This window comes from Archocentrus centrarchus, unplaced genomic scaffold (assembly GCF_007364275.1).
Source record: "Archocentrus centrarchus isolate MPI-CPG fArcCen1 unplaced genomic scaffold, fArcCen1 scaffold_50_ctg1, whole genome shotgun sequence".
Taxonomy (NCBI): Eukaryota; Metazoa; Chordata; class Actinopteri; order Cichliformes; family Cichlidae; genus Archocentrus; species Archocentrus centrarchus.
Genome location: NW_022060273.1, coordinates 1,173,328 through 1,461,685, shown reverse-complemented (window position 1 = coordinate 1,461,685; position 288,358 = coordinate 1,173,328). Strand labels below are relative to the sequence as shown.

Sequence of the window (288,358 nt, the reverse complement as noted above, 5' to 3'; positions counted from 1 at the left end):
ACCCCTCCTGAGTTGCCTGACAGTTTGCCAGAATTGCGTCGACGGAGTCTGAAGGTCTTCTTCCATGGCCTCGCCAAACTCCTCCCCCACCCAAGTTTTTGCTTCAGCCACAGACCGCGCAACATTCAGCTTGGCCTGATGATGATGATGATACTTTATTGATCCCACAATGCGGAAATTACAGTTAACAGAACACCCATCCAAGAAGACAAACAGAACAAACATGGGGAGATAGGTGAACTGCGGCCATGCTGCCCCCCTTCTGGAGGCGCTGCCATTAAAAAGACAGAAACAGTAGTGAAAACATATAAGGATGAGTGAGGAAAAAAAATCATCTCATACTTTGTATACATTCACACATACACAGTATAACGTTACAAAAACCTCTGCGACAGAGCAGAAACATAGCATAGCATGGGAGCACTAGGGTGGGGAGGGATGGACAGGGGAGCCAGCGGAGGCGGGGGGTGGTCGGGCTACTGTGGGGCTGACTCAAACTCCCTCCTCAGCTAACAGTTCTGATAAGATGTAGAGTTCATCAGCAGCTAGGTCAGGGAGATCAGTCCAACACAGGTCAGAAGAAGACAGGACAGCGGGGGCGTAGAGCATCTGTTTACAAACAAGACAATTTGATAGGCGGCAGTCCAAGGCCGCCAGGGAGCCAAATTCCTGATTCTATGACTTGTTTTGGTACAGACTGTACTGATTAATTTGTTTGAAAGCCTTCAGTCTTACTGGCACCTCTCTGTGGCGAAAAATCCAATTCATCCGAATCTTCTTGGTTCGTTCCTTCGCCGTGCAGAAACAGATACATACATCTCCAAGATCTTACCCCTCCGAATCAGCTCCAGATTTACAGAGTCTGAGTTTGAGTCTGTACCCTTCCCGTGTTCCCGTCATAAGCAGCCTTACCAAGGCCAGACAGCTGCCTAGACTTCCTGAATTGCAACGACAAGCCAGGTATCTCCAGGTCCAATTCGGAGAAACCCCAGTGTCAATAAGCCAGATGTGTGTGTATTCCATTGACAATACGGCCAGGCACGTCATCTTCCACACCACACAGGAATCCATAATGTAGCCAGCTGGAATGTCAATTGATAAGAGGGAATAGGGTTCTCCTTCAACCAATCTCCTCATGGTGAAAATTTGATCAAAACAATGGCGTTGAGAGACCAGCTGACCAGATCCATAATCATAAATTCCAGTTCGGAAGTTGTGTGAACAGAGGCTCTAAAGCAGCAAACACCAAAGCAGGGGAAAAAGGAAGGGCTGGGGAGAGAAGAAAAGTGTGACCGTCTCCGCTGAGAGCTGAAGAGAAAAAAGGAAAAAAAAAAGTTGCCTCCAAAGTCCCACTGGCTACCCAAACCCAGTAGAACTCTTCTTTCAGTTTGGTCACTCCCTTCACCTGCCAAGCCTTCCCAGTGCATCCTGACTATACATTTAGGTTATCTATGCCTTTATTTCATCTCAACTTGACTACTGTAATAATCTTTATTCAGGTGTCAGTCTGTCACTACTTCACCAACTGCAGCTAGTCCAAAAGGCTGCAGCATAGTTACTAACTGGCACTCGTAAGCAAGACCATGTATCCCCCATTTTAGCTTCTCTACAGTGGCTGCCAGTCAATTTTCAAATTGAGTTCAAAGTTGTATTATTTGCTTTTAAGCCATTGCATGGGTTAGCACCTTGTTACCTCTCTGATCCTTTAAGTTTGCATAGTCCCACTAGTTCACTGAGGTCTGCTGAACAAGTGCTCCTAGCTGCCCCAAGATCCAGCTTAAAGCACAGAGAAGATTGGGTCTTTGCAGTTATTGCTCTGAAACTGTGGAACAAACTGCCCCTTCGCTTTTTTTAAACTCAGGTTTTCTTATTTTACGCTTCCTTTCTTAACTCTGTTATTTTATCTTATGTTGGCTGCCACCCAACACATGTTGCACCCAACCCCTACAACACCCCCTTGAGATGGTGGGTCTACAGGAAGGTGTGCCTTTGTCTCAGCTTTGCCCCCCCCCCATGTCCCTTGCATGTCTCTGTACTTTTCAGCACCATAGCCAGGCTGACAAAGAGTCAGAGCTATGGTGAGCCAAGCATTCCTTTTAACCTCAGATAGTAATGATTTCATGAATTTCTTCACAAATAAAATTTTAACCATTAGAGAAAAAAAATTACCCATAACCATTCCACATTCCTTATAATTTTGTGCAGCTACTTTCAAAACTTATTATTAAAATTATTATTATTATGTCTGCAAAGGAAGTTGTGTTTTTGGTAGCTTTGTGTGCGTGCATGTCATTCTGTTTGTAAACACGATAGATCAAAAAGTTTTGAATGAATTCTGACAAAACTTTGTAGAGGTGCGGTCACATTATGGTAAATGGACTAGTTATTTTATAGCGCTTTTCTACTTTATCTGAGCACTTAAAGTGCTTATACAAAACGTTTTGCATTTACACATTCGTATAAGCACCGTTTCCTATTTCATAGTGCTTTCTATCTAACATTCACACGTTCATACTCTGATGGTTGCATCGGAGAGCAACTTGGGGTTCAGTATCTTGCCCAAGGATACTTTGGCACGCAGACTGGAGCAGCCAGAAAATCAACCACCAACCTTCTGATTAGTAGGTGACCTGCGCTACCTCCTGAGGTAGCGCAGGTCTTCAAGGTCAACTTAATGATTTATTGGTTAAAAATTAACAAAAGCCTTATAACTTAGAAACTATGATTCTTATAAGTGTGGGGTATATCATCAACATGTAGCAAATACCATATAAAGATTTAAAATTGTTCACATGTGACCTCTGGCTTTTCCTTCAGGGTCAACAGATTGATCAGATGGTCAAAGTGCTACATAGACCTTTTAAAAACTGTCCCGCTGTTCATGGACTTCCAGCAACAATTACCATAATAACCCTATATTATGTGTGAAGCGCAATTTCTCAGCTTTCAGAAACCATTAGAATTTTTCCGACAGGATAAACGGTCATGTAATTACAGTAATTCAAAGTGCGTTTGATCAGACATCTCAGTGGTGAGATGCTTGGTATTAACCAGCTGTTCATGGCAGGTAAGGGCAGGTCACAGGTGTGTCCGCGGCCGGTGCTAAAGGGTTACTGGAATGTGGTTGGTTGATAACCAGACTTTCTGACCTGGGATATAGTTCAGAGCAGGTGGTTGGCCAACTTCTTGTTCTGTTCCAATGTCAGGAGGAGAGCTGCTTTGGTGGTCTGTCATAGGTGATGACAGTGACACAGGTGGAGCTGGATGGAGGGGACTGTCAGTTCCCTCTCCTGGGCTGGGAAAAGGGGCAGCCAATACCCCAAGGAGGCTTCAAAAGGGGATGGGCCGGTAGCAGAGGGTGTCACTGAATTATCGGCATACTTGGCCCATGCAGATGGGTGCGCCAAGTCGACTGGTTTGACTGCACCATGCAACAAATAGCAGCCTGCAATTCCTGATTTGCTCCTTGATTCTGACTGTTAGTCTGTGGATGATAGTAAGAACAGAGACTGACCTTAGCTCCGATGGCCAAGCAGAACTCCCTCCAGGCCTACGAGGTTCTGACCCAGTGTCTGCTGGTATTCCATGGAGCTGGAACACATGGTCGGTGAGGAGCTAGGTAGTCTCGTGTGCTTTTGGGAGACCACAAAGTGCACAGGAAATGAACCCAGGACCTATTGCACCAGTGTAGGGTCTGACAATTTGTTCTTCCTTTCACAAAGGAGCAGATACCGGTACTCCTGGTTAAGAACCTTTTATGGCCCTGTCCAGCTCTCCTAGAGTAACTGCTTGTCTCTTGAAATCTCCTCCATGCTCGTCTGTGCTGGGAGAGACGGCAAATTGATGTGCCATTTCCTGGCACATCAATGCCTAGAGGTACTGGACTATCTGTGCACCATCTGTAGTGACCACGTATCACTTCATGCTACCAGTAGTGACACTGACCCTAATTAAATGCAAAACTAGTGAAAAAACAGTGTTTTGGGAGTTGTTTCATATTTGCCCCTCTAGTGGACCTGTTAATTTCTACCTGGGGAATCCCAGGAAATATTAATAAACTAATAAACCTCAGTTATATTTCCAATTTATGTCATGGGTTGGGGCAGACTATGTGGTTGGTAGGAGTGTTTTTGTCTTCCAGGTGATCCATTGGGGCAGGCAGCTCTTTCCTGTTGCTCATCAAGGTTGGGAGTATTTAGGAGGGGCTGAGACGCTGACTCGCCACCAGATTGTTCTACCCCACCTGTGGTAAACCTAGCAGCTTGCGTCAAGGCATTACAGTCTTGTGGTTGTTATTCACTGTGTCATCATCTCCATTCAATTGCATCACCTTCCCTCAGAGCAGCGATTCCAGCCTCCACCACTCCTGAACCCATCTGCTCAGCCACCTGCTGCCCTGCTTCATCTGCTTCCACCTGCCTACCACCTCGGCCCCGACTCACTCCACCAGCCACATCCCCAACCAGACTGTAAAGCCTGAGTTCTGAGTAAGCCACCTTCCCCCCTGACCGTCACCTTTTTTTAGTTAGTTAATCCCTGCCTGACCCTGTTCGCTTTCTCTTTTCTGATTCTCCCTGCTCACCAGAAAATTTCCACGCTCACCTGTTTTCCCTGTTTACATTTCTTTTTGGAATAAAGACTTTGTTTTCTGTGAACTGTTGCCTCTGCGTCTGGGTCAGTTTTCCACCGGCCACCATGACAAATTTATAGTAAGAGTACAAACTCATTACTAGCAAGGTAGAGGCATGACAGGTCAATTTCAAGATATATCAATTAAAAGAATAGGACTACAACAAAGAAGCTGCAACAAAGAAGAAACCAAAACAAAACAAAAACATCAGAAACTCAGTTAAATGAATTTGGTATAGTAATTTAAAAAGGCAAAAATGGATCTATGATGAATGGGTTTATGATCTATGACACATGCAATGCAAAAATTGTTGAAAACACTGACCCAACTATACTAACAAATTAATAAATTGATATCATGCAGGATCATTTTATATATATATATATATATATATATATATATATATATATATATATATATATATATATATATATATATATATATATATATATATATGCATATATTAAGATTTAAGATTTAAGATAGTGTTTATTTGTCACATGCACAGTTATACACAGTACAATGCACAGTGAAATGTATTTTGTACCTGCAACCATATATACACACACACATATAAATAAGAAGAAGAATAAAAATAAAAAAAAGTAATTCACACTATACACTATACTCTATATACTATACACTATACACACTTTTATAAATTATAATATTTACATTGTGCAATAATGGTCCAGTTAGGGCTCAGAGTTGAGCAGACGGATGGCTTGTGGGTAAAAACTCTTCTTTACCTTTCAGTCTTAGCCCTCAGGCAGTGGTAACGCCGGCCTGATGGGAGCAGGGAGAAGAGAGAGTGTCCGGGGTGGCTGGGCTGTTTTAGGATCTTCATGGCCCTCAGCCTGCACTGCTTGGTGTAAATGTCCTGCAGGTTGGGGAGGGTGGTTCTGATGGTCCGTTCAGCTGAACGAACCACCCTTTTTAGGGCCATGAAGTCCTGCTTGGTGCAGTTTCCCATCCAGGTGGTGATGCTCCCACGCATGATGCTCTCGATGGTGCAGGTGTAAAAGTTCCTGAGCACCTTGAGTGGGAGCTTGAAGTCTCTCAGCCGCCTGAGGAGGTAGAGACGCTGTCTGGCCTTCTTCACAGTGATGTTTATGTGATGAGTCCAGGACAGGTCCTGTGAGATGGTCACTCCCAGGTATTTGAAAGTGTCCACTCTTTCCACCTCAGCACCACTGATGACAAGTGGATGGTAGTCCCTCTGCTGCTTCCTGCTGAAGTCCACGATCAGTTCCTTTGTTTTGCTGACGTTGAGCAGGAGGTGGTTCTCCTGGCACCAGTTCTCCAGGCGGGAGACCTCTCTCCTGTAGGCTGTCTCCTCATTGTGAGAGATTAGTCCCACAACAGCAGTGTCGTCAGCAAACTTGATGATGACGTTGGACTCTGACGTGGCCTCGCAGTCATGGGTGTACAGTGAGTACAGCAGAGGGCTGAGCACACAGCCTTGGGGGGATCCAGTGTTGAGGGTGAGGGAGGATGAGGTGAGGTGACCCACTCGTACCACCTGTGGTCTGCTGGTCAGGAAGCTGTGAACCCACCTGCACAGGGATGGGCCCAGGCCCAGGTCCAGCAGCTTAGAGACCAGCCTGGAGGGAACTATGGTGTTGAATGCTGAGCTGTAATCTACAAACAGCACTCTCACATAGTTCCCCTTATATATATAGATATATATATTCTCCTGGGTGAATGCATGATGTATGTGCACACAGATTCCTGTAATTTGAAGAGTATTACTGTCGTGGTGCACGGAAACAGGCAGTGTGGCGGAAGAGAGGACCCAAATGCAGGATGCAGGAGTAGGCAGTTGTAAGCGAACCAAAAGGTGAGCCTTTATTTTGACAGCAAAAAAGAGTGCAAAAATCAGCCAAGGGAACAATGAAACTAAAGGAAACCCATACTGGGGAAAGTAAACTAAACAATCTGGAGAGCACGGAGACAACACAGCAACAAGACAACAAGACTCTGACATCTGACAAGGCAAATACTGAGACAATAAACACACAGAGGGAACGAGGGGAGAGTGGAAACAGCTGGGGCAGAACAGGTGAGACACTGAGACTCAGGGAAGTAAATCAAAACACAAAAAACAAGAGACAGGGGATGTCAAAATAAAACAGGAAGTGAGAAGACTGAAACAAATGCAAACTCGACACCACATAGAGAGGACACAAACAAGACACAACACAGGGAGACAGACACTGTAAAAAATAGACAAAGGAAACTCCACACAGAATGGAAACACTACGGGACAGAACACAGGGAAAACTAAGGTATAAAGCAATGGGAACTAACTAGGAATACTTAAGGTGAACACATGACACAATATAACAACACAAAACAGTAACAATAAAGGCAACTACAAAAGACCATAAACTGAGAAACAAGGCGTCGCAGACCCAGGACCATGACTATTACCCAGCAGTCACCTTCAGGGAACGTTCTGGGAATATTCCTAGAACGTTCTCCAAATGCATGTCCTGACACATGCATTTGGAGAGCTGTATAGTGTTTTGATCCGATCAGGGATGAACTAAATCCAAATTTGTGTAGAACTGCAAATAAAAATTTCCAGTTTACCCAGTCAAATGCTTTTTCTTCACCTAAAGAGATAACTGTGGCTTCTAATTTGTTATTGGAATAATAATCTATTACATTTATTAGTCTACATATATTATTGGCTGAGTGTCTACCTGTGATAAAACCTGTTCGGTTAGGATGTATTATGAATGGAGTGATTTTTTTTTTTCTTATTTTCTGGCAAAGACTTTGCAAATTATTTTAAGGTCCACATTTATGCGTGAAATTGTGATAGCTAGACAGGGTCTGCCTAGTTTAAGAAGCAAGCTAATGTAGTTCCTGTTTGGAGATAGTGTGTGATCTTTCTGAATTTGAATCACCATTCTAATAAAAGTGGGTGCTAGCACAGGCCAAAATTCTGAGTAAAACTCTGCTAGAAAACCAAATGGACCCTGGGTTTTATGTGTTGTTGTTGGTGAGGCTGCACAGGCAGCTTCTAACGATTGAAGTTTTTATTCTGATTCTAATACAAGTATTTGTTTCTGTATTTTTCTTATGTGAACAGTAAGATATTCTGCATTACCATGTTTCCTGCTTGCCAAAGAACATGCAGCGATATTCCTGGCAGGTCAATATTTTCTAAATATGCTGTCCACACTTTTTTTTAAATAAATAATGAAATCTTGTTCTTTAACTAATGTTGTGTTAAATCTGCAGTTCCTAATTGGTGGTGTGACTCTTTTCTGTCTCGGAGGGATAGACACCAGTGTGTGATCACTGATAGTGATAGGATGAATCTGTGATATCATACTGGAGCTGCTAACTGAAAGTAATCTAAGTGAGAGAGTGAGTGGTGTATTGGTGAAAAGAAGGTATAATCCCTGAGAGTGAGGTGGTGTGAACACCAAGTGTCACAAAGACCAAAATAATTCATGTGTTGTCTGCAGACAGCCAGTTCCTTTGACTCACTGCTGTACTGGGCCTGTCAATTTCTGGATTAAATACCAGGTTGAAGTCTCCTATTACTATAAGGGTGGTGTCAGAGTGATCAGAAAGTGAAGGAGGTATGAAAAAAGGAGGGTTCAATCCATATATACTAGCAACACACTATGCTGATTAAAAGGTAATAATTATTCTATGTAGATGTATTTGACTAATGAAAAGGATATAAAAAAGAAAGGATAAGAAAAATGTGTTAGTGTGGATACAGGCCTGCTCTTTGTTTTGACACTTTTTAAATAACTCCTTTATCTGGATGCTGTTAAGGCTTGAAGTAAAGAGTGTGGCTGCTTTGACTTACAGGTGTGCTCACAATCTAAGCTTCACCTCCAAGTTACAGTATTTTATTAGACTGTTACCTAGCACTAAATAACTTCTGTCTTTTTGTGACACAGCAATGCAGCCTATGGATACGGCTTTGCTAACCAAGCTTGCAAGAGCTAACTTAGCACTCTCTTGTCCAAATATAGCAAACCAACGTGACCAAAGTGCTACAGTTGAGGCCAGAAACCAGGTGGTGAAGTTTGTGTCATCTTTTGTATAAAACAAACATTTTAAAACAAAATTGAATTTTTTTTAGAACAATTTACTGTCATGAAAGCTAAAAGATGAAAACCCCAAATAAGATGTTTTTGCTGCTTAAAACACAGTGACTCAGAAGTATTTAGGTAGTTGAGCAACAACCAAGAGATTGAAACTGCTGCAGTAGATGGTAAAATATTTAAAACATTTTAGATGTTTATTAACAAAAGAGAGCACTTACGGTGTGTGTTGTATCTAAATGATAAAGTGATAGATGTTCAGAAACTTGTGGCAAACAAGTACTTTGAAACCTGAAATGGGCTTGCTGAAAATTACCATAATATTAATAGTTTTTTTTTAACCGTTCTTTGTAGCTGCAGCACCTTTTCACAGTGTCTATAGGAAAAACAAACAAAACAAAAACAACAAAAAAGAAACAAATAAAAAATCTTTTCGGGTCATTTACACCAGAATGTTTGAGCTGACTGTTTGTCACTGAAGTCATCCTCCTCCCTCCATTTCTCTTGATTTTGCTGTTGGTCTTAGTGTCTCGGCCTCTGCAGCTTATTTTTCTTGTCGTTGTGAACTTTAGGATAGAAGACAGCTTTTGTTTAATGGCAAACAAAAGAAAAAAAAGGGGAAAAAAAGGATCATGTAAGAGACCTTAGAGGCTGGGAAGGGATGCTACTGTGGGCTTGAGCTCAGGAAGTCACACCAGGTTTCTGCCAGAGGGCAGAAGACATTATTGCTAGTCCAAAAGAGGCATGAAGAGCTTAAGCTTGACTACGTAACTCTTACTGGTAGTAGCAAGGAGTAAGAACAAGGCTGGAGCACTTTGGTTGGGAGATTAGGTACCTGAGGTCCAGGGTGGACAGCGGAGAGGTAGGTCGAGAGCTGGTGACAGAACCATCCTGCAGAGATGGCAGAGCTTGAGAGGAACAGTACACAGGGGTGAGGGGTTCCAGAGCCGGACCAGATTCCAGACAAAGAGCTGCAAAATATATGCAAAAACTGATTCAAGCAGATGTTGGCCTAAGCCTCATCACATTGACAGGGACAGTCTGGCAGGGAGCTATGGCGCCACATGGCCTTGAAATACTTGCAGCTTGATTGACTCACTGCAGACAGGTGCTGGGAGGATGGCTCATCCTGGAAAACAGCCCAACAATTCCAGTGTAATTAAGAGAGAAGAGAAACTGAAGGGGGGGACACCCCCAGCTCTGCCAAACCATAGCACACCTATGGATCTACCAGTTAACCTAACAAGTGTCTGTGGACTGTGAGAAAACCAGAGCTCCTGCAGGAATCCCATGCTGGCACAGACCAAGAATCTTCTTGCTAACCCCTGAAATGAGGCACTTGGCATCATGTAATTGTATGATATATCATCAAAAAAATCTGAATTTGATACAAGCCACTCCCATGAAGTGACCCACAACTTCTTGGAATGACATACAGGAGCATTTCCTCTTGAAAAGAACATCGAAGTCCACTTCCTGAAGCAGAGTGGTACAGATGAACAGGCATGCAAGGACTGAGTCTTCTGTATAACCATTGAGATCTGGTTTCAGTTGAGTCAGTCTTACCAAAACATAGTTCTCAGTCACTCCATCTAAAATTAGGACTTTTGCCTGTTTTCAAGTAATTGTCTCTTAACAACATGCACCAGTGAGGGTATTTCCAAGGTTTGGTAATGTTGCCTGTCCTTTTTTTTCAGCCTCAAAGCATATCTGGCATGATTCCTAAAAATCACTCCAAAAACACACATATATTCATTGAACATAAGTAGAAATTTTTACTGGAATACTTCAACATCTGAACTATTAAGAGTTTATACATTAAAATAATTTATCACTGATGTGAACAGGTGACATGAGCACACTCAAGTCCCCACACTCAATACAAAAAAATATAATTATATCAAACAGAATTGTTGCTCTGACAAAACAGGACAGAACATTAAATCATCCCCATACATGTACTAATTAAACAGGAATGAGAAAAATGAAACATCATTTATGAAAGCGAATACAAAACTCCAGAAAGCCTCACTGCATTGTATTTTTGAATTTTTAACTGGTTTTGTGAGAATTTCTTTGCTCCTTTGAAAACATGTCCAGCATGCATTCTTATAGAAAGTGTAGAAATTTGTGCTAAATTTTTTTTAAGAGAATATGGGAAATTGCTTGGGGGAGGACCCCAGACCGCTTTCCTCCACTACACTTCAAATGTCTGACTGACTGCACCACTAAAATGAGATCAGTAGAACATGGTGTCACTTTTTTGCTAACCATCTGGAGTACCTAACACTATTTGAAGATGAATTTTATTTCTTTCCACATTATGATCAGCATCTTACTCCATCTAGTGGTCGCTCAGTAGCAGGCCTTCCCCACTTGTGTGTGTCAGTATTTTGTGCACACTGCCTTGTGTCTGTGGTGGATAGATGAGAGAAACTTTGGTTCATTTGATGTTCACTTGAAAACAGAGAGGGCAGAGGTTGTTTCTTGGCTTTCCTCGTCACCAAGGACAGTTCCAGTGAAAATATTACTTTTTCTTTTCTTGTCTCTTATCCAGAGCGATGCAGGCACTTTTAAAACTGTAATTTTTCTGATGCTTTGAGTAGTAAATTGCGGTCATGGCAAAAAACAAAACAAACAAACAAACAAAAAAAAAACTCAGACAGATAGCTCAAAAAACAAAACAAACAAACCTTGCACATAACACCAAAACTGTCTGCTGGATTGACTCCATGGTTGGTAAGTGAGTTTAACTTCTTTTGCTTACATGCATGATTTGCGTGAAGAGAGACCCAGTTCATTAGAATTTTTTCAATTACATTTTAAATGTTAATGACATTGTTAAAACATATTAAAATATTAAAAAGGTAAATATAGGCACTATCTTATGGCAGTTATTGAGCTGCAGCAGTTTTTCTGATTCTTGTGTGTTTTTATTTAGATTTGTTTTGTAAAGTAATTTGGCCTGTTTATTTTCACTTCTACTGCTCTTGATTCATAAATTTCTATTATCTGAATGTTTCTGTGAGAGAGAAAAAAACAACATCCCAAAATGTGTAGCAGAATTTAAAAAATCCATAAGTCACATTTTCTCAGAGTTTTGTTTGTCTTTACTTACACGACACCATACTCCACGTGTACTGTATGATCCCGCTGATAAAGCACCTTTAGGTTACCAGTGACAATGATCACGATTCATACCTGGTTACTGTAAAGGAGCCCTGAACTTATTTTCATACCACAAGATTGGTAAACTAGTGATGGACGATCCTATTTATGCCACGAAAACTATTAGTACATTTTTTAGCCTCTAGAGGAGCTTTGCTTAGTTTAGAGAAAATAGTCCTCATCATGACAGTGTGATGTTGTGATGAGTTGCAATAACTGAAAATTCAGGATTAAGTGTTTTAGAAAAGTTACAAAATTCAATCGTTTTTTCACTTTCCAAGACCAACTACAAAACTAAAGTTCTGGTGTGTTTCAAATCTTTCAATTTATATGCATATATCTACGTCGTCAGTATAATTTATGATAAATGAAGAGCACCCAATGCTACCATGCAAAAAACAAATTTTTACTTAAACAAATAGAAAAACACATTAAAAATACACAAAAAGTGAGTACAGATGGCATTTGAAAAAGAAAAAAATGAACATGTACATTACAGATATCTTTATTTATCTATACCTCCATTTAGCATAAATGTAGTTGTTTTAATCACTGATCGTTTTCTCTCTCTTTGATCCAACATGGTTCAAAAGGACCCTGCATCTTACAAACCTTCAGTGGTTCTTTTCTTAAAGTTGGCTAGATGGCATGATTTTACATACTGGATTTTATTAGCAATCTGCATTTGAAAATACACTTATGAGCAATATAATTATACAAATAAATAATAACTATTAAATATCTGTGTGTCTAAAGAGAGGGAAATTCTCTTCTTATAAGAAGCTTTATGACTTAAGGCCTCAGTAAAGAGATCCAAGTCTGATTATCATAGATTATCTATAAATAGTTTTTTTTTGTTTTTTTTTTTTTAAATACCCTTAAAATACCTGCCTTAATATTTGCCTCATCATGAATTTACAAAATAGCATAAATAACAAACACACACACACACACACACACACACACACACACACACACACACACACACACACACACACACACACACACACACATTTGGCTCCATTCGGCTTTGTGTACATACACCTGTGATCATGTGTGTGTTACATTTTGGTAAATTTTATTAGAAGAGCTAAAACCTTCTCTCACACAGTTCTTGTACTCTGGTGCATTTACAGTTTAAGGGGTGATGGTAATGAAGGTGAAGTGTCTGAGTGCACCACTAGGGGGCGGTATGTGCAGAAAGTAGAGGCACCACGCTGGCCTGAAGGAAGTATTCCACTATAGAAATAATCCACTGTGGTTTGGGGAAAAAAGATCTCCAGGCTTTTTTTCTAATTTGAATACTCTTTTACCCAGCAGAATATTGAAATTAGTAATCAAACAGAAACAGTGAAATGATATATTTTTCTCCCTACTACTTTTTGTTGTTTAGTTGCTCTTAAGTATTCAGTCCTGAAGTTATTTAGCTTTTAAAACCCTTGAAATTTATGCGCCATTGTGATGGAGCATAAATTTATGGAGCATAAATTTATCCATGTACTTATCCAAGTACATGGATAATATAATATAATATAATATAATATAATATAATATAATATAATATAATATAATATAATATAATATAATATAATATAATATAATATAATATATGTCTATTAGTATATATTTGTGGGTGAACGTTTATTAGAACTAAAATAGACGCATGTGCACTATATTATATACTAATATAGTGAAAACTGTCTGCAAAGAAAATCGGTAACATTTTATATGTTTTTATATATTAGTCCTCTTTTGTTTCATTTCAACCAGAAACAAAAACACTATAAGAATATTCCCAAATAGGATCATAATAAACTGTATGGAATTTTCTCTAAAGCACACAGACTATGAATTCAACTGCGTTTATTAAAAAAAAAATACAGCAACTGCTTTCCATAGGACTGCACCGGCAGCTGACTTCTCTGAAACATGATGTATTCTGTGCAGACCAAACGTCTGAGACGTCTGACCGTGCGGATTAAAACGTCGTCCTAAGCATGCTAGGAAAAGGTTCACCCAGAGGTCGGCCTCTTCTCTTCGGCTTAGACAAAGAGCTGAGCACGGCTCAAAACTACCAGCATGCGTGACAGCGTGCAGCCTGCATGTGCAGCTACCTGTGACGGGATAAGACCACTGCGCGCTCTGCCTTCCTCTGGAGGCACATGTGTAAACAAGGAAAGGCTGATCAGCGTAGAACTAGGTCTACTTCTCGTTTTAGCGCTGATAAAATTCTGCGTGAATCAACTTTATCATCTGAACCTCGCTCGGCAGCTTCTGTCCACAGAGAGAAGACATCCTCGATGAGGGGGATTATGCTGCAGCTTCAGCGCGTGCGGAGCAAAGAAAACTGCGTTCATATGCAGAAAGCGCAAAAACACACCAACTAGCTCAAAAAGTTACACATTAATGCATTTTCCATAAATTAATGTGATTCAGCTGTTTGTTTTTTCATGATTATCTGCATTACTGTCTGTGGGCCTGATCCAAGGTTTTGTTTTTCTTTTTTAATTTGTGTTTAATAAGATTCTTGAAATATCTCAATGAACTCTTCAATAATTTGATAAGCTGCAGCCTCGTGATATTTGGTGGAACTATTATATTCATGGAAAATTTTCTGCCTAATTACATGTAGTAGTTACAGAATGAGGGGTCTGCTGTATTCAGGATTTATTTATCGAAAAAACGTTAAAGACCACTCAAAGACACAATGTTCGAACTATTTTAAAATCAAAAGAAAACTCAAGCATGAAATGTTTGAGTTTCTTTATGAGCTGAGACTGGACTGAATCTCTGAACCTATGACAAGTTTATCATTTGGGTGTGTTGCTGAGGATGATGAGCAAAAAAATGTGATCACAGACGCTGTTTGTCTTAGATGGATTTTGTAAATAACTACTTCTCTGTTGTTGGTTATTTCAGAGGTTCTTCGGTCATCAGGACAATTCTGTATCTCCAGAAACCATAAACCTGACCACCCACACTCTTTCGTATACTCTCTTCTAACATCTCGTCAGCCCTCTGTATCATCACCACAAGCGATTCGTCTCTAGATATCAGCCTGGAACCAGACTTTTAAAGCCCACCAATGCTCCCATTCAAGCCACACCTGGTGAAGTTTGAAAACATGACTAGGGGATTTTAATTAGACGCAATTAGAGAACGCGACCATGCAGAGAGCTGGATGCGCCCCCTGCTTTTTTAGACTGGAGGGAGAAAAAAAAGATACGCTAATTAGGCCGGAGGGTACTTTTATTCATGTGACCTGTGGAGACCCTGCGTAAGCTGTTTAAAGTCAGCACTCTGATAATTAAAACGGGAATTCATTTGAATGATCCGTGTTTGTTGACATAAACAGACACCATTGCACTCACGGTGATGGGATGAGTCGTCTACGAGACTCTGAAAGGCTTGTGTGAAACGACAGGTAGTAACAGGTGATCAATAGATGAGGACAGAAGACTTTTCCAACATTTGAAAAGATGAACCAAGGAGCAAACTCTTTTTTCTACTGCGTATTTCTCTACACAAGATATCCCCGAGCATTTTATTTTACGTTGTTTTAAAACACGCCGACGTTTGGCTCAAACTGCGCCTTTCAAAGAAACTTTTGGGTCGTACTTCCTCTGCCCAAACCTCCTGGGAAAATATTCCTCATTCTGCCAGGAGACCCAACAAAGCCTCTGTGAGGATCCCCCCCCCCCCAATAACTCCTAGCGGACAATTACAATGGGCACCAGCACTTAAGAAAGACATTCAGAGTTCTAAGTGACAAATTAGTTCTAGACACTTTTCACGCAGAACAATTTCATATGCCATTTGTGTCACTTAGCCCAAACTAGTCATCACACGTGAATCATTTTCTTGGCAGCTGCTGTTTTTTTTTTTTTAATAAAAAGAAAAAAGCCTGCAGGCACCCTGCTGTTGTAGCCTACCATCTTGTGGGGGAAAAGAACAAAAAGAAACGAATGATGGGCCCATTTTAGCCTCAGATGTGAGAGAAGAGTGTCCAGAAGGAGGCTGGGGCCTGGCTTCATTGGCTGAAAGCTGAACCTTTTCAGGATTTAGCGTGTTCCATTTCGAATGGGGTTGAGTTTGTTTTAAGGCTTCGGCCCAAACCGTCGCTCCAGGTCTGGTAGGTAAGGTGTTTGACATGTAGGATTCGTGGGGATATGTAGACAAATTAGTGTAGTTTCTGTGTGGAAAAGACTTTATGACTTTCAGTAAGTTCACTTTTGCTGGATGCGGTCACAGAAGGGACACAGGGGCAGTTCTACTCCTCTGCATCCAGGCGGTGGCGCAATAACTTTCAGAATTTGACCTGACCTATCCTACAGTAATGGTAACATATAGATTTCAATATCAGATTAAAAAAAATATGTAAGCTTATTCAATTATTTTATGAAGCAAAAAAGGCTTGCTATGATGAATATTTTTAAATGTGAAATTATTCTACTCTAATTAAATCAGTAACTTTGTAATGGAATTGAAGAACAGGCCTTATCAAAAATTTATATATGTATATGTTAAGCTGCTGTTCAATCAGTTAATTACTCTGAGAATCCCGAATCTCCAGATCAGGTTTGCAGTGTCCCACCCACAGAAATCTATGAAAATGTTTTCATGAGCAGAGGTTAAAGGTTTCAGGTTGGTAATGACTTACCCACATAGACATCTTTTGATTCCAAGTGGCTTTATGATAAGAGATTGAACATGGCATTGAACCTATACACAATACCAGGGACCACAAAGATAAACATTTTTGCTCTATAATTGCTCCACGTGGCACATGTACTGTTCTTTGTACCATAGACACTGAGGGTGGATGTACTCAGGGCCTGAACCATGGCGGTCCTCTGCTTGACCCACAGGAGCTGCTGCAAAGGCCTCCTGAGCAACCGGGAGGAGATCCAATCTATACGGCCTCGTTTTAAGCACAGAAAAGAAAAGAAAAGAAAAGAAAACTTTATCAGAGATGAAAATTTGTTTCCAGCATTGTAATCATATTACGATGAGCAGTAAGTATTATTTATCCCTTCCTCTCTCTTTATATAATAATATGATGATAATTTTATATATATATATATATATATATATATATATATATATATATATATATATATATATATATATATATATATATATATATATATATATATACACACACACACACACACACACACACAATGTATACCACTATGCCAATTTTTAAATTTTTTTGTATTTCATTTATGGTGATTAAAATGATTTGGTATATTAGAAGTATACAGGCTACATGTAATATAAGTAAGATGTGTTTTTTAAAAAAAACACATTTGATGGATAAAATCAGAAGGTTTAGAAATCAGAATGTGTCTGGACATTGTTATGAAATGATACTGTAAGAGGCAGGAACAAGTGTGTTTTTATATATACAGCAGTTCAACCGTAAACCTCATTCCGTGTCCATGAAGCAGCTCTTAACTCACTGATCTTTCCTTATTTATGTGGAAGTGATCTGCGCTACGCTACCTTCATCTTGCCGGAAATGTCACCCTTGGCTGTTGCTGCAGGCTCGTTGCCTCACAAAGCCCAGGAGCTGTGGCAACACAACACATGCCAATGGAACATGTCAGATCCTATGTCAGTGCTTATGTCCTGTGTTTATTCCAATGCACGTATCCGCACAGACAAAAAGCAGCGCGCACACACACACGCGCGCACGCACGCCCTTTTTTCTATTTATTATAAACCAAATATGACGTTTCAAAATAAAAGTTTTAAATGATTAAGTTTTGTTAGTAGCATAAATTGACTACAACTGAATTTCGTTCGACGATCTTGTGTTGCATAAATAAAATGAATGTGAAATCTTGAATATAGAGCGATTAAACTGTCTGAGCGAACCTCATTTATTCTAAAAACATACGCGAATCAGCAGAAGCCCCGGAGTCGGCTGTATCGCTCCAACGGCATTTAAAATCAAATGTTTATTGTGGAAGTGTGGGATTAATAAGGTCACAAACAGGCCAAGGGTTCAACTTGTATTATTATTATTATTATTATTATTGCATCCTGCCCATCCAAAATAAAGTTTGAGCCATAGCAAGGGAAGAGAACAGCAGAGATTTCCAGAATATAACGTGGCCATTGTGAACATGTTCTTTCATTTGCTCCTGTATTTTTGTTGACAAATGCTTCTGATGTTAGGAATTCTGCCGGCCCTATGTGGCCTTGTGGGTATCAGTAGTGAAATTGAATGCTTGCGAGTCCAATTCACAGCCCGGTAATAACTTGACACTGGGCGTAATGAAACGAGCTGAGGTTAAGGCCTTATTCCAAATAATGCTGCCGCATTTATATTTTCCTGAAGTTTTAGGAGAATGGGCAGCTCTTTATCAACTCAGAACAGCTGTCCATTATACTGAACGAGCTCTATGAAACGACAGACCAGTCGTACACATTTAGTGTCAGTGAACATGTACACGAAGCAGTGGCTCGTTGAAAAAAGAAGCGCGTGATTAAAGCAGATTTTTGAAATATAATTAACCTAAAGATATAGTATGAAAACAAACCCTGTGTTTTAACTGCAACACGTGCTGTGGAGGAAAACTTTAAATATCGTCCTGATAATTCCCCAGCCTGCAAGAAGTTCATGAAATATCACCTTTCAGCAATCTCGGTTTGAGACAGTCAACTTAAAAAAATAACACGAGTTAAAATGTATTTTATTTCAGTTAGCTTTTTGGTTTGCTTTTTCGTTTCGTTTATGTTCTTGTTTTGTTATGCTTTTGTTTAACATAGCTAGTTCACAACAGTAGTGGTCTCACCTATTCTTGAGGAAGGTGGGAAGGAAAAACTCCCTTTTGTCAGGCAGAACCGGCTCGGGGGGCATCCATGACTAAAAGTGTACAGTATAATACTTAAAAAAAAAAATTAGTGGGAATTTCAGCATGCAAAAAAAAAAAAAGAAAAAAAGAAAGAAAGAAAAGCCAAATTGAAAACAAATCTCCTAATAGCGTCATCATTGTTAATTTTTTCCATGCTGTTTGGCTTATACATGTTTACTCAGAAAGAGTACATGACTGAAGCAGATTTTGATAAACATACATTAATATATCCTAGATACACAAACATAAATACATGTCATATGTTAGAGGCCAATTTTTTAAGGGAAGTCCTGGCTCTTTTTGTTCTCAAGTAACTCTACCTGATAAGTAATATTCTTTGATTGTTGTTTTTCACTTTGCACAGAAGAGCTTTACCTGAGCGATACCTCCGCATGCCAAGAGCCATTCTTTCATTGTGAAAGTGTGTACAGGTTTCCTGTCGCAGATTGCTATCCTCTTGGCTCCAGCGACCGAGGGGAAGGTATCTGCAGCTAATGTGCAGCTCCAGCGTGTGTGACACAGTCTCACTAGCAGACTAAAGAAGCAGCATAAAGGACAACACGTCCCCAACTCATCAGAGACGTTCCGACAGCAGTGAGTGCAGAAAAAGTGGCCCTAAATTATTTTGGTAAAGCTTCTGCAGAAGTACATAGCCTGTCAATAAATTCTGATTTCTGCTATCTTGTGGTTTTTGGTTAATAGTCTTGAAATCACCGTAAAATATTTTTCTGCATGTGTCTTTCTATATTTTCAGTTTTGCCTATACATGTTGGTGCTCTGGCTTCAACTTGAAATCCCATTTGTAGAGAGTTAATATTTGCTTGAGTGAGATGTGACAGTGAACATCTCACTGTCCTCAGACTGACATTATTGTGTCATGCAGTATAAAATCTATTTTTAATTTATTACAACCAAGCAAGCATAATGTAATTGATAAAAATGAAAGCCTACACTGTGTGATGATGTTAATTTTTACTATTAAACCCGTAAGAGTCCACACCCATTACTCCTTGAAGGAAATTTTATTCTGAATAAAAAATAAAAATGAAAACGTATTCAAGAAATTTGAAAATTGGGGGTGTAATATTTTCACAGTGTTTCATCTTCTACTGTTGCAACCCTTTGTATAAATTAATCAAAACTTACTTAGTTTGAACCAGTGTTGATGTTGACAGCAGACAGAGACATGGTTAGCATGCACCAAACTGACTGTGATAATGTTTTGTCATCCCCAAGATAAGGAACCCTCTCAGAACAGACCACACAATAGAACATTTTTTGTTTGAAGTAGACTGACATTATCTATTGTTTTTCTTACACTTGCCAGAACAAGCAAATACATTTTAATAACACGAGAGGCTAATCACTGATAAAATCTCCCAATCCACTTGTTTGTAGTTTTTATTTTAAAATAAGCAATTTTTGCTGCATCTGTTGTGTTATGGACAAAAATGTTCTCATAAACTTTCCCATAAAGGAGAATATCCAATTGAATTTGTTGAAACACAAAGTTACACTTCACAGTCGCTGAAAAATCAGCTGCAGCTTTCTGCAACAACTACATACAAAGTTTATAGTTACTGAACTACATACATTTGATTTGTTGCAAATTGTTCCAGTTTCCTCGTCTCACACTGAAATATAGAGACTGAACTGCATTTGTAAACTGCATGCGCTGCCTGCAGGAAGGCCTGTGTGCAACACATGTGCAACATCAACTGTTATTTGATAGGTTTTACTAAATAAATAAAGTACAAAAATAATATTACAATAGTATTGTAAACCATGCATATTTTTATAGTAGTAGACCCAAGATAAAAAAGAAAAAATGAATTAGTGATTAACATTTTACAACCATCTCTAATCTGTGTTGCAAGTGTCTGCATAGTTGTGTTGAGCTGCAACATGTGGCATCATTCACACAAATAAGGACTGAATGATATGTCATAAATAATCATCTTTAAATGACAAGGGTAATTAGCTGGTGTATCTGAATTTAATACATGAAAATTGGTTGTTCTGAACAGTCTCCGAGGACCTGAAAGAAATGCAAAAGCGCTATAATTTCCTGGCCCGCCGCTGTCATTTGAACACATCGTTTCCATGGTAACAAAAACACAAACCGTGCAGGGACAGAGAAGACACTTGAACAATGTCTTACCAAGCGTTTAATAGCCGTCTTTCCAAAGAGGAACGAGACTTTTACGAAATGAAAAATGCAGCTGCGGAGTTTTACCGCGTTAACAGAGTCCCCCAGGACATAGAGAGAGCCCTAAACGAGCTCTTCCTCCACCAGCCCGGAGACGTTCACGGTTACCTGGTATGAGTCCGTTGCTTGTAGTCCATTAGCTCCAGTCTGTGCCTCTCTTAGAAGATGGAAGTGATGTGTTAAAAAACAAACAAAAACATATAAGGTTTGAAACATTTACTGTGCTTCTGACTGTAATTCCTGAAACCTCTGAAAAAAGTACTTTAACTATTGTTTTGTTTAACCTCATATGAGGTCCTGTTGCCACGGGAATTTGCTTCACGTCGGCATTATTGTATTGCTGTCAGAATCAGCAAAAACAAACAAACAAAAAAGGAGTATATATATATATAAAAGATGGCCCTAGCCACCTGACATCACCCGTTGGTTTGGGACTGCATTTTAACACGGTCACTGGCAGAGTATTGCTTTAAGACCTCCCAGAATATTTTTGTTCTGTGAATTAGTGTTGTAGTCAAGACCACCTAACCCGAGACCGAGACAAGACCAAGACCAGAGTGTATCGAGACAGAGACAAGACCAAGACTTTTAGGGTCCAAGACCAGTCGAGACCAAGACCGAGGGAGGGCGAGACCGAGACAAGACCAAGACCAGTGCCTGACACTACATGACCCAATAAAATGTGAAACATGATCAAAATCACTTTTCAAATTGATCTGAAAGATCCACATTCCCATAAAATCATCCTGATATTAAACACTCACAGCTCAAATAGATATAACCATCTTTATTTAATACTCCTGGGTGACTTCCATCATTTATCACAGAATGTTAAACAGTTATTGATAGTTCATCACAATAGTCTTAACTTTTCTCTGCCTTTCATAAACAATGCATAAAGTTGTGTTGTTTTTAAACCAACAATCTTTGTTAAAATGGGTGCTTTTTCAAAACCACATAGCTATAAATGTGTAAAACTGAAAAAATGGCAAACACTCATCGACAGTAAGAACTAAAGCCTTTAATCTTATACAGATTTAAGCTGCAGGATGTAACTTTTATAAAAAATCTGTTTTTTACATATTTGTTAAAACTGTCACCATGTCACGACAGTATGAGACCGATAATCTGCGAAAAAAAAATGGAGCTCCTCCACCTCCTCCCTGAACTGCTCCCAGTCAAAAACAACCAATCAGAGCCAGGAGGAGGGTCTTAGCACTGTCAATCACTCCTCCTGTATGCTGCTCAATGTAGTAAACACAGGGCCATTATCACCGATACTGACACCGATACTTTTTAATAATTATGAAGAATTTCCATGAAGTTTAACTGGTTTGAGATTTTTTTCCTTTGGATCATTAATTAGTTAAAACCCAGGATAGAATTGGACAAAGTTTATATGTAAGTAGAAAATACTTTATCAAAATAAAAGTTATTGTTCTGAAACAATAGAACATTAACAATTTTTATTTTCATAAATGAAGTGTACAAAATCATCACTCAAGAACAAATGCAAACTTTTTTTCCAGGTAGATTGTTCAGAAAGTATAATAAAAAAATTTAATAAAAAATGTCCCTTCATTCACTAATTTTCTACAAATTTAAATTTAAATTTGCTTTAAATGTTTCATAGCAAAATCCTTTTTTTTTCCCCCAAATAAAATATGTTATGTGTCACATGACAGTATAACAAAACACTGTGGGGAGGGGAGGAGCAAAGTGCTCTGTGCTGTGACAGGAGCGACACTTAGACAGTCAGCTCACATCTTTGATGAAACCGCAGCACTGCATACAGGAGAGAAACTGAAGCCAAAGTATCGATCTCATTACATTGCTATTGATCAGTACCAATACCAACGTTGGCATCCATATTATCGATATTAGGATCGATCTGCCCACCACTAATTGCGGAGAAACAACTTACTTACTTCTCTGCCGTTACCATTGGTGGTGGCCATGGTAACTTCAGGGTTCTAGCAAGAAATATTTTCTCACCCCAGCGTTAACGCTAATGCTAACCGCTAAATGCTGCTCCCACTTGTTAATTGAGTGATGGGGCCTAAGATGTAACTGGGAAGCAGTAATCAGTTTTTTTGGACGTGTAGTTACATTTCTCGAGGTGCATGTCAGGTTTGGTTCAGAGACGATTTTCAGTTATACACAAAGGATCAATGCAGGACTCTAAATCAGGCCTTATTAGATTGATAGAATGATCATTTTTGCATATAATCCAGAAAGTTACATTTATATATCAAGCATTGAATGTGTCCCAGAGTGCCGTTTCCTTCCACTGTGTTTGCAGAAATCACATAAAAAACATACACAACAAAAACATAATACAGATTTTTTAAGAATCAGCTGCTAAAAGCATTTCCTACATTTGAATATCAGCCACCATGTTGTGAGCATAAACTATCACGTTTTTAATGCAACAATAGGAAGTGACGTCATCTTGCTGGGAACTGTAGTTATTTTATTCTTGAAGGCCTCTCATAGCTCTACTGGTGCTGAAACCTAATATTTGACTATGGCTTTCTGAATACAAGTAGGGCTGCAACTATCAGTTATTTTAGTAATCAAGTATTCAATTGATTACTCCGTCAATTAATCAAGTAATTGGATAAGAAATAATTTTTCATTTTAACAATTCATCAGCATATTTTAACTTTCGTACTGCTGATGTTTCTCTGAACGATTGCTAGTGCTAATGGCAGCCCCCCTTTCCTCAGTACACTGTGGTTATAGGTCTGTTCTGGTGGCTACAGCTGACGTAAAGAAAAAGTAACACCTGACATCCTCTGCACAACACATGCGGGCACATTCAAACATGCGCACTCACAGCACAGAGAAGTGGGGGCGTGGAAAAACATCTCAGCGATCCACTCGTGTTAAAGGGTCGTTTTTGTTTTTTTTTGTTTTTTTTCCAAATGACGGAAATCCGTTACAGCCATGGAGAACTAATGTGGAGGAAATGCTTCGCTTACACAGAAACACCTGAGCTGCAGAGCTGAAACGAAACATCAAAGCAACAAATTTGTTTCAAGGATTTTTAATAATCGAATTGCGTTACTCCAAGAATCGTTGCAGCCCTAAAACTTGCATTAAAATTTTAGTTTGTGTATCAAAATACATGAAGGTTGGTATTTACCTTTCATGCTGGGATTTTTTTGTTGAATCAGAAGCCTGAGATTTTCCTTTGATCTTCATTTTCCCTCTTGCTTCTCTTCGTGTTCATGCTGGTTGTTATTTCGATTTATGCAGCACACGCATGACCATAGTGAGATCAAACATGCACATTGTGAATGAAACTGTCCGTGCTCTGTGGTAGATTGCAAACTGCGGTGAAATGATACAGGCGTAAGCAACGATAATAGCAGCGACCTAGCCGGGGCGGAGTCTGCGAGGTGTGCTCTTTTGAGAGGCAGAGGAGCGCAATCTTTGTTGGAGAGTGGCTGGGAGAGTGGCTCCAGCAGATTCCTGAAATAATTCAATTCCATCCATCCATCCATCCATCCATCCATCCATCCATCCATCCACCCATCCATCCATCCATCCATCCATCCATCCATCCATTCTCCTCCGCTTATCCGAGGCGGGGTCGCGGGGGCAGGAGCCTAAGCAGAGAAGCCCAGGCTTCCCTCTCCCCAGCCACCTCCTCCAGCTCATCCGGGGGGGACCCCAAGGTGTTCCCAGGCCAGCCGAGAGATATGATCTCTCCAGCGTGTCCTGGGTCTACCACGGGGCCTCCTCCCGGTGGGACATGCCTGGGACACCTCACCCAAGAGGCGGCCAGGAGGCATCCTAATCAGATGCCCGAGCCACCTCAACTGGCTCCTTTCGATGTGGAGGAGCAGCGGCTCTACTCTGAGCCCCTCCCGGATGGCCGCACTCCTCACCCTAACTCTAAGGCAGAGGCCAGCCACCCTTCGAAGGAAACTCATTTCTGCCGCTTGTATTCGCGATCTTATTCTTTCGGTCACTACCCAAAGCTTGTGACCATAGGTGAGGGTAGGAACGTTGATCGACCGGTAAATCGAGAAGTTCGCTTTTACACTAAGCTCCCTCTTCACCACGACAGACCGGTGCAGCGTCTGCATCACTGCAGAAGCAGCCCAGATCAGTCTGTCGATCTCCCGCTCCCTTCTCCTATCACTCGTGACCAAGACCCCAAGATACTTGAACTCCTCCACTTGGTGCAAGAACTCGTTCCTGAGCCGGAGAGGGCACTCCACCCTTTTCCGGCTGAGGACCATGGCCACAGACTTAGAGGTGCTGATTCTCATGCCGGCCGCTTCACACTTGGCTGCGAACCGTTCCACTGTGAGCTGGAGGCCACCCCCTGATGAAGCCAGCAGGACCGCATCATCTGCAGAGAGCAGACATGAGACTCTGAGGCCACCAAGGAAGAAGCCTTCTGCCACCTGGCTACGCCTAGAAATTCTGTCCATAAAAATTATGAACAGAATCGGTGACAAAGGGCAGCCCTGACGGAGTCCAACACCCACAGGAAACGAATCCGACTTATTACCGGCTATACGGACCAAGATCTCACTGCGGTTGTAAAAGATTGAATGGCCCGCAACAACAGACACCCCATACTCCCGCAGGACCTCCCAAAGGATACCCCGAGGGACACGGTCAAATGCCTTCTCCAAGTCCACAAAGCACATGTAGACTGGTTGGGCAAACTCCCACGCACACTCGAATGTCCTTGAGAGGATAAAGAGCTGGTCCAGTGTTCCGCGACCAGGACGAAAACCACATTGTTCCTCCTGAATCCGAGGTTCGACTAACAGACGGACCCTCCTTTCCAGCACCCTGGCATAGACCTTACCGGGGAGGCTGAGGAGTGTGATCCCCCGAAAGTTGGAGCACACCCTCCGGTCTCCCTTCTTAAAGATGGGGACCACCATCCTGGTCTGCCACTCCAATGGTACTGCCCCAGATCTCCACGCGATGTTGCAGAGGCATATCAACCAAGACAGCCCTACAACATCCAGAGCCTTCAGGTACTCAGGGTGAATCTCATCCACCCCAGGGGCCCTGCCACCAAGGAGTTGTTTAACTACCTCAGTGACCTCACCCCCAGTGATGGTCAAATCATCCCCCTCATCCCCAGACTCTGCTTCCACTACAGAAGGCGTGTCAGTGGGATTCAGGAGGTCCTCGTAGTAATTCAATTCAATTTTATTTATATAGCACCAAATCACAACAGGCAGTCTCCCCAAGGTGCTTTATATCATAAGGTAAAGACCCTACAATAATAACATACAAGAGCTCTGTCCAGAAGAGCACAGTCCTAGGAACAGCTAAGATACTGCACAGGACCCTCATATTCCCAGGCCTCTGGTAGAAGACCCAAGCTTGAAGGAAAAACAAAATAAGGCAAGTGGGGAATTTATGGTAAATGGACTGGTTCTCATAGAGTGTTTTTCTAGTCCACATGAGCATTCAAAGTGCTTTATACAGCATGTTTGATTCACCCATTTACAAACACATTCATACAAGCACCTTCTATGTCTATGTTGTTTCTAACATTTGCAAACACAGTCACACTCTAAGGAATGCATCGACAGGAACTCAGGGTTCAGTTTCTTGCACGGGGATACTTTGGCATACAGACTGGAGCAGCCAGAAAATACCAACCTTCTGATTAATAAACTTCTGCTCTACCTTCTCAGACACTATATACTGCATGTATCATTGGTCAGTTGTGGCTCAAAAAAGAAAAGAAAAAGACAACAACAACACAGCAACAGCTCAAAAGCTAAGATTAGGCTCAGGCTAAATATTCCTAGGACTGTGCTGTTCTGGACAGATATCTTTGGAGCCACTCTCCCAGATTGGGAGTCACTGCCCCAAGTGCTCCCATTACTACGGGGACCCCGTTACCTTCACCTTCCACATCTTTGGCAGCTCTTCTCTCAGCCCTTTGGTATTTCTCAAGCTTCTTGTGTTCCTTCTTGATGTTACTGTCACTTGGTATTGCTAGATCTATCACCTTCTTCCTCTGCTTGTCCAGTACTACTATGTCTGACTGGTTAGCCATCACCAGTCAGCTTGTCTGTCTGTATCTGGAAGTCCCCTTGGGGGCTTACCTCACTTTGAACTCAGGACTTCCAGGCCATACTTGGCACAGATGTTTCTGTATACTATGCCAGCCACTTGGTTATTGCATTCCATGTATGCCCTTCCTAGCATCTTGCACACTGCTGTTACATGTTATATCATCTCAGGCACATCTCTGCACAGCCTGCACCTGTGGTCTTGCCTGGTGTGGTAGGCCCCAGCCTCTATCAATCTTGTGCTTAGAACTTGTTCTTGTGCTGTCGTGATTAGTACTGTGCTGTCTGCCAGCCCAGATTTGTCCAGTCATTGGTAGGATTTTTTGATTTTTGATTCTATCTGCTGGTGCTTTGCAGGGGCCTGCCCTTCCATGATGGTTCCTATTCCTGTTTCTCTTCTTTCTCGGGCTTCTGTTGTCCGAGGTATTCACTATGCATGTGGTCAGTTGTGGCCATCTTGTTGATGTACTCATGGATCTTTGTTGTTTCATCCAGGATTTCCAGTATATTTTTAGAAGTTCTAATTTATATTTTATATTTTAGAAAGTTTGACTTTCTATTGCATGGCACTGAACAGGAGTGACCCTCCAGTCTCATTGTGCATCCTATATAATGACAATAAAGGCATTCTATTCTATTCTATTCTATTCTATTCTATTCTATTCTATTCTATTCTATTCTATTCTAGGATAGTGGTTCTGACAGTCCTAGTCCATGGCCTCCTTCCTTCCACATAGTGTACTGTCTCCATGCATGGCAAGGAGCCTTACTGCCTTGATGTCAGTGGCTTCTGTCTCCCACTTTGGCCAGCTTATTATCCCAGCAGCAGGGTATCTGATGACCGACAGGGTGTAGCTATTGATTGCCAAGATCTTGTTCTTCCCATTCAGCTGACTTCTCAGAACTTGCCTTAGTTTCTACAGGTACTTACCGGTTGCAGCTTTCCTAGTTGCTACTTGGTTCCCATTTGCCTGTGGGATTTCAAGGTCCTTGCAGCTGTCCTCAATGTCTACAATGTTGCCTTCTGGTACTGCAATCCCCCTCAGTTCTAACTACCATCCCTCTCTTTGTTGTCGTACAACTACACTTCTAGGGAACTGGTGAAATTCTCTGGTGGCTAGAACCCTGACAATACTCCTCAGTATGCTTGCAAAAAGTACTGATAATACTACAGCGCGTTGTGCACTCTGCTGAGAAGGTGATTGGCTGTAACCTCCCATCTCTCCAGGACCTGTACACCTCCAGGACACTGGGGCGTGCAGGTCGGATCACAGCCGACCACTCTCACCCTGGGCACAGACTTTTTGACCCTCTCCCCTCAGGCAGGAGGCTACGGTCCATACGGACCAGAACCTCCCGCCATAAGAACAGTTTCTTCCCCTCTGCTGTTGGACTCATGAACAATTACCCTAAGACTGTTACCACCACCCTCCACAAACGCTGATGACCCTATGTCTATGCACCTGTCTGATTGCACTGATGTACATATTAGTGGAATATAGTTTACATTCTTTTATCTTTTAATTAGTCTCTGCACTGTATATTTTGTAAGCTCTAATATCTCTGTATATTTGCAATTTGTATACTTGTATATTGTCTTATAGTTTTTATACTTATTTGTTTTTTTTTTTCTGTAAGCACGAAGTACCGCAGCAATTTCCTAATGCTGTGAACCTGTTCACCCATATGGCAATAAAACCTTCTGATTCTGATTCTGATTCTGATAATACTACATAAGTGAGTCAATGTCAAAAACCAGTACAAATTAGGTTAAATACAGTCATTTAGTGACATTGTTTGGATTACAGTGTTCAATAGTTAGTTCAATAAGGAAAGATCATTAGGAGAAATTGAAGATTTGTTGATACATACAAATAGCTGTCTGGCAATTAGAGTCCGATGGCCCATTGAAGCTGAAGGAAATCCCAGGCGAGATAGCAATTAGGCAGGAGCCCCTCGGAGTCTAGATGCTGGTGGTGGAGACTAAGATGGAGGCTTGGAAGGACCTCTTGGGTGGTGAAGGGAGGAGGTGGGTTGTATGAGTGAATCTGGAAGGGAGAATGACAGGTAAGCAGTGATATTTAAAGCATGCTGAGCAGAGGTTGATTGGCTCGTTGAAGGTGGAGGTGATGTCAAATAGAGGAGTGGCAAAATACCTGGAAAAGAATGCAGATGAGTGATTTCAGATGTTCCTTATTGAACATAGGCCTCTGCTTCATTTTATTCCCTCAGCTGTTTTTGTGCTGTCAGATATCAAAGGCCTATAAGAGCAAGTCCTGTCACAAATGTTAGTCCTATAGCCCTGACAGAATTATCATGCCATAAGGTTTTGGCAAACACTCAAAGGCTTATTCAATGCTCTTCTTAAATGATATTTATGTTGAGGAGCAGTACAGTATTTATAAATTCTGCCTAATACTGTATGTCATGTTTCTCAGCACTGTGTGTATTCAGCTTTATAGAATGCTATGTGGGCATCAGACCCCCACCCCCAACACTTTCTAAGATAGTCTTTTAACCTTATAACATTAAAGTTATGTGGATGTATATGCATTCTTACACAGGTAGGTACACTGTGGATATGTGGTTCTGTAAAAAAAATTACAACCACAAATTCCAGTTCTGCTACAAGATTCATTTTGTATGCATGCATTTATTTAAAAGAATCTGGCTGTCTCACTCTGCATTCAAAATGTCAATCTGTTGATTTTTCGGGTGTATTCAAAATGTAATTTACATTTCTTTTTACAAGTTTTCAATGCATGTTGTATAACAGTGTACTTTGTCATTGACTGCAACTAGGAAAAATAATGCTTCAAGACCAGCCTTTAATAATGCCACTCTGGCTCAAATAAGAGAATCATAGTGACACATGTTTTTTCAGGCAGATTACTTTACAAACCTCTCGGCACCACCAAGAATCAGCAGATTGAAGGGAAGGAAGGTTTATGATGCAAGAGGACAACTTTCTGTTGAGACAGAGGTCTACTGTATTGTCTGCAACAAGGAAAAGGTAAAAGCCATTTGTTTCATTCTGTCTTTTAACTGGTGAATTTATAGCTTTCTTAACTGCTTTGACTATAGATTGGGATATACTTTTCAGTACAAGTATTCAATGTTGAGATTGAGCATAAAGGTTTGACAAAGGATGTGTGATTCATTAGTGCTGGAATAAAGGTTTGAAATGAAAGGTCTTTTAGATGGAAAGAATAAGTTGGGGGTCAGGATGTGAGACCAAAGAAAGTAGCAATCAGAATGCAGACTATGATCTATGACCTTTTCCATTTCAATGTTAATAGGAATGTATTAGGACTTTTACTTAACACCATTAGTTCTTAAAACTAAGGACTAAGGTTACAAACAACATCTGTGCTGAGAATTTGTCTTTAAAATCATTGCTTTGGCAGTATGGCAGTCTTGTAGTCTACTGAATGAGCTGTCCCATTGGCTACTTCTTGCTGTTACTGATAGACCTCTTCCTGAAAGTGGCAGGTGTGGCAGCTACAGAATTTGAATTCAGAACATTAGAAATATAGCCTGATAGTGCTAGAAAGATAGAACAAGTAGGTCTGAGAGTCTAAGAGAAAATGGTGTTTTTTAATACAAAAGGATATCAGTAATATGGTTTTGGCCGTGGGCAGGAGGAAAGAAAGTGACCCACTTCACTACAGTAAAGGCACTCACCAGCTGCCAGCCTGTGACTACATTCTTCCGGGGTGAGGTGTGCGCAGCCAAGTTGCATGGCTTCGACTTCATTCTCAAGAGATGGCCCTGCGGCCATCAGTTCATCAGAAGGGATAGGCTGAGCGTGAGGATTTTTGGGTCTGGGGCGCGATTGTTTGCGCCGCTCATGGACGCGGTCATCTAATTTGGTGCATATTGCTGCCAACTGATCTAGAGAAGACGGAAGTTCCTTAGTTGCCAGTTCATCATGATGTAGTCCGCGAGGCCATTGAGGAAGGCCCCCCGTAAGGCTTTTACCCCCCAACCTGTCTCCTCAGCTAGAATCCAGAAGTCCAGAATGGCATAATCCTGGGGTGGCTGTAGCTCAGTAGGTAGAGCAGGTCACCTACTGATTGGAAGGTCAGTGGTTCAATTCCTGGCTACTGCAGGCTGCGTGCCAATGTATCCTTGGGCAAGATACTTAACCCCAAGTTGCTCTCCGACCTTTCCCTCGGAGTATGAATGTGAGTGAATGTTAGACGATTAAAGCACTTAGGTTAATTAATTAATCGTGGAAGTGCTTGTATGAATGCGTGTGCATGGGGTGAATGTGTTGTATAAGCGCTTTGAGTGCTCATATCTGAGTAGAAAAGCTCTATATAAGAACTAGTCCATTTACCATAATCCGACACACGCCGTTTGCCCTGTCGTAGGTTAAACATGCGCTGGGCTGCTTGGTCACAGCTATCCCCTTTTACAAACATGCACTTGAACTTGTTCAAAAACTCTGCATAAGAAAGATCATCATTAGCACTAATAACCGCCTGTGCCCAATGTAATGCCCTTGATGATTTTTCACTGCCTGACTATAGCCTCAGTTGAAGTCAGCAGCACTCCACCCGCATTAAAGACCGTGTGAGTAGAGCACCGCTTTCCCCTCCTGAATCACCTGACATTTTGCCAGAATTGCCTTGAGGCAATCCGGCAGTTCAGTGAGGCCTCACCGAACTCCTCCCACACCCCAGTTTTTGCTTCAGCCACCGCCCAAGCCGCGTTCCGCTTGCCCTGCCGGTACCCGTCAGCTGCCTCTGGAGTCCCGCGGGCTAACCAAACCCGATAGGACTCCTTTTTCAGCTTGATGGCTCCCTTCACCTCTGATGACCAACATCTGGTTTGGGGATTACCACCACGACAGGCATCAACCACCTTGCAGCCACATCTCTGATCGGCAGCCTCTACAATGGAGGTGCGGAACATGGTCCATTCGGACTCAATGCCCTCAGCCTCCCTTGGAATGCTGTTCTGCCAGAGGCGGGAGTTAAAGATGTCGCGAGCTGGGGCTTCTGCCAGGCATTCCCAGCACACCCTCACGATATGTTTAGGCACGCCGGGTCCATCCAGCATCCTCCCCGCCACCTGATCCAACTAACCACCAGGTGGTGATCAGATTGACACCTCAGCTTCTCTCTTCACTAAATAAAACTGAATTGAATTGAAATTGTCAAAGATTATCAAAAATCTACAAATGGCGTGTAGAAGGGGGTCCCATCATCTTATTCTAAGATTTTTTTTTTTTATGTCTTGTTTTTTCCAAGAACAAATCAGCTTATTTTTATCATGTAAACTGCATATAAACAGCTGTGTACACAGCTCAGACAGAGTACTGCCCAATCTCGCATACTGTATCCTGTCTGTCAAGAAGGGGCATGTTGTCAGTTGTCAGCAACAGTAATGGATAATGGCAGAAGAAGGTAGTGTGAGAAAGAGGGGGTGGAGAGCTGTTGTGAGTGAAATAAGATGGTTGAAGCAGGTATTAAACTCCCTCAAAACCATACTGCTAGCAGCTAGTCAGGCAGAAGTGAGTGTTTCAGAAGAGCAGTTCCAGCATAGGTATTTTGACTTATCACAGTCTGCACTCAAAGTTTATGCTCGGAGAGTATTAATTAAATGCAAGGTTCTATAAAACAAGTACAAATAAGAATAAATAATTTATATATTCCATATTTGGGAAATTCTTTCTTTTTTTTTTTTGCAGTAGTTGAAAAACAAGTAAAATAAAATAAAAAAAGAAAAGAACAAAGCAAAACAGAATTTTAAAGTAACTCCTGTACTGTGTGTGACCAAATCACAGAGGACGCTGCCCAATCTCACATGGTATCTCACATCTGTCAGGTAGCTCTGATACACAGATTTACTTGGGGGAGCAGTGCAAAATCACCGAAAGTAGTCAGGGTGTGTGGAACCCAGGGTGTGTGGTAGAGGAGGCAGTAGTGGGCTGTGAACCAAACTTGTTGAAAAAATTGTTCTGCTCATTTGCTCTTGCCATGCTGTCCACTTAAACCCAGTGATTTTCTTCATTCTACTCCACACATCCCTCGTGTTTCTCTGCTGAAGTTGGGCCTCCAGCTTCCACCTATAAGAGTTGTTGCATTTTTCACCTTCACTTAGATCGTGCTGCACCATCAGTTCCCTGTACCCAGACCTGAGGGCTTCTTCTTTTTATCACGTTTTCTTAATACTTCTGCACAAACATACCCTAACTCATAAGTAGGGCTGCATAAAACGATTATTTTAGTAATCGAGTATTCTATCGATTATTCCAGCGATTAATCGAGTAATCGGATAAGAAATACTTTTTTTATTAACAGTTTATCTGCATATTTTAACTTCCATAATGCAGTTTCTCGCCATGTGAACAAACAGCGGTGAATGGAGCAGCTACAAAGTTCTCTTTTCTTCACCTTAACACTTGCTGATCAGGTGCTTGATGAAGGACCTCCAGCTGTTTCACAGATTTAATGGTGGTTACTAAAAGAAAAAGCTGCTGTTTTGGACGCTGGAAAAACGTTTCCTTTTTCACTACTTGAGCTCGCCGTCACAGCTTCGCCTCTTTGCGCTTGCGCAGTTAAAACCGCTGCCTGCTATGAGTGTTTTGAAAAACTAGTGGCTGCGGGAGCCATGGCGCATGTGTGAGTAATGGTGTAATGCTTTGTATTCACAAGCATTCTCGAAAATACGTTTCTACTGCAGGTCTATATTTAGTCACTAATAAGGGATTAAAGTATAAAAAATATTTTGAAGGAGCCCCTCGGTCCTGGGGGGCCTTCCGGTACCGAACCATCGCTAGTGCTAATGGCCCGCGCTCGCTAGCAAACCAGTTCTGGTAGCTACAGCTGAAGTAAAGACAAAAATAGCAGCTGAAATTCTCAGCGAGCACAACACACACAGACACACAGAGAGCAGTGGAGGCGTGGAAATGCATGTCAGCGACAGTTGCCACCCGTCCCGTAAAGTACGGAACCCCGCATGTTACGGAGCCGTATTCCCCGGAGTCCCGTAACATACGGGGTTCTGTATTTTACGAGACAGGTGGCAACTCTAGTGATGATCCACTCTGTGTTAAATGAAATCCATCGCAGCGACGGAGAGCTTTTTAGAATGTGTGCTTGTGTATACGTGAGTGATTCACACTCCAGTCCAGTAGGTGGCGGTAATGCAGTTCTATGTTGGTTTGCCAGCCCCCAATAAACCCACAAAAAAACGTCAGCACTAATGCTGCTAATGCTAGTGCGGAGCGCCGCTTACACCGAGACAGCTGAGCGCTGCAGAGTTTAAACGAAGCATCGACACAGTAAATTTGTGTCGATAAATTTTTAGAATCGATTTAATCGAGTTAATCGATGAATCGTTGCAGCCCTAGTCATAAGGATTTGTTTTTTTAGTGCAGGATGTTGAGAGCACCAGGGTGTTTTGCTAATCAGTCATATCATTCAGTTCAATTTTATATGGCACCAAATAACAGGAAAAAGCAGTTTATGTCATTTTTTTAGCACTTTATATTGAGACGTAATTACCCCGCAACATAGCAACTTTAACCTTTTTCACCCTTCTAAAGTAATCCTTCGTTCTTTTGGTGTTAGAGCATGTCCTCAGCTGCTGTCTCCAGCCACTTGGTCCCTAAGGAGTCTTCACTGAACTGGAACTCTGAGAGTCAAGAGAGGACTGAACATGTGATGACTGCTGTACAGTGGATCAATGAACCTCTGAACAGCATGCTGAAGGACCAAAATCCGTGTGACCAGTCAGAAATTGACCATATACTCAGGTAGTGCCTGTGTATTTTTTTAGTTAAGTTAGTTACCCCACAAACTGAGAGTTTGGGATTGTTTAACAATCATTTTTATTGTACATTATTTATTCCCCACACCTTGTTGTAAAGTCATTTGTAGCTGTGTCATGTAACGTAGTACAAAAAGAAATGTGGCACAAACAGCAACGAAAAGATTTGTTTAATGAAACTTAGAACTAAAGACACTGAACAATGGAGACAGAAAAAATCTAAAAGGTAAATAATCCCTAAAAGTGAGGGAAAGAGGAGCAATAGAAACTTAAAACTCAGCAAATTAACACAGGTAGGCAAACAGGCAATCTGACAATGGCAATGACAGGCATGTATGCATAGATACAGATGGACACATTTAGGGCAAGGCAGACAATTACAAGACAGGAAAACGCAAAGACAAAAAAAGCAAAAACCCCAGACACAAAATTCAACAGGAAATGAAGATAACAAAAACTCTAATTGCAAAACTTATTAACAAATAAGAGTAAATACCCAAAATATTTCCTAATGTCATATTTGGTGGACCTGTTTCTTCTACTCCCTAATCAAGCACTGCGGAACAGTGTATCATGGGAGGGCCTATAATTGTACATGAAAAATGCTATAAATCAAATTTTCAGTCATCAAGCTACTCTAGCTAATAAGAGTTGACATTAATCTAAAATGGAACCTGCCACATTATAAATAACAAAATAACAAAAATATAAATGTAGTGATTGTACATTAAAATCTGTTTGGGTTAAATATAGTCATTGTAGGCTGAACTACTACATCATACTTCTTCCTGCTCTGTGTTCTGTATGGTTACATTATATCCTCATGAAGCACGGAGCTCCTCTTACACATTGCTTTTACATTATGTCTCATGAAACAGTAAAAAAGCTTGATGCATCATCATTCAGTAACATAATGAATGCCAAAAGCACAAACAAGCATGGCCAGCTTTGTCAATGAATCAATTGTCAGTCATTTATTGGCAAGTAATTACATCAGTGACATATTTGAACTGCTTGCCTTGTAATGGATTTAAAATTAGGCTACATCCATGCTAACATTTCATATTGCTACATTCATTTTTTCATTTCAGAAATAAGTCACATTGAAATCATGTGACTGATCATATACACTAAGGCCAACAATGCATGTATCATGTTATTTACATTGTATTAACCACTTGTAGTTTAGGCTGATGACTTTGCTTTATTCTGGAAAGAGTAATGTGACATAGAGTCATCATGGTGTCAGAAATATTAGGATTCAAAACAAGCTATATGAATCTGCATATATGCCTGTGTGAACTAATACTGTTTAAAGGTACAGTTGCTTGTCTGTTTTTTTGGGGGGGGGGGGGGGGGGGGGGGGGCTTTTTTAAAAGTATGGCAGGAGACCAACCACATACATAGATTGGCAAAGGCAGAGGAGGACTCCCTCTACTTCTCCATCTTCCACTTCCTCTACCTCTAACCACTGCTGATATCTGGCTGTGCTCAAGGAGGAAGAAAAAAAGATGTACCCTATGCTGAACTAATAAAATCAGGCATATATACTGCTCAAAAAAATTAAGAAAAGCTTTTTAATCAGAGTATAGTATCAAGTACATTAAATTTTGGGATATTGATCTGGTCAGTTAAGTAGCAGAGGGGGTTGTTAACTCGTGCACTAGAGGGGCAACAATGAGACAACCCCCAAAACAGGAGTGGTTTTACATGTGGAGGCCAGTGACATTTTTTCCCTCCTCATCTTTTCTGGCTACTGGTAGCATGAGGTGATATCTGGACCCCTGCAGCGGATGCACAGGTAGTCCAACTTCTCCAGCATGCCACATCAATACATGACATTGCCAGAAGGTTTGCTGTGTCTCCCAACACAGTCTGAAGATATTCCAGGAGACAGGCAGTTACTTTAGGAGAGCTGGACAGGGCCATAGAAGGTTCTTAAAACATAAGCAGGACTCGTATCTGCTCCTGTGCAAGGAAGAACAGAATGAGCACTGCCAGAGCCCTACAAATGACCTCCAACAGGACACTGGTGTGAATGTCTCTTACCAAACAATCAGAAACAGACTTCATCAGGGTGGCCTGAAGGCCCGATGTCCTGTAGTGGGTCCTGTGCTCACTCCCTGGCACCATGGCGCCCAGTTGGTTGCCATTTTGCTTTCTGTAGCCCCACAAAATCAAGTGTGAACAGGACTTTGCAAAATCATGTGTGCACATTGTGAATGAAACTGGCCATGCCCAGATGTAGATTGCAAATTAGGGTGAAATAATACTATAGTACAGCGATCTAGTCAGAGAAAAAAATACTGGCGACAGGATGGAGTGCTCGGAGTGTGCAGGTGTGCTAATGGCAGTGATAGCAAAGAATTCCAATAGTGAACCCCATGAAATTGGTGCAGCACCGGGTGATCAACTGCTTGCTAGAAGCCTGCATGTGACAGACATGCAAGGGTCTGGAGAAGCCATGGAGAATGTTATGCTGCCTGCAACATCATTCAGCATGACCGGTTTGGTGGCGGCCAGTGATGGTCTGGGGAGGCATATTCACCAAGGTTCACACAGACCTTTATAGGCTAGGCAATTGCATCCTTACTAGGTATCCGGATGGAATCCTTGGACCCATTGTCAGACCCTATGATGGTGGAGTTGGGTCTGGCGCATGACAATGCCTGGCCTCATGTGGCAGGAGTATGTAGACGGTTCCTGTAGTATGAAGCAATCGATACACTGACTGGCCCCCATGCTCATCTGAATTAAATCCAATAGAATGCCTCTGAGATTTTATGTTTCAGTCCTTCCGATGCACCAGGTTGCACCTTAGACTGTCCAGATGCTCAGTGATGCCCTTTTCCAGATCTGGGAGGAGATCCCCAAAGACACAAGACAAAAAAAAAAAAAAGACACATCTGTCATTTCATTAGGAGCATGCTCCAACATTGCCAGGCATGCATACAAGGATGTGAGGGCAATACAAACTACTAGTACCATTTGGAGTTGCTGTGATGGAATCTAGGCAAAATGGACTAGCCTGAGGCATCATTGTTTCACTTTAATGTTCAGGGTGTCTTTGAATTTAGCCCTCTGTAGGTTGATAATTTTCATTTCTATCAAACACAGCATCCTTCAGTTCCTAACACATTACCCAGTCCATATCAGTATAGATATCCAGAATGTTTTTTTTTTTTTCCCATTGAGATCTGATGGGTTTTCAATGTGTCCCTTTAACTTTTTTTTGAGCAGTCCATTTTTACAATGTTAGAAAAATATTTTGCCAATATTACCTTCCATTTTTTGCAACCATGTCAGGTGATGTTAGCGATAAAATGCACACACATAAGAATACCTCTCCTTATTTTACATAAAGGTTGTGCCAGAGAGTTTACCTGAATCTTACCTAAATCACTGAATACAATTTATGAATATTTTCAACGCTAACACGACTCTTGAAGAAATAGACTATACTGGACTGGATGTTTTTTCTTCCTTTTTTTTTAAACGGGTTTGTCCTACAGCGGCCACCGTAGCTATGATTATCATTTGAATTGGTAAGAAAACAGAGTTTAGTTGACTGTAATCGACAGATATCTAGCTTTGAGATTATCCACACTATACCTTTAAGTAGGTTGTAGATAATATTACACTAACCATAGAATTTTATAAGTGAGGTTTACCTGAGACAGTGTCAGTAGAGATCAGCTGTACCACAAATATGTTTGACACACTTACACATACACATTTACTGTTACATGTCATTTCACTCTTTTGAGAGTTTACATTAGGAATCAGTCGAGTTTAGGTCTTGCTGCTTCTATTATACCAAAATTTTATTTTGTTTATTGAATGGTGTAGCACTTTCTTCATGGCTCGCTTCTTGGAGGAAAAAGACATCTGGAACAGGGAGAAACAGGAACTTCGCAGTGAACCTGAGATGGCTCATTCTCCATCACCTCCACAGACTAAAGACAAGAAGATCATTAATAAAGGTAGGTGAGTGGCAAGTCCTGTACAGTACTGCCTAATGTTTGGGATATACACACACTAATATTTGGTTAAATGTCCCTTAGCAAGTTCCACCTCAATCAGATGCTTTAGGTAAACATCAACATTCTTCTGACATAATTCTGGCTGGATACTTAAAAGCTTAAAAATTGAGTCCGTACCAGAAAAGCCATCAATTTAAATGAACTCTACCAATTCTGCCAAGTAGAGTAGTCAAATATCCAGCCAGAATGATGCTAGAAGCTTGTTGATGGCTAACAAAAGCATCTGGTCATGGTACAACTTGCTAAATGACATTTAACCAAATATTAGTGAGGGTGTATGTATATTTTTGACCCTCTGTGTATTCTTTTGATCCTGTGTGGATTAGAGAAAATCCAAAATAAATTCAAACTTGTGCATCCAATTCTTGTTTTTTTTTAAAGACTTTAAAGATGCATGCTGCACAATCATTCCACCCTGGAAAAAGAACACCTCAAAGAAATCAATAAAAGCTCAAAGTTACTGTGACATTGATGTCTATGATGAGTGTATGTAAACTTTTGACCATAACTGCACATATTAAGAGGGACACATAATTTGCATAATATGCATGACCGCCACAAAGAGCATTTAATATTTTGTCCATTGTTGTTATTAGAGAGCTTTCCTTTCATTATTAGATATACTGGTGCTCATTAGGCAATACTCATAGTGAGTGAAAAAGCCTGTTAATTAGTTTAATTTCTGTCTGTGTCTCTCTCTCTTGCTCTTCTTTGCTGATTCACTTTGAGATAAAAATAATGATTACACTGTAAACCCGGATAAGTTGAATCTACTTAAAAAACCAAAGTAACTCGTTGCCTTAAATTTTTTAAGTAATGAAACAGTTCATTTAACTCAGCCTGTTAAGTAAGCACTACTCCATATCCAATTGAACTAAATTGTATGTTCTAATTGACCAAACTTAAATTTTATAGTTCATGAAAAAATAAAATGTCTTTTGATCAGTCAATCCCCCTATCCTTTTCATGGTTGTGTGGGGGTGGTGGGGGCTGGAGCCCATCCCAGCTGACAAGGCAGTAAGATGCAGGGTACACCCCGTACAGGTCACCAACCTTGCAGGTCTGACACAGACAACCATTCACACCTGTGGGCAATTTACAGAGACCAATTAACCTAACCCCAGTAACTGCATGTCTTCAGATCGTGGGAGGAAACCCACACAGACACAGGGAGAACATACATGAGTCCCAGGCTAAGGTGGAATTGAACCCAGACTATCAGATAGCTATTCTAGCTGTGAGGCAGCAGTGCTAACCCCCACACCACCATGCTGCCCAGTAACACAGATATTTTTTACAGTGTTGAACTGTGTCTGTTTAAATTTGGTAAATAAACATGACAAAACTCAGCCCTGCTGAACACTGGTACATTAACATTTACCAATAACATTTGTCCATGGAACAATAAAAAACTATACGAGAGAGCGTTGTGAACAAAAACACTACTACTATTCCAAACAGCGAGAGGCCGGGGCCAAGCCGGAATTGAACCCAGACCTTCTAGAAGGCATTTTACCTGTGAGGTAGCACTGCTAACCATCATGCCACCATGTAGGTTAGCATTAAGCCAGTCTGTTAAAACTGGTATTTTTAGCAGGTGCAAAACCTGATGATATTAAGTTGTTTGAACTCAAACACATGATTACAATAAGATAGACTATCAAAAAGTACAGTCTACTCAGCATTAACAAATAATGTTCACATTCTAGGCAATTTTAAGTAATATGAACTCAATATTTTTAAGTGGAATCAAAATCTGGGTTTACAGTGTATTTTACATGTCACACCCAGTTTTTCTTCTTTTGGCTCCTCCATTTAGGGGTCGCAGCAGTGGATCCTCCATCCATCCCATCCTAACTCCTTCCTGTCAACCAACAGTCTGCATGTCCTTTAAACGCAGTCTGTGTGCTCATACTTTCTTTTGCTTTAAACAGGAGCTCCTCTGTGTGGGATGAATGAAATCAAAGTTCTTTGCAAGTCTTGTAACTGCCCATCCATCTTAAATCAACTCTGGGTACTTACTTGGGCACTTTTTAAAAAATATTACCTTAATGAACTTTAATTTTTGTGGTCACTGCATCATAAATTCTGTATGTATATCATCACCAGTCAACTCTGATAAAAATAAAAAAAACTTAAAAAAAAGTTTGCTGACTGCCCCCCCCCCCCCCCCCCCCCCCCCCACCACCACCACCACCACCACTGAAGTTATTATGTCTCCTACTATTTTTTTTCTCTTGGGGAATTCTGCCATAAATTAAGTTTCTTTGAGAGCTATGTCCCTGCACAAGCTGCCTGCCTAAAATGTGCCTCCAAACTCCTTTTGTGTTCCAGTTTGTAACTCTCTCTTGTGATTTTTCTTGTATTACAGGAAAAAAGAGTAATATTGTGGAGAAGCAGGTTCCTCCAGCAGAGCCACCAGAACCAGTTGTGCGTGGAAGCTTGGCCATTGGCTCAGTGTCGTTGGCTGTGGCCAAAAGTGGGGCACAGATACAGGGCATCTGTCTGTACAAATACATAGCAGCTCTAAAGAACCAAGAGGTCTGATAATGAAAACACATAATAGATATTATACACTAACAACAGCAACACCGCACTGGAAGCAACTTATAATGATGTTATAATCATTTTGTTCAGGCTCCAACACAGTTTCACATCCCTGTGTCCTTGGTGACATTGCTCACCTGTGGAAAGACCTCTCTGGGAAAACTGAATTTACTGGAGGAAGTGATCCTGATCCCCAAAGTGGGACAACAAGTCAAACAAGTACAAAACAGAAATCTTTGACTCACTTCTTACTATTGTCATCTGCCATAGACTAGCTCACAGTTTTAAGTTAGTGTTAGTGTGTACATTACTTTGCTTCCTTTGTTGCTGTTTTGATGCAGTATATTATTGATAGGTCACCTTGGTTTCTTTATACTCACACTATAGTTTATAAAACACACTGAAATTTGAACTTCTTCTACAGATCATCACAATGACTCTCGATTTACAGAAGGAGATGATGAGAATAATGAACACTTTGACAAATGCCGGGGTGAGGGACACTGCTATTTATTAATTTTGAGAGTAGGAGCTGAATTCAAGCAGATTGTATGAGTGCAGAGAATGCAGAAAGTGGAGGCAGGATTCAGAGCTTTTTCTGTTACTGAGCTTTCCTAAAAGATATAAAGGAGAGTTCCATTCAATGTTCATTGTTGAAATTAATGTATCTTTGCATAGCTAAAGATATATAAAAATGCTTATTAAATCATTCAATACTTCCCCTACTTACCTTTTAATGGTTTATGCTGCATTTCATTTTATACACAGAAATGTGTCCAACACTGTTGAATGACCCCTGGAACTTACATTCATAAAGTGAACAGTGTAGAGTGGAAGTTCAACACATTTAACTTTTAATAACCATGCAATCAGCACAGTCTAATTCAGATGTACAGGATTATTGTATACTTGTCACATGTAGCTTCAACTAAAGTACTCATCAGCAAAAATATCCAAATATATCCAAAGACCACAGGTGAAATAAAAAAAAATACTTTTACCACACATCACTGGTACATCTGCCCTCAGAATGGTTTCAGTTATTTGTGCCAGAGATTCAGCAAGGTACTGGAAGTATTCAGAGGTATTAATCTATATTAACATGATAGTATCACATTGATGTTGCTGAATCAAGATGCCATTCTTCAATTCCAAAATGCTTTGTTGGATTGATGTCTGGTGATATGGAGTCCATTTCTCAACAGTAAAGTATCACAAGTAAGACAACAGACCGATACAATATGAGCTTTGTGATGTGACTGTCTGCTGAAAATAGTTATCAAAAGATAAGTACACTGGCCAAAAATGGGATGGACAGACCAGCCAGCATTTTTATGTCTTTTGCTCACTGTAGCCTCACTTTCCACTCCATCCTTTGAGGTTTGCTGCAGTGGTGGTGCATCTGCTTCAAAGTTGGACTTGTTTTGCATTCAGACATGCTGCGTTGATGATCTGCTTACACTTTTTAAACAAGTTGGTCATTTTAGTTACTGCTGCCTTATTGTCAGCATGAACCTGGCTGTTCTTCTCAGACCAATCTACAAGGCATTTTTTATTAAAAGAATGGCTGCTTACTGCATCTGTTTTTCCTTGAACAATTCTCTGAAAAACCTAAAGGTTGCTGTGCAGTAAAAATCAACTACCAAAAATCATGCCAGGGTGAAATTCACTAACATCACCTTTTATTCTCAATTCTGATGCTCAGTTTGAACCTTAGACAATCCTATTTGCCATGTTTACATGCCTAAATACAGGGAGTTTGTACTAAACATTTGACTAATTAGCTTTACTAAGCAGGTGTACCTAATAAAGTCACCCGTGAGTGTATGTTAGTGTGTAGTATTTATAACAGTATTTATAACAGTTGTGAACCATGTGCTTGCTCCAAGGCTAACGACGCATTTGTGTGTGAGAGTGGAGCGCTGGCTGTGAGGTACGAGCGGCCAGAGCAGCCTCTGGATCTGATCACTGAAGCCTGCATCAACCTTGAACTTCCACTGGGGACAGAGATCCATTTAGCCGTGAACTGTGCTGCTACTGAACTAATGGACTATGTAAGTTGACCAAAGTTAGTCAAATTTTTCATAAAAAATAATGACCTCGTGAACTGTTCAAAAGCATATATGGTATAAGCACAGGTGTTAAAAAAAAAAAGAGATTTATTATCTTGCAATCTCAGTCTAAAGGGAAGTATGAAGTTGCAACTGGAGTTCTGAAGTCTCCAGATGAGTTAGTGGACCTGTACCAAACCCTCATCAGCAAATACCCTGCAGTGGTGGCTTTGATAGATCCACTTAGGAGAGAGGTAAGTTTAAAAGATGGCCATTTTTCAGCCTGTACTAACGTGCAGATATGCAACAGGTTAGTTTTACTGCATCCATTCTCCCCTTTATGGATTTACTTGTCTTGAATACAAATACATGTTAAATGATAAATAGACTGCTACTTCTTATATAGTGCTTTTCTCTTCTATTTGAGCACTCAAAGTGCCATTCACACGCATACAAGCGCTTCTTTTGATGTCTAAGCACTTTTAACCTAACATTCAGACACGCACACTCCGATGGATGCATCAGAGGCAACTCAGGGTTCAATATCTTGCCTAAGGATGCTTTGACATGCAGACTAAAAGAGCCACCGGCCTTTCAATTGGTATGCGACCTCCTCTACCTGCTGAGCCACAGCCACTCCCAATGTTTTGAATACAAGAAAAAAAAATTGTTTTCAACATCACACTCGATTGTACAATGCAAGTAGTCTCATATCTTACTCTGCATAAGCAGCTGTTAACTTTGATACATGCTGAATTATTTACTATCAAGGCTCTGTGTAGAATCTTTGTCTACTCTAAATACAGTTTCTCATGATGTCTTTGTATTCTTGTTCCTGTGTCTGTGAATCATAAGGACAGAGACCAGTGGGAGAAGTTGAGCAGTGTGCTTGGAAACTCATGTTCACTGCTCTGTGACATCTCCTACAAGTCACAGGCCCCGCCCCTTCCAGGAGTCGGAGGTCATATCTTAAAACACATCAATGAGACAACAGTCAGTGACCTGATCCACATGGCATCAGAGCAACAAGGTAACAGTTGGAGAACAGAATGATAGTAGTCACAATTACTGCCTCAGCCCTGTTTGCTTAGTAAGACTTTATTTGATTCAGATTTACATCAGGTGGACGTACCAGTCATCAGTCTAAGGCTTAACTGATGTTTACTTCATAGAGAGTACAGTTTATGACAAATCAATGCCTGATAAAATATGCTGTATACAGACGTGGACAAAATTGTTGGTACCCTTCTGTTAAAGAAAGAAAAACCCACAATGGTCACTGACAAAATTCACTTAAAACTGACAAAATTCACTTAAAACTGACAAAATTAATAAAAAATGAATAAAAATTTACTGAAAACGAACTAATGGAAATCAGACATTGCTTTTGAATTATGGTTCAACAGAATTATTTAAAAAAAACAAACAAAAAAAACAATGAAACTGGCCTAGATAAAAATGATGACACCACTGGAAAAGATTAAAAATAAGTTGACCACAGGGACGTGTTAAACTAAGGTGTGTCCTGTAATTAGCATCACATGTGTTGTCAGTCAGTCTGCCTATTTAAAGGATGAAAAGTCAACAGTGCTGTTTGGTATCATGGTGTGTACCACACTGAACACACAAAAAGGTAAAGAGAGAGCTGTCTCAGGAGATGAGAAGACAATTATTGAGAAGCATGTTAAAGGTAAAGGCTACAAGACCATCTCCAAGCAGCCTGATGTTCCTCTGACTACAGCTGTACACATTAGTTAGAGGTTTAAGGTCCACGGGACTGTAGCCAACGCGGCTGCAAGAGGAAAATTGCTGACAAATTGAAAAGACAGATAATATGAATGGTAACCAAATAACCCAAAACAGCTTCCACAGATTAGAGGTGAAGTCCAAGATCAAGGTACATCAGTGTCAGATCGGACCATCTGTCCCTCTTTGAGTCAAGCTGGACTTAATGGAAGATTGTCATGTGATCGCTGTGGTCAGACTGGACAAAAGACATGCTGTGAAAGAGAGACAGAGATTAATAATAACTAATTATTAAATGCAGAGTAAACAGAGGTGAATGAAAAGAAACACTCAGGCCTCTTTCCCACCAACAGAGTTCCGGTGCCTTAATTTGAACCGTTTGGCGGGTTTTCCACCGCGAAAGCACTCGGCGCTCGGCCGAAAAATAGGTCCAATTCCGGCCCCACAAACTAGCTGGTCTCGAACCAAGAACACGTGACGAAAGCGGCAGAAGGGCGTGACTCTGCCGTCTCAACATCAAGTTTTCTACCATATTACATGTGTATTACATGAGAAAAGCGAAGCGATTTTCACGGCTGTGAATTAGGTTGGGCTCTAAGGCTGAACTTGCTGCTTTGTATCAGTTCATATCACAGATAAAAGGACACAAAGTGTGTACTTGTCGTCTTGCTCTAATCGCTGTGTTTACCTCTGTAATGCACACAGATGCTGCAGTAGTTTGGTTTGGACTGTAAAACGTATTTACAGCACAAGAAAGGGGAGCGTGTTCTTCCACGTTTGTGTGCTTCGGCTTGCGTGTCCAGACGAGGACCCGCCCACACTCATACGTAAAGGAGCGGTTCACAGAAACGCGGTGGGAACGCAGGTTCGTTCTTAAGCGTTTTGCCGGTTCAATGGGAACAGCACGGGCACTGGCACACGAACCGGCTCTTCGGTGGTGGGAAAGTAGCATCAGTGCATCATAAGAACCCCCCCAGCAGCCTAGGCCTATAGCAGCATAACTAAGGGGTGGTTCAGGGTCTCCTGATCCAGCCCTAACTATAAGCTTGATCAAAAAGGAAGGTTTTAAGCTTAATCTTAAAAATAGAGAGGGTGTCTGTCTCCTGAATCCAAGCTGGGAGCTGGTTCCACAGAAGAGGGGCCTGAAAGCTGAAGGCTCTGCCTCCCATTCTACTCTTAAGTATCCTAGGAACCACAAGTAAGCCAGCAGTCTGAGAGCGAAGTGCTCTATTGGGGTGATATGGTACTATGAGGTCTTTGAGATAAGATGGTGCCTGATTATTCAAGACCTTGTAGGTGAGGAGAAGGATTTTAAATTCTATTCTAGATTTAACAGGGAGCCAATGAAGAGAAGCCAATATGGGAGAAATCTGCTCTCTCTTTCTAGTCCCTGTCAGTACTCTAGCTGCAGCATTTTGGATCAGCTGAAGGCTTTTCAGGGAGCTTTTGGGACAGCCTGAAAATAATTAATTACAATTGTCCAGCCTAGAAGTAATAAATGCATGAATTAGCTTTTCAGCATCACTCTGAGAAAGGATGTTTCTAATTTTAGAAATATTGCACAAATGCATAAAAGCAATCCTACATATTTGTTTAATATGTGCATTGAAGGACAAATGACTCCAAGATTTCTCACAGTGTTACTGGAGGCCAAAGGTAATACCATCCAGAGTAAGTATCTGGTTTGACACCATGTTTCTAAGATTTGTGGGGCCGAGTACAAGAACTTCAGTTTTATCTGAATTTAGAAGCACATAACCATAACATAGCAAAAAACAGAAAATGTAACAACAAATGAAACTCTTAAAGGAAAACCAAACTCAAATCTACAACTGGAGCTTTTCGGCAAGTCACATCAGCTTTGTGTTCATAGATGCAAAATAGAAGTATACAAAGAAAAGAACATGGAGGAGGCTCGGTTATGTTCTGGAGTTGTTTGCTGCATCTGGAACAGGGTGTCTTGAATCTATGTGGGGTACATACAATCTCAAGACTATCAAACCATTCTGGAGCAAAATGTACTGCTCAGTGTCAGAAAGCTGTTTTCTCAGTCACAGGTCATGGGTCCTCCAGCAGGATAATGACCCAAAATACACAGCTAAAAACAACCAAGAATGGCTGAGGACAAAACATTGGACTATTCTGAAGTGGCCTTCTATGAGCCCCTCAAACTGAGACAGCTGGAGCGGTTGGCTTACAAGGGACATGCCAAAACATTGTCAACAGGTGCCGAAGAGAGGTACAGAAATGCAGCAGTGACTGCCGCAAAAAAATTGTTCAACAAAATATTAAGGCCAACCATCATTTTTGTCCATTCCAGTTTCATAGTTTCTTTTTAAAATATTGAAGATTATTATTTAAAATATTACAGATTATTAAAATATCTGTTGAACCACAATTCAAAAGCAATGTCTGGTTTTCAGTGACTTTTATTTATTATTACTTTTGTCAGTTTCAGGTTATTTCAGTGACCATTGTGGGTTTTTCTTTCTTTAACAGAAGGGTGCCAAGTTTAAGGGAGTGTTCTGAGAAATTGCAACTAGGATTCTGTTGGGAGAACTAACCTTACCTCCAGTTTTAACCTAGCAAAAAAGAAAGCACATGCAGGATGCGGTAGGGATGAGTGCTGGTGCTGTGCTAACCAATAGAATCAAAATACTTTATTGATCCCAGAGGGACATTTCAGTTGTTACAGCTGCAACCATTTATCATATAGAAATAGACACCTGAGCTAGTCTAATAGTTAAAAAACAGCTGATGTTGAAATATGAGTCAAGCAGCTGCCTATACCAGTGTCATTTCAGCTGATTATGCGTCAGTCTAAAATACTGTTTTTGGTGCATTAATATAGCTACTTACTGTCTATTTGTGTCTCGTTGACCTACAGGTTCTGTAGTTCTGGGAACTACATGCAGTGAGCCGTGCAGTGACAGTTCTTTGGCAGATATAGTAAGTCTTCTTCCCTCTTCATTCTGGGTTGTTACCATGGTGGCAAACATTGTCACCTACTTTGACTAATATTTTGCTAGTTTGCTTTGGGAACAGGGACTATATCTCCAGTCAATTGTTGTCAGTTGCCATCTTTACACTGACTTTAATGCATCAAAGCAGCCGTAAAACAGCAATAAGACTGAGTCAGCATGCTATCGTTTTGCAACTTAATAGGTTTAAGTTGGCAATTACATCCAATCTGTTTGTGATAACTGTGATAAATCAATGAAAACTGCAAATCTGTTGCCCAATCTGTTGCTTACTGCTTACTTATGCAGAATTTCACATCAAACAGAAATTTACATTAGCTACTTACATTCAGAGTACAGCCAGAACCTCATAGATTTGAAATAGAAATTGCTCTAGAAATAGTGACGTAGTTGGTGCAGGATGGGAATTTAGCTGCAAAATGACATAGCTGCTCGGCAACCTTGCTTTTACATAGGAGTATAACCACAATGCAAAAAGTTGGCAACTAGCTGAGTCGAGTCCCTTAATGCACATAGATGAGTTTCAGACACATTGTGTTCACTGGCACAGACTTGTTTGCAGCATAATGGAAATCTGTCTGGATTTCCAAATTACATGGCAATTATTTGCAAACTTTGGAAGACTGTCTGAGAGTGATTGCAGTCAGTCCGAGTCAGACAGTGAGTTGCCTCCCACCAGGCTGCCTGTGCAATTTGCTCTATGATCAAAACCAAAGTGAGATGAGAGGTTGAAGGTGTTATACTCTGAACCTTTGGGGGTGACCAGTTGGTCGCCTCAACTAGTTGCAGTTGATTGCAGAATGTGATCAAATTACATAATCACCAGGCAATTTTTCTTGGTTTCAAGGAGGTTGGTGTAATAGGTTTACTCTAGTGTAACTGAGCTATAATAGTTAAAAAATAAAAGTTTTAGTGTTGGAGCCCAAACACTATTCTCCCTCAACAGATCATCTGTATGAGCTGTAGCAGATTGGTGAGGAAGAATACTCATATTCCTCCATGCAGGTCTGATCTGCTGCTACAGGAATCACTGTTTTTTTTCTGAGGTTACCAATTTATTAAACCACTTAAGTTCACTTTCCTTTAAGTGTCTGTGTTCAGTAAAGAAAACTATATTCTACTGTGTGTTTTCAACCCTGGCTCAGTGTGTATTTCCTCATTTGGGACTTAGATGATGGCAGAAAAAGAAGGCATAAGGTGTTAACTTACTTTTAATACTTTTGTGTACGCTACAGTAAACTGATCCTCCAAAAAATGCAGTATTTATTGAGAAAAGCTTCAAAGTTTTGACACCTGAACAGAGCTGACGTCATCACATTTATAGTAATTTGCTTTTGCCATTCCACAATGAGCAATGAACCATAGGAACTGCAATATGAAGGCTGTTTATTCATTCTATAGATCTGTCTGCTGCTTCAGTCAAGTTTCCATAAACCTTTAGTAGCTCTGACCTTTGCAGTCCTCCTTTACCTCAAACAGGACAGAGTTTTGCTGATTGCCTGTCTACACAAAGCTTTTAACTTTTTTTTGTACATAGATGTTTCCTTTCACATTTACAAAGCCATCCCTCTAGTCTGCCCCCCCAGATTGCGAGAACATTTAGACACTGCACTGCATCTTTGAAGCATCCAAACCTTGAAGGGGAAAAGAAGTATGTTTTTCCCATTCAGTCTTACCTACTTGCCTAAGTAGCACTGGTTATCTCCCGTTGAGTCGATGACTTCTGTGTTTGGGTTTGAATCTGTTCTGAGGCCATCTACTTGTTTTCTCCCTGGTCTTTTCCCTAACGTTCCAATCTTTTTTCTATTGTCTTCCTTTGGTTAAGCTCAGAGTTATATCATGACAAAATGGATAAGGGTTGGGAACTTAATCTTTTTTGGGTTTTTTTATTTAAGCTTTATTAATGAGACTCAGTGTCTCATATGCAAGAGAGACCTGTTTCAAACCAGCATAACAAATTTACAACAATAAAATAGTGACTAAAATGTCAAATGTTTACACAGTCATATTAAAAGAAGAACAAGTTACCAGTGATGATTTCACAAAATCGTTCATATGCCTTTTAAAGTTTGAGTGAAATCATTGGGAGAGCTGCATGTCCTTCTGTAATGTATTCCAAGAAGACGGGCAGAAAAGGATAAAATGCTTCCTTCCAGGCGCTGTACAAATTAATGGAGCAATGAATGGAATAAATCCAGAGAGAGCGGATTATGACTAAACTGCTTATGTAACATGTTGTCTAATAAATAAGAAAGGAGTACCGTATTTTCCGGAGTATAAGTCGCACTTTTTTTCATAGTTTGGCTGGGGGTGCGACCTATACTCTGGAGCGACGTATATGTGACATTTATAACACATGAACCAAAATACTCCAGCCACTTGACATCTCCGTGAACTGCAGCTTTAAGGCAGTCTTGCGTAACCTGTGGGCGCAGTGGATGATGGATGGAGAGCACAGCTTAACGGCAACTGGGAGAATGCGCCACCCAAATTTCCTGGAAGTCATTGGATGGATCAAGAAAACATGGGCTTCAGTGACAAACCATCCTGTTGGGATTCAGAAAGGCTGGAATAATTGGAACTGCAGCTGACGACGAGTCTGACTAACGCGACACAGAAGAGGAAGCGGCGCTTCGTCTACGGAGTGTACGGAATTGTTTAGAAGTGACACGAGGATGAAGAATTCAATGGATTGATGGTTTTGGTTAACTTGTTAGTATGTTCTTTATGCTATGGCTATCTGAATAACTTAATGTTACGTTAACATACTGTAGCGATTCTCTTAGTTAGAGAGCGTGTTGATGTTGTGGGATTTCGGACTGTTCGGGAGGTTCGTGAAGGCAGCATGGAGAGAGAGAAAAAGACCGAGAGCTTGCCTGTGTGTGTGTTGCTGTTCCGCTGTTGTAGTTGTGGTTGGCGTGGCTGTGGCCTACAGCAGCCGTTTTTCTGTTAATAAAGACGACCTTTGTTGTGAATATCGCCGACTTTGGAAGTGTGTTTACAACGTAACAATACCGAACACGTGTTCGTTGTGCGTCATGTAGCTGAATGTGCTACGTTAGCATAACGTAGGTGTAACTGTGTTCGTCCTGTTCTTTAATCCATTATTATTTTAAATTGCCGTTCAAGATGGAATTTGTGCTCTGAGTCTCGGATTCTATCGGATTTCTTTAACAAGTGGTCAATGTGTGACTTAAAGGAAAGATTTTCATCGATCACAATACCTAAGTATTTATATGAGGCCACAGTTTCAATAGTAATGCCTTGAAATGATACGAGAGGGAAGTACTGCTAGCACCCTCTTTCTATTTGAAACCACATGACCTTGTTTTTTTCTGCATTTAAAACCAACCTGAGCTGAAACAGCTGTGACTGGATTCTGTCAAAAGCTAATTGTGAGTGTTCGAAAACCATGTCGATGGTACGAGCACAACAATAAATAATTGTGTGATCTGCATAAAAATGGGCAGATGCATTTAGACTTTGTCCCACAGGTTCACATAAATAGTGAATGATAGGTAGGTCCCAACACAGAACCCTGCAAAGTGTGAAAAGTGGTACATTCTTTACTTGTTGGACCTGTGGACTGTACAAAAAATATCCAAGGACTGACACTGGACTACACACTGCACTTGAAGTCTGAGAGCAGCCCTGAATGTATTCATGCTGCTCTCAGACTTGTGGAACAAAGTAGTATCTCAGGTAACACATCAGGCTAGACCCTGTCATGACCCTGGGTCGTGTGCCCAGTATTTTGTGTTTAGTTCTTTTGGTTTCTGTTTTCATTGAGCTCCTGTTATGTTTTCCAGTTTGTATTGGGTTTTGTTCATTCATGTAAGTTCCTGTCTTATTTTGGTACTGTCTGATTTCTAGTGTAGTGTGTTTAATTTTCCTTCCTGTGTCTCCCTCCCAGGTGTTCCTAATCCCCTCGTTACCTAGTGTGTTTATATTGTCTGTGTTCCAGTCAGTCTTTGTCGCGTCATTGTCATCGGTGCTCGTCCTGCGGTCTTCAGTCAGTTTTTCAGTCTGTCAGTCAGTTAAAGTTTGCTCCCTTTGTGTTTCTGCAACCCTGTCTCCAGCATTAAAGCTGTGTTTTGAGTTTACCCCCGTGTCTCTGGTGTCTGATTAGAGGTCCTCACTCTGCCAGCTGCAACAGTTCATGACAAGACCCTATACCAGATGGTATAGTGCAATTGGCAGGGTACACCCTGGACAGGTCTCCAGTCAGTCACAGGGCAAACAAGAGAGACAGACAACCATTCACATGCAATTTAGAATCTCCAGTTAACCTAGCTAACAGCCTGAGTGTGAGTACCCGGAGAGGACATGCAAATTCCACACAGAAAGGCCCCCGGGGTCAGATGGTAGATTCAAATCCAGGACCTTCTTGCTGTGAGGCAACCACCATGACACCTAAATCAATAATAAATGTATAATAAGCCATCTTTTATTATTTGTAAGTCAGAGTTATGTTCTGTGATATTATATTGAATATATTAAATTGTTTAGATTACAAAATAGTGTAAATACATTAAATATTGCTGTGGGTGATTTCCTGACCTATATGTCAACCTTATTAAGAAAATAAATTAATAGTTATTGTGATCATTACTTGCATTTTGGCATACTTATAAAGCCAGTGTTTGATAAAACTTGTAATGCATCCTATAACTTTTAGCTGCCTTCACTTCCACTTGTCTTTCCCCCTCAGGTCAGCCTTCTCAACTGTGATTGACTTCACTTTCACAAAGGGATTAAACATTGCAACAAGCTCATGGGTACAGTGTCCCTGGCTGGTGACATCACACTTCTCTCCTCAGCACCAGTTTGTATCTCACAGTGTGCTCCTGCTATTCTTCTTCTCCCTCAGGCTGTGGGTCTGGGCTTGGACTATGTCAAACTGGGAGGTCTGAGTGGTGCTGAGAGGATGACAAAATACAACCGGCTGATTTCTATAGAAGAAGAACTGGCCCAACAGGGAATCCTGGGTAGGTGTTTTTTAATTCTTTCCGTGTCTTTTTTTGGGCTGGACAGAGAAAAGGAGGCCAGACAAAGCCAGAGAGAGAAAGAGAGGTAGTAGTGTCTGGGTTTGAGAACACACATCTCTCTCTGCTGGACGTGAAAGGAAACAGTGTGTGAGGAATCATACAAGTGTGTGTGTGTGTGTGTGTGTGTGTGTGTGTGTGTGTGTGTGTGTGTGTGTGTGTGTGAGAGAGAGTGAGTGGAAGAATGAAAACTTGCTACCTTGGATCTGTTAATTGGCCACCTAATTACAGACAAGGACAAATACTTTCCCATCCATCATTTCTAAGAAAGCATCCAGGGGCAGTAGAGGGTTAATGAGACATGAGTACATGTCTGTGTGTAATCAGCTACTATCAGCCAGCATTATTCAGCATGTTTATCTGTGTTTAATGTTTCTGTTGATTCTGCACGCTAAAGCACAGTGAAACGCTTAACATGCCTTGGTGGCAGCAGTACAAATGTTATTTCCATCCAGTTATTGTAGGTATCTGTGCTTTAGCCTTTGTACATTCACTTTATTTTATTTTGTCTCATCCAGTCTTTAAGGAGAAGCACCCCCCTCCACTGTTTCCTGCCAGCCCACACAAGCATTCAGCTACTGCAGAGGAAGCAAAGTCTGCCATGGAGTGAAGGAGCACAGCTCACAGGCTGATTCAAATGGGTCTTCAAATGTGTCTCAATGATATTATCATACATTTGACTCTCAGAATTCAGTTCTGCTATTATCACTTATGCCCACCTATACAATATGCTTAAATGATTATAAACAGTGTGCATCTATCTAGGTTTGCAATTCTTTTATATTTAAAACTCTGTTACAAATTTAGCAAAAAAATGAAATCTGTTTCTAATAGTTTAAAATATAAATTCTTGTCAAGTTAGAAAAACACCAAATAAATTTATGTTCATTTTGGACTGTGTGAAAATATGGTTTCATTCAAAATGTTATCACCATATTAATTGCATTTTGTCATGTAAAATAGAGGCATTTTAATTTGAAACAAAACACAGAAATATAATAAGGGATGGAAATGGCAACAAAGCAATCAATGGCAGCCTGAGAATTCCCAGTGACCTTTGAAAGGAAATCTATATGAGAATTCCATAACAGTGAAGATGGTCTACCTTTACTTACAGTATATTTCATGTGCTTTACACCACTGCATCTGAGGCTTTGCAGGCTTGGATGCAGCTAGTGGGCCAAGAAACCCATTCCACGAAGCTCTCTACACATTGTTCTTGAGCTACTCTGAAGGCCACATGAAGCTTGGAGGTCTGTAGTGATTGGCTCTGCAGAAAGTTGATGACCTCTGTGCACTATGTGGAAGCTTTAACAGAGCTGGATGAAAAAGTCTGTGGGAGGCTAAACAGACACACATAAACACAGAGAGCTGTGACAGTATTGTCAAACAAAGCCTGCCCCTAGACTACATGGGATGTGAGGAAACGGCCTCTTCATAACTGTCCAGCACCTTTGCTGACCCCTCTCATGGCCCCCCAGGCTGTAGAGGAAGCGATTCTGTAAGTGTGTAATTACAGAAGAGGAGAGACCCAGAGGAGCATCCGCCCGGCCTGCAGCACCCACAAAAAGGCTGCTTGTGCACAGTGGGGAAATGGAGGAGCTTCACAAGTGCTTTGTGTTCCAGACACATACAGCTGCATCAATGGGCCTGTCAAGTAAGTTATCCCTTATTCACAACACTTTACTGTTAAACAGATGACGGAGCTGCTCTCAGGCCAACATTCACACTTTAAGGCTGCAGATGAAAGTTTAGAATCACATATTGGATTCACACCAATCTGACCACAGATGGACTGTCATGTGGGCAGCTGACCTTTAAACCTTTAAAGGTTTGGAGACCTTTAAGACCTAAATGAATTGTGCAGCATATAAAATGTAAAGAAACAGTCAAAAGACAGTACATTTAATATGATTGATGTGTCTGTTTTTCTCCTGATCTGCATTCAAAAAATGACTGCTGCCAATACACCAGATATTTATGGCAGCTTTGCTTAAAGATAGCACATTAAAATTTAATTAATTTAATGTATTTTTTTTTCATGCAAGTATATTTCTTTCATTCGCTTACTGGAGGCATGCTGGTTGGATTCTGGGTGTCTGAGGACATAATTAAACTGCTGTGAACAGTGAGGATAGAAAAAAATGAACATCAATTAAAGAAGGACTAGCTTTACTAACTGCTTATTTTATTTTGTGCAGCATTTGAGGTTACAGTTAAGGTAAGTTAAAGAGCTACGCTCTGAAAATGTCACTATGACTGGCTGAAGGCAATATTTACATGATGTGTTAAGATTCACTTACAAGAACACTGTTTGATATTTGAACAACTAAACTCAGCACAAAAAGGAAATTTATGTGTGGTTGATAATTTCTTTGTTGTAACAATGCTTCTTGGCAACAAATCTTATACCACTGGAAAGCCTGTTTATTTCCCCTTAGTCGGTGCCACATTTTAAGGAAAACACATTTGTAAGTTGCATCCATGAAAAAATTGCCAAATCCTCTCTGTCAATGCCAAACTGTTTATTCTGTTGTTTTAAACTTCTGGTACCCCGAGCACTGACAGTCAGTCTCATCACGGGAGGCAATCTCAATGCAGAGAGCTATTGAGATGAGATTCTCCAACCAGTGGTTGTCTCCGGATTCTGGTCCTGAACTCTATCCTCCAAGATGCCAAATCTCACCCCCTGAGCCAGGTTTATCACAGACTACCACTAGATTTTGGGAGCGGGGAGGAAGGAATGGCCTGCCTGCAATCCTGCCCTTAGCCCCACTAAACACTTGTGGGATCACTTGGGTGTGCCATTTGTGCCAAGGTGACCAACACAATCACACTGTCTGATTTGTGTCCCACAGCAGTGTGTGACCAATCTGGTGACCAGCATGAGGAGGAGGTGCCAGGCTGTTGTGGCTATGTAGGTGTCTTCCACATGCTACTGAGGCCCCTGTTTGTTAAATAAATAAAATGTTAAATTGGCAGTGACTTGTTTCTTTAAATTTCAAACATCCAATCCAATAAACAACACCAAACAAGAGCCAATAGCAGAAGCTGTTTGGCACTGGCAGAGAAGATTTGGCAAATTTTTCAGGGGCATTTTCCTTACAAATGTGGTGCCCTTTAAGGGGAAATAAGTATAAGATTTATTGCCAAGAAGCATTGTTACAACAAAGAAATAATCAACCAAACATAAAGTTTCCTGCTTTTTATGCTAAGTTTATATAAATGAAGAGGGGGGGTCACTATTCATAAGTCTCAAACATGTTTATGGCCACATAAACACTTGGAAACCATATCACACATCCACAAGAATCCAAGGATAAATACACATAACTGAAATAAAGATCACAACACATCTAAAGGAATCAAAGGTAAACACTTAACACTAATATGCTCGATAGTGCAGAAATGTTCTGGACTTAAAAAAATCAAGTACAAATTATTAACAAAAAACAAGCATGCATAACTAACGACGCTCCTTTGTATGTGGGCAAATGTAAAGAGAACTCGGTATAAAAAAATGTATTTCAACAACTCGCATAAATTATATGCAATGCACTCATTTAAATTAAGTAAGAATTTTGCATTTTTAGTGTCGTGTTTAGATGACATACAATTTTTAAAGCAAACTTTATGTGCAATTTAGGTAAAGCTGAATAAATGAAAGAAAATGTTCTCCTCTCCATAATTCTTCCAGTTATGTTTTGTTTGATTTCTTGGCAGCTAACACTCAGTGTTGCTGTAAATGTCAGCTAGTAAAGACAACCTCTAATCAATGAAACACGCAGACACAAACCAAGGCCGGACACACAGTACCGGCTCATCTGAAGCTCCCCAGCAGGCAATTATTGTGTTTGGAAAATAAATGAAATGACTAACAAAATAGGTCAAATTAAGTGTTTCCCACACACACACTAAAAGGACCTCCCTAATTGCTGGTCCCTGAAGGAAACAAAATATAGAAACAACAAAACATTAGATTGTATTGCCTCTGATGCTGAGGGAATACAGCAGTGAGAAGAGGCCAGAGGAAGAAAAGGACACAGCATGGCTTGTGTAATTGCATGTTTTGCGTCTGGTTGCAGTGTTGGTACCATCCGTCAATCAACATCAGCGAGTCCAGCAGCTTGAGCAGATGGCAGAGGAAGAAATAGAACCACTAATTGACTTTGTTTCTGTTGAGGAAAAGAAGAGGGAGGCAGTGCATCCAAAGGACACCAGTGTCACTCCTCCTCTGAATCAAAGACTATATTGTACCTATGCTGGCATACTATTCAGCTGCGCCCACACGGCCTCGACTAGAAGAACCTCATTAGACATAGAGGATATGAGGAGGCAGAGACATAAACCAACACAAAGACCTCACTTTTTTTTTTCATTTTACTCCCACTCAAGCAGGTCAACTGCTCACTCACACTCTAACCTCCAACAAGATAATCCACACATCCTCATGCTGCTTTGTCAGGAGGAAACAGAGGAGGCAAACACAATCGTTCTCTCTACACCAGTGATTAGTTTATAGAATCTCCTTGTGAGACTGTTTCCTGTTCCTAACAGGGTGCCTGCAGAGACTAAATGTGCTGGTAAATAAACTTAAGCCTGACTTCCTGTGCAACATGTGCTTTAGCAGAGTGATGAATAAATGATGGGTAGCCTACTCTTTGAAGCAATGCTGCTGATGAACTTGGTTAGAACAGAGACTTTGATCCACAGTGACATTTCCTGCACACTGTCTCGGGGGCTGGAAATTGCACCTCAGTGTTAAATGAAGCCTAAAGCTTTAATGAACAGCAGCACACAATAGGTGACAGACACCAGCCTTAGTTCACAGCTCTCATGTTTCACTCCCTCACTCAAGAAAGTGTGTGGGAAATCTGGGCAGGTGTTGGGGGAAAACAAAACAACACAGGAGCAGCCCGGCCTTGTGGTCAAATCAGCAGCACAGTTACTGTGATTTTCAAAGGTCACAGGCTGACCCTCTGCTCTTTGCCTGCCCCTGTCTGAGGTACAAATCAGTGGTAGAAAGCAGCCCGTGTGGAAGATTTCAGCATTTCTGGACTCACTGGAATAGTTGATGGTTTTCAGTGTTAACTTTATTGTCGTGGCTTCAGTCTTCATATCAATATGATTTTAAAAATATAAATATAAATAAAACATAAATATTACAGCCAGCTACTGTAGAGCAGAATGAGATTGACCTCATTAAAGCTGAATGCAGAGCAGCTATTAAAAATGTGTTGATTACATCTTGAGCAAACCAATCTCCAGTACAGCAGAATATATTAGACACACATGAAAGCAATAATTGCAGAGTAGAGTTCCTATTCTGTTTACAGAGGGGGTCACAGAAATGAACATGCTGATTTGAACCTTGTGACCCAGAAATTCTATTTAGATTTAAAACCATTTAATGAAATGTGTTGTGAAGAGAAAATAACTTCTGACATAACATAATGTTTTCTAGAAAAGGGAGTTCAGGGCTGAGAACAGAGACTGATGGTATGACTCCTGCTTCGAAAAGAAAACAAACAAAAAAACAGATTTGGTAGAATTTTATTAAATAAGACCAAAACATCCTGTCTTGTATTTTCAGAGCTGTATTTTACCAATGAGATTTGTTGGAAAACAAATGAAAAACACTGTGAGAGAGCTTTTATCTATTCACCATCAACACTTTGCAGCTTGACAGATACATCCAGTCAAAATGATCCCTCATCATGTTCATTAAATTGTAATCGCTCTCTTAAAATCTATTGGCTCTTGAAAATGACCAGATCAGTACAGTTGCTAGATGACATAGTTGCTGATTCCTGCATTCAAAGAAAAGTCCCCAGAAATGTAGACTGTAGGTAAAAGATGGACGTATCCACCAATATCACCAACTGGTTAATGTTGTCCTGTTGTGAAGCCTCAAGATGAAACCATGACAAGTGAGTACTGGATCCCAGTTAAGAAACACTGCAGACTCATTTGCTAGCAGCTTATTACTCACACAGTAAAATATAACCTGCTGTATCTGCCCTTTTGACTGTAGTAGGACCATCATTTACAAAATGGGCATCAAATTGTATTCAAGTCTCCAAACACTGAATCACACACTCACAATACATGCCAAACATGTCTCAAATTTCAATATTGCTGTCTCTCTTTCGCCCTGTCTCTCACAGCTTTCACCTGATCCTCAGCAACCAAATCCCACAACTTGCCATATATTTTGATTGGTTAATGTGGAGCATTTTTCCACCAATAGGAAAGAGGATGCTGTGATATTTTTATTTGTTTGTTTGCTCAAAGCACTTCCTGCTAGTGAAGATCCTGTTTTTACCATTTCTTCCTGCACCAACCGGGCTTCACGTGTGAGGACAATGAGCAGGAAAAAGCATGGTGTAAATTAATAGTCATAACGCTGGTTTTACATGATCTATCAACACAATTGGTTTCAATTATAAAATACTTTTTTGTTTTGTTTTGTTTTTTGAGCCTTGCCATTAAGTCTAGGTTTCAAGCTGTTCATATAATGATTAAAACCACATTAAAATGTGTTAAACTTTGTTTTTTGGTGTGAAAATTTCCTGGTATGGTTGTGGTATTTTCCAGGAATCAATAAAAGAGTCAAAAATAAATTAACCCACAACATATCTTTATCCTTAAGAATACTTTTTATTAAATGAAAAAGTTCATAATATCAGCCCTGAAGATTCTTGTAAGGGAGCAATGCCAAGAAGACATGCATCACTGTTTCATTATGGTTTCTACAGAATGTACACAAAACATCCATTTCCAGTTTATATTCATCATTTTAAAACATCTTCATAGGGTAACAATTTTGAAAGTAACCTCTTACTTTGGTGGTCAGTGGGAACTTTAACCATTCCCAGTTTCTGGTCTCAAAAGTGTTATTCCAGAAGGAAACACTGGATGGAGAGGTGAAAGTTTCTGAGAATGAGGTTCGATCATTTTCCTAGTTGCTTTGTTGCTGACCAGATTAATAACCTCTCTTTGTGAAAAAGATTCTTTTCAGAGGGATTTTGGAAATGCTCAAGTTACATGTTAATAAAATCCTCCTACTAAGTTAACAAGAGAGAGAGATAGCATTCCAAACATAATCTAGATTTTTAAGAGTTTCTGAATAAATAATTTTAATATTTATATTTAATTTAATTTTTAAAGTGAAAAATCTAAGGCATTGATTCCAACTTTATTGGGTTTATTCATTAAGATGCTTTCCTTAATGAGATGACTTTTGTTTTTCCAAATCAAATTGAAGATTAATTAATCAATATTCAATAAACAGGTTTTGGGAATGTCAAGTGCTTCTGCTTTTGTAATTAAGGATCTGCCTAAAATAGGCAGGTCCCTCTGGAGCCACATATTGAACTTTTGTTCAACTAATTTGATTAAGGAGTTGAAGTTTTCAGATGATCTCACATTGTGGTCTCTGTATAGAATATCAAAGCTATTTAACAGCATTTTGTTGATATATCATATAAAATGCAGTCCATATGGGAATTTATATGAAACAATTCACATTTTTTAATGTTACATGTCAAACTGGAGGCTTTAGAAAATGTATTAATGACACAAAGTGTGGTATCATCTGCCAGCTGACTGATAATATTTTTATTAGCTACATATATTCCAGAGATTCCACTTGTAATTTGGGTTGATAAAATTTGCATTGCAAATATAAATAACTACAGAGATGCAGGGCAAGCTTGCCTAAAACTTTGCCTAAAACATCTAAGAATAAAATTAAGCCACCATCCTCTATTAATTATGGGTAATCTATGATATCTAAGACAAGTTGGTTATATGTTGAACGGTAATAAATCCAGACTGAGGTTCATCAATCACGAGTTTATGTTTCTTTGCAATGCAACTTGCAATAATTTTATAATTGTTTTGCTATGGAGTAATTAGTCACCAATGATCAAGAAACAGCTTCTTTTTGTTGTTAAGGTAATGAGTCTTTGAGTGATTGTAGGGGGAAATGAACCATATTCTAGGCTTTCTAGGTATACTTCACATAGAAAAGGAGATATCTCCTTTGAGCGTGTTCTGTGCCTCTTTTCCATTAGTACCTACGTGGCTCAACTTGACTGTACTAGGTTGTGTTTATTTTCCATTACAATTGAGTACTTCCTCAATAAGGTAGTCCAGTGATGTCATTTGTGTGACACAAACACAGCTCTGTCTAGCTCCCTCCGGATTCTGTCGTCAGCAATGAAGCACAAAACCGTCTGTGTTGGTTAGCGTGTAGCCATTTTGATTTTTGTGAGTTTGATTCTTGTGAAGGAGTCGCTCTCATGACTCATCTAATGACATCACTGCCTGGCCAATCAGTGGCATCCATTCTGTTGACTTCACATTTTCAGATCGACTTGGTGCACTTGGAACCTCAGCTGAGTAGGTACTAAAAATGTATCTGGTAACAGGTAGTAACACCTAATGGAAAACCCTAAAAACCAAGTTGAGTTGAGCTTAGTAGGTACTCGTGGAAAAGTGGCATTATGAAGCTCTGCAGTTAATCCATCTGATTTGTTGAGTTTTAACCTGTTTATAGATTCTTTGATAATTTCTTCAGTAGTAATCCAGGAGTTATGTAGTTCCTTCTTCACGTATGAAATGAAGAGACTCTTCAGTAATATTAACTTTGGATTATATTTTTGGTGATGTTTTTCAAGTTAAAAAAAAAAGTACTGTGAGTTTTGTCCCCCTCTTCTAGACATTTCTTTCTGCAACAAATAACTTATTTAGCCTTTGAAATATAAATTTCATCAAGCTTGGTTTGTAGTTGTTTTAGTTTTACTTGCCCTTTTGATGACAGGTTTTCTGGTAAAATGTTGCTTAAGCATATGATATCATGAACTATTTCTGATTCTTCTTTTTGTGTATTTCGGCTAGTTCAGAACCAGATTTCATTAAGTTTTCTGTGTTCATATTTTAATACTTCCCAATTATTCTTGTTTGACTGATGGCAATATTCCAGGAATTATTGATTTTGTTTAGAACAGCTTTTTGTAGTAGTTATTCATTTAAAAGTGAATTATTAAGCTTCCATTATTTTGTATTTCTTCTTGTTTGGTGCTGAGCTGAGCTGTTAATCTCCAGAGAAATAAGCCTGAGAGAGGTGCTGGGAGAATTTCAGATTTAATTTCACCAGTGATGTGATCTGATATTAACCAGAAATCAATCTTTGATTTGGAGAAGCCCATCTTATTTTGCCATGTGAAATTGATCTTATCAGTGTTTTTTAACCTCTATAAACTGTGCACAGGGTTATTAAGAGCTGCATTAGGAGTGGTTAGAGCCTTAGGTGGTTGAGAGTGACATTGAAGTAAGAATATAACTCTTAAGTTTTTACATTTTTGCTTTAAACACCAAAATGCTATTTTGGTGTTTAAAGCTCATAAAGCTCATTCAGTACAAGATGAGTTTCTTGAATTAGGCAAAAATTGGTTTTCAATTGTTTTGCATACAGAAATATAACCTTTCTTTTTGTAGGCTCTCTTAACCCTCGAGCATTAAAGGAAATTACTTGCAAGGTTGGAACGCTATTGTAAATGGTAGCTTAGTGCCCTGAGAACTAGTGAGCAGTAACAGCAAAAGTTGGAAAGATCTCTCAACATAAAAACTAAAAGTGCAACATTAATTAGCTGAATACAGTAACCTGGAGACCCTCTAAGTGGGAATTATATAACTTATACATCACCTTGAGGTTACATATTATTCGGGATATTAAAGCTCTTTTCTTTTCCCTCCACCTTCAGCAAGATATGCCTCAGATCTGATTTTTGAACTAGTGGTCACAGTGCAGTTCTTTGACGGTCATCTGAGGAAAGGTCTTCTTTGAAGTGCAGATTCTCAATTTTCAGGAAGGAAGAATGCTTTGCTGCCTTTCATACTGCTTCCCGTCAGTGCCTGATGATGAACTGAAGATATTTCATGGGAATTCTGGTACCACCAGCTGATGGACACGCTGTTCCGGTAGTCCTAGTAGACATAGGTCTACTAGGACTCTGCTTTCCATCAAAAGTATTTTATTAACCGCTTTATTAACTCTCTTGATAGTTCGATCCACCCATCTGTCTTCTCCTGATTATCTGTTTCAGGGTTGTGGGGGGGCTGGAGCCTATCCCAGCTGTCATAGGGCGAGAGGCAGGGGATATCCTGTACAGGTCATCAGCCTATCATAGGGTGTACATCATTTTTTTCTTCACTTCTTTTATTTCAGAGTGGACAAATTTTGACTCTTTCATTAATAATCATGCTTATTGAAGCAAAACCATCTTCATCCAGTACTTTGCAGTTTTTGTTGGGGGTTTTAGGAATATAGACATGAATTTATATTTGTTTGCCTATCACATGTGCTCAGAGTGAACCTGCTCTCATCTGCAAAATGTACAGCATGCCATCGTAGACCTGCCAATTCTGGTGTTCTAGCAAATACCAATTTGGCTCCACAGTGCCGTGAGCACAGGGCCACTAGAGAATGTCATGAGGGTGTCAGTCACCCTGATGAATTCTTTTTGTGATGTTTAGTCTGAGATGTTCACACCAGTGGCCTGCTGGAGGTCATTTGGTAGCTCTGGCAGTGCACATCTAGTTGCTCCTTGTACAAAGGAGTAGATACCTGTCCTACTGATGGATTACGGACCTTCTAAGGCACTATCCAGCTCTCCTAGAATCCTCCTGTCTCCTGTAATTTTCTCCATGCCTCCATGACATTGACTCTGGCCAAATGCAAAACTATTGAAAAAATTTTAATTAACACTAAAGCAGTTGAAACTAATTAACAACCCCCTGACAGATCAATATCCCAGATATTTAACCCTGTGGAATCAACGGATGCGCCAGCGTGTCCAAATGATATTGTCGATTCAAGATGACGCAGCAGCAGATGATGCAGATGATGATGCACGTTTGGTGTAGGAAGAAATGGTAAAAATGGAATCTTCGCTAGCAGGAAGTGTGAGGAAAAAAACAAACACACGACCAACCAAATAATAATAATAATAATAATAATAATAATAATCATGACATCCCCTTTCTGATAGGTGGAAAAACACAACACATCAACCAATCAGAAAAATTATATGTTAATGTATGGCATTTGGTTGCTGAGCAACAGGTGAAAGTTTTGGGACAGTTTTGGGACAGACAGTGATATTAAATAGTAAGTTTTGAAATTTGAGTGATTTGTGGCATGTAGGATGTTTGGAATTGGTGTGTGTAGTGTAGTGTGTTTAGTGTGCTGTGTAGTCATGGACAAGGCAGATGCTGCCAAAAAGCCACCAAAGGCAGACTCAAATGTAAACACTGTCTCCAGGGGTTCAACAGGAGAAGTGTCACACCTGGAAGTATCAGGCCTGTGATGTGCACCGCTGTCTTGTGGTGGACAGTGACTGTTTACTGGAGTGGCACAAATAATTTTTGTGGCATCTTATTGTGACACCTGATTATTCTGTAAATAGTTGTATAAAAAAACACCTGAGGGATTGCCTGCATTTTAATCTAAATAGTTGTATATAACTTTGTTCTGATGTTTTCCTGCATACTTTTTTTGAAATTTACAACTTATATTTGTATTTTAAGTTATTAAAATAGTAGTTAAATATTTTTGTGGTTTTCACAGTAAAAAAAAAAAAAATCAAATCTACTCAGATTTTATGTTTTCTCTGTGACTTTAGGTCCAATGTGTCACAATGAAAAATAACTGTACAGTCACACCAATACGGTGGTACTGAAATTTGTTTTTTCAAACAAAGAAATTTAAACAGTTAAGATATGAAGGTAAAATCAAATCACTAATGGCTAAATATACTTCCTTTTAATGTTTTGAGCAGTGTCTATCTATCTATCTATCTATCTATCTATCTATCTATCTATCTATCTATCTATCTATCTATCTATCTATCTATCTATCTATCTATCTATCTATCTATCGATCGAGACAGAGGGAGAGAGGGGGTGAGAGGTGTGCCCAAACTTTGTCTGACCCTTGAAACCATATCCATGGCTACTTTGCAAAGCATGCTGTGTTGGCCATTTAAATAAATGACAAATGACTCCCTGGTACATGTATTCACTGGGCTAGGAGTTCTGTTTATCATCTTTTAAAGAAGTCAAGAGACCACAAGCATGTCAGTTTCTTAAGTGACAGCAGGTAGAGCGAACTGCAGGGTGGATACAGAAAAACAGGATGCAGCACCCAACATAAAATGGCTTTGAGTGAGTGAGGGGAACAATTGGAAACAAAATCTATCACAGAGGCCTGTAATTGCTTGCTGGGAGGCTACAAGTTTAAAACACGTCTAGACAGAACAATTTGGAGACATACTTTGCTTTGGCAAAAGTTCAAGGCTATGACACCAGCTCCACCACTTGTCATAATGCAAAACAATGATTTGGGCTTTTATTAAAGGGGCTGAATGAAATCTGGAAAGGTGGTATGAGGTACACGTTTTTCATTTTACTGGAATCAAACTGCCTAGTGTAAATAACTAACTCACTTGAGCACTTGTGCAACCTCTGGCTTGATTCATATCCACAGGAACTCCTCTGATTTCCATTGTGACAGAGAAATCCACCAAGAATCCATTTGACTGTATTCTGAGTCAGTAACACAGTCCCATGTTATTTTAAATGTATACTCATACAATAGAATAAAAGGTTGGATAATGATGCTGAATAGTAATCTTCTGTCACCCAGATCCATTCTGTACATGTGAATCCTCAAGCGAGGCCGGAGCTCAGTTGGGGATACCTCTCACACTGCACAGAAGAAGATGCTGACCTGCACAAAGAGACACACAGTCGTTAAACCAATCTGCAGCATCACCTTTCACACAGGCTACAGCAGGTAAGAATGACTATGCTGAGAATCTGTCAAAGAGGACACCATGACAAGTTGAACTCACAGTGTGTTCCTTTGCATGTGAAACAAAGTAACAGCAAGCCATAAACAAAGACACTCTGCTCTAAAAGATCAATTTCTCTTTCATCCTTTTTTAAAAAAAAATAATGGTGAATGGGCCACTACTTACAGTGTTTAACAAATTTATTACGCCACACCTGCCCTAAATTCACAGGTCTTTACCAAAATCAATTTTTATATTTCTGTAATCCCTAATCAATGAATATGTGCAAGCTCTTTGATCAAAATGATAAAGGCAAATTGGTCCTGGGTGAGAGGCCAGACAAATATCAATTCCAATGACCCTCATGGCAGATACAACAAAGGAAAAGTTTACCTTGCCCAGGATAGGATTACTGGGGCCCCACTCTGGAGTCTGACCTGGGGAGGGAGCTCACAGGACAGCGCTTGCCTGGCCCAACCTGGCCTAGGGCGGGCTCAGAGGAGACATGAGCCCGCCCTCCTGTAGGCCCATCACCTGCAGGAGACACCATAGGGGTTGGATGCAGTGTGTCAGGTGAAGGCCAAGGGCGGCGGCCCTGGTGGACCAATCCCTGGCTATCAAGACTCGATTTTGGGACGTGGAACATCACCTCTCTCAGAAGCCTAAGCTAGGGCATGAGGTTGAGAGATACTGGCTATATATAGTTGGGCTCACCTCAACATGCAGCCTGGGTTCTGGACGCTGTTTCAGTTGTTGAAGGCTGTCTTGGTTGACACGCCTGTGCTACATTGTGTGGAGATCTGAGGCGGTGCCACTGAATTGGCAGACTGGGGTGGTGGTTCCTATCTTTAAGAAGGGGGGTTGAAGGGTGTGCTCCAACTACTGGGGGGATCACACTCCTCAGCCTCCCTGGGAAGGTATACAGGTGCTGGTCATAAAATTAGAATATCATGAAAAAGTTGATTTATTTCAGTAATTCCATTCAAAAAAGTGAAACTTGTATATTATATTCATTCATTACACACAGACTGATATATTCCAAATGAATGGAATTACTGAAATGAATCAACTTTTTCATGATATTCTAATTTTATGACCAGCACCTGTATGCCAGGGTGCTGGAAATGATGGTTCATCCGTTAGTCAAACCTTGGATTAAAGAAGAACAATGCAGTTTTTGTCCTGGTTGCAGAACACTGGACCAGCTCTTTATTCTCTTAAGGATATTTGAGTGTGTGTGGGATTTTCCCCATCCAGTCTGCATGTGCTTTGTGGACCTAGAGAAGGCATTCTACCGCATCCTGTGTGGGGTGCTGTGGGAGTATGGGGTGTTTGGCGTGTTGTTACAGGCCATTCAGTCCCTGTACAGCTGCAGCTAGAGCTTGGTCCACATTGCCAGTAATAAGTCAGACTTGCTTCTGGTAGGTGTCGGACTCTGCCAGGCCTGCCCTTTTTCACCGATTCTGTTCATAATTTTTTATGGACAGAATTTCAAGGCATAGCCAAGTGGTGGAAGGTTTCCACCTTGGTGGCCTCAGAATCTCATCGCCCCTTTACTAATCTCATCTCTGCTTTTTGCAGATGAGGTCATTATCCTCAACTGGAAAAAGGTGGAGTGCACACTCCGGGTCAGGGATGGGTTGCTGTTTCAAGTGAAGGAGTTTAAGGCCCTGTTTACATGAGAACGTTTTCAGATGAAAACAAAAAAGTTTTGATGTGTTTCAGCCTCCAGTTTAGATGAGAACGGCATGAAAACGATACTTTTTGAAAATGGGTTCCAGAGTGGAGCGTTTTCAAACTGCTACGGTTTCCATTTCAATGTAAACGGGCGAAAATGCTACTTTTTGAAAACAGGGGTACTGGCACATGTGAACAATGGTTGCAACTCCTACATCCACACTGCCAACTTGTGGCCCAGCAATGGGAACTACAGTGTTTTTAATGTCTTGTGTTTTCGTGTAAATGGAGATCATTTTTGAAACATTTCCATCTGAACGTGTTACTTTTCAAAAACAGAAACGACAGTTTCCACTGAAAACATACTTGTGTAAATGGAGCCTCACTATCCCAGGGTCTTGTTCACGAGGGAGGGGGGAAGGGAGGGGGAGATTGGCAGATGATGCTGCGGCTGCAGTGATGTGGACACTGCAACAGTCCATTGTGGTCAAACGTGAAGTGGTAAATTTACTGGTCAGTCTATGTTCCTACCCTCACCCATGGTCACAAGCTTTGGGTAGTGACTGAAAGAATGAGATTGTGGATACAAGCAACAGAAATCAGCTTCCCCCGAAGAGTGGCTGGCCTCTCCCTTAGATATAGGGTGAGGAGTGCAGGAATCCGGGAGGGGCTCAGAGAACAGCTGCTGCTCCTCCACATCGAAAGGAGCCTGTTGAGGTGGTTCGGGCGTCTGACTAGGATGCCTCCTGATTGCCTCTTGGGTGATGTGCTCTGGGCATGTCTTGCTGGGGGGAGGCCCTGGGTGTGTCCTGGGGCAGACTCAGGACACACTGAAGGGATTGTATCACTTGGCTGGCCTGGGAACACTTTGGTGTTCCCCCAGATAAGCTGGAGGACGTGGCTGGGAAGAGAGAAGGCTAGGAGTTCTTAGGCTCCAGCCCCCATGACCCAGCCCTGGATAAGCTCAAGAAAATGGATGGATGGATGGATGGATATTTTCAATACTGGAATATAATTATTGTTATTGATGAATTTTCAAATTTACTGTTTTACAAAACAGCTGAAAAAAAATACTAAAGCACATTATTTTTTTGATTAAGATTACAAATGACAGTTATTTACTTGCATTCTTGCACAGAAATAAATTTGTTTTAGTGGTTAAATATTATGCTTGATTAATTTCTGACTTCTCAGAGCAGTCCAGTTTACCGGTTCAAATTTGGGTATGAAATCATGAATTCAGTTTGAAATTCCTCACTCCTATTCAAAACAGTAAAATGTCAAGAACTCACTGAAATGGCAAGAGTCCACATTAAAGCAGTTTGTGATGATGGTTGGTCTATAAGACAAATAGGGCAAGACGAAGTGTTGTCACAGTGTGGTCAGGTATGCTCTGCACTGTCGAGACTGGTGCTTACAAAATGCACCAAAGAAGAAGCAGAAAACAAAATTGACTGAAGCAAATGTCAGGCACCTCGGACAACTGCTTACTAATGCTAATGGCCATGCTCACTTGTTGATTGTGGTGATAATGAACTGTTCTGATAGCAAACCAAAATTCTCAACAATCAGCCACTAGCTGGAACACCGATAAGTTCAGTTTTATCTGAATTTAGAAGCAGGAAATTAGAGGTCATCCAGGCCTTAATGTCTTTAAGATATTCCTGCAGTTTAACTAATTGATGTGTGTCATCTGGCTTCATGGAAAGATAAAGCTGGGTATCATCTGCACACCAATGGAAATGTACACTATGCCTTCTAATAATACTGCCTAAAGGAAGCATGTATGATGTAAATAGAACTGGTCCTAGAACAGAAAACTTTGGAACTCCATAATTAACCTTAGTGTGTGAGACTCCCTGTTTACATGTAGAGTGGTATGCAAAAGTTTGGGTGCCCCTTAAAATTTTTAATGATTTTCCTTTATAAATCATTGGTTGTTCAGATCAGCAGTTTCAGTTAAATCTATCATATACTGTAGCAGATGAATATTTGAGAAGTGAAATGAAGTTTATAGGATTTACAGAAAGTGTGCAATAATTATTTAACAAAATTATGCAGGTGCATAAGAGATTGACTTATAATTAGCTACAACAGCTGGTTCAAGTGATCGCTTTTGAAGCAATGGATTAAAATTACTGCCACCTTAAAGGCCTGTGGTACGTAGCCCATTAAGAGAGATAGATTGATCATATCTAAGATCGAAGCATTAATTATTGGTAGAATTTCTGTGAGCAGTCGTGTTGGAAAAGGGTATAACAGATATGCTGATGGTTTGAAGGAAGTAATAACTGAAGTTAACTCAGAAAGATCACTCGCAGAGAAAGAGTCTAAATAAATATCAGTAGTATTGAAAGTGTGAATAGGGACTACTTAATTGTTTCAGCTTGTTATTTGCCTAACAAATGACAACATAATTTTTAGTTTTAAACAAGCTTTTGACAGATTTCTAAAATATTTTTATTTTCTTGTATTTATGATAGAGTCCATTAATTTGTTAAGCACTGTATATAGCACCTTTCTATTGAGTCGAGTACTCACGTCTCATTCACCTGATGATCCCAATCTACGTCTAAGTGCTTTCTAACATTCACATTCACACACACTCAAACTGCAATGGATGCATTAGAGGCAACTTGGGGTTCAGCATCTTACCCAAGGATACGGAGTATCCTGAATGAGCCAGTAATTCGGTTTGGACTGAATTTAGTGATTCTGTTTTATTATTAAGCACAGGGCTGTCTCCAAACAGTTGACTAAACATTGGTAGATACAAACACTGTTTGTACAAACATGTCTTACCATTTGAACCATGTAATTAGCCTGTTCTCCATGCTAAATAGCTAACATAGTGAGGTTCATGCCTCGCTGAAGTCATGAACCTCACTACACATTTTTTAAATCAAATACTAAAGAAGGATCCATGTTGAATTTTACTTGAGCATAGTAGTTCCAGCAAACTCATCTGTTTATTTTTCCTAAAAAAAAAAATTGTATTCATTAACTTTAGTTTCAGTTTATATTTTTAATTTGGTTGTCTATGCTAAGCAGTTTGAGGACCCTCATGACAGACTGTCAATATCTTTGTTGGTTGTGGCGACACATTCACCATTGCTGTTTCACTGCTGTCTCAACAGGCTGCATGCTGTGTGCACCTGTGAAATTTACATTTATGGGTTTTTTTAATCATGATTTGGATTTTGTTTACAATGTAGCACAGACTGTTTCTCAGCCTTTATGATGCAAAAAATATGCTGAGTGTTGAAATGGTTAACTCTTGTAACTGTGTGACAACTATTCGATTACCTGGCTTGACTTGACTGTAATCTCTGGTCTTGGAGGATCATACTTCAGTGAAAAAAAATCTGTACATTCTTATGTTTCTTTTTGAGCTAATGAGGCTGCTTGGTGATGTGTTAGATTAAAATAAACTACCGATTGAGTGACGAGACAAGTGATCAGGATGAATGACTGATCAGTAATGATCATGTCAAGTGTCTCACCACTGTGTTAGGACTCCAGCACATCCCGTCGTCTCAGCAGGACCCTCTGCAGCTCGTCGTCATGGGTTGTTGTTGGAGATACTACCTTTGGTTGGTGGAAGGTTCTATTAAAATTCCCCTGGCAGTTCAACAAAAACACAGACAAATACAGATCAGGGAAAAGAACTATAAAGGAGCAAATGCATCTTAAAACATGGAGGTATATGAGGAAATTGTTTTATCTGCCTCTTCTTTACATCTGACTTCAACAGCAGAGGATATGTAATTAAGTATACTAGAACAGATTATGCTAGTCTTCATCTTGTATATTTAACATGTAGGTATCCTAATTAACTTCTTTAACTTTGCACCAGTACTTTAATCTCTTGACTTGTTAGTATATTTTGACGTTAAATTGTATTGCAAGCATATCTTTATATGCTATCAAAAACAAAGTCTCTCCTGATGTGGAAACACAGTGAAAGTTCAACTAGTAAAATATGGCTTGTGAGGATGTTTGATTTTTTTAAAGTCCCATTACCATGATTCCTTTAAGTTCCTGAATGGCAGAATTAGAGGGCAGCCTCTCCATCTGATAAAAGGAAAATAGGAGGGAAAAAATGGGTTTGGTAAATAAACAGCAGTCTGACACATTATACTTATTTTTCCTCATTCAGCACTTAGAGGCTAAACTGCACCTCTTACCACAAAGATGAGACACTGTAACCAAGCATGAGGAAGTATGCTTTCTACAAGAAGCAAATATGTCAACACACAATCATTTTGAGTCACGCCAATTTTCCCATCCTCATTATTTATAATTACCTTGTAGAGCAGGTCCTAATGCTATCTAATTTGGCTGAGTTGTTGAGGCGGAGGAACAAGCAGACTAAAAGATGTCTTTGCCATATGTCATGTTTTATCAAAACAACAAGCTCTTAGATAATTCCCTACACTGATGGATTTAAGAGCCCTGAACAATATATGCTCAATGTACAAAAAAACTCACTCAGGTCTCAGAACAGTGGACGTCTGTAGCTGGTGGTTTAGTTCAGCAATTTTAGCAAAGATGAGAAGTCATTTTCTGCTACATTCGCACACATCCATTATCCTTCCAGCCATGTATCCATGGTGCTCACCTTTCATGTTTTTATGTCTTATGTCTGTCTTTTTGTGAAATGTCTACATAGTCTAAGCTTTTCTTCTTACTCTCTGTAGGTGACACTCTTTTCTTTGTTTGTCTAACAAATTCTTTTGCTGCTGAGTCCAAATAAAAAGTACATGTAAAACACACACACACTGTGATCCATGAGACACGGAGGGTTCACATTTGCAAACATAAAGCTTTGCACCTTCAGAGTGTGTTCATCAACTGTTCATATTATGAACTTCATCACAGTTTAAGAAGTTTATTGCTCAAATTGAAATCCACCCCTCTAACAAACCAATATTAACCTCAAGATGGCTTCATCACTGAAACTGTATCTCAATCACAGCGACTTAGGACCTGTGATACATTTTGTATTGACTTAATATAATATTGATTGAGCTTAATATACCTCACATTTTTTTGTAACCCACTTCTACAATCTCTCTCTGTCTTCTAACTTGTGATCTCATTCACATTTAGCTTAATTGAGTTATTTTGAACACTGAATTGAACTTTTGCACAGTAAGTTTATAATGCCTTTCTCATATATCAGCCAGACTATCTTGGAGAGTAAGGATTCTCCAGTCTCAGCACACAATGAGATAGCTCACACAACGGAAAGATCCAACAGTTTCTGTTAGATGCTTAGTGCTTCATTTTGGAAAAACAAAGACAAAGTCATATTAAACTCTGGCTAATCATGTTCACAGATACTCTGCAATAAGAGAATCACATTTATTTTTAAAAACAAACTCAGTAATAAGAAAAGATTTGGCACCCCTTATTCTCTTCCTTAAAAAACGTAGCAAACTCAAACTCCATCCCTACAGTAACTTAGACTGCAGGAAGTCTTGATTTAAAGAGTAGTTCCTCAGGTGATGATCGGTAAGTAAACTGTCATGTTGGGTTCTTTGAAGTTTGTTTAAAAACATGAAAAATAATTCTGTTTGCTGACTCTTTAAAAGACTTCAGTCTTAATCACCAAAGATTTCATGTGAACATATTTTACAATATAGAGACAGGAGCGTGGTACAGCCTCTGCACTGGTTTAAGAATACACCTGCAGTACAAATTAATCTGAACTTGATTTTTTTTTGGTGTTCAAGTACAACAAGAATGGCACACTGCCTGCCAGACAATGTTTCTGTATTACCAACTGTTACTGACAGTTAACACCATGAAAATGGAGGTTAAAAGCTTCCATGAACTGACTTTAAAATGATCGCTGAACTTACCTGTCTCCTGGCCCTGTTAGATGACTGGCTGACAGGTCGAAGTTGAACCCCTTTCTTAATCCTTTGCATCATTTCCTCCACTGCCTGCTGCCTGACATCCACTTCTGTTAGCAAGTGAGCGATACACACACACACACACACACACACACACACACACACACACACACACACACACACACACACACACACACAGAGTCTGGTAAAAGGCAGAAATCTCTTGCTGTGGAAATCTTTTTATAGTATTTCCGTTAGCTGTGGAAGATTACAAAACACCTTGAACCTGGAGCAGGACCAGAGTGAGACCTGAGGACAGAGGCAGAGAATTTGGCCAAAGCAAACAAGAGAAACTGATTTCACCACCAGGCTTGAAGCTTTAGTTTTTTTTCACAGAGATCATATTTAATGACTCCACCAGCACTAGATTAGGAACACTGCCAAAAATTGTAGTGAGTTTAAATGATTTTGAGAGGTATGAAGCATGGTGTAATTCAAAGGCATCATTAGCTCTGCAACTGAAAGAGAGTTAATTCAGATTAAAAACCTAAAAATGCAAAAGGCCCCGGGACTGATTGATGAATTTTTTTTGTTGGTTTTTTTTTTTGTTTGTTTCTTTGGTTTTTTTGGTAGCGTGTGGGGGGGCTTTTTCCTCTTAATTCTGCATTAAACATCAGTCTGTTCTGCATTACTGGGATTTCTGGAGGTTGATTTGGCTAACAATTAATTGTTACTAATCTTGCTAATTTCCAAATATTCAAAGTACATCTGTAGAGTCCAGGGCCTTTGTGGTGGGTAAGGTTACCAGATTTATTCTAGAATCCATTTTGACTCTCTGTGTAAAAACACACACTATTCAACAATTTTTCATCCTTAAATTTTCAAAGGACAAAAAATGTAATTCTACAATAATGCTGCCCATTCGCAAAGCAATGTGAATATTTAATTTTCTAACATCGAACATTCAGTGGCACACACAAAGGAACAATTGCCACTTAAGATGTCTTTAAAATGTCACACAAAGACTATTTTGTGTTAAAGTAATCGTAAAATATTTTTCTCCAGTACTCAAAAGGAGACTATTATTCAGGTGTCAGAGTAGAAGATCCTTGGGTTGCACCTATTCAGCCTTGTGTGTAATTCCAACAAATTCCCCGTGCGTAGTGCTCAATTCAGGCATCACATATTCAAAAACTATTTTAAAAAATGAGGGCACAGTATAACCTATTCAGTCAACACAGATGTCCTACCTGCTCTAACAAGTCAAGGCTTCCAATTTCTCTGCACAAATTGAAGAATTTAACATCCTGACCTAACAGGCCAATGATGAAGATTTAAAGTTTGAATTTCTCATGCACCATTTGGCACATTTGTTCATTCTTCTACACGCGTGTAGAAGAACGAAATTTGAAAAGCAAAATTAGAATTCAAAACCGGAACTCCTACACTGAAACACAATGAAAGAAAATAGCAGAAGAGAATGAAATACAAAATTAACATGCATCACATATGTGCTTGTTAAAAATTGTTCTCCCGTGTCTTGTCAATCAGGAAGTAAGTAAAATAATCCTTCTGACATGCATCAAAATATTTAAAAAAAAAATAATGAATTTAAAAAAGTGTTCTTACAGAAAAGTTAGAGAATAAGTATCCTAGCTAGTCTGAAGGATTTTACACATTGAATACTCATACCAAAAGAGTTGGCCTATGAATAAGGGAGGAGTAGGGATTAAAGGTACAGCATTTCTTGAAATTTTTGAAAATTAATTTAAACAAAAAAATTACAAATAAAAATAAAAAACTGAAAAGCCATCTCCCCTATTTTGCCTTACCGAGTATTTGTGCCAAGTTTCAGAAGATTTCAAACATAAATAACCAAAGAGTAGCTAATTTAGCAAAAAGTTGATCAGTCTGTCGTCAGCAGTAAAGCTAAAAATGAACCTTTGATTAAGGCAAAACAAGAAGTCCAAAAGTCCAGAAATCAAAACATAAGCAAACAGAAACGCAGTATGACAACACACCGATTAAGACAATAACAAAGGAAATAAAATGGCAATGACTAACAAAATGAAACAGGAATTAACTAAATTTGGAATCACATAAAAGAGACAAAGACTTGACAACAAGATGCAAGAAGCCACTATGGAGGCTAGAATAACCTAAAGCAGGGCTCGTCAACTCCAGGCCTCGAGAGCCCCTGTCCTGCAGGTTTTAGACGTGTCCCTGATCCAACACACCTGAATCAAATGGCTGAATTACCTCCTCAGTACGCAGTCAAGTCCTGCTAATGACTTCTATATTTGACTCAGGTGTGTTGAAGCAGAGACACATCTAAAACCGGCAGGACACCGGCTCTCGAGGCCTGGAGTTGACGAGCACTGACCTAAAGCATAAACTGCAGCAGAACTGCACTACCCTAAAAAAAAAAAATAATAATAATAATAATAATAATTGTATATATATATATATATATAATTATAATATATTATTATAATTATATTATATAATAAATGATATTTTTGTCTTTCAAACACTTTGTGTTGAAGAAAATCAACTAGCTCAAACAACTTAATACGTAAATTTCTGCTGCTACTGAAAGCCTTTACTGTATGAAACTGTGTATGCATCAAAACCATAAATTACTTTAGAAAAAAAAAATACTCCATGTTCTAAATAATGGACAGTAACCAACCTATTTACCCTAGCATTCATCATTTACCATAGTAAAAATATAGTTAATTAATTAACAGGTTAGTACAGCATTATGTTTGATGTGTACCTGGTGTCTTGGCAGAGTCCTGTTCCACCAGTGGGATGTCAGTTCTGATATCTCTTCTCTTTCGAATCAGTGACAACAGTGAGCTATATGGGAAAACACCATCCAATACATTGATCAGTTAGTTGTTGTTTAGTAGTAGTATTTAGTTAATTTATTCTGCTAGTTTCAAAGTATCCTTGTGAAGTACAGTCACCCGTTCATATAAAAGAATGGTACTGTAGATACAGGTTACCTTAGGGACAGTTGTGTGTAAACAGCAGGGATATTAGACACAGTCATAGTCATTGCAAATTTAGGCAAACAAGGCATTCCCAACCCAGCTGAGAAACTTAATCTCTCCATTAATTCCTGGGTCTACCCTTGAGTGTCAACCTAATTGGACACGCATGAAAAATCTCACCTAGAAGGTGTCAATAAGTCACTGGAAGTGGCTCCTTTCAATGCAAAGGAGTGGCTCCTTAAGATTGAGCCAACATGCCATTTGGAGGAAGCTTATTTAAGCCATTTGTATCTGTGATTTTTTCCGTCACTACTTTCAGCTCTTAAGCATAGGTGATTGTTTTTTATCAGTGCCAGGTTGAGAACAAGCAAGCTATTCCTCTCAGTCAAAGCCCTCCAGGCTTTACTGTCATTGACTACATGAGTGTGGAGGTCTCCTAGTAGAACAACTGAGTCCCACGATTTAAACACGTTTTCTTTTCCTTTCATTTCATTGTCTAATTATTCCATCACACATTGATGATGTACAGAACAAACTGTGTGTGCTCAAACCTGAGTGGGTTTGTGGCTGGAGCCAGGGCTGGAGGAGGCAGAGGTGGTGGTGGTGGGGGTGCTGGAGCTGGGGGCGGGTTGGTAGCTGCCTGAAGCTTTTTCTGAAGCTCTTCAACTGGCCCATCAGACACATCCAGTTACAGTACCAACATATCACCAAGGACAGAAAATTTTAACTATTATAGTAAGCAATAGTCTCTGAGGCTGGCAAAAGCCATGAAGAGAATCTCAAGGTCGTACTTTAAATCAGTTGGGTCCTTTTGGATTGTTGAAACCTATGCGCACAGTGTTCCCTCTACAGTGTTAATACTTCGCTGGCCTCCATACTGCACAATGCCCCTCACAGTTCCAATATTGTGTGACCTCACCTGTAAACCGCAGGTCCTTGGCCTCCAGTTCAGCCTTGGAGCATTTGTTTCGGTACTCCTTCTTCTCCTCCTCCAAGAGCTCCAGTGTGTGCCTCAATGCCATAAGTTCCCTCTGAGTTTCACAGCTCGCTACCATGTCCTCCATCTTTTTTATCTGAACATGGGCCAAGCACACACTTATTTTTCCAGAAAATCTTTGTTACCTGCTACAAAAGATCTGCACACCAGTTAAAATTCATCAGCTTAACATGTCTCTAACATGCCATATTTGGTTGAATTCTAGACAGAATTCTACATGTAGACGCAGAATTGAACTAGTTTGTTAGGCTTTAAAATGACGTGTTGGGATTTGTAATGCAGAGAGTTCATCTTTTTCATGATTTGCTACATTGCAGAACAATGCTGAGGACAAACTGAAAAAAGTATATGTGATAAAGATTTGATAAAGGTTTGGTCGCAGATCAAGATGGTGCCTCGTATGGCCGCCTCGGTACCGTGCTCTCTAGTATTATCCTGGTTTTTGCTTATTATTTGTAATTACGGATACTCAAACTCTATAACCTACTCAAGAGACGAACTGCTTAACATCAGGCAGTCAATCCCGGACAGTTTTTCTCCAGTTTTCACAAACCCAGAAAGTTTTTTGGAGACCTTAGTTGGAGGTGCAGCGGCCGTCTATGGGACATGGAAAAGACGCAGAAGAGGTAAACGCGCCGGAGCGCTTGTAAAGCTGCGACAGCGGGGATTCCGAACTGCGCTTCCATCCATTCACCTGGCGAATCTCCGCTCCTTACCCAACAAAATGGAGGAACTACATCTACTCAACAGGACAAATAAGGACTTTGCACATTCTGCTGCTCTCTGTTTTACTGAAACTTGGCTCAGCGAATCCATCCCGGACAGCGGACTACATCTGACGGGTTTCAATCTACTCCGCGCGGATCGCACGGCGGAGCTTTCGGGAAAAACCAAAGGCAGCAGAATCTGCTTCTATATTAACGAAGGTTGGTGTTTAGATGTCACAATTCTGAACAAATACTGCAGCCCAAACCTGGAATCATTATTCATAAACTGTAAACCCTTTTATTCACCGTGGGAGTTTTCCTCTTTTATCCTGGTCGGTGTTTACATCCCACCTCAGGCAAACACGAGTCATTCACTACAGACTCTAGCTGAACAAATAACTGTACTGGAACTGAAACACCCAGACTCACTTTTTATAATACTTGGGGATTTTAACAAAGCAAAATTAAACCGTGAACTGCCAAAATATAAACAGCATATTAATATTCCCACCAGGGAAAATAATACATTGGATCACTGCTATACAGTACTTAAAAACTCATATCGCTCTGTTCCCCGGGCAGCTTTGGGACATTCTGATCACTGCCTGGTTCATCTCATTCCAACATACAGGCAAAAGCTAAAATCTGCAAAGCCTGTTGTCAAAACTGTGAAGAAATGGACCAGGGAGGCAAAACAAGAACTGCAGGACTGTTTTGACTCTACCGATTGGAGTGTCTTTGAAGCTGCTACTGAAAATCTGGACGAACTGACTGACACTGTGACATCCTACATCAGTTTTTGTGAAGATATGTGTGTGCCAACCAAGACCTTTCGCACATACAGTAAGAATAAACCATGGTTCAGCGCCAAGTTAAAACAGCTTCATCAGAATAAGGATGACGCCTATAGAAGTGGGGACAGAGACCTGTACAAGCAGGCCAGGAACACACTGACTAAAGAGATCAGACGGGCGAAAAGAACATACACAGAGAAACTAAAAAACAGGTTCTCAGCCAACGACCCGGCATCAGTGTGGAAAGGCCTTAAAGTCATCACAAACTACAAGAGTCCACCACCCCCTACTGAAGCAAACAAAGACCTGGCTGATGATCTCAACAGCTACTACTGTAGGTTTGAGAGAGACAAGTCTACATCTCCCACTCACTCCAGCCAGACAACAACTGCCCTCTTCACACCCTTACCCTCTCTCCCTGATCAAACTATTATCAGTCAATCTACTGGAATGACAATACATGAAAAGGAGGTGAGCCAGCTTTTCAGGAGACAAAAGATCAGGAAGGCACCAGGTCCAGACGGTGTCTCCCCCTCCTGCCTCAAAACCTGACCAGTTGGCTCCGGTCTTCACGCAGATCTTCAACAAATCCTTAGAACTGTGTGAAGTCCCCTCCTGTTTCAAAAAATCCACCATCATTCCAGTACCAAAGAAACCCTCCATCACTGGATTAAATGACTAAAGGCCTGTCGCACTGACGTCTGTAGTAATGAAGTCCTTTGAACGTCTGGTGTTGGCTCACCTGAAGAATGTCACAGGACTCCTGCTGGACCCCCTGCAGTTTGCCTACCGAGCAAACAGGTCAGTGGATGATGCTGTTAACATGGGACTGCACTACATCCTACAACACCTTGACAGCCCAGGGACATATGCTAGGATCCTGTTCGTTGACTTCAGCTCTGCGTTTAACACCATAAAACCCGATATCCTCTCCTCCAAACTCTCTCAGCTCACCGTACCTCCTGCCATCTGTCAGTGGATCACCAGCTTCCTGACAGACAGAACACAGCAAGTGAGGCTGAGGGAAATCACTTCAGATACACTGTCAACCAGCACTGGAGCTCCACAAGGATGTGTCCTGTCCCCACTGCTCTTCTCCCTCTACACCAACGACTGCACATCGACAGACCCGACAGTTAAACTCGTTAAGTTTGCGGATGACACAACAGTCATCGGACTCATACACGATGGTGACGAGTCTGCATATCGGCGGGAGGTTGAACGGCTGGTGCTCTGGTGCAGTCAGAACAACCTGGAGTTAAACACGCTTAAGACTGTGGAGATGACAGTGGACTTCAGAAGACACCCCTCATCAATGATTCCCCTCACTATAACCAACAGCCCTGTGACGAATGTGGAAACCTTCAAGTTTCTGGGAACCACCATCTCTCAGGACCTGAAATGGGAGCTCAACATCAGCTCCATCCTCAAAAAGGCCCAACAGAGGATGTACTTTCTGCGCCAACTGAGGAATTACGGTCTGCCGCAGGAGCTGTTGAGGCAGTTCTACTCCGCGGTTATTGAACCTGTCCTGTGCTCTTCTATTACAATCTGGTTTGGAGCAGCAACAAAACAAGACAGAAACAGACTGCAGAGAACTATTAGAACTGCTGAGAAAATCATTGGTGCTCCTCTGCCAAACCTTCAGGACTTGTTCACTTCTAGAACCAGGAAACGGGCAAAGAAAATCATCTCAGACTCCTCGCACCCTGGACACACTTTATTTCAGCTCCTTCCCTCAGGCAGGAGATACAGATCACTGTACACAAAAACCACCAGACACTCAAACAGTTTCTTTCCTCATGCCATCACACTCATTAACAGCTGATCAGTAACATTGATCTCTACACAACTGCCTAATGTTACAAACTTTGTTGTCACACTACAACGCACACCACACTTTATTTTATTTTATTATTTATTAGATTTTGGATATTGTAATTCTTAAATTACACTGCACCTTCCCTTCCCAGACCTGTATTGTATATTGTGTATTGTATATTGTGTATTGTATATTGTATAGCATTTAAGTTAAATTATAGGACACTGTATAATACTAGAGAGACACCATCAACCGGAACCAAATTCCTTGTGTGTGTAAACATACTTGGCCAAAATAAACCTGATTCTGATTCTGATTCTGATACTTCAAAGTAGCCACCTCTCCTCTGATAACACGCTTTACTTGCAACTAGCTTCATGAGGTCATCACCTGCAATGCTTTGCTGTTTGTGCTCCATCTTCACCAGTGTCTACATTCTGGGACATTCTGCTCTTTCTCCTGCTTTCATTTAGGCCTACATTTGACAAAGATGCTTGACATTGAGCAAAATGTCTAATAGCTGAAGTTGTTTCTCTCCTCAATGAAGATATAGACACTTGTGAATTATTTCTAACCTATGAAATTAATATCCATAAAAGGAAAAAAAGTGGAAAATTCCTTAAAAAACTAAGTGTTTCAGTTCTACTTTTCTGCTGAAAAAGTGCCAGTGTGCAGCATAGTGTTGGCTGTGATGGCTACAGCTCCTGTGGTGATAATTTCTCATAATTCTCATTGGGCAGCTGCCAGTTGACATCCAGTCATCCACTCCCCAACCCCAGTTCCTTAACCAGTGTTTTAATTGTTCCTCAAATTAAGGGTATGGTTCACCTCCACCCCAGAACCAGAAGAGATCAGTGATCCCTCTCAGCTCTAATTGTTTTCCATCAGTGCCAGAGGAGATGGGAGGGAGGTGGAGGCTATTCAGCTGCTTTTAATTATTAATCTGGCAGGTCATGGCCCCTTGGTTGTACTGCCATGGCCCATGATAATTCACCAGGCATTTCCACTCTATGTAATTAACTAGCTAAATAAGTCTTGTTTTGATGCATATGAATTAAAAACATTACACAAGTAAATTACAGAGATGGTTTGCATCCAGTATGTAATACTTTTCTTCTGTTTCATGTGTTAATGAATTACTGTCCAAGTGATTTCTGACTTTCTTCATAATCTGTTCTTATGTATCAAGAAACAAGATAGATCCTGGGTTGCCCAGTTATAAAATAACTAGGCAAAGCCAGTTATTTTATATTTAACACTGACTTTGTGTTTTATGTATATTTAACACTGTATTCCAAATTGTATTTTTTATGTATATGTAACTTCTATTATTCTTTATACTGTTAATAATTTTAACTTTGCCTTGTTTTGCAAATGTGATCAAAATATGATTATTCATTACATAGTTGCCTTGGAGGTTATGTTTTTGGTCGCATTTGCATGTGTGTATGTCATTCTGTCTTTAAACACAACAGCTCAAAACATTTTGAATGAATTCTGATAAAACTTTGTGGGAGTGTAGAGTGGAGTCATGTAAACAATTTATTACTATTAGCCTTTGTAACCCTGATCACAATTAATTAATAAGAGTAAAGCAAAAATCACTAGGCCAATATCAGAGACACTAGGAACAACAGGAATCCAGGGTGTAAGCATCAATAATGAAAAGCAACACCACAGAAAATCTGTCTCTTATTCAAGTGTGTAAATGAATGTCTGCTAGCAGATTGATCGTTGGGGCCCAATCTGTGCTCGTTTAGTTGTCTGTCCTACCACACCCTGAAGTGAAAATAAAGTCTGGGATCACGCAGGTATCCGTCCCACCATGGAATGGAAACGAAGCTCAGTCTTCAAAGAACTCTGGACAATCTCATCAAACTCGTAGGTTTCCTCGCCATCTAGTTAACCTTTTACAGGGCAAGCGACTACTTTTGGTAATTCAAATCAAATCAAATTAAAGCTTATCTGTCACATGCATGGTCATACAGGGTACAACTAGCAGTGAAATGCTTTGAAGACTATTCTTACACTATAGTCCATGATGGAGATACAAACAGAATGATTTTAAGGAATACAATCAAGAATATAATCAAAAAGTACACTGGGGTAAAATGGAGGTGGAATGATTAATAAAATATAGTCAATAAATATGTAAAAGTAACAAAATATAGATAAAATGTAGCAAGATACTAGAATATATATACCATACACTAGAAAGTGTATAGTGTAAATTTCCACACACTTTATATATGATGCCGATTTTGTGCCTCAGTGAGGTTGAGAAACATGTGGTCCTGAAGCAGTGGCCTAAGTTTGTCATAATGTGTACATTATAATGTTCTTAAAATGATCTTTTAATGAATCTGTTATAATGTTCTAAAATACATGTTTTTTCATTATATGTGGGTTTTTGTACAATTCTTGAAAATTTTTTACCACTTATGGACAAAGAACCAAATATAGAAACTTCATTGTCCTTGATTTTCTACATGAAAATGAAGCATTTTGAAAAATGTCACAAAAGTAATTAATTCTTGTTATGTCCTCCAATAACTCTAAGGCTGAAATTTTGAATTTCCAAGTATTTCAGTGAGTGCGCTATAAAAGGTTAACTGGAACTATGGAATCTCTTCTCGTCAATGGAGGTCCATCAATCCATTGTTTCCCCAGATAGAAAAAAAAACCCTGGCCTATAAACAGGTCACACAATGCAGTCACACAGCTGTGAAACAGTTACACTCACTGTAACATTTAGTATGAGCCGTGAGTATCAGTGGAACCCTTATTTCAGTTCACATCTCTCAGTTAGTTTCATTATGCAACAACCTACACTTCATAAAGAACTCAAAGAAAAATAAATACAGCAAATTGCTTACTACTGAAATATGTCTAATTTATTTACTTAAATCACAAAATTACTTTTTTCTAGCCAGCACTTCACCTTACATCCACAAAGGTCTTCAAGGTCAACTCAATGATTTATTGGTTGAAACTATGGTTCTTACAGGTGTGGTGTGTGTGGTCAACATATAGAAAGCACTGAAGATTTAAAATATGTCACATTTGACCTCTGACCTCTCCTTCAAGGTCAATAGATTGATTTGAAGTTCAAAGTGATAATAATGCTACACAGAGCTATTTAAAACTGTTTCTCACTGCCATCGTTTGTACTGACAACGTACTGAACTCTGGTAGGGTTGTGTAGCTGTACTGCTCTCAGCTCCCATATGCTTGAAGACTGTAAACATCCAAAACTTTTTCAGTACTCTCAATACTATATTGGAGTTGGGTACACAGACCTGGTTTTGGTGCTCCAGCCTTTGTGTCTCCAATTCTTCTGTCAGTCTGGTCACCTCGCTGAGGGCATCCTGGAGAGTCTGACTGGGTGATGAGTTCTGCATCAGGATCTGACTCTGTCTCTTCAGATTGTTTTCCTTGACCACCATCTGGGAAAAGACCACAAGGAAAACAACATAGGCCAACATATAAGAGTCAAATCAGAGTCAATGCACACTGCACCTGCAGAATAAAATTAAGGCTGCTGTAATTCAAAAACAAAAAAACAAACTTACGGCTCTGGCAAAATTTTCTGCCTCTGTCCTTAGGTCTCGCTCCAGGTTCAAGGAGTCCTGTAACGTTTCATATTCCCCTACAGCTAACTGAGACACTAGAAAAAGATTTACGCAGGGAGAGGTTTATACTTTTATCAGACAAATGCTGTTATTCTTTTATACAACCCCAGTTCCAAAAAAAAGTCGGGATGCAGTGTAAAATGTAAATAAAAACAGTGTAATGATTTCCTAATCTTATGAACCCATATTTTTTCACAACAGAATATAGAAAACATAACTTGATTGAACTGAGAAAATTAACTATTTTAAGAAGAATATTGAATTTAGCAGTAACACGTCTCAAAAACATTAGAATGGTGCAGCAAAAGGCCAGAAAAGTAAGAGGTACTAAAGAAAGAGCTGAAAGAACATTTTGCAACTAATTAGGTTGATTTTCAACAGGTCAGTAACTTGTTTGGGCATAAAAAGAGCATCTCAGAGAGGCAGAGTTTCTGAGAAGTAAGGCTTGCCAAAGGTTAACCAGTCTGCAAAAAATAAATAAATAAATAAAATACCCTGTTGCTACATATTTCAGAATAAAGTTCTTCAACTTACAGTTGTGAAGCCTGTGAATATCTCATCATTTACAGTACATAATATCATCCAAGGAGCTCAGACAGTGCTGCATTAAGAAATGCCATGATTCTGTCCTGGAAATCACTGCATGAGCTCAGGAACACTTCCAGAAATCACTGTCTGTGAATACTGCACCATCCACAAAATCAGGTTCAAGTTCTATCATGCAAAAAAAGAAGCCATCTGTGAACATGATCCAGAAACACTGCTGTCTTCCCTGAGCTCGTTTAAAGGGGACTAAGGCAAAGTGGAAAGTGTTCCGTGGTCAGACAAATTGAAATTTGAGATTATTTCTGGAAAACATGGACATCACATCCTCTGGCCTAAAGAGGTAGAGGACCGTTTTATCTGTTATTAGCACTCACTTTGAAGGCCTGATGGTATGGGCGTACATCACTACATATGGAATCGGCAGATCTGGAAAGACACCGTTAGTGCTGAAAGGTATATACGGGGTTTAGAGCAACATATGCTCCCATCCAGACGTCTTTTTCAGGGAAGGTCTTTCAGCGAGACAATGCTGAATGCATACTGCACCTATTCCAACAGCAGGGCTTATAGTAGCAGGTACTGAACTGGCCTGCCTGCAGTTCAGCAAGTGAAAACAAAAAAACTAACAAACATAAAAGACCAAGGACCAATGAACACACTGTAAACCCGGATAAGTTGAATCTACTTAAAAAAAAAACAAGGTAACTCGTTGCCTTAAATTTTTTAAGTAATGAGCATCAGTTGAATAAGTGCAGTGGACTATGTTCAATGTATTTGAGGCCCTTTTAGAATGGGATGAAAGATTTAAGTTGAATGTACTAATGTCAAAGTTTCAGTAACTGAAGATACTTAGTTTAAGCAATCATTCACCACCCATTTATTTAACTCAGCTTGTTAAGTAAGCACTACTCCATTACCAATTGAACTAAATTGTATGTTCTAATTGACCAAACTTATCTTTTATAGTTCAGACAAATTAAAATATGCCCTTTAATCAATCATCACATATATTTTTCCATCCAACCTCATCCCCTATCCTTTTGGGGGGCTTATCCCATCTCAGCTGACATAAGGTGAGACACAGGGTACACCACATACAGGTTGCTAACCTGTTGCAGGGCTAACACAGACAGCCAACCATTCACACCTGTGGGCAATTCAGAGTGACCAATTAACCTAACCCCATTGACTACATGTCTTCAGAGCCACACAGACACGGAGAGAACATGCAAACTCTGCCCGGGAGAAGGTGGAATCGAACCCAGGTTATTAGATAGCTAGCCTAGTCGTGAGACAGCAGTGCTAACCACCACACCACCATGCTGCCTGGAGCAATCATATTTTTTACGATGTTGAACTGTCTGTTTAAATTTATAAAAAAAACAAACATGATAAAACTCAGCCCTGCTGAACACTGGTACATTAACATTTACAAATAACATTTGTCCATGGAACAATAAAAAACTGCACAAAACCAGTAGAGAACCAGAGGGTGAACAAAAAAAAAGAAGTGGCAGTGGCACAGTGGGTAGGCGCTTGCCTTGCAGCCAGAAGGTTGCAGGTTCCCTGCGTTGCGTTCTTGGGCAAGACACTAAAACCACATTGCCTAACGGTAGCGCCAGTCTCTGGCTGCATAACTGCAGATGCTCGTCTCTGGATGAGTGAGACGGGACGATCATTTCGTTGTGTGCACAATGAGTTGAATCTAACATCTAATCTAACAAACAAAAAGACCAAATATCTACTCCTTCAAACTCCACACAGCAAGAGGCTGGGGCCAAGGTGGAATTGAACCCAGTGTCATTTTAGGTGTGAGGTAGCAGTGCTAACCACGACGCCACCATGCAGCTGCTCATTAAGCTTGTCTGTTAAAACTGGTATCAACTAGATTTTTAGCAGGTGCAAAACCTGATGATATTAAGTTGTTTGAACTCAAACACATAATTACAATAAGATAGACCATCAAAAAGTACAGTCTACTCAGCATTAACATGTAATGTGGCAAAATGACAGATATTTAAGTAATATAAACTCAGTTTATTTCAGTAGGAGCTGTTGATTGGACTTAAAAACACTATTACAATAAAAAAGGACATGAAACAGTTCAGCTTACTCAACATTAATGTTCACATACTGGGCAATTTTAAGTAAAATGAACTCAATATTTTTAAGTCGAATCAAAATCTGGGTTTACAGTGCAGACAGGAATGGGGCAACATTGCTTTCACAAAAGTCAAGCAACTGGTCTCCTCAGTTCCCAGATGATTACAGCCTGTGACAAACATTGTCCAGTCCCAACTTTTCTGAGATGTGCTTTTTACCATCAAATCCAAAAGCAGATAATATTTTTCTTAAAATTGTACATTTTCTCAATTTAAACTTTTGATATGTTTTCTATGTTTTATTGAAAGTAAAACATGGATTTATAAGTTTTCAAATTTGTATGTAAATGTGCTTTATAAATACATTTTACTTACAATGTATCAGCAATCAATTAATCATGGCACTTTTTGTATTTAATCAAATTATACTCATGTCACACACATCTTGTTTTTACACAGTAGATTATTGACTAGCATTTTATTAATAAACTAGTTGCTATTACTATGCACCTCTCTAACCTCTGTGATATTTCCCCAGCAGCTTCTTTTGCCGCAGTGTCTCCGCAATCAGAACAGTGTTATCATGTTTCTCCTTCAGCAGCTGCAAATGTAGCAAGGGACAGGGTAAAAGACACACCACAAAGTAAAAATATGACATGTTTCATCATTTCTGTTTTAAAGTAACTGCTGTGGAGATGGTACAGTAAGTAAATGGTAAATTGACTGGTACTTACATAGTGCCTTTCTACTCAATTTGAGCACTCAAAGCACTTTCTACTACAAGTCTCATTCACTCAGTTAAACACACACATTCATACAGTGCTTTTTATCTATACCTAAGCACTTTTATCTCTCTCTCTCTCTCTCTCTCTCTCACACCCACACACACACACACACACACACTCTCCAATGGATGTATTGGGGGCAACTCTGGATTCAGCATCTTGCCCAATATTGCTTCAACACACGGAGGAAGCGGGTATCGAGCTACCAACCTTCTGATTAGTAGATGACCTGCTCTACCTCCTGAGGCGCAGCTGCCCCCAAATTTATAGTTTACATACGCGACTGAAATATAACTCAAATGTAGCTCATAACTGGATCAGTCATACTTTTACATTAACCTGAAGTTTTATTGATTCATCGCATCAAAAATAAATGCAGCCATTATGTTAACTGGGATGGTAAATGGTAAATGGTAAATGGACTAGTTCTTATATAGCGCTTTTCTACTCAGATATGAGCACTCAAAGCGCTTATACAACAATGAGAGAGGCCTACAACACAGAAGTTATATTTAATAAGGGAGAGAAAAACACATTTAAACCTGTGAGACATACCATGGACATGATCAGCACTTCTGCAAATTGATGGTTTAAAGCAAAGCAGGGACGATGACGTCTTAACAAGTAAACATGGAGTAAACAATGCAGATGTCAAAATGATTTTTGTGAATATAACCTTTGTTTACATGAAAACTCTCCATTAACTAACTGGTGGTCTGTTCTGATTAGCAGTTTCGATGCATAACATGGCTAATCCCAACAGTTGTGTTACAGTGCATAACTGAGTTGAGCCTTTTAACTGTATCAAAGCAAAAAAATATGATTGCACATGACATCAAAAAACTGTTGCCCTTCCAAAGCATACCTGTGCCGTGTAAAGTGCAGCTACATAGACAGTGTAGATCCCTTTCTGTCCTCCATGCTAATGTATCACTGCTATCACACTGTTATTATATTGTTGAGTCACAGCAGAGCTAAATTCTGCACAGGTAATAGAAATGTTACATTTACCAGCAATAACTGGGAACCTGAATTTACATCCTTGCTGGCTTGAGTAGCAATAAGGCTAAACAAATATTAAAAAAAACTCAACAAATTTAAACTTACTTCCTCCTTAGTTTCCCTCAGTTGTTCTCTTACTGCCTCAAGGTCAGAGATTGCTTGATTTTTATCCTTAAGTGTCATTTCCAACTTACTTTGCAGCTCTAAAAAAAAAGCAGCACAGTTAAAAAATATTATGACACACATTACTGTACACCCTTAGAAAAACAAATGTGAAATTCTACAGGCTAACTTGCTGAGAAAGAGGATTTTACTTTCAGGTACTATGTAAATATTTTTAACATCTGAGTTTGGGGAACTGTATTAACCTAACCAGATTCACCAAACTAAAAGGCAGTTTGTACCACCAACTTCAGCGTCACTACCGTTAATTGTCAAACAGCAGAGTTGTTGTTACAAATTCCTCTCATTCCTAGAAAGATCTCTTCTCCTCAGTGTTAACCTGGCTCTGTATTAGTAGTCAGCCTGTGTTTAGTGCTTAAAATGAGAACATGCAATATGTAGTACACCACATCTGTGAAACACTGATTGCCTGAAAGAAAACATTAGAACTTCAAGCGTTGTGCAATCAGCTTTCAAATTTTGAAATATCAGTGTCAAAGAATTCTAACACTTGTTTCTATTTTTTCATATAACAGAATGATTAAACAAGTAATTCATTCCTTCTGGCTTTGTTTTCTCTTTTTTTTTTAAATTTTTGTTTATTGACAGTGTTTAACAAATGTATTCGATCACCTGTCATGAAAGCAAGAAAACACAAATATTTTTGAAATCTGTCAAAAATGTTTGTAAAACTGAAACTTATATTATTATTTATTAGACAAATACAAAAGGTTTTTACACTGGCACTCTGGACTTCTCTGACAAGTCAGAAATTAATCAAGCATCACATTCAATCAAATGCAAGTAAATAACTGTCACATGCTTTTTCCAGCTTTTTGTAAAACTGTCAATTTTAAATTTCATGTATCACAATGATTATATTTTAGCATTAAAATATCATTTTGATTAAAGAGCTTGCACATACTGGATAACCATCAGAAAAGCATAAAAAATTATTTTGGTAATGACCAATTAATTTGGGGCAGCTGTGGCATAAACCTGTGGTGCAGCTGTGGTGGTCTAATAAATCTGTTAAATACTGTATGTGCAAAAATATGACAAAACTGAAATATTCTTGAACTACTCTAAAGATCTGTTAATACAAACAGCTCACAGCAGGAGCAGTCTGAGACATTTAAACAGGGTACTTAAGCAGAAGAAGGTCGCTGACACCTAAAGCTGTTTCGAGGATGGATGGATTGCCCTTTGGTAAGTAGAATAAGTATTTTGTGTCACAGAATTCTCGAGTGAAATACTAAAAATTGTTTGAACAAATGAACAGTTACCAGGATGAACACATCAGCAGGGCCTCACCTGTGTGATGTACATAGCTCAGAATCTACAAGAAAACTTCTATATTTTCCTGAAATCAACATATGTTAAAAAATGAAGCCTGTACTCAAAGTATCCCAAGTGTTTCATCATAGGAACTGCTTTGACTAGCTGTCCATTAACATGCAATTATGAATTTTCAAGATAATAAGCCCACAATCTTCAAGAAAGTCAACTTATTTTGGTATCTCCTGTATCACAGTGTATCATTTGCAAATGACATGATTATCTCTCCCTTTTAATGCCAACAGCCTTGTACAACATGATGGGAAAAGAATCATCGAGTATGAATCCATTATCACCCAAGGTATAATTACTGGATGACTAAAGGAACTGACCATGACATTACCCAGAGGCAGCTGGGGGAGAAGGAAAAGTAAATCAGCAGCACTGTACTTCAGACAGTTTAAAACTCACTCAGCATCTGGAGCTACCAATTAATTCATGCATATGCAGTGTACAGATTATCAGACAAAATGCTTTTTTCTCTTTATAAGTGTAAATATTATTTTAATTTCATTTGTAAATGTAGCAAGTATAATATTTGATTAAAAATATTAAGCTAGATATAACACTGTGATGGACTGGCATCCCGCCTCTCACCCTATTACAGTTGAGGTAGGCTCCAGCCCCGCCAGAAATTTTACTTGGATTGATTAAGAAAATCCATGGATAATCCTGACTTCAATAATTCAGAGTATGGGATTTTCATCTATTAAAATGTGTGAGACACTAAAAGTATTTGCCATGTGCAAAGACTGAGTGAAATCCTTCTAAAAATATGAATTTCGTGTAGAACATAAATCTCAAGATCCAAACTAAACTTTCCCTCTTCTTCCTCTCTCTTCATTTATCGATGTTCTAACCCAAAGTCTGTGTTAAAAATGTGTTTTTTCCGAGACAAATAGGAATGCAGTAACATATCACTGCCAGCAGTTAATTAATGAGTAAACATTAAAATATGTTACTGTTTTCAATGGCTGAATAGCTTTCCTTGTGACCAGTAAATGTATTCTTGTGTGTAAATAAAGGTTTTGCCACTGCAGTCTGTTTGGTGAATGAATGAATGCTGTTTCTGTAAGACTAAGTCTGTTAATACAATTTGTATAAAGTGTATGGACGCTTGTGACATACATTATATGACTGGAGGAGGCTCGTACCTGAGATGGTGGTGTGGCACTGGGGAGAGAGGCAAATGTTGCTTGATGCATCTAGGTCTTCACTCTCTTCTGCTTCATCATTAAGGTTGATCTCTTCAATGGTCTCTGGGCTGATGTGGGACAGCAGCATCATACTCTTCCTCTTCAGAGAGAAGTTCTGCTGGTTCAACTGCAGTATGCAGGTACACAGAGTTGCTTTTTCAATAAATGCTATTATCTACTATCAACATCACCTACAAAATAAAGCATTTTATTTTATGTGTCATAAAGTAGCATTCAAGCACAGAAGATTTTCACAAGACTCTAAAATGTTTTTCTGGGATAATTATTTTTTGGCAATTCTTTAATTTATTTTCATGGTTTATTAGACAAAATTAATAAACACTGACACCAACACTTTCTATCCAAAGTGTGCAAACATCTTATTAATGCGTCACCTGGGCTTTCTCACTGTCGTCTCAAGGTACTATATATTGTAAAATAAAGACCATAACATAATACAGGGAAAACCTCAACAATCAGACTATGAGCAAGCACTTGGTGACAGTGGGAAGGAAAAATTCCCTCTCAACAGGGAGGAACCTCCAGCACATCCAAGCTTAGGGAAGGATAGCCATCCACCACAACCGGTTGGTGGTAAGGACAAAGAGAAGAGAGCAGAGAGAGACGGGGCAAAAAACACAGGGTGGAAGACAGCCAGATAACTAGTCAAGTCAAGTTTATTTCTATAGCACCTTTAAAACAACAGCAGTTGATCAAAGGGCTGTACATTTAAAATAAATAAAATAACATAAAACATAAGATAAAATGACAGTTAAGACAGGTGACATAAAATAATGTGAACACCAATAATGTACCCAGGACTCAGCCTGATTTAAAAGCCAGAGAATAAAAATGGGTTTTCAAAAGAGTTTTAAAAGTGTCAGCTGTTGGAGAGGTCCTGATATGAAAGGGCAGTTTGTTCCACAGTTTCGGAGCAACAGCTGCAAAGGCCCCATCCCGATGTGCTTTAATCTTTACCTCGGGACAGTTAGGAGCATTTGCTAAGCAGACCTCAGGGATCTAGTGGGAATGTGCAAACATAAAAGATCAGAGACGTAAGAAGGGGCTAACCCATGCAATCCCTTAAAAACAAATAGTAAAACCTTAAAGTCATCTGGATCATTCAGATATCCTCATTGAACTTCTGGAGTGAGTTTGCTGCACTGAAAGTAAAGGGGCCGAAAAATATTGCACGCCCCACTTTTCAGTTTTTTATTTGTTAAAAAAGTTTGACACATCCAATAAATTTCATTCCACTTCACAATTGTGTCCCACTTGTTGTTGATGATTCTTCACAAAAAATTAAAATTTTATATCTTTATGTTTGAAGCCTGAAATGTGGCAAAAGGTTGAAAAGTTCAAGGGGGCCGAATACTTTCGCAAGGCACTTTATGCACTGAAAGCCATATCCTGGTCAAAAATGACTCCAAGATTTCTTACAGTGTTACTGAAGACTGAGAAAAATGCCATCCAGATTACATATCTGGTTAGATGCCATTTTTCTAAGATTTAACCTCAATAACCTCAGTTTTATCTGAATTTAGAAGCAGGAAATTAGAGGTCATCCAGGCCTTTATGTCTTTAAGACATTTCTGCAGTTTAGGTAATTGGTGTGTGTCATCTGGCTTCATGAATAGATGAAGCTGGGTATAATCTGCATAGCACTGAAAAAGTAAGCTACGCCTTCTAATAATACTCCCTAAGGGAAGCATGTATAATGTAAATAGAAGTGGTCCTAGCACAGAACCCTGTGGAATTCCACAATTAACCATAGTGTGTGAAGAACGAGGTACTGAAGAACAAATTGAAATCTATTTGATAGATAGGATTCAAACCACTGCTCTACAGTACCTCTAATACTTATGGTGTGTTCTAATCTCTGTTATAAAATGATTGTGATAAGCAAATCATTGAATGCTGCACTGAGGTCTAGCAGGACAAGCACAGATTAGTCCACTGTCAGAGGCCACAAGATGCTTTGTAACTTTACTAGTGCTGTCTCTGTACTGTGATGAATTCTGAAACCTGACTGAAACTCTTCAAATAAAGCATTCCTCTGCAGATGATCAGTTAGATGTTTTACAACTACACTGTCAAGAATTTTAGAAATCAAAGGTAGGTTAGAAATTGGCCTATTATTACCTCAGTGCAGACTAAGTGCAGACTTTCAGCTGTATGGGCCATACATGCCCATTTATGCATGGGCATGCAGGGATGCTAGTGGAACCCAGTTCGCTAGTATTGATATGACTGCTGATACAAATAGCAGGATGAATTCTGATTGATTGGGCAGTGCAGCACAAATAGATAATGATTCAAAGAATACTGCAAAAGCATTCCAAGGGTTTATCAAGACAAAGAAATTTGATATCCTTCAATGGCCAGATCAGTCACCTGATCTCAACCCAATAGAGCATGCTTAAGTTACTTAAGGCAAAAGGCAAAGACCCACAAACCAGTAGCAAATAAAAGTGGCTGAAGTAAAGGTCTGGCAGAATATCTCAAGGGAGGAAACACTACATTTTGTGACTTCAGACTGAAAAAATGTTCATTCATTTATTAAAAACAATCTTAATATTTCAAAGTATGTTAATTTGTCCAGTTATTTTTGAGCTTCTGAAAAACGGGGACTACGTATAACAATGGCTGCAACTGTTAAACTAGTTAATGCAAAATTGTAAAGCCCATTGATTTAAAGCTGAAAGTAAGCACTTTGTTTCATATTCTTTCATGAAATCTTTGGCCAATTAATTTTCTGACAGATGCAATCTAATTTTGTTTGTTTTCACCAAAATTGTTTGCTTTTATTCCAGGACAGTACTGACATTTCTTAGTAAAACATTACCTTTTAATGTACTGTATACACTAGCTGAAGTAAAGTGTTCAATACTGATGTGGTCATTACTATAGTATTACAATAACTAGCCTGTTAACAAATGATAAAAACATTAGTGGATCTTTATACAAGCTAGAGAGCAGAATGTGCTTCTCTTCAAGTTTTTCATACATTTCAAAGCTATAAAACAGAAAGCACAGTGCCTGGCATTGACAGTATACCCACATCTGATGAACACAAGCTTTTGCTGGGCTACATCAACACAACCTGGACAAGCAATTCACATTGTAGTACTAATACTACTGTAGTAGGAGGAATAACAGTTAATTTTAGCTAAGAATATTTTTAACCTTGACAATGATTATTTCATACAAGGAGTGTGTGGTTGCCTGTTGTAGTACAACAGCATGTTTGTTTATATCTCTTTATTGATGGGAGCCATTTTGAGTATATTTGAATAATGATTATGACCCTAATGCATACATACTCTGCACAACATTAACATTATGCTTACTATAACTGCACAATACATAAATAAATGTGTACACGAATAAAATAAAATAACATTTAAAAGAAAGAAAGAAAGAAAGAAAGAAAGAAAGAAAGAAAGAAAGAAAGAAAGAAAGAAAGAAAGAAATCTAAAGGTTTGTGAAAAACTCAAGAATTATCTGTCCTGTTTGTTTCACTGAGGTTTACTTTTTAGAATGCATTCCCATAAAAGCATATAAACCACTGGACATAATTAGAATGAATTTTCTTATGTCTTGAAATGCTGATTCTTAAAAATACCTATAAGCAATAACAAATAATTGCATGGATGGAATTACTTGCACCATTAGGTCAGACTTTCTATTACAACTCGGAAATAGAGAAAAAATAAAACATAAAACTTAAAAAAAAAAAAAAATAGACTCTGAAATGAAATCCTTTACAGGTTTTTTGCTTAACAATAGCTAAAGCTATTCAGACTTGAAGGCTGAATCTTTTCACCATAACACACTAGAAAATGATATAGTGCTGCAACAGAATACAGAACTTATACGATTTTCAGGGCAGGTTCCATTAAAGAATCCAACACAAACTGAAAGAACCCGCATCTTACAGCACCATCATTTTCCAAATTTGCATAGAGGCACATGTATGCTTTCTAGTAAGCTAGTGGAAAACAAGCAAAGAAATAAGGTAGCTGAGCGAAAAATAGGGCAGATAAGATGTTGTTCTGATTTCCTCTTTTCTTCGGACCTGCAATCAGGCATAATGGCAGGATGTATGCACGGTGTAAAAAACAGATGTCATTAGAGTTGCACAAACAGACAAAGAAAAAGGCAGCGAATATCTCCTTTTAGATGTAATCACATTGTTTTGATGAGAGCTGTATTTGCATTTCTGTGATAATGTTTTCGCTGTGATTATCGCTTCTAGCACGTATTCTTATTTGGTGTTTTTCATTCAAATGATCTGGTCCACACGAGGCATATATACTAATCTGTCACAATGCCTATTTCATTTTTAGACGTTCAATCATCAGAATGGCCACATGTATCAATTAAGGAGACCATCAGTAAGTAAAACATGAATGAAGCCTACAGGAAGGGGATGGATGCTAATTATGCATGCTTCTTGATGTCATCTAAAGGAAGAAAAGTCCCTAAAGAGGAGAAAAAAGGAAGGGAAATAGAAAACGCGAGCCATGAAGGAAGCATTTATTAATGGCATCCTGGTGAGTGCAGATTGCAGCAATTCCATCTTTTGATGACACCCTTCAGACTGCATCTTTTTTTCTGAAATGCAATCAACAATACATAACATGGAATCACATTCTTCTGATAATAATCTACAATTGGTGAAAGATGTGCATCTAAAATTACATACTTAGATGAATCAAGGCTGACATAGCATTGGGCTAGCACTCTCTCGGGAGGTCACCATTACAAAGTCACAGTCTTTCATCTTCCCTTGATCATGCATCAACACAAAAATATTTAGCATCAAAACCACATCTGACTGGTTGTAAATTGCTAACCCCCTCCAGTTGCTTTTTAAATCAAACTGTTGACGAGTTAAGGAATTGCTCTGGACTTTAGCTTCTTTCAGAGTGGCCTTGGGGATATTTGTTGTGCAAAATTACCATCATTTGGTACACAGAAATTAATAGAGTTTAACTTGGCTGTCCTCTTCTTGAAACACCTCCTCGTGTATTCTTGGTTTGATTTAAATGTAAATGTAACTGATGTTAACACCTTCACAGTGGAGGAATTGTGACTTTACAGTATTGCTACTGAAAGGTCAGCATTCTTCTAAAAGCTAATTTTTCCTACTCAAACTGTATTCCAGTCATTCTACTTATGGATTTATGGTGATTAAATGTGTTGCTTTTAACTTAAGGAATTTAATAATTGATGAATGGATATATTCTTGGATATGGCTAATCAAGGACCATTGCTCTGCCTATCCACCACAGTGCGTAGTCGCACACCCAGCTATATTAGACAGGCACATGGAGTGTCTGGCTATAGACATTGCTTTATATCAAGAAAGAAAGGAAAGAAAGAAGCAGTGAGCAGAGAAGACCAAAGACATCAAATAAAGCTTGAAAGAGAGTAGTTACTTAGACTGCCACCAAGCAAGCTTTTAGCCAGTATATTCTTAGGAAAACATAAATTCATTCCAATTGTCAGGCCTGAAATGGGGTAGTTTATTGCTACCTCTTAGCAGCCCTCTTCACTGGACATAGCCTGATACAATATGTCTTTTTTGTACTTGGTCAGCAAGCAAAGAAATGATTCAAAATAATCTCCATCTCACATTTCAAGGCAATTATAGTTTGTCACTTCTGATTCTCCGTCATCAGTTGCTAAGAATTCACACTGAAGAAACCCTGAAATTTCCAAATTCATAAATTTTCTGTAGGTGTCCAGCTTTATTTGAAGTTATGATTTGGCTTCATTTTCATTTTTGAAATGTTTATTTTGGGGGAAAAAAAAGAAAAAATGAAATGCAGTGTGTGTATATCACTAGGCAGATTTACATGTGCTACATGTGCATGCCCATCCCCACTCTAGAGTAGGGCAGAAGGATAAGAGGAGCATGTAAATGCCACTTCCTGCATGGGTTACATTTGTTTGCACCAGATTTTTTGAATTAATACATTTTGAGCCACAAGTTATTGACAAGAGAATATTCAAAAGCTAGTGATATGATTCCACCTGACTAAAGGCTGGATTTCTCACTGACTGAGTTGTAATTCCAACTAAATGTACATAATTTGGATGGAGCTAGACTTTGTCTAATCAAGGTACAACATGGTGCTAAGCTCAATTGTAAATTTTCTTAGAAAGGAGAGACATTTTTATTCTGCATTACAATAATAATTTACACATACACACGGTGTCAGGCCCTGGCGGACCAATCCATAGCTATCATTACTGGCTACTGGAACATGGAACATCACCTCTCTGGTTCGGAAGAAGCCTGAGTTAGTGCGTGAGTTTGTGAGATACTGGCTAGATATAGTTGGGCTCACCTCAACACATGCTATTACTGTTTTATTCTGTAATTCTTGATCCCTACGGCATGCTGCCTACACATTGAAGTTTTTTTACCAGTGGACGAGAGGGTCATTTCCCTGCATAACAAACACCATGTTTGAACATATGGATGTCCATAAATGCATGTGGCACCGGGACACCCTAGGTCGCAGGTTGATGATCAATTTTGTAATTGTATCATCACCTCTATGGTTGTATGTTCTGGACACTCGGATAAAGACAGGAGCTGAGCTGTCAACTGATCACCACCTGGTGGTGAATTGTATCAGGTGATGGGGGTGCTGAATGGACCTGGTGCACCTAAGCGTATAGTGAGGGTGCACTGGGAATGCCTGGCAGAGACCCCAGTACGTGAGATCTTCAACTCCCACCGCTGACAGAACTTCAACAGCATTCCAAGGGAGGCTGAGGACATTGAATCTGAATGGACATGGTTTTTCACCTCCATTGTTGAGGATGCTGCACGGAGCTGCAGCTACAAAGTGGTTGGTGCCTGTCATGGTGGTAATCCCTGAGCCAGATGGTGGGTTACAGAAGTGAAGCGAGCCATCAAGCTGAAGGAGTCCTATCAGGCTTGGTTAGCCTGTGGGACTACAGATTTGGAGGCAGCTGATGGGTGCCAGCCATGGGTCAAGTGGAATGCGGCTTAGGTGGTGGGTGAAAGAAAAACTTGGGTGTGGGAGGAATTTGGTGAGGCCATGGGAAAAAAACTTTCAGGTGACTCAGGTAGTGCTCTACTCAGACTGTGTATAGTGTGGGTGGGGTGCTGCTGACTTCAACTAAAGATATAGTCAGGTGGTATAAGGAATACTTTGAGGACCTCCTGAATCCCACTGACCTTCTGTAGAGGAAGCAGAGTATGGGGATGAGGTCACTGAGGTAGTTAAACAACTCTTTGGAAGCAGGGCACCTGGGGTAGATGAGATTCGCCCTGGGTTCCTGAAGGCTCTGGATGTTTCAGGGCTGCCTTGGTAAGACATGCCTCTGCAACATCGCATGGAGATCTGGAAAGGTGCCTCTGGATTGGCGGACTAGGGTGGTGGACCCCATCTTTAAGAAAGGTGTGTTCCAACTATCAGGGGATCACACTCCCTGGGAATGTCTGTGCCAGGGTGTTGGAAAGGGGAATAAGTCCGTTAGTCAAAGCTCAGATTCAAGAGGAACAATGTGGTTTTTGTCCTCGTTGTGGAACGCTGGACCAGCTCTTTATCCTCTTGAGTATATATAAGTATGTGTGGGAGTTTGCACATCCAGTCTACAAGTGCGTTGTGAACATGGAGAAGGCATTAAAACACATCCCTCAGGGAATCCTGTGGGGGATGCTGCAGGAGTATGAGGTCTCTGGTCATTAGTTCCCTGTACTGCTGCAGCGAGAGCTTGGTCAACATTGTTGGTACTAAGGCGGACTCATTTCTGGTGGGTGTTAGACTCTGCCGGGGCTGCCCTTTGCCACTAATTCTGTTTATAATTTTTATGGACAAATTTTATTGGCATAGCCAAGAGGTGGAAGGCTTCCATCTTGGTGGCTTTAGAATCTCATCTTTGCTTTTTGTCGATGACTTTGTACTGTTGGCTTTATCGGGCGGTGGCCTCCAGCTCGCACTGGAGTGGTTCCCAGCCAAGTGAGAAGAGGCAGGTATGAGAATTAACACCTCTAAGCCTCAGGCCATGGTCCTTAGCTGGAAAAGAGTGGAGTGCCCACTCCAGGTCACGAAGAAGTTGATCCCCAAGTCTTGTTTATGATTGAGGGGAAGGGAGTGGGAAATTGACAGACAAATTGGGGCTGCAGCCTGGGAACAATATCGTGTTGCACATCTTTGAAGAGTAAAGAACGCATTAAAGTTCCGTGAGGCGACTGTTTGTTGTGATTTGGCGCTATATATAAAACTGAATTGAATTGAATTGAATATGCCAAATTTCATGGATCAACTCCTTGTGCTTTTGGAGTCTAAAGGCCAGAATAGTAAAACCTCATGGGCAGACACCCGTACAGATAGACGGACAGATGGACAGACATATGAATATCATGTTGCACATCTTTGAAAAGTAAATTTAATTTAATGGTTCCTTGTGGTCTATAGACCAAAAAGTTAAAACCTAATGGACAGACACCTGGATGGATGAACACAGACAGACAGACAAATGAATATCACATTGCACAAATTTGAACCGTAAACAATGCATATGCTGAATATCATGGTACAACTCCTTGTGGTTTTGAAGTCTACAGAACAGAAAGGTAAAAACCTCAAGAACAGACGACCAGAGGAACAGATGGACAGACAGTATGACAACAATATGCTCCTGTTTGACGCAGTCACTGTAGTAGTGGAGGCGTGCTATTATGGTTCTCGGTCGCTGTCCTGTCTTTGGCACTGGTTGTAGGGATCTGTGGGACCTGTCAATCAGCGGAGCATCAGCTAGATCAAGAGCTTCCTGCAGTAGGTTAGAAATGGATGAGGGGGAGCAGCTTTCGGGGCCCTCTGGAACACCAACGATCCTGATATTATTTCTTCTGGATCTGGACTCAAGATCTTCACATTTGTTCTGTAGTGAGTCAGTCAGGGCTCCCAGCTGCTTAACCTCTCATTTAAGTGACTCGATGTCATTGGAGCAGGCTGTTAGGCTCCATTCAGTGTCACCGAGGGTGCTACGAAGCGATGTTAGATCCGTGTTCGTCGCTGTTTTAAAGTCCTCAAAGCCTGCTCGCATCGCCCGCACCTCTGTTTGAATCACTGCCATTTCACTTTCCAAAACTGCTCTGACCTCTGTTTTCATCATGGAGACGAAATCCGGCCGAAGAGACAGCAACAGATCCCTTTTTAAGACTTCAACGTCAAGAGGCCTGGTGGGAACGTCGACATCACTATCACGCTTTCCACCAGATCAAGATTCTGCGCCTCGCCAGAGAAAAGCAGAGGCTTAAGTTGAACGACATGATCATCTCCAACTTCGCTGATTATACAACCCGGGTAGCCAAAGCCCGAGCTGCATTCAGTGCCATCAAACAGCAGCTCAGGGGCCTGGATGGGGTCCGCTTCGGCATCTCTCTTCCGGCTAGGCTCCGCATAACTTACAACGGCAAGGAGAACTTGTTCTCTTCCCCAGAAGAAGCCCAGAGCTACGTCTCGCAGTTCATCACTCCGCATGCAGCTCAGTCGGGCGGACGGGTAACTTCGTAATTACTGACGGTGCTTGTTAATAAGATGATTACATTGAGACCAGAGACTTCTGTTTAAAAGTATGGTTCCGTGGCTTTCTCTGTTTTCAATTATTATCATCTACTTTGTGACTTTTTCACTCATTCTTATTATTTCATTCAAGAGTGCCTTTATGTTAATCTGAATATTGTTCTGCAGGCCAAGTTTAGGCTATGCACTTTCCAGGTGCCTTTTCTTCCCTGGGTTGGAGGTTAGTGCGATCTTCCAGAGGGTGGGAGATCAGCATAGGGGTAGTGGTCTGGGGCTCCTCCCTGTTTTTCCACCTTTTTCTTTGTGTGTGTTTTTTTTTCTCTCTCTCTGTTTGTTCTACAACAAGAAGATGCAGGGGCTTCAACTCTTTCATTAAATCAAAACCCATACCATATCAGTACTATCTACCAAATGTTAATATATCACGATGACATCTGGCACTAGTCCACCAGGCTCTATCCAGTTTACCAGTTGGAATATTAAAGGGATCAGTCATCCTATCAAATGCAGTAGAGTTTTTACACGCCTTAAATCTCTGAGATCAGATATTATTTTTTTACAAGAAACTCACCTGGGGAGTTGCGAACACTCTAAATTGAGCAGAAATTGGATTGGGCAGATCTTCTCTTCCAAATATAAGCATAGATCTAGAGGCACAGCCATACTGATCAGAAAAGGAATTTCTTTTGTTGCAACTTCTGTTATTGCTGATGATAATGGTAGATTTATAATTGTTGCTGGCAAACTTCTTGGCTTACAAATTGTCTTAGCTAACATTTATGGTCCAAACTGGGACAATCCACAGTTCTTCTCCCGCTTTATAGCTAAACAGCCCGACCTCCACTCTCATCATCTGATCTTGGGAGGTGACTTCAATTGTGTGTTACACCCAGGATTAGATAAATCCAGACCTAGACCAGACAGCCCAATTTCTAAATCTGGTAAGGTTCTTCTGTCATTTATTGATCAATATAAGCTCTCAGACCCGTGGAGGAAACACAATCCTACAACTAAACAACTACAACTATTCATTTTTCTCATCAGCCCATCAGTCATATTCACATATCGATTTCTTTTTGCTTGACAGCGGATCTCTTCATCTTGTGAAGGACTGCCAATATCATAACATTGTTATTTCTGACCACAGTCCAGTCCAGCTAGAAATGTGTTTCCCTAACTGCACTGCTCCACAACGTACTTGGCATCCAGTGTTGCTGTCCAGTAATGAATTCATAAAATTTTTGAACACTCAAACTGATGTTTTTCTGGACACTAATTAGACCCCAGGAATGTCGTATGCTACGGTATGGGAATCTCTGAAAGCTTTCCTTCAAGGCCAGATAATTTTCTATTCAGTCTACGAGAAAAGGAAACGGTCGAGGCGTCTTTCAGAGTTATCTATGCAAATAGCTGATATTGATAAAAAATTATCTATTAACCATAAGCCGGAACTATATAAAGAGCGACTCTTGCTGCAAACAGAATTTGACAATTTGTTAATCGAGCATACAGAACGGCTTCTATTCAAATCCAAACAAATATTCTATGAACATGGTGATAAAGTAAATAAACTTCTCTCCCATCAGCTTAAACAAACAACAGCTAATAATGCTATCCCAGAGACCCGCGTGGCACCCAATATGACCTCTACCAACCCCAAAACTATTAATGAGTGCTTCAGGCAGTTTATTTAAATTTATATTCTTCAGAGACCAATGTAGGCATATCCGGGATTAATTATTTTTTAAACCAGATAGAGATTCCAAAGATTGACCTTGAAGCCCTTAAAACTACTGAAGCTGCAATAACATCTCAAGAAATTGTTAATGCTATTAACTCAATGAAAAGTGGCAAAGCATCTGGCCCTGATGGGTTCCCCAATGAGTTCTTTAAAACTTTTGCATCTAGGCTCACTCCTCTATTATGTTCCGTCTATCAGGAAGCATTGTTTTCTCAGAAACTGCCTGAAACAATGATGCAAGCTGTAATCTCTGTCCTTCATAAAAAAGATAAGGATCTTTTAGAATGCAGTGCCTATCAGCCGATAAACATTCTTTGCTCTGACTACAAGATTCTCACAAAAATACTTGCACAGCGTATTGTGACAGTGATTCCAAAAATTATCGCTCCGGATCAAACAGGTTTTACACCAGGTCGACAGTCTTTCTATAACACGCGCAGACTATTCAATGTGATCTTTGCCTCTCACTCCAAAGTTTATGCAGAAATTGTGCTCTCTATGGACGCAGAGAAAGCTTTTGATCGTATCGAATGGAATTACTTTGGAAATGCCCAGATTGAAGGGTGGTCTAGGATTGCCTTATTTTTTATATTATTATTGGGCAGCCAATATTGCAAAATTGCCTTATTGGATTGCAGCATTTAAAGGGGAAATTGTTCCAATATGGGCTCACATGGAGACCCCTCCTGCAGCCTGTCAGATATCCACTTTATGCTGCTCCCTTAACCCCTTAACTGGCAGCAAAAAAAACACCTGACAAAAACTACATAACGCCTTCTGGTTATTATTGGCTCTGAAAAACCCATTTCATAGCCTATTAATCGGCTGCGTCTGGTCCGCGGGCCGAATGAAGTGCATTTATATGGCAGGCTAGACCCGCCCATTTTGACTGACACCTCATTCGGCCAATAATGTTAAGAAATGGGTTTCCCAGAGCCAATAATACTCAGAGGGCGTCACGTAGCTTTGTCAGGTGATTTGGTGCAGCCAGTTACATGATTGGCCGAATGACGTGTCAATAAAAATGGGAGGGTCTAGCCTGCCATATAAAAGAGACTACAAACGGCCCGTCACCGGGCCCTTGCCAGTTAAGGGGTTAAAGGTGTTACTGTCAAGCATATTGATAATCCTGTGATTAAGAACTTGCTCCGAATATGTCATCAGTTCAGAAAACATTTTGACCTCAAAACAACTTGCCTTCATATGCCACTGACACACAATCTCCTCTTCCGCCCCTCTCAGATTGATGCAGCATTTCAGGTGTGGCATAATAGTGGCTTGGTCTTTTTTAATGATCTATTCATGAATGGCACCTTCGCATCATTTGTAACTCTCCAGCAGAGTAAGAATTTACCAAAGTCACATTTTTTTAGATACCTCCAAGTCTGTAGTTTTGCTAAATTACACTTCTCCTTTCCTACTATATTAGAAGAAAACACTCTAGATACCATTTTAGCTCAGGAACCAGAGTTGAAGGGCAATGTCGCAAAGATTTATAAAATTATTCAAAAGGGCTCTCTGCCATCCCTTGATAAAACTAAGTTGGCCTGGGAGGAGGACCTACAAATTCCACTCTCAGAGGAGGTGTGGTCAGAATCTCTACAACGTATCCATACTACATCCCTTTGTCTAAGACATTGTCTTATTCAATTTAAAGTTTTGCATCGCTTGCATTACACTAGGCAAAAGCTGTCTAAGATTTATCCTGGTGCTGATCCAACCTGTATTAGATGTCATCTGAACCCTGCTTCCACTGGTCACATGTTCTGGGAATGCCTGTCATTATCTCTGTTTTGGAATCATATCTTTGATGTTTTTTCACAGATTTGCCATACCAAAATTAATCCTAATCCAACCATTAGTATTTTCGGAGTTTCAGTCGAGAGTACTGCTATCACAAAGCCTCAGGCTAATTTTATTGCTTTTGCTTCACTACAAGCACGGAGGCTTATCCTTCGCCACTGGAAGTCAAGAACACCTCCATCATTTTCCGAATGGGTTCGGGAGGTGCTCTCCTTAATTCCATTAGAAAAACTCAGATACAACAGGAACAAATCCCATCAGAAGTTTAAGGACACCTGGGGCCCTTTCATTGAGTGTGTTCTTACACTCTCCCTCACTTAGTCATAGTAAAATTGCCCTCAAGGCATAACCTACATGTTATTCACCAGGAGTACTGACCAGATATGTTTTACTCTTAAGCCTGTTTTTGCCTATAGTATGCTAAGTGTCACTGAATCGTTTTTCACTATACTGAATGGTTGCCACTGTAACCCTGCTGTCAGTAGTTATTTATTTATTTTGTTTAAGTTGTTTTTTTTTTGTTTGTTTTTTTGTCCTTGTTTTCTTGGGGTGAAGAGTGTTGTTCTGGGGGTGGGGGGTGAGGGGGGGCATGTTTTTGTAACCTCTATATAATGTTCAAAAAATCTTATAAAAAAAGCGTTTAAAAAAAAATATGCTCCTGTTTTATTTTGTGTGGGAAGATGAAAAAAAAACTCACTGTTATGTTAATGCTGTTGTTGCTTTATAAGTAAAGAAACAACACATGGTGTCAGAAGTTCCAGACAGGTAGCCGGGTTTTCTCTTGCTGACAGTTTGGATTTTACTCACTTTGAATACTGGGCAGAGAGGGGCCAGTGAATTCAGCAGTAACATATCACAAAGAAAACGTAAATATTCAGGTCTGGACCTTACTGTATGCTCTGGGGAATGAGGCAGATATTACAGTTTCAGAGGAGAAGAGAGTCAAAATGACTGTGGTGCAGTACTAGCTAAACTGGATCATAATTTCTCTTAAAAGTTAATGTAATACATGAAACCGTGCACATTCATGTATTATATTCATGTAATACATGAATGTGCGTGGTTTCACCCTAATTGGGAACCTGTTTTATTTGTTACTGTCTATCGTCCACCTGGTCCTTACTCAGAGTTTCTGTCTGATTTCTCAGACTTTTTATCTGATTTAGTGCTCAGTTCAGATAAAATAATTATAGTGGGTGATTTTAACATCCATGTAGATGCTGAAAATGACAGCCTCAACACTGCATTTAATCTATTATTATTGTAAAATGTAAAGGAGCCCACCTACCACTTTAATCATCCTCTGGATCTTGTCCTGACATATGGCATAGAAACTGAAGACTTAACAGTATTCCCTGAAAGCCCCCTCCTGTCTGGTCACTTCTTAGTAACATTTACATTAATGGATTACACAGCAGTCGGGAATAAGTGTTATTACAGTAGAAGTCTTTCTGAAAGTGCTGTAACTAAGTTTAAGGATCTAATTCCTTCATTGTTATGCTCTTCAGTGCCAACACAGTACAGAGCAGCTACCTAAACTCTGCTCCCAGTGAGGTCGATTATCTCGTCAATAGTTTTACATCCTCACTGTGTATGACTTTGGATACTGTGGCTCCTCTGAAAAGGAAAGCTTCAAATCAGAAGTGCCTGACTCCGTGGTATAATTCACAAATGCACAGCTTAAAGCAGATAACCCGAAAGCTGGAGAGGGAATGGCGTCTCACTAAATTAGAAGATGCTCATTTAGCCTGGAAAAAGAGTTTGTTGCTCTATAAAAAAGCCCTCCGTAAAGCTAGGACATCTTACTACTCATCATTAATTGAAGAAAATAAGAACAACCCCAGGTTTCTTTTCAGCACTGTAGCCAGGCTGACAAAGAGTCAGAGCTCTGTAGAGCCGAGTATTCCTTTCACGTTAACTAGTAGTGACTTCATGGATTTCTTTACAAATAAAATTTTAGACATTACAGAAAAAATTATTCATAAATGGTAAATGGACTAGTTCTTATATAGCGCTTTTCTACTCAATCAGAGCACTCAAAGTGCTTATACAACCTGTTTACATTCACCCATGCACTCCCATTCATACAAGCACTTCCATCATTAATTAAGCTAAGTGCTTTTTTTTAATTAACTAGCATTCACACGCATTCATACTCCGACAGAACGGTCGGAGAGCAACTTGGGGTTAAGTATCTTGCCCAAGGATACATTGGCATGTAGCCTGGAGTAGCCAGGATTCGAACCACTGACCTTCCGATCAGTAGGTGACCTGCTCTACCTACTGAGCTACAGCCACCCCTAAGCTACAGCCCATCTCAAAGATTATTCTTCATGTCCGGCTGCTTTCAGCACTGCTGGTATTTGTTTAGACTCTTTGGCTCCAGTTGATCTTTCTGAGTTAACTTCAATAGTTACTTCCTCCAAACCATCAACATGTTTGTTAGATCCCATTCCTACTAGACTGTTCAAAGGAGTCTTTCCAATTATTGATGCTTCAGTCTTAAAAATGATCAATCAGTCTTTATTGGTTGGCTGTGCACCACAGACCTTCAAGGTGGCTGTAATTAAACCGCTACTTAAAAAGCCATCACTGACCCAGCTGTCTTAGCTAATTATAGGCCAATCTCCAACCTTCCTTTTCTCTCAAAGACTCTTGAAAGAGTAGTTGTAAAACAGCTAACTGATCATCTGCAGAGGAACGGTTTATTTGAAGAGTTTCAGTCAGGTTTCAGAATTCATCACAGTACAGAAACAGCATTAGTGAAGGTTACAAATGATCTTCTTACAGCCTCTGACAGTGGACTCATCTCTGTTCTTGTCCTGTTGGACCTCAGTGCAGCTTTGATACTGTGGACCATAACATTTTATTACAGAGATTAGAGCATGCTATAGGTATTAAAGGTACTGCACTGCAGTGGTTTGAATCATATTTATCTCATAGACTCCAATTTGTTCATGTAAATGGGGAGTCTTCTTCACACATTAAGGTTAATTATGCAGTTCCACAGGGTTCTGTGCTAGGACCAATTTTATTTACATTATACATGCTTCCCTTAGGCAGTATTATTAGAAAGCACTGCATCAATTTTCATTGTTATGCAGATGATACTCAGCTTTATATATCAATGAAGCCAGATGACACACATCAATTAGTTAAACTGCAGGAATGTCTTAAAGATATTAAGGCCTGGATGACCTCTAATTTCCTGCTTCTAAATTCAGATAAAACTGAAATTCTTGTACTCGGCCCCACAAATCTTAGAAACATGGTGTCAAACCAGATACTTACTCTGGATGGTATTACCTTTGTGTGATGATTCTGATGTTTTGATGATTTATTGTAATTGATTGATTGATGTTTTATGTTCTTATGATGTAAAGCACTTTGAACTGCCTTGACACTGAAATGTGCTATGCAAATAAATTTTTGTACTGTGAGAAATCTTGGAGTCATTTTTGACCAGGATATGTCCTTCAATGCACATATTAAACAAATATGTAGGACTGCTTTTTTTGCATTTGCTCAATATTTCTAAAATTAGAAACATCCTTTCTCAGAGTGATGCTGAAAAGCTAATTCATGCATTTATTACTTCTAGGCTGGACTATTGTAATTCATTATTATCAGGTTGTCCAAAAAGCTCCCTGAAAAGCCTTCAGCTGATCCAAAATGCTGCAGCTAGAGTACTGACAGGGACTAGAAAGAGAGAGCAGATTTCTCCCATATTGGCTTCTCTTCATTGGCTCCCTGTTAAATCTAGAATAGAATTTAATATCCTTCTCCTCACATACAAGGTCTTGAATAATCAGGCCCCATCTTATCTCAAAGACCTTATAGTCCCATATCACCCCAATAGAGCACTTTGCTCTCAGACTGCTGGCTTACTTGTGGTTCCTAGGATACTTAAGAGTAGAATGGGAGGCAGAGCCTTCAGCTTTCAGGCCCCTCTTCTGTGGAACCAGCTCCCAGCTTGGATTCAGGAGACAGACACCCTCTCTATTTTTAAGATTAGGCTTAAAACTTTCCTTTATGAAAAAGTGTATATTTGGTTTGTCACTATATAAATAAAATTGAATTGAATTGTATTGAATTCCATTTTATTAATATAGTGCTAAATCACAACAAACAGTCGCCTCAAGGCGATTGTAAGGTAAAGACCATACAATAATTATAGAAAAAAAAGCATGCATGTGGCAATGGTGGGATGGAAAAAATTCCCTTTTATCAGGCAGAACCAGGCTCAGGGAGGGGCAACCATCTGCTGCAATTGGTTGGGTGAGGGTGAGGGAGACAGGACAAAAGACACGCTGTGGAAGAGAGCCAGAGATTAATAATAACTAATGATTAAATTAAAAATAAGTAATTATTGTAGGGTCTTTATCTTACAATACAAAGCACCTTGAGGCAACTGTTTGTTGTGATTTGGCTCTGTATAAATTGAATTGAATTGAATTGAATTGAATTGAATTGAATTGAATTGAATGGAATGGAATGGAATGCAGAATAACCCACGGTACCTATGCCAGGTGCCTGATAGTCTATTCAGATACCTGAGAATAGGTTAATTAGTTGATAAGTTAACAAGATGAATATGTTAAAGAATGTATTTAAATGCTCTGTGCATCATGGGAACCCCCCAGCAGCTTAGGCCTATTGCAGCATAACTAAGGGATGGTTCAGGGTCACCTGATCCAGCCCTAACTATAAGCTTTATCAAACAGGAACGTTTTAAGCTTAATCTTAAAAATCCAAACTGGGAGCTTGTTTCACAGAAAAGGGGCCTGAAAGCTGAAGGCTCTGCCTCCCATTCTACTTCTAAATATCCCAGGAACAACAAGTGACTTTGAAGGAGGGTGGCTATTTTGGTCACTGATATATTTTTTTTTAATGTCAGAAATGTTTATTTGTAAATTTTGAGTTGGTTGTTATTATCACTTTCACAGATGAAAATAGACAAATGAAGTGGGAAATTCTTCACTTTTCATTTAGTTGGATAAAAATTCTGCACAGTAATAGTTGCCCAATAATTGTGCACACACAGGTATTCTCCTATGAAAGCCAAAATTTACTTATACTTCTTTAAATATTCAGGTTTGACTTTAATTAACATTTTAGATTAACCAAGAGCACTGTAGTTGTTCAAAAATAAAATTATTTCTCAAAAATACAACTTGCCTAATTGTATACACAGTGTACATCCTTCCAACTATTGATGGTATTTGGTCAAAACTCTCCCAGGCAAAAATGCTACCTCTTCTGGATGAAGCCAGTGGATTCTGGCAGATCCCCTTGGCCCTGGATGGTGCAAAATGAACCTCATTTGTAACTTCATAAGGGAGATTCTTCTTCAACAGCCTTCCATTTGGTATAACCAGTGCTCCAGAGATTTTCCAAAGAGAGCTGTCAAGAGTTTCTCAGGTATCTTGACAGTGTGGAGCTCTACATGGATCATGGCCAGACACCTGAGGAGCATGAGAAACAACTGCAAGCCACACTGCAGACTTTGGAAAAATTCCAGCTAGCCACAGCATTTAAACTAGTGGAAGTGACATCAAAGCCCTCAAAGAAGAAGTGAGGTCAGATGCAGATGGTTCATCATTTTGTGTCGAAGGGTTAGCCTAAGCATACAGCCAGTGTCCCAGATGGAGTGAAGCCATTTTACCCCTCATGGCAAAAGGTTGTCAGCACTTGATGGCCTGGTGGTGTTGGGAAACAGGATTGTGATACCACAAGTAATAAGAACTGGGATGTTATAATGTCTACATGGGGTCCATCAAGGCATTGTCAAATGCATTGGGAAAGTGCAAAACGAAGCATATGGTGGCCAAGAACTGGATGAGAGATCCAGGAGCAGATTACAGCATGTGCAACCCAGCCAGCACAAGGAGTCCGTGATCACCAAAACTTTGCCAAACTGCCTCTGGCAAAGAGTTACAGGAGAATATTTTTCAGTTATTTTTTTCACATTTTTACGGATGGTGAGCACGGATGGTCTAGAACATTTCTTCAACAACACGTCACCCCCAGCAGAAACTGGGAACAGAATCTTACATAGAAACAGGAGACACCTGACCTGAAACCTCTAAACTCACCATCTCAAAGGTCAGAAATTGAACCCGAGACTATGCAAGGACACATTAATCACGTGGAGAGTACTTTGCTTATTCAGCCAGGTACTGACTTAACAGATTATCCACTCACTCTCAGACACCACCTTCTCCAGTTTGTTTGACATCCTGAGGTCAAGACACCACAAAAATTTTAGGATTTTGCATTAGATAGAGCATAGTTGCAATGTATATAAAGTGTATATAAAATTAAAAAATACCAGCTCGCCTGTGGGCGGTCTTTGCCCTCCAAGCTCAAGTCCTCTAAAATGCTGACCTCTGCATGGAGATCTGGGTGACTGGTTTGCAGATATCGTTGAAGATTTGTCGTGTTTGCACCCGAGATAGTCGCCCCACATGGTTTACACATCGTTTTGTTTGTCATAACGTCAAAGGACAAATGTGTCCATACATCGGCTCTTCTCTTTCTCCCTGCTGACATTGTTTACATAACTTAGTTCTATCGGAAGTAACGACAAATCACAGGCTAGTTTGGTCTTCCCGGATTTAGAGCAAATTTGCGCAACTGTGCGTTTGATTGGATGTTTTTCTAACTTGTCCCGCCCTTTCACAAAATTAAATAAGTTCTGATTGGATTTTGTCCCCGCCAAACATTTTCATCTCGTTTTCATTCGTTGACGAAAGTGTCAATTAATTTCGTTATCGTTTTTATCCTTTTAGGTAGTTTTAATTTAGCTATCGTCTTGTTATCGTCATGAAAAAAGGTTCGTTGATGAAAACTATGAAGAAAATAATTCGTCAACGAAATTAACACTGCATGGGACCACTGTTACCTTCACCTTCCACATCCTGTCTAGCTCTTCTCAGAGCCCTTGGTATTTGTCAAGCTTCGCGTGTTCCTTCTTCACTTACAATGTCTATCACTACAGCCTTCTTCCTCTGTTTGTCCACCACTACGATGTCCAGTTGGTTAGCCATTACAAATTTGTCTGTCTGAATTTGGAAGTCCCACAGGACCGTAGCTCTGTTATTCTCAACCACGAACCACCTCCCATTTTGACCTTGGGACTTCCAGGTCATACTCGGCACAGATTTTCCTGTATACTATGCTGGCCACTTGGTTATGGCGTTCCAGGTATGCCCTGCCTGCTAGCATCTTGCACCCTGCTGTTATGTGCTGGATTGTCTCAGGGGCATCTCTGCAAAACCTGCACGTGGTGTTTTGCCTGGTGTGGTAGACCCCAGCCTCTATTGATCTTGTGCTCAGAGCTTGTTCCTGTGCTACCATGATTAGTGCCTCTGTGCTGGCTTTCATTCCAGCTTTGTCCAGCCATTGGAAGGACTTTTCTATATCAGCCAATTCTTCTATCTGCTGGTGGTACATTCTGTGCAGAGGCCTGTCCTTCTATGATGGTTCCTGTTCTTCCTACTCTCCTTTCTTGGGTTTCTGCTGCCTGAGGTACTCACTAAGCACATAATCCTTTGTGGCCACCTTCCTGATGTATTCATGGATCTTCATTGTTTCATCTAGGACAGTGGTTCTGACACTCACTAGTCCTCGGCCTCCTTCCTTCCACTTAGCGTACAGTCTCAGGGTGCTTGATTTGGGGTGAAACCCTCCATGCATTGTAAGGAGCTTTCTTGTCTTGATGTCAGTGGTTTCTATTTCCCCCTTTGGCCAGCTTATTATCCCAACAGCCAGGGCGCAGGTGTTGATTGCCTGGATCTTGTTCTTTTCATTCAGCTGACTCTTCAGGACTTGACTTAACCTCTGCAGGTACTTGGAGGTTGCAGCTTTCCTAGCGGTCTCTTCATGGTTCCCATTTGCCTGTGGGATTCCAAGGTACTTGTAGCTGTCTTCAATGTCTGCAATGTTGCCTTCTGGTAGTGTAATCCCCTCAGTTCTGACTACCTTCCCTCTCTTTGTTACCATCTGACTACACTTCTCCAGTCCAAATGACATTCCAATGTCACTGCTGTAGAGCTGTGTGGTGTGGATCAGTGAATCGATATCTCGTTTACTCCTGGCATACAGCGTGATGTCATCCATGTACGGGAGGTGGCTGATGGTTGCTTCATTTTGTAGTTGGTATCCATAGCCAGTCTTGTCAATGATCTGATTGAGGGGATTCAGTAGTCGGTGCAGAGCATCTCCTTGGTAAATCTTGCACCTGATGGTGACTTGTGTAAAGGATTGAAGTTGGCCTCTAGTGTTGTTCTCCACATTCCCATTGAGTGCTTGATGGAAGCTCTTAGGGTCCTGTTGATCTTGTATAGTTATAGGCATTGAGGTGACTGTTTGTTGTGATTTGGCGCTATATAAATAAAATTGAATTGAATTGAATTCCAGGATTCATGTGTGTGGCATCGAGTCATAGGCTTTCTTGTAGTCAATCCAGGTAGTGCACAGGTTGGTCAGTCTAACCTTACAGTCTCCAGTGACTGCTCTGTCTACCAGTAGCTGGTGTTTTGCTACTCTGGTATCTCTGCCAATTCCTTTCTGGGCCTCACTTGTGGATTGTGACACGTGCCTGCTTATCTTAGCTGCTATGATGCCTGACAGGAGTTTCCATGTTGTACTGAGGCAGGCTATTGGCCGATAGTTGGGTGGGACTGGTCCCTTGGGGTCCTTGGGGATCAGAACCATTCGGCCTTCAGTCAGCCATTTTGGGTGTGTCTTAGCCTCTAGCAGCTGGTTCATTTGTGCTGCCAGGCTTCTTTAGCCAGTAGGTATGTATCCTGGTGCTGTCCAGCTCTTCATATGTGAAATTCTTTCTTGGATGTCTGCCACTGTGATGGTCACCAGAACCTGTTCAGGGAGGCTGCTGTGGTCTATTCTTAAATCCACTAGCCACTGAGCATTGGTGTTGTAACGCATCCTTCTCTCATATGCTCTTCCAGTTGTTCTCATATTGTTCCACTGCCACTGAGAGTACACCTTGGATGGTTCAGTAGAGAACATCTGGTTTATTCTCCTGGCTTCTATCTCTCTGGTGTACTTCTTCAGGCGGTCAGCCGAGACTGTTGAATGTTTGCTTGGCAGTCTCTACAGCCTCAGGTATGGACAGCCTTTTGTACTTCTTAGGCCCTTTCTTCATCACACCTTTCTGCAACTCTGATAGCTGGCTAACTTCCCTCCATGCTTCCTTGATCTTAGCTTCTAGCCGTCTTTTCCATGGAGGATACTGCTCATTGTGGCTTTCATTCATTTTATAGCCAAGCATCTCAAGGATCACTGCTGCTGTGGTATAGATCAACTGATTTCTTTCAGGGATGATCGAAGTAGGGATGGTCTGTAGTGCTGCAGTTACATCTTCTAGCAGACTTTCAGAGGATATGTGTGTTGTACCTCGTCAACACTATCTAGTTTGTTTTTTAATTGTTCAACTGTTTCACGTATGTGGGGAAGTTCTTCTTTTGACCTGTGCTGAACCCACTAGAACAGCCATCACCAATAAGCGGACCTCGGTGCAGATCCGGACCGAAATGATGTCTCAAGCGGACCCGAACCTCATACCAAAACAGAAATAACCACTGAATTAAAATCTTGTTGAGCGCTTTCTGGTTTACCGGCACAGCTTTTACAGTCCTTACGGTAGTAGTGAAGCGTCCAAGGAAACCCACTGACCAATTGCATGCGAGTTTGGCTATACCACGTGATACCACCAAGCTGGTTCCTGCCGGCTGGTAAACTTTGTAACAAACAGGGTTATTATAGTTAACGAAAACGAACTAAATAATGAAAACTGAAACTGAAACAAAGATTTTCAATAACTGAAATAAATAAAATCTATAATTAAAAGCAAAAAACAGTATTGTGAGTTTACAAAACTAACTAAAACTAACAGAAATTATAGATAAAATGACCTGTGTTTTCATAATTTTATTAAAAAAAACCCTTGTGGATTGATATTAAATCATTTTTTCCGCTTTAACAGTTTAAGCTGGGAGCACCATCGGACAACTGCGTGCGTGCGTGTGTGTGCTCACCGCATCGGTCCGCAAAGCAATGGCAGCGGTCTGCCGAGAAACTGCACTGATCCTTCAACGTAACCTGACCTGTGCCTCCGGAGAAATTGAACTACATGTCGGGTCCACACAGCCCACAAGGTTGTGATTAACCTGTTAAGTCCTTGTGCATTTCTGGCTACTTTTTGCTGCAGTGTTGGAATTTATCAGTGAGAGAATAACAATCAGGAATAATAATCAAAGCATCAATATAAGGACTCACAAATGTCAGCAAGTTCCTGAAGGGAGACTGCTGGAACTATCGGAATGGATGTGAGGAAATGAAGAAAGTGGAAAAACAAGGACAAATATGTTTGCAGCCAAAAAAACTGAGCACAAAGAGCGAGGACCAAAAAAGTCCCAGCCGGCACCGCATATAAAACACCAGCACGCGACCACAAGGTAATTAACACACACAATCCAGCTACATAAGCATAAATGGTTGGCCACTTAAGTAGGTTGTGTACAGAGGCCGCAAAGCTAGCTCTCCGAGCAGCTCCAAAACAGAAGCAGCTTCATGTGGTGAGAACATCAGGATGCAGCTGGATTTGAGCTTTGATTCCTTCAAAAGTTCGGTTTGTTTTTTACCAGCATTCGCTGTGTTCTGATGTTTTACACCACGTGTTCTGCACTGACGCTGAAGTTTGTTATAGAGTTTATTCAGTTTTGGAGTTAATGTTTTTCTTTATGTTTCTCCTTGTTGATGTTCATGTGTTTCCTTAATATTACACACATTAAACACGTAATTCTGCTATTTTGTGAACAGTTGGTTGTTGAATGCAGTTTTTTAAACGGTATCTTTTGTCAAGTTTATATATATATATATATATATATATATATATCACATTAAATAGTTGGACTTCCGGACCTTGGCCTCATGAAATTTTGTCTGACTGGACCTCTTTAAATTTTATTTGAATACCCCTGCACTAGGAGGTACTTTATCTTTATCTTTACACTCTCTAATATGGCACTGCGGCATCTGAGTACAAATAACAAGTCAGATGGTTTCAGATCACTTTTAGGAGCTGGAATGTCAAATCTCTGAACCATGTAGTGAAGTGTAAAAAGTACTCTCACATTTGAACCAACCCCATGCAGACATTGCTTTTCTCCAAGATACCCACTTAAACACATTTGGCCATTCTAAACTTCGAGGGGGGTGGATGGGGCAGTGTTATCACTCAAACTTGCACTCCAAGTCTAGTAGAGTTGCCATTCTCATCAAGAAGCACGTTCCACTCATAATGACAAGAGTAGAGGCAGATCTACCTGGTTGATACATCATAGTAGTAGGTATGTTGAACAACACCCCTATCATTCTGGCAAATACACCAATACTAATTAACCCTATACACCAAATTCAATCCTCCTTAAATCAGCCATCCGCAAATAAGCCACCTTATCATGGTGGAGGGGTTTGTGTGTCCCAGTGATCCCAAGAGCTATGTTGTCCGGGGGCTTGTCCCCCTGGTAGGGTCTCCCATAACAAATTGGTCCTGGGTGAGGGGCCAGACAAAGAGCGACTCAGAAGACCCCTATGAAAAAGTCCCCAAGGGAACTGTTTACCCTGCCCGGGATAGAGCTACTGGGGCCCCACCCTGGAGCCATGCCTGGGGAGGGAGCTTGAGGTAGAGCATCTGGTGGCCAGGTACTAGCCCGTGGTGCCTGGGCGGGCGCAGCCTGAAGAGATGATGTGGGCCCGCCCTCCTGTAGGCCCACCAACAGGAGGAGGAAGTGTCAAAGGGGTTGGGCGCACTGTGTATCGGGCGGTGGCCAGGGGCGTTTATCAAGGCTGTCTATTAGGACATGGAATGTCACCTCTCCTGTGGGCAAGGAGCCTGAGCTAGTGCGTGAGGTTGAGAGATACCAGCTATGTATAGTTGGGCTCAGCTCAATGCATGGCCTGGGATCTGAAACCAGTCTCCTGGAGAGGGGCTGGACCCTGTTCCAGTCTGGAGTTGCCCTCGGTGAGAGGCGGCAAGCTGGCGTGGCTTTTCTCATATCCCCTCAGCTTGCTGACTGTACGTTGGAATTTTCACCAGTGAGACGAGAGGGTTGCTTCCCTGCACCTTCAGGCCAGGTAATGAGTCTTGGCTGTTGTTTGTGGTAAATGAATGTTTAGAGTACCCACCCTTCTTGGAGTCGCTGGGCAGGGTGCTCGAGGGTGCTCCATTCAGTGACTCCATCATCCTGCTGGGAGACTTCATTGCTCACGTGGGCAGTGAGACCTGGAGGGGCGTGATTGGGAGAAATGGCCTGTCCTATCTGAACCGGAATGGTGTTTTGTTATTAGACTTTTTTGCAAACCACAGTTTGTCCATAACAAACATCATGTTCGAACATAAGGATGTCCATAAGTGCATGTGGCACCAGGACACCCTAGGTCACCAGTCGATGATCGAGTTTGTAATCGTATCATCAGATCTGCGGCTGTATGTTCTGGACACTCGGAAGAGAGGAGCTGAGCTGTCAACTGATCACCACCTGGTAGTGAGTTGGATCAGGTGGCAGGGGAGGATGTTGGACAGACCCGGTGCACCTTACCGTATTGTGAGGGTGCACTGGGAACACCTGGCAGAGGCCCCAGTCCACGAGATCTTCAACTCCCACCTCCGGCAGAACTTTGACAGCATTCCGAGGGAGGCTGAGTTAAATTTGAGGCTGAATTGTATTGAGGCTGCTTCCAAGCGGAACATGGCTCGGGCAGTGGCCAAAGCAAAAAATTGGGTGTGGGAGGATTTCGGTGAGGTCTTGGAAAAAAGACTTGATGGCCTTGAAGTGATTCTGGCAAACCGTCAGGCGACTCAGGAGGGGAACGCAGTCCTTTTCTCACACAGTCTATAATGCAAGTGGGACGCTGCTGACTTCAACTGAGGTTATAGTCAGACAGTGGAAGGAATACTTCGAGGACCTCCTTAATCCCACTGACACACCTTCTGTAGTGGAAGCAGAGTATGGGGACGAGGGGGTGACTTGCCCATCACTGGGGGTTAGGTCACTGAGGTGGTTAAACAACTCCTTGGTGGCAGTGCGCCTGGGGTGGATAAGATTAAGTTCCTTAAGGCTCTGGATGCTGCAGGGCTGTCTTGGTTGACACACTTCTGCAACATCGCGTGGAGATCTGGGGTGGTGACACTGGATTGGCAGACCAGGGTGGTGGTCCCCATCTTTAAGAAGGGAGACCAAAGGGTGTGCTCCAACTATCGGGGGATCACACTACTCAGCCTCCCCAGTAAGGTCTATGCCAGGGTGCTGGAACGGAGGGTCCGTCCGTTAGTCAAACCTCGGATTCAAAAGGAACAATGTGGTTTTCATCCTGGTTGTGGAACGCTGGACCAGCTCTTCATCGTCTCAAGGACATTTGAGGGCAAACTCTCACATGCATGGGCATTTGCCCATACAGTCTATATGTGTTTTGTGGAATTGGAGAAGGCATTCAGCCACATCCCTCGGGGTATCCTTTAGGGGGTGCTGCAGGAGTATGGGGTGTCTGGCCCATTGTTGTGGGCCATTCAGTCCTTGTATAACCACAGCGAGAGCTTGTTTCATATTGCCAGCAATAAGTCGGACTCATTTCCTGTGGGTGCTGGACTTTGCCAGGGCTGCCCTTTGTCACCGATTCTGTTCATAATTTTTATGAACAAAATTTCTAGGTGTAGCCAAGTGGCAGAAGTCTTCCGCTTTGTTGGCCTCAGAATCTCATCTCTGCTCTTTGTGGATGATGCAACCCTGTTGGCTTCATCAGGTGGTGGCCTCCAACTCGCAGTGGAATGGTTTGCAGCTGAGTGTGAAGTGGCTGGCATGAGAATTAGCACCTCTAAGTATGAGGCTATGGTTCTCAGGGTGGAGTGCCCACTCCAGCTCAGGGACAAATTGCTGCCCCAGGTAGAGTTCAAGTATCTTGACTAAGCTGCAGTCTTAGTCATGAGTGACGGGAGAAGGGAAAGGGAGATTGACAGATGGATCGGGGCTGCAGCTGCAATGCTGTACCAGTCTGTCGTGGTGAAGAGGGAGCTGTGCGTAAAAGTGAAGCTGACGATTTATTGGTTGATCTATGTTCCTACCTTCACCTATGGTCATGAGTGACCGAAAGAATAATATCATGAATACAAGCGGCAGAAATTAGCTTCCTCCAAAGGGTGGCTGGCCTCTCCCTTACAGATAGGGTGAGGAGTGCAGCCATTCGGGAGGGGCTTAAAGTACAGCTGCTGCTGCTCCATATCGAAAAGAAACCAGTTGGGGTAGTTTGGGCATCTGACTAGGATGCCTCCTGGGGGCCTCTTGGGTGAGGTGTTCCTGGCATGTCCTACTGGAAGGAGGCCCCGGGTCAGACCCAGAACATGCTGGAGAGATTATATCTCTCGGCTGGGAACGCTTTGGGGTCCCCCTGGATGAGCTGGTGGAGGTGGCTGGGGAGAGGGAGGTCTGGGCTAAGATAAGCAGAAGAAACTGGATGGATGGATTCTTTTCTCCTATACCCAACATAGAAACATACCATTTTATATTATTGTATGAATTGTGTACTCTCATCAACCATGGGCTGCAGCTTGTCCAAAAAAATAATAAATAATAACTCTATCAAAAGCAGCAAAGGTAAGGTAAGGTAAGGTAAGGTAAGGTAAGGTAAGGTAAAGTTTATTTATAGAGCGCCTTTCACAGACAAGAAAAGTCACAAAGCGCTGAACAAACAGTCAATATAAAAAATGAATTAAATCTTTGCATTAAAAGAGAAAGAGCAACAACAGATTTAAAAAATTACAATGAGAGTAATTGATGAAAAGGTTGGTTGAATAAAAAAGTTTTCAACTGTCAGCTAGGCGAAGGTCGAGGGGCAAGTTGTTCCAGAGCTTGGGAGCTATAGCTTGAAAAGATTTGTCGCCTCTAGTCCTTAATCTTGTACGTGGGGGAATTAAGAGGTTTTGATCTACTGATCGACGGCACCACGCAGGGATGTATTTAACCAGTAACTGGGATAAATAGTCAGGGACTTGTCCATTTAAAGCTTTATATGTCAGCAGAAGGATCTTAAATTGAATTCTAAAATTAACCGGAAGCCAATGTAAAGAGAACAGAATAGGAGTAATGTGTGTTCGTTTGCTAGAACAAGTTAGAAGTCTAGCAGCTGCATTTTGTATCATTTGAAGCCTGGATACAGATGATTTATTTAAGCTGGTAAAGAGGGCATTACAGTAGTCTAAGCGTGATGACACAAATGCATGGACAATCTTTTCCAGATCAGAAGGGGTTCCCAGGTTCTCAGTTTAGAAATATTACAAAGACATTTCAAATGTTTCTCAAAACCTATGGGATGGTCAATACTTGGCGTTTTCGAAATCCTAGGAGCAGAAGCTACTCTTTCTACTCCCAAGTTCACAAAATGTACTCACGTATAGATTATTTCACTAGACAGTGAGATGCTTCCACTGGTTACAGAGTGTGATTAAAGAGCCATCGTTATCTCTGATCATGCCCCGTTAGTGACTACTATGTGTTTACCAAGCCAGCTACCGCCTTTGGCGTTTCAATACGCAACTCCTCTCAGATATAAAATTTGTAAAGTTCTGATCCTCTGAAATAACTGAGTATTTAGCACCTGGCCCAGATAGATTTCCAAGTGATTTTTTTTTTTTTTGAAACATTTGCTTCTGAACTTGCCCCTATCTGACTTTCAGTGTATGAGGAATCTTTGGTTTCTGGATCACTACCTGAAACAATAAGACAAGCAGTCATCTCACCGATCCCTAAAAAGGATAAAAATCCCTTAGTATGGCTCATATCATCCCATGTCTTTATTAAATGTTGAAAATAAATTGGCTTGCAAAAATGTTAGCTTGTCGCTTGGAAGCTGTTTTGCCTTCTATAGCTGTGGATGATCAGACGGGCTTTATTAAAAATCACCATTCCTTTTTTCATAGACGTAGATTAATGAACATCCATATGATCCCACTCCACCTGACACTCCTGAATTATTTTATCATTAGATGCCGAGAAAGCATTTGATTGGGTGGAGTGGGATTATCTTTTCTTTACCCTGAAAAGATTTGTATTTGGTGCAAAGTCCTGAATTCAAGTCCTTTATTCTTCTCCCCTAGCAGCAATCCGTACAACAGCAACCTATCCATTTGGTCGGGGGACGAGGCAGGGCTGCCCTTTATCACCCCTCTTGTTTGCCCTGGCAATTAAGCCACTAGTAATCTCTCTGTGCAAAGAAACTTTAGTTGAAGGTGTATTAAGAAAGAACATTGAGCATGTATCTCTCTATACAGATGATATGCATTTATATTTGTCCGAACTACTAAGCAGTCTGCCACAAGTATTAAGGTTATTAGATATATTTGGTAAAATATCAGGTCATAAAAATAATAAAAAAAAAAGTGAACTCATGGCTATTCTCTGGAGCTTGAAAAACCACCTTGACAGGACATGACTCAGCTGTACATCTGCATCTGAAGGAGAAAGGACACTCTTTTGAGGATGCCAACATTCACATTTAGGACCGGGAAGACAGATGGTTTGAAAGAGGAGTAAAAGAAGCATCTGTGTCCACTTTGAGCAACCATCACTGAAGAGAGGAGGTAGATTATGTCACCAACTTTCCCCCACTTACAGTCCGATCCTGAGCTCCCTTCCCAGTCACCTCAACCCCATTCACACCTTTGTTCAGGTGACCTCAATGGGTCACTTGATACAATGAGGCAAATTCCCAAATTGGTTTTAAAAACCACTGATTGTAATGACCCACGCCTCATTTCACACCTGTTTATGCACATGAACAACAGTGGGTCACACCTGGGGACTACACCCACTGGGGTTTAAATACCTGGGTCTCTCCACCTTTTGGTTTGAGAACTGAAGAAACCTTTTGGATGAGCGGTGAAACGTCTTCAAGAAACAAAAAGACGTCCAGTCGGCTTTTTTCAAGCTCCAGAGACTACTGTGACCTGGATGACTAAGAACCTACACAGACAACTCATGCCTATCAATCCAGCAGCTAATCAGATCACCTTGACTCTATTCCCCTTTAAAGTTATAAAGGATAAATTTAAACATCTGGCAGTGCGGATCACACGTGACATTGAGCATCTCTATCAAGCTAACTTTCCCCCACTGATAGGGTCTGTGAAACAAGATTTTAAACACTGGAGTCTGCTACCCTTGTCATTAGGAGGTAGGATTAATACACTCAAAATGGATATATTGCCTAAATTTTTAAATCTATTCCAATGTATACTGTACCTATTTTTTTTTTTTTTTTGACAAAATCCTTTTTCATGAGTATAGATAAATTAACCTCATTCATTTGGAACAAAAAGAACTCGGGAGTCAGTAAGAATATTTTACAGAGACACCATGAAGATTTAGTCTATAACCACAGTACCAAACTTCCAATACTATTATTGGGCAGCTAACATACAGACTATGTTATACTGGGTAAAGAAGCCAAACAATGATATTCCAAAATGGCTGCAATTAGAGAGGTCATTGTGCGAACCTGCTTCATTGCATGCCCTGCTTAGCTCTGTATTTCCACCACCTGAGCCTTTAACCAGACAAACATCAAACCCGGTGGTTAGACACGCCCTCAAAGTGTGGTCACAATACAGCTGGAAGGCCTGGGTTCGATTCCACCTTGGCCCAGGCCCCTCCCTCTCTCTCTGTGTGGAGTTTGCATGTTCTCCCTGTGTCTGCATGGGTTTTCTGCGGGTACTCTGGTTTCCTCCCACTGTCCAAAGACATTCACTTACTGGGGTTAGGGTAATTGGAAACTCTAAATTGCCCATAGGTGTGAATTTGAGTGTGGATGTTGTCTGTCTCTCTGTGTTGGCCCTGCGACAGGCTGGCGACCCGTACAGTGTGTACACTGCCTCTCGCCCTATGTCAGCTGGGATAGGCTCCAGCTCCACTAAGAGACTTATGGCTATCAATCTTCAATTTTTTTTTTTTAGATGCATCAGAATTAGCTATAGAACCTCTTGCCATTATAGGAATATTTGGAGTGGTACCACTAGAACTTAATCTTAGCTTGCGCAGAAAAAATGATAGCATTTGCCACCCTATTAGCAAGGAGACTTGTACTACTCAAATGGAAAGATACATTTCCTCCAACTTTTGCTTCATGGGTTAGAAATCTTGTGCATCATTTAACTCTGGACAAAAAAATTGCTACACTGTAAGAGGTTGTGCACAAAACTGGCAACCAATTCTGAATCATGTGGAAGAAATGGCACCTCCAGATATTTCTGATTCATAGAACCTTTCCTTTCCTTTTTTGTCTCTTTATGTATGTGTTATAAATATAGATGTATTCATATACATATACATTTGCATAGTTATCTGATTACTTGTCCATTATGTCCCTTTGTTTTTTGTTGTTTTTGTTTTTTTATAAAAGATGTTATGATCATAATTTGTCTGCACTTTCTGATTGAATATTGCATGTTTATAATCATCTTGGTGTAAGAGGGTAGGGCTTTGCTCAGATTGGGATCTGGGTTTATAATTTGGGATTATAATTTGTATTTCAAAGTAATCTCATATGCATTTAAAAAGCAAATAAAGAAACTTTGAACAAAAAAGAGATGTTGTTCTTGTTCCTTTGTAAGAACAATAAGAAACAACCCAAGAATGGCCAGAGAAGAACATTGGCCTGCATACAACAAAATGCAGCAGAGCTTATGCACCTTAAGGTGACTGTTATACAAATAACTATATGCTATATAAATAAAACTGAATTGAACTGAAGTGAATTGATTTCTGGTATTTTTGAGAGCTTTGAGAGCTTCAACAAAAAATGGAGAACATGTAATATTAATGTCAATAATTTTTTTGTTAAAATTATTTTATGTTAAATACTCAAAATGCTAGTAGCAATTTAATTTGTTGTTTACTAGATTAGAGGTTAAAACAAGTTTTTAAACATAAAAGTACAAGTTATTGAACAAATGATAATTTCCCCAGATTATGTGTGTGTATCAGTAATATCTTAAGAGTCAATATTTTTAACAAGCCTTGATATCCTATGGCCATCTGACCAAGTAAAAATCATAGTAGTTATACCTGGAAAACAAGCATGAAAAATAAGAGGACTAAAAGTCTTTCTACTTTCACCATAATTCTTTCTCAGTCTCCAACTGTCCACAATGTGGTTCAACCAGGTGGACTGTGAGGGGTTTTGTCCAGAAATTGAATGAGAAATGATTACAGTGATAAGCTCAGCACCAGTGGGCTGCAAAATCACTACATGCCAGGCTCCCCCGCTCTCAATCACAACTCACATTTTGGCAAGGGCTCCAAAAAAGTGTGCCCTGAATCGGAAGAATCCAATGCAATTTTCGACGCTAAGATTTGGGGACAACAGCAGTGGTGGAGGACCACAGAGTGCTTTTGATTGCAAACCTGTGCCGAGGTGACGGTTATGGGAATATACTGAGCAGAATGTCATCATAAATCACAGATTTAACACTTTAACTTTACTTAGACAAGCTTTTTCTAAATCAACACATCCTTATAATATAATTCTTATTACATTATTCCTCTCTTGTTTTAATTTATTGTTACAATTTTTATCAAATCTGAATTTTGGCTTCAAATACAACTCAAATCTGAGCATATAGAGGAAATGTCAGAATCTTAGAAATTGCATAGGTTTGCTAGTTCAGTCTTTCAACATTATTGTAGACACCATTCAGCTAAAGATGATGTGTACCTTGGAGGCCAGGGCTTCAGCACTTTCTCTACACATCCTCTCAATCTCCAGGGTCTCCTGAATGGCACTGACCTCTTCAATGACCATCTGAGAGACTAGAAAAGGCAGAATAAAAGACAGAGGGAGAAAAAAGAGAGGAAATACCTAATTAAATATGTGAAAAAATATGAGGGGTTCCTTTTTTAATTCCATGTTGTCTTTACAGAAAAAATCAAAATAGTAAAAAATATGATGTGGACAAAACACTAGACATAACACTGTTCAACACTGGGGTATTTTCTGAATATTTTTATGATTAAGAAGCTGAAAAAGGTGAAGCTTATACTGACTACTTTGATATGCACACTGTTGGATAAGCTAATTTATTAATTACATTGCTCTATTTTAAAAACTTAACTTATTAAAAACTGCTTGTTTGTTAACACACATGTATTAAATAGTAACTATAACTGTTAAATGTTTTTACTTCTTATTGATATTTTTTCAACCAAAGGACTGAATTGATGTCAACAAGAACTTAAGACATCAACTCATGGCCATTTAGCTCGATCAAAATGCCATTAAGAAAACTAAGAAGGTAATTAGGATTTTCGAAGAGCGGGGGTGCATTCCTGTGACTTCTCATTTCATTGCAGAGTTAAGTGAGATAAGAAAGCCTCAACACTTGACACTGAACTTCATTTTCTGTTGGCTATTGTTTTTGCCAACTGAGTCACCACACTAGTGAATTACCTATATGTATCATTAGGATTTGAATTTATAAAGGAAGTGAACTACATATTTATCTTCAGTGTATCTTATATTCAGATAATTTTCTAAGCTTTTTATTTTCAATAGCAGGGGCCAGTGTGTATTAAGTATATGTTGAACAGATGCAGGAAATGAATATTAATAAAGGTGAGCATAATGCAAGCTTTTATAAAGTGGACCTGAGCTTTTCATTAAGAATCGTGTAGTGTGATGTTATACTTAACACTGGGTGAAAAATTCTTTGCTAAAATAGTGGACTATACAATAACAGGACTCCACTACTGTAGAACTAGAAGAAAATGACAAGAAGTGATTTTTTAATTGATATTAAATTTTAAAATCATAGAAAGGAAATTGAAATTTCTTTGTCATCTGCTGTCTCACAATCAAAATTAAACAGTCAAGCTTAATATTATGCTTTAATATATCAACCGCTATTAAAGATTTCTGATTGGCTACAAAGCTGTGAAGGAGCGTGCCATAAGATAAGGTCAAATGTATGACCTGGTGATTGGACACGTGAACCTACAGTATGAAGCCACATAATGCTCTCAGCTTTGTTGTTTATTTGTCATATATCATGGCCTGTGACAATTATTTCATTACAGTATTGTATTCCATGCTCTTTGGCTCCTGACAGGCAGAGTCCAGCGGTTTTGGAGGAGCATTCTGTTGGCTGCCTGCTGCTGGCCACAATCCCCATTGTGACAGAAAATGTTATGAGTCAAACCCCAAAACAACTGCACTTTAGGAAACAGGCATACAGTAAAAGTCATCTTAGATTTTAAGGTTTTACATGAAAACATTTGGTATCTGCCTTCTTTATTGTTGGCATAGTGGCACAGTTGGATCCAAGGAAGAAGATTATACATTCAAAACTTCCCAGGTACTTTATTTTCCTTGTACTGGTCAGTACAACTAGAAAAGTGTGATATAAATGCCATTTACAAGAGTATGAATGGATAGTATATATATATATATATATATATATATATAAAACAGAAATTGAAGACTGGTCTCTCTAAGGTATAAGTCACAAAATCTACAAAAAATAAACATTTTGCAGTACTACTGACCCACTACCCTCTACAGGGAGCATTAACCCAATGACAGGCCATTGTACCTCTGAAGGTAGATAAGGTGGTTTATTTTCTGACAGGATAAAAGGTTCTTAGAGCCGAGTGAAACTTTGAGAACTACAGTAATTGTGAGTGGCACATGTCACACAATACACCGTCATATGATCTGTTGTTAATATGAAAAATCATGATTAAAGCATCTTTAACAAAACATGTTGAATAAAATCAGGTGAAGCTCCAAATCACAAACAGCAGCAATGTTTAAAGCTGCAATCATACCTCAGTAGAAAAAGCACACCCCTAAAGAATGCCCTGCCACTTAACTAATTAAACATTATGGTTGAGTGAGGGAGAAATTAAGCATTAGTGCCATTGCTGTGGGCAATTCCTTCCCCCCAGTGACACCTAATTAAGAAGTTGATGAACGTCAGTGCTCAGCGATATCCACTCTGGCACCCTCCATATCAGTCATTCAATAGCACTTAGCTGCCAGTTTTTTCCTCCTCAGCCTCTTCTCTGTTCCTATCTGCCTGTCTCCATAATGCTGTGGCCAGATTCAGCAACCTACGAAAGGACGCCTTGAACTAAATGACATGTTAATTATAATTACTGGTAGCCATGGTAAATAAACAGTGCTGGAAGCGTTGTAAGTATATGAGCACGAGTCTACAGGAGGCTCTGACACATCAGAATTGGCATTCTTAATTGTAAGTTTCGGCCTCCCCATTATCATCCCTCCATCTTTTTTCTCTCCTCTTTTTTTTGTGCCTGTCTTTTTTCATCCTCCTCTCAGGAAAGACAGTGATTACCCCTGTGTCGACGTGCTACATAATGGTATCAGCGCCGTCAACGGAGCAGTGAATTAAATTGTATCTGCAGCCGCTGTGAAGCCTTGATGAGGGGGGCAGATGCCTTTGTGGTGTTATCATTATAACACAATGGTCATGTTGTCATCAACCTTGCCATCGCCAATTGAAAAGGCATGATTGTGTGTTGGGGGCTTTTCCTCCCATCCTCCCACTAACATCCCACCCCGCACCCCCCCCCACCCCCCTCACCCACCACCAACCCTTCTGCCCCACCCCCAGTCGTTTCGGTGTGAATAGGAGCAATTTTCTAAGAGCTATGAAATCACGTAATAGGTCCTAATATGCAGCTGCTTGGCACAGTGAGGCAGCCTCTATTAACGCGTAAGTCAAACACAATATGTGTTTTGGCTGGAGAATCACTGAATACATGAGTACAGGCCAGAATTATTCAGATGAAAATCCACACAACTGTCATGGTTACAAAGACAAACTATTTGCTCCATCTTTTGACATGTGGTGCCCTACTTCAGATTCTGTCTCCACTAAAGTGCTCATAGCAACCTGCAAGGAAAATCATTTTCGACAATTGAATGGTGGGCCAAAGCACCTGAAATGTATTTGCAGCGCCGGGAAGCACAGTCATGATAAAAGCTGGAGCTGCAACTGTGCTGCTCACATGCCATTATCTGCATCCTGGCTCACATATTTCCACAGCTGTGATCATTTTCAAAACAATATGCATTTATTACAGCACGCTATCTTATCATTGGATAGGCTGTCACACATGAGCGCACACAGAATTGGTACACTATTTCAGGCTATAGGTAACTTTTCCAAGTGTTAGTGTATTACATTGAACTGTTGGCCTGCTTGAAAAAGAGGACTCTTTATAATTATCTGAAAAGTATATTACAAGATAGTCATTAAAAAGAAAAAGAACAGATACCCGATAAATCACTACCCTATATCCCTCCCTTTTTATGCTTTTACTGGCATAATAAAAACAATATAAACAATAAACTAGAACTATATCGTGTGTGTGTGTGTGTGTGTGTGTGTGTGTGTGTGTGTGTGTGTGTGTGTGTGTGTGTGTGTGTGTGTGTGTGTGTGTGTGTGTGTGTATTGGCCACTAAGTTACGGCCCTTGTACTCTTGATTTGGTTCTCATTTGAAACCTTGTTGTTTGTATCTTATGGAGCTCACTGTTGAACCCGTCATACCCCGACAGCATGACAGGTTCAGGTTCCGTCCATATACATTTTACAGCATGTTTCTAGTCTGTAGATTTATCTTTAAAGCAGATAAACTGTATGAGACAGAAAATAAAGCTTGACAAAATGTATTACATGCTTTCCATTTAACTTAGAGGAGAAAGTGGTAAAAGCCAAAAATATTAAAATAAAGTTTATCTTTCTCTTCATAGTTGACTGACAGACTGTCCTGATATTGCGCTAAAAATTTAAAAGAAATGGGGCAAATATGTAACTTTTACTGTTTGGAATAATGTACATTTTCAGCCTCCAAAAAGGCGCGCCTGGACATCCAACGGTTCACCCTAGAGGGTACATTTGTACCTGCAGGGACAGGAGTGGGTTTTCACTGAACCAATATTTTATATTTCTGAGAATGCAGGCAGTTTCTAAAAAGCTTGCTGTAAGTGACATAGATGTGAAGCCCAGTCAAACAGGAGAAGGCAAGAAAGGTCATCATGTTGGCACCAGAAAATTATTAAGCCCACTGAAAAAAAAACTTATCCTACACTTTGATTTAGCTATGATATAGACAATAGCATATTAAGAGAAAAATTTTCAGCTTGCCAAACAAAGAGCAGGTTGAATGACCTTAACCTTTTCACTGCCAAAGAGCTGTATTTGATCCTGATGAAGGCAGGCACAAAACGACTTTAGGGAGAACACTGAACAAGCAAGGAATTCATGTCCAGAAAACTCACTGCATTCATTATTTAAGAATATGTAAAAGTTGAATATGTAAAAAACAATTGAGTTCTGAAAGTCTGTTTTATGAAACTGTGAATCTATACCTGATGAGCTTTGAATCATAACTCAGCAGTGTGTCTATGTATGTGACAGTGTGGACAAGCTGAGTAAAGGGTCCACCGTGTTTCAGGAGAGAGGGCGAGAGGGAACGAATAAACTTGATTATAAATGACTGGCAGTTCTTTGAGTCTTTGAAATACCAGCTAGACTAGTCTGAAGAAGAACGTGATAGTCCCAATGTGCAAATACAGGCCTGATAATTCAACCAAACCCGAGCTCAGGAACCACTCCTAGAATGAGTCCCTGGATTTGAGTTGCATTAGAAAACAGTAGCAGGATTGAAGAAAATGGTTTATGCTTGTAGACTGTAGCTGGCTGACTGTTTGAATGGCTGATGTAGCTGAATTTATCTCAATATAAGGGAAAAGGAAGACAGTGAAAATAAATCCTATGTGGGAGAAAAAGCACCAATCTGTGTCTTGTGAACACAATCATTTGGAGTTTAGAACGACTAAATTAGTGTATGTGTAGAAGTTACACAAGGTATGTAGTTGCTATTTGATTTTGTAATAGATTGATTTGAAATAATTTGATTGATTGAGTGAGATTAAATAGTTCTCTCTCTAGCTAGCGAACAGACTTTGGCAAGAGTGCAACTCTGAAACAACATTTCAGACATTGGCTACTTAAAATATTTCAGTGTGATAAAGACAGCTAATGTACAAAGCCACATTAGTGTGGGTACACACATTTGTGGGTACTCCCAATCTAATATTACACATTACTGTCAAATGCATTTTTTTTGATGCTTAGCATAGTTGTAAAGCTGAAAATACTGTGAGAACTGGATACAGTTGTGCTGCCTAGTGTTTGCCCCATTTACACAGATATGAATGGTTTTTCTTTGGTGTTTTGCAGTGCTGTCGTTGACCACTAGCAAGCACTGGCAGCAATGCTGGATCTGCCACTTTGTGTTCATTGGTGTGCAGACAACAGTTAAACATGTTGATGGAATGTGAATCTCACACATCAACCCAGGACAGGTAAACTTACCTTGCTGGAACTCACTGAGCTTCTTCACGGCCTCATCACGCTCCTCCTCCAGCCTCTTGCACTTATGTAAGAGACACAGAAAGAGCAGTTTCAGTCTATCATTAACCTTTCTGCCTGTGCAATGCTACAAATCAGTGTACCTGGAAAAACAGGTAATTTAATGTAATGAAAATGTATAAAATTACTGAAATATATATTTTAACCATGTAGAAGGATTGCAAAGTGCCCCTGGTGTTTTCTGTTAACACCTTGAACCTTTGATTTGTGTAATAGCATGACACATGCCCGGATTCACTCTTGTTTCTGTCATATTGTCATTAATTATCATGAATCATTACTTAGTTAAAATGTTTTTCTCCATTGAACTTTACTTTACTTGAAATAATTACACTGAGTTCTTTGATTCTTCCTTGCTTATCAGAGGATATGGACACTAGGGTTTGAGCAGGGTGCTGAATCTTTTAAATACCAGCAAAATACTTTTATTTCACTGCTGATACTAAGACAATAATATACAATACTCAATTATGTTTCTTCATAGAAAAACTGTCTAGATTAGTACCGTTAAAGAAAAGATTGAACAACTATTGAATCAAAATGTAATTTACAGAAATTGGGGCTATGACATTCAAAAGGTACTAAAGGCGTAATTACGGTCACCCAATTTAGCTTTACAATATGGATGGATAAATAATAATTTGATACCAAAGTCAATATTGATTCTAATTCTATTTCATTTCCCTCATTGACTCCTTATCAAGTTCCTGTGTGGAAAAATAAGGAATCACCAATTCTCTCTTAATCAGAGCACAGCTTAGAGATGGAACAGAAAAAAGCTCTGCAGGTCACTCAGGTGTGCAAAAGCACCATTGCTGTGAGACTGTTTTCCAGTGTGCAACCATCACAAAAAAACAGCAACAGAGAGAAGAGAAGAGAAGAGAAGAGAAGAGAAGAGAAGAGAAGAGAAGAGAAGAGAAGAGAAGAGGAGTTACTAGTAAGACTAATGTCACAATACTCCTGCTTTTTCTACCCTTTTGTAGGCCAGCTGCTATTACTGTTAGTATCACCTGTTCTTATCCTATTGCTGCTATTACACTTACTGTCACTACTGTAAGTGATCTTGGTCATGTCAAAGATAGTCAGATGCGAGCTAAATCTGCATACTGTCAATATTAGATTGTAATACTTACCTCCATGGCTGCTGTCTCTTGCTTTCTTTGAAGACCCTCATACTCATGCAGGGCTGTGGGGAGCAAAGGATGCCAGTAAGCCATCAGTAAATCACAATAAATTAAAAGGCAGTGAACAAAATGCAACTTGCATCTTCCTGTAAAAAAAAAAAAAAAAAAAAGTCATGTGAAAGGTTCCCTAGCATGTGATAACTTCTCATCCAGTGCTGTGTCACTGGACTATTATAGCATGGTATGTTGAATATAGTAACTTGTCTAAATAGTTGACTTGGGTGTGAGCTGTTTGGGGAGTTGCCTTCCACAATAAATGTGTATTAAAAGATAAATTGGCAGATAACCAGCTTGCAGACAAGAACTACTAAATTAATTTTTCTGTTATTTCCCAATATGAGTATATGTTAAAGAGAGGAAAGGAAGGTCTTACCTGATCTACCACTGATCTTCATAACATGGTTCTCTGGAAGGTTTTCTTTTTCTTCTAGTCCATAATATACCATACACTGACCTACCGACACAAACTTAAACTTCTAAAAGGAAGTGCATTTTAAAATGGCCGTGGATAAATTGCCATGATTCTTTAGATAAGGCATTAAAACAGACTCCTTTAAAGTATTACTGTTATTATTTTCCTCATGGAATTACGTGATAATTAACCAGAATTAGCCTCTACATGTTTCTGTGATGTGTTGGAATTTTGGAACAGGAAGCTGCATAAGGATGTCCTTTTCCTGCACAGTAAGGTCTTAAATGAGACCCCTAAATAAGCTATAGTTGTGGTCACAAGTTTACTCATCATGGGCATGGGTGTCATGGTAATTTTGGACTGATTGATTTCTTTGAACTGTTCTTTTTTCAGGGTAGAATAACTGGACACTATACATCTTTAATTACTTAAATAACAGAGTTGAGTGTGCAAGTTTGAATTTATTTAGGATTTTCTACACAGGGACAAAATTATACATACAGGCTCAAATATAAACCTATATCCACTTAAATCTTTTAATAAGTGGTGCTAAAGGTTGTGCAATGTCTTTCCCAGCGTTTAACAGCATTCACCAATACTCAGAATAATAGGAAAGTCCAAGGAGCTCAGTGAAGATCTAAGAAGGAGAACTGTAGATTTCATTTAAACTGGCTGGATTCCTGGCATGGACCTAGCTTTTAAGCATACAAATTTTCAGTAGGGGTGAGGTTGGGGGTTTGGGAAGGTTATTCCAGAAGCTTAATGTTAGCCTGCTTTTTCCATTCCCAAACCAGTTTTTTGTTTTTTTTATTGATTTTCAGAACTTAATTTCACAAAAAACACAAACAGAAAAAACTGAAATAGAAACAGAAAAGGCTGGTTCACAGACTCCCACACCCCCAGGGTGAGACCATACATCACATGCATGTTACAGTATTGCCATTCCAAAAACATACATCAACTGTGACAATCTGGTAATCCAGGAAATCCAAAAAAACAAAAAACAACAACAAAAAACCCTTCGTCTTTTCCGATCTTACAGAGGCATTAAATCTTTTTAATGAGTCCCAGAAGCTGTCCCAATCAATGTCTCCGCTTCCTTTCATGTTGCTGAGCATGGCCTCATAGGAGGCTGTGTCCATCATTGATTTAATCCACTCTTTTAACTCAGGACACTTTGTGGTCTTCCAGTGTCTTAAGATGATCCTGCATGCTGTCACAAGACTGACCACCACAACTGAAAAGACTCCTTTTTGGATGTCCGGCATTCGAGATCTGTCTCCCAGTAAACACATTTCTGGAGTCTGAGGGACCTCAGAGCCAGACCACGCACTCAGAACCTCCAAGATTTTAGTCCAGAAAGGTGAAACCAGAGAACATTCCCAAAAACAGTGTAGATATGTGCAGGTAGGTGTATGATAATATCTATGTAGCACCTTACACTGTATGAATTTATTTCTGGCCTCTTTCACATATTTACCACTCTCTGACAGGACATCTTACCATTTTACCATACCATCTTTATTTATAAAGCACTTTAAAACAACCACAGCTGACACAAAGTGCTGTACATTAAAACACAAATAAATAACAATTTAATAACTCTTTCAGGTTAAAAAAAAAAAAAAAAAAAAAAAAAAAAAACACTTTAAAACTAGATCCCGCTGGAGTTAAAAGCCAAGGAAAAAAGATGGGTTTTAAGACGAACTTTAAAAGTGGACAGTGAAGGGGCCGCTCTAACCTGCAAAGGCAAGTCATTCCATAACTTAGGACCAACAACAGAGAAAGCCCTGTCCCCTCTGAGCTTCCTTCTTGATCTTGGTACCTCCAAGAGCAGCTGGTCTGCTGACCTGAGAGACCGGCAAGGTATGTAGGGGTGAAGAAGCTCAGAGAGGTAAGGCGGGGCAAGATTGTGCAAAGATTTAAAAACAAACATAAGAATCTTAAAATGAATCCTAAAATGTACAGGCAACCAGTGAAGTGAGGCCAGGACAGAGGTCATGTGCTCTCTCTTTTGAGTTCCCATCAAAAGTCGTGCAGCAGCATTTTGAACCAGCTGCAGACGTGAGAGTAGCGACTGACTGACTCCAAAATAAAGTGAATTACAGTAATCCAGTCGAGATAAAATAAAAGCGTGGATCACTGTTTCAAAATGCTGCCTAGACAGAAATGCTTTTACTGATACCAATTGCTTCAAATGATAAAAACTGGACTTAACCACAGCTCTGATTTGGCTGTCCAATTTAAAATCACTGTCCACCTTAAAACCAAGATCAGTAATAATGGGTTTAAAATATACCTCCAAGGGTCCCAGGTCAACAGAGGAGGACTCACAGGAGCCACTGGGTCCAAACACCATTACCTCTGTTTTCTTTTCATTCTTTTCATTCTTTTCATTCCAACCAAGCTTTAATATCACCTAGACATGCCAGGAGATGTTTTATGGAATTTTCCTTTTGGGTACTCTATTCTCGAGTCTCTTTGCCATAAAAATTTAATGTTTGACGATTCACTACTCAAAGTATAATTTAACAATTTATAAAATTGAGAAGTTGCGTGTCTGCCATGAGGCATCCTAATATAATCTAACCCTTTCATGCATAGTGGTCACTACAGTGGACGGCTATTCAAAGCTGTTCTCTTGTGTATGCCTGTATTTTGTTATTATAGTTGCATATCAGTCAACACAGTGGATGCTTGTGCATCATCCCATACGCTGCTACCGATTGGCCAGTCATGGGGAGTTGCTTTTTTAATCTTTATTTGTTATTTGAAAGTAATAAAAGAATCAGTTAGCCCTACCTTCCAAATCAAAGTGCGAGTACGTTCCTCGTAGGAAGATAAAACTGGGAGAATATAAAACTAACATTGTGGCGTAAGATTAATATCATAAAAATGATCACCATCCCTCAGTTTTCATCAATTTGGTAATGTGTCGTATTACAATTCCACTCAGTATCTTTAAAAGATATGGAAGTTTGATTAAACATTTCCTGTGGGGAGGTAAAAGAGCAAGAATAAAACTAGATAAATTGTATGCTCCTACAGAAAAGGGTGGTCTAGGACTTCCGGATTCAAAGCTTTATTAATTGTCATTTGAGATGGCTAAATTAGTCAAACATTGGGAAGAATGTGAGAATGGGCAAGAATGGTTAAACTTCGAAACTGATATTTGTTCACCGTTTGACCCCAAACACAAATTATCTCAAAAGATTGATTCAACAAACCCATTTTATATTCATTCTTGTGAAGTCTGGTCAATGATACACAAACTGTTAAAGCTTTCACATCAGGTGGAGAAATATGCATCTCTCTGGAATAACCCTGCTTTATGTAGTGGAAAAACATCTGTGTTTTGGAAGCTGTGGCATACGAGTGGCATATGCACTACTGGCGATTTGTATAAAGATGGACAATTCATATCCAAAACCAGTTTTGATGTGTGTTTGGGATCATTGTCCTGTTGGAATACACAACTGTGTCCAAGTTTCAACCGTCTAGTTGTTGATTTTAGTGAAGTTGAAGAATTTGGAGGTGGTCCTTCATTATTCCATCCACCTTGTACAATAGTAGGACACTAGCTGCAAAACAGCCTAGGAGCATGATGCTACCTCCACCATGCTTGACAGATGGTACGCGTTCCTAGATTTGAAAGTTTAACATTTGCTCCTCAATTTGGCTAAGCAGACCATTCTTTTTTTTTAATCTCATCTGGCCATAAAACTTTTCATAGGGAGGCATTTGGCTTGGGTAGCTGCAAACTTCAGTCAAGCCTGAAGGTGTCAAGTTTGGAGCAGGGGCTACTTTTATTGTAGGCACCTTCTCAGATGATGGCAATGTAAGACTTGCTTCATTGTGGACTTTGGTTGTCAAAAAATAAAAAATAAAAATACAAGTACAATGTTCTGGAACGGCCATCTCGGTCCCCAGACCTGAATATTATTGAAAATCTGTGGTGGGATTTAAAGCGGGCTGTCCATGCTCGGAAACCATCAAACCTGACTGAACTGGAGATGTTTTGGAAAGAAGAATGGTCCAAAATACCTTCAACCAGAATCCAGACTCTCATTGGAAGCTACAGGAAGCATTTTAGAGGCTGTTATTTCTGCAAAAGGAGGATCTACTAAATATTGATGTCATTTTTCTGTTGGGGTGCCCAAACTTATGCACCTGCCTAATTTTGTTTAAATAATTATTGCACACTTTCTGTAAATCCTATGAACTTCATTTCACTTCTCAAATATCACTGTGTTTCTCTGCTATATGATATATTTAACTGAAATTGCTGATCTGAACAACCAATGATTTATAAAGGAAAATCATGAAAATTATCAGGGGTGCCCAAACTTTTTCATACTACTGTATTATACAGCTGAATGGGTCATGGATGGAATATTGACAGAATGGATTATGGACACACAGGGAACCAGGCAGGTAAGTGGTTCTATAGAGCAGCAGGGGAACAGTAGCTGAACTGAGCAGAGAGTCCAGATTGTGGAGAAATAATCTGAGCAAACAGAGAGTGAAATACGGAGCAGAGCAGCCTAATGAGATGAGTTTCAGGTCTGAGGAGCAGAGCTGAGGAGGTGAAGAGCTTCAGACTGAGGCAGAGCAGTGTGAGTGGTGCTTTTTATTTTTTGTTTCAAACCAGCTGTGAGGTCAGTTTTAAAATGCAGGCAGTGATATCTGCTTCACAATGACGCTCTGTTTTTTGTTTTAGCATAACTGATACCACATTATCCAAAGTTCATTTGTAACTTTTCCATAATGCTCTTCTTTGACAATAATTAAATTATGTAATGCATTATTGTGCTGTTGTACCGTTTGTTTAATAATAGGTTCTAAAATATATTTTAACTTCACGATCTGTAGTGAAATTATCTAAATAATTTGTAAAATAAATAAAATCTTAAATACTATTTTTATTTAACTATTTTAATTTCCCTGACGGAATATTCCTAAAGGGATTAATAAAGTTTAATCTAATCAAATCTATTAGTACTGTTTTGCTAACTTTTAACTTATAACTGGGAAAATTTGTTGAAAAAGAACAAGTTAACTTTTTCATATTACTTCCGTTGCTGCAGGATGGGGCCAAAATTTTCCCCATAGTACTGAAAGTGGTGTCCAGTATAAAGTATTTTCCTGGGCATCGGTGTCGAGTTTGAAATGATAAAATCATAAAAACCCTACTGTGGATAGTGATGTTCCAGCAGTTTACAGTTCATAGCAGGCTTGAGCTTTGGTGTTACATCATAGTAACGTCCAAATAACCTGTACTTACGTACAGTTGCTTGAACTGATGAGCTTGGGCTCTGCAGTCTCTCAGCACTGGCTCCAAGAAACCTTTGCAACTTGTGTAAATCTACAGTACTCCTTAGATCTTAACTGAGTTTCTTGGAGTTTTCCATTATTCTCCATTATTGGTCAATCAATGAGTGCTGTTAAACAAATCTTTTTTATGCTGGCAAAGAGAAACTCAGTGTTTCTTCTTCATTCACCTCTTTTTACTCTGTTTATACCCCATTCTGTATTTAATCATTAGTTATTATTAATCTCTGGCTCTCTTCCACAGCACATCTTTTGTCCTGTCTCTGTCCCCTCAGCCCCAACCGGTCACGGCTGTTAAAAGGGAGTTTTCCGTCCCACTGTCACCAAGTGTTTGCACTTAGGGGGTCGTTTTGGCTGTCGGGTTTTCTCTGTAATTATTGTAGGTCGTTTACCTTACAATATGAGGCGACTGTTTGTGATTTGGTGCTATATAAATGAACTGAATTGAGATTAGTCTGTGTGTCTGTGCACTGAACTAATATTGTATATGGATGCAGCTTGTAAGTTTGCTAGCATTATTTTCAAAATATGGTCACTTCCGGTCCAAAAAAACCATAATGACAGAGGCCAAAACATTAACATTAAGGCTTCAAAATGTTCACAATTGTCTATAAATGGGTGACAGTGGTTACATCCATCTTTTATACCACAGGACTCCGTGCAGTCCTGTGAAAAACTAAGTGAACCCTCACAGCTTCCATAGGAATTAAGAGGATAAGTAGCAGCCAGGTACTGGTAATCAAATGCACTTGATTAACTGATCATCAGTTAGTGGGACCACTTCTGTAAAACCTGAAGTTTTGGCAGTTTGCTGTTCTCAAGCAATCAAACACATTGTAACAATTTCCCCAGGATTGGACAACCCAGAAAATTTACCCCAAGGTCAGATCATCCAACAAGAGCTACATCTCAGACTCTACAGTCCTCAGGTAGTAAGTGTGGGGGAAATAATCAATACAGCATGGTACCACAATATTTTGTGTGGCAATATTGTATTGATACAGAGACACCAAGTATCAATAGTTTACTAAATAAATTAAAATATTCTGGGAATACTACAAACAAGGGGGCTCATCTCATACACCACCATCCTGAGATAACATTAGAGAGCAAACTTATATCGTCAACCTCTTAAATTAACAAGTCACTTTTTTAATGAAAGTTTTATTTTTGCCTAAATCATCATATTTTCAATGGTTGATCAACGCTGAACACACTTAGGACTTGATGAAGCTACCTTCTAATTCAGAGCAAGCTAATGGCTCAGTCACACTAGTGAAAATAGAACAGCAGCCTTCCTGCATCTAGAAAATAAATTAATTAATTAAAAATCAGTGGCTGCCTGGTGACTGTATTTCATTTTTTGACATTCTGTGACCAATGGCAACTTGTGGTTGCCCAGAGCTTGAGGGTGCTGTACAGTCACAGCGTTTAACTTTGAGGACATAATTTGCTGCTGAAAAAGGATAAATCACCATGTTACTGAAATAACCAACATATCGCAAAACGCACTGTGAGTGAGATTTTGTAATTATATCATATCGTGGGGTGTCTCATGATTCCCACTTCTTTCAGTTAGCGTGACATGACAGTACAGTTAGAATAAGACTGAACAGGTATGGCTTGTTTGGAAGGACTGCAGGAGAAAGCATCTAAAGAGAACATGGCAGCATGGCTTAGATTTGCAAAGCCGCATCTGAACAGACCACAAAGACTTCTTGAACAATGTAGTTTGGATGGATAAAACAAAGTGGAGATATTTTGTCATAATGTCTTGTGTCAACCATCAGTGACATCCTCAGAAACAGCTCAAAACCAGCTGTTGAGCACAGTGGCGGAGGTATGATGATTTGGGCTTGTTTTACATCCACATGATCTGAGCATGTTGCAGTCATTGAGTCTGTACTCCGAAGTATGCTAGAGTCAAATGTGAGGCCATCTGTCTGACAGCTACAGACTGGCCCAAACTGAATCTTGCAACAGGACAATGATCTCAAGCTCAAAAAGAAAAGAATCAAGTTGTGGTCCAGATCTCAACCTCACTGAAATGCTGTGATGGGATCTTAGTAGAGCTGTGCATAAATGAATGCCCACAAACATCAATGAACTGAAGCAACACTGTAAATGCAAATAGACTGGTTCTTATACAGCGCTATTCTACTCTACTTTGAGCACTCAAAGCGCTTTATACAACATCTCATTCACCCATTCACACACAATTATACAAGTACTTCTTTCTAACATTTGTGGTTTCTTGATCTTGATGCCATGATGATGTGTTTGAAGAAATTCTTGGTCAACACAGTCTTTATAGAATAACATAAGGTTTATTACAAAAAAGACAATGTCAAACAGACGCCCGAGACATCTGGGTAAGAAGAAAGCCAATGATCTTCTACACACTGAACAAAGAAACTTACAGCCTTATATAGGCTTTAACATCTGACAAACATGTTGTCACACCTAGACTGGTTTCTACCAGTTTTTGGAGGGACTCAAAGACCCCCAATAAATACCTTTCCTTTTTTGGTAAAGATAAGCAATGCAGATGAGCTCCCAAACTGAGAGGCCCCTTGCTGGAATTTTCCTACACCTTTAGGAGACAACATAAATGCAGTTTCACATACGCATTTCAGACACTACACATTCACACTCCAACGGTTACATCGGAGAGAAACTTGGGGTTCAGGATCTTGACCAAGGATACTTTGGCATGCAGACTGGAGCAGCCAGGAATCAAACCACCAACTCTCCGATTAGTAGGTGACCTGCTCTACCTCCTGAGTACTCTTCTGTAAAGAAGAGTGGGCTAAAATTCCTCCACAATTATGTGTGAGTAATACAGTAAACAAGCCATACTTCAAATTATTGCTGCTAAAGGTGGTTTTACAAGCTACTGAACCATAGGGTGCACTTAGGACTGCATAGAGTCCTGTGAAAAACTGTTTCTACTTCTCAAATCAAGAAAAACACAGATGAGGCAAACCACATTAACAAGTGACCCATGACAGTGAGCCAGTATACACAAAGCCCAGAAGTAGCTCACCTAATCGATTATCTGCTTTACATCTGGTTTTTTCCTGCTGCAAAATGCCTAATCTGAATCTAAACCTTGTCTAATTTTTTTTTAAAACTTTATTATTTCTATTATTTTATTATTATTCCAGACTTTTGTTTGCAGAAGTTATTTAATCTATTGACCATGTAAGATCCCAGCACAGAGTTCGACGTTGGGAGAGCTCACTTTTGTCACTGGGCCCACAACCACAGAAACAAAAAGCCCTTAAAAAAGGGAAAAAAAGTTGGTGACAGAATCCAGTCAGCTATGAGTTATGAAATATAGGCCTGTAATCAAAGAGGAGCGGTTCTCCACACCCCAGCAGTATACAAGCAGTACACCTTCAAGGCACTTCACTAGCATGAAACTGCTCCCATTATTCTACTGTTATACGCTGCTCTTATTAAAACAGCCTGTAAACACAAAGGGCTTTTTTGGCATACTGTGTAGAATTAACAGGTCAACACTAAGCATATACAGCCTATGTGTGAACTTGTGGGACCTTAGTTAGAGCAAGGTGACCCCAAACCACCCAAATCCCTAACCAGACGTTTTCTGAAACAACTCACCTGACCCTCTACCTCCTTCCAACAGAGCGGACAGAAACCCCGTCTGAGAACAGAAAATGAACTTACCCTGATTCGACAGGTTTGTAATACGACTCATTTTGGCCAGCTCCTCTGCGGCCATAGCAGAAATCTTTATCCAAAGTTCAGCAGGAAGTGCTCTCGCAAGACACACCTGCCCAGGTGGACAGATAAGAATGCAGTACAGAAGGCACAGAGAGCAGACCGAATTCAGCATAAATTCAGGCATTTGGACACCTATGATGAACATACAAATATCAACATAAAACATAGTTTAAAACAAACAAAAAGCGGCATTACGCTGGCTCTTATTTATATTTTTTAATAAGCATTAAATTCCTCCCTGGGACGTCTAAGCGCGCACATACATTTTTTGTATTTGTCGATATTAAGTAACCATTTGATGTGCATTTAAAACAACTTTCATATGTATTTAATAAAAATATAAAATGTGGCAAAACAGTGGATTACACTATAAACTGCATATACCACCTATTACTATGAAGGGTGTTAGCTTAACTGCCATTCTGGGTCGTGTGATGATAGCTTAGCAACTTAGCTGATAAAGACAGTGAGAGAAAGCTGGATACAAATATTCAAAGTGCTTTTTTAAAGCAGTATCAGCAGAAACTGAAGGGGCTGATTTGGAGTTAATAGCTCTTGTACTCATAATAATAAATATAATAAAGAAGCGATCATAGTATTGTAGTTATACATTTAGCCTATTTTTAAGCAAATCATACATATGTATTTATATAGTGAGATAACAGGGGTGGGACTCCAGGAAGTTAAAATGATGGCAGAAACAAGGACGTTTTCTCATATAATTTAATTTAAACTCACAAAACCACAGTTGCACAATAAAGAGTTAGTTACTGCAGACAGATGGGAATTTTTTAATATACTTTCACTTAACTTTTTGCAAGACAAATCAAAACAGCACAAATAATGTAAATATCCACCGTGCTGAGTAGGGAGAGGTACGAGGGCCCAAAGGAGAGAAGAAAGCGTCAAAGTCCAGGTGACATGAAAAAATATAAAGCCACTGAAAAAAATACAGCAGATGACTGTTGAACAATACTTTAACACAAATACCAGTAAGGTAGGATGTGAAACTGTAAGTTTGTTTCTTTTAGCCTACAATATTAAATAACTCAACCTCTCTGGCAATCTAAATACTAAAAATTAAACATTTTATTTTTGACAGGCATCATTCTACACACATCTTTCTTCAGTGGGAAACCTGTTGTTTTACTTGGGGAAATTACATAGCATTTATTTCTAAAAACAAGAGAACAATCCAGCAATAAGACGTCCCAATAAATAAGGACTGATTTGATCTTTAACAATATGCTCACTCTTTCTTTTGCAGTCAAAGGGAGACATTACCCCGACACTTTTCTTACATAAACTCTTGGGACACAGACACATACTACAGTACATCTAAAGATGGGGGATATTATAATCGTATTTCTGGGTAGGGGTGAAATGGAATGGTGGTGTTGGGTGATCTGATTCGTGGGAAGGAGATGACCTGGAGATAAATTGAGAGTACTTCAGGCTGAGGTTAAAGTAAGGAATGGGGTGAATGGGGGCATCCTTAAGTGTGCCTCAGTGACGGGCAGCAGACTCCCTGGGGTAAAACTCTGCCAGGGTGCTCTGAGGAATCCTCTTGAGCATCTCCTTGGGGAAGATTCGCAGCAGCTGCCACCCGATGTCCAGAGTTTCATAAACTGTCCTGTTGTCGTACGGGCCTACCGGAGACAGAGGCGTCACAGCATTGGTTAGCATCCAAACATCACATCAGCTAGGATGGTCTTAGGTACTCTCTTTCTCGTACACGCGTACACACACACACACACACACACACACACACACACACACACGTACACACACACACACACACACACACACACGTACACACACACACACACACACACACACACACACACACACACACTACATGTTACAACTGCAGTAACATTACATGTAGACCTCTACAGCTCTTATCATAAAGTGCCGTTTTCTTTCCTTAAAGTTTGGTAAATGTTCAAAGTAGAAATGTGATGTGACTATAATCCTGAGAATACATGAGACACCCTCAGTTCTTTGCTCATAAGGTGAGATGAGGACATCTACGATATCTATGGCTCTAGAGTTGGTTTAGGAGAGACAGAGCTGTAATCCTGGTCTGCAGTCGGTGATTCGGTGTTCTGAAGAATTTCATATTTCATTTTGTTTTCCTTTTCTAATTTTTAAGCAACGCTCCTTCTAAAACCAGGAATTCTTTTAATATTTCCAGCAGTTTATTCAAATCGAATCAAATGCCTCTTCAGCGTTGAAGTCTGGTCTGTCCCTACTCTGGACCCAGTTCTGTTTCTCATTAAGATTATTTTTCTCAGATGGTTTGGATATTGTTGTTGTGACACAGAGGAAAAAAAGGGCTAAAAATATTTCTCTGTTCATTTTCCATCTTGTCTTGCTGTGGTGACTACTCTGTGGAATCCATTAGTGTTGAAAAGAGGAATATGTCTCTGTATGTACAGTATTTACCAAGAAGATTAAACCATCTCAACACTTTAGTCACTCAAAAGAAAGGAAAGAAAAGAAGGAACCATCACCGATCAATATTTTCCAGGAACTAACGTAACCTTAGATATAAAATGGAATATAACCACCCTTATTGAAAGAAAAATGGTCTTACAGAAAAGAAAAATATCCAATAGCTTAATGCAGTTCTTAGTGTTTGTTACTTTACATGCTGATTACAGCTTGATCTTATTGCTACGAGATAATAACTAAATATATGTGGTTTACTAAATAGTAACAGCACATAGCACTACAAATTATATCTGCATTAAAAACAAATAACCTTGACCAGCAGCACAGAAATTCAACAGAAAGGTATTGACTGTAGTGCAAACACATATTTTAGCTTTGCTTACAGCAAGGTCGCATGGACTATGGAAGCACAGTGAATCCCACACACAAGATTTCACTGAGTGTCACTGCTAGAGAGCACAAAGAGTTTCACTGCTAGCTGTGTGATAGCAGTGAAGATCCCAATGTGCTGCAGAGGTACAGTGACCAACCACTGCAGGATGCCAGCATCTTTAATGCGTGCCTTCACCGCACACCTCGGTTTGTTTGCCCAAAAAGTGTGCAGGTAATCTAATAACAACCCCTTAATAGGTGCAAGCTATTTGTTAAGTTATTTAGCATATAAAAATATTCAAATAATTGTGATAACTCAGACCAAAGTCATTCAGTTTACACCTCTGCCAAACAAAATCAAACAACAACCTCTAAGAATACTGTGAAGGTAGAAAGGTTTTCATTTTTAAGAAGGACTGAACATGGAGAATCTAAAAAATGATGCCATAAACAGCAGATCCTCAAATGGACACTTGAGGTAGGCTCCAAAAATCAAGCCAATCCTCATAGGTTAAATGTTTAATGCCCTATTTACAGCAGAACTAAGCATGTTTGCAATGTGGTACAAAAAAAGGTTTTGTTCTCTATTGCTAATTTACCCCTTTATGAAAACTGTATGAAAGAAATCTTTTATATAACTCAGTCATTTAATATATAAATATCAGCCTAGTGTTAGCTGGTATTTATATACATGTATAAGAGAAGTTCATGTGAGAGAAGGACACTGCACAACCATGGTAGCGACTTGTCAATCACAAGGTAGGTCTGCACTAAAGCAGACTCTGCTTCATCCTTTTTGACTCTAATGGGGACCCTGATTTACCAATAATAATTTATATTTTTGGTGGAACTGTTTCAAAGCCAGAAACTTTTGCACCCAGCTAATCCTGCACAGTTTGTCATACAAACAGCTCAAACTCTGAAGCCACCGGCTGCGTTGCGCGATATGTGGATTAATTTTAATGGGCAGGATGTTGAGAGCTAGAGTTGAGAGCCTACAGCTGTGTACACACTGGAAACAGTTTGCAGCGGCCATGAGAGACCATAAAAAGTGAATGACATTTGGTGACTTCAAGTGACTACAGGCGAACAAAGTTCTGCTTACTTAAAGTGGGCGTGGCCAGAGATAAATATTTCTTAATTTCCAGGCGAGCCAACTGAAGAGATTACTCTCTGAGAGTGAATACCAGTGACTGACATATGACCTGGTAGTAAATAAATTAGACAGTTACCTAGGCAACAAGCCTAAATGTCTGCTTCAAAGCGTCGAGCTTCCAGCGTGTACGTGGTTTAACTGTATGAGCCAGTATGAGAAGGAAAACATACATCTGAAAAATTTCTCTTCAACAAGCTGGTGAACCCGTAATTTTCACTCTACAGCCATAATTTTACCCACAAATTGTAGATTGTGTTTTCTTTCAAACAAGGTCTTCCTCGAGCCAACAGATGTACACTTTTTGATGTGTAGGCATTTGAGTGAGAGGAGTGCCATCTAACTGATCCATATACTCCCAAAATAATTTGATGGGGATTTCTGGAGAAAAGCTGAAACAACCTTTTTTTTTTTTTACAACATTGCTCTTGTGACTATATTTTAAAGTCTGGGAGCACCAAAAAAAAAAAAAAAAAAATCAGATATGTAAGGCAACTCCCAGATTTTAAACTATGTGGATACAATTTATAGTTTTGGTTTTATAAGCCATTCTGGAAGAGGAGTGGCGAGTCCATTTCAGAGAAAGTTTGTCAGTTTGTTACAACTACTTACAAAAAAAAATGACATTACCCTGGTTATTTTAACTGATCACTCATTTGAAATTGTTCACTGTCATTGGTGGATTTGAATTTCCTCTCCATCTCTGATTAGTGGACTTAAGATGTGGTTTTTCAACTTGTCGGTCTCTCAGTTGGTTCTGTATGTAGTAAGGTCTGCCTGAAGTGGACGTGCACATATTTTCAGCCTAACAACCCCTAATTATTAAGAAGGGGTCACCTGATTAGTTCATTTAAATCTCTGATGGGTGGTTACTCGATGTATTCTCAAATCAAAAACTTCTTTCACTTTGATAAATGGTTGAATTGGATTATAGAACCCTGCATGAAATGCACACGCACACATTTTCAAACTATCTAAGCCAACTTATGCATGTGTGTCAGTGTCCCTGACTGTCATGTGATTTTGAGTACATGCACTGTGACAAACAAAAACCTTTTTTTTTCAAGTTCAGGTCATACTCCAGTTTAAAGGCAAACTGTCAGAGCTTCAAGTATTTAAGCTGATCAGTTCTAAACTGCTCCTATCGGCCTTGTTCTTTCACACATATACTAACGGACAACAGTCCCACACCCTGACAGTGACTTACAGGAGGGACTAGGCACATTCTTCAAAATAAAGGCCCTTCAACTGCTATTCCCCTTTAGCTTTTGTAACTAACCTATTTACTTGAAACTGGCAATTGAGCCATAAACACATCCTAATCCTAAAGGACTTAATAAAGGTGTTAAGTAGATCATAGGTCACGGGGGAGTAGAGGAGAAAATGATGAAAATGAAATGTTCTGTAGTTGACAGATACCTAAACTGTTATGTAGATACAGAGCATCTGAAACCAGTATGTGGAAGTAATTTTCCAGTCATTTGTTTTGCTTTTTATTACCCTGAGCGATGAAGTTCTTTTCAAACTTCTGCAGGAACTCTAGATAAAGCAGATCATCAGAGGTGAGGGCCTCTTCTCCCACCACAGCCTTCATGGCCTGGACATCCTTACCAATAGCATAACAGGCATACTGGAGAGAAAGAGAGATATTCATTATGTTAATGATGACAGCTGCGCATCAAACATCTTTGTCCTCTTAACACAGTTTTATCCAAAGGGGAAAAAGATACAGCCTGAAGAATTATTTCATTAATATGTAAGATCTGTTACCAGCTGGTTTGACACATCAGCATGGTCCTTCCTGGTCATTCCCTCACCGATAGCGGACTTCATTAGACGGGACAGTGAGGGCAACACATTGATAGGTGGGTAGATCTGAAAGACAAAAAATGAGGTTGCTAGTTTACAGGTATTGGTGGATATTCTTGTAAAGCACACATGGCTAGAGCAGCAGTTTAGCTCAAAACTGCAAAACCAACCCTCACAGAAAAAGGTCTGATTTAACTGGTATGAAAAGCCTAGGTGTGAAAAATGATGAGAAAAATCTTAGTCAACAAGTTGTGGTATGCTTGTCGCATAACAAATGGACAATTTTGAGTAAAATTGTTCATAAGTCATAAGACCCTGTGTCCTGTCCAAAATATTTCTATAGCATACTTCCCTTCTAGAACCATAACCTGAAAAAGGTAAGGCATGGGGACTAGAATTTTCCATTAGCCTTTACTTTTAATTTGTGTTTATACATTTATAGCCTAAGCTAGTTGGTGTCATCTGTCATTAGACTAGTTCTTTCACACTTTTCAGTTTAGCTTTGGTTAATTAGCTTGGGTCTGAGTGCTTCATTTACGCACAACATAGCAAATCACAAACAGGTTCAAGGATAAGTTACAAATATGCATAGATGAACTTTACCTATGCTGATAGAAAGCTTTTCAATATAATCTAGCACACGGAGCAATAACTTACTTTCCTTCGTGGAGGCTATTTATTAGTGTTTTTGCATTACACTGTGTAATATTTGCATTCTTAGAAAAGATTAAAAAAAAAGAACACTTTGTTTTGCCCCAATTTTTTTGCATTTCTGCAGGAAAACTAAAAGAAAAAGGCCTGAGACACGCAGGGTCATGGATGACCAAGGGAAAATATGGGATAGTTGAGATATACACACACACACACACACACACACACACACAGTGGTTTTGAACTTTTCGCTGACATTAAAAAGGAACAGCTTAAAAAGGGCTGATGAATACCTGTCTGTTGTGCAGCTGTCTGTCCACGTAGACCTGGCCCTCTGTGATATATCCAGTCAGGTCAGGAATTGGATGGGTGATGTCTGTTAAGCCAACAATGCATTTATTCACAATCCTGCATTTATTGAATCCACATATTGTAGTGTGATGAATAATAAACACTACATACAATGGCTCAATTGAGTTAACATTTAAAATGGATACACTATTTAAATGACTCGCTGACTTTTAGGCATTAAAACGATACAAGCACAGAGGATTTCTGTTAGCCTTCCAGTTTAAAAACCTTTACTCTAAATCAAGAGCCAGAGAGCCCTTGGAAACACCAGCAGTGTTTTTTGTAAAAGCCAACACAATCACCCTCCCTGTGATGCTTTAATGGCGGGGACTCCTGTTCAACTAGATAGGAGTAGGCTCTTCATATGTGTTGCCATGGTAACTGAAGGCATCAAAAATGTCTCCTCATTCCTCATACCTACTCCATTAATTCAGTAGTCCTGTGGACAGATTTAGGTATTTAAGGAAACAGAATAATGTGGATGACTGCACCATAAACACCACCCACAAGTAGAAAAAACTAATACATACAGATTTGGTATATATGTCCCCTGACAGCTGTGACAATATCATTTCAGATGGTTTGCTCTCACCATCATTGGGCATGGTGAGAATGGGGATCTGGGTGATGGAGCCGCTTCTGCCCTCCACTCTGCCGGCACGTTCATAAATAGTGGCCAGATCAGTGTACATGTAGCCAGGAAAGCCTCGGCGGCCGGGGACTTCCTCTCGGGCAGCAGAGACCTAAAAGTGAGGAATTGGGGGAGGGGTGACGTGACAACAGTAAGAACAACTGAAGGCAAGACACAAGACTGTAAATATACATTTCCATTTCCTTTTCATTTTAATCAAATCAGAGAAAAGTTTTATTATTCATTCTGGTCACGTGGAACAGAATGGATCTGCATTGATGTAGTGTTTTTCTAGCCTTATTGACCACTCAAAACACTTAGTCACATTCACCCATACACTCATAAAGTGCTTTTATTCTATACACTATGAGCACTTCATTTAGCTCACATACATTGCCAGTTCAGAATCACCAACCTAACATGTATGTCTTTGGCTTGTGGGAGGAAGCTGGAGTACCCGGAGGAAACTGACACAGAAACAGGAAGAATATGCAAACTCCACACAGAAAGACCTCACCCAGAAAATTTTTTGGGAGTGAAGTGGTGGTGGTGTTATGACCCACGAGGCATCAGAATGAGGTTAAAAACAGAGGGAATTATCACCTCAAAGTCCATTATTGTCGCTCCTTTTACCTTTAATTTTGGTTGCTTCCAACCTAAAAGGCCACATGTTTGTTACACAGAACCACATAGACAGTTATCCTGTTTGGAAAAAGGTGGACAGCAGTGCTGTGCTAGAATAGTAATTGTGATACACACTGTAACAGTATGAATTAGCTCTACATGATATAATAACCGCAAGTGACTGCCTTCACAATCAACTGATTTCAATTTGGTTATAAAAAACATAACATGCGTTATCATTGTAAATAACTTTTCCTAAAGGTAAAGGGGCTTAAAAACAGAGAAGGTGTAATTCAAATTGAAAAAATAAAATTATTCGAAGACTTTTTTTATTATGCATTTTTTCCATTGTAAACAAAGAAGAACCCCACCCCCACTAAAACCCTTTACTTCTGAAGAGTCAAGTGATGCCAACTCCTCAATTTTGCCTCAAAAGAGGCAAACAGCTGGTTGGAAATGTTACCATTCTGTTTGCAGACCCTCTACAAAAATGACCAAAGCAAATCATTGTTCTAAAAGTTAACCGAATTCAGAGCAAGAGGGAAAGAAAATGGATCCCATTCATCCCTGGATTCAAAGGTTGATGGGCAGGCTACACCATAGTGAACAGGCGATTCAATGCAAAATTCAACCTTCACATTTGTGAATGGAAACAGAAGTTAAATGTTAATGTCCTGGCTCTTTGTAATGCTGAATTACCCATCAAGTTGACTGAGTCTTAGCAGACTATTGGTGACGCCGTACATGTGCCAAGGTTATGGACAGCAAATGCAAGAATGGAAAACACACATGCACCCTTTAAAAACCTACACTGTGCTGCCAACATATTGAAACAGCAAACTGTGCAACATAAAAGGATTATTACAGAGACACAAAAGAGTGAGTCGAGAGGGCCCGACTCCTCGCCACGAGGAGAAAGGAGGGCAGTGGGTGTGAGGGGAGTGGGGACAAGAAGGAAGGGGGGGGGGGGGGGGGGGGGGGGGGGGGGGGGGGGGGGGGGGGGGGTTAGGTCCATCCTTTTAAAGGCAGACAGATAACAATGAAGTTAAGGTATTCCCTAGTAGACTGAAGGACACATTATCCTCCCTTTCAGCAGGGAGCTCACGACTTTAGTGAGTCTATCATTTGTGCTAATGTTGCTGAGATTTTAGATTGGCATTATGTTGACTACTAACCAGGTTTGAAGCTTAGAGCGCTGCGTCAAAAAGGATTCAGTATGTACGATACCCTACTGAAAATGAGTGGTATAATGTTATAAAATAAAAGAACAAAGACAGGAAGACAGGAAAGGAACGTGGCATAAAAACAGAGCATCCTGGAGAATCTACAGGCAATGACTCAATAAATGTCAGTTTCTTTTCTTACAGTGGAGTATGCATATTTATACCATAGAAGTCCCTTTCACATTTCAAACTGAAAGCTTAAGGAATTAGAAACATTTAAAACACAAGTTCTGGAATCTAATAAGAAGAAGAAATGAGTGCTGGCCATCAAATCAAAGCAGATTAGCAGTAGTGATTATTATTCACACAACAGGTGACATTCAGGTATTGATCATCTCCTCAGATGGTGTTTAACCCCTTAACTGGCAGCAAATAAAATCACCTGAAACAACTACATAACACCCTCTGGTTATTATTGGCTCTGAACAACCCATTTCATAGCCTATTAACTGGCTGCGTCTGGTCCGCGGGCCGAATGAAGTGCATTTATATGGCAGGCTAGACCCGCCCATTTTGACTGACACCTCATTCGGCCAATCATGTTAAGAAATGGGTTTCCCAGAGCCAATAATACTCAGAGGGCGTCACGTAGCTTTGTCAGGTGATTTGGTGCAGCCAGTTACATGATTGGCCGAATGACGTGTCAATAAAAATGGGAGGGTCTAGCCTGCCATATAAAAGGGACTACAAACGGCCCGTCACCGGGCCCTTGCCAGTTAAGGGGTTAAATAAATCCACCGATGATTTATATTCACCTGAAAAATGGCAGCACCTCAACTTTCCAGCAGAAGATTGCTTTAATCTGGTGATCTTGGGATCACTGGACATGTTTTGTGCAAATTCAGTATGAATCAGACTGCTGGTTTTCCTGCAATTTTGTTAATAAACAAACATACCAAAAACAATGCCCCATTCCCCTCTAGGGGTGGGGATAAAAAAAGGACTCGATAGATGCACAACATTGAAACCATTTTTACCAATTTGAAGTGCTTAATATAGATAATTTCATTACAATGCAATGTTGTGATTGGAATCCTTGGGGTCTGGCATTTATGCTGATGCTATTTTGACAAGCAACACCCACCTAAACATTAGCTAAGCCAAGAAAGCGAAGGCAGGTAGTCATACCTCTCTCAGAGCCTCAGCGTAGGAACTCATGTCAGTGAGGATGACCAGGACATGCTTCTCACACTGGTAGGCCAGGTACTCTGCTGTAGTCAGCGCCAGGCGGGGAGTGATGATACGCTCGATACTAGTTGGCCACAGAAAGCAAAGCAAGTGAGAAGCTCAACTAGTTCTCAGTTCATGAGGCAAACATCAGTAAACACAGCAACTTGCATGTAGAACATCAGCCAGAATAAAAAGCCACAATGACTAGCACCACTTGTGATCATTTCTGAATCTTACGTAGGGTCGTTGGCCAAGTTCAGAAAAAGGCAGACGTTGTCCATAGAGCCATTTTCCTCAAAGTCAGACTTGAAGAAACGAGCAGTTTCCATGTTGACCTGGGACACAGAAGATTTAAACCGTTTTTACTAAAAGTTGAGTTACTATAAGCCCCTTTCAGAAATTATCTATGGAACATTTCTGGCTTACAACAAAGGTTTTCAAATTGTGAAATACATAAAAAATGTATAAAATACATTAAAAAAAGTAAAAGTAAAGGAAGGCTCCTAGAAAGGTGCATAAGAGTTTATTTGGACACAAAAGGAGAGACATGAGGCAAAAATACTGTATAAGGTCTAAAGATGGGAGCAGGCCACTTTTTTGGTAAGAAGTGAAAGTAAGGTTTGTAGTTTGTTGCTAACTAGCTAGCAAGATGGCTAGATAAAATTATTTGCAGGAGCTGTTCAGATGTGCTTCAGTCACTGTGTCAATAGGTCCTCATCTGAGCCAAACACAAATGCACAGCAGTGGAAATTAAATACACTCTCTTTTTTAAACCTAAACACAAAGAACTGGAGGTTAATCCAACACATTTCCAGCTATGAATCACAAATAGTAGATGTTCCTTATATCAAAAATGTAAAAGTAAAGGCAGGCTAAATAGTAATAGTTGAACTGTGAATGCATGTGAGTTTTTTAATGTTATGATTATTATTAGTTCCCTCGATTGTCCTAAAAAATTTCCTTGGAAGGAAGACAATTAAGGCTAATCTAATCTAATCTAATCTAATCTAATAAGAAAAATAAAGGCCTGAGCAAAGCCAATAGTGTAAAAACTTTCTGTTACATTAACTGCTTAATTAAGACTTCAGTGTCAGTTTAATCCAGTTCAGTTTTATTTATATAGAGCCAAATCACAACAACAGACAAGGCACTTTACATTGTAAGGTACAGACCCTACAATAATACAGATAAATAAACCGTCTGTTTAAGTAACACACTTAAGACTGTGACTAAAACATGCACAGTCACTGTTTTGTATGTCTTTCTACTTCTAAGATTAAAGATTTGTCTATGATGCATTTTTAATGTTCCCATTGCTCAGGGATGGTCTCTGGATGCCACATTGCCGCAAACTGCTTGTAGAGTAACTTTAGAATTTACTGTGTAGCACTGCCTACCTGTTTCTATTCTGTCCCATTATGCCAGTATGTATGTGTCACAAGCAGAACAGTTCAGCTGATTCAACACAGTTTCTCACACATACAGCAAAGGTGGTCTTCTGGGTTCTTATGATTCTATTTCAGTTTCTAATTTTTTTTCTTTTCCTTCCTTCGTTGTGTGTTGATGCTGGTAGCAAGTTTAGAGGAAATGTAAATGAAAATTATTACATTTACACTCGGATAAGTCAAAACCACGCTGAATTTTCCTCCATCACACATAGGCTTAATACAACCTGGATGTCACCGTCAGTCTTACACAGCTGAAGTTTACATTAGTTTGATTAAAATATTCTGATCCTGTAACAAAATATTTATATAAATGTCTAGAACATAACTGTAAATTTATAGCACTTAAAGTTTCCTGTTCTGTCAGAGAGTGCCTGCCCTGAAGTAACAGCTAAAAAAAGTCCCTAAAAACGAGGTTCTAAGAACTTTACGCACACTTGTGGACTGGAAAAACTCCCTAAATAACTGACTGAATGAAGCTGTGGGAACGTGAGGTATGTTTGACTAACATGTTTTTAACACGGTCACTTTTAACAGTATATTACATCCATGCCTTAAAGGTGCTGAAGTAAGCAGATAGTTTTCACATTGGAGAAGCTAAAGCTGTGGGGAAACTGATATTATTTTCCCAAAAGTCATAAAAATCAGTATTTGAGTTTTGAAATGTTTGCCAATGTTTTAATAGACTAATTGGTTAGTAGTGCTTAGTAAGGTGTTGAGTTTAGGATGTCTTGTTAGGAAGTGACTGAAAACAAGAAACGCACACAACAACCTGGAGCAGAAGTCATTCAATCAGACTTCTGAAGTACTGCACAAAATACGAAGGTTTTATGTTTCAACTTATTTTAAACAGACTGTGTGCACTGTGTCCTTAAAAATGCATATCCAAGTGCTGCCGTGTATAAATTGCTATTAACACTACTTATCAACTCTCCAGGCACAGTAACCACAGTGGGATGTGAACTAGTAAGAGATGGCAGGATGGAGGATTAGCATTTAGCAAGTGAAGCAAATGTTTGTGTGCGTGTGTGTTCCTTGGAGGTCAAGCCATCACAATCAAGCATTACAGCAGATGGAAGGAGCAGCTGAGGAGCAGAGAACTTGATACAGGGAGGCTGACGGTGTTAAAGGGCCTTTGAATTAGTAAGCTGTCTACATGGCTAGGGGATATGCTCAGAGGTGCAGAAATAACAAGAGGGACTTAAAGGTTAAATCACCTGGTGAATAAAGGACAAAAAGCAGGGCGGGAGAGAGGGAACAGGGTGTCACATCAAGGTTAAGAGGGGGATTAAAGCCACAGATGGGGTGGGAAGAGTTTGAAAAGCTGAATGCTGCAATTTGTCTGCTTACCCCCATGGCTGCGAAGACAATGGCAAAGTTGTCCGCACTATAGTCCATCACATCCTTGGACTTTTGCACCAGGCCAGCTTGACGACAGATCTGGGCAGCAATCTGGAAGCATGAAAGCATACAACAGGATTTAGACAGTCAAGAGGTCTCCCTGTCGACAAAAGAGTCTCAAAGAATGTCTAATCTAATGCTGAGTCTGCTTATCGAAGCTTTAATTGAGGTTCAAAACCAGCATTTATCATTTGTGAAAGCAGAAAGACTATAGCTTTGGTGCAAAATACTATTATTTATGAAATGATAATCACTTAGAATTCAGTTCTAAAGCCATGTCCTCATAATATAAACATTAGCATTAGTCAGTCATTGCCCTCATTGCTCTGGAGCAGACAGCTGGTTGGACATACAAGGCTCTGGCTGTATAGCATCTAGTTCCATTTCCCACCCCATCATAAGTCAGTCAGAAGTATCGTTTGATGCTTTTACTGCTTTGTCTCAAAGCTAGAAGTACTTATAACTTGTTATACTCCTAAGCTTTGCATCACTGACACTCTATAAACACCAACACATTGTAACTCTTGCAGAATTACAAAAAACAACCACCACTCATGGCTGTAGAGTGAGGTTTCTTAGCCACATGATATACATGATATTTATCTTATGCACTGGCAAGTGGTCTCTTCACAGGCTAAAAATGACAATTTTACCACTGTGTAGTAATAAAAGAAAGACGATCAGTAAAGTCCTATTCACAGTTGGTTTTAGTCTTATTACCTTACAATATTTAAAATTCTGTTTTTCTCTATTTATACTTTCTTTTCATTTTTCAACAAATCTTTACAGAAACCATTACATTATAAAGGAGAGTGAAAAAACAGTGTGTTACTTCAGGAATTTCATGCTTACTGCATAAAGTTGTGACTGCTGTGTTCATCTGCCCTGACCTCCCCATGCACACTGAACTCAGGCACCAGGTCAAGAGAGAAAACCACCACATAGATGACCTCTGTCACATGTGCTTAATGAAACAATGAACTTTTCACACCATCCTGATGGCATGACAAACAGACCATCATTAAGTGGAGAACACACTGCATGTTTGTTTGGCTGCTTTTGCAGCAGAACAGTTTTGATCACATAATTTAAAAATGAAAACGACACTGGGGGCTGGCAACTCCATTTATGCACAACTGATTAAGGAAAGTGATTCTATGATGGTTTGCTCTGGGAAGCATCAGAAGCCTCATAGTTTGGGCTACCACTCTAATCAAACAAATTTCCTTTTTTTGGGCATTTGGGGACAGTGGAAAATAGGGTTGTGCAATATTGACAAAAAATGATATCTCAATATTTTCTGTAATTTTGCCAATAACGATAATACACTATATTTTGCAGTATTTAAAAATGTGTTTTTAAAAGAGCTTAAGACTTAAAGGATAGTAACGTCCATCCATCCATTATCTTCCGCTTTATCCCGCTAGTTGGGGTCATGGGGGTGGGGTGGTGCTGGAGCCAATCCCAGCGTCAAACGGGGTACACCAAGGACAGGTTGCCAGGCCATCGCATGGCCAACACAAGCACGCACACACAAGTTTTTGTATTATATTAAATTATTACTTTTGCTGGTGTGTGGACTTCCATCCTTTTGTTTTTGCTTGTTTGTTGGTCCAGCACCCAACTTTTTGGATTGTACGTGTCTTCATCTCTATTTTGTCTTTAAATTCAGCCTCTGTAGTCCATTATCAGTACAGATATCCAGCAAGTTTTCCCCCATTAAGATCTGCTGTGTTTTCAAAGTGTTCCTTTAATTGTTTTGTGCAAAGTATTTGCAAAAATACCTGCTTACACATTCAGAAACAATGCTACAATAGCCTTTTTCATTTGCTGTTATGGCCGTATGATTCATTCATTCACTCACTTTAGCTCTACTCTGGTTTGAACTGTTAATAATTTGACCAGTTTCAGAATAATTATGGTTTTGAACATCAGATTAAACAGTACTGGGATAAGCGGCATCAGTTGATCCTAGACCACCTAGCTGATCCTGAATCTTTTAAACAATGTACAGCAAACAGGCCTCTGGCTGTAGATGTTAAATGCCCCACCTGATTAGCTAGCCCCCAACTGTGAACAATGGGTTATACACAGTCATGTAAGTCGAAATTATCACAGAATAGTTCAGCTATAATGAAGTCCATGCTTATATGATAAATGGGATCTAAAAGTCATTATGATCTCATCAATTAAACAGGGGCAGCATCTGTCAGCTAGATAAATTGGCATTTACTGACATTTTTTTCATCTATTCTAAGAAACACATAAATACTGTTAACTTATTATAATGGATATTTTATGACAGTAACAGCTTCAAATTTTATCCCCAAGCACTGTGGGAGGGGCTGTGGGTATGAAGAGAAGAATACAAGGGTCAGTGTTTCGACATCCACTTTTTTTTTTTTGCTGAAGAGCACCAAAACCTCAATTGTGCTGAAGTGCTTCAATAAAATGAACCAATCAATATTGATTCACCAAATACAATGGCAGAGTTTTTGTTTCCATGTTGATCTTGTTGGTTTAATTTCCACTGATTGTCACAAAGAATGAAACAGAGTTGGAACTACGACACAGCAAAGTGCAGATGCCAGAAACGGACACAGAATTTTCTTTTGCCAAAGGATATTTGTATTTTAAAATGTTACTCTTATTTAGTATCATGACTTCACTTGACCCGCCTTCATACAACAAGAAATATTCAGGGATGTAGTACACTTGTGAAATGTCTTAAAATTTAGTAACACAGTACAAACTGAGTCATGCATTTCCACAGTGAGGCATAAAAACTTCCAGAAAGGAAGCAAAACTGCTGTCATGTGACAGAGAGGGACATAGCTGAATGACCTTCCTCATAGATGTTGAACATTTCCATTGCAAGTCTGCCACAAAATTCAATCTTAAAAACATCCAAAAGCATTTAGCATAAGGCTTTAAGGCAAACATTTTTTTTTAAATGATTCCACAGCAGCTGTGTGTTCTTGGTTTGATATCACAAAATTTGGCAAAATAACAACTCCATTAAAAGGGTTGGTCTTCAAAGGTGGTGAGTTAATGATAAAAAGGCTCAAAATGATAAAGACTCTTATTTTATTAACCCTTTTCCTCACTCACCCACACCTCATCTTTACCTCACTTCCTCTCTTGACTTGACTGAGTTTCTTTGTTCCTTAATTGAACTCACCTGGCACACAATATATAAGGACTGCACTCCCTTTTACTCACTCTTTTCACTCCCATATAGAGTGGCAGTTAAGGTGAATGTGTTTTGTTTATTAAATCTTATCTTTAGATCATCAACAATGGTTCTCTTGAATTTTGGTGGTGACTGTGGTTCAGGAGGTAGAGCAGGTCATCTACTAACTGAAAGGTTAGTGGTTCGATCCCTGGTCTGCATGCCAAAGTACCCTTGGGCAAGATACTGAACAATGTGTTCACTGGGAGCAACTTGGGATTCAGGAATGTATGCAAATGTTAGATAGAAAGCACTTAGATGTAGAAAGAAGTGCTTGTATGCATATATTGGTGAATGAGACATGTTGTATTAAGCATTTTGAATGCTTAATGCAACATGTCTTGATGGGGAATGCTCAAGTAGAGTAGAAAAGCACTATATAAGAATCAGTCCATTTAGCATTTAGGGACTGAGTGACTGATAGTCAATTATGGTGTTTTCTTTTTAATTTTGTTTTATTTGGACCAAAGACTATGCATTAAGTAGGTATGTTACAATCACTGCATCATAGCCTAGCAACACAGTCTGCGCTAACCTGTTTGTAGCTTTGGCTAATACACTGAAGTGGTCTGCCAAAAACTGGGTTTCTGATCAAATGAAGGTGTGTATTTTCTGTGATTTTTTTGCTATAATGTAGGGGGACAGCCTCGTTTTCCATTTTTTTCATTCTGACAAGTCTTTCGTATTGAACGGTTGTTTTTCAATAACCTTGCCGAAGTTAACGTGTCAAAACACTGATGGCACATATGGACATCAATTTAAAGTATATGGACATATAATTTTATCTTTCAATTTAAAACTGTTAAAGTTTCATAAAGTTTTCTTTATCAGAAAGTAGTTTAATAACGTAAGGAAAATGTCTATTGTCAAAGCGACTTTACATGGCGGCCGACGCCATGAAAAAAAAGTCATTTCGTTTAGACAAAATTAAACTATCCTGTTTGTTATAAAGCTGTTTTCTCAGCTATTACATTTTCTGTTAACCATACTTCTGCCTTTCTTTCCTGAAAATTTCATTCAAATATTGATTTAAAGTCAGAGAAAAAAATACTAACTTTTCTGTGTGTAATGCACTTTAAGATCACAGTTTTCCACTGATTATATGATAAAATGGTGCATGTTAACGAAGTAGTTAATCGGGTGTAACTTCATTATTATTTGTGTTATTAATGTGGTTTTGGTATCGAAATGTAATTTTTTCCCATGCTCTGTCTATCTGCACGGGTTTCAGATGTAAATGGAAAGAATGAAAATTTTTGTAACATACCTACATTAAGGGGGTGCTAGCACTATAAAAAGGTGCATGTTAACCCCCTCTAGTCTTCCAAGCCCTTCCAAGATGACAATGCACATAGAAAACGAGTGGTCACTCACTGGTTCGAATATGAAAACAATATGAATCATATGGGTGTTCACGTAACTGAACACTTACAGTACAGGAAAGCACCTTCCACCTCTATAATCTTTTGGAAGAACAGTGTTCCCAGTGTGTCCCAGTGCAGTTCCACTGGCTTAGAGAATCAATGCCAAAGAGCACTTTGATGTCCTGGCAGCACGTGGGTGAGCAACACTTAACTAAGCCACTGTCACTTCTTCCCTTGCCACTAAAACAAACTGGTGTGCTGGTCTCACCTCATTGTGGGGCAGGCCAGCAGCAGAAAAAATGGGGATCTTCTGTCCTCTGGCGATACTATTCATGCCATCAATGGCCGAGATGCCGGTCTGGATCATCTCCTCAGGGTATATACGGCACTGAGGATTGATGGGCTGACCTGGAAGAAACAAATGCCTATTCAACTAGAGACACAAAGAAAACAATGGCACACTTCACTGTTCATCATACAGGTCAGTCCAACAGACCTGACCAGATAAAAGAAATGCAACAGAATAATCTTACTATCAATAAGAACATCATGATAAAGAGTAACAGGCTGTGTAATTGCTTACATGGAAAGAGAATTTTATGTGAACCGTGAGCATCAATTATATCATGTTGTTCGGGAAACTAACTTACACTGTACATTCATGTTCTCTAATAAAACTGTTTTGAGCATAGTTTACATTCTAGTTACAGTCACTACCTCCTGAGTCAATGAAAATATTTTCTATTTAAGTTTCCCCATGCTCCACTCCACTGCAGTAATTAAATAATAGTACAAGGACAACAGCTACATTAGACAAATGACTGTCAGGAATGCTGCCAATTAAGTTCAGTGTGTTGTTCCTTGCTTACTATATGATCAAACTTTTCTTAATGCCTATTCAAAGCCAAACACAAATTTGTACAGCACTTTCTCAATCCCAAACACATCAGTATCTTGCTCAAAGAATATTAAACAGGCAGATCGGGCCAACCTTTCAATTGTTGAATAACCTCCTGAGCCCTGAAAGTTACTAAGAAATTTGTTGTAATTGAAAATAACTCAGAATTAATCAAAACTCATTAGTGACTTTCAGTGGGATATCTACATATTTGTACAGAAGTCCATTTTCAGGAACTGTGTTTCAATGGCACTATTCTATCACTATTTTACAACGCCATCCCATATTCTGCAGATACAGCTGCAGATACATTCTGCAGATACAGTGTCCTCCTACAATATAACACTGAGCCACAGCACAGCTCCAAACATAAGGAACTATTAAGAAAAGAAGCAGTAAGCTGATTTCCTGTCCATATAGGTGGCTAGGATTAGGGTTAACCTCACTGAGCTGTTATGGATACAGCTTGATGATATCCAAGAAGTGACCATTATACCAATCCAACTTGTGGGAGGCACTTCAAGAAGCAAGATTACTTCAATGAAAAGATGCAAGGTTGTGACTGCTTAAGTTAAATTTCATTCTAAAAATGGCAATGGTATTAATAGCCAACCTATTTCATGCAGGATTTTCATTCAGCTTGAGGCAAAGTTTATGGGGGAAAAAAAAGCCTACCATTAACTATCTGGTGAATTTTTAGAACATTTTGCTTGATTTACTTTATTAGTAAGCTCCAGTTTATGATGTTACATTCTGGCAACTGGCTAAGAAAATATCCACCAGAAAAAAAGAGATTATTGTACCCATGATGTCCAAGTAGTCCTCAGCCAGAACAATGGGCCCGCGATCGATGGGTTTTCCTGAACCATTGAACACACGCCCTAAAAATAAAGATATTGTGGTAAGAAGAAAACAGACATCACATCTACAATGTCCTAAGTAACCAAGTCATTTATATGGAAGTTTAATGCAAAGATTAAAAAAAACTCTATAAATTAATTAAATTAATTCAATGAGACTTTCAAACACATTTGATCTATTTTGTGTTCTGTCAGCGTAAGAGCTACTTTGACGGCTCTTATCAAATCTAGAAGCAACAAGTACCAGTAATTATAAACTCATGGATGTAATTATGAATACTTCTAAAACAAAAGCAGCTTTACTTTCAGCTTCTATTCAAATTATGTAACCTTGTGCTGTACTGAGATAATCAGTGATTGAGTGAATAAAGGACATTTAAATAAAAGCTTTAATTCAATTATTTCCTGTTGCTGTTTATAGAACAGAGTAAAAACATAAGTAAAATTAGCATAATGAGGAAAAATGTTGACCACACTCTAATTCAATTTTCGTCTTTGTGTAATAGAGATGACACGATGAAAGGCACACAGTGCAATTGTGCATAAAACCTCAACTGTGAAATAAATATTGACTGTGCTTTATGCCATCACCAAATTTGGATTGAATCGCACTGATCATACCCAGCATGTCCTCCGACACCGGGGTACGCAAGATATCACCAGTGAATTCGCAGGCTGTCTTCTTGGCATCAATGCCCGATGTTCCCTCAAATACCTGAAGCAACACAAACAACAAGGAGCAAAATATTAAAAACCACATTCTCCAAACATATACATATTACATATTTAATCCTTCTATGTTAGAGCATGAATTCAATTAGAATTACACGTGGCTATATGCATCCACCAACCAGTTAAGTTTACAATAGTCGATTTTCCAGACTTAATGTACATAATAATTAAGACTCTGCAGGAATTTAATAACAAAGCAATTTTTTATCCATATTCTACTGACTAGTAATCACACAATATTGTGCAAAGGTTTTGAGCCACCCCTCACTGCCTCCACCAAGGAGGTTATGTTTTTGGTAGCGTCTGCGTATATTCACCAAAGACTTCAAGGTCAACTTAATTATTTACAGGTTGAAAATTGACAAAAGGCCTTACACCTTAGAAACCATGATTATTTCAAGTGTGGTGTCATATCATGTCACACATGACCTCTGACTCCTCCTTCAAGGTCAACAGATTGATCTGAAGGTCAAACTGATGATAATGATACAAAGAGCTACACTCATCTGCCTTAACGTGCATATGAACTTGAGTGACATCCCATTATTAATCCATAGGGTTTAATATGATCTCAGCCCACCCTTTGCTATAACAGCTTCAACTCTTCTGGGAAGGCTTTACACAAAGGTTAGGAGTGTGTTTATGGGCATTTCTTTTTTACTTTTCTTTCAGAAGCACATTTGTGAGGTCACACACACAGATTGAATGAGAGGTCCTGGCTAGCAGTCTCCTCTCTAATATATCCCAAAGGATTGAGGTCTGGCCAGTCAAGTTCTTTAACGCCAAACTGACTCAATGTCTTTATGGAGCTGCTTTGTGCACTGGTGCTCAAGTCATGTTGGAACAGGAAGGGGCCATCCCCAAACTGTTCCCACAAAGTTGGGAGTATAAAATTGTCCAAAATGTCTTAGTATGCTGAAGCATTAAGAGTTCCGTTTACTGGAACTAAGGGGCTGAGCCCAACTCCTGAAATACACCCCCGGACCATAACCCCCCCCCCCCCCCCCCCCCCCTCCACCAAATTTCATACTTGGTACAGTGTAGTCAGACAAGTACCACTCCTTGGCAACCGACACACCCAGACTATCAGATTGCCAGACAGATAGCATGATTGGTCACTCCAGAGAACACATCTTCACTGCTCTAGAGTCCACTGGCAGTGTGCTTTACACCACTGCATCTTACACTTTGCATTGTGCTTGGTGATGCAGGCTTGGATGCAGTTGCAACAGCTAATGGTTCAATATTTAGGTCACATAAATGTTCTTTTGCAGTAGCACATCCATGACTGCACCACTACAGGATTACAGGCCCTGTTGCAGGCAGAAGAACTACCAGTGGAATTAGCCTGTGATTTGTGTGGCATGGGCAACACAAATCACAGGCTAATTGCATTGTACAGCAAATTGCATTGTACATAGAATTGCATTGTACATAGAGACAAGAGCATTAAGCCGCTTTTCCATACGGAACGACTCGCTGCGATTTGACGGCATCTCCATTAGAATCAGGTACACTTTGCCGGTCCTTTTTCTGTACTCACTCACCCATAGTGTTGTAGTACTCGAGATCGGTCTTGGTCTCCAGACCGCTTTTTGATGGTCTCGGTCTTGTCATGGACTCGACCGCATTTGGTCTCGGTCTTGTCATGGACTCGGACATTGCGGACTCGGGATTTTACTTCAAGACCAGTCAAGACCACAGCTCTGGAAATATCACTAAATTGCCAGAATATTGTCCAGTTAATTTGTTAACATCTTTGCTTTTATTGGATGCAAAACGAACTGATTCAAATCCAACAAAGATTGCGCTCCACTGCCTCTCAAAGGAGCTCACCTCGCAGACTCCGCCCCGGTCGCTGCTATTATCACAGCTTACGCCTGTATCATTTCACTGCAGTTTGCAATCTACCACAGAGCACGGACAGTTTCATTCACAATGTGCACGTTTGGTCGTGTGTGCGCTTGATTTCATGGGCTACAGAAATTAAAATGACAACCGGAATGAACGCGAAAAGAGGGAAAATGAAGATCAAAGGTTAATTTCAGGCTTCCTATTCAACAAAAAAAATCCCAGCATGAAAGGTAAATACCAACATTCATGTATTTTGATACACAAACTGAAAATTTAATGCAAATTGTAGCGCTTCAACGATTCTTGGATGAACTCAATTTGATTATTAAAAATCCTCGACACAAATTTGTTGCTTCGATGTTTCCTTTTAACTCTACAACTCAGGTGTCTCCGTGTAAGCGGAGAATTTTATTCACGTTAGTTCTCCGTCGCTTCAACTAATTTCCGTCATTTGGGAAAAAAAATGACCCTTTAACACCAGTGGATCATTGCTTAGAAGCTTTTCCACGCCTCCACTGCTCTGTGCTGTGAGTGTGCGTGTTTGAATGTGCACGCGTGCAGAGGATGTCAGCTGTTATGTCAGCTGTAGCCACCAGAACAGATCTATAACCACAGTTTGCTAGCAGGGGCTGCCATTAGCACTAGCAATCTTCCCGTGCCCCCCTCCACCCCCTTCAGTACCGAGAGGCTCCTTCAAAATGTTTTTTATCTTTAAGATTAGCGACTAAAAATAGAGCTGCAGTAGAAATGTAATTTGGAGGATGGTTGTGAATAAAAAGCATTACAGCATTAACCTCATACAGCCCCCAGTTTTTTCAACAAAAACACAACAGCAGCTGTTCTTTTTCTAACTTCGTTCGGTGTTTCACTATGGGAATCGCCTTGGCGTGACCAACTACGGAAGCTCCAATGACACCACGTCTGTCTGCGACAGACCTGTCAAGCCGTGCTCAGGGCCCCGCCCCTCCTACTATCACGGCTGACCAGCTCCTCCCTACTCATTCTCGCTTTCTTCCCATGAGAAACTACATCGGGCTCCCTCAGCGCGTCCAGGCTGGCTTGGTTAGCTGTTTAACAGTTCTCAGGCGTCCCGTAGAGGAGTACGTCGCCGAACGCAGTTCTCCAGTTTTCAGTCTGGATTGTGCTGAGTAAGTCCTTCGAAAGAAGTGTACTGGTAGTTATACACCCTGGACAGCGACCGCGTCGTGGCGAGCTCTCTTCAGCGGTCGCCTGGTTTTAATTAGCAGGGTAGCCGTTGTGTGTGTGTGTAACTTGGGCTAACGCATCACGGCGAGCTTTTCGGTGTCCGGCTAGCATTAGCTTGTTAGCGGGTCAGTACCGTGTTAGGTCTGGCTAGCATTAATTTGCTAACCGACCCTAAACAGTGTTAGGTTTCAGTTAGCATTAATTTGTTAGCTGAATCCACTGGTAGAGCTCAGCTAACGTATCACGACGAGCTGACTCTCACGGCGACTAGCTCGGACTTAACCCCGTTGCTAGCGCTAGCTACAAACAGGCTAACGTGTCACGACGAGCCTTGTATAGCTCAGTCTCACCATCTTTCCGACCACGATGGCTACGGCTCCTACCCCCGCCAAAGGGTCAGAACCGAAGGCCAAAGAGGCTGCATCCCGCCCATGCCCCGCATCATGCTGTGCTTCCATTTCGGGCAGGGACTCTCATCCGATGTGCATAGCTTGCATGGGTGCTAAGCATGCTCAAACTTCTCTGGCGGACCCGCAAGGTTGCTCTCACTGCGCCTTGATGCCAGAGAAAATCCTGGAAAGGAGGTTGAGAGTAGCAGTGGCTAACAGCCAGGACCCCTGTTTGTCAGCCAACAATGCTACGATTGATATCCATCAGCCGACAGCCACAACGAGCTGGGCGGACATAATGGAGGAAGTGTCCCCGGTTATGCCCCAGTTGTTCGAGGGGCTCCTCGACTCAACTGAGGGTGAGCCGGCGGATGAGGATGCGGATGGCGATGCCAACTCCGACCTCCTCGGCCTAGAAGACATGGAGGAAGAGGAGGATGACTCCACCTTCCCTGCCCAGCAGTCCAGGCCCCCAAGTGGGGCTGAAGCTGTACCCCCAGTGGACAGCAACTTGTATGATGTTTGCAAACGGGCTGCTGCCAGGCTGGGCATCACATGGCCAGCAGCCCAGGCGGCTGAAGGGGCAGAACGTGACCTGTATGATGGCAAGAGGCTCCCTCCAGCCTCACCACCTGCAAAGCAGCTTCTGCCAGCAGTGCCTGCTTGCATGAAAGAAATAAGTCGCTATTGGTCTAGCCCTTTTAAGAGCAAGCTTCCTACCCAGGGCTGCTCTAAGCTGGAGATGCAAGGAATGGGTGAGATGGGGCTGACCGGACCCCCAGCAGTTGAGCCTTCAGTGGCTTATCCCCTTCACCCTAACCGCAGGTCAGTTTCAGCTTCTTCTAATATTTCTCTGCCCAGTAAGATGGATCGCCTCACCGCATCCATCTATCAAAGGATGTACAAATATTCAGCACAGTCAGTGTGTTCCCTTAATGCGGTTACACTGCTGTCAGCTTATCAGGCAGAGATTTTAGAGGACATGGGCTGTCAACTGGACTCGGGGTCTCCAAACCCGGCCCTCTGGGATGAGATCTGTGTGGTCAACGATCTCATCCTACGCTCCTCCAGGGGAGCAGTCCAGGGTTGTGGGCGTGTAATGGGTCTTGCAGTCTCAGGTGAGAGAGCTTTATGGCTAAACCTGTCAGGATTGGGAGACACTCAGAAGGCTGAAGTCATGGATGCAGCCTATGACCCAGCCAAGGATCTCTTTGGCCCAGCTTTGGAGAAAATGAGAGAGACAAGCACTCTCAGAAAGCAGGAGGGAGAAGCTTTCAATCTCTGCTTACCCAGAAAAGTGAACCCACAATCTCACCAGGTGCCTAGAGTAGGCTTCGCAGCAGCAGGTGCAGCCGTGAGGAGTAGGGCTAAAGTTCAGAGGCAAGCGGCAAGACTGCAGCCTTCCCACCAGGTCAAGGCAGAAAACCCAAGGCCTTGGGGCAAACACTCCTTCGCAGCAGCTGCTGCAAAGAACCGAACGTCACACCCCGGGGAAGGGAAGAAGAAGCGTTCAGCCTAGCAAGCCTGCAACGTTGTGCATCACCTCTCTCTCCTCCCTCAAAGAGGAGGAAGGTGCTGGAAGAGGCAACCACACCTCCCAGGGTTCATGGTTCAGAGGCTCCTGGGGTTCCCAGTTCATCAGGAGCCCCCTCTCGGTTCCCACACCTAGTTCAGAGAGAGGAGATGTGGGGTCAAAGGTCGCAGTGTCACCATGCACTTCCCCGGTCTCATTATTCACTTCAAAGCAATCTATCAGTGTCACCAAGCACTGCCCAAAGTTTTCAGACACTTCATTGTGTTTCGGGGGTTCAAAAAGAAATAAAGTGTGCATTCCTGCAACCAGGCAGTTTGCCAAGGGCAGAATGTCCCCCCAGTTTAAAGAAAATGGAAAAAAAAAGTCACTGTCACGTCACCACGTTCCCCGCGGAGGGAGCTTGCGCTCTTCACGAGGGGGACACCTCCATGCGGGAGGCAGAGGTGACGTCACACGTGTTCATGGGCCCGCTCTCTGCGCGGCTGGAGCAATGGCGCGCATGCGCAGTCCATCCCTGGGTTATGGCCACCATTTCCCAAGGATACAGGCTTCAGTTCGCAATGAAACCACCGAAATTCAACGGAAAGTTGATTTCAGTGGCCAAGGGAGAGTCAGCAAGCGTATTGGAGGACGAAATTGCTTCCCTGTTACGCAAACAGGCGATCAGAGCGGTCCCGAGCGAGGAGGCTCAGCAGGGCTTTTACTCCCGCTATTTCCTCATTCCAAAAAAAGAGGGTTCCTCTCTCCGGCCCATTTTAGATCTACGTGTATTGAACAAACACTTGAGAAAGTACACGTTCAGAATGCTCACACACAAAGCGCTCTGTCGGGCCGTTCACCCAGACGATTGGTTTGTGACAATCGACCTCTCAGAGGCATATTTTCACATCGCCATTTATCCTCCGCACAGGAAATATCTCAGGTTCGCCTATCAGAACGCAGCATACGAGTTTCAGACTGTCCCATTCGGGCTATCATTAGCCCCAAGGGTGTTCAGCAAATGTGTGGAGGCAGCGCTGTCTCCGTTAAGGAACAGCGGCATCAGAATATTCTCTTACATAGACGATTATCTGATATACTCCCGATCGAGGGAGCAGGCGATCAGAGATTCCAGGGTGGTGGCAAACCACCTTACGGAGCTCGGCTTCAAAATCAACCTGGAAAAGAGCCGCTTGAAACCCGCACAGTATACGGAATATCTGGGGCTCATTTTAGATTCCAGATCTTATCGTGTCACGCTTTCAGAGCGCAGGATCGCATCCTTCACTCAGTGCCTCTCCCTCTTTCAAGTGGGGAAAGTCGTGCGTTTCCGGCTCTGTCTCCGCCTCCTCGGCCTTATGGCCTCGGTAATAAATGTGGTGCATTTGGGGCTGCTTATGATGAGGGATTTTCAGCGTTGGGTCACGTCCCTACGTCTGTGCCCTCACCGCCATCTCGGTCGCAGTGTAAAAATAACACCGTCATGTATAGCGGCTCTCCAGCCTTGGAGGAACCCAGCAGCTCTTGTGGCGGGAGTACCTCTGGGCGCGGTGTCATCCAGGATGACCCTGACCACAGATGCATCTCTGTCAGGGTGGGGCGCAACCATGATGGGGAGGGCAGTAAATGGTGTTTGGTCTCGGAGGCTCTCTCGGGCTCACATCAACATACTGGAGCTGCACGCAGTGCGCTTAGCTCTAATGCATTTTCTGCCGTATCTCCAGGGTCAACATGTTTTGGTGAAAACAGACAATTCTACAGTAGTTGCTTATATCAACCGCCAGGGTGGTACTCGTTCCCTGCAGTTGCACAGACTGGCCAGGGAAATAATTGTGTGGAGCAGCACAAAATTCCTCTCCCTTCGGGCAACTCACGTGCCGGGTGTTCTGAACAGGGGGGTGGATCTCCTGTCCAGAGGGAACCCGTTGTTCGGAGATTGGCGACTTCACCCGCAGGTGGTGGAGCAGATATGGCAGAAATACGGCCGGGCTGCCGTAGATCTCTTCGCCTCGCAGGAAAACACACATTGCCCACTGTTTTTCTCCCTGTCAGACCCAGTCGCCCCACTGGGCATGGACGCTCTGGCCCACCCATGGCCAGACACACTGCTATATGCCTTTCCGCCTCTCAGCCTTATCTCTCCAACCCTAATCAGAGTGAGAGATCAGGGGCTGTAGCTAATTTTAATAGCTCCACGGTGGCCGTCGAAACACTGGTTAGCAGAAATAATTCAGCTCCTGGCGGGCGAACTGTGGCCGCTCCCCATCCGCCGGGACCTTCTGTCTCAGGCGCGAGGGGAGATATATCATCCTCACCCAGACCGGGTGGCTCTCTGGGCCTGGCCCGTGAAAGGTCGAATTTGAATGCTGCAGGTCTGCCTCTGAAGGTTATTGACACCATTCAGAATGCAAGAGCTTCCTCCACACGCTCTCTTTACAGTTGTAAATGGCGTGTTTTTGAAGAATGGTGCTATGAAAGGCAGGTTATCCCTTTTCAGTGCTCTGTGGTGGAGTTGCTGTGTTTTCTTCAGGATTTGCTGGACGGAGGGAAAGCTTTTTCCACAATAAAGGTCTATTTGGCAGCTATTTCAGCCTGCCATGTGGGATTGGGTGATAAACCTATTGGTCAGCACCCTCTTGTGTGTCGCTTCATGAAGGGGGCACGCCGTAAGCTCCCAGTCTCAAGGCCACTGGTCCCATTATGGGATTTATCACTGGTTTTGGATGCACTCTCCTACCACCCCTTCGAGCCAATCGAGGCTGTAGGGTTGAAATTTCTCTCACTTAAAACCGCTCTGCTGCTGGCTCTAACTACAGCCAAGCGAGTTAGTGAGTTACAGGCTTTGTCCATTCACCCCTCTTGTTTACAGTTGGCCCCTGGTCTTACTAAAGCATGCCTGAGGCCAAACCCGGCCTTTGTCCCTAAGGTGATAGAGTCATCATACAGGTGCCCCACAGTAGAACTGCTGGCATTTCACCCCCCGCCTTTTTCCTCTGTAGAGGAGCGCAGGCTTAACACCTTGTGCCCTGTGCGGGCCTTGGGGTCATATGTGGACAGAACAGCTGGGTTCAGGAAATCTGATCAGCTGTTTGTTTCCTGGGCCCACCCCCACAAGGGCAGGCCTTTGTCCCGCCAGAGGCTGTCTCATTGGATTGTAGAGGCTATAACTCTAGCCTATAGCTGTAAGAGTACTCAGCCCCCATCGGGGCTTCGAGCTCATTCTACTAGGGGAATGGCTACATCCTGGGCTTTGTTCAGAGGGGTGTCAGTCCAGGATATCTGTGCAGCAGCAAGTTGGGCTACACCACACACATTTGTGCGGTTTTATAGACTGGATGTCGCTCAGTCATCCCTGGCTCAGGCAGTCCTGGAGTCTAGTGCCTCAGGTCTGAGCTGAGATCCTGGGCAGCACTGGAGCACAGCTTCGGGAGGGCTGGCGCAATCCGGGAGTGGGCTATATCTCCCATAGTGAAACACCGAACGAAGTTAGAAAAAGAACGTTGGGTTACATAATGTAATCCCTGGTTCTTTGATAACAGAGTGAGGTGTTTCACCATCACTTCCCTCCTTGCTTGGGCATGGAAAGAAATCTGCTTAGAATGAGTAGGGAGGAGCTGGTCAGCCGTGATAGTAGGAGGGGCGGGGCCCTGAGCACGGCTGACAGGTCTGTCGCAGACAGACGTGGTGTCATTGGAGCTTCCGTAGTTGGTCACGCCAAGGCGATTCCCATAGTGAAACACCTCACTCTGTTATCAAAGAACCAGGGATTACGTTATGTAACCCAACGTTTTATGTGCAGTCAGACTGCACAGGCACAGCAACTGCAAAGAGGCAGAGACCGTGAGCTCAGGTGGAGCGAAAGGAGCTCTTGTTCCTGTAACCACCTTAAAACCGTTAGTGAGAAACAGCTGGAGGTCCTTCATCAACCACCTGATCAGCAGCATGAAGAAAAGAGAACTTTGTAGCTGCTCCATCCACCCTGTTTGTTTCACCCATAGAAACATCTGCAGTACGGAAGTTAAAATATGCTGATGAATTGTTAAAATGAAAAATTATTTCTTATCCAATTACTTGATTAATTGACAGAGTAATAAATTGAATATTTGATTACTAAAATAATTGATAGTTGCAGTCCGACTTGTATTCAGAAAGCCATAATCAAACATTAGTTTTCAGCACCAGTGGACCTATGAAAGGCCTTCAAGAATAAAAAACTACAGTTCCCAGCAAGACTTCCTATTGTTGCATTAAAAATGTGATAGTTTATACTCACAACATGGTGGCTGATATTCGAATGTAGGAAATGTTTTGAGCAGCGATCATTAAAAAATCTGGATTATGTTTTTGTTGCGTACGCTTTTTATGTGATTTCTGCAAACACATTAGTGGAAGGAGACGGCACTCTGGGACACATTAAATGCTTGATATATAAATGTAACTTTTCTGGATTATATGCAAAATTTATCACTCTATCGATCTAATAAGTTCTGATTTAGAGTTCTAACTGAAAATCCTCTCTGAACCAAACCTGACATGCACCTCGAGAAATGTAACTACATGTCCACAAAGACTGTGATTACTGCCTAGGCTTCAGAGGTGTTTCCAGTAACATCGAAGGCCCCGTCACTCAATTAATAAGTGGAAGTGGCATTTAGTGCTTAGCTTACTAATTAGTATTAGCGTTAGCGCTGGGCTGAAAAATATTTCTTTCTTGAACCCTGTAGTTACCATAGCTACCAATGACGGCAGACACGTAAGTAAGTTGTTTCTCCACCATTAGTACATTGAGCTAGTGGTGGGCAGATCGATTCTAATATCAATAATATCAATACCAATGTTGATATTGGTACTGATCAATATCAGTGTAATGACATCGATACCTTTACTTTTTATTTAATATCAGGGTGATTTTATGGGAATGTGGATCTTTCAGATCAATTTGAGAAGTGATTTTTATAATTTCTCACATTTTATTGTGTCATATAGCATCAGACATTGGTCTCGGTCTCGCCCTCCCTCGGTCTTGGTCTCGACTCGGTCTTGGACCCTAAAAGTCTTGGTCTTGTCTCGGTCTCAGGTTAGGCAGTCTCTGCTCACCCGAGGTTCTAAGCGATCCGAGGCGATACAAAAATATCCGGGAGTACAGCATGCCACTGATTGGCCAGGGAGTATCGTCACTTGCAGAGGCATGAGAGCGACTCCTTCACCACAATCCTTTTTAAAACCCCACAGCAAGAAACTGGAGGCATGCAAAGCACCGGTTGAATGCCCAGACCGACAGTTTGCAGTGGTAGTTTTGCAACACGCGAGGCATCTGAAACGATGTCATTCCAGTTGTGAGGCAGCAGCACTAACCCCCACACCACCGTCATAATATCATAACATGGGTAACATACTGTGATAATATATCGTGGGGTGTCTGGCGAGTCCCCACCTCGAGTTTCCAGTCACTGTTTCTCACCTGAACAACTGCCTTGCTTCCAATCACCTCGAGGACCTGCCCGCTCCTCTTGGTACCATCTGGCAAGGTCAGGTGAACAATCTCAGCATATCTGGGGAACTAATTCAAAGAGATTCAACACTGTAACTACAGCAACAGAAAAAGAAACGTGTATCATTAATAGAAGAGTACACCTGCCAATAAAGTGCTGATTTACACTTCTAAACAAGAGCACCGCTGAGCTGGTGCCAACGCTCAGCTGCTTTGGATTCATAACATGGGGGCGGGGAGTTAAGTGCTGTTATAGTAAAGTCAATGAACATATGTGTGAAGGGTCTAGCTTGAACAGTATACATCTATGGTGTGAATTTGAATATCCTAGGTGAAATTGTACTGGAGTCATCGCATTTAAAAGATTTTCAGAAAACATGACCTCTGACCTTTTTCTAGAGGTCAAAGTCACAGAGATTCAAACACTTCTGAGATGCTTAGTAGATGGATCTATGGTGTGAATTTGAGCATCCTAGGTGACATCATTCTTGAGTTATGGCCAAAATTAAAGTTTTTCATAGACTAGACACTGCAGCTGCCAAGGCTACACCAATACCAACTTTTTCTTTGAAACAGCCAAACTAAAAACATTTCTGTTGGAGTTGTTTGAGTGGTAGTGGAACTATTCCTCATTAATAAATATTCAAGACAAACATAATAGATGAATGGTAAATGGTAAATGGACTAGTTCTTATATAGCGCTTTTCTACTCAGATATGAGCACAGTATTAGTAATACTGTAGACAGAAAGTCTGATAAAAATAGAATTTGCTTGCAGCCTCACCTTCACATTATCCAGGATCACCAGAGGTCCATTTACACCAGATACAGTGGAGTAAGCTGAAATAGGAAAGAGACAGATTATTCATTTCTCAACCTCAACAGGCAGCAGAACAGCAAAATAACAGACAATATTTCAATTTCCGTGTGCAGCAAGCAACCCAACTATCAGTGCTGGATTAAGTAGACTTCCCTACAGCCAAAACTGTTAATCACCACAAGCTGACCTTTCACTGTGAGAACAGCTTTATCGTACTCCCAGGCCTGAATGTCACAAAAAGGCAAATGTCAGGTCAAGAAATGCAGTAATTTCACATCATTTGATTACACAGTCACAAAGTAAGCCCTGAACCTCAGAATCACAGAACACTAAATGAAATGTCGTGGCATCACTGATGACGACTGGAACTAGCCTACCTCAGTGTGAAACGTCTGACACGTGATAAACCCAAGCACCTGTCAAAAAGTACACACACACACACATACACTATATTATATATATATATATATATATATATATATATATATATATATATATATATATATATATATATATATATATACATATATACACACACACACATACACACACACACACTTATAAAACTTAACATGGGTGTGTTACAAATCTTGGCGACCAGTCCCATCCAACTACCAGCTAACATGGAAACTCCTGTCAGGCATCATAGCAGCTAAGATGAACATGTACATGGCTCAATACATGAGTGGGACCCAGAAAAGAATCGGCAGAAATCAGCTACTGGTAGATAGAGCAGTCATTCAAGATTGTAAGACCAGACTGACCACCTTGTGCACCCTGCCAAATGTGCTCCCTGCCAAATGTCACAAACCCTGCTGGGACAATATGCTGGCCAAAGGAGGAAATAGAAGCTACTGCCATCAAGACAAGAAAGTTCCTTACCAGACATGGAGGGGTCCACCCCAAATCCAGCACCCTGAGACTACGCTAAGTGGAAGAAAGGAGGCCAAGAATTAGTCAGTGTCAGAATCACTATCCTGGATGAAACCACAAAGATCCATGAATACATCAGGAAGCTGGCAACAACTGATCACGTGTTTAGTGAGTGCCTCAGGCATCAGAAACCAGACAAAAAAGAGGAGCAAGAACAGGAACCATCATAGAAGGACAGGCCCCTGCATGGCATGTACCACCAGCAGACAGAAGAAGTGACTGATATAAGAAAATCCTACCAATGGCTGGTCAAAGCTGGGCTGAAAGACTGTACAGAGGCACTAATCATGGCAACACAGGGATCAGCTCTAAGCACAAGATCACTGTAGGATGTTCAAAGATGCCCCTGAGACAATGGCGAACATAACAGCAGGGTGCAAGATGCTAGCAGGCAGCGCATACATGGAATGCCATAACCAAGTGGCTGGCATAGTATACAGAAACATCTGTGCAGAGTATGGCCTGGAAGCCCCGTGGTAAAGTGGGATTTGGCCAAGGGTGGTTGAAATGGTTGAGATACTTCCAGATACAGACAGAAAACTGGTGATAGCTAACCAACCAGACATAGTAGTGGTAGGCAAGCAGAGGAAGAAGGCTGTAGTGATAGATCCAGCAATATCAAGTAATAACAACATTAGGAAGAAGGAACATGAGAAGCTTGAGAAATACCAAGGGCTGAAAGAAGAGCTACACAGGATGTGGAAGCTGAAGGTAACAGTGGTCCCCGTGGTAATCAGAACACTCGGGGCAGTGACCCCCCAAACTGGGAGAATGGCTCCAGCAGATTCCTGGAACGATATCTGAGATCTCTGTCCAAAGGAGTGCAGGCCTTAGGCAGGCAGTATTGCCTCCATTGTCTGCCAATAACAACAATACCAACTAAGAAGAAAGTAACGTGAACAACATAATGATGGTGGAACAGAGAGGAGGGTGGAGAAAATGAAAGAAAATGGAGACAGACTGTCAAAGGTGTGGGAGCATTTGACAGAAAGCAAAATAAAGCTGAATGCAGACTGTGCAAAGCAGAGCTTTCCTTCAACGGCAGCATCACTGCAGTGCTGAGCGTTTAAAACGCCGGCACCCTGGAGCTGTGACGTCAGCTCTGGATGGGTACGTTAGTGCGTCGTGGATACCTGTTAATGTTTGTACAGTAATGTTTCTGTTAGTTTACATGTAGGAGACAAGCTCTCATGGATGATGTTTGCTAAGTGCCACCGGTTCAGTTATGTTAGCTAATGAGTGAAGGACAATAACAGCAGCTAGGCTGGCTCCTATTTTTTTTTCTCACATTATTATCAGTGTTAATTCTGAATAGTAAACCTCTTCATGAACTGAATCATCTGTAAACTTTCAGTTTTGGATGGAATTTTTTCTTTTTTTTTTTAATTTAATCTGAAGCCTTATTTGAACTTTTGAACAGAGGTCATTTTTTTTTACTTGCACGTTATATTATCATTTAAAAATAAAAATTGCATTCACTTTAATATGCATAGTTTATTTGATATTTATTGTGATGGCCACATTAATGTTAACAATACAGTTTCAATATTAGTTTCAAACTTGTATTTTTATGGGTCATTATTTTAATTGTGAGAAGAGACAACAAGGTGATGTTAACAGGTGGGCAGGCTTGAACAGGTGAGGTAAGAGTGAAATAATCATTGACTAATCAATAAAATAACTGACAGATTATTCGACTACCAAAGTAATCTTTAGGTGCAGCCCTAATGTGTGACATTCAAAGCATTTTCACACCCAAAATGTATCACTCCAAAAGCAGGCAGACTGTATTACTTCATCAGCCCGCCTCACACAGCATTTGTCCTCTTTACATTCTGTCAGATGCCTCCTTATGGATGGAAGCATATCTGACGGTCCTCTCCTAAACCGGAAATCGACAAATGTCACTGCACTCACATGTGGTAGCAGACACTGAGTTGAAACAAACGTTTTACCAGCTTCTCAGAAATGTGTATGTCAATAATACTAATAACCAAAACATGGACAGCTTTTCAGCAGGAGCAGTCTCTTTTGAATATAGCTACTTTCAAAACCAGTAACAACAGCAAAACAGCAACTCAACAGCAGAGTTTGTAACACAATGATAATTTCTGTGACTTAAGAAATAACATTTGCAGCGCCAATATGAAAGTCAAATAATGTTGAGTCTTCAGAGAAAGCCACCACAGTTCCTTCACTTTGCACATCTGTAGAGCTGGGCGGTAAAATGCAGACATGGAAGTGGGATGTTAGAGTGGGGGACTGAAGGTGGCGGCATTGTTTCCACTGAGTTTTCTATCAGGGTCTGGTGTTCTTCTTTATGTGTGAACTGTCAATCTCTGGGCTGATATCAAAGGCACAGGGAAATTAGAGCAGACTGGTACGAACATAAAGCACTAAAGCTTAGCGGGGTGCATCCACTATGCCACTAATTAGGCAGGGGCCAACAAAATAACCTGTCAATGCGCTACAGTATTGCAGCCATTTCCCACACACACCTGCATTTCACCCTCTATTAGTCAGACACACTGTGTGTGTGTGTGTGTGTGTGTGTGTGTGTGTGTGTGTGTGTGTGTGTGTGTGTGTGTGTGTGTGTGTGTGTGTGTGTGTGTGTGTGTGTTGAACGTGGGTTTGAATGAGAGATGGTGTTGGGAGGGTGGGGTAGAGACTGTTGAGTTAGCACGATAAAAGATGGCTCAAGTGTGATGATAAAAACCAAGGGCAGGACAAATACAAAAAATACATTTTCCTCTCCAAAATAAAATGTGTTTTACTCTGAACAGCCTTTATCTCAGTTCTTGCCTCAGGGTCCACATTCTGGTGAATGACTCAAGTTTCCTCTGTTCTACAAGACCTTGCTCTGCAGTGCAGGTTGGGGGGTAGTATGCAATTTATAGATAACCTTTGCTTTCTTTATTTTCCACCGAGAGGCAGGAAGCAAGTTGATGGGTTAATACTGTATTCTAATGAAAAGCAAATAACTTTACCTAAACATGTATCTGAAAATCTCCCACTCTGCCGATTACAAAATAATAAAATTAACAAAACTGAAAACAATAACCTTATTGATACAATATACTTTATTCCCGATGCAGCACCACAGTGTTGAGTCTGCACATATGTTTCTTTGCATAAACATGCAACTAGTATTATCAAACCTCATGAGTCAAAACCCATGTCATCTTGACAACCAACACAGAATTTGTAAAATCTTTTTTTTTAATATATATATATATATATATATATATAAATAAGAGTTGAATTGAAATCTAAGGGAGAATTCTGCAACAGCAAAGATAGAGGTAGAATTATAATTTCCTTTATGTATGTATGTATTCGGGCAAAGTCATAATACTCTTTGTATCAGATTTGACTGGGCATTCTATATATGCAGTTTTTATGTCCTGGTGACAATAAAAATTAAGGTTAATGTAAATAATGGTGCTAAATGCCCAACTAGGTGACTGAAGGTGATGCAAAGATGCTCCTAGGACACAGATCAGCTGATATTCTGTGTACATGTACACACACACACACACACACACACACACACAGAGAGAACATACATACAATAGTTTAAGGAGACTCTTTATTAACTTTACAAGTAAGTATTTACAAACTACTGAGAAACGTCCTGTGTACAACATGGCTTGACTACACCTACATCTGCTGTAACCTGCGCTGAGAATTGTATGCATGGAGATAGAGTTGGGCAAACTATGTGACAACACCATTTCAAAATTACCACCAGCTTTTTTATCGCACTTTCAATATGCTGATCATTTACAGTCCACTTAATCTGCAAGCAAAATATGATATTACATACACAGAATTGGACAATTCCTGGATAGTTCTTGTGCTATTCTGAAGTAATAGAAAAGCATGATTATACAGTGTTACTAGATAGTTCAAATGTAGATCAAGCTTATTATGTAGCCAGAGAACAGAACTAAATTAAATTTAAAAATGTACACAGTTTGAGAGTACATCAAAAGGTGAACCTGTATCTTTCCGTTAGGAAGATCTGACAAGGACTCTGACAACTACTCCAAGAACTATTTTAGATAATCTTTACTAAAATGATTGGCAGGAATCTTTATACTTTTAAACCTTGCTCTTTGCCAATAAATAATTTAATTGAAAATTCCAGTGAATATTCACAACATCATGGTTATGTTCCCTTTCACCCTTGAGAATCAACAGATTACCCATGTTGATAAAGAACTTAATATCTAGACTTAATCTAGAAACTGCCCACAGGACTCAAAAAAGATATAGAGTGATAGCAATAATGGTGGAAGAAAATGTTTAACTATGTAATAATAAAGGATCATTTTTGAAATCTACAAATCTAGTACATCCCAATGGCAGATATTTGGTAACGGAGGCAGGAAGAGGTAAAAGTTACGATGAGACATTTTAAGTAACAATTTTCACTTGCTCAGTGTGATCATTTAGCAATCAAGAGAGATACAAATACAGAACTACACAAAGTGTCATGCAGCTAGTATTATCAAGTTGACAAGTTTAGAAGCAAAGAAAATGAAAGTATTTTGCTATGCGGTGGGTCCATTTGCTTTAAAGCTGTATCATTTATCTTTCCAGGTACAAAATGAGAGTTGTATTTTAAGTAAGAGTCCTTTACTTTGCTTGATCAAATTTATTTTGCTCCATCTTCATTTGGCCAAGTACTGAAACAAATTATATTACAAATTCAACATAAACCACATCATAAACTGCATTTTGAAACAAGCCTTTTTAGGATTCATTCATCGAAACAAATTAATAGACGACTTGGTGGCACGAAGTCTGAAGTATGTATACCTTCTGAATGAGTTTTTCCAGTGGGATTAAAGGCCTAACCCTGGCCCTACATGGTAGCCCATCATTACATGAAAGAGAAAAAAAAAGACAACAGTTCAGGGTACACTCTTATGTATAACTGTGATGATGGAAAAAAAATAAGTGGTTTGCTCTCTCATTTCACAAGGTAACGACTCATCAATGGGCTATATGTTCATGAGGTGTGAAGTAGCAACATTTCCCAATAGGTTTAGAAAACTTTCTCCACCCCTCTTTTGCTACTTCAGCTCAAGTGCAGCGTTCCCCTGGTTTGGCATGCAACAGCAGCGTGGGTCACCCTGCAGCCTGTTCAGCTGCCAGGGCCCTTTGTGTACAAAGATGTTAATTGGTCCTAATCCGCCACTAGAAGCTGTTTTGGTAGCCTGACCTCGCACCCTGAAGGACACCTTGGTGTGAAATACTAAAGAGCCCATTCAAGTGCCAGAGAAAAGAGGCACAGAGCATTCCAACACAATTCAATTTCCCAGCAGAAAGAGGGGGGAACTCAAGGGGAGGAGAAGTGAGAAAGAGGGGGAGTCTGGGCTAGGAGGGAGATGGGGGAGCATCATCATTCTGACAATAAATGAAGGCTACAAAGCAGTGGCTCCTGTGATGTGCACCCTCACAATCATGTCTTAGCCTCTACTTCAAGGGATTCCCACAGCCCCACTGGACATGGGTATGCTAATTGATTAAAACTTTCAACAAGCTCACACACAGACACAAAACATGAAAAAATAACTTTGCCTTTGCATACTTGTTGCAAGTTCCCAGTTAAAGTTACAAATGACTAACATAAAGCTCACACTTTCCCAAAATAGCCTAAGTCAGCCAAATGGTCCCAAAAAATGTGGACTCCTATTGCAGCTCCTGGTTAGTTTCCTCTGCCCAAAATATCTCTCATTCTGAAGCAGCTGACCTGATGTATTGATGTTAGTGTTTCACACAGATTATACCTGGATGGGCCACACAAGTATATTTATCAATTCATTTTTAATTTTTTTCAACTCAAGATAACAATCTACTCTTGGACAGTCATCTTACTCTTACAGTATTTTGAAAATTCAGTCAATGCTATCAGCTAGCTCCTGTGCTTGTATGTTGTTTCCCTATGGGAAGGTTGATCATGTTGCTGTTGTAGCAGTCCTTCATGTCATTCAGCTGTCTCAAGTCCCTTTTTCCACACTAGGACAAACTCCTTCTCCAGCACCTTAAGCTGCAATTGCAGTCCTGTTATGCTCTAGAGTCCAGCTGTGATCTGGAGTTAGTTAAGGGTTAGTTGGTCCCACTGACCTCACCAAGACTGCAGAACAGAACACAGTCTACTTTTGCCAATGGCAGTTTCAGATGGTGGAGCTCAAGTCAGTCCACTGGATGAAGAATTTACTGGAGAGCCAACTGATTATTGCTCTGGTACATATTGTCACAAAGTATATATGCACCTGTGGGAGTGCAACAGAATTTTGGGGGAAACACCATTACGGAGATCCTAACATTCATTGAGATGATGAGTTTAGATTAGAGTGGTTCAGGAAGTAGAGTTCCTAATCAGAAGGTTGGTGGTTTGATCCCTGGCTGCTCCAGTCTGCATAGTAAAGTATACTTTGGCATGCAGGGAGGATAATTAGCATGCACGTTTACCTGCAACTATTGTTAATCAACATTCCTTAAGCAACACGTCAGTGTGTTATCCTTGTGAGTCTACAAAAAAGAAACAAGACAAGCTCCTGGAATCTTACGTTTAAAATGAAGCCCAAAATTATTCTTTGAGGTCCTGTTTTCCTCTACTTTCCCCTCGGTTTCACTCTGGTCACTATTTTGACCTACAAAGCATGAACAGGACCGTTGCGAGATCGCGCAAGACAACCTCAGCATGGAAGCAACCACTGGCTAGACTCCTGGACTGGAAATACCTCCTAAAATGGGGCTAAAGAGCTGCATGTTCTGCATATAATTTTGTAATAGAAATTTTGCAAGCTGTGGTGCGGTAAAATGTGAAGTATGTCTACAGTTAGATGAGACGCCCATTTTATTTGTAGAATGAAAAAAAATGCTGTTTTTGGACACAAAACAATAATAAAAAACCAACAAAAACACAAACAAAAAAACCAAAACAATTTTCAACCAGCAGAAATTGCTTTGTGCTTTCAACATTAGCCCCCCCCCCCCCCCCAAATAATAATAAAAATTCAATGGAACTAAAATGAACCAAACAAATAAAGGACAGGTTGAATGTTTTGTTAACAAACGACAGACAACTTTTGGAATAAATAAAAGCATTTTAAAATCATGGGTGGGAGGGGGGGGTCAAAAAACAGCAGCAAACATGGGCACACCTTTTTCCAACCAATCACCAGACAATCTGTGTTTTGACATGTCTGCAGTCCTGCACCTGGTTTTGACACCACTAGAAAATGAGACAGGCTTTTAACACTGCAGGTGCACAGGTACTCCATATAAAGATGACTTCCTACCTCACTGCACTGATTGTGAGGAAATGTAATCAGGCACGAACCAGGAGCAAATTTGCTAACAGAGTGGGGTCTCTTGTATGTGGGGCCTTTTTGCTAGTAGAGGAAAAACACTGTCTATACAGAGAGGCAGCTGGTTAACACAAACGCTTTATTACAAAGGTAGCCGAGTGCTTTAGTTACAATAGCTAGAAGCCTGGGCTTTGACAGAGCAACAGCTTACTGCTATTTTGAGTGGATGGAGAGCATTTTAGTGGGCTAGGTTATCTCCTCAATTAGTTTATTTCCTCATTATGAGCAGGTACAAGATAAGCTTTTTTTATTTTATTTTAATAAATCTTTAATGAATTTAAATATTTAAAAATACACAAAACCTTTACTGAAGTACAGTGGAAATACATACACTCAGATGCTGTGAGGCAGTCCCACACTTTCTTAGAGTCAAAATAAGGCCTGGAACAGATGGTATAGAACAATCCAAAAGGGAAGTCCTCACAAGCTATTCCCTAAATGCATCCTGTAGGGAAAGACCTGTTTCCCACAAAATTAGATACTAATAGTGGCAGAAGTGCAGGTACGTGAGTGGCACACCCATTTTTTTTCACACACCTTTACCAAACAATCCCAGATATGCTTTATGAAATCCTGACCCTATGACAGCTGTCATATTACATTTTATATATATATATATATATATATATATATATATATATATATATATATATATATATATATATATATATATATATATATATATATATATATATAAAAATGCACATTTACCATTTCTCTGTGAAAATGTTGAAATCCTCCCAAGTAATAGGAGTGCTATGTTTCAAAATTATATTGTCAAAAATATATTGTCAAGTAATCATCTGCATTAAGATACTTTGATTGTAAGAGAGTGTTGCACTACCAAAGAAAAACCTAAAAATAGTAAAGATCTGCTGTGACCTGGGGCTACTTTTTCTATATCACTATACAAAAAAGCAGAACCACAAAGAAATTCATCCCATCACTAGGGTCCCTGAAGTTTTAATCACCAGGGTGTTTAAAACAAAAAAAATCAAAGTGTCATGCTGATGTTAAGTTTCTAGGTTTATGTGAAGTTCAACAATTGAGCCAGGAATTTCTTGCATTAAAAAAAAAATACACTTCTTCTCACAAGATCCACCAATTCACAAGATGAAGAATTTCAGGAACTGAGCCATGAGTGGTCAGTGAAACAAGTGTGTGCTGCTCACATGGATTGGTTTCTGTTCTTGCAACAGACTGAAATGGTGTCAAATCCTTAGCCTACATTTTAATGTTCTTTTATGAAAAGAATGGCAAACGCCCACGCAAGAGTCTTTTTTGCTACTGACAAGCTAGCTGCTTAAGCCTAATTAGAATGTGGATTATAGAACTGTTACAAAAATAACATTGATTTTATAGAAATTACTTTCATAGTGACAGATGAGACATTTGTTTATCGTGACTACATTATTACCAATAATTAAATCTTCACAAAGAAGTGTAGTGCCTTGCTCCATGTCTTTTCATAGCACTAAATGACAGAATGCACCACTAAAACAAAGACAAGCCATTTCATGGGCTAATAGCTTTTGTCGCATTTGACATGAGAGAGACAAAGGCCTCTTAAAAGAAAGGACTTGGTCTGATGAGAAATCCTTTTTATTTGTTTATTTTCCTGCTCTGTTTCTGAGTGGATTTTCAATAGCTGCTTCCTTTGGAGCTCTGTCAATTCAGTATCCTAGTGAAAAAAACAGCTCAACAGTGTGATCTTATAGACTATTCGATGCCTTGCAACACTAAACAAAATCAGTTTGACGTCCTTCAAAGTACACTGATGTTTTAGTTTTCTTTAACCTAGCAGCAGTGCTGACTATGAGCACGCCTGTCATCTGAAGCTGTCACATTCACATTCTGACACACATCAAAATAACACCAAGCTTAACAGAGGAAACAGTCTGCCTCTACCAGTTCACAGAGATGATAGGTTACCAAAAATTCAAGGTTTGGTTAGTAACATTGGGTTCAGGAGTCACAGGTTCAGCAGGGAAAAAAAAAAAAGAAAAAAGCAGCAATGAACATTTTTGTTATTTTCAAAATATGTTGTATTAGACATCATCCTTAATGTTGCATACTGTTTCTAATAAAAGATCAACTATAGACTAAATGAAAGAAAAGAAAGACAAATGCTACATATTGGGGTGCCTTGTTGCCTCACAGCAACAAGGACCTTGGCTTGAATGCAGTCTGGGACCACTCTGTGTGGAGTTTGCATGCTCTCCTTGTGTCTACGTTGGTTCTTTCTGAGTGCTCCGGCCTCCTCCCACAGTCCAAAGAAAAAAATTGGCAAAAAATGTTTTTAATTCTCACCGTTTATGCCAATACCTTTAAATATATATTTCCCCTGATTGGATACAATGCATCTTTATTGCAATAAGGTCATGGTAATAGACCTACAAGCCATTTATTGACTATTATTAAACAACTAAAAAACAGGAAAAGAATACACTACTACCAGGTAGTCAGAATGGTAAAGCATGCATGGCATGCTGAGTTTTAATTGTACTGTACAAATAAAATAAAATAAAATAAAATACTTCAGCGCTGGGTCTTTGGAAAGTTACGACGTAACCTACGGAAGTGGCCGATGTTGTTGTTAAGCTTGTGCAGGTGCATTGCGTGTGTTAATCACCTTTCGGTTGTGTCCTGGTGTTCTACTTTTTGCTGTGGTCAGTTTTTTTAAGGTGCAAACACATTTGTCCCTCTAGTTTTTTCACTTCTTTTTACAAACTTGAGGGAAGTAGCCGGAAATGCACAGAAAGAAATACCCGTGTTTCTCAGTAGGTGTGCTTCAGGTTACATTGTAAAGCTTAATAACGATATTAGACTTAATAAAAACATCAGGCCAAGATTAACAGTTATGCCATTTTTCCATAAGACGTCAGGGCTGAAACTCTGTCTGGTGGCAGGTGGCTGCGTAAAATTTAGACAACCATTTACAGCACTGGGCATCAAATCTTAACTCGTAACCGACTAGTACGTTTGGTTATAACCATTGACAATAGTGATGTTTAGTCACTATTGTCAATAGTCGCCCACATCTATATATATATATATGCAGAGTTTAAACGAAGCATTGAAGCAACAAATTTGCTTCGAGGATTTTTTTATAATCGAATTCTTCAAGTTACTCGAGGAATCGTTGCAGCCCTAGAGGAGGAAATAACTAAAATGGGAACAAGATGGTATTATTCTGGCATGTGCAAACAGCGCAGAACTTAGTACTGTATAGAATAATATGCCAATTCAGTGATGCACAGTCAACTCTCAATGAGCACTGGAACCCTCTAGATGTGTACTCTCTGCATTCCAAGTTTTGTGCAGTCCATCTGACAGGGTCAACACGTATTATGTCATCTGTCATTGTTCCTCGGCAGTGCTGCTGAGTCAGACTGAAGGTGGGCCTAAATTACTTGCACTCATGTACTACAATGTACAGTAGGGCTGCTATTTAACATGGTTACTCACTGGCTTTGTAAATGCTATATTTATTGCACTTAAAGAACAGTGAATACTTTGAAATCTAGTGCATTTCTACAATCATTGAAAATAAACACAAAATCATCCATCCATTCTCTTCTGCTTATCCTGTTCAGGGTCGCAGGGGTGGGGGGTGGAGCCTATCCCGGCCATCATAGGGCGAAAGGCAGGGTAATATATGAATAAAATATAAAAATAAATATAAAAAATATCTAAATAAATTGAGAGATAATACATTATAATTAGAACAAATAATAAATAGATAAATAAACAGAAAGGTAATGCCAGTTATCACTACTAATAATACTAGGAAAAAATAGGACCAAGTTACTTAGACTAAATAAATCTGCTCACATTTTAGTGCCACAACATACTGCCAGATCCTGTACATGCATTCAAAAGGTTTGGTATTAACGTTGGTAGAGACGTAGGTTCAGTCGGTTTCTGAGGGGTAGGGCAGTGCTAATTACACCCGAGGAGTGAATATTGGTAGGTACATTTCCGTCCCCTGCTAATCATGCCCCGTGATTGGTAGGGACATAACGGAGGTTATTTGATATTCCTCCGAAGGTGCAGCTCAGGTTACAGCATGTATTTCACGCTCAATAATTAACGGTAATTAACACATTATAGACACATCAAAGACTCAAGGCTGCAGCATAAATCAGGGCTAAGAATATACAAAGCGTAATGTGACAAATAATTTTAATAATAATTGTTTTTTTTGTTGTTGTTGTTGATTACACTGTTTTTGTGAATGTTTGGAGCCAAAATCAAAACTGAAAACAAATTTCAATTAATTGCACAGCCCTAATGTACAGATGTATAAATTTGATGTTATTGTACTAAAGTCAATCATAACTATATCTTTAGACTCTGACATAGGCCAGAGATTTTCCCAAATATAAGAAGTACACTGAAGACAAAAGGAATTAAAAGAAATAAATAAAAATCTCCAGACACCAGCAGGTCACCACACATACTGTTAATGCAGCACCTGCAATATTTGAGGAGCGCACCAAAAGTTTCCTAACATTTACTTGAGATTATCATTTAGCTCTGAATTGCTGCCCCATCATCAGAGTGGACTGCTGCTGTTTGGTAATGTGTTTGATGAGAAAAAAGACGAGCTATTCTGCTATGACAAAATTAGAGTATTTCAGAAGCAGGGTTTTAGAAGATGGGTTTTATCACATGTTGCATCCTTTCTGTTTAGCTCTCAGATGGCCTGAACTCCATTAAGTCATTTCCTTCCAGTTTTCTGAGAGGCTTTTAGTCCACGCTTGCCTCTCTGACACTTGCATAAAGAAAAGAAAAGAAAAAAAAAAAAACACCTTGTTGGCTTCTTGGCTCAGGCCTTCTTCAACAGCCCAGCCTAAATCACAGTAAAGGCTCAATGTCAGGCTCACACAGCTAACTGGAAAACAGCATCAACATTTGTTAAACTCCCTGCTTTGATTCTAATAATATAATCAGCACCAGTCCAGAAATAAACAATGACACTACCACTAAAGTTACTAACAAAATTATTAAATAATTAATTTCATCTGAGAGGGAAAAAAGAACATTTTAACCATTTCTTCACAGATCAGGTCTTAAAGCAAGAAAAACAAAGTTATTTATTTGAAACATGATAAAACATACTTTGTGGTTGTGACAATAACTTATAATAAAGGCTGGTGTGGGGTCCTCATCAGGCACTTAATGGTCTGCACTCTGATTAAATTTTATGCACTAACATATATTTTCTTCAGCAATTTATAGGGAAAATGTCTTTATGAAAAAAAAATTGTTTAACGCAGTAAGACCTCTGTACTTAAACTGTAAATGGTAAATGGACTAGTTCTTATATAGCGCTTTTCTAGTCTAGTTGAACACTCAGAGCACTTTATTCAACACGTTTGCAATCACCCATTCACACAAGCACCCTTTTTCTATATCTAAGCACTTTCTATCTAATATTCACACACACATTCATACTCCAATGAATACATTGGGAGCAACTCAGGGTTACAGGGTCAAGGATACTTTGGCACACAGACTGGAGCAGCCAGAATCAAACCACCAACCTTTTGATTAGTAGATGACCTGCTCTACCTCCTAAACCACAGCCACACCTAGATGAACTTTTCTCAATTAATAATATTAAAATTATTAGTATATAGTGTGTTTTTGTTTGTGGAAGTAATCTCTTTAAATGTGAATTAATTAACTATTCATGAATTAATTAATTTTTAATAATTTACTAACATTTTTTCAAAGAAGTGCAGTCATGTTTGCAAGACACTTCAGAGCCATAGTAAACACATTTTTTGTTTGTTTTTTGGAACAAAGTAGATCACGTTATTCATACGAAACATGGTGTTCCTGACTACATACAGACATAAAGGCTAAAGCTATATTTTTACCATGGGGAGTCTAAAATGAAAGAGTTCTGGCAAAGTGCCAGACAACTGTATGCAAAAATCAATTAGCAACAATTCAGCCAATATTGTCAATTAAATATCTTAAACAACTGAATATGCAACAGATGTGCTGATTTTACAAATAACCTTTAGTTGCAACCATATAATAGCAAGTACCCAACACTTTTCTTTTTATAGACAAATAGATGATCAGTGGAAGTCAATGTATCAGAAAACCTATGTACATTTTAGATTTGCTATAGTTTATAATACTTATCATAAAATTTACAAAGCTTTGTGAACAACTGTAGAACTGTACAAAAAACAGCTTAATTCTTGTCATGAGAGCATGACGCTCAGCTTCTCTAGCAGTGGTCTGCCACACTCATGTGATCCAGTCACATGACAGATCATCCATCTGTCACCAGTGTGTTCTTTAACGGGCTCAAGCAATCAAAAATACTCTTTAGTACAGTACTGTCAATGAGAAGAGATTTCAATCTCAACCTTTCACATGAAAAAACACGACTTACACATTAGCTCATGTGTGGCAGTCACCTGATTAGTGATAGTTCAATACTAATCGATTGGCATTTAGGTGTCTCAGACTGTAAGAACACAACTATAACATTTTAAATTCGTCACTAAATGATTTTAATATACCAAATATTTATACATGCGTCGTACAACTCATAAATTAGATGCAAGTTACGCCTAGCTAAAATGTTCGGCATCATTTCTGAGACGCAGTAGCCAGAGATAGCTAAAGCTAGCGTGATAGCGTGGCTACATTGCTGTATGACAGAAATTAGATACTCATGATAAACACAGCACGCACAGCAGAAGCTAGTCTCGTTTGCCGAAGTGATTATTCGCACTTAATTAACATGTATTATAAAACAAAAGTTCGTTTATTTCAAATTGTGACACCCTGTGTACAGCAGCATAGCTATATAGGTAGCTAACGCTAATGCCTTTTTACGCTTCGTTCCCGTTCAATGGCAAAGTATTATATACCTTGAACATTTTCACAGTATTCATGCACATAGTGCACCAGTCAGTAAACATATTGACAACAATATACCGCCGTTTTAAAGGCTAAGATTAACTATATTACACAGTTACTTTATTTCCTATCTTAACAACGAATGCAACCAAACAACCTTGTTAGCTGCGGCTTGCAACAGCTGAAGTTATCAACAGGATAACATTAGCAACATACTTAGCCTGGGCTGAGAGATGTAATTCCTGGTCACAGCCTGGGTGTGTGTCCTCGAAGCCGCTGCCAAGCCGTTAATATCCATCGCCCTGTTTGCCACTAGTGTTGCCATTGTCGGATAAGGTAAAGAAAACTTTTAAAAAGCTAACGCTGGATGATGTGCTTTGTTAACTGCTACCGAATAACATCAATGACAGCAGAGCGCTGGTCATATGACACTGAGGAACCGGATGTTTGGTAATGCAAAGGACATGGACTCACAGGCGCGTATAATGTGCGCGCGCATGATTAAAGTGGTAAATAGGTGCTTTTGACCTTAGTTTTTAATTAAGTTTTATTTAAATGAATAATATAATGATATATAAAATATAGATTAAATGTACCTCAACTAGCAAATTGTTAAAACTAAAGGTAAACTAAAGGTAAGGTTGTTAAATTTTGCTCCCAGTTCTGCACTGAAGAACATTTTCCTTTGAAAGGAAATGCTGGTCTAGAATTCTAGAGTGCGATCCGAAAGTAGACATTTGAGCTTGCCATGGTTGGAAAAACACAATTGTTTGTCATTTATTAATGGTATTTTCACATTTGTAACTGTAATATAGGTAAGCTTTGATAATATAGAGCATACACATGAGACAGTGGTCACCACTTCAGATGCCTGCTTTATTAACATGGTAAGATTAATGGATTAATTAAAGGAAATCTAATATTCTCTTTTCCAGTTCTCTGTTGTTATTCTATTGTGTAGCCTTGCATCATATTTTAAAGTTAAAGATTCATTTTTTATACTGACCCTTTCAGCAGCTTTACCGCTGAGCTCTTTAAGGCCTCTCTGTAAAGTTCCTTTTTTGCCAGGCTTTTTGGAAACCTTTGCTTGTAAGTAACATTTCATACTCTTACTGAAATAAAAGCTTGAGCTCCCTCCCCAGGCCTGGCTTCAGGGTGGGGCCCCGGTAGCCCTATCGCAGGCAGGGTAAACAATTCCCTTGGTAACTCTTCCATAGGGGTCTTTGGAATTGCTCTTTGTCTGGCCCCTCACCAAGGACCAATTTGCCATGGGAGAGACCCTACCAAGGGGACAAGCCCACAGACAACATACAGTGTATCACAAAAGTGAGTACACCCCTCACATTTCTGCAGATATTTAAGTATATCTTTTCATGGGACAACACTGACAAAATGACACTTCGACACAATGAAAAGTAGTCTGTGCGCAGCTTATATAACAGTGTAAATTTATTCTTCCCTCAAAATAACTCAATATACAGCCATTAATGTCTAAACCAGCAGCAACAAAAGTGAGTATACCCCTAAGAGACAACACCCGTAAATGTCCAAATTGAGCACTGCTTGTCATTTCCCCTTCAAAATGTCATGTGATTAGTGTTATTAGGTCTCAGGTGTGCACAGGGAGCAGGTGTGTTCAGTTTTGTAGTACAGCTCTCACACTCTCTCATACTGGTCACTGAAAGTTCCAACATGGCTAAGAACTCTCTGAGGATCTTAAAAGACGAATTTTCACTGTGTCAAAGTGTCATTTTGTCAGTGTTGTCCCATGAAAAGATATACTTAAATATATGCAGACATGTGAGGGGTGTACTCACTTTTGTGATACACTGTAGCTTCTGGGATCACTGGGACACACAAACCCCAAGATAAGGTGGAGATTCACGGAGGAGGTAAAGAGGGAGCTGAGTATGAAAGCAAAGCTCTCAATCTACTGGTCATGAGCTTTGGTTAGTGACCAAAAGAATGAGATCGCAAATACAAGCAGCAGAAATGAGCTTCCTATGAAGGGTGGCTGGCCTCTTGCTTAGTGAAAGGGTGAGGAGTGTGGCCACTTGGGAGGGGCTCAGAGTAATGCCGTTGCTCCACCACATCGAAAGGAGCCAGTTGTGGTGGTTCAGGGATCTGACTAGGATGCCTCCTGGGTGCCTCCTGGGTGAAGTGTTCCGGGCATGTCCTACCGGGAGAAGGCCTGGGGCAGACCCAGGACACGCTGGAGAGATTATATCCCTCGGTTGGCCTGGGAGTGCCTTGGGGTCCCTGCGGATGAGCTGGTGGAGGTGGTTTGGGAGAGGGAGGTCTGGGCTTCTCTTCTTAGGCTGCTGCCCCCGCGACCCTGCCCCGAATAAGCAGAAGAAAATAGATGGATGGATGGAAACTAAAAAACTTCTTAGTGACATAATGTAAATGGACTAGTTCTTATATAGCGCTTTTCTACTCTGTTTGAGCACTCAACGCGCTTATACAACACGTTTACATTTACCCCATTCACACAAGCACTTCCATGATTAAGTAAGCTAAGTGCTTTTATTATCTAACATTCACACACCTCTTGTGTTGTGGAGCTGTGCTTAGCTCTATAGGTACTTCTTCAAAATGATTTTCACCCTGATCCAAAATACGGTGAATATTTTCAGAAGGTTAGAACTATCCTCTCTGCCAACTCATTCACTGTCAATATTGACATATGGCAAAAAATTATTTAGCCAACCATTTGACGTCAAATTGACATCACATCCGCTGTCGCAAGCTGCCATTTCTTTTGGTCGTGCACCTCTCGATTTTTGTAACTTGGTGTGTTGTGCCGCTGCCACCGCAGCTGGGTTGAAGAAACGAGTGTACTATCATGACAGTTTTTACTGCAGTTTTAATGATGTATAATGGTGAGTGTAAATTGCTGTGGCTGTGTGATGACTTTACTGGCAGAACACAAAACAACAAACGTGTCAGGTATACTGGGGCCATCAGAGGGAGACATCAAATTCTTTCTTTCTTTCTTTGGTGAAATTAACAGGAATAGATTGCTTAATTCAACAAGTAAACAAATAACTATTTTTCAAAGTGCTGCATCCAATACCACAGCTGTCCAAAGGTCTTATGGGCCCTTAAGCAGAATTTGACTTGGGGTCCCCACTGCCAGCAGAGCCTACAACCCACCTCAGTACTGCCAATATTAACTATATATAGTCCATGATTGATTGTTAGTGCATTGTCAAACAAGCATTACTGTCAACCATGACCATTGCTAGTGTGCTGGAATGTAATAAACCAGCAGATGATGCCTTTACAAAACAGGTTAAATACTTTAATTGCTTTTGAAATGTGCAAAGGGAGGGCAGAACAGTCACAAACAATTTAACACAAACCTAAATATTATTTCCTTACATAAATTACAAATCTAAAAATAAACACATTAAATAAATTAAATGAAAACTTAAATAGAAAAACCCAGGAATGGTGTTCTTCACCAGGGGTGGCTGTAGCTCACCTCTGGTGAAGGTTGGTAGTTAGTAGTTTGATCCCTGGCTGCTGCAGTCTGAATGCCAAAGTATCCTTGGGCAAGATACTGAACCCCAAGTTGCACTCCGATGCAACCATCAGAGTATGAATATGTATGAATTGTAAATAGAAAGCACTTAAACATAGAAAGAAATGCTTGTATGAATGGGTATGGGCATGTTATATAAAGCACCTTGAGTGCTCAAAGTAGAGTAGAAAAGCACTATATAAGAACCAATCCATTTACTTGCAGAGATGGAAAAAAAATCCACCCATGTTATGTTATAATATTAAATGATAATGTATCTGTCAATAATAATAATAATAATAATAATAATAAAGTATATCCCACAGGCTTGTCCATATTAATCTGGGGGAAATGACCCTTTGTTGAAAACCCCTTGTTGTCAGTGTTCCAAAATATTTTGACGGTGCTTCTGGGGAAATAGTTAATAGAATGGGATGCCTTTATTTTACCAAATTATGGCAAACTCTAATACCTCAGAGGATGTAATAAGTAAAACAACAACAAAAACACTCAAAACAGGTCTTACTAAATAAAACAACTACCTAAGGTCCCATTATGCCCGCCACATTGGGCGTGTTGCATGCCAACGATGACATCATCACACAGCCACATCCATTTAATCTTGTTGTATGGCACTTTTATAGCAACGGCAATACACACAAGTTTACAAAAATCGAGAGGTACATGACTGGCTGAAAAAGGCCCAAGGCATGGCTTGTGCCAGCGGATGTGAGGCACACATATGCTGCCGTTCGTGAGGGCGAGAACAGTGAGCCTTAAAACTGAGGTGTAGGAATGGTGGAATAATACTCCAAAGACCCCAAAATAATGTGCATAATGTAATGCTGTCATTAGAGCCAAGTCCATGAAACAGAAGTTCATAATAAGACAATGCGAGTCACAAACAAGTGACAAACAACCTGACAGTAGGTTACCAACCATAATACCTATGTTTTCCAGACAGCATAAATGATTAAATCAGTAGAATTAAGTTGTCTGATTGTTAAGATATTTATAAAAATATTTTGCTTTATGATTGCTACTAATATATCACATGCACAACAAATATACCTTTATTTGCCTGACTTGTGTCACTTTTAAGTGCTCTCGGGGGGCCCCTGCTGGCATGGAGGCCCTAAGCAGTTGCATAGTCTACATCCATGAACCTTCTCTGTGGTCTTTCTCTTTTCCTCCAGGCAGCTCCATATTCAACATCCTTTGTCCAGTATACCCACTTTCCCTCCTTTGCACATGCCCAGACCATCTCTGCCTTGCATCTCTAACTCTCCAAAATGCTCAACCTGAGTTGTCACTCTGATATTCTCATTTCCAATCTTGTCCATCATTGTCATTCCCAATTAAAATCTCTAAACTCTGCCATCTGCACCTCAGCCTCCTCTCTTTTTGTTAGTGCTACTGTTACTGCTACATCATAATAGGTCTCACTACCATCCTGTAAATCTGCCACTTTACTCTTGCGGCTATCCTTCTTTTACAAAGCACACCTGACACTTGTCTCCACCCACTCCGGACTGCCTCCACTGTCTGTTGCTATGGATGGTTTACCCCTGCTGTCTAAACTTCACTAGCTTTACTCCTTGTATGTACATCTTTCCACCTGTGTCCCTCTCATTCACACGCATGTATTCTGTCTCGCTTCTACTGACTTTCAGTCCTCTTCTCTCCAGAGCATACCTCCACCTCTCTAGACTTTCTTCTACCTGCTCACTCTGCCTGACCTCATCAAACCTCATCAACCTGACCACTGCAAACAAGAAGAGGCTCAGAGATGATCCCTGATGTAATTCCAACCCATGTGTAACTCCTACTGCAAACTTCACCATTGTCTCACTCTCTCAGGCATGTCCTGCATCACCCTCACATATTTCTTTCCCACACCTAACTTCCTCATACAGTCCCACAGTTATCACATGCTTTCTTTTGATCCACAAAGACACGGTGCAACTCCTTCTGACCTTCTCTATACTTTAACACTCTAAAAGCAAACATTGCATCTGCAGTAGTCTTTCTTGGCATGAAACCACACAGCTGCTCACTGATCATGACCTCTCTTCTTAACCTAGCATTGCATTCCCATAGCTTACGTCTCATCAGCTTTATCCCTTTGTAGTTACTACAGCTCTGCACATCACCCTTGTTCTTGAATTGTGGTACCAGTATACTTCTTCTCCATTCCTCAGACATACTGTCATTCTCCAAGATTGTATTAAACAAAAAAAGTCCCCAGCCCTCTCTCCTAGACATGTCCACTCCTCCACAGGTGTGTCATCAGGCCAAAATGCCTTTTCACACTTTCACACTTCCTTCTTACTAATTTTCTGCACTTGCTGATTCACTACCTGTCCTCCATTCGTCTTCCTCTCTCTCTACATTCATGAGCTCCTCAAAGTGCTCTTTCCATGTTCTCAACATGCTCTCTTCACTCACTAATAGATTTCCATTTCTATTCGTACCCATCCTAACATGCTGCACATCCTTTCCAGTGTGATCTCTCTATCTTGATACAAATCCTTTTCTCCTTCCTTAGTGTCCACTCTGACATACAACTCACTATAAACCTTTTCCTTTGCCACTCTGCTGTACATCTAGCATCATAGTACTCCTGTCTACTTTCTTCATCTCCCTGAGTATCACACGTACTCTTTGTTAACCTCTTTCTTTGAATACTTCCCTGTACTTCCTCATTTTACCACCAAGTCTCCTTGTCTTCTATCCAAAGCAGTCTCCAGCAATATGTTTTTAGAAGAAACACCAGCATTTGGTGGCGATAACTTTTTGCCAGCTGTTAGGAATATGGCAGTGAAAAAACAAAAACCCAAATCAGCTTTATGGTTGTGTGGTAGCTCAGGAGACACTACGTGGATAGAGGGAAGAATCAATTTTTATGCAACAATGTTGGGTGATTGGACCAATATGACAAATATGTTTTTGTAATTTTATTTTACTAATTTAATGGTCTGTTCCTTTGAAAAAAAAACTCAGTACTTGAAATGACCCTTTAATAGGAACAAGCAGGTGGAGTTGATCCATATTACAGTTGTAAAGCCAAGACATCAGGTTCAAAACCAAAATAATCTGAAATAAGCAGTGTGATCAAAAAGATTTAGGAAATAGAGCAGAGAGCAAACCTGGTCAGTGGTTCAGGTGGTGAGCAACGATTGTGTTTGTGTGGCCAAACCACTGCTTTTTCAGTGCACTCTTGCATGCCCTAAAAATTTCTCAGAACAAAAATGACTGTTAGTTTGATACAAAAAGTGTTGGCAAGCTGTGGTTTTACTGATTCATTTACTATTCAGAAAAATGAAAAGATAAGGATAATTTTTGATACCTCTTAACTGTAGGTGTTTCTTTCTTTTCTCTTTTTTTTTTTTTTTTTTTTTTTTACCTTGCTTCTATTTGTATTTCTTTTATTTATTTATTTATTGTATGTATCATCTCACCAAGTCTTGGAGTTCTCCTTCCAGTCATGACACTGTTCATAAGATATTTAAAATCAGACTGAAATGCAAAATGGTTTGCAGCTTGAAGAACAGTATCTAATTTTTATGTGTGCTCTCTCTCCCTCACACACACACACACACACACACAGACACACACACAAACTCGATGTCCTGCTGAGTGTATTGTTGAGTGAAAGGTAAAATGACATGATTGCACACATTTTCTCTTTAAAGTTTTTTGCTTTGCTGTTTTCTCATTTTGGAAGCTCAGATGCGTTCTCATTTGTTGCATCATTATTGCTGCATTTTCTGTCCAGTAAGCAACTGTTTGAAGGTGATTTTTTTTTTTTTTTACCATGCCCTTTTCACAACCAACACACTGGCAGTTGCACAGAACATACAGACACGCACTGCTCTCTGACAGCAGAAAAGCACTACAGATTGAAGTGGTAAGCACTGCCATGGTGAGGCTGACAGCAGCCCCTAGAGAGCTCATCAAAATGTTTCAGACCGCATGCAAAAAATAGCAAATTAATGCAAGTGAAGGGCTTCTGCCTACAGGAGCAGTGCCCTCATTTTAGAAATACCATTTTTTCCCCCCTGAGTCTTTTATGATGAGTTCAGAGTGTTACGATTTCCCTCAAACTCCTCAGATCTACCCATCTAGGAAAATAGGTGTCAAAATACTCATGCGATTATTTAGCATGTTGATGTTGTTGAAGGTCTCACACAGCATCCTGAACTGTAAACTGCATTGTAACAAATTGCTGAAAATAATGTGGTATGTTGAAATACTGTCACAACAGTAATATAGTTTATTTAATGATGTTACTGTTGTCATCTTTAAACAAATGCTCATTGATCAATAATATAGTCGAGCTTGTTTGTAGTGTTCTAATCCAGTCCTCTCAGTCTTCCAGGCTGTGATTAAAGAGTACAGTTAATGCTGTAATTAAAATATAGCATGTTATGTTGTATCATCTATATTACAGTTAATATTATCAGTTTTTCCATGTTTGTCATAATCTTAGAGCTAATTAAAGCAATAGCTGTTAGGAAAGATATTTGTCCAGCATGTGTCAAATGATGCTTACAAAGCCTGTTTGATAGTATTCTGTTAAAATGTTTTTTTTTTAAAAAGATGTGCTTATCTTGCAGATGCTAGCTTATTTATTCATTCATTTATATTGAACTGATATTCTATGCCAGCTGTCACTGGGCAACAGGGGAGGTAGACCTTGGATACACTGCCAGTCTGTCACAGGGTTCATACCAGTGTTGGGGTCGTTACTCAAAAAACTAATGTATTACACATTACTCATTCCTTTTCCTAAAAGTAAAGTAATATGTTACTTAATTACTCGCCAGAGAAAGTAATTTGTTGCACTACTCCATGACAGAAGCTACTTTCAGCTGCTCCCTTGCCACAACTTGTTTGATTTGTGAGAGTTTTACATCAGATGCTCTTTCTGATGCAACCCTCTGGCTGGAATTGAACCAGCAACCTCTCATTTGCCAAACAAATGTGTTAACCACTAATGCATTGCCACACCATTACAGTTAACAATATAAACCTGAGGCAAGACTCCCACATACTGGCACAAATCCTTATCTTTATATGGACAAACACGATCTTTCTTTTGGTGTTTACATATAAACAGAAAACTGACAGCACAAAGAGACTTCAAAGCAATTGGCACAGTAATTCTACTTTAGAAATATGTACAGATAAGAAAGGAAGGCTACAAAGCCACAAGCCTGACTGCTCATCACCTGTTAAAGATCAGGCGCTGGCTGCTGGGCTCGGCTCAGCATACACTTTGGGTTCTTCACTAGCTTTGCATTAGCATGCTGTTTGTGCAGATGCTTGCAAAGAGACAGTTTGCACTTTCCTGCAATGCTCTTGGCATTTCTTACAATACAAATAAAAGTAATGTTCATATTGCCACTCCTCAAAAGTTGTAGAGCATGCCACCATTTTCCTTCTTTCTGCACAGGAACTGAAATCAGCTGATTTTAACCCCAGCGAGCCCATGCATATGATCCCAGGACCCTCTTGTTGTGAGGTGACAGTGCTACCCACAGCAGCAACATGCCATGACAGGAAAAACAGCTTATGCTAATAAAATAAATACGATATCAGAGAGGTTAAGAAAGTGCAAAAGAATGAGCTCAGTTTAATAATAAGTACAAAAAGGGAAGATCTCAATAAATCTCATTATGTAGCTTAAATCTAAAATGAATGTAGGTGTGGTCCTTCTGTCTGTGGAGCTGAAACAGATTTAGAGAATGTGTTCAGGTGTGTGTCCAGTAAGTGGTGCAGAGGGTGTTCGGGGCCATAACTGATCCATAGGCATTTGTCACATTTATTTGGATGACCTCTACATCAGCTGATGAAAGAATCCAAACTGTGTATTTTGTTCTTGGATTTTTAGTTGTTGAAAGAAAGAAAGAAAGAAAGAAATAAAGAAAGAAAGAAAGAAAGAAAGAAAGAAAGAAAGAAAGAAAGAAAGAAAGAAAGAAAGAAAGAAAGAAAGAAAGAAAGAAAGAAAGAAAGAAATTTGAAGTTGCCTTGTGACGGTGTGAAGAAAAGTGTCTTTCCAGTTAAAAGTGAAAAGTTAAAGAGCCTTTTTTTCACATAAGAAAGAGTCTTTAGAATGGACTGTTTTAGGCCAAACAATGCAGAGCTGCTGTACATTATAACAAGATGCTGTTCTGTGGGTGTCGGAAAACCTTGAACCACAAAGCTATCACATCACCACTCACCTTCGGTTAAATGTCTTTCAAATTTCTGGTTATGTTGGTTTGGTAACATAAGAAATTCAAAGGCACTGATTTTCATTATGTTGCAAAGACAGCAGTAACATGTGTGATTATTAACAGTACATGTAGGCAGACATTCAGGGTCTGAGTCAGGTCAGAAACACTTTTTAAACTGTGTTTGGAAGTTTAATCTACAACAATGAGAGACTGTCTTTCTTTGAGTAAAGCAGCTAAATCTGTCACGCTGACATAGAATTTAATGAAGTGGCTAAACCTGACTGCTAAGCACAGTACGCTTACCCTCAGGGTGAGAAGCTGGGGTCACCCTGGACGGGCCAATCTGTCTCATGGGTAACACAGAGAGACACAACCATTGGGCAATTTGGAATTACCAATTAACCTAACCACAACTGCATGTCTTTCAACTATAATAATAATAATAATAGCTTATAATAATAATAATAATAATAATAATAGCTTATAATAATAAGCATAATAATAGCTTTATTATTATGAAATTCATAATTATGGCTTTTATTATTTCAGTAGTTGTTTGTTTTTTTGTTTTTTAAAAAAAAGGGAGTTACATACTGCAAATGTTACACTTTAAACTTGAAAATTGACATGAAGAAGTGTAAAAGTAAATGTACTCTGCAGCAGATGGGGGGGGGGGGGGGGGGGTAGCTATACTACAGGTACCAATAAAGATAGAAATGCCATTATTTGCTTCATAAAACAGTTTAGATATGTGACCTTAGTGCGTGCCATTGTTCTTATAGCTAAAGGGTTGGGTACCAAACTCAGTACTTTTTGGGGTACCCACCGAATTATGTCAGTACTACCAAGTACTGTTTCACACTAAATCAATCAGTGGCACATATCAGTACCAGAGCACTGCTAGGTTAGAGGAAGAAAGCGAGTCAGACCATAAGTTGTAGAACAACAAACACACATGGCAGTGGTAGTCCCTTGTGTGGATACACTTTTCAAAACTCAACACTCTCAGCAAAATATGTAGTGCAAAATGCAAACCTGGTCTAACCCTAAGCTGCCCTAAGAGAAACCCAGCCCTCTCCCCAGCTACCTCCTCACTGTATCGCTCAGCCAGTCGAGTGATAAAGTCTTTCCAAAGGACCCACAGCCTTCTTTAGCACATTTCTTGCCAACATTTAAGAAGTTGAATGCAGGGACGATGAATCATTTAGTGAGACATCGACAGCTTCATTGACATCTTCTTCTGATAATTATGTAGTTTGATAAGTTGTTGCCAGAGAAGCGAGGCTGAGATATGTCTGAAACCTTAGTGTGTAACCCTAAAAGTACTTGCAGTCTGCAGTGCATTCTGGGTAGTTGCCATGATGTTTTTGTTCATGCAAAGCCAAAACAAAGACAGACGTAGAAAAACACACTAATGAATGACCCGTGACAAGAACAGCAGCGTGATATGATACGGAGTGAAGCTACAAAAGTGTACTTTTTCTATTGTTGTATTATTGTTTTAGGCTATGCTGCATCTATTTATTCTGCTGTGTCCACTTTGCTGCTTTAATTGAGTTTCCCAACTATCAGCCTAATAATGGCCATCTTATCTCATCTTATTTGATTAATACAACGGTTATTGGAGGGGTTGATACATATGAACATGGAAGAATGGTCACTTTATTTTTAGGACCTACTGATGGTAAAGTTCCCTGATACTTTCGCAAAACCTGTTTGTGGTGAGCACCCACACATCGAGCAAAAATTATACATGGCTTCAAGCTCACATTCATGCACACGGGACTCTGTGAGGCACTCTCAGACTCTGACTCATGGCTTTATGATACATGCAAACATTTTTGCATCTCCTGCCTTACAAAGACACTTTGTATATAGTTTATTTACTTAATATTTAATACTGTGCTGTAACATTTTTGTCTTTTTCAATTTTGCATTTCAGGTTATATTTTTACATGTCAGCACTGCGTACATTTATAGAGCATAAAGTTTTACTTGATCTTTAATATTGCACTCTAATAATATCCTTACATGTTCTACCTTGTAGTTGCACTAAACTGCACTGTGAATTTTAAATTAAAAGTCATTCAGACATAAAGTAGTTTTATGTAATTTGTTATGGCACAATGTTTCATTACAACACTTTGTGTTCTAGTGCAGCAGCAGGTGCAGGAGCTTGTGGTCTCTTTGTTCTCTGCTGATGCCGGTCAGATTTAGCCACAACAACTTCTGTGTGTCCAAGGTGTAACAGTGATACCCAGTCACGGTCACACTGTTACATTTCACAAGCTGGTTTGCCTAAAACAAAAGCATAAAGATTTTGGTTGCGTTACCAGCCTGTAACCATGTAACAGACGTGTGCCTGAAGTTTAACGATAGCATCCTGTCACAGTCACACTTGCATTTTTTTTCCTAAACAGAAGCATAAAGATTTTCTTTGATTCTAGCTATGCTGCCATTTACCAACAGTCACATCTAAGGTGTGCAACATCGCAACCACCCTGCAACATTTAACTACAACAGTCAAATGTGTTAGAACTTACCAGTATGATGATGTCATGATCACACAAACATATTTTCTGAAATGTTGTTTAAGGTTAAGTTTTTCCTCCCTCCAGATGCTATCCAAGCCATGGTGTTGCAGTATTAAGTGTAGTAGGTGGATTTTAATCCACCGGCCGGCTGGGGCCTTTCTGTGCTGTGTTTTCATGTTCTCGCTGTGCTTGTGTGGGTTCTCTCTGGGTACTCTGCCGTCCTCTCACAGTCCAAAGACATGCATGTTAGGTTGACTGGTGATTCTAAATTGGCCGTAGGTGTGAATGGTTGTCTGTCTCTCTGTGTTGGTTTCATTTTGGCAACCTCAGCATAAAACCAACAACTGCGACACCTGTTTGTGCACACACACACGCACCCACACCCACACTCACAGAGGCACACTTTGCACCTCTGCACCCTTTGAAATGAATGTTCGTGTAGAAAGTGGCTATAATTTGTCACAAAGCAAAAGAAAGACACCAACAGGGTTCGACTTTTAATGTGAGCTTAATGAAGTTGCACATTTATGGAGAGGCTACTTTCCTTCTCTCCTCTGCTCACTGTTTAATGGTTTCAGCTTGTGTGTGTGTGTGTGTGTGTGTGTGTGTGTGTGTGTGTGTGTGTGTGTGTGTGTGTGTGTGTGTGTGTGTGTGTGTGTACGTGTGTGTGTGTGTGTGTGTGTGTGTGTGTGTGAAGGTGAAAAGAGGGCCTGTGACCAATTATTACTAAAGAAAGATAAAGTAGAAACTGAGGAAGACTTATTATGGATTGGGGCTGAAATAAGTTACAGATGATTAATGTTATTTTGAATCCAGCAGAAGTAATGCACAGATCACAGATTTTCTCTGTTTCTCTGTGTTTTTAGACACTTTCAATAAAAGCTATGTCTCCTTTTACTTTTTTTGTATATTATGGTAGCATAAAAAGGTGCAGCACTGACATACTACCACCTTATAAAGCTGTTTTTCCAACGGTGCTTCCTAATTCCTCAACTGGTAGGTGCAAAACTTCTGTCGTGCCAGTGTCCACCTGACTAATTAATGGTCACTCATTTAACAATGTTTCAGTTTCCACCTTTACATACTAAGTGATCTTATGTACATCAGGTAGTTGGAACCTGTGCTATTTGCTGTTGGCGGTTAGCAGGTACATTAGCTTTATTAGAGCCTTTTCTCTGAACTGTTTGATGCTGAGAGCTGCGAGAAATCATCAAATGAGCAATGTTGCAGAACGTAAAATCCCCGACTCTTCACAGTTCTAGGAGGGCAGAGATGAGAAATAATTGCCACCAAATGCAACTCTCTTTTACGCTCACTGCCAACTAATTCATTTTGAGTATGTACATTAGTACATACTCAAAAATTGCTACATTAGGAGATAATCAATTATCAAATAGGACAGAGACAGGGGTAAGTAGTTATTCTCATTGCAATTGTCACACTTGTCTAACTGCAGCTTACATATATGTGATATTGTTGTGATTTCTGTTCTCCTTATGCAACCATTCATAGCATTAGTATTTTTAAACGATGGAATTTTTTTTTTTTTAGGAAATCTAAACTTCAAATTACATGCTGACAACTTCTAAACAAATATGTTACAGTTGAAATGAAATGTATTATTTCAACATATTTGGTGAGTGCAGTGTGTTTCTGGTTTTATGCAACGCATATAACAGGCTACCCTGGCCCTTGCTTTCCAGGCCTTTCCTCTCCCCTCATTCCTTTGATTACTTAATAGGATTAATTATTCCGTGAAGAAGCAGAGCAATTGAGTTGTGCAACTTTTTCACAGGTTTAGAATGCCTTCATTGGAATATTACAAATTTGTTGCATTGCAGAGATTTAAGTTTATGGATGAGGGTGCGTGAAAATTTTTCCTTCTTTAAGACTTGTTAGAGTGCTCTAATCCGAACATCCAGGCTCTAATCCACTTTATGGCACAGAAATGCCAAAATACAAGACAGGATGTAAGACCTGAGTTTAAAGACAGGACCATAACGTGAGAGAAAATGTGCTGGTGGTCTGCTGCAATGACAGTTCTGCACATGAATACACACACATACATGCGCTGAACACCACCCACCCACCCCCCTTACCCCCAAAAAAAGAAAACACCACACTTACAAAAACCTCCCCGACCTTCTTCTAATTGGACTAAGGGTGAAGGGAGAGAATGGGTGGGGGCTGCTAGAATGGGGTTGAGAGGCGTAGGAGGCATAAATGTAACCTTTATTTTTTCCTCTGGGGAGATTCCCAAGACACAGTGGGGAGGATTGGTTTCTTTGGTTCTGCTCACAATAGAGCCTCAGTTTTGCATTTCTACTGTGATCATTCTGCCAAAATAAGCAGAGCTAAACTCAGAGCAGAACATTACAAACAAGCTAAGAGTTGTCATAGCAGCTTGACAAACCACTGTGTGCTGCAGTGCTATCTTAAAATTATATTATATGCTAAAAGATGAATGTTTTTTAGAATTGCATAGAGTGGCATATGATCGTATTTGTTATGTATTAAATCTCAATCTCCAGATTAAGTTCTAGCTAAATGTAATGGCTACTAATCCCACTATTTCCCTCTAAATTTTCCTGGACTTGATATAGTATGAATTTGAAGCAGAAATACCTCAGCGCTGCACTTAAGTTCATTACTTGAGTAAATCCATCCTGTTATTTACCCTACCACAGTTCTTGTAGGATGGTTGAAATCTGAAGAAGCGCTGTGTTGATGCACCTTTCCTGGCAGTTCAGTGCTAAGCTCAGTTCCATTAGTGTACAGATTACGTCTGCAGAGAGAACTAGTGCCCGTGTCCCTCAAACCATGTCAGATAGAAATCTTGATTGCTATCAAGAGGTTTCAACCATGTCTTCATCAGCAGAGAAAGAAGGTTAAAAGAAGTCTCTGTAAACCTTTCTAATATATATTTATGTAAATCTATCTAGTAAATTATTTAAATACCTAAAAATGAGATCCTGTGTAAAATGATGCATTCTTATTGTGCTTAAAATTTACTTAAAATAACATCAAATTAGACTGACAGAAACTTTACGCATTACTATAAATTAATTAGGAGGAGTAGTTCTTAATTTACCCTAAAAATCTCTGAGAATGAGCTACGTTTTCAGCACTGGGTGGAGTCTTAGGGTCTCTCGTCCAGCTAGAATAATCTCCTTCAATTAGCTGGTGGAGCAGGGAAAAAAACAGGATACTGGATGCTAGTCCTCAAGCTCATTGTTTTGAGTTTATAGGAATACCCGAGTGCAAATCAGATGCGGAAATTAATGCTACAGTCAACCCTTGTCTTTTGGTGTGTAGACAGTGAGAAGTGGACTGAACAGTTTTAGTCGGCATATCAAACAGAAACTCGAAGTATCAGGGAAATTTTATAAAAACTGAAAAGCCGGATGTCCCAATTCCTGTTGGATTTATATCTTTGCCTCTGTAAAAAAGAAGCTACAAAAATTTCAGGCAATTATTACTATTATTATCATTATTATTATTATTATCTCCTTTGCTTGGATTTTAGATCTTTATTCATTAAATCTATTTGGATTTTTTGGGCTGTTAGCTGGAAAAAACAAAACAAAACAAAACAAAAAACAAATGTCACTGTTTTGTTTTTTTCCTGCTGTGTTTCTGATGTGTTAAAATCCCAAATGGACAAAATATTAAATGATAAGAATAACTTTGTGCAGCCCTAATAAAATCTACTTTGAACCTTCGACTAACCACAGTGTCACTGTAACATCCTAGTGACATAGCTATTGTTCACCCCAGTCAAAGGATGAGTGGGAATGACATCAGCAGGTCACATTAAGAGCATACACACCAGGCTTGTGTGGAGGAGGTATGGCAGTCATGAAATTTATCATAATTTATAGCAACATGTATGGAAGAAAAAAAAAAAACACACTTGTCTTTGTCTGTAGCCATATACATAATATATATGAACATTTGTACCACACATTTCACAAATTTCAAGATATTTCACAACAACAGCACCAAAGAGCTTTTGATTGATTCCTCAACCCTGCTAATACATTCATTCATTCATTCATTATTTTCCAAATATACTAATAATCTATTAATTACAGAAGTGAATAATTTACAATAAAATAACAACTTTAAGGTACATTTTGCATTTCCAATACCTCAGTACTACAATAATTTCATTCAGGCTCCACAAGCATCATCTGCCTTAATCTTTTCTGAAGGCTGTGGATTTTGGAAATTTCGCACAGGAAAGGTTGTCTTAACGATTGAAAAAGCTGTTACCTTGCAGCATTCAACAAAACAAACGTCTTACTTATGCTGAAAAGCCTTTTCTCCCTTTCAGCAACTCACGCCTGTGCTTAGCTCCTGCACAGAATAGAAACTATACACCAGAACTCAGAGAACTCGCAGTGGTATTACAAACAAAAAAATTAAATAAAATGTCAGGTACTGCATCTTCAAGACAAAAATGCCACAACGTGAAGACTTTTGTTGTAAATGTTAAAGTCTTCACCAAAATGTATATATATTTTAAAAAAACAAACAAACAAAAAAAACACTGAACATTTCAGCTCTCATACTGTATGACAACACCTCTCTGTTCTGTTTTGGTTTGGTCCAAACATCATACAAACAGATTTACAAAGGAAAATTTTTTGTGTTTATCAAACATCTGCATATGCAAATTGCAATCACACATCCGATGCACTGGGTTTCACGCTGACTCTGGCCTTGCAGTGACCTTCAAACACAAGCACTTCCCCCTCCCCCAAGTCTGTTTTGAGAAATTGGCCTTGGTAACGCTGCACTTTAAATTTTAAAAGCGCTGATTTTCTGTTTGGATCTCGCAAACTGCTGCTCAGGTGTTTGACGTCTCAACTCCTTTTTCTAGATCTACTCACGTCTGTGACATGCATCTACCCATCACAAACAAAGTATAAAATACAGCTCAGAAAAGTACTATCACTTTATAATTCTTGTCACCAATCCTAGGCTTCCTGTTTTATGCTATATGCACCACTTCTTCTGAAGTAGCAGAGTGTTTGTGGTGTGTAGCAGCTGTATTCTCGAGGCGCCTTTGTATATAGTTGTTTTGGATTAATAGATTGGACTAAATATTTGTTTATTAACAGAAAGCCTGAAGCATCTGTCAGTACTCTCAGTGTATATCTTTCTAATTCTCTCTTATAAAGTCCTGAATGAACTTCTTGTGCAAAATCTCTCCACTGCTACCCTGTCTTTGTTAGATGAGCTTATGTAGGTCTTTGTTTTCGTCCTCATACAAGGCGCCAGATGCGCAACTGGAATCCATGAACTGCTACAGAACATGACACAGACAGATGAAAGAGACAGAGCAAAACCAAAAAAAAAAAAAAGACAATAACAGCCAAGGAAAACAGCCAATATGTGTCCCGAGGAAACAGGACTCCATCTATGTAAAAACAAAGCATTATTCCAGGATTTTTTTGTCCATGGATTCTTTGCCATTGGTCCGCGAGTAAGGCTCAAAGGCAGAGGAGCTCAGGTAGCGTGCAGAAAGTTCCTGCAGGTTTCCAGCCAGGGAGCCCGCCATGGAGAGGGGGTTGGAGGAAATGCGGGTGGCAACACCACTGAGTAATGAGGGCATAGGGAAGCTGAAAAGGCTGTGAGTTGCCGGTGAGCTCTGCAAGCCTGCCACTGTTCCTGAGCTGGTGACGGCAGGTAGCGGAGGGCTGCCGCTGGCTGTGCCGGTGCTTCCTCCGCTGCTGCTGCTGCTACTGCTGCCGTTGCTGGCCATGGCCATAGAGGAAGGGCGCAGGGCAGAGCCCAGAGTGCCACTGCCGCAGTGGGGCAGAAGGCCTGGCAGGCCGGGAGGCGTCAACAGCCGCCCCTGCTCCAGCAGTCTGAGGACACTGCAGGTGGCTGCCGTTTCTGAAACTACTGAACGCAGCTCAGAATCCTTCCCCTGATCCTTCTTCTGCTTAGTGCGCCGGTTCTGGAACCAGACCTTCACCTAGATCGGAACACACATGAGAGAACCTTCAGATAAATAGCAATATATAATATGTAGTTCCTGTATTACTGTATATTGAGTGAGTGCTCACAGATCAAAAAACCTATTTAAATACTGTGTGATGGTATAAGATTAGGAAACAAATTTCAATTCAAAGATATTTGCTACTAAAACAACATGTCTGCAGATTATGATGACTGCTTTTATTTGCTCTTATTGGCAAAGTGCCTTCCCTTCCCCCTCCTAAATGTAACACGCATCTTTAGAATCTCACTAATGTATAGCAGCTGCAGATATGTATACATGCAGGGGCATTTTAATAAACACACACACACACACACACACACACACACACACACACACACACTAAATAACAACTGTAAACTGTCAATGACCACAAGCTACAGTGATTTCATTCAGTCATGTAGCCTGAATGAATCGCAGTCTGATAACAGGCAGGAAGTTAATTGATTAGTTATGAACCACACACACAACTTGAAACTCTCCAATAGAACCATAAATAAACAAAAACATAGTCAGTAATAATAATAGTTATTGCTGTTTTTCTAGTTTTTTGTTTGTGATCATTATGTCGGATAATTGTTGTGTGATATTTGAGTGCTATTTATTAAAAGCTGAAATTATCCACAAGATTAATTTAGTAACTACTTGATTGTCAGTTATCAGCTTCTATTTGTGTTACGTCACTATCAATAGAATGCGTTAGGACAGTGGACTTTTTGATTGAGGAAAACAACTCTGTAAATGTAAAACTGCCACCTTGAGATTCGGGGAATTGTCACAGTTTTGTGTTTTTTTTAACTATCTCTTGACATTTTCTAGACTAAGACTGATTGATCATTAAAATAATATATTTACTGCAGACCTAAATTTTATTTCAATCTTAAGCAGACTTTCCAAGATATCTTCATATTTCAGAGGCATGGAAACGCTGAATAACACATTTACGTTAAGCCTGGTCCACTGCACATTTTTATTCTCTGTACCTTCACATTCACAGTGGCTGCCATTAATTATCACTTCAGTTACTTCTTTTAATTCACACCACAGCATTCCCTGGTCCTGGAAATGAAGGTTAAACTTCCTGAATACTCTCAGACAAATGGAAGAATTCCTGAATTTACTTTGCCACATTTCATTCCTTAAAAATAATATCTGAACAGAAAATGTTAAACTTTCAAATCTCCTCTTAATTTGAATGAAAAACGTTAGTGTCACAACAATATTATTTCTAATGTTGTCGAGCTTTAGAGACAACTGTACCTTAAATTATCCAGCAGGATCAAAGGATATTATATTTCCATGTCTAAGGATGAAAAAGCTATTACTGATATAACTGATTAAACTAGAATCCTTGCCCTGGTCCTTCTGCTTCCATCAGGAATGACAAATTTTAATATTTAATTATTTGTTTTATTTTGTTTATTTTGACATTTCCATTGTTCAATTTTGCATAGCTATATCATCTGAAAATATGTCAAAAGTAAAACATGTAGAGACTTTTGTGTGAATTGCAGCTGCTGATCTCTCCTGGGCACACGGGACTGTTTTCATATGGAACAAAATATAAATGTACCAATCATCAGGAAGCCCCCAGCTCAGTCCTGCTGCTACTCCAATCACATTTGAATATTTTCCCTTCACTATAGTCTGTGTTTTAACTCTTTACAGGCAAAGATTTCATGTCAAGAGAAGAAGCTGCTCTATCTAATACTCCCTGTTTGCAATGTAAAGAGCACTCAGAAGACCATCGTTTCATTTTAGGGGTCTCAGTGCAGAGTCTACAATAAGGTTGAAATGGTAGCTCAAAAAAAGATGATTAGATGTGCACACAGCTAAGGACTGTCATTCCCTGGGAACAGAATATTAATTTCACCTCATTGTCATTAAAAATGTATTTCAATAGGATGAGAATCAGACAGAGGAAGAAAATCTTGCCTTTTGTTCTGAATAAATAAGGAGCAAAGTTTGTTTTCTGTTTGAATTTTATATGAGCAAATTAACATTTGCAGTGTGGAAAAAAACAGCAATTGTGTTGGCCTAATAAGAAAGAGAAAATGTAAAATGTTAACACACATAGGTAGGTAGGTTATACTATACACAGCTGTTTGTAAAAGGAACAATGAGTTTGCTGTTGGTTCTGTGAGAACAGATTGACCTCTTGCAGGCCTTTTCTCAAGGTCAGGCTCCTTCAGCTGTGGTGAAAACCACATTAACACTAAACTCCAAGCTGATGTCACCAATAGCACCATTAGCTGGTTTGCACAGTTTAAAATATAAAAGTGAAGCCAAATAGGAGTGGAGGATGCACAGGAGCTGAAACAGACAGCCCGGACTCCCCGGAGTGCCCGGGCGACTTACTGTGGAATCTGGTGTCAAGCACAGCGAGCAAACACAGTTCATCCACTACATGAACCTTCGCTGACCCCACACGTATGGAATGAAGAGAAAGTCGGCACTTTTTCTAGTGCCAACAGACATTACAGCCTATATCATCAAACAATACACACATAATTCTTATTGGTGCATTGTTAGATTTAAATGAAATATTTTGGGGGACTTGGGGATGTAAAGAAAATGATTAGCACTCTGAAACAGTGAATTACAACCTGTTAGACCTGATTTTTCTTTTATTTATGATTACTGTGACTACTAAACGTTTCTTTAACACACTCATGATAATTGATCATCTGATTCAAACCATAATTATATGTGAGAACATAAAATTCTGTGGACAGAATGTAATTGCAACTTAAATAAACAGACGGTAAATGGCCTCATCTGAATCCTCCATAATTATTTATGTTCTTAAAAATGAAGTGAAATTAATTTAATTATGTAGTTAAATTTACCTTCCAATGTGTACTGTAACACAATTATGGGAAATCCAAATAGATGGTGGTAAAAAGGACACACAAAGCAAATTAGTTTAAATTCATGCCACACATTATTGCCATTTCAGTCAAAAATAAAAGGATCCATCTTCAAGTTTACAATGAATAAATTCATCCTTTTCATTCCTGAGGAAGTAGAATGCATACCTGCGTTTCAGAGAGATTGAGCTGACGGGCCAGTTCCGTTCGTTCCCTTCCAACCACATATTGGCACCTCTGAAACTCCATCTCTAAACGGTATAGCTGCTCTGCGGTGAAAGAGGTGCGGGTGCGCTTGGGCCGGTCCAAATCCAAACCCTTCGGCAGAATAATTTCTCTGATGGAGCCTTTAGCATCTGTAACAAGATGCACAAAAATTAACAACACTGTTGCAAAGTCACAACCAGCACACAATATAGTTCTACATTTAGACCAGTTTCATATTATTAGCAGTGTCAGATGTATTTGAATTATTATTATGATTGATATTATTATTATTAGAATTGTTTTTTTTATTTATAAAACCATAGTAGTGGAGGGACTGACAATAAATATTGAGTAAAATTTAAATGTGAAATGATGTATTTGAAATTCTTTTGTCACTGTGCCTACGAAACCCTTTGCTTTAAATTATTAAGCTGGAAAATACAGATCCAGCTTAAATTCCATTAGCAGCAGACTGAAAATTCAAATTACGTTTAGGTGAAGGTTATATAAAAATAACACATTCAATAAAAGTGACTGTAACACATTATGGTTCTGTGTATTTTTCATTCACATAATTCACCACAAAAGACAAATGAGTACAAGGTGTGTTAACATTTAAACTCTGTTAAAGTAATAGTAAGTAATCCCTGCTTGATGAGTATTATTTTTACAGTTGTCATTACATTTGCTATTATTTCAAATTATGCTCTCATAAAAATTTAATTAATAATTATTTTATTATTTCATTAAATATTAATGGAGTGATAAAGAGTAAAACATTTCAAGTGAAAACCTTCCTCTATATTTCAGGCTGCTCTGTTTCATTGCATCTTGTACAACTAATCCACAGTTTTTGGTGTAGTTATTATATTTACATTTTGTTTACATACAGTCAGTGTTGGGCCAAAACTGTTGACAGAAAAATACATAGACGACACTCTTAGCTATTGACTCATACACTTAATTCTATGCATGATTTGCTGATATTAAATATCAATAATAACAAAGTGATAGTGCCTTGTTTTCTCTCTGATTAATATTTATCACTCTGAAAATGACATGCATTACACACAGTATAAACAGGCATGACCTTACACACATCTAAATATATTCTGGATAGTATATTTAAATGTGTGCAAATAGTTCATTTTAATAATTAACCCTAAAATTGTTGAAAATAATTGAACATGAGCTATTATATAAATACTAGACGTCACTGTGTTTAAAAAGCCATGTTTATTTGATACAGATTAGCTCTTTTTTAATGCCGGACAAATTAGCTCTCTTACATTTTTATGCTGCTCTAATTCAGGAGTAAACAAATATTAAGCAGTGAGTTAAAAACAAACAAACAATTATTAATTAAAACTATAGTACTATATTTAAAAGCAAACCTTTTGGGGTTAACATTATTAAAGTCCAGTAAAGTGCTTCTAATTTAGAAAGACTGATGAATGGTCATCGTTCTCTTCATGAATTTAAACAACCTCGGTCTCAGTCTGAAGCTCATTTTACAACTTTTTTCAAGATACTCTCATATTTCAAATTTCTAAAGTGCATCTGAATGTGATAGATTAATAACACATTAAAAAAAACAAAAGACAAGCATTACCTCGGACAAGTATTCTCCGGCAGTAGTCCGGGTCCCTTGTGCTCTCCCTGTTCTTCTCACAAGTGTCCACGGTCCCGGAGGGGGGAAAGGAGTCCTGCTGGTCCTTGAGGAAGCTTTTGGACAAGGTGCCCTGCGAGTCCTTGCCATCTTTCCCCTCCTTTAGTCCATTCTTCAGCACCATCCCTTCAGTCTCTTGGTTGTACCTGACCTCCATGCTCAGTTTATCCTCTCAGACCTGCGGCTTTTCCGCCTCTGTTTTTCCTTTGTCAGGTGGGGCAAAAAAAGGAGATTATGGAGACTGTGGCTCACCGGCTTGGCTGGACACTGGGGGTTTTAGTTTCAAAACAGCACCTTTCAGCAGTGCAGAGTCAGCTATCTAATGTTTGGAGAAATACTTCCGTCGCCAGACCAAGGAGCCCTATTATCACTGACCAAACTCCCTTGCCCAATGATCATGGACTTCTCAGTGAATCTCAATAGTAATTCAATGCCCCCCTTTCCTCGTTACATAGACATCAGGCTGATAGATGATCTCCAAATAATCAGAGCCATGGATGCGCACTCGCTGTTTCAATTGATTACGGTAATTTTGCTGCCTCCACATTTGCGTAACCTCATGAATACACAAAATTGTTTGGGAAATAGATCAGGTCTTGATAGAGGGGTTTGTTCGTTCCGTCCCCCTCAGTTTGCCTGCTCTCAGCCCAGGGTATCAAGACAAATGATTGGTCTTGTCTCGCAAGCAAGCCTCCCTTAACGCACACAATCACAGAGGTACGAGTCGACCAGAGCCCAAAAAAGTTCCCGGGCACGTCATTCTTCCGTTGGCAGAACACAGCCAGACATTTTGTCCCACTGACTTTTCACAGCGCACCTTATTGTTGCAGCGTGTCAGTGAACTTTGATCTCGTTTTTCCCTTTGGCTTTCTCACCAATCAATGGAATGCTGTAATGTTCAAATCTTGCCACTATGCTATTGTAGCCAAGAGAAACTGGGATTGAGCCAGAGAGGGAGACAGAGCGTGAGAGAGAGATAGGAAAAAAAAAGGATAATGAACAGATCCACACAGAACAAAATTTATGAAGGCAGTGATGACCCAGCCAGTTTTAGTACCGCAACAATGCTGGGCTCGTCTTACATGAGAATTGTGTTCAAGTTTCCTGTGTAATTCCGTGATTCAGTCAAAGAGAAAAATCCAGTGAGGTCCTGGACGCTAATGCCACATCCTTCAGTATTCAAATGATTGCACCCCAAAAGCCATCTTCAGCTCTCATAATCTTAACCTGCATATTTGAAGAAAACAAAAAAGGGGAACAAAACTTGTCATTAGTGCTTAGGCTGCCTACACTCTCTCATACACGCTTACCCCTGGAATGGCCCCTACCTCTCTTCACCACTCGCCTTCCAACCCACTACCCACCCACCCAACCACCAACTCTTTGCTGTTTTCATTGTCAGTGCAACAATATCTCTGAACACAGCAGTGGCCAGTAATCCAATAAGACCATTGATTAGGCCACAATGATTCAATTCAAACTAGTGAGCTAGTGCAAGGAACATTCTCTGGCCCTTCTTGTCACCTTAGCTGGCCAGAAGCCCTCTTCAAGCTGCCCCCCTCCCTGAGTGCCATTCATGCCTTTATGGGAAACAGAGAGGAAAAGGAGTGAAAGATGGCAATTATCTAATTGGACTATTAACAAACAATTCTGTGAGTGTGGCTGCCCGGCAGCAATCTCGGGGTGGGTTTAGGGCCGCATGTTGGACTAACTTTATTCACACAGTGTTTGGGGGGATTCAGTGTGAAAAAGGGAAGGATCTATTGTTTGAGAAAGGTAAAAGGAGGCTAAAAAGGGAGCGACTAAAGGGGATCTGGGCTTCACAAGCTGGAGTGTAGAACTACAGCCTGGGAAATTGATTGAGGATGCATCGTCCTGGCCTCTCAGCTTCATACAATGGCTAAAGGGGGCATGAGTATCGCAAGTAAGCAGGTAATGTATTTGCAATGTAATTTACAAAAAACATTATCCAATGGTCAGCAGATAACACTGTATCTTAAGTGATTTCAATTATTAATAATAATTTACACACATTGCAGTCCAAGAAAAAATTTGAACAGTAAACACCAGAAACAACTTCCAGTTTTCATTTTCCTTCAATATGCATCTAGTCTCATTTCAGTTCAACACTTAAAAAATAATATATAGTGCCAGAAAGTTATAGAGTTACATCAGCAGAAATTTTTGGTGCTATTAACAACAGTTTCAGATTTAAAACTGCTTGAGTATGAAATGAGAAAAGGATTGCATTTGGAATAAGTAATCATTACACTGAACATGAAGTTGAACTGTCCTGACAAACTTTATTTCCCAACTTTTACACTTTAAAATGTGGTCATCAGGTAGAGGTTGGGGGAAAGGGGCACAGCTATGATACCTGGGGAATAACAAATCCATCCATTTAACTAAAAGAGAGATACTAAACTTGTGTGAACACAAGAACCCCTGGGATTTGGGCTTGTGGCACCCTTTGGCTCTGCTGGAATATGGCTATGCAAAGGAAGCCACATGCGAAAAGACATGAATTAATATATGAGGACAGCAGCGTTTGAGGCAGTGGCACGCTGAGGAGCAATGATAATGTTTTGCGTTCTTATGCTCGGCCCTAGACTAGCTAAAGAAGACCGCAAGCCTCCCCTTTTAACACAGGAACAACAGGAACAACTAACCCCTTCGCTGTTTGTCTTCATTGCTGCCACCCCGAACCACTAATGATGCCCTCCCTCCTGAGGTAACATCCTGCTCCTTGCGCACACATACACCAAATGCCCACTGCTTGCTTTTACCCTATAACGCCATTTATAAGGCATATTTCAAATGTCCCACTGTTGAACTTCCAGCAACAATTACTGTAATAACCCTATGTTGGATGTGAAGCACAATTTCTCAGCTTTCAGAAACCAAACAGGAGGCCTCCAATGACAGGCAGTGGATGCATGGCGCAGCCCTCTGGGATACTGGATTGTTGGTTACTGACTCAAGCCAAATGAAATATACCATGCATTACACAAATTAGTTTTAAAATCATTGCTGTTCTTTTGAAGCTCTAGCCTAGTGTATTTTAACTGCCTCTGACATACTAGGCAATATCTAACAAAGCATGGAAGCCTTTGCTTCAGTTATGGTTTTTGCCTTTAGTATTCCACAAGGGATTTATTCTGTTTAGTCTCTTGTTATTTTCTTAGTCTTTCTCTTGCACCCCTCTGTGTCATGTTTGTACATTAGAGTATGTCCTTTCTGTTCAATTTCTTCCTGTTTTACTTTGGTAATCTCTGTCACTTGTGTTTTGTATTTAATTTTACTTCCCTTGTCTCATTCTCTGTGTTTAGTTCAGCTGTGTCTTGTCTTCCCCAGCTGTCTCCACTTCCCCTGATTGCCCTTTGGTGTCTATATATAGTGTTGTCTTTCTCTTTGTCTTTATCAGAATGTCTGTTTTCAAGCCCTATGTGTTTCCCATTCAGTTTTATTTATATATAGCACCAAATCACAACAACAGTTGCCTCAAGGCACTTTATATTGAAAAGTAAAGACCCTACAGTAATATAGGGAAAACCCCAACAATCACAAAACCCCCTATAAGCAAGTACTTGGTGACAGTGGGAAGGAAAAACTCCCTTTTAACAGGAAGAAACCTCCAGCAGAACCAGGCTCAGGGACGGACAGCCATCCGTCGCAACCAGTTGGGGGTGAGGGGAAGGAGACAGGGCAAAAGACGCACTGTGGAATAGAGCAAGAGATTAATAATGACTAATGATAAAATGCAGAGTGGTTTATAAACACATAGAGAGTCACAAGAGGTGAGTAAAGAATAAACAGTATATCATGGAAAGTTCCCAGCAGCCTAGGCCTATTGCAGCATAACTAAGGGAGGGTTCAGGGTCACCTGCTTCAGCCCTAACTATAAGCTTTATCATAAAGTAAAGTTTTAAGCCTAATCTTAAAAATAGAGAGGGTGTCTGTCTCCTGAATCCAAGCTGGGAGCTGGTTCCACAGAAGAGGGGCCTGAAAGCTGAAGGCTCTGCCTCCCATTCTGCTCTTAAGTATCCTAGGAACCACAAGTAAGCCAGCAGTCTGAGAGCGAAGTGCTCTATTGGGGTGATACGGTACTATGAGGTCTTTGATAGCCTCCTGGGAACTGAGAAAAATAAGTGTAATCAAATTTGCTTTTCTTTTTAATTTCCTACATCCTTGGGGTCAAAGGAACATCTCACAATTTAGACTTTTTCAAATTTATTTTTAAGTAATTTTTTTTTCAGCATGTCCACTGTCAGGGCTGGACTGGTAATCGGGCATACCGGGCATTTGCATCAATAGAATAATATCAAACACAAGTGGTCAGCAATTGGGCCCAGTACTGTAAATGTTATTATGCTGCTATACCCACAAAATGGCATGGTGGAAGTACCCCAAGAGCACAAATGGGGCATAAAAGTGAGGTCTACCAGACTATCCATGCAACCTGACCACAGTGTGAAAACAACAAAATGCTGTCACCACAGGAACAGTGATTGAACCAGGATAAACCACCACAGCTCACAAATGCAGTTCTGTCTGAACATGCATGAATAAAACCAAGGCATGCCCAGCTAGCCTGTCCCATCCACTGAAACTTGTAACTACTGAACAACTCTGACATATAAGAGTTATGATTCTGCAGTGTGGCAGGCAGGATAAGGACCCAAACACAGGACTCAGGAGGGAAAGCGTTTCTGGATGCACATCAGGTACAAGGAAACCAGAAAGCTCACCTGGAGCTAATATGTCAACAACTAGGAATACTCAGGAAACTCTGAACCAGGAAACACACTACCTGAGTGAGACGATGTGACAAAGAACAGGAGGACACAGAGGATATACACAGGAGGTGATCAGAGAGGACACACCAGGGAGCACAGCGGAACAAGACAAGGGGAGTAAAACTGAATATGACACAAAGCAAAACAGGAAGTAGACATGGAAACAAATGCTGACTTGACACAACACAGGGAAGCAGACACACTGAGGGACTACAAACACCTACACTAGAGCAACAACATCATTGACAAAAGAGGAGGACTTAAACTACAACACAAGGAACAGAGACCAGGACTGAATCCACTTAACAGGAGAACAAACCAGAAACAATGAAACACCAAACAGAACCGGGAACACAGGAAGGCTGAGAAGTGAAACACGATTAAATAGAAAGTGAACAACAGCCAAGAACAGAACTCAGAAAACTAAGAAGCCTGAAAATATAAACAATGACACCAACCAAGAATTACAGACAAAAATTCAAAACTGCAAAAACACAACACACTAGGAATCAAACCTTAAACAATACAAAAATGAAAGTCCTAAAATTAAAAACGCTGGGTCATAAACCCAGGACAAGGACAATAAGATCCAAGCAAAATGAATATTAACTATAAACACATTGAGGACATTGACGCAAGCTAACAGCTTGTTTTTGACAGAGACACAGCGACAAAATAAAGAACATACCTAACCGGCTAGCGATAGCTAAGTACGTTTGGAGCTGGTTACAAACTAAACTATTGTAACTGCTCATGGAAACATACCTTTGTCTTTTTTCATCCTCTAATCGTCTCCTTTCCCTCCTCTCTGCCTCACAGGGACAGCTCCTTTCTGTCACATTTCTGTTTCATAGCTTCATCCAAAAATGACCGAAACTGACGGACCATCAGGTCACCTGGAGCACTGCTGATGCGCATGCCTGCCCAAACTACCTGAATTCAGTCAGTAACTCATTAAATTAGTGTTGTTACAATTGTACAAATATGAAAAGGTGGAATAGTTTCTTCTTTCTTTTAGGACACTAGCATGTTAAAAAAAAAAAAAGAACAAAGTTTCATCACAAATGTAGGTGAGCTTGTGGGCCCCCTGTTGGTCAGGGGGCCCTATGCAGCCGCATATGTCGCCTATGCCTCAGCCGGTTCTGAGCCAGTGCATCACCTTCTCACATAGGAGCAACAGGATTCAGGTGATAGAGCGATTGTTGTAAGTAAGTAAAGTTTATTTATTTAGTGCTTTTCACAGATAAAAAAGTCACAAAGCACTATACCATAATTAAAACACAATATAAAAAAGACCCAGATAAAACACTATGTTAAAAACATATTAACATTACCATATTAAAAGAAAAAGAATAAAAATAAAGTCAACAGAAAGCCTGGTTAAACAGAAAAGTTTTTAACTGTTTTTTTAAGACTCCACAGAGTCAGCTAAATGGAGTTGGAGTGGTAAACAGTTCCAGAGCTTTGGCACTACTGCCTGAAAAGCTCTGCCCCTCCCTGGTTCTTAGTCTTGTATGTGGAACAACTAAAAGATTTTGATTTTTGTTGTGTGAGCGACTGTTAACTTAAGTAAAATGTATCCAGGCATTTGAAATCAATTGTTCTTTTTTTTTTTCTTTTTTTTTTAAAGATAGGGTTTGTATCGGTATCGGCAGATATCCAAATGTTAAATATCGGTATCGGTATCGGACCTAAAAAAGTGGCATCGTGCCATCCCTATTTAAAACTAAAAATACTCTTCCTGAAACCGTTACAAACAAAATCATATAAGATAATCATGATTAAAACAACAAAAAAGTAACAATAACTGACCTCCTATGTTCATAAAATGTGCGTCCTGCAATGTCGGCTATTTTGGATTGAGAACAAAATAAAGTTCCCAACATGCCAGCCTGTCATATGACATATTCCCAGAAAGCCCAGGATGTCTTCTTTAGAGTACAACAGGATTTAATTAAGTTTCTTGCAAGTTGTTCATATAATGTCCACTACAGAGGACAAAATTCAATGGGCCAGGTCTCAGGAAGATGGGGCCTGATTATTCAAGACCTTGTATGCGAGAAGAAGAATTTTAAATTCTATTCTAGAATTAAGATGGAACCAATGAAGAGAAGCCAATGTGGGAGAAATCTGCTCTCTCCTTCTAGTCCCTGTCAGTACTCTAGCTGCAGCATTTTGGATCAGCTGAAGGCTTTTCAGAGAGGTTTTAGGACAACCAGATGATAATGAATTACAATAATCCAGCCTAGAAGTAATAAAAGGCCTGAATTAGCTTTTCAGCATCACTCTGAGAAAATATGTTTCTAATTTTAGAAATATGACACACATGCAAGAAAGCAGTCCTACATATTTGTTTAATATGTTGCATTGAAGGACATGTCCTGTTCAAAAATGACTCCAGAATTTCTCAGTGGTACTAGAGGCCAAGGTAATGCCATCCAGAGTAAGTATCTGGTTAGACACCATGTTTCTAAGATTTGTGGGGCCGAGAACAAGAATTTCAGTTTGATCTGAATTTAGAAGCAGGAAATTAGAGGTCATCCAGGCCTTAATGTCTTTAAGACATTCCTGCAGTTTAACTAATTGATGTGTGTCATCTGGCTTCATTGATAGATAAAGCTGGGTATCATCTGCATAACAATGAAAATTGATGCAGTGCTTTCTAATAATACTGCCTAAAGGAAGCATGTATAATGTAAATAAAATTGGTCCTAGCACAGAACCCTGTGGAACTCCATAATTAACCTCAGTGTGTGAAGAATACTCCCCATTTACATGAACAAATTGGAGTCTATTAGATAAATATGATTCAAACCACTGCAGTGCAGTACCTTTAATACCTATAGCATGCTCTAATCTCTGTAATAAAATGTTATGGTCAACAGTATCAAAGCTGCACTGAGGTCCAACAGGACAAGTACAGAGATGAGTCCACTGTCAGAGGCTGTAAGAAGATCATTTGTAACCTTCACTAATGCTGTTTCTGTACTGTGATGAATTCTGAAACCTGACTGAAACTCTTCAAATAAACCGTTCCTCTGCAGATGATCAGTTAGCTGTTTTACAACTACTCTTTCAAGAGTCTTTGAGAGAAAAGGAAGGTTGGAGATTGGCCTATAATTAGCTAAGACAGCTGGTTCAAATGATGGTAATGGTTTAATTACTGCCACCTTAAAAGTCTGTGGTAAATCACATCTAAGATTGAAGCATTAATTAATGGAAGGACTTCTTTGAACAGTCTAGTAGGAATGGGATCTAATAAACACGTTGACGGTTTGGAGGAAGTATTTAAGTTAACTCAGAAAGATCAATCAGAGAGTCTAAACTAATACAAGCAGAACTGAAAGCAGCTGAGCATGAAGATACGCCTATGAGATGGTTTTGAATAATTTTTTCTCTAATGGTTAAAATTTTATTTGTGAAGAAATTCATGAAGTCACTACTAGTTAAAGTTAAAGGAATACTCAGATCAGCAGAGCTCTGACTTTTACAGTCTGGCTACAGTGCTGAAAAGAAACCTGGGGTTGTTCTTATTTTCTTGAATCAGTAATGAATAGTAAGATGTCCTAGCTTTACAGAGATCTTTTTGTAGAGCAACATATACTTTTTCCAGGCTAAATGAAAATCTTCTAAATTACCTAGATGCTATTTCCTTTCCAGCTTAGGGGTTATTTGCTTTAAGCTGCACATTTGTGAGTTGTAGCAGCAAGTCAAGCATTTTTGATTTGTGGCTTTCTTTTTCAGAGGAGCCACAGAAACCAGAGTCATTTGTAGTGAGGATGTAACACTATTGATGAGATAATCAACCTCTGTGGGAGTATATATTAGGTAGCTGCTCTGCATTCTGTTTGCACATGGCATTGAAGAACATAATATTGGAGGAATTATATCTTTAAACTTAGTTACAGCACTTCCAGAAAGACATCTACTGTCACCTAGCTTTCCCCCAGGAGACTCTCCCAAGCAGGAGGGAAATCAGGCTGGCCGGGTGATGGAGAGGAGGATGCGCAGCCCTAAAAAGAAGTCCCTGGTAAACCACCAACTAGTTTCAAGTCATTTTTCTTCACTTGGTGACACATCTGCCGCAGAACAAACTCTAGTTTTTACTGATTCTGTTTTGAGAAATGTGAAGCATGAGACACCAGCAACCATTGTTAATATTCTTCCAGGGCCCAGAGCAGGAGACACAGAAGGAAATCTGAAACTGCTGGCAAATTCACATCGGCAATAGCGACACCCAGATAAATCAGTTGGAGGTCACTAAAGTTAATGTTGAATTGGTGTATAACTTTGCCCGATCAGTGTTAGACTCTATCGTTTTCTCTGGGCCCCTCCTCAGTTGGACCAGGAATGACATGTTTAGCCACGTGTTCTCCTTAAATTACTGGCTGTCTGAGTAGTGTCCAAAAACAATGTGGGCTTTATAGATAATTGGGAAACTTTCTGGGGAAAACTTGGTCTCTAAAATTAGAAACATCCTGTCAGAGGAGTAGAAGTTCTACTCTGAGACCCTCTCAAATGACTGCACTCTTCACCCTATCTCTAAGAGGCCAGCCAACCTTCGGGAGAAGCACATTTCCGCTGCTTGTATCTGCAATCTCATTCTTTCGGTCACTACCCAAAGCTCGTGACCATAGGTGAGGGTAGGGACATAGACTGACTGGTAAATCGACAGTTTCACTTTCACACTCAGCTCTCTCTTTTTACCATGACAGACTCTGCAGCATCCACATCACTGTAGCCACAGCCCCAATCTGTCTGTCAATCTCCCACTCCCATCTCGCCTCACCTGTGAACAAGACCCAGAGATACTTAAACTCGGGGCAGCAACTCATCCCTGACCTGGAATGGGCACTCCAACCTTTTCATGCTGAGGACCTCAAACTTAGAGGTGCTAATTCTCATACCTGCTGCTTCACACTCAGCTGCGCACTACTCCAGTGTGATCTGAAGGCTAACATCTGATGAAGTTAACAGGACCACATCATCTGCAAAAAGTAGAGATTCTGAGGCCACCAAGATGAAACACACTTGAATACTAATGAAAGCAGAAAGGCCCAAAAAAATACTCCCATACTCCTGCAACACCTGCCCATAGGACAACCCAAGGGATCAAAATGCCTTCTCCAAGTCCAAAAAACACATATAGACTGGACTGGCAAACTCACATGCGCTCTCGAGTATCCTTGAGAGGATAAAGAGCTTGTCTAGCATTCCACAACCAGGATGAAAATTGTATTGTTCCTCTTGAATCTGAGTCAGCAGATGGAGCACCCTGCCAAGAAGGCTGGGTACTGTGAACTGTCATTTGGTGTATAAGTGCAAACAATAATCAGGACCCATTCCCTGGCCTGAAGGCGCAGGAAAACGTTGCTCCCATCCACCAGTTAAAACTCCAATGTATAGGCAACAAGCAAGAGGTGTCCAGGCCCAAAAAATTCAGCTTTCCAATCAGATGCTGAGGAATGATGGTGTTGAATGCTGAGCTAAAGTCTATGAACGGCAGTAAGCCGAGGGGATCCAAGGATACCCACCTCAGCCCATTGCGTCTGACCAAGGGCAACTCCAGACTGGAACAGAGTCCAGGCCCTCTCCAGGAGGCCGGTTCCAGAGCCCAGGTTGTGTGTTGAGGTAAGTCCAACTATATCTAGTCGGTCTTGCTCAACGTCCCATTCTAGTTCAGGCTCCTTCCCCACCATAGATGTAATGTTCCAGGGATTGGCCTCTGCCCTTTATTGCCACCCGACACACATTGCATCTGACTTTTACAACAGAGGATACCCTGAGGGATGCTATCAAATGTCCACAAAACACATGTAGACAGGATGGGCAAGCTCCGACGCACTCTCAAATGTCCTTGAGAGGATAAAGAGTTGGCTCAGTCTTCACAACCAGGATGAAAATCGCATTGTTCCTCTTGACTAATGGACACTCTCATTTACAACACCCTGGCATAGACCTTCCCTGGGAGGCTAAGGAGTGTGATTGCCCGATAGTTGGAGCCCTACCACCACCCTAGTCTGCCAATCCAGTAGTACTGCCCCAGATCTCCACATAATATTGCAGATATGTGTCGGCCAAGACAGCCTTATAACATCCTGAGCCACGGGGAACTCAGAGCGACTCTCATCCACTCCAAGGGCCCTGCCACCAAGTAGTTGTTTAACTACCTCAGGGACATCACCCCCAGTGACAGGCAAGTCATCCCCCTCAACCCCAGACTGTCCTTCCTCTACAGAAGGTGTGTCAGTGGGATTACCTTGAAGTTTTCCTTCCACCACCTGACTATAGCCTCAGTTGAAGTCAGCAGCTCCCCACCCCCACTATGCAATGTGTGAGTGTGTGAGCAGAGCAGTGCTTTCATCTCTTGAGTCACCTGCGCCAGAATCGCTTTGAGGCAGTCCGAAAGTCTTTTTCCATAGCCTCACCAAATTCTTCCCACATCCAAGTTCTTGCTTCAGCCACCACCCAAGTGGCATTCCACTTGGCCTGCTGGTGGAATGCCGTCAGCTGCTTCCCACAGGCTAACCAACACAACAGGTACTGACTGCCACAGTTCCATGCTGCAGCCTCAACAATGGAGGTGCAGAACATGACCCATTTAGACTCAATGTCCTCAGCCTCCCTCAGAATGCTGTTGAAGTTCAGAGGATGTCAGCTGTTATTTTTTCTTTACGTCAGCTGTAGCCACCAGAACAGACCTATAACCACAGTGTACTGGGGAAAGGGGGGCTGCCATTAGCACTAGCAATCGTTCGTTGGATTATGTTTTTGTTGTGTATGTTTTTTTATGTGATTTCTGCAAACACAGTGGAAGGAAACGGCACTCTGGGACACATTAAATGCTTGATATATAAATGTAAATTTTCTGGATTATATGCAAAAATTATCATTCTATCGATCTAATAAGGCCTGATTTAGAGTTCTGCATTGATCCTTTGTGTATAACTAAAAATCCTCTCTGAACCAAACCTGACATGCACCTCGAGAAATGTAACTACACGTCCAAAAAAACTGATTACTGCTTTCCAATTACATCTTAGGCCCCATTACTCAATTAACAAGTGGGAGCGGCATTTAGCGGTTAGGATTAGCTTACTAATTAGCATTAGCGTTAGCGCTGGGGTGAGAAATATTTCTTGCTAGAACCCTGAAGTTACCATGGCCACCACCAATGGTAACGGCAGAAAAGAAAGTTGTTTATCTGCCATTAGTACATTGAGCTAGTGGTGGGCAGATCGAGCCTAATATCGATAATATGGATGCCAATGTTAGTACTGGTATTGATCAATATCAGTGTAATGAGATCGATACTTTAGCTTCAGTTTCTCTCCTGTATGCAGTGCTGTGGTTTCATCAAAGATGTGAGCTGACTGTCTAAGTGTCGCTCCTGTCACAGCACAGAGCAGGCACACTTTGCTCCTCCCCTCCCCACAGTGTTTTGTTATACTGTCATGTGATGCATAACATATTTTATTTGAGAAAAAAAAGATTTTGCTATGAAACATTTAAAGCAAATTTAAATTTAAATTTGTAAAAAATTAGTGAATGAAGGGACATTTTTTATTAAATTTTTGTATTATACTTTCTGAATGATCTACCTGGAAAAAAGTTTGCATTTGTTCTTGAGTGATGATTTTGTACACTTCATTTATGAAAAAAAAAATTGTTAATGTTCTATTGTTTCAGAACAATAACTTTTATTTTGATAAAGTATTTTCTACTTACATATAAACTTTGCCCAATTCTATCCTGGGTTTTAACTAATTAATGATCCAAAGCAAAAAAATCTCAAACCAGTTAAACTTCATGGAAATTCTTCATAATTATTAGTAAGTATTGGTATCAGTATCGGTGGTAATGGCCCTGTGTTTATTTGGCATAGGATCAATACCAAATCTTGAAGTATCGCACACAACTACACTGAGCAGCATACACGAGGAGTGATTGACAGTGCTAAGACCCTCCTCCTGGCTCTGATTGGTTGTTTTTGACTGGGAGCGGTTCAGGGAGGAGGTGGAGGGGCTCGATTTTTCACAGATTATCGGTCTCATACTGTCGTGACATGGTGACAGTTTTAACAAATATGTAAAAACCAGATTTTTTATAAAAGTTACATCCTGCAGCTTTAATCTGTATAAGATTAAAGGCTTTAGTTCTTACTGTCGATGAGTGTTTGCCATTTTTTCAGTTTTAGACATTTAGCTATGTGGTTTTGAAATAGCACCCATTTTTACAAAGATTGTTGGTTTAAAAACAACACAACTTTATGCATTGTTTATGAAAGGCAGAGAAAAGTTAAGACTATTGTGATGAACTATGAATAATTGTTTTAAATTCTGTGATAAATGATGGAAGTCACCCAGGAGTATTAAATAAAGATGGTTATATCTATTTGAGCTGTGAGTGTTTAATATCAGGATGATTTTATGGGAATGTGGATCTTTCAGATCAATTTGAGAAGCGATTTTGATCATGTTTCACATTTTATTGGGTCATGTAGCGTCAGGCACTGGTCTTGGTCTTGTCTCGGTCTCGCCCTCCCTCGGTCTTGGTCTCGACTGGTCTTGGACCCTAAAAGTCTTGATCTTCTCTCTGTCTCGATACACTCTGGTCTTGGTCTTGTCTCGGTCTCGGGTTAGGTGGTCTTGACTACAACACTAGGTCTGATGCATTGCAATTCCCAAACCAGACAGTGATGCAGCTACTCAGGATGCTCTCGATGGTTCCTCTGTAGAACGTGGTGAGGAAGTGAGGTGGCAGGTAAGCTTTCTTCAGTCTTCTCAGAAAGGAGAGACGCTGTCGGGCTTTCTTGGCTATGGCACTGGTGTTGAGGGACCAGATGAGATTTTCTGCCAGGTGAACACCAAGGATCTTGGTGCTCTCCATGCAGGAGCCATCGATGTTCAGTGGAGAGTGGTCACTCTGTGTCTTTCTGAAGTCAATGACCATCTCTTTGGTTTTGTCCACATTAAGGGACAAGTTGCTGATTTTACACCCGTCTATTAACAGTTGCACCTCCTCTCTGTATGCTGACTCATTGTTTTCACTGATGAGACCCACCGTAATCATGTCATCTGTGAACATTTAAATGTAATTAGAACTGTGGATAGCTTTACAGTCATGAGTCAGTGGTGTAAACAGCAGTGGACTGAGAACGCAGGCCTGTGGAGCTCCAGTGCTCAGTATGGTGGTGCGGGAGGTGTTCTTGCCAATCCGGACATACTGAGGTCTCCCAGTTAGGAAGTCCAAGATTCAGTTGCAGAGAGAGGTGTTTGGGCCCAGCAAGCTCAGCTTTCTAATCAAATGCTGAGGAATGATGGTGTTGAATGCTGAGCTAAAGTCTATGAACAGCAGTAAGCCAAGGGGATCCAAGCATGCCCACCCCAGCCCGTTGTCTCTGACAAAGGGCAACTCCAGACTGGAACAGAGTCCAGCCCCTCTCCAAGAGGCCGGTTCCAGAGCCCAGGCCGTGTGTCGAGGTAAGCCCAATTATATCTAGCTGGTCTCGCTCAACCTCTCACTCTAGTTCAGGCTCCTTCCCCATCAGAGATGTGATGTTCCGTGTCCCAATACGGAACATCACATCTCCTAAGCCTTGATAGCCAGGGATTGGTCGACCAGGGCCTCTGCCCTTGACTGCCACCTGACACACATTGCACCTTTTACAACACCTCTGGTGGATGGTGAGCCCACAGGAGGACAGGTCCATGTCTGCCCTTCAGCCTGCGCCCAGCTTGGCCCAGCCACGGGGAGCTCTCCCTCAAGCTCCCTCCCCAGGCCTGGCTCCAGGGTGGGGCCCCGGTAACCTGGCAATACGGACCAAGCTCTCACGCTCTCGCTGCTGTTGTACAGGGACTGAATGTCCTGCAACAACGGCCCAGACACCCCATACTCCCGCAGCACCCCTCAAAGGATACCCCGAGGAATGCGGTCAAATGCTTTCTCCAAGTCCACAAAGCACATGTAAACTGGACTGGCAAACTTCCATGTACACTCAAGTATCCTCGAGAGGATAAAGAGCTGATCCAGCAATCTGCAACTAGGACAAAAACTGCATTGTTCCTCGTGGACCCAAGGTTCAACAAGCAGATGGACCCTCCTTGCCAGCACCCTGGTGTAGACCTTCCCAGGGAGGCTTAGGAGTGTAGGGTAGGAGATAGTAGGGGACCAGAGGGTGTGCTCCATTCTTGAAGATGGGGATCACCACCCGAGTCTGCCAATCCAGTGGCACCGCCCCAGATCTCGATGTGACGTTGCAGAGGCATGTCAAACAAGACAGCCCTACAAAATCCAGAGCCTTTAGGAACCCAGGAGAAAGCTCGAGTACCACTTTACTCTCACAAGTCGCCTGATGGTTTGCCGTTAGGCAGTACCATTAGGAATAACTGGCACTGCATGAAAAGTGGGGTTTTCGACAGTTTCTGGCATGTAATATTGCCGCGCGCCTTGAGATTTCGGGCTCTCAGCAGGAGGCTTTGGCCAGAACAATAAACTGTAGGGAAACTGCCGTGGACTCTCTGTGTCAGTGCTCCCTCAGCTCCCCCCTCTCCTCAGGTCTAGGGCAGGCTTTTATATGTAAAGGAGGTTTCTGTGAGTCATACAAATGCAAATCAAGTACTCACCAGTGGTCACCAGTACTCACCAGGGGTCTACCCCTCCCAACAGTTGTGACCAACATATTTTTATTTTGAGATATATATAATCAAACTTACATTATCATCTTTTAAGCCTTTTTCCATTACAATGTGACTACACATAAATTATTATACAGCGAAACATTCAAACAAGACTAAACTCAGAAGAAATGATTCTAATTTATAAATTAGTATTATCTAGTTGAAAATATACTTTTGGACGTTTTCAGCTTTTGTCCCTTTTTCTAATAAGGCTGTGAGCTTCTGTCTGTGAGCTTCTGTCTGTGAGCCTTTGTCATGGAGTTTTTTGTGAACCCTGAACTTTAGTGACTGAGGGAGATAAACAAAGGCTATATCTTGATTTTGGTGACACCACAAGCATTATTTTCATTGAAAAGCATACTCAGTTTTCAGTCTAATTCACTGTAACTAAAAGTCTGTCACACCATCATCCTCTTCTGTGCAGTGGCTTCCCAGCTAGCATTGAACATTCAGACAACATCCCATGAACGCTGCCATAAACGTTCAGTGAATGTTCACATGCATTAATGACATTAAAGACTACCAAGGCAGATGTAATAAGAAAACACATAAACATATAAAACATATAAACTTTTATTTTGCTATACATGGATGTACATAAGAGATATCAGCAAAACCTTCATGAGAAAAATGTAAAAAAAAAAAAAAAAAAAAAAAAAGGAAAATGTAAAAAAAAAAAAAGGAAAAATTTTAATGCAACAGTCACCTTCTCAGTTGTCCTGCTGAAACAGACAGTAGATGTGTGTCCTCCAGCTCATAGGGGGTCGTTTTGACTGTTGGGTTTTCTCTGTATTATTGTAGGTTCTTCACCCACAATACAAAGCGCCTTGAGGCGACTGTTTGTTGTGATTTGGTGCTATATAAATAAAATTGAATTGAATTGAAATAAAATGAATTGAATTCCGTGTGGCAGCTTCCTCGCCTGTGATTGGACAATACAGATCACGTGCAGGATCACGCTGAAGGTCTCGCAAGACCAAAGGAAATCAGCGCGGTCGTTCTCTTCCGTTCAAACTGAATGGCATTCTTTGTCTATGCTGCTTTCCCGGTACAATGGAGGACGTCGTCTATATTTTCAACACCCCAGAAGCTCCTCGTGAAAGCAGGCCTCTCTACCGGCCAGCTTCAACCAGCCCCGCTGCAGACGAGAAGACACTGCTGGCTGCAATGAGTGGGTTATCGACTCAGTTACTCAAGTTTCTACTAGCGCAACTGAAAGACAAGATGGCGTCTATTGTGTAGTGACTCGATGCTCTGGACTCTAACAAAGACTCACCTACAGAATGACTCAAGAGGAAAAGACGGCAGCACAATAAGAAAACTGCGGTAAGACTTGGTCGTTTCTAAAACAAAAATACTAAGAGTGGAGGAATGGTCACAGTAAGCTGACAGACGTATTGTGATTTGGTTTCTTATTTTTATTTGGTTTCATCTTATAGGAAGCAGTTCGCGGCCTGCACAGCTCCGAATCCAATAAAAGCCGGTATGATCCTCTGCAGAGGTAAGAATCAGAAACAAAGCAGCAGTATTCAATGTGTGGAGGACAGAAGAACTTAAAATGTTTTTACTCTTATTTATTTTCACCTTTATTTTCCACAGACTGTGTTCGCCTCACAACGCGAGTGTGAGTGTTCCTAATGCATGGACCGTGATATAATTGTGTGTAAGTATCTATTGGTGTTGTTTGTGTTTTTTGCCTGCATATGTTTATGTATGCACTGTGTTTACACTCTTTATTTACAATGTACAAAAATGTTTTCCAGCTTCTTGTTAAACCTACAGACGGTCCGCCGCAGCTTCCGCTACAGTCAGCCTCACGTTCAGGAAAAGGCGACAGCCATTAAAAATCCTGCCCGGTGACGTGCAAGAAGGAAGCCGGTAAGACGTGTTGGATTGTATTGTTGGTCTGCTGTATTTGTGTAGTTAGCTTGTAAATGCAGTTTTATTTTTGGAAACTATTACTTATTGTTTTTTTTAACTTTATATAAAATCTGGTTTCTTTTGAACAACCCAAAATGTCTATAAAAAGGTGATGCAGTGAAGGTGAAAATAATTAACACTGAATGTTTATAGTTTTCTGAACCGCTCTTTGTCTGGACCCTCACCCAGGACCAGTTTGCCATGGGAGACCCTGCCAGGGGGACAAGCCCCCAGACAACATAGCTCCTGGGATCACTGGGACACACAAACCCCTCCACCACGATAAGGTGGCGATTCAAAGAGCGGTTCAGAAGACCCTTATGAGGGAAAAAACAAGGGAACAGTTTACCCTGCCCGGGATAGGGTTACCGGGGCCCCACCCTGGAGCCAGGCCTGGGGAGGGAGCTCGAGGGAGAGCGTCTGGTGGCCAGGCATTAGCCCGTGGTGCTTGGCCGGGCGCAGCCCGAAGAGGTTACATGGGCCCGCCCTCCTGCAGGCCCACCACCCGCAGGAGGTGTCGTAGGGGTCGGGTGCAATGTGTGTCGGGCGGTGGCCGAGGGCGGAGGCCCTGGCGGACCGATCCCCGGCTATCGAAACTGGCTGTTGGGACATGGAATGTCACCTCTCTGGTGGGGAAGGAGCCTGAGCTAGTGCGTGAGGTTGAGAGATACCAGCTAGACATAGTTGGGCTCACCTCAACGCATGGCCTGGGCTCTGGAACCAGTCTCCTGGAGAAGGGCTGGACTCTGTTCCAGTCTGGAGTTGCCCTCGGTGAGAGGCGGCGAGCTGGGGTGGGTATTCTTGTATCCCCCCGGCTTGCTGCCTGTACGTCGGAGTTTTCACCGGTGGACGAGAGGGTAGTTTCCCTGCGCCTTCGGGCTGGGGAACGGGTCCTGACTGTTGTTTGCGCTTATGCGCCGAATGACAGTTCAGGGTACCCACCCTTTTTGGAGTTGCTGGGTGGGGTGCTGGAGAGTGCTCCATCTGGTGACTCCATAGTCTTGCTGGGAGACTTCAACGCTCACGTGGGCAATGACAGTGAGACCTGGAGGGGCGTGATTGGGAGGAACGGCCTGCCCGATCTGAACCCGAATGGTGTTTTGTTATTGGACTTCTGTGCAAACCACAGTTTGTCCATAACAAACACCGTGTTCGAACACAAGGATGTCCATAAGTGCACATGGCACCAGGACACCCTAGGTCGCAGGTCGATGATCGATTTTGTAATCGTATCATCAGATCTGCGGCCGTATGTTCTGGACACTCGGGTGAAGAGAGGAGCTGAGCTGTCAACTGATGACCACCTGGTGGTGAGTTGGATCAGGTGGCGGGGGAAGATGCTGGACAGACCTAGCACACCTAAACGTATTGTGAGGGTGCGCTGGGAATGCCTGGCAGAAGCCCCAGTCCGGGAGATCTTCAAATCCCACCTCCGGCAGAACTTCGACAGCATTCCGAGGGAGGCTGAGGACATTGAGTCCGAATGGACCATGTTCCGCACCTCCATTGTTGAGGCGGCTGCTCAGAGCTGTGGCTGCAAGGTGGTTGGTGCCTGTCGTGGTGGTAACCTCCGAACCAGATGGTGGTCACCGGAGGTGAAGGGAGCCATCATGCTGAAGAAAGAGTCCTATCGGGCTTGGTTAGCCTGTGGGACTCCGGAGGCAGCTGACAGGTATCGACAGGCCAAGCGGAATGCAGCTCGGGTAGTGGCCAAAGCAAAAACTCGGGTGTGGGAGGAGTTCGGTGAGGCTATGGAAAAAGACTTTCGGACGGCATCGAAGCGATTCTGGCAAACCGTCAGGCGACTCAGGAGGGGAAAGCAGTGCTTCACTCACACTGTTTATAGTGCGGGGGGGGTGCTGCTGACTTCAACTGAGGCTATAGTCGGACGGTGGAAGGAATACTTCGAGGACCTTCTGAATCCCACTGACACGCCTTCTGTAGTGGAAGCAGAGTCTGGGGATGAGGGGGATGACTTGACCATCACTGGGGGTGAGGTCACTGAGGTAGTTAAACAACTCCTTGGTGGCAGAGCCCCTGGGGTGGCCGAGATTCGCCCTGAGTTCCTGAAGGCTCTGGATGTTGTAGGGCTGTCTTGGTTGACACGCCTCTGCAACATCGCGTGGAGATCTGGGGCAGTGCCATTGGATTGGCGGACCGGGGTGGTGGTCCCCATCTTTAAGAAGGGAGACCGGAGGGTGTGCTCCAACTTTCGGGGGATCACACTCCTCAGCCTCCCCGGTAAGGTCTATGCCAGGGTGCTGGAAAGGAGGGTGCGTCCGTTAGTCGAACCTCGGATTCAGGAGGAACAATGCGGTTTTCGTCCTGGTCGTGGAACGCTGGACCAGCTCTTTATCCTCTCAAGGATATTCGAGTGTGCGTGGGAGTTTGCCCAACCAGTCTACATGTGCTTTGTGGACTTGGAGAAGGCATTCGACCGTGTTCCTCGGGGTGTTCTTTGGGAGGTTCTGCGGGAGTATGGGGTGTCTGGCCCATTGTTGCGGGCCATTCAGTCCTTGTACAACCACAGTGAGAGCTTGGTCCGTATAGCCGGTAATAAGTCGGATTTGTTTCCTGTGGGTGTTGGACTCCGTCAGGGCTGCCCTTTGTCACCGATTCTGATCATAATTTTTATGGACAGAATTTCTAGGCGTAGCCAGGTGGCGGAAGGCTTCTTCCTTGGTGGCCTCAGAGTCACATCTCTGCTTTTTGCAGATGATGCGGTTCTGTTGGCTTCATCACGGGGGGGCCTCCCGCTCGCAGTGGAATGGTTCGCAGCCGAGTGTGAAGCGGCTGGCATGAGAATCAGCACCTCTAAGTCTGAGGCCATGGTCCTCAGCCGGAAAAGGGTGGAGTGCCATCTCCGGCTCAGGAACGAGTTCTTGCCTCAAGTGGAGGAGTTTAAGTATCTCGGGGTCTTGTTCACGAGTGATGGGAGAAGGGAACGGGAGATCGACAGGCGGATCGGGGCTGCTTCTGCAGTGATGCGGACGCTGCACCGGTCCGTCGTGGTGAAGAGGGAGCTTAGCGTAAAAGCGAGGCTCTCGATTTACCGGTCGATCTATGTTCCTACCCTCACCTATGGTCACGAGCTTTGGGTAGTGACCGAAAGAATAAGATCGCGAATACAAGCGGCAGAAATGAGTTTCCTTCGAAGGGTGGCTGGCCTCTCCCTTAGAGATAAGGTGAGGAGTGCGGCCATCCGGGAGGGGCTCGGAGTAGAGCCGCTGCTCCTCCACATCGAAAGGAGCCAGTTGAGGTGGCTCGGGCATCTGATTAGGATGCCTCCTGGCCGCCTCCTGGGTGAGGTGTTCCGGGCATGTCCCACCGGGAGGAGGCCCCGTGGTAGACCCAGGACACGCTGGAGAGATTGTGTATCTCGGCTGGCCTGGGAACGCCTTGGGGTCCCTCCGGATGGGCTGGAGGAGGTGGCTGGGGAGAGGGAAGCTTGGGCTTCTCTGCTTAGGCTTCTGCCCCCGCGACCCGGCCCCGGATAAGCGGAAGAAAATGGATGGATGGATGGATGGATGTTTATAGTTTTAGCAGCTGTAACATTTTGGGGCCTAAAAGATAAAAAGTGTATAATCAGTTTAAAGGTGCCTCAAGGGTTAATGACCAAAATCACTGAAGTACTTTTATCAATGTTACATTTTTTCAAAGTACTTGTTCATTTGTCTTTTATTCACAGGATGCAGGAGTTGGTACTTTGTCACATAACCATTGTGACAAAGTACAAAGTGTAACAAAGATGGGCTGATTAATTAATTAATTAATTTTTTTTGCATTCAGGGTCTTATCTGCTATGTGTGCATTCAAAGTCAAGTGACTCAAACTTTCAGTGTAGTTTCCTGATTTTTCACAATTTTTCATATAGTTTCATAATGACTTAATGTGTGCTCTGTGTCAACAGCTGCTGGAGGCGAGGGCGAGTGACCTGGCAGTGAAGGAGGTTGCCTTCTGGGACGGTGTCACCACTGACCTCATGTTGGATGAGGAGGATGGCGTCTCAGAGGGCGTATCGGGCTGGAATGAGACCCCCAAGCTTCTGCAGCCAGGAGCTCAGTGACCTCTGAGCCAAACTGCAACACAGACTAGAAGCTCACCCTAAATACAACGATGCACCATAAGTGTTTGTATGCTGGACCATGCTCTGAGAGAAAGCCATCACCACATGGCCCAGAAGTAGCAAAGCATTATATGTCATAATGTTTTTGTTTTATATATATATATATATATATATGGATTACATTATGTGTGTGTGTGTGTGTGTGTGCATATTGCTTTGTAAATAAAAAAAAGAAATTCAAACTTGTGCCTCACAATTTGTTTCTCTTAATTGAATTCCTTTTAGTTGAGGTTATTAGCATGGCATGAATACAACATAACATACAAGGTATATCACAGAAATAATAATTAAAAATAATTTTTATTACTGGGTTATTATTTATTAGGGAGGGGCTTACCCAGGCCTGTCTTTATAAAGGCCAATGAGGGACAGATCTACCAGCCAATCACATGTGAGTGCTGAATTGTGATGGCATTTTTTTCATCAAATGACAGAGAAGCCACGTGGGTCTGTTGCCGCTACTTCGGCTTGCAGCGCTGCTATTCATATGTAAAGTAGTCGTTAACGCCTGCTGGTTCCCCCGTACCTTTACCCCCCCGCTGCTTCTGGTGGTACGTAAACGACCATATCCGTCTCAGGCGAACGAAAATGCGCATCCCCGTATGCTGACGAAAGCTGCCGTTTACTAGCGGCGCCCGCGTCAGTATACGGGGACGAATATGCCTCTTTTCGTGCAGTGTGGATAACTGGCTATTGCTATATAAAATCATGGGAAAAACAAAGTACACCTTTCCGTTTGAAGGCTTTGTGTACCAGGAAATAATAATTTCAAGACCTCAGCAAGTCTTCAGATTAGACAAATACGAGCTCATATGAACAGCTGGCAAACATATTGCACCACATTGTTATTTATTTTGCAAAAACTATACCAGAATGCAGAAGCAGTGCTGTGAAAAACAAAATACACCCTATGATACAGTAGCTTGTCGAACCACCTTTTAGTAACCATGTTCTGTATGACTATCAAATCTTACATTGTTGTGGAAGAATATTCCCTTGCAACATTGCTTCAGCTCAGTAAGGTTTGTAGGCATTTATTTATGCTCTTTTAAGGTCCCACTACAGCATTTCAATCAGGTTGAGGTCTGTACTTTGACTGGGCCATTGTAACACTTTGATTCTTTTGTATTTTTTAGCTATTCTGTTGCAGATTTGCTTGGAATCATTGTCCTGTTGCATGACCCAATTTCAGCCAAGATTTAATTGCTGGACAGATAACCACACATTTGATGCCAGAATTCTTTGGTTTAAAAGATCACGGTCAGCACAGTCAGCTCAATGACTGCACGATACCTAGCATCCTGTGGCTGCAAAAAAAAAAAAGAAGCCCAAATTAGCACCCTTCTACCATCGTGCTTGTAAGAAATGTTTGTGCTGATATGCTGTGTTTGGTTTTTGCTAAGAATGGTGGCCAAAACTCCATTTTGGTGTTGTCTTTCAAAAGGACAATGTTCCAGATGTCTTGTGGTTTGTTTAGTTGCAGCTTTGCAAACCTAAGCTGTGCTGTCATGTTTTCCTGGCAAACTTTCCAAACAAGTCATACTTGTTATGCCTTTTGTACTGTCATGAATTTTAACATTTAACATGCTAACTGAGGCTTGTAGAGTCTGTAGTTGGTCTTTTTTTTGTTGTTGTTGTTTTTTTGTAGTTTCTATGAGCACTGCATGTGACATTGATGGGACATCAACTCCTGAGAAGATTGGAAACTGTCATGTAACTTTTTACACTTGTGAATAATCTTTCTCACTGTATGGACTTTAAATTGTTTGGAAATTGCCTTAAAACCGTTCCCAGATTGATGGCCAGTATTGGCTTTGCTAAGATCATTGTTGATGTCCTTCCTCCTTGGTATTGTAATCATCCATAATGGACGTTATTACTAAGTGCGTTTCACAGTTACTGTTTTCTTTAGGTTGTTTTGGGGTTGAAGCAGAAGGAGATGTTGGGGGTCACTCTCGGGAGGGAGGGGTTTTTGTCAGCAGTTAGAGCAAGTTGGCTGTACCCTGTGAGTGTCATGGAGGGGGCTGTGTGCTGGGAGGGGTGGACCCAAATGCAGGACGCACGCAGACTTAAACTAAAACTGCTTTATTTTCAGGTACTCGAAAAATACAAAAACACAAATACCCGAAATCTCAACATAGGCCAAAAACAAACTGGAAGCCTGGGAGAAAAGAGAAAAACAAAACTCTGAACTAGAATAACACACAGCCAAGAGGGGAAACACTGGGGGAAACAATAACGACGACGCAACCAAGAACAGAGGAAAACTAAGGGCTTAACCTGTTAACTGGCCGCTCCAAAATCACCAAAAACACCTGAAAAAGCATACCCAAATTAAATCAGCTGCTGTTCCTGAACTCTTTGTGTCTCTTTGTGGAGAAGACAAGCTATATTTTTCATTTTTGAAGTCAAAAATGCTGTAACTGTAATGAGTATGTAGCTATTAAGTTTGGAACACAGAAAAATTAGACAATTTTTGCCTCGCCTGGATTTTTCCTGTTTGTTTTCATGTAACTACACACTGATTGTAGAAGGTATGGATTGGAAAATATAATGAAGCTGTAGAATTAAGTCTTTTTACCGTGTATTTCAAATTTTATCAAGATAGCACAAAAACCTACTGTTTTGTAAAGGTTTTTGTGTGTTGATGTCCAGGCGTGGTCTTACATGTGCCATTTAGAGACTCCGAGTGCCACATGAGAGCAGCCTTTGTTATACAAACTTCAAATGTCTGTAACTCCTCAATGTTTCAACATACAGTCATCAATGAGGGCTCTAATCAAAGATACTACCCTGTGTAATCCTCTGCTATACACAAAGTTACTGATAGTACAAATTAATTATAATTAAAGACAAATAAATCAGAGGTTGACCTAATTTGTAAAAGAATGAAAATGTTAGGCCTTAATTCACAAAATAAGCCGTCTATTTTCAGTGATTCCTTCACACACCCAAAATAAATAAATTGTATATTGATCAAAAGTTACAGTAAATGTAAACACTACATATTCACATAAAATAAAAATAAAAAAGCACAATCCTCCCAATAGTCCTTCTCTGATACACAACTTACAACCCCCTCCCAAACAAATACCCCCACCCCCACAAACAAAACGTACACAAAGCATAAAGATTTTTGTAAAACTTTAGACACTTACTGGTCAAAAAAAGCTCTGAGCCATTGTCCTCCTCATCCTGCCGTAATAAACGTAATAAAGACCCCCGTGAAAGCCTTATCGAGACCTGTAACAACCTTCCCTGCCCCCAACACTGCTCTTGTAAATTTCCATATGCAAAGCACACACACAATATAAGTGGCATAACAACAGCATACGGTGATATTTTCTGTGTAATGGTGCATGTCAAGCTCACCATTACATATATATTTACATCTAAACGGCATATAATACGAGGACGAGCTGAGAATAAAATGCAACACATACCATGGATCGCTGTCGGAGTACAGCTGTTTGTTCGTGAGATTCCGTAAAACCGGTCGAATCAGCGACAAAAACCTCTAAAAAAAATAATCCACTCTCGTGAGTCATTTAGTTACTTGGTGAAAATAATAGAGTCTGTTTTTGATGCATTCTGACAATCCGTTGGTGAGAAAAAGTATTGTAAACACTGTTTACGCACAACGGCGCACAAACTCTTAGTTCCTGTTCAGTTTCACGCATGGAGGATGCACTGATTATGCAGGGAGTTTATGGTTTCATATGAAAACCCACCCCATAGTGCCATATACCCACGTGTCAGGAATTTCATTGGCTATACATCTATGGTTTTGGATTTTGGGTCAGTCTCGACCAATCAGAACGATTGGAGAAGATTTGGGGCATGTCCAGAAAAGTCACATGACACTGTCTGCTTATTATTGGCTCTGGAAAACCCATTTCATAACATGATTGGCCAAATGAGGTGTCAATCCAATTCTGAGGGTCTAGTCCAGGGGTCTCAAACTTGCAGCTCGCAGGCCGCATCCGGGCACGCCCCCTACTTCGGGTCCGCGATTTGATATCAAAAACATGACAATTTGGCCCTTTAAGTTACTTTTTTGACATTTCGCTTTCCCCTCCAATTAAGAGGAGTTAGCGAAATGTCAAAAAAGTAAATTAAAGGGCCAAATTGTCATCGTTTTAGTCTGTCATATAAAAGCATCGTAAGGGCAGACTGCAGCGTTACTGTGACGCTATGAGGCTTCAAAGTCAGAGAGAACTACAAACGTCCCGCGGGCGGGACAGTGCCAGTTAACAGGTTAAATGCCTTGGGGAAAATTAAGGAAAAGGAAACAGGTGAACCAAATGAACCTAATGACAAAGGGGAACAAAACTAAACACAAAACACAGGGAACACGAGGCAGTCAAAATAAAACAGGAAGTGACACAAGGGAACAGAGATGCAAACCTGACACCGAATACTGGGAAACACAAGGAACTAGAAAATCAAACAATCAAACCCCACAACAAAAGAAAAACCCTAGAACAGACAAATAAAACCCAAACCAAAAACACACCAGACCATGAGCGGTTTCCCCCCCCCCCAAGGGCCAGCTCCAGACGGCCATGACCCGAAAACAAATCCCAGACCAGGGTGGGCAGCGGGGGACCAGGACGGAGAGCTCGAGACAAAAACAAAAACAGGCCCAAAACAAAAAGCAATACATTCCACAGCACAAAACAGTTCAGGAAGACGCTGGCCCATGGAACAAAACAAAAAATGGTGGCACATAGCCAGAAAAACCCATCCAAGAAAAGAAAAACAAAGGACAAGGCAGCACAGGAGGCCGAAAGAAGTCCACGGCACAACAAAACAGTTCTGGAGGCCAACCGCCGGTCCCGGCGGCAATGGCGGCGAGGTGAAGCTGGAGGCCGACCGTGGTTCCAGTGGCGACGGTGATGAAGACAGGCTGGCTCAAGATACTCGAAAGGCTCAGGATACTTGAAAGGCCCACCATGTGCAGCATGGCACGCATCTCCTCTGACGACTGGGGCTGCTGAGTCACAGGACACTCAAAAGGGCCAAGGAACTCAAAAGAGCCAGGGAACTCGACAGGTTTATGTTGCTGAGCAGGGCACACATCCGTCTCCTCCGACGACTGGGGCTGCAGTGTGGGCAGCTTTATGGCAAGTTCTGGCAGGGGTGACTCTGAGGTGGCTGAGGGACCGAAGCAGAGGGACCAGAGGGGACTGAAGCAGAGAGACCAGAGGGGACCGAAGCAGAGGGACCAGAGGGAACCAAAGGGACCAAAATAGAGGAGGGAACCGAAACCGAGGAGGGAACCGAGGGGACTGAAGGGAGTGAACCTAAAGGGACTGAGGCCACTGAAGCTGCAGGGAGGACCAAAACTAAAGGAGCTGAGGGACCACAGGAGGGAGTTAAGGGGACTGAAGTAGAGGGGGAGCAGAGGACGGCACTAAGGAGACTAAGGAGACCGAGGGGACCTGAGGGACTAAGGGGACAGAGGGAGCTGAGGAGACCTGAGAGACTTAAGCCGCGTTTCCATATGGGATGACTCGGCATGGGTCGACTCGGTCAACACAACTCGGCACGGTCGTGTTGTTTCCATTGCAATTGAGGACCACCACAGTGTGGGTGGAGTCAATATAGCAGCGCGGGCAGTAGTCTCATGACATGACTCATGTGCGGCTCAAAACACAACACAACAATAGATGAGATAGAGGAAAGCTAACAGCTAATGCCAGTTTAATATCATCATCATGCATAAGTCCCTGTACAATGTGTTAATGGATGAAGGTTATCACTGTTAAGTATAACCCTATACCCCCGAACATAATCGGCTCAGTGTACTTCAAAAGAGCCGCAGTTCACAGACTTACGGCAACAATTACTGTAATAAAACCGTAATAATACCCTGTTGGTTGTGAAGTGCAGGGGGACTGTGGCAGTTCAGAGTCCTGAGCTTTGGTCTGTGCAATGTCCCGGCCACCTTTGAGAGACTTATGGACGGTGTGCTGGCTGGTGTCCCAAGACAGCAGTGTCTGGTCTACCTGGATGACCTCCTGGTGCATGGGACCTCTTTTGAAACCACCTTGGATACCCTGTGAGAGGTAATGGAGAGAGTGAGGGCCGCAGGCCTTAAGCTGCACCTGGACAAGTGCCACTTCATGAGGAGGGAGGTGGAGTTCCTTGGTCACAAGTTGGGTCGGGAGGGCATGGGAGTAGAGCAGGGCTCTTCAACTCCAGGCCTCGAGAGCCCCTGTCCTGCAGGTTTTAGATGTGTCTCTGCCTCAACACACCTGAGTCAAATATAGAAGTCATTAGCAGGACTCTGGAGAACTTGACTGCATACAGAGGAGGTAATTCAGCCATTTGATTCAGGTGTGCTGGATCAGGGACACATCTAAATCCTGCAGGACAGGGGCTCTCAAGGCCTAGAGTTGAAGAGCCCTGGAGTAGAGGCTCTGCCCACTTTGGTGTGTCAAAGACCCTTCGCCGCCTGCGCCAGGGTTACTATTGGGGCCAGCAGTGTAGAGATGTGGAGGGCTTCTGTTGCAGCTGTGACTCCTGTGCCGCCCACAAAGGTCCGCTGGCCCAGTCCCGTGCTCAACTTCAACAGCAACCAGCAAGAGCACCGATGGAGCGAGTGGACATCATGGGGCCACTTCCCCGGACTGATAGGGGAAACCGCTGTTGTTGCTGCTATGGACTATTTTACCAAGTGGCCGGAAGCATATGCCATCCCGGACCAGGAGGCTGAGACGGTGGCTGACACATTAGTGGAGGGAATGTTCAGCCGATTTGGAACGGCAGGGGTCCTTCACAGTGACCAAGGCTGGAACTTTGAGTCCAGAGTGTTTACTGCCATGTGCGAACACCTTGGAATTCAGAAGACCCGCACCACGCCACTCCACCCCCAGAGTGATGGCCTGGTGGAAAGGATTAATAGGACACTGGCCCAGCAGTTAGCCATCATCACGTCAGAACACCAACGTGACTGGGATACTCACCTCCCACTCATCCTCATGACCTGCCCTGCTCATGTTAGGGAGAGAACTAAGGACCCCTGCTGAACTGGCTTTTGGGAAACCTCCTGATGCTCCGGATGCACCACCGGGTCAAAGCTATGCCAGGAAGCTGCAGAACTGACTGGAGTCGGCACATTCCTATGCTCAGGACCAGCTGGCAAAGGCAGGACTGCAGCTAAAGAGAAACTACAACCTGACTACTAAAGGGAGGCACTTCTGTGCCAGAGAGCTGGTGTGGGTCTACAGCCCGAAGAGAAAAAAAGGACGGTGTCCTAAACTGGACAACAACTGGGTTGGGCCCTGCAGTGTCCTGGAACGAGTTGGGGAAGTGGTTTATAGAGTACAGTTGCCACCTAGAGGCAGGAAAGTGGTCCTGCACAGAGACGGGATGGCCCCTTATAAAGGTCGTTCTCCTTCCCCTTTCGCTGAGGGATGCATGCAAATCCCCCACACTCCAGCTCAGCTGGACTCCCAGCTGGACACGTCTCCCACCCCTTCCCCTTGTTCTCCCCCTCAGTTTCCTGTAGTTCGTGCCACCCTTCAGAAGCCAAGGAGGCGACGTCAACTGCCTCCCCGCCTCAGAGACTGTGTTTCCAAAAGACACGAAGTACTGCAATTTTCTGCTTATACAAAACTAAAGTTATTGTATTTGGCCTCCACCCAAAATCAGAAGCATCAAAAACTAGTCAGTTCAGTTGATGCTTATTAAGCCCTAGCCTAGGGAAAACTAGAACAGAAATGTTACTCCCAAGGAAGAATCAGTGCTACTGTGAGATTTTGCATTTGAAACAGATTTATTTGTCTTTTGAGGTAGAACAACATCGGGCACTGCTCTAGCTAGCGGTTGATCGCCAGGCGTTGCGCCTTGCTGAGACGCACTTGTGCCGGACTGAGGATTTCACTGCTTCATTTTTGGAACTCTGCTGTCACTGTATTTAGCAAACAGGAGCGCACCTTGCAGACTCCGCCCTGGCTACAGTAGGTTGCTGCTATTATCACCGCTTGCGCCTGTATCATTTCACCACAATTTGCAATCTACCACTGAGCACGAGCACTTTGATTCGCTATGTTATTTTTTTCTTTACTTCAGCTGTAGCCACCAGAATGGATCACTATAACCAGTTTGCTAGCGGGGGCTGCCATTAGCACTAGTGATCATTCGGTGCTAGTGTTGTAGTCAAGACCGCCTAACCTGAGACTGACACAAGACCAAGACTTTTAGGGTCCAAGACGAGTGAAGACCAAGAAGAAGAAGAAGAAGAAGAAACAGCCTTTATTGTCCCACAGAGGGGAAATTTGGGAGACCGAGGAAGGATGAGACCGAGACAAGACCAAGACCAGTGCCTGATGCTCCATGACACAATAAAATGTGAAACATGATCAAAATCACTTCTCAAATTGATCTGAAAGATCCACATTCCCATAAAATCACCCTGATATTAAACACTCACAGCTCATATAAATATAACCATCTTTATTTAATACTCCTGGGTGACTTCCATCATTTATCACAGAATGTAAAACAATAATTTATAGTTCATCACAATAGTCTTAACTTTTCTCTGCCTTTCATAAACAATACATAAAGTTATGTTGTTTTTAAACCAACAATCTTTGTAAAAATGGGTGCTATTTCAAAACCACATAGCTAAATGTGTAAAACTGAAAAAATGGCAAACAATCATCGACAGTAAGAGCTAAAGCCTTTGATCTTATACAGATTAAAGCTGTAGTATGTAACTTTTATATGTTTTTACATGTTTGTATATGTTTATACTTGTATTCAGAAAGCCATAGTCAAACATTAGTTATGAAAGGCTATGAAAGGCCTTCAAGAAAAAACTACAGGTGGCTGATATTTGAATGTAGGGAATGCTTTTAAAAGCTGATCGAGAAAACATCTGGATTATGTTTTTTTTTTGTGTGTATGCTTTTTATGTGATTTCTGCAAACCCATTAGTGGAAGGAAACGGCACTCTGGGGAACATTAAATACATGATATAAGTACAACTCTTCTGGATGTATGCAAAAATTATCACTATACAGTGATCCCTCACCTATCGCGGGGGTTACGTTCCAGAGACCCCCCGCGATAGGTGAAAATCTGCGAAGTAGCAGAGTTATATTTATTTTTATTATTTATATATATTTTAAGGCTTTATAAACCCTTCCCACACTCATATAAACCTTTCCCACTCTCTTACTACAATGTGGATGATGAAGATGATGAATTATGTAGCTGTGCAGTACTGATGGCGATGACGGTGGTGCAGTACCTTCGCCCTCAGCCGTAACTTCTATTTCCACTATTGGCGTAGGCGTAACTGATCTCTTCGTCGGAGTGATGAACATTGTTATGCGTTACAGAAATACCTATATACCGCAAAATCCTGCAATATTGTGAAAATTAGTAATTTTTTTTCTAAACTCCGCGATACAGTGAAGCCGCAATAAGTGAACCGATATAACGAGGAATGACTGTATCAATCTAATAAGGCCTGATTTAGAGTTCTGCATCAGTCCTACATACATAACCGACATGCACCTCTAGAAATGAAACTACCTGTCCACAAAGACTGTGATTACTGCCTAGGCTTCAGAGGTGCTTTCCAGTTACATACATAGGCTCCGTCACTCAATTAACAAGCAGGATCAGCATTTAGCGGTTAGCATTGGCTTGCTAATTAGCATTAACAGAAGGGGAAAAAATTTATGGCTAGAACCCTGATCAGGGTAGGCATGGTTAAAACATCAAATAAAACACTGTAGACAACAACAACAAAAAAGCAAAACAACCAAAAAAAACAAGTTTATGTGACTTGGGTCATTACACCCCCCCAGTACCCTACACAAGATAGAGCATCTGCCACAACATTATCAGTACCTTTCAAGTGGTAAATGTTAAAAATCTTTCAGCAATAAGCACATAAGACTGATTGTTATTGCGCATGTGTGCCAGGATTACTAGGGAATTGTGGTCAGTGTAAACAGCCACTAGCTGGAGCTGGAACGAATATATACCTCAAAAAGTAATGCCAAAAGTATTGCTGAGGTTTCATTCTCAGTTGTGCTGTAATTCATTTGGTGTTTATTGAACTTCTTTGAAACATATCATACTGAATGATCAACACCCCTATCATCCTCCTGCAGAAGTTCTTTGCCTGCACCCTGAGCACTGGCATCAACTTGTAGTTGGAAGACATGAACAAAATCAGGGGCAGCCAGTACTGGTGCACTGCACAGAAGAGTTTTGGGTGAGTCGAATGGGACTGACACACAGATCCACACAAAAGGACTTGACAAATCACTCAGAGGAGCAACCAGGCTTGCAACATTTTTACAGAACCCACGGTAATAGCCGCAGCTTGTGCTTAAACAGGCAGCTCTGACATGTCCTGCTCAAAAACCTTGGACATGAAATGGAGACGGTGTTCTTTTGGCACAACAACCTGAATGACCGTATTATACTCCATTCCAGACTCTGGGTACCATTTTTGCGTCAAGACACTATCTTTAAAAAGGCAAGACACAGGCTGTGTTACATGTGTATGTGTCTAAGTGGCAGATAGGCAGGCAGTCAAAGTGGCATCAGAGCCCTGAACTTTTATTCCCCACACCAACAAATCTGAGCCACAGACTGACTGGTCCGAAAAATGTACTACACCACATCATGCCACAGATCTAGTTTCTCTTAAAATAGTAATGGAAACTTGATCCACTTCATTGCCAGTCAGTGAAAAGAAACCCTGAGAAATGAAAGGCTTCACTGCATAATCTATCTCTGCTTTCGGCAGTTCATCAGTTGATGGCTCATGCTGTGCCACAGTAGACTGACGCTGAACTGGCCCTACATCAGAGGAGTCTTTATTCTTATTTTATTTTCTTTTTCAACACAGGGCAAACTGCAATTGAGGTGGCCAGGTTCATGACAATAAATACATTTACAATCACCATGTTTTGCATTAGGACTGCTCCTGGAGAATTTTAGTGATTGTGTTTCATTTCTCTTGGGAGATGCTGCCTGTTCACAACATACAGGAGGTGAAAAAAATACTCTCATGAGTAAGGGAAAGCTCATCAGCCAGGACAGCTGCTTTAGAGAGAGAGTCAACTTTCTGTTAATTTAAATACACCACAATGCACTCTGGCAAACAGTTTTTGAAATCTTCTAGAAGCATCCATTCTCTTAGCTGCACAAAGTCCTTGACTTTATTGGCTTGACACCATTTATCAAAAAGAAGCCCTTTCTCATGTGCAAATTCCACAGGCACCAATTCATATGCACACAACACTCTAGCTGTAACCACATTATAATTCGAGCTCTGTTCCATTAAGAGGCTGGCACACACCTCCTCAGCTTTTCCAACAAATTTACACTGCACCAACAAGGTCCAAATTTTCTTTTGGCTAGTTCAAAGTCTTTGCAACGCACTCAAATGCATCAAAGTAAGAATCCACCTCAGACTGTCTAAATGGTGGCACCAGTTTAATGTGCTTGGCCATTTTAGAGCTGTATGAGGAGAATATGGGGCTTGTTTTGTGACAGGTATAGGAAGAGCTACTAGAGTGGCATTCCAGCTTTAAAGCTTTTACCCTGAGATGCATCGCCTCCACCTCTAACTACCAATGTCTCATTTCCACTTCCTCAATGCAGCATGTCATTTGAAGTTCCTCAGTCGATATCCCCATCCTAGGACTGGGAGGATCTGTGGGAGCAGCGGTTACAGGACTAACTGTGGGAACAGTATCTGTCATGGTCCCCAGAGCGCTCCCTGGCTGGCCACCAGTCTCTTTTGTTGTTTTTCTTTATTTTCCTGCTCCCCTCCCCATTCTGCGTCGGTGTGTTTGTGGGCCTGTTTGTGGGCCTGTTTTGTTTACATGTGGCTGCGGAAGGTGTGTTCCCTGTAGCTGGCTTTTTCACCTGTGGGAGATCACCTAATCGGCGCACCTGCTGCAGATGAAGTCTTGTCGGGAGTGGACTATTTCAGTCACCACCAGATCGTTGTATCCGCAAGGTGCAGTGCTTAGGCTCTCACGCTGTGATTTCAATTTAGTTATGATTCTCTGCTCTAATCATTGTCTCTGTGCAGACCCAGCCCATTCCAGTAGACGCCTGAAGTAAAGCAAGTTTTAGCATTTAGGTGTATGTGTGCCCACAGATTCCCCAAACCCATACCGGTGGAGGCCCCGGATGGAAACCATTTTTTTTTGTTTTTTCCCAATTTACATCTACCCCTCAAAGAGGTTGCTTTTCTGAACTCTGTGTTCTGTGAGTGAGTCCTTCCTCTGTCCACTTTATGAGAGAACGATCTGGCCAGCGTGGACTCAGCAGATACAGGCAGCCTTCAGGAAACAGTCAGCGCCCTCCGACAACAGCTGGAGGAACATGAGCATGCTTTCTGCAGCATTGCCGTGGCTCAGCAGACAATGCTTCAGAAGGTAAATGAGCTGTGTGGAAAAAGATCGTTTCCTTACCTGATCCACTTTCTCCAGCAGCTCAGCCCTTGAAACCTCTTCTGTCTGAGCCCCTGGAGAGGGCCCTGCCACCACCCGAATGCTTCTCTGGTGAGTTGGGAAAAGCCCAGCAGTTTTTGACCCAGTGTTCACTCGTTTTCTGGCAGCTTCGCTGGACATATGCCTCAGATGGGGCCAAAATAACTTTCATGATAAACTTAATGCAGGGCAGAGCTTTACAGTGGGCACAGGTGGCAGTAAATGCTAACGATGAGCTAACTTTTGCTGAATTTGTGAATAAATTCAAGTGTGTGTTTGCGAAAGGAGTCAGTGATGATTCGGCCACTCATCGTATGTTTAGTTTACGCCAGGGAAAGCGACGTGTGGCTGATTATTCCATTGATTTTTGGATTCTGGCCGAGGAGACCCGGTGGAGCTGTTCTCCACGGTTTGAATGAGGAGATGAGAGGTGAACTAGCTGCTAAAGACTTACCATCTTCCCTCGAGCAGTTGGTTTCCATGTGTGTTCAGCTCAATGATCACATCCGTGAGCTTCGTCAGCCCAGGAGGGAGGCGGCACAGCAGGTGGTTGCTTCGCAGGGGGGCTCCATCCCAGACCTGGCAGCAGAGCCTGACCCTGAGCCGATGCAGGTTGGTGGCACCTGTTTGTCCCCGGAGGAGCGGCAACGGAGGATGACGGCGGGTGAGTGCCTCTATTGTGGCGATAAAGGACATTTAATTAGCTCCTGGTGCTATTGGGTAAAAGGGGGGCCCGTCAGTTGAAGTAGGGACATTGGCGGACCAGGTTCAGGAGGATTCAGCCCTACCACAATTACTTGTGCCAGCTGTGATTTGGGGGGGGGGGGTTCTGTTCACGCTTTTATCGATTCAGGAGAGGGGCAAAGTTACTTAGACTCTAAACTAGCTAACCAGTTGCAGATTCTACTAATCCCTCTTCCTGAGCCTCTCTAAGTGACTGCTCTCAATGGCCACCGTCTAGCTAGCATCACACACCAGACCCAACCAGTTCCATTTCTGATTTCAGGAAATCATCGTGAGTACATAAATCTGTTTCTGTTTGATGCCCCTCATTCACCTCTGATCCTTGGACACCCATGGCTCCAGGCACACAATCCTGTCACAGGTTGGTCACAAAATAAGCTAACTGCTTGGACTTTATCCTGTCATGAGCATTGTCTGCAATCTGCCTTGCCTCTTAATCAGTCTCCTCCTACCCCTTCTAGTACGGAACCACCAGATTTCTCTTCAGTGCCTCCTGTCTACCATGACCTAGCTGAGGTTTTTCGCAAGGACCCAGTGCACTCTCTACCACCCCACTGGCCTTACAATTGTGCCAGAGACCTGCTACCAGGGGCTCCATTGCCTACCAGTCACCTCTACACTCTGCCTAAACTAGAAAGGGTGGCTATGGAGAAATACATCGATGAGTCATTAAGAGCAGGTATTATCCGTTCCTCTTCCTCACCTTTTACTGCTGGATTTTTTATTTTTTTTGTGGAGGAGATAAAACCCTTTGCCCATGTATTGATTACCACAGACTGAACCAAATCACTGTGAAAAACAAATACCCATTGCCATTGCTCTCTTCTGCTTTTGAGTTGCTTCAGGGAGCCACTGTTTTCTCAAAATTGGACCTTCGTAATGCTTACCATCCTGTCCGGGTCCGGGAGGGAGATGAGTGGAAAACTGCTTTTTACACCCCTCTGGGCCATTTTGAATACCTGGTCATGCCTTTCAGCCTCACTAATGCCCCAGCAGTTTTTCAGGCACTGGTAAATGATGTGCTCAGAGACTTCCTCAATCTGTTTGTTTTTGATGACCTGGATGACATTCTGATTTTTTTCTAAGACCTTAGATGATCACCCTGGCACACAGAATGGTAACCTTCCTCCAGCGACTCTTTTGGTGGCCGTCTCTCATTAAAGACGTTCAGGAATAGCTTGTTCTATCTGTGCCTGGAATAAGACATCTAACTCGCCTCCTGCTGGGTTGTTAAGACCCCTGCCAGTCCCGGGCCGACCCTGGTCACATATCTCTTTGGACTTCATTACCAACCTTCCTCCGTCCTCAGTTAAAACCATTATTCTAACAATAATTGATTGATTCTCCAAAGCAGCTCACCTCATCGCTCTCCCCAAACCACCCACGGCCCTGGAGACAGCCCAGCTCCTAGTCGACCATATTTTTCACCTCCATGGAATCCCTGCGTACATCATCTCTGACAGGGGCCCTCAGTTTATGTCCCGAGTGTGGAGGGAGTTCTGCACAGCCCTAGGCTCTAAGGTCACTCTATCCTCTCGTTTCCACCCACAGACTAAAGGGCAGACAGAAAGGCTAAACCAGGAGTTGAAGACTGCGCTCCACTGTGTCTCCTTAGCCAACCAAACCACCTGGAGTGCCCACTTAGCCTGGATCGAGTATACCCACAGCTCCTTAATGTCCACAGCGACGGGTCTATCCCCATTCAAGGCCGGTCTGGGATACCAGCCTCCCCTCTTTCCTTCTCAGGAAACTGAGCTAAGTGTGCCCTCAGTCCAACGGTATCTTCGCTGCACAAACACTTCTGGGATGCAACACGGGCAGCGTTGCTTAAGACTGCAACTCATAACAAGAAACTGGTGGACTGTCATCAAACTCCAGCACCTCCAGCAACATTCAACTGCAAACAGAGTCCAGAAAGCTGACCCCTAGCTTCATTGGCCCATTCAAGATTACATCTATAATTAATCCTGTTGCCGTGCATTTGAGATTACCATGAGGATTCACAACACTTTTTATGCATCGGGAGTGGACCATTTATAATGGGAGAAGATCCTCAGTCACCACCAGATCGTTGCATCCGCAAGGTGCAGTACTTAGGATCTCATGCTGTGATTTCAATTTAGTTCTGATTCTCTGCTCTAATCATTGTCTCTGTGCAGACCCAGCCCTTTCCAGTAGATGCCTGAAGTAAAGCAAGTTTTAGCGTTTAGGTGTGTGTGCACCCACAGATTCCCCAACCCCAAACTGGTGGAGGCCCCGGATGGAAACAATTTTTGGTTTTGTTTTTTTCCCGATTTACATCTACCCCTCAAAGAGGTTGCTTTTCTGAACTCTGTGTTCTGTGAGTGAGTCCTTCCTCTGTCCGGTTTATGACAGTATCATGTTTTTGGTAGTGTGTGCATGTGTGCGTGTCATTATGTCTGTAAACACAATAGCTTGCAAAGTTTTGAACTAATTCTGATAAAACTTTGTAGGGGTATTAAGTGGGGTCACTGTAACAGTACATTAAAATTTTGCTTAATACCACCACGGTATTCAAGGTCAACTTAATGATTTATTGGTCAAAAATTGACAAAAAGTATTATGACTTAAAAACTATGATTCTTAAGAGTGTGGTGTGTATTGTCAACATATTGAAAGTATTGTATATGTATGGGGAGTCTACATATCATGTTACTTTGGACCTCTGACCTCTTCTTCAAGGTCAAACTTTCATAAAATTTCTTTTATATTTAGAACTATGTTTTAAATTCTACTGCCTTTGTTTGGTAACATTTAGGAAATTATACTGGTATGTGGGGATTCTAAATATCATTTGCATTCAAATATCATGTCACATTTGACCTCTGACCTCAATTTCACATTTCACACATGCTTTTCTTTCAAGTTGACTCCAAAATTAAAGAAAGTATCGTCAAGAGAAAGAGAATGAGCTGTATACTTAGAAATAAACTGTAGTATAATATTATATAATAACCTTAAGTTATTCATGTCCAGTTATTTACAAATCCCTACCTATTACACTAGGTAACACATTTCCACTTATCTCTTGTCTTTGGGTTTAAACTATATTTTTCTACTTCTGTACATATAAACAAACTAAAAAAATGTGTATTTTTGATCCCAAAACTTTGCTTTTGTGGTTCGGACAATGATTTGACAAATTTGTCATTTTCCCACATAATGCCAGATAGCAGTTGTATTCATTTAGGTTTTAATGTTTTTTCAAGCTGTTTTATCTTTAAACATTGCCTATAAAAATGGTGAAAATGTTTAATTAAAAGAAAAATAGCAATAAACCCTAACCCTATCCCTTTTACACAAATCACGAAAAACTGTTTATTTATAATTTTAAAAATTTGTTTCAGAACAGGGTTATAATAGTTTTGCATTTTACATTATAGTTTAGTTTTAGTTCACTTTTATTTTTTTCTCTAATTCAGTTAGTTTTAGTTAGTTTTCAGAGCAATTTTTATTTGTTTTATTTTGGTTTAATGCTTAGTTTCAGTTTAGTTTTCGTTAGTTTTAGTAATTTTATACTTTGTCAGGTGCAAGATTCAAGAGTGACTGTTGTCTAATAAAAACTTGACAAAAGATGCAATTTAAAGAAATATATTCAGCAACCAAGTGTTCAAAAGACAGTAGCACTACGTGGTAAATGTGTGCAATATTATGGACACACATGAACATCAACAGGGAGAAACAAAGAAACACTCAATAAATTCTGCAGTAAACTTCAGCGTTAGTGCAGTAGATTAACAACACCTACATGTTTGACAAAAAACTCTTTGAAGGAGTCAAAGCTCAAATCCAGCTGCATCCTGATGTTAATGTTGAAGCTGCTTCTGTTTTGGAGCTAGCTTGGTTAGATGCTCCCTAATTAGACTTGCAGGGTCTTTGCGGCCTCTGTACACAACTAATTTAAGTGTCCGACCTCATGTCATGTATGCGTGTGTAGCTGGATTATGTGTGTTAATTACCTTCTGGTCGTGTGCTGGTGGGGTTTTTTTTTGGTCCTCACTCTTTGTGCTCAGTTTTTTGGCTGCAAACATATTTGTCCCTGTTTTTTCACTTTCTTCATTCCCGCACATCCATTCCAATAGTTTCAGCAGTCTCCCCTCCAGGAATTTGCTGACATTTGTGAGTCCTTATTGATGCTTTGATAATTATTCCTGATTGTTATTCTCTGACTGATAACGCAGCACCCCCGAGTAGTCACATTTCTCCACAGGCGAAAGTCAGGTATCAGAGCGGTTTCTGAGCCATTGTGAGCTTCTCAGGTGGACTTTGATGTTGGCATTTTTTTTTGCTTGAGAAGTGTTCCGCACATTTCGTCATCATCCACAACAAGACTCCCACTCCTTCTATCTGTGCTATCCTACTCAAAGAAACTCCATATGGGACTCTGTTGCTTTCCCGGCAGACCTCTGCCATTACTTTGCGGACCAGCGCGGGGAATGCACGCACATGCACACCATGCACACAGTTGCCCGATGGCACTCCCAGCTTAAATTCGGAGAGCGGAAAAAATGATTTCATATCGATCCACAAGTCTAAATAAAATGACAAAAAATGGAAGGTCAGTTTGTCTATAATGTCAGTTAGTTTTAGTTTTGTAAACTCACAATACAGTTTTAGTTAGTTATGGTTTTTTCCTTTTGATTATAGTTTTTATTTATTTCAGTTAACGAAAATGTTTGTTTCAATTTCAGTTTTCTTTATTTCGTTTGTTTTTGTTAACTATAATAACCCTGTTTCAGAAGTTTCAAAAATTAATCTTTGTGTCTTTAAAATTTATGTTTGTTGTTTCGTGTCGAAAAATAGTAAAAAATAGTAAAAGCTATTTTGGGGCAAAAAAATCATTCTAAAATCCATGAAAGCAAAGTTTTACAGAAATAATGACATTTTTTATTGTTTTACAGTGAAAGAGAAACATTTGCTTGTCAAAGACAAACATTGTGTTACACTGTGTTATCCATTACCACTCCTACATAATGTAATCATAGTGTAATCAAAATAAGCATCTATTACACTACTCTCATACGATTTTTACTGGACTACAAGCTTCTTAAAGTATGTTTACAAAGAACAAAGAAAACAAAATGAATGTATACAAAATACAATACTATTCCCTTAAAAGTAAATACTGCTGCTTTGGTGGAGGTTTGCACTCTCATAATGCTTCTTATTTATTTATCTTTTTATAGAACAACATCAGCATAGGGACGTCAAAACAACAAACAAAACATTCTAGAAAACAAACAAACAAACAAACAAAAATCGGGCATCTTACCTTCCTCCCTAACTTAAACAGACAAAAAGATGTTAAAAGACAAAGACTTCCAACCCCTACAGCTACCAAGAGTGCTTTTCAGAAAATGTTTTTTATAATATTTACAATATATACAAGGTTATCTAATCCAGGTTATCTAATCTTTTGAAGTCCAAAAACAAAAAAGCACTTTTCCATAGAGCACCAGGGATGGGACATTCAACACTGACGTTTCAACATGGTGTCAAGCTTCCAAGTGCAGATGTTTTGAAAGGCTTCTCTGAAGTGTAATTCAAAATACCCACATCACACAACCATGCCTAATTGAGGTGTTGGTGCTTCACCCCGCTGTGGCTTACCAGCTGCTTCTAGGCAGGTGAGGCACCAGGATCCCCAGTTGCAAAAATTACTGTATAGCTTCAAGATTTGTGGTGCTTTGGTATCTCATGGAAAGGACAGTTGTCAGAGTTAGGCTGTGTGGCAGGCAGGGTTGGACCCAAATGGAGGACACATGACAATAACATTCACTTGAAGAGCCATTTTAATGCAACAGTTAAAAGCCTTGATAAACAAAATGGAAAACTCAAAAATAGGCACACACACAGCTCGCAGGAAACACAGACGATGACGCGACAATGAACAGACAAAAAAAGACACAGTTACCTTGTGTTTAAATACACACAAGGTGATTAGAGAGACTGGAGACAGCAGGGAAGGACAGCTGAACCAAATAAGACTAATGACACAAGGGAAGCAAAACTGAGACAAAATAAAAACAAAAACAAAGGAGCAACAGAGTCAAAAAGGCCACGGGCCCAGAACAGAAACAAAAACACTGAACCAGAACAAAAAGCGGCAGCACATGCTGGGAAAAATAGTCCAGCATAAAATATTGCAGATGAGCCAGAACAAAGGCCAAAACAGTTCAAGGGGTCTGCCAGGGAAACCATGAAGGTGGCAGCGTAGTTCAGGCGGTTGCCCAGGTCAAGTAACCAGACCCAGGGGTCGAGAATCACCATGGAAGTGAAATAGTTCAGGTGGTCAGCCGGACGGAAAGCAGGGAGGACAAAGCAGTTCAAGAGGTCGCCCAGGCCACGGGGCCAAACCTAATTCTTGGGGTAAGATGGTACCAAGATGATGTATCAGTCAGGATACAGGAAAAAGAGGAGAGGCAATTCTTCCAATTTCTAGCTTGTATTCCAATGGTGTTTATTGTATCTGATCAATCTGTAACAACAAGTAAACATTATTAAATATTGCCATTCTAATAGAAGAGGATGAAACTACTGTAAACCACAAATAACATATCATATTCTACATTCTCCATACATTGAATGAATGAATACCTTTATTAGTCCCACAATGGGGAAATTACAGTTAACAGAACACCCATCCAAGGGGGGACATGTGTCTGAGATCATGCAGCATTAAATATATTTAAACATACACACATATATATCAACAAACAGGAGTTATATAACTAAATACTATGTCTATAAAATGACATTTAAAAGAAACAAACTTAAATAATATATTTACAGTACCACATAATGGCGGTCACATACAATGTGTGCCACCTCACGTGGAACCACAATTTGGAAATTTACACGAGTGATTCTTTGGTTGAAAAAATATAGGACTGAGCATATAACGGACATTAAATCTTACAGAGTACAGTGTAAACATCATGCCAAAATCAGAAGTGCATTGCACCAAACACACCAACTGAGTAAAATTAAACATGACATACATTACAAACATTACTTACTTCTTGTCAGTTACTTAACACTTAACACATCATGGAAAGGAAACTTAGTTCAAATGTGGCCCAGGCGACGGCACAGGTTTCTGTAATGTGCACTGAACTTAAGCACTTCCGTAACTCACACTTTCTCTCTGCCCTATTAGTTAACATGCGGCGGTGCGACTACATAACATCAAACAGCGTATTGACTGGAAAATTTTAAATGACAGCGCTGTTTAGGGTAGGGCCTTTTATACAGCTGCTCCCAAATGTGTAGGACACATTTGTAATTGATAAAGGGCATACTAGTTCAGGTTATGTGGGTCCATTTGGGGGAGTTTCAAGGACTGCTAATCTGATCAGTCCATCTTCACTGCAATGAAACTTGACCACATGTCCAATTGGCCACAAGGCCCGAGGCAGCTGGACTTCCACCATCATGACAACAGCATTATCCCAGAGTTCAGATGAAGAGTGCCATTTCTGTCTGGGCTGTGGGCCAGGGAGGTACGCTCTGATTAATCTGGACTACAATTGGTCAGCAAGGAAGTGGGAATACCACCAACACCGACAGCTGAGGATCTCCTTCGCTGGAAAAACCACTTGGGGGAGTGATATATCAGGCCATCCCATGAAGAGACAGTTGGGTGTTACAGGGTCAATGTCGGCCACCGAGACATATCCGAAAGGTATTGCGTTCAGGATAGCCTCGACCTCCAAGAGTACAGTGAGGAGAACATCTTTAGGAACCAAACAACTCAGCAGGAGTTCCTCTTCTCGTGAGGTATGCGTTGACATCCATAGTTGGGTAAGAGATCAAGATGGACCTCTGTGGTGGTTAAACTTTTTTTTTTACCCTGTCATGTCTGGCAGATTTTGCAAACAGAATTGCCATCTGAATGCACTGTTGTGCCAAACATATATATATATTTTTTTTTTTTTTTTTAAACCTTTATTTTACCAGGTAAAAATGTTTGAGAACTATTTCTCATTTACAAACATGACCTAGCCAAGAGGCCCCAATCGAATCAGGTCCACTACACATAAATACACATAAATATAAACATATAAACATACAAACATACCAAAAGCAATCAATAAATCAATAAATCAGAGATTTAAGATGGAGTATGCATGTGAATGATGACAACTGGCTAAAAACAGGAATGAGAAGAAGAGTACATGACTTAGCGAAAAGGGAGAAAGTTGACATTAACGTGTTTGTGTGATTGAACGCATGTATGAGTATATATAGGAGAAAGTGTGTGTGGGTATGTAAATTAGTGTGACCTGGGGTGGTCAGCATGAGCAACAGTCAACTATAATCTGTTGAGTTTTATGGTTGAAGGTTGTAGGAGATGTTAAAGTTGCAAGTTTGAGGGAGCTTTGTAAAGTATTCCAGTCATTTGCTGCTGCAAAGTGAAAGGAGTTGCAGCAAAAAACAGTAGAGGTATTGGGAATGGTGAGCTTCATGTATTCACTTGACCTTGTTCGATATTTATTGTGAGCTACATGAAGAAGAGATGACAGATAAGGTGGTGTCTTGCCCAGGATTGTCTTATAGATGAAGTGAAACCAGTGATGGAGTCGCCGGGTATGAAGGGAGGGCCAGCCCACCAGTTTGTAGAGGTCACAATGATGGGTGTGGAAAGGCGCGTTAGTGGAAAAGTGGATGGCTGAGTGATGAAGAGTGTTCAGTTTTTTGAGAGCAGTGCTTGATGCCATTTTGTAGATGATGTCGCCATAGTCCAGAATTGGGAGTATTGTCATCTTGACAAGAGCATGCTTGGCAGCATGAGTGAAAGAGGCTTTATTGCAGAAGAGGAAAGCTAGTCTGGCTTTAACTTTTGTCTGAAGATTGTTGATGTGTGTGGTGAAGGACAGAGATGAATCCAGCCAGATGCCTAGGTATTTGTAAGATTTAACGTACTCCAAAGCTGTGCCATTGGCACAGCTAATCTTGGGGGGATTGGAGGCCTCATTTTTTTGACCAAAGATGATGCATTTGGTCTTACTGGTGTTAAGATGGAGATGGAGGCTGTGAAAGGACTGCTCTACAGAGGTGAGGCTGAGTTGAAGTGTAGATGCAGCAGAATGTAGTGAAGGTCCAGTTGAGTATAGGATGGTGTCATCAGCATAAAGATGGATTTGGGAACTGCCAGCAGCTTTGACTACATCATTAATGTAGATGGAGAACAAAGTTGGTCCCAAGATGGAGCCCTGAGGCACACCTTTGGAGATGGTTAATGGTTCTGACAAGATGTTCTCTGTTTTTAGCTGCTGGACACAGTCAGCTAGATAGCTGGAAAACCAGTCACAGCAGGTGGTGGACAGACCAATGCTGGAAAGCCGGCCTAAGAGGATCCTATGATCGACTGAATCAAAGGCGTTGGCAAGGTCAATGAAGGCAGCCATGCAAATCTTCTTGCTGTCTAATGCTGTAATAATGTCATCAAGGACCTTCGTGATAGCGGCCATACATCCACGTCCAGAATGAAAACCAGATTGAAGGTCAGACAAGATATTGTTTGAAACAAGATAGTGGCTTAACTGTTTCTGAATTAACCTCTCCAGGACTTTGGATAAGCATGGTAAAATGGAAATGGGTCGATAACAGTTGGGGTCTGAGCCACCTTTGAAGAGGGGGAAAATCATGGCCGAAGGAAAGACAGAAAGCTGTAGAGACAGATTAAATATTCTTGTGATCGGAGCAGCAATGATGTGAGCGGATGCTTTTAAGAACATGGGATCAAGTCCATCAAAGCCAGCAGATTTATTTGGGTCAATTTTAGTGAGTTCATCCAGCACTTCTGAGATAGAGAGGGATTTGAAGGAGAAACCACTATTGCTGAAAAGGAAAGGCTGAGCATCAGGTAAGGCAGCAACTGGGCCTGGAATAGTAAAGCTTTGGTTGAATTAACAAAGTAATGGTTGAGGAGTGAAGCCATGCGGGGCTTATCTGTGATAACAATGTTGTTGAATAGCATAGAGATTGGCAGGTGTGGAGAGGTAAGTTTGTTTTCCATGGACTTCACCGTTTTCCAGATTTTCTTTGCATCAGAGCCACAGGTGGTGAATTTCTCTTTAAAGTAGGAGATTTTGGCATTCCTGATCGCCTGGGTGCTTTTGTTTTGACATTGCCTGAAGGCAAGCCAATCAACAGGAGATTGAGAGGAACGGGCTTTTCGCCAAAGGGTGTTCTTTTTATGGATGAGCTCTGCCAGGTCATGGGAGAACCATGGGCTGTAACGATTTTTAGTCCTAAATCTTTTCATCGGGGCATGTTTATCGATGATCAGACTGAATGTATTCTTAAAATAGGACCAGGCATAATCTAGGGAATGGATAGAATTGATTGTGTCCCAAGGCACTGCTGCAACATCTTGAAGAAAGGCCTGCATATCAAGTTTCTTCAGAGAGCGCTTTGTCACGATCACTGGTGGTCTTTTAGCAGAGCATCCAGAGCGTATGCATGCAATAGCGCAGTGATCACTCATTTGGCTGAAAACTCCAGATTTGTAGTTAGATGGGGTATTAGTGAGAATGAGATCTATCAGTGTGAAGGATGAGGGAGATTTGAGGTTGGGTCATGTAGGCTCAGTTGGGCGAGGTTTAGAGCATCAAATTGCTGCTGAACTATGTCTGGGGGGTTGATCATATCCCAATTTAGATCACCCAAAAGAACAAATTCAGAGGTGATAAATGGAGCTAGGAGTTCACTAAGGGCAGTGAGTGAAGGAGCTGGGGCAGAGGGTGTTCTGTAGCAGACAGCAACAGTGAGAAAGAAACTTGTTGAGAGTTTGAGCTTTACCACCAGTAATTCAAACTGTTTGGGGACTGACTTAGAAAAAGCAACAGTGCAATGCAGATGGTCTTTAACATACATGGCTACACCACCTCCCCTAAAGACTCTATCCTGACGAAATACATTGTATCAAGATATCATGGTCAGTGTTTGTGTTCTTAAGCCAGGATTCAGAGATGGCTAAGACATCGGGGTTAGAAGTATGTACCAATGCTTTTAAATTATCAGAGTGCCTAGAATTTAACAGACTACGGATGTTCACATGTAAAAAACCCAAAGATTTACGATCACAGAAATCACTAAACAGCAAATGAGTTGAAGTGGGTTTATCTAAAACAGGCCCAGAATCTGGGTGAACATTACCAGAGATAAGTAACATGAGTATGATTAATATGCGCCTGAGAGCAATATCAAAACAATCCGTTTGATTATCTTTCACAGAGGGTGTGTCTACGAACAAACAGTGAGAACCAAAAAGCTGATCCAGTAACATGAGTGGGTAGAGCTGAATAAGATGAGATACCTGAACTGTCCAACAAAGTCCAACAATTTTGGTGATCCAGTACGAAGAGACATCTCTGGGGAGTAGAGTGAAATCCAATGTTCTGCTACCATGGGATGCAGTAGTAGCTCCAGATAAAGGCTTACTAAGAGGCTCAGGAGCAAGGTGGTCAGTAATGTACTCACAGCCACTGGAATATTTATCAGGAAATGCATGTCAGGCTAAGTGTGGTGGCAAGTATAGTAGACAGGCAATAGTAGATCGAAGGCCAGGTTGAAACAACAGAGGCCCAGGCTGTACTAGGTAGAAGGTTAAGTTAGTACTGGTAGAGTTCCCAGCTGCAGCAGGTGGAAGGCCAGTCTAAAGTTAGCTGTGGTCCAGGCTGAAACAGGTAGAAGGCCAGGGCCAACAGAGGTCCAGGCCAGCAACTGGAAGCCAAATCCAAGCTAGCAAAGGCCCAGGCTGCAGCAGGTGGAGGGCCACACTTAAGCTAGCAGAGGTCCAGGATGAAGCTAGCAGTAGTCCAGGCTGCAGTAGGTGGAAGGCTAGGGTAAAGCTAGTAGAGATGGAGAGGATGGAGAGGGCCTCAGGCAGCAGAGCAGGGTGGAAGGAGAGGACCTCAAGCAGCAGAGCAGGATGAATGAAACAGCCCTCAGGCTATGTCAACAGTATACGTGAAACTGCTGTATGTTGCTGTAATTGTGGACCAATTCTCAAGCCCCACCACAGCAGCTCCAGGCAGAACTAAATCTCAGTCACACCTCACAATTCCAGGAAGGCCACAGCTAGCAAACCAGTCCACAAGCAGAAGGATCAGGCTAGAGCATACAAGGCATAGCAGCCTTCCAAATGTTTGTCCTTTTATTTTATTTGTTTGTGTTATTTTTCCCATACATGTACATGTGTCCTCGTATTGCCAGAGTTGACATGCTGAGAGAGAAGAAAAAAAGAGAAAGGGGAGAAAATAGAAAATGGGGATAGAGAGAACAGAGCACAAGCAAATAAACCATAATGGTTCATCAACTTCTGCACCTGTAAAAGAAGAAAAAACAACATACAAAAAACAAACAATACCTGGGAAAAACAAAACAGCAACAAAGCATGGCTACACAAACCAACAATCCCACTTTGCCATGCCTGCATGAGTAAGCATCAGTGTCTGTGTCTATGTCATGAAACATACACTGAGACTCCTTGCATGAGCTTTTTCCTTATTGGGAACAGGACCTTGCGTCGCTCCAGGATCTCCTTTGGAAACTGATCATTCACACTGAAGTCTGCTCCTCTCAGCTCCCAGCTGTGGCTCTTCATCAGCTCTTTTTGTTTGTAATGCGTGAATTTGGCCACGATCATCTGGGTCTGCGTCTGTTGGGTCACAATGGTCTTCACAGTGTCCTCCAGAAGCTTCAGGTGGGTCTGAATGAAGGATAATATAATTTATTTCTCATTTCAAATAATGGTATTTTTAAAAAGCTCAGTAAAAATTCTAATTATGCAAATACTGTCATTTTCAGGCAAAAGAATATCATAGGAAGAACAAAACCAAACAAGAAAACAAACAAAAACTTAAAATATAACCAAGTGGCTTGAGGCTTATAGTTCTCAGGGAATGTCTCCTGTTGAGCCTGCTGATGAACGATGGCCTCGGCTTGATGATACTCTTCTGCATTAGGTGGAGAACTGGAAGGGGTCTTGGTATGGAGCACTTCAGCCTTGGCATCTATGAGCTCCTGCCCGGTATTGTACACCTTGTCATCCTGGCTTGCTGGTGTCGGGTGTGTGATGGTTAATCCAAAGAGCTAGGTCTTCCACAGTTCTGTGTGGTCCTCTGGGGTCACTGTGTTGGGTGCTTCAGGCCAGGTATCTGGAGGCTGACGAAGGAAATGAGGTCAGTGTGGTCCCTCTTGTCAGGTCATGAGCTGGGTTATTCACCAAGTTAACATAATGCCAAGTGCAGTTTTTGGTGAGTTCTTGAATCTTGGCAATTCAAGTCCCCACAAAAGCCTTGAAACGACAACACTGGGAGTGTAGCCAGGTTAACACGGTGGTGGAGTCTGACCAAAGCGTAGTGCGAACTACAGGCAAGCTGAGCTCTCTTTCAAGGACACGGGCCAGTTGTGCTGCCACCAGAGCTGCACAGAGCTCCAAACATGGGATAGAATGCAGCCGTTTTGGAGCGACTTGTGAGTGAGCAAGAATAAAGGAGACATGCACTCGGCCTGTGGTATCATGGGTCCTCATGTATGCCACAGCTCCATATGCCTGCTCTGAGACATCTGCGAAAATATGCACCTCATGCAGGTTACCTTCCTGGTATGCACCTGGTGGTACATATGCCCACAGGAAGGTAAGGAGGAGCAGGAACTCAAGCTCAGCCTCCCAGGTAGACTGGGCTTGAAGGAGCTCTGCAGGGAAGTTGGGGTTGTCCCAGCTGCGCTGTTTGTCCCAGAGCTGTCAAATGATGAGCTTGGCTTAGGTGGAGAACGGTAATAGGAAACCCAGGTACAGGTTCCTAACAGTTGGCTGATCATACACCACAGTTCTATGCTTGTAGTCTAGATAATCAGTCTCCCAGTTCCAGCTGAGGCCAAGTGTGAATTCCAGGGTGTTAGACTTATCTTGGGCTAACCACAGGTCTGGGCTCAGAGATCTGACTTCTTGTGGTAGGTGACTCAGTACTTCTGGACTATTGCAGGCCCACTGGCACAGGTCAAAGCCTCCTGAAGCTAGAAGGTTCCTCAGATGATCTACCAGCTGTCTGGCATCATCAGGTGTATGTACACTCTGCAGGCAGTTGTCGACATAGTGAATTTTCTGTCATGATAAAGAAACTAGTTTTAGATGATCTGAGCTTTGTGGTGTGTTATGCTGCTGGAAGCAGCCATCAGAAGATGGGCACATTGTGGTCTTAAAGTGATGAGCATAGTCCATCAATCCATCCTTTTTATTTGCAGGGGCAGCAGCCTAAGCAGAGAAGCCCAGATCTTCCTCTCCCCAGCCACCTTCTCCAGCTTATCCGGGGGAACACAGAGTTATTCCCAGACCAGCTGAGGGATTTAATCTCTTCAGTGTGTCCTGGGTGTATGCCAGGGTCTCCTTCTGGTAGGACATGCCCAAAACACCTTACCCTGAAGGCATCCTAGTCAGATGCCCAAATCACCTCATCCTTTTGATGTGAGGAGTAGTGGCTTTACACTGAGCCCTTCCCTAATTCTAAACTCCAAACTGCTCTAGCTTGAGGCCACAACCTGATGCAGCCAACTGGACCACATAATTCGCAAAAAAGCAGGGATGAGATTCTGAGGCCACCAAGGCAGAAACCTTCCACCACTGGCTACGTCTAGAAATTCTGTCCATAAAAATTATAAACAGAATCAATGACAAAGGGCTTGGCGGAGTTCAACACCCATTCAAAACAAGTCTGACTTTTTGCCGGCAATGTGAACCAAACTTTCACTGGTGTTACAAAGGGACTGAACAGCCCATTGTTACGGCCAGACACCCCATACTCCTATACAACCCCAGGATACCCTGAGGGATGCAATCAAATGCCTTCTCCAAATCCACAAAACACATGTAGATTGGAAGACCAAACATCCATGCACACTTGAATATCCTTGAGAGGGCAACAAACTGGTCCAGCATTTTGTGACCAGGACAAAAACTGCATTGTTCCTATTGACTTTGAGGTTTAACTAATGAACAAAGTCTCCATAGGCCTTCCTAGGGAGGCTGAGGAGTGCGATCCCCCGATAGTTGGAGCACACCCCCCAGTCCTCCTTCTTGAAGATGGGAACCACAGCTTGATGGCTTCCTTCACCTCCAGTGTCCACCATGTGGTTCGGGGATTACCACCACGACAGGCACCAACCACCTCAGAATGCTGTCAAAGTTCTGCTGGAAGTGGGATTTAAAGATCTTGAAGACTTGGGCCTCTGCCCCAGTGCAGCCGCACTATACATACTATACATTTAGGTGCACCAGGTCTGTGCAGCATCCTCCACTGCCACCTCACACCCAGGTGTTCATCAGTTGACAGCTCAGCTCCTCTCTTAACCTGAGTGTCCAGAACATATGGCTATGGATCTGATGATACAATTACAAAATCGATTGTCGGCCTGCAACCAAGGGTGTCCTGGTTCCGCATGCAGTTATGGACATCCTTATGTTTGAACACGGTGTTAGTTATGGACAAACTGTGTTTTGCACAGAAGTCCAAAAGCAAAACACAACTCTGCTCCAACTGCTGATGATGGAGTCAGCAGATGGAGCACCCTTGAGCACCCTGCCCAGCGACTCTAAGAAGGCTGGGCACTCTAAATTCAATGCAAAAGCATAAATGACAGTGAAGACCCATTCCCTGGCCCAAAGGCACAGAGACACTACCCTCTCAGTAGTCATCAGACACTGGTGAAAAGTCCAACATATAAGGCAGATAGCCAAAGAGATACAAGGATACCCACCCTAGCCTAACGCCTCTCACCGAGGGCAAGTCCAGACTGAAGCTGTCCAGCTCCTCTCCAGGAGACTGGTTCCAGAGCCCATGCTGTGGGTTAAGATGAGCCAGACTATATTAGTTTTCAAATTGAGACATTTTTTTATGAAAGGGTGACACAGACCCAGATTTGATGTTGGGATTCAACTGAGATTATGTTCTTTGGACAGAGACAGAAATTGAACATTCTGGTGTGTTCCAGCTGTGGTTGTAGTCAAGGAAGCACCAAAGCTGGATGCAGCTTTGCTATCTCATGGCCTGAACACCTTGCCATCATTTTGTGAACAATTCAAAATTATATTATGAAATTATATAGTACAATGCCAGGACACCCTAGGAGGGAGTTGTTGATAGAAAAGACAAGGATTGTGCTTTTCTGTAATTGTAATAATGAAGAAATCCTGGTAATGTGAAATGGAATTTTGGAATTGCTTTTCTTTGTGTCTTTACAGCACACACACACACACACACAGGGAGCAACTGTCTCAACAGTACTGTCTCCCAACATTTTCTTCACTATTACAGTCACCATTTTAACACACCGAGACATTCTTTAAAATGCTGTGCCCTACCAACCCAGTTTTCACTGTTTCACCTCTGTTAGTTGGAGCTATTCTCTGAATAGCAATAAATTTGTGGAAATAAAATGAAACCCATAACTGCTCAAACCAGCCAGCCAGAATGAGGGGGTGAAATTTCAAGTTATTTCTAGAGAGGAAATGGTCACTTTAGTAATGGGTCCTGCTGAGATGTCAGCATGCTCTTCTGAGTTGCTCAGCATGCTCAATGCCTGCTCTTCTTCTATGACTGTGTCACACATAGTGACTTAACACAGTACTGCAAACTGGAGAAACAACCCTTTGCTTACTGCTCCATTAATGCTCACTATAATTGCTATAAGTTGGCTTTTAGTGGTCCTGTTATTAGGACCCAGGATTACTTGGCACTTTGTGGCAAAGCCTTTTTGGTTCTCTAATACAAGGTAGGTTGCTATGAAGAGTGCAGCCTTGATGTTTGAATGACAACATGGTAACTCAAGATGAATGGCTGCATTCAAAGCCTTGCTTTATGTTTACAAATGTGGTGATTATGTTCCACAGTAAGAGAGCAAGCTGTTCTTGAACCTTCCAAATAAAGAGCTTGTTTCCATCTATGGCAGAGGGCTACACTGGCAGCTGAGCTCAATTTTCATTTTTTTCTTTTTTTATCCCTGGTGTCACTGCAAGTGTAGATCTTTTTCTTTTGTTCTAAACCTCTGGCACATTTTAAATACACAGTGCTTGCAGTTACTGATAGTATTCTGAAAAACTTTGGAACTAATTAATTGAGCTATTGAAGTTTACACATGTGAGCAGTTTTGACACAGTTAATAATTAGGACTATTGTTTTGAGGGTTGGTATGTGGTGTTTAAGCACAGACCCATAAAAACTCTATTGTTAGTGGGCACTTTGCACTTCCAGTTAATCTTCTCAGCTAATGTGCTACAGATCAGACACAGCCAAAAGACAAGCTGTTCAATTTAGTTTTGTTTATAGAGTACCACATAATGTCAGGGTACTTTATACAATAAGGTAATGATATTAAAATACTAAATATAGGAGAGAGAGTAAAACTCTGGCAAAGTCAAATTCAGAGCAGATAGAGCATAGTAGCTTGGTGGGACAAGTACCTGCAGATAAGAAACATGCACATCCTAATCCAGTGACATCTGTAGAAAGACAAAGTCTGGTGGTTGCATTTAGAGTTATTTTTTCTTTGTTTTTTTACAGTGTATTTTCAGGAAATCCCACAGAAGGACCAAAGCCGCTTGTTAACTGAGTGACGAGGCCTACGATGTAACTGGAAAGCACCTCTGAAGCCTAGGCAGTAATCACAGTCTTTGTGGACTTGTAGTTACATTTCTTGAGGTGCATGTCAGGTTAGGTTCAGAGAGGATTTTCAGTTATGTACGTAGGACCAATGCAGAACTCTAAATCAGGCCTTATTAGATCGATAGAGTGATAATTTTTGCATATAATCCAGAAAAGTTACATTTATATATCAAGAATTTAATGTGTCCCAGAGTGCCGTTTCCTCCCACTAATGTGTGCAGAAATCACATAAAAAACATACACAACAAAAATATAATGCAGATTTTTTAAATGATCAGCTGCTCAAAGCATTTCCTACATTTGAATATCATCCACCATGTTGTGAGCATAAACTATCACATTTTTAATGCAACAACAGGAAGTGACATCTTGCTGGGAACTGTAGTTTTTTATTCTTGAAGGCCTTTCATAGCTCCACTGGTGCTGAAAACTAATGTTTGATTATGGCTTTCTGAATACACGGACTGCACCTATCGATTATTTTAGTAATCAAATATTCTATTTATTATTCCGCCAATTAATCAAGTAATTGGATAAGAAATAATTTTTCATTTTAACAACTCATCAGCATATTTTAACTTCCGTACTGCAGATGTTTCTCTGTGTGAAACAAACAGGGTGGATGGAGCAGCTACAAAGTTCTCTTTTCTTCATGCTGCTGATCAGGTGGTTAATGAAGGACCTCCAGCTGTTTCCCAGTAAAGGTTTTAAGGTGGTTACAGGAACAAGAGCTCCTTTCCCTCCACCTGAGCTCACCGTTGCTACTTTTTCACCACCGAGGGGCCGTGCTCGTGCCAGTACTGGTGCTGGTTTAAATGAACCTGCGAAACGCACAAAAGTGCTATGATTGGATCTGAATCCTGATTGGTATTTATCATAAAGACACTGAGAATAAAGGTATCCATTCAGTTGTTTATAAACATTTTTAAAAATATACTGAGGAATGAAAGATTAGAAATCGATCTATAATTATTAATTACCAATGGATCTAAGTTATTTTTCTTGAGTGATTACACTACACCAGGAACATGCCAGTCTGTAGAGAGCCGTTGATAATATTTACTAAATGATTTGTAAAACAATAAGATACAGATATGAATAGTTTGGTGAGGCAGGGATTAGGTAAAGAGGTGCAAGACTTTAACTGGTGAATAATGAAATGATGAAATTCAGTTGGTATGATTTTGGGGGGTTAAGTTCTTTGTCTGTGGATAAAAATAGAAAAGCAGAATTAGACCATTTTTTTGTTTGGTTTTGTTTTTGTTTTTTATTTGGGAAATGTAGGATTGTCTGGCTAATTTTATTTCACTGTTGTTCCAGTAAAGTGCATTTTTATAGAATACAAAATAAATTTGTAGTTTATTTTTCTATATTTTCTCTCAGCTCTCCTGCACCTTATTAATGCCAGCTTTACCATTTAACATTTTATCCAGGGTGCTTTAGGTGGACCACCTATATTAATAGTTTTCACAGAAGTAATAATTTTAATAATTTGAGAAATGGCATCAGAGAAATTGTCCATCCTGTCATCACATGATGACAGTACTGGTAATGTCTCTAGTGTTTTCCTCTATGCCCTGTACAGTGGCTCAGCAGGTTATGGCTGAGCTTGTTTCATTTCAAATTATTGAGTCACCAATAATGGGGGTTGTCAACGGCCTTGTGTAAAGTCTTGCAGGCTCCATGCTGGTTGGCCTCAAAATGGAGTACCAGGGACTTTCACGGGCTGCTGGATGCTGCACCATCCCAGGACCTCGACTGGCTCTATCAGCTCCTGCGCAGGGTTGGCTGTGGGTTCCAGACCAACAGCAGGCAGTTGCTGGTGTTCCATCCATCCCCAGCCCCTCAAACATGTTAGACAGGACGATGGATCCCGATGGATAGATAACGGAGACAATTCCAGCAGAACAACAACATAACTTACAAACTGATACAAATTCTCTCAATCTTAGAAAGGGTATGTTTTAACCTAAAAGATGATTTTTTTCCTCTCAACCTAGCCACATAGTTTAGACAGGTAAGGAATTATAAAATGGTCAAATGGTTGATAGAAAAGTTTCACTTTGTGACAGTTTGGTAAGTCAGAATGTGTTGGTCAACCAGATGATCAACCACTTCTTTTTTTTAATAATACCATTTTCCTAAACTCATTTGTATTTGTTCCATTTCATTAATATTTACATGCAACAGCTATGTTTACAGGGTTTTATAGGTGACAAGTTAAATCTTTCCAGGACCACACCTTTTTTAGTGTTGTTCTGCAACATTGCTGGAATTCAACTAGACCAAAGCCAGTTGTTCTATTTTTATTAAATTGTGGTGTGGAATAAAAATATTAAATTAATTTTGATAGAAAAGTGACTAATGTATAGCTCAGAGGTCATGTGTATTTATGACACCACATGTAATTTAGCTATTTTAAAGACTGAAAATTTCTCAGTGCTGTTGTACTAATCTGCTGTTGACATACCAGACAGCCTAACAAAGCCTTAGCAGTAATTGATTTTTTTCTGTACATTCTTTGTGAGTAGTTTTGGATAACACTCTTTTGTCCCATGGACAGCGGGCCTTGCTGTAGTAATTGTCACAGGTGTAATTTGAGCAGTTCCTTTGTATCTCTGCAACAGTTTCGTCCCCATTGGCAGTCATAGTGTGCATCCAGACTAAAGCGTGAGGGGAACAATGGAAAAGCATCATAAAAGCTTTGAAAATAAATCACTTTTTTTGTTGTTGTATCTTTTCCCCTCTAACCACTCAGCCCACCATTTGTCAAAACACAAATGGACTGTGTTTTTTTTAAACCAGGATAAATCTTTTGGGAGTGTTTAGAAACACAGCAGGCTGTGCTGCTCTCTGTTTAACATCATCTTGACTATGCTGACAGATACAGAAATATAGCAAACATTGATGCTGGTGTAATGTTTGAATCCTCAATCTCCATATTTTTTTCTCTCAAGTTATTTCTGCCTCGGCTCCACAACAAGCTAGCATAAAAAGGCACAAAATGATACAGTTCTCCAAGAACATTTGTACTTATATCATTTTTATGCATTAACAACTGGAAATTTGTGAAAAAAGAAACAAGGTTTAACACTTAAACTACACATCTTATTTGTAATATAACGCCCTAATTGGAAAAATCAAAAAGCTATTTTATTTATTATCTATTGCCAACTTGGCCCTTACACAGAGCTTCTGTCTGTTTTATCTGATTTAGTGTTCAGTTAAGATAAAAAATTTAGAGTGGGCGATTGTAACCTCCATCCATTCATCCATCTATTTTCTTCAGCTTATCCAAGACTGGGTAGTGGGGGCAGCAGCCTAAGCAGAGAAACCCAGAGCTCACTCTCCCCAGCCACTTCCTCCAGTTTATCCGGGGGAACACCGAGGCGTTCCTCAGCCAGCTGAGAGATATAATCTCTCTAGCGCGTCCTGGGTCTGCCCCGGGCCTCCTCCTGGTAGGGCATACCCGGAGTACCTTACCCAAGAGGCACCCAGGAAGCATCCTAGTCAGATGCCTGAACCACGTCAACTGGCTCCTTTTGATGTGGAACAGTAGCAGCTTTACACTGAGCTCCTTTTGAGTGACTGCGCTTTTCACCTTGTCTCTAAGGGGGAGGCCAGCCACCCTTGGAGGAAGCTCATTTCTGCCACTTGTATCCACAATCCTGTTCTTTCAGTCACTAACCAAAGCTTGTGACCACAGGTGACGGTTGGGATGTATATCAGCCAATAAATCGATGTTCAATTTATGTTCAACTCTTTTTTCTCCATATTGGCTTCTTTTCATCGGCTCCCTGTCAAATCCAGAATCTCACCCTGGACTGGTTTTGGTAGATGGCTGCCTCTTCCTAAGCCTGGTTCTGCCAGAGGATTCTTCCTGTTAAAAGGGAGTTTTTCCTTCCCAGTGTTGCCAAGTGCTTGCTCATAGGGAAGGTCATCTGATTCTTGGGGGTTTTTTCTGTATTATTGTATGGTATATATGTTAAGATATAAAGTGCCTTGAGGCAACTGTTGTTGTGATTTGACATTATATAAATAAAACTGAACTGAATTTAAAATCCTTCTGATCACATTCAAGGTCTTGAATAATCAGGTCCCGTCTTATCTGAAAGACCTCATTGCACCGTATCACCCTAATAGAGCGGCGATCAACCGCTAGCTAGAAGACTGTGATCGAAGCGAGAGTAGCTCACCACATAAAATATTTTTTTGCCCACTAACAGACACAAAACTAAAAAACCTTGTTGGTCCCGCTCTCTAGCCCGCGAACATTCGCCTCCAGCCGGTAAATATCCCACAATGCAACTGTACATTTAAAATTTACAGCACAGCTATGCACGTGATCCAGCAGTCCAATTAAATTCGATATTCTTTTCAGAGGCATTTCTGTTTACAGCAAAGAGCTGTATTTTCAAAATACAGCCGCCTTACTGTATTATCATGCTGTAGTTTTTACAGCCATTCGTTACAGTGTATCTCTAGTAGCTCTTCTGCAACAAAGACAGATAAAGGAAATCTTTCATACCATAGGCAATAACTCTGTAATATAGCAAGTTAGCAAGTAGAATATAATGACGATGTCGCTATAAATGAATATGCTGTATCCAAGTATTTCAGCTCGCCATTCTTTAAACGGTAAATAGTTCCTTCTGGTGCGCTAGTGAGAAATCTATTAGTAATAGTGTTGCTGAAGTCAGACGTTGTTGCTGGAGCTGATACTTGGAATAAATTTCTTTTATCTGTGGAACTGAATCATAATGACCCACAGGAAGTTCTACACACACCATCTTTTCTCTTTTCTGGTCATAAACAGCCATGAATGGAAAAGTTGTCCATACCCTGGGGTACTGAGATCCAATAATTCTCACTTTATACAGGTTGTTGAGAACAATAGGCTTAGATAATTTTGTCCAGTGACATCTTATTATTTGGATGGAAATGTACTGAAGCATTAGATGGTAGTGTGACATAAAATCCATTCTTCTTATCCATTTCCTCAGGCTTCATGGTCTAAAGTGAATTAACGTGTATGCTCCACACACGTTTATTGTATATCAACATTTTTTTTTTTTCGAGGATTCAGAAATTAAAATCAGGAGGCCAATAAAGCCATTTCACAAATGCTAGCTTTATATATTTTTTTTAATTTTATAGGATTTATTTATCAATAATCATGTTTTGTAGCTCTAGTTCATAAAATGTTTCTTTCACTACCTTACCTGTGAGAGCCACCAGTCTGTATAGAGGAGGGTCTCTTCCTAGATGCCCCTTTATGTTATCTGTGTAGGTCTATTCAAACCCTTTCTAAATAAGCCTTGTAGTTGTGATATTCTCACCTAATGACCCACATTAAATTTAAAAGTTATCACCTTCTGGGGTTTCACCTGCACCATCCATACATACTTCTCTGCCACTCGTGAGTTTCTCATGCAGTACCAAAGCTCCTCTCTTGTCACCCTATTATATGCTTTCTCTAGATCCACAAAGACACAGTCCAACTCCTGACCTTTTCTATACTTTTGCATCAACACTCTCAAAGAAAACATTGCATCTGTAGTGCTCTTTCTTGCTCATTGATTGTTCCCTTTCTTCTTCACCTAGCTTCAGCAACTCTTTTTTCATAGCTTCATGGTATGGCTCGTCAACTTAATCCTCTGTAGTTTCTATAGCTCTGCACATTGTCCTTGTTCTTGAATACTGGTACCAGTACACGTCTTCTCCATTTCTCAGGCATCTTCTCACCCTCCAAGATTGTGTTAAAAAATCTGGTTAACGGACCGCTAGCCTCTCTCCTGGACATCTCTGTACCTCCACAAATATGTCATCAGGACTAGCTGTCTTACTAATCCTCTGCACTTCCTGATTCACTAACTTTTCTCGATCTTTCTTCCTTGCTCTCATTTTCTTCATTCATCAAATTCTCAATACACTGTCTTCGCTCATTAGTAAGTTTCCATATCCTTAATCACCCTAACCTACTGCACATCCTTTGCAGCTAGAAAGCCTCACATTATAATCATTTTCCTTAGACTTTGACACTTCTCTGTTTGCTGTATGCCTAGCCTCTCAGTACTCCTTTCTAGTTCTACTTGGGATGGCTGTAGGTCAGGCGGTAGAACAGGTCATTCTCTAATCATCTACTCATCAGATGCTTCAGTCTGATACACTTGGCAGTTTCTCCCATTTCAGCCGTAGTTTCCCAGTCATCTAGTAACTCTTCCTAGTCATACACAGAACTTGTCTCAACTCTTCCCTGAACTCTGTGTAACATTCAATACTCACGTCTGATTTCCCTCACTTCCTCTTTTTGATTTCCAGTCATCCTACAGTCAAGCTGCATTCTCCACTGACACCACCTTGCAGTCTCTGACCTCTTTCAGACTGCATCTTCTGCATAAGCTCTAGTCTGTGCACCTTTCTCCGCTCTTACGTCACTCTATGTTCCTCACTTTTCTTTAAGTACATGCTTACCACAGTCATTTCCATCCATTTCCAACCATCTATCCATCTGCATTTCTCTCCTTAACACCATATCTACCCAAAACCACCTCGACACCTCTGTTCCCTTCACTTACATATCCACTGAAGTCCAAACTTCATTCAAACTTACTCAAGAATTCCTCTTTCTCTTCTGACATCTAACTGACCTTTGGGGCATATACACTGATAAAATTCAGTATCAGCCCTTCAATTTCCAGATTCAAACTCATGATTCTGTCTGACACTTTCTTCACCACCACAACACTGTTCACATATTCTTCCTTCAAAATGACTCCTACTCCATTTAGCATTGTACAGTGGGGGAATCTATTTGATCCCCTGCTGAATTTGTAAGTTTGCTCAGTTATGAAGAAATTAACAATCTCTCATTTTTATGGTAGTTTCATTTTAATGAAAAGACAGAATTTCAACCAAAAATCCAGAAAAAAATTACATAAAAAGTTATAAATTGATTTGAATGTCATTGAGTGAAGTATTTCTTCTCCTACAAGCCAGAATTCTTGCTCCCAACGATGACTGTGCCCACGTGGTGCACAGATTACAATCAATCAATCAATAAGTCAATCAATAAATCAATCAATCCACCTCCAATGCTCTTGGTCTTACTTCTCTTCTACCTGGTTTCCTGTGTACACAATAACCACTTTCTTTATCTCTCTTATATCAGCCAGTTCTCTCCCTTCACCAATCATTGTCCCTACATTTAAAGTCTCTACTTTCACCTCCACAATGACTTTCCTTCTCTTGCTGCCTCTGAAAACCCCCTCCCCTTCCCCTTCCCCTTCCCCCCTCTCCTTTTCATTTTTTCTTAAACCAACAGCTTCACAGCTTCACAGCTTCACGGTTATCACGGCACCCTGTTGGCCAACAGCACAGGAGGCAGTCATTGTTAACCCGGGCCCCGACAGATCTCATATGGAAATCTCATTCTTGATTATCTGGATGTTTGATTTGGCAAATATTTTACACCAGATGCCCTATCTGACGCAACCCTCCCCATTCACCCAGGACTCAGAGTACACTGCCTTGTGGCCCTCCCATGGCTGGGTTACACAAAAGCAGCCTGATATCAGACGGAATTGTCACTTCATTACATTTTGACCTCTCGAATCAGGTATGCACAAAAGAGGACAGAAGAATAACTCCTTTACTCTTCTGTTTTAACATAGAGAACCTCATACCATCATATTCCAGCACCTGTTACACTGGTACCTGATTTCTGTATTTTTCTTATATATGTTAAGACATTTCCATCGTCCACCCATCCTTTTTCTTGCACTTTATCCAATTCAGGGTTTGTTTTTGTGTGTGTGTGTGTGTGTGTGTGTGTGTGTGTGTGTGTGTGTGTGTGTGTGTGTGTGTGTGTGTGTGTGTGTGTGTGTGTGTGTGTGTTGTCACTGTGTGAGAGACAGGGGATCTCCCGGACAGGTCGCCAGTCTGTCACAGGGCTTGAATTCTATTATTTCAAAAAAGTAAAATTGTGTCTGCTCAAAGTTTCCTTCTTCAGTATCATGTTTAAATGTTTAAATGGCTCAACTTTGAACTTTTATTGCTGTCATGTTCAAATTAAATCACAGCATTGAGACGACACTGAGTGGTAAGAGCCAAATATATTCACTAATGAATTCATGTGAATGAATGCAGTCTTTTTTGCAGCTTCAATGTTTACTTTTGGCCTAAATTTATTTTTTAAACTATTTTAGAATGACATGATTTTCTTGACTGTGATTGGTCCATGCAAGAAGAGTCAAATGATGCATCCAATGGCCTCTTTTGACCCTCTTTTTCTGGGAATGTGCACAGAGCATGATGAAGAAAGCCCTGGTTAACAAAAAATGGTGATGACCACCATTGAAATACTCATTATATCAGACTGGGTTTTAGGATTTGCCTTCTTATTGCAAAGAAGGCCTGTCTATATCGAACTAGCTTATTAATAATCTTCTACAGAAAAAGGACATCAATCAAGAATAAGTATCCAAAACCCTGTGTCTACATTTACTGGAGCCCTTTAGTATGCTTCCAGAACATCAGCAGTCAGTTAATGAGGAGGTGCCTTATGACTTAAGCAAACACAGCTGCACAGCAAATCTAAAGGGAGAGGATGGGGTAAATATAGTGAGTGGCAGCAAGCCAGAGATCATTAAAACAAAGCCGGGTGCAAATAAATTTGCATTCGGCATGTTGCAATGACACTGACTCAGTGTCTGGGAGAGCATGTTTTACCCTTAAGTGTGGAAATTTGTGGGCAAGATGAACAGATTTATATTGTACATACAAATAATGAGGCTGCAGCATCTCAACACCCAGATAGAAGGCTGCACATCAATTAAAAAAGATGAGGAGTGCTTGAAAACATGATCGTATTTTCAGCATCATATAATTGGCTCACTAGCGGTCAATCTTCCCACATAAAAGCAGGATAGTCAATAAGGTACACGGCAACACATTGTCACCAAACAAAACAGAGCAGTCACATAAAGGCAACAATGAATACCCAGATGAATAAATGAGGTATGAGAAGAATTTAGCCCTTCATCTCTCCTGTTTTTGTTTTTCTCAATTGCAGTAACTTCTTTGACAAGTGTTTTGCAAGATGGCTTTCCTCAGTCAGTGGGACTTTTAAGAATTTTTTTTTTTTCAGGTTGCTTGCATTAAAGAGAAATCACAGTCTTACTGAGAGATGAAAAGGAATCATACTTGGAAAAGTAGAAAGAAAAGGTTGAGGCAGTCACAGTCAGTGGTTGTGAATGACTTTGCTTTTTTTTCTAAGAAAAGAAAGAAAGAAAGAAAGAGCTTTATTTGTCACATACATTTACATGCAGTGAAATTCATTCTCTGCATTTAACCCATCACACACATGGATCACTTTAAAACATATTTCACATTTATTATCCTTTATACCTTTATACTTTATACCATCGTTCATCTCGAAGCTAAAGTATTCACATATTCTCATACAGCCAAAACAAAAGAAAGTCATTCAGTCTGGTAATGTCTCATCTAATCAAAACCACAATTTCATTTCACTTCTGCCATACAAACATGCCCTTGGAGCTTCATTAACTTTCAGTATTGAAAAAAAATCTGTTTTGCAGATGTGATAAATCATTGTGTGTATAATGTCTAAGTACCCTCTTGACATGTATTTCTTATTAAGACTATGCACTTAGGCATGATTCCAGAAGTTTAGATGGTAGCTCATGTGCTTTCTCTTCATTATTCATTATGATCTAAATAACTAAATCTCTCTAAATCTCCTGATCTGAAAGCTACTCTACCTAATAACTATTTCAGAATCTCTAATTAGCAGTTTAAGTCATGTGTCAGTTCCTAAATGGGTAGTATTTTTGCCTGCTATAAATGGTAAAGCTTCACATTATTTTTCTAGTGCCTGAAACTTGAAAATAAATAGTGTTATGATTTTAAGGTTGGCTGATTCAATTTACAATCTTTTAAAAAAAAAAAAAAAAAAACTGAATAACAAATAAGACCAACGTAATCAGGAATTACTTTTTTGTTGTGTGAAAATGTCTCATCAGTAATACACATGGCACCTGTATAGCAGAGTTGGCTGTGAGGCATTCACAATAAAACCTTTGTTACCTTTGCATGCCACTGAAATAAAACTCACTGGGTGCTCTTCAGTCAGTGGAGTGAAGGCAGACAAATACCAAAACATATTTAAAAAACCAACTCAGTTTCATATTTAAAGGGCAGTTCTATGCAAAGCGCCTTCGTTTTTCTGTTCCTTTTTCTACTTGCCTACATTACTCTGTTTGATTCAGCAGGTGCATCCATACAACGTGAATTTAAGAAGGACGAAAATCCAGTGAAAAGCAATTAGTTGATTAATTGATTACTTCAGATTTTACATAAAACTAATGAAAAAAAAATTTAATATGTCAGTCAATAATAATCATTGGCCATCTCTAAAATAATGCTTTATTGTGTGTACATATAGTGGGCAGCCCAAAAACAGCACATATCACACCATTTGGACAGTCCTATTGTGTGACACCAGGAACAAAATTAATTCTAAGGAAGTATGCAACATATTTAATGACTTAGTGATTAGTTAGCTTAAGTTCATAAATATAAGTGTCTTCTTAACAATGTGGGTGCCATTTAATGTTAACATAATGTTCATATGGTGACAGATATTTCCAAAACCCTCATTTGGTCAGAATCTCACTGTTCTAAATCATCCCCACAGCAGCCCAGTCTCTGTCCACTTAACAAAAATCTCAGTGTCACCGAGATGCATGAATCCTGGGAGAAAAGGGTCAGAGGAAAAAGGCCCGCGGACGAGGGTGGGGGGGTGGGGGGGGGGGGCGGCGAGAAGAGAGCCAGAGAGTGAGAGAGAGAGGAGAGAGAGAGAGAGAGAGATATGAGAGAGATAGATAGAGAAGAGTAATAGAGAGATAATAAATAGAGAGAGAGCTAGATATATATAGTATATATATGTATATATATAGTATATATATATGTATATATATATATATATATACAAAGATCAAATGGCCATGTAGTTGTACATAGTTGTGTCACCAACATAGTGACACCGGCTAACGGACTCATAGACTGTATCCTTTCTCCCTGAATGACACAATCTACAGGGTTAAACCTTTGCTCCTGCTCCATCTAACTCTACAGTGGATGAGCAAACATCTTGTCTGATTTACATGTAATCATATTCTGATTTGCTATGTTCCTGTCCATAATCAAAAGCCCAATTCACCACCATGAATTATGATGCTGTTAGTCACAGATTAGCATATGAAGCCTGGGCCAGGGGCATTAGATAGAAGGGTGTGGGACATTAAATCACTGGGAAATTTTGTAACTTGTCGGCGCCAGTTGATGTGACTGTTAAGCCTCTGGGGCCCCCAAGTGGTTTCTGCAGGTAGCGTAGCAAAAGTCAGCCAAAGCTCTAGAACATCAGGAAAAAAACTATTGGTAAAAACAGTGTTTAATTACCAAGCAATGTTAGAAATTTTTAAAGTATAAAATATAATGTAACCATTGCACTAACATGGCCAAAATAATGTAACTTGTTACATTTGATTCCCTTTCCTTTTCTGACAATTTTAGCTGGGCTGCTACTGACCAGGTTGTAGATGTTTTCTGTGGTTTGACATCAATATTTTGATGCTGTTTTGGAGTCGGCCATGGCCACAGCCATCCTAACCTTGATGATGTTACAGGTGTTACCATTTTGATTTGTTTCTTCAACCTATTTGTATTTATTTTGTCAGTAACTTTAACCAATAACAGTTAGTTACATTGTAACTGGATCACCTAACCTATATAAGTGTTCCTAGTTACTCTACAACACTGTCAGTCTGGGATAAAGATTATTTTTAAATGCAAGAATGAATGAATCATAGGAAAAGTCTTAGCCTGAAACTTATTTTTGCTTTTATATTTGTGCGACCTGGTGATTGTGTATTGCTCCGCCATCACGAGTGAACCGGAGTCAGTCATGCTGGACTTGGAGCTAATGAATCTTGAACAACAGTTGTTTTCACTGGAAGGCAGAAAACACAGGTACTTCAGAGCTGATTAAGCTCATGCACATATTGTCAGAGCCATAAAACAAGATGAGCCACATATGTCTACACTGGTAGTTTGATCACAGTACTCTTGCATTGCAATTAAGCTAGATACTGTACAATTATACCATTTTGTTTCAACGAGGTATTATCTTTGTGCTAAGCAATATACTATGTTTACACAGTATGTTGCTACCATGCAGACCAAATATGTTGCAATTTAGGTCACTGCAACATTACCTTTCCTAAAAGTTGCCCCTCAGGCTGCAGGCTTTAGTTTAGTTTTTGTGATTCTTGTCTGTCATTTGCAGTTGTTCGTTTTGGGGAAGAATCCAATCAACCAATAAAAACCAGAGATTTTACATTACTGTGTGCAAAGAACACCAATTAAATACTGTTTGTAGCACTGATGAGTTCAGATTTCATCAAACTATGAGAAACCTGAAACCTCAAACTTTGAATTGATAGTTACTTACTAAAATGTGTACTCAGAAGTCTTTGGGAAAGATCTTTAGATAATTAAAGTGTACAGTGAAGATTATTCACATATTGAGAAAGGTGGGTCTAAATATTTTGTCCTGTGTCTTCTCTCCTATAATTTAGTGTTTTTGTTTTCCTCTGTTGTATTATTTTAAGTGTAAATGAATATAATTTTATGTACAACAATAGTATGATTGGGTAACTAAAAATGAATGTGGTCAAACCATTTCATGAGTATAAATGCAGGTGCAGTTTAGATGAATAGTTTTGTCTAATATGTTTTGAAAAGCATTCAACATTATTTCTTGAATTTATTTTTTTTACACCACAGGTGCTGGATTGTGTGTGTCCATGAGCGCTCAACAATGAAGCTGTATTTAAGTGAGCTGGTGGTGGAATAGTTTCAAATGACCTTAGAATACCTAAGAATGGAGTTTTCGTGTTCGCTTTGTTCTGTATTAATTTACCAGCAGCTTTGACACTGGAGGGTTGCTGGAGGCCCTGACAGCTGTAGAAATAAAGAATGAAATGCCTCAGCATATAAACCCGTTTTACTGAAGATAAATTAGAATAGATCATGTAAACATGTAAAACAACTACTAATACCACTACACTACACTATCTACTTTTTTAAGCTGAGTTCAGCTCCACAATGGGGACTAGCACTCTATCCATTTTTTTCATCTTCTCTGTATGATTCTGATGGCAAAATAAACAGCACCCCCATTTAAACGGTTCTAACATTGTGACTATATTTTTCTTCATTAAATGTAAAATTGAGCATCATATCAGTTAAACAAATGTACAAATTAATTTCTCGATAACTTGAAGATATCAAAGTATAAATGTTTGTTTTAATAATGCAAATGTGCAGGAAATGTTGCCCAATCACGCAGAAATGAAGTAGCTTTTGTCAAATCTTACATCATGTGGTACAAGCCTATTGAGGTGCAATTTTTGTATAATGTACAGTGATATTCATTCATTACAGATGTCAGTAATTCACTACACAGACATACTAAATAGTCACCCAACCAATGTGGTTACAATCATTAGCATGCTTGATTTTAAAAACAGCACAATGTTTTTGAGACTGGCCAGTAGCTGCTTTTATAAAGGAACATATAAAATAAGTAAGTCAGAAATGCAGCTCTAAGAAGCTACGCATAAAGGCCAATGTAACAAATCAAACACGTCTCAGGGAACTTTCACATTCTGTGCAGCACATAAGTTCTTAGATATTTTCAAATGAGGAAAAGAAATTATGGAAACCTCAAGAAGACAAGGACGAAGCTCTCCTTTTCAAGACAGATGTTGTTTGAACAGAAAAGCAGCATAACAGATTAACACTACAGACACAGAGATGAAACATTTATAAACATACAAATATGATCTGGGAGGATGTCCAACATTTAGATGGCAGATTTGGCCAAATTCATCACTGCGAAGGAAGAGAATCCAGACTTTGTAGACACAAGCTCAAGCAACTCAAGGCAAGACTCAAGTATCATTGACACATTTAGGAAAGAAGAGAAGAGGAAAGCTAAACCTAATGGACAAAGATCCACATCATTTGGAACAATGTACAGATAGCCAGGGGCGACAAGGTCTTTTATTTTTTTACCACTGAAAAACAAATGCCACGTGAGACAGGGTTATTTATTAACGAAAACGAACGAAATAACGAAAACTGAAATTGAAAACATTGTCGTTAACTGAAATAAATAAAAACTAAAATTAAAAGGAAGAAACGACAACTAACTAAAACTGAATTGTGAGTTTACAAAACTAACTAAAACTAACTGAAATTATAGATATTGTTATTTTTTCAAAAGTCTTGTGGATTGATATGAAATCATTTTTTTCCTCTCTCCGAGTTTAAGCTCGGAACGCCGTCGGGCAAATGGGTGCGCATGTGGTGCGTGCGCACACCGCGCTGCTCCTCAGAGTCCCATGTGGAGTGTTTTTGGTTTTTTTTTTACTATGATAGCACAGATAGCAGCGAGTGTCTTGTTGTGGATGATGTTGTGGATGATGTTGTGGATGATGTACGGAACACTTCTTAGTCAGGAAAAAAACACCAACATCAAAGTAGACCTGAGAAGCGCACACAAGGCAGCTACGGAAACCGTCTCATCCTACAAGGCAACCCGGCCTGCACCTCCAGAGAAACGTGACTACTCGTCGGGTCAACGCAGCCCACAACGTTGTGTTTAGTCCTTGTGCGTTTCCGGCTACTTTATCAGTCAGATAATAACAATCAGGACTAATAATCAAAGCATCAATATAAGGACTCACAAATGTCAGCAAATTCCTGGAGGGAGCTGCTGAAATTATGGGAATGGACGTGAAGAATGAAGAAAGTGAAAAACAGGGACAAATATGTTTGCACCCTAAAAACTGAGCACAAAGAGCGAGGACCAAAAAACCCCAGCACACAACCACAAGGTAATTAACACACGCAATCCAGCTATACATGCATGAATGCGGACATGAGGTCGGACACTTCCGTAGGCTACATAGGCCGCAAAGACCCTGCAAGTCTAATCAGCGAGCATCTAACCAAGTAGCTCCAAAACAGAAGCAGCATCAGGTGGAGAGAACATCAGGATGCAGCTGGATTTGAGCTTTGACTCCTTCAAGGAGTTTGTTTTTGTCAACACCACATGTAGCTGTTGTTAATCTGCTGCACTGAGGCTGAACTTTATTGGGAGTTTATTGTAGAATTTATCGAGTTTTGGAGTTCATATTGTTCTTTGTTTCTCCCTGTTGATGTTCATGTGTGTCCTTAATATTACACACATTTAGCAGTAGTTCTGCTGTCTGTGAACAGTTGGTTGCTGAATATATTTTTTTAAAGGGTATCTTTAAAGCGTACCTGATTAAGTATGAAAATACTAAAACTAATACTGAAACTAACTAAAACTAAGCATAAAACCAAAAATAAAAACTAATAAAAACGAGCAAAACCACTCTGAAAACTAATTAAAACTAACTGATTAGAGAAAAAAAAGTAAAAACTAACTAAAACTAAACTATAATGTAAAATCCAAAACTATTATAACCCTGGTGTGAGAAGATCTGTGGTTTAGGTGGTAGGGCAGATCATCTACCAATCAGGTCTGTGGATCAATCCCCGACTCTTTGAGTACATGTGCCCTTGGGCAAGACACTTAACCCTGAGTTGCCTCCAATGCATTCATTGGTGATGAATGTGCATGTTAATATTAGATAAAAAAGTGCCAAGGTATAGATAAAAGCACTGTCTGAATGTGTGCATAACTGAGTGAATGAGACTTATAGTAGAAAGCAGTTTGAGTACTCAAATTGAGTAGAAGGGTGTTATTTAAGTACCGGTCCATTTACAAATAAAGTTGACTTGTTGACTTACAGTAAAACTTCAAAGACTTAATTAAATAAAAATCAAATGTGATAAACAATTATAAAAACTGAATATTCCTTAAGTACAATCATGTTCTTACCTGCATTATCATGTCCCTTTAAATGACCGAGCAGTGATTTTTGTGCTACTGTTTCTTTCATATCTTTCACCTGGTGTACAAGATTTGAACTAAACTGTTGGTTGTAACTGACAGGTTTATTAGTGCATGCAGGAGCATTTAAATATGTCCTTCCAACCTCATAAGGAAATGAGTACTTTTATTTTACTAGGCCTAAAAATAGCTTTGCTTCTGGTGACCCTGTTGGGGGAGTTTCAGATGCCCTGGTCATAATTTTTTTATTGGCAAAACTAAGAAACTTTCGCTGTCACATAAAAACCCAGATTTTACGAGTCACAGCAGCCACAAATGTTTATCAGTGTAACAAAACAAACCAAAAGACTTCCCTGCCTGCTGTGTCACCAGTGAAACACCTACATCACCAGAAAGTAAACGTAATTTATGAAGCTATATGAATGCTCTTTTAATCATAATGTATTCTTACCTGCATTGTCATGACCAAACAGTGATTATATTTCATTGCCTGTTATTTGTCAAAGGTCTATTTAAATGCATCAGTGCTCCCTGTTTGTAAGCAGTAACAAATATTTAAAAAATTAAACACTTAGATCTATGCACCATTTGAATGAGTCCTTTGAACCTCGTCATCATTTTGACTACCAACTGCAGCAATATTGACAGAACATTCCAGGTCACGTTTACAAAAGGCAAAAAAAAAATCACAAATGAAACAATAAGCGTGGAACATTTTTAACACTTCTGCTATCTGCTATCTTGTGTCTGTCCTGAAAATCTACACAATTACAGGAATTGACAGCAGAACAGTTATGATTGTTATGAAAATGCAAAACTGAATCACTGAATGCAATTTTGAAGAAAGCTTTGAATGTAATTTTGTCAAAAGACTGAAACATATGCGCTGATAATGCTACATATTATACTGCACCTCTGAGAAATGTGCACAGTTTTAAAAAATGCATGAATCGTATCAAGGTTGCCAAGTTCCAAAGACTGTCAGTAGATGCTGCTTAGGTATCAGTATTAGAAGCCTACAGTGCCTTCATGATGCTCTCTGCGCTTTGAACAGAACCCGAGGTGTTGGAACGGCCAAGTCAAAGTCCAGATGAATCCAATCGAGAATCTGTGGAAGAGCTGAAGACTGCTGTTCACAAACGCTCTCCATCCAACCTCACTGAGCTGTTCTGCAAGGAAGAATTTCAGTCTCTCGATGTGCAAAACTGATAGAGACATACCCCAAGCGACTTGCAGCTGTAATTGCAGCAAAAGGTGGCGCTACAAAGTATTCACGCAAGGGGGCCGAATAATATTGCACACCCCACTTTTCAGTTTTTTATTTGTTAAAAAAGTTTGACACATCCAATAAATTTCATTCCACTTCACGATTGTGTCCCACTTGTTGTTGATTCTTCACAAAAAATTAAAATTTTATATCTTTATGTTTGAAGCCTGAAATGTGGCAAAAGGTTGAAAAGTTCAAGGGGGCCGAATACTTTCGCAAGGCACTGTATATGTATGTATGTATGTGCCTCTGTAATATTTTTTACTCCATAATGCGTGTGTCATGGACAAAAATAAGCCACCCACCCCCAATTATATTTCATTTCGTTATAATGTTCAGATGGTTAAAATATGTTATTTTCTTTAGTTGTCACAAAACAAGCTGCGCTCCAGTCTCCGATGAGACATAGTTCTCGAAGAGCAGTTATTCTTCTGTTACACCACAAGACAGAGTATCCTCTAAAAGGAGAGTCCAGCAGGGGTAAATAGGCCAGGCTCCTCACTGTAATGCAGTGCGTCTAGTATAAGTCTAGAGACTGTGTGCAAAATGTGTAATGATGTACTATGTCTATATAAGGTAAGCAGGTACAAAACAATAAATAAGTTGACCTTGATGAAAGGTTAAGTCCACGAAGTTGTAGAAAATGTGGGAAAGTTGGCCGTTAATCCCCATTGTGTATGTTTGGAGTTATCGAGTGTTACTGGTATTGGTGTAGATTAGCCATGCAGCAAGCTATCAGCAAAAGCTAATTCACCAGTCCATGTTGGGACCTCGTGGCGCTGTGGTGATTGTGTACATGTACCTAGATGTAATCACAGTGATATAAGACTGGAAATCACCGTAATCATTTGTGTGTGGTGTGTGTTGATTTCCTGTATTCTGCTATAAGACATATTTATTGCTTTGAATTTAAATAGGCCAGGCCACTCACTGTAATGCAGTGCACCTAGTATAAGTCTAGAGACTGTGTCCAAAATGTGTAACGATTTACTATGTTTGTATATTTGCAGGTCCAGATTACATAAAGTAGTAAAGGTGGAATCACAAAACACACAGTTTTTCATCAAGTGTGCAACATGCGCCAAGTGTTTTCTGCTGCTGAAAGGACTGCAGGTAGGCCAGCTCAGCACCTGGACTCTTCTACTATGAAGAAAGGCTGTTATAATAGGTGCAGTCATCATCCATCATCCATCCATCCATCCATCCACCATCCATTCATCATGTTTTCTATGTTGTATTGTGAATAAATAAATAAATATATACTATCACAGATGCCAGATTAGCTCACTAGTTGAGCAGGCAACCATATGCTATATGGCCAAAACGCAGTGTGCAAAGTTTGAGTTTGACCCACAGTCTTTTGCTGCATGCCTTTCACTCCATTCTGTCTAATCTTTATTACTGAACTATCAAATAAAGGCAATAAAGCCTGAAAATAAATAGCATCATATAGCTGGCGATGCAAAAAATTTATAAATAGGCGTTCATGTTTAGTCTTTATTTACTGCCAAGTCCAATTGACAAAATTAGTTTACTAGTATTTATCACAGAGAAGGAGTAAGTCTCAATAACTCCTACATTCTATAGTGACCTATACCAGCAGCAAAAACAAAAACAACCCCAACTGTGTAAATAGTAGTGATGGGACTACTGTGCCAAGCATTTTATGAAGCGTTTAGTGAGGCTTGCTTCGTTAAGGGGCGAGTGACATCACTGATGATATCCGAAGCCTTGCTGGTTGAGGAAAGGGTTCAAGTGTGGCGTGAAATATGAACATATATTATACATGTATAGTAACACACTTTGAGCTGATTTCCAGTAAGGTATTACACATAATATGCCTATAGATAATGAAATGTGCTCCTACTATAATATTCACAAGTGGGTGTTTTTTGTATTGTTCATTTCAAGGTGAAGTGTTTGTTGTGTGCCAACCAGCTGAAGTTAAAGTAAATAATACCTCATCTATGCTGAGGCACTACTACTACTACTACACTACTTAGTGCAGTGAAATTCCCACAGGCACACAGAGCTGAAAATTTGGCCTGTGTGAAATCCTCCCTTATGGAAGACTGGGGAATAAAATCAAAAGTCACATGTCTACCGTAGTTACTGATGGTGCATCTAATATGAGTTCCTCTGGCAAGAAGCTGGAGCTACATCTTGCTGTCTGCATAGTGCACACACTGAATCTAGTTGTTAAAAGGCTCACCTCAGTGCTGTCAACTATTCGTACAAAGGCACAGAAGCTGGTGGGATGTTTTAGAAGCAACACAACTGCCAAACTCAGTAACATTATTTGTGTGTTTTTTAAGAACAGAATAGAACTTTATTAATCCTTTGTAGGAAATTGCTACGTTACAACAGCATTAGCAGTTAACACTAATACAATATACAGTGTTATAAGAACACTAGATCAGTGCTTTAAGAACACAATATAAATACTATATATGCAATATAAATACTATTTGCACAATGTAAATACTATGTAAATAAGAATATTATATACACAACATAAAAGCTATATGCACAACATAAATACTATATACAACTGGTTAGTGGTTCGCATTAGAGTCTGATTGCTGCTGTCAGGAAGGACTTCCTGCTGTGTTCTTGATTTTAATTGCTAAATATGTAACATTATTTACTTTATTATCTTTAAAGGAGAAGCTGGACCTTTGTCAAGAGCAGATGGGAAAACCAACAAAGAAACTTATTCAGGAGGTTGAAACAAGGTGGAACAGTACCTTCTAAATACTGAAGCGATTAGCAGAACTGTGGGGCCTGTGGGGGCAGCTTTGGCAGGCTTACAAACTGACTTTCCTGTGCTTACCTCAGATGAGTACAATAATGTTTGTGAGTGCCTGTCTATACTGGCTCCTTATTATGAGGCCACTAGGGAGCTGTCCAAAGAGAGAAAGGCATCTAGCTCCAAAGTGGTGCCATCATTGAAAATGATTGGAACGTAAATTTACTGGAACGTAAATTTCGTTATATGTTTACTTTAATGACAATAAAGTCTTCTTGAATCTTGAATCTTGAAAAGATGCTCCAGGAAGAGGCAGCAAAGGCAAACGGTCCCAGTGGCTAGGGAACTGGGAGACCACCTCATCCGGATCCTTAGGGAGAAGCTCCACAAAGTCCAAAGCATGAGCGTTATGTCACTGGCAACACTGCTAGACCCAAGATACAAATCACTTGGCTTCTTTAGCCCAACAAAGGCAGATGAAGCAATGAAATGACTGACCTGTGAATGTGTCGATGTAATAGGTTTCTAGAGAGTCACGTTCATCTCCAGCTGCAGCTTCAACATCACAGGATGCTGCAGCTGAAAGACCTGGTCAGTATTTTTGATTTGATTTTAAATGTTGATTTCAATTTTTGGGTTTTAACCTCATTTATAATTTTTGCTTCTCAGGAAACAAACTGTGGAGTCATTTAGATACCATGGTCATGGAGTCCAGAAGAACTCACACCATCACCACTGGTGCCACAGTTGAAGTGCAGGGATACCTGGCAGAACTGAACATCAGCAGAACAGAGGATCCCCTTCAGAACTGGGAGAGTCAGAGGTGCATATATCCAAGCCTATACAGGCTTGTTGTGGGATACTTGTGCAGCCCTGCCTCCTCAGTATGTGAAAGGTGTTGGAATTATAGTATAAATTCCATTCTGTCTATTATGAATTATCATAACTTCTGTTTGTATGCTTTAAGAAGTTGTTTTATGTACACATTATACAGTTGTTTTTATGTTTGAAATGGAAACACGTGGTGGCATTTCTTAAAGAGGAAGTTGTAGTTACCCGCAGGCTGTTTCAAGCCTACAGAACACACATAAGATACATAAGATACGTATCTCACGTACACCATGTTACGTATGTACATTCCACGGTACACTTACTACCATATATGGTAAGGAAGAAGCCGAGAATGTTGTTTATTACATGTTGTAATCTGAGTTCTGTGTAACCCACGTGATTTTATTGTGAAAGTCCACAATAAAAGCGCTGCGCAGGAAGCCGTCTCTCGGGACAGATCACTTCCGCTCAGCCGAGAGCTGAGCTTAAGGAAGGATCTCTCCTCCTTGCGCAAGTTAAAAAGAGTTGTGTGTTTGTTCTTTGAGTTTATTAAAATTATCTGAACCTATCAAAAAATGTTTTCTCCAAAGCCAAAAAGAGAAACCGACTTGGTCCCAGCACAGTGGAAAAAAATATTATTACTTAACAAAAATAAATATAGTCACCATCACCCTTGTATTCATAAGCACAATCACTGTCCCATCTTTTGGAAACACTGTAGCAGTTTTAACACAGACATGTCATGTCCTACTGGATTTATTGAAACCTTGACTATAATCATACTGACAGGTTTTTGACATTGTTAGACCTCCATGACATGACCCACACATTAATCAAAAACACGTTAGATGAATAAATGAATGAACCACACAAAATCAAATTAAGGGGCTCTTATTTCTGTTCTGGCACTGATTATTCCCATGCTGACACTGGTACAAGACAGCCAAGAGGCCCTCACAAATAGCTGGGGGGGCACATGAAGCCCCACATATGAACCTTTTTGTGAACCAATTGAATGGAAAGCGTCAAAGCTTCATGAGACTTCATTTGCCCATCGCTAGTAATTAGCAGTCCTTTATGCCCTGCTGAACCTTTAACTAGTGTTCAGACCCCTGGGGACACATTTGCCCAACACACCCTGGAGAAGACAAAGGAGAAAACGGGAGTGATTGCTACACCACAAACCCTCTTGCTTCTTGCTTTTTTGATATGAAAGCATATTGCTGTGTATACTGTATACAGAATAAAGTAAACATTGTTTGAGAATATTAAAATAATTAAATAATTTCAATTTGTGGTGAAAAACTAAGCTGGGATAGGCTCCAGTCCCCCCACGACCCTGAACAGGATAAGCGGAAGTGAATGGATGGATGGTGAAAAACTAAAGTGACACTCAGACATGAATGCTCTTTGAGTTTCATCCCTTTCACATAGGAAGCACCACGCTTGTGCTGCACTTTGGTCAACACAGCAGAAAACCATTATTGCACAGAGCAAGCAATAGAAAAGAAAGGGTTTCAGAGTACAGTGCACACCACTTCCTATTTGACAGGTTCTGATCTTGTTCAACTTGATCCAGTTTAAAGTTTAGTAGCGCTAATGTGCAGCAGTTGTGTTTGGTTGATGGCATGCCACCCTTAAAAATGATACCACAGGCAAGAAAAGAGCTGACAATGTCAGGAATCAGCCAGATAGAGAGATGATCGTCTCAGCAGCAGCAGAAACACATCAAGATGAGTATTTCTGTGACTTTGACAGACTAAAAATTTGGTTTTCACACAGTATTTACTAAATGTGGAAGGAATTACAGAAGTCAGCAGTGCTCAGTCTGAGCAGTGCCCAGTCTGAGCAGCACATGATGGCCAAATTGAAGTACCCACACACACACTGCAATCAGTATAATGCATGCAATCTTACTTTTAGTTTTGACATGTAAACACAAAGCCAACAACACAAAGAGACTTCCAAGCGATTGTTGGGGGTCAACATACACTCACTTTTAGCATTCCTCTGGGGTCTTGGCTAGCTTTGTATTAGCATGCTGTCTGTGCAGATGCTTGCAAAGAGACAAAGTTATTTTATAGTATAATGCAGGTGTTTCTGGCAAATTTCCTTAATATATGGTTTTAAAAGCTTTTTCTCCCCAAATTACTAGAGCAATGAACAGATGGCATTGCGAACCATGATATTCCTTTTTTTAGATACAGTAATCCAAGAAAAACAATAAGTGTCTGTACCTACATCTTTACTATCAAATACCTGAAACTACTATCAATCGATGCTTTGTACATACATCACTGCAACAGTATAATTGATTCCTGCTTTGGTTCTTTAGTGCAGCGGCACCATATCAAATTCCTCCAAAGATTCCTATTCAGTATTCACTGAGTTTCATATCTCACATTAATATCTATTGTTACTGTTTAAATGTTACTGAATTTAAGTAATAAACTTCCACCAGTTTCTCTCGTAACTTTGGAGGGATAGAAAGTTTCTATTGCATATGGAATTATTAGGGTACAAATTTTCATTTTTAATTCTGAAAATATTGTTTATTATAAAACATGAAGAGTTGCATTATCCAGCAGAAGCAATTGGGCACAAATTATGTAAATTATGTGTTCTCATTATGCACTTTTGTTTTCTATGCGATCTACAATGTAACTGAAAAACTACATTTCTGCATTTTTTTGTTGTTTGTTTTCAGGTGATACCAGGAATATGTGACACTGCATATTAAATACCAGTTATGGAATATTCTATAAATGCTTTAATTCTCTCTGAGAATTCGAGGAGAATCTCAACTCCAGATCCCAGGTGACCTGGCAGTACTTTTGCTGGCAGCTGCTTTTTTCACTTAGGCTTTTTTGTCACTCTTGACCATGCGCAGCTGTGGCTTTGTGCCACTTAAAGGTACAGTCAGTAATTTTTGGAGGTTATTTAATGGAAAAAAGCATACTCATGAATATACATAGAAGTGTAGAACTATGTCTTACCACAAATTGATGCATTCTTAAGAACTTATATTTAATCATACATACATACATAGGAGTGTGCATGGAAGCTGTCATGTTCCCCTACCATATTTGAATAAAGTGGCCCGAGATGGGATTCGCTTTTCATCTATTCACGTTTTATGTATTGTGCTGGAGATAGTATGCTAAATGTGGAGGAGAAGAGAAGTCATAGGCTTTTCTGTGCCATGAGGGGTATTTAAATTTGTGCCTGCACCTTTAGACCCAAGAAGTAAAGGATCATACCTATGTTTTCTCGTCAGAGAAGGGGTCCACTTCACCAAAAGAATTAAAACGTGAAGGAAAGACATAAGTATCACTACTGTTGTCAGAAGTGAGCTGCTCTGACTGATCTGGTCCAAACAGCGTTATGAGATACAGTCTAAATTATATATTTTTGATCTCTCTTGACTGACTAAAATATGTTTGTCCTATAGCAGCCACCGCAGCTAGGATTATACACTTGAAGCAGGGGGGTAAGAAAACAAAACTCAGCTGACTGCAATCTGCAATCTTCTGACATCTAGCAGTGAAAATCTTCCACACTGTAACTTTAAGTTTGCCTTTTGCCATTTTCCACACTTACTTTATCATTGTTCAACCCTTTATAATGTTTCCTAGACTCAGTCTAGCCTAACTTTTAAGCTTTAAATTGTAACAAGCTGAAAACAAAACAAAAAATATTGCTGGTCATCATTTTTATAGTTTTGTTGTCTGGTTAATGGGACTACTTTCAAGATTAGTAATTCTGGCTAATAAAAAACAAAGGTTTATTAGAGTTATCCAACTGTCTTCAACATCTGACTACTTTATAGTACATCAGCACCAGCTCACCTCTGGGAGTGAGCCACCAGTCAGCTGATCCACTACTGGTAGCCAGTGTGTTTCAAAGATTGTTGCCTCCTTGGAGTCTGCATGAGGAGAACCAAGACCAAGCACAAATTTCAGGACCAGTTCCAACTACTGCAACGATGACAGGTGTGAAGGTGATATACTTTAATGATTAAGGGTTAGACAGCCACTATGTGCATTTTGACTAGAATTAGTCAAGACTAGCAGAAGGCTGTCAGTTTCAACTGCCCACGTCAACATGCCTGTCAAAGTGGTCACACTCTGGC

General features: G+C 40.6%; 4 protein-coding genes and 1 pseudogene across 6 annotated transcripts; 1 reads left to right on the top strand and 4 right to left on the bottom strand.

The window, feature by feature from the left end:
• The first annotated feature begins 20,855 nt into the window (after nucleotides 1-20,855).
• On the top strand, nucleotides 20,856-54,006 carry eno4 (enolase 4). 3 transcript variants are annotated; one of them, XM_030725257.1, is made up of 13 exons: nucleotides 20,856-21,060; nucleotides 29,899-30,027; nucleotides 34,598-34,782; nucleotides 38,646-38,779; nucleotides 41,211-41,380; nucleotides 41,477-41,605; nucleotides 41,811-41,879; nucleotides 43,276-43,440; nucleotides 43,566-43,691; nucleotides 44,293-44,467; nucleotides 48,071-48,132; nucleotides 53,035-53,152; nucleotides 53,728-54,006. In XM_030725257.1, the coding sequence occupies exons 1-13, from the start codon at nucleotides 20,893-20,895 to the stop codon at nucleotides 53,817-53,819; spliced, it is 1,722 nt and encodes a 573-aa protein (XP_030581117.1). In that variant the 5' UTR covers nucleotides 20,856-20,892; the 3' UTR covers nucleotides 53,820-54,006. The 3 variants fall into 3 exon arrangements, with proteins under 3 accessions (XP_030581117.1, XP_030581118.1, XP_030581119.1); XM_030725258.1 differs by lacking the exon at nucleotides 41,811-41,879 and having other exon boundaries at nucleotides 53,728-54,005; XM_030725259.1 differs by lacking the exons at nucleotides 41,477-41,605; nucleotides 41,811-41,879.
• Nucleotides 54,007-65,302: 11,296 nt separating this feature from the next.
• Nucleotides 65,303-141,034, bottom strand: shtn1 (shootin 1). Its single transcript, XM_030725256.1, has 16 exons — nucleotides 140,961-141,034; nucleotides 131,474-131,526; nucleotides 130,284-130,344; nucleotides 124,597-124,691; nucleotides 91,648-91,816; nucleotides 89,099-89,196; nucleotides 87,726-87,807; nucleotides 84,499-84,593; nucleotides 84,226-84,372; nucleotides 77,526-77,679; nucleotides 77,158-77,272; nucleotides 76,387-76,469; nucleotides 73,614-73,717; nucleotides 71,770-71,820; nucleotides 71,250-71,367; nucleotides 65,303-66,005 (listed from the first exon to the last, which is right to left on the bottom strand). Exons 1-15 carry the CDS (start codon nucleotides 141,013-141,015, stop codon nucleotides 71,257-71,259), a joined length of 1,473 nt encoding a protein of 490 aa, XP_030581116.1. The 5' UTR covers nucleotides 141,016-141,034; the 3' UTR covers nucleotides 65,303-66,005; nucleotides 71,250-71,256.
• A 691-nt stretch (nucleotides 141,035-141,725) lies between these two features.
• Nucleotides 141,726-188,322, bottom strand: atp6v1ba (ATPase, H+ transporting, lysosomal, V1 subunit B, member a). Its single transcript, XM_030725224.1, has 14 exons — nucleotides 188,089-188,322; nucleotides 172,628-172,683; nucleotides 171,814-171,912; nucleotides 161,280-161,373; nucleotides 160,602-160,679; nucleotides 159,169-159,308; nucleotides 154,254-154,355; nucleotides 151,696-151,793; nucleotides 151,417-151,540; nucleotides 148,403-148,553; nucleotides 147,753-147,835; nucleotides 146,770-146,874; nucleotides 146,500-146,629; nucleotides 141,726-142,666 (listed from the first exon to the last, which is right to left on the bottom strand). The coding sequence occupies exons 1-14, from the start codon at nucleotides 188,195-188,197 to the stop codon at nucleotides 142,524-142,526; spliced, it is 1,512 nt and encodes a 503-aa protein (XP_030581084.1). The 5' UTR covers nucleotides 188,198-188,322; the 3' UTR covers nucleotides 141,726-142,523.
• Nucleotides 188,323-204,310: 15,988 nt separating this feature from the next.
• Nucleotides 204,311-211,478, bottom strand: vax1 (ventral anterior homeobox 1). Its single transcript, XM_030725260.1, has 3 exons — nucleotides 210,853-211,478; nucleotides 209,202-209,389; nucleotides 204,311-206,139 (listed from the first exon to the last, which is right to left on the bottom strand). Exons 1-3 carry the CDS (start codon nucleotides 211,064-211,066, stop codon nucleotides 205,597-205,599), a joined length of 945 nt encoding a protein of 314 aa, XP_030581120.1. The 5' UTR covers nucleotides 211,067-211,478; the 3' UTR covers nucleotides 204,311-205,596.
• A 2,095-nt stretch (nucleotides 211,479-213,573) lies between these two features.
• Nucleotides 213,574-221,404, bottom strand: LOC115777333 (uncharacterized; annotated as a pseudogene).
• Nucleotides 221,405-288,358: the final 66,954 nt, after the last annotated feature.

What these genes read in the sequence shown, in the direction of transcription:
- eno4 (XM_030725257.1), top strand. Translation starts at nt 20,893, where the DNA reads ATGTCTTACCAAGCGTTTAATAGCCGTCTTTCCAAAGAGGAACGAGAC. An exon ending in TTGTCTGCAACAAGGAAAAG is followed by an intron (nt 30,028 to 34,597) that starts GTAAAAGCCATT and finishes TTTTGGTGTTAG; the next exon opens with AGCATGTCCTCAGCTGCTGT. An exon ending in CATGGCATCAGAGCAACAAG is followed by an intron (nt 44,468 to 48,070) that starts GTAACAGTTGGA and finishes GTTGACCTACAG; the next exon opens with GTTCTGTAGTTCTGGGAACT.
- shtn1 (XM_030725256.1), bottom strand. Translation starts at nt 141,015, where the DNA reads ATGGCCGCAGAGGAGCTGGCCAAAATGAGTCGTATTACAAACCTGTCG. An exon ending in CAAGGACCTGCGGTTTACAG is followed by an intron (nt 77,273 to 77,525) that starts GTGAGGTCACAC and finishes CTGATGGGCCAG; the next exon opens with TTGAAGAGCTTCAGAAAAAG. An exon ending in CTAACAGGGCCAGGAGACAG is followed by an intron (nt 71,821 to 73,613) that starts GTAAGTTCAGCG and finishes TCCTTTTATCAG; the next exon opens with ATGGAGAGGCTGCCCTCTAA.
- atp6v1ba (XM_030725224.1), bottom strand. Translation starts at nt 188,197, where the DNA reads ATGGCAACACTAGTGGCAAACAGGGCGATGGATATTAACGGCTTGGCA. An exon ending in GGACTACTTGGACATCATGG is followed by an intron (nt 159,309 to 160,601) that starts GTACAATAATCT and finishes TGTTTCTTCCAG; the next exon opens with GTCAGCCCATCAATCCTCAG. An exon ending in TCTCACCATGCCCAATGATG is followed by an intron (nt 147,836 to 148,402) that starts GTGAGAGCAAAC and finishes TTGGCTTAACAG; the next exon opens with ACATCACCCATCCAATTCCT.
- vax1 (XM_030725260.1), bottom strand. Translation starts at nt 211,066, where the DNA reads ATGGAGGTCAGGTACAACCAAGAGACTGAAGGGATGGTGCTGAAGAAT. An exon ending in CCGGAGAATACTTGTCCGAG is followed by an intron (nt 209,390 to 210,852) that starts GTAATGCTTGTC and finishes ATCTTGTTACAG; the next exon opens with ATGCTAAAGGCTCCATCAGA. An exon ending in TCAATCTCTCTGAAACGCAG is followed by an intron (nt 206,140 to 209,201) that starts GTATGCATTCTA and finishes GTTCCGATCTAG; the next exon opens with GTGAAGGTCTGGTTCCAGAA.